Raw genomic sequence first — 288,358 nt, 5'->3', positions numbered from 1 at the left:
AACCCCAAAGCTCCTCTGGACACATTGGTAAACAACTTCTTCACTGCCACTGTGAGAGACAAAAATCTCAGCTATATTTTAAAGGGATGGTTCACCCAAAAATGAAAATTCTGTCATTAATTACTCATCCTCATGTTGTTCCAAACCCATAAACCTTTCGTTCATCTTCGAAACACAAATTAAGATTTTTTAATGAAATTTGAGAGATTTCTGTCCCTCCATTGACAGTCCACTCCAATTTAACTACCAATGTAACGCTTCAAAAGGTTAATTCATAAAAAAACTTGAGGGTGAGTAAATTATGAAATTGTTTTCATTTTTGGTTGAACTAACCCTTTAACTGAATTTTTCTAGTAAATTTTCCTTTCCCCAACTCTGTATCCAAAATCAAATACTTCTCTACTATACAGTATTCGAAAAACAGCAAGCCAACATGGTAGTATGTCCGAATTCATAGTATTTGAGGAAAAGAAAGTCTGAATTGATGTATGAATTTAATTCATATAGAACATACTTTTTTAATGGTTGTGAAGTAAATTAAAATACAAATGTAGTACCTACCCAAACAGTATGTGATTTCGGTCGCACAGCAACTCTTGACTTACCATATATTGCTGCCATGGTGTCCTTGTCAAGGGCATTCCTTCTCTCTGCACCACAGTCAGTTTTACTCATTCCTCCTACAAAAGACAATACACGATACATGAACATTTGACTAGGGTACAGAGGGCATGCGCCATTGTCTTCAAACTAGTTTTAAATTTCCAAATATTTTTGTTCACCTTGACAGTGGAACTGAAGAAAAATAACTATAGGTATGCTGGGTTTGAAAGATATTTTTCTGGGTATGTTTTGGACAGTAAAGAAAATAATGAAGGAGAGGTAGAATTAGCCATTTTTAAAGTACTCAGAATCAGAATCACCAGTGGGAAGGAGGCCATTAAAAGAACATGTACCATTGAAGTGGCTGTTTGGGTCTGCAGGGCAGAAGTCCATTGATGCTTTAGAATTGTTATACTGTGCCATGTGCTAACTCAACCTGTGGTTGTGATCACATAAAAAGAGATTTACAATATACATTATTTTCAAATACATTATTTAAAACTCATTTAATTTTTATTCAGGCATTTCACCCATCACAGAAATGCATAACAAATCTGTATGTACAGACCTAAATCCTCAGCAAAAAGTACTTACATAATTAGCATCACTGGAACACTAATAAAAGTAAAACAAATAAATAAAAAATCAACAATGTTATTACAGACAGACAGTTGCTGGTAAATTATAATGGAAAGGAAGAGCTTACCTACAAACATTTCACACTTTATTAAGAATTAACAAAGCAATGACACTAATGTAACTGCACCATGTATTTTTGCAAGGTGAAAACAAAATACTTTGGCAGAACCAGATAGAGAACCCTTTGATGGAGCCTTTGGCACATGTGAAGCAGAATATTGATAGATTAAAAACAATACACATAACACTGAGCATCATAAAATCTTTGTAGAAGTATCAGAATATTACAACTTTGAACAACTATCTAAACATTACTGCTTGTAAATCATGTGACTTATATTTTGATGGAGGTATGACGTGAATACACCCATAAAATGCAATTAAATAGGAGTTTCGTGTTCTGAAAAAGACAGAAAAAGCTTAATTGTAAGCCATAACGACTCCAGTATTTTAATAAATGTGTTCTGAAGTAAATGTCTTCTTGATTTTGGGTGAGAACAGACCAAAACATTCCTCCAAAATATACCTCTACTATAAATCTTGACATCAGCAATCAACTTCATGATCATGATTAATTAAATAACTTCCTGGTTCTACCTAGTGCTCTGTGCGTGTGTTAAGCACTAGGACTGTATGTCTACAGTGCATCCGGAAAGTATTCACAGCGCTTCACTTTTCCACATTTTGTTATGTTACAGCCTTATTACAAAATGGATTAAATTCATTATTTTCCTCAAAATTCTATAAACAATACCCCATAATAACAACATGAAAGAAGGTTGTTTGAAATATTTGCAAATTTACTAAAAATAAAATACGAACAAATCACATGTACATAAGTATTCACAGCCTTTGCCATGATACTCAAAATTGAACTCAGGTGCATCCTGTTTCCACTGATCATCCTTGAGGTGTTTCTACAACTTGACTGGTGTCCACCTGTGGTAAATTCAGTTGAACACCATACTAATACTGTGTTTGACCCCCTTTCGCCTTCAGAACTGCCTTAATTCTACGTGGCATTGATTCAACAAGGTGCTGAAAGCATTCTTTAGAAATGTTGGCCCATATTGATAGGATAGCATCTTGCAGTTGATGGAGATTTGTTGGATGCACATCCAGGGCACGAAGCTCCCGTTCCACCACATCCCAAAGATGCTCTATTGGGTTGAGATCTGGTGACTGTGGGGGCCATTTTAGTACAGTGAACTCATTGTCATGTTCAAGAAACCAATTTGAAATGATTCGAGCTTTGTGACATGGTGCATTATCCTGCTGGAAGTAGCCATCAGAGGATGGGTACATGGTGGCCATAAAGGGATGGACATGGTCAGAAACAATGCTCAGGTAGGCCGTGGCATTTAAACGATGCCCAATTGGCACTAAGGGGCCTAAAGTGTGCCAAGAAAACATCCCCCACACCATTACACCACCACCACCAGCCTGCACAGTGGTAACAAGGCATGATGGATCCATGTTCTCATTCTGTTTACGCCAAATTCTGACTCTACCATCTGAATGTCTCAACAGAAATCGAGACTCATCAGACCAGGCAACATTTTTCCAGTCTTCAACTGTCCAATTTTGGTGAGCTCTTGCAAATTGTAGCCTCTTTTTCCTATTTGTAGTGGAGATGAGTGGTACCCGGTGGGGTCTTCTGCTGTTGTAGCCCATCCGCCTCAAGTTTGTGCATGTTGTGGCTTCACAAATGCTTTGCTGCATACCTCGGTTGTAACAAGTGGTTATTTCAGGCAAAGTTGCTCTTCTATCAGCTTGAATCAGTCGGCCCATTCTCCTCTGACCTCTAGCATCAACAAGGCATTTTCTCCCACAGGACTGCCGCATACTGGATGTTTTTCCCTTTTCACACCATTCTTTGTAAACCCTAGAAATGGTTGTGCATGAAAATCCTAGTAACTGAGCAGATTGTGAAATACTCAGACCGGCCCGTCTGGCACCAACAACCATGCCACGCTCAAAATTGCTTAAATCACCTTTCTTTCCCATTCTGACATTCAGTTTGGAGTTCAAGAGATTGTCTTGACCAGGACCACACCCCTAAATGCATTGAAGCAACTGCCATGTGTTTTGTTGATTAGATAATTTAATTAATGAGAAATTGAACAGGTGTTCCTAATAATCCTTTAGGTGAGTGTATTATTTCATATGACCCCTTTTTGTAAAATGTAACTGTCTTCTAGATGTACAACACTTGGTGTTATGCAACTGCTACAGCTACAAAAACAAACAAATGCAGTTTGTCTTGAGTTATTACTTGAAAGGTGGTAAAATTACGGGCCTGGGACATTGCGGTCTCATTGCCAGTAAGTCATACAATTGCACACAAAATTATGAATATATTACGTAACTGGAACGTTCTTGATTATCTTGCAACATTAAGAGCACGTAATTGCAACGTTGTGAATTGGTCATTTAATGGTCATGAAATTAAGGGCCTGCGACGTTGTAGTTACGTTACCAGTTAGTAAATCATGAAATTACCAAAAAGTACGGACAAATTACGTGTGTTAGCTGGGTCCATATGTCTTCACTTTAAAAATGCAGAATTCCCATCACTTATTGTCTAAAAATGTATTAATAACGCTTCTGTAAAATATAAAATACAAATATGCAATCACATTTCCGTGTCCAACTGAGAGTTTGAGTCAGAGAGGGGTGGAGCAGAATGATGATTAACCCTGAGTATCCCGATCCACAAGCTTCACCATACACAGTGTCAAAACATGCATGTCATTAGTACTACGAAAGAATGTGATGATGACGAAAGAAATTTAGGACTACATCAGTCAGTGTAACTGGAAATGTGACAATTATTATTAATAATTGCCTCGTAGGTGTTGCGTTGAATACAAACTCTTAGTGATTGCACATCTCAAGAGATATTGTAACAATATTTTTAATTATTTTTTTTAAGTTGTAGACTGGGTAGTGTTGTAACATTTGGTTTCAACACCTGTAACTTGGTGTGTCTCACAAATGTATCCAAAAACATGCATAAAGAGGTCCAAAGACAGGGAGGGTTGCTAATACACACAACAGATAGTCCCAATCCTCGAATTTGATTGGCCAAGTTGCGTTCAAACAGTGCAGAAAGTTTAGAGATTCTTTGTTGTTTGTATCACTATCTGATTTCGTGTCTTCTCAAAGAGTGGCGGGAATTTTTTTGTTTCATTGTTGTTATTTATTTGTATTTTTTTTCCTTTTACCAATTTTATAAGCAGATTGCATATTTACAGTGCTGGGTAGTAATGGATTACATGTAATTAGGTTTGCATGATCAGATTACAAAAATTAAGTACTTGTATTTAGATTAAATAACAGTTTAAAATAAATGGAATCAGATTACACTTACTTTATGGACTACATTATTACTTATTAATCAGTCAACAGCAGTAAATTGTTTGTAATTGATTTTTTTTTATCTATTGCATAATTTTACATTAGATCATGCCTTCTCATTATGAATAATTATGCAAGTTATTAAGCATGCATAGCTGTAAAATACTGTAAATACATAATTTCCAATGACCTTCACTTATTATTGATTCTGGAAGTCTGGAGAAAAAAAAAACAAAAAAACATGGAAGACCAAATTTTGCCAAAATAATAAGTAAAATACACAATATATATATATATATATATATATATATATATATATATATATATATATATATATATATATATATATATATTAATATAATTGTCAAAATAGTATAGATAATCCTACTCAAATGCAAATAAATTAGTTCAAAGGTAATCCTAAACTAATCCAGAAATAATCAGATTAGACAACCTAAAAATAAAAATCAAGAGACTTAATCAGTACCAGGATCATTACTGCAATTCTGAAGTAATCTTCTCACTGCATGCGCCAGTCGGTGGCAACAAATGACTGCCGTTTATGTTATGAGTGAGTCATTGAATCATTGACTCAACTGATATTTTATTTAAAGGATTCATTTAAAACACAAATCCACTCACTAAAGAAACACCACTAGATTAAGCCCAGAGTATAAGAGAGCAGTGAAGAGAGCTGAGTTGTGCTATGCTTTGGCTTGTTTTGGAACTATTTAAGCTGGCGGAGGAAATCTATTAACTAACTGGTCAGTTTTTGTCTTAGCTTTAAGTTATTCAGCATCAATATTTAATTGTTTGCTGAAGCAAAACTGATGCCTTTAGCTGAATATGCTGACATTCACAACATCTGAAAGCCTGCTTGCGTTATATGGCTTTCTGAAAATTGTAATGGGTAAAAAATAAAAAAATAAATATGTATAACCTACAATTACACCAGATGGTCAGATAAGCACTTTCAATATAATGCAATTAAATAATTTAGATGATTGCAACTCATGTATAAAGACTCTCAAAAAATGAGTATTTTCCTGTCTCTTTACACTTCAAGTATTAAGTGAAATCTAAGAAAAAAATCACTGTTCAGACATGTGCACACAAAAAAAAACACTTCCTCAAAGAGTCAAAGCTTAGCATTTGGAGCCTCAATAGCATGCTCTTACATTTGAAAAGCACTAGGTTGCTGAGGTCTTTATTTGGTGACACACAATTCTGCTGACTAGGACTAGTGGATCCCCAATTTGGTACCAGAATACAAAATTTAAACACATGACAGGTCTAAACAATGTGGGCTGATTGCTAAGTGAAAGCTGGCTGTGGACTCTCCTTCTCTGTTGAGCTGATGCCATTTTTTATCTGTGTGATTCATGCACACACATTGCATATTTAACGTGTCTGCAAATGTTCAATAGTATCCCTTAGGATAGTTTATGGGTTGCCATACAGAAACCTGTATGGATCTCAGGCTGGAGGCCCCAAGCTTGGTATCACTGGAGTGGGATTTACCCTTTTCCACTTAAGGAGCCTCTCGCAGCGCTGTCTCTCAGTTTCTGTCACTCCTCAAGTGATTGCTGGATGAGGGTTTTGAGCACAGGCAGTCCAAGGCCAGCAGTGGCTGGGATGATGTTCGTGAAATGCATTTGGTCGCTTGGAGTCATGTCTTCAGGAAGGCAGTGGCTTGATTCTTTTAAATTGAAGGATGATTCAAATGGTCTATAAATCAAGGAAAACTGCATGCATACAATCATCAAAAACTCTTCAAAGGTCAATGTAATTCGACAAACATTAAATTTTAGCAAGATTTGCTTGTGGCAAATACATGAGACCACCAAAATAGTTGCAGCATATACAAATCACTGTTCGTGTACTGCATGATCCATAGTAATCAGAATTAGACTGCTTTTCATACACAATTGTATCAAACAATAATGCAACCGCTACATCAATACATTTCTCAAATGCACCTGCTATACCCAAAATATCACTAAACAAAGGCTAAACCTCAAAGAAATGCATGACTAATACCCTTGACTTAACCCATATCGTAGTCTTAATGGCTACGTCCTATAATATATACCTTTGTTCTCCAGCTGTGTTTCTAGATCTCTGAGCTTGCCTTGATTCTCAGGGAGGTCCATCTTATATTTGACCAGGATGGCTGGCTTGGCTAACAGGTCCTCCTTATACAACTCCAGCTCCTGATTAATATAGAAAATCAAAAGCACTTTATGCGGCACAATCAAATATGTAGGAGCATTTTTTTCAGAAGTGCAGCAGTGTTTTTATTGTAAAGAGTCCACCATGTTGTAAATAGTGTTCTGATGGATACAGCCCCTTAGAACTGAATGTGACAATTTACCAAAGAATGTACAGTATAAGCCCCAATGTAATACAATGGGACCACTACTGCTTAATATTCAGAATGATTCACATTTGTCACGATTCCCTTGTTGTCTGCCCTGGGTTTCACTTGTCATTGTTAAATGTACTACACTTCCCAGAATCCACCTGCCATCACCACTGCCATTTTGTTCATTGTTCTCACCTGTGTCTAATTCAGTCATCACTCCTTGGTTATTTAAGCCCTGCTTTTTGTTCACTCTTTGTCGTTCGTTGAATGTTGTCAAGCCTGATCTGTGTTTCCCAGCCTGAGTTCTTAGTTTATGTTTGTTTCCCCATCGAGGGTTTTTTCTTTGTGTTTGTTTTGTATTTTGTTAATAATAAAGAAACTTGCATTTAGATCCTCTCTCCTCGCTGCCTCATTCGGAACAACATTACAGAATGAACACAGTCATACCACAAACAAGAGCTGCTTGGTTCTCTCCATATGTTTGAGAAACTTGTGTCCATGTCCCATGGGGCCCCCATGGGGAGGGGTACATAGTCTCAGTTAATAGTTCATCCAAAAATTAAACTTCTGTCTGGTGGTGGTGTAGTGGCTAAAGCACAGGGCTGTTAATCAGAAGGTCACAGGTTCTAACCCCACGGCCACCACCATTGTGTCCTTGAGCAAGGCACTTAACTCCAGGTTGTTCTGGGGGGATTGTCCCTGTAATAATTGCACTGTAAGTCGCTTTGGATTAAAGCGTCTGCCAAATGCATAAATGTAAATTTACTCACCCTCATGCCATCCCAGATGTGTATGAATTTCATTCTTAAGCTGAACACAAACAAAGACTTTTATTAGAATATTTCAGCTCTATAAGTCCTCACAATGCAAGTGAATGATGACCAGAATTCCAAAATATTACATAAAGGAGGCATAAATGTAATCCATAAGACTCCACTGGTCTAATCCATTTGTGATATGACAGCCGTGGGTGAGAAACAGATAAATATTTAAGTCCTTTTTTAGTATCAATCCCCACCTTTGACCAGCCCCAACCTGTAGGTTGCTGAATGCGAAAGTCACTTCTACACCAGAATGTTGAAGTGAAAGTGTAGATTTACAGTTAAAAAAAAAATGTCTCACTCTCACATATCAAATAACTTTAGAAGATATGCATTTAAACACTGGAGCCATATGGATTTCAGCAGAAGAAAGTCATACACATCTGGGATGGCACGAGTTGAGTAAATGATGAGAGAATTTTCATTTTTGGGCAAACTATCCCTTTAACATAACTTACTTGACACCGTATAAAACTAATTTCATCAACCCAGGACAACATCCATCCATCCATCCATCCATCGTCAACCGCTTATCCTGTGTACAGGGTCGCGGGGCCAGGACAATATATCCAATTAAATTAGACATTAAGACTAAAATGTACTCTATGTTGTCTTCTGAACAGGGATAAAAATGAGTAAACCTCACTGCCATTGTCATGATGTGAGGACATTCTTCTGAGCTGACCGCATGCTACTAGTTCTTTACGCACACAGAAAACACATTCTGAGGCTGTCATCCTGCTTGTGATCATCATACATGATCTTTCCAATCTCAGGTCTTAAAGTTTTAACTACAGGCAGAAAATAAATAAAAATAGTAACTTTAAGTGCAGCTCAAGCTTACAATACAGCAAATGGAGAATAACATTTGAAAGCTGCACTGGAAAAGAAGATTTTCTGCAGCAATTACTTATATTTTGGTCAGTTCCTTATACCAAGCTATCACTTAAAATATTGTGCACAAGTCATATGGGTTACTTTTATGGTGTTTGTCGTTTTTTGAAACTTGAAAGCAACAATTATGACTAACACATATTATCGAGTTTTGGATCAGTCACATCTGATCGATACCCATTCAATTTAAAAAGGTCCGTATTGGTGCCAAAACCGATCAAGGAATGGAATCAGTGCAAATCTAGTCTCTCTCGCCCTACAAGTCCAAGATCTGCAATAAGTTTAAGGTCTAGCTGAATCTGCCTGGTTTGACCTTTTGTCACGATTCCCTTGTTGTCTGCCCTGGGTTTCACTTGTCATTGTTAAATGTACTACATGTTAGGGGTGTGACGGTTATTATATAACCGTGAGACCGACGGTTATAGTTGAAAACCGTCATTAGAACTCCATAACCGCCAAAACCGTTTAATTAAAATATTTTTTTACAAAAAAAAAAATAATCATAGAGAATGTTTAAATACTAATTAAAAACAACAGTTTAACTTTAACTTTTAAACGCGCAATCCAACGGACCACTGAGGCGGCGCGGCACATTACTTTCTAGAGCAATTAAATAGGCCTACACTGTCCGCCTGTTTTGTTATATACATCCCTAATAAAGTGCCTATAATATTTCTATTCTGAAATAATATCGGCATTATAATTATTATGACTATGATATGATGAATGATTTTTCATTAGGCTATTTTTGGTGCGCATACGCATAGCAGCGTGATCGCGTGGTGTATGGGAGCGGACGCGCTGCCTGCTGCAGTAGCCGTCACTTTACATGTGAGAACTTCGTGAAGAAAGGTAAAACAGATGGATCTCGTTGCGAAAAATAATGTTACATCGCCTATATGGGCACATTTCGGGTTTAAACCAGATGGCAACGGAAAACCAGAAAATCTTGATGAGCCTGTGTGCAGAATATGCGGAAAGACGGTATTTGTTACAAATGCCAACACCACCAATCTCCGTAACCATCTGAAGATTAACCACCCAGCGGCTTACGCGGCCCTTGGATTAACCACTGCTTCTGCTGCCGCTCAACCATCCACATCTGGTCAGAGGCAGTTGAATATGGCCGAGGCATTTTCCAAGGCGACGAAATATAAAAAAGACTGCGACAAATGGAGAGTACTAACAGATAGTGTGACTCGATATTTGGTATTAGGAATGGTACCCTTCCGGACAGTGGAAAAAAGTTCATTTAAAGAAATGTTGCATACTTTCGACAAACAGTACGAGTTGCCTGGGAGAAAGTACTTCTCTCAAACAGCTGTTCCGGCCTTGTATAGTAAGGTAAATGATGAGGTGCAAAGAGAACTCCAGGAAATCAGTAATTTTGCACTGACAACAGATATGTGGTCAAGCGTGAATATGACCCCATATATGAGCCTGACCGTTCACTACCTCGCAGAAGACCCCCCCCCGACGGTTATGTTATGAACCGTCACATTTGACTCAAGTCATAACCGTCATCACCAATTCTGAAACCGGCACACCCCTACTACATGTAGCGTCTGGAGGAATCAATGAAGGATAATCATTAACTCAGCAGGTCCATGAAAACAAGAACTTACTGTTCCAACTCTCCTAATTACTGCAATAGCGCCGACTAGTCTCCACGAGCACAATAAATGTATTGACAAAGAGACAAGGAGCTATTGACAGGAAATCCTTGTGACTGCTAAACCCCCCCTTTCCCATATGACTCGCCTCACACCGCGTGCTTTACCATGTGAGATCTTGAACGTAAAAATGTGGGTGTGTGTGTTTTTCAGTTTAAACTTAGAAATGTATGTCTAATGAAATATGTTTTAATCCCTGTGTGTTTATTTGTCTGATGATAGATCAAAACTAGTTGAAAGTAGTTCATTTGTGTAGTAAAACCTGTTATAGTTAATAAGAGGCCTTATATTTAATAGCCTAACAGTGTATATCCACGTCTAAGTGTACCAAATATACTTTTCTTGGTATGCTCAGACAGAGCTGATTCTCACCAAATTCATACTGAGAAGGAGAAATGACCCCTTTTAATCCATATATATATATATATATATATATATATATATATATATATATATATATATATATAATCCATGTGATAAAAATATTGACATGTATCTTATGTTCCATCTCATAATTTTCCTAAATGTTGTTTGGTCTATGTTTCTTGCAAACTCTCATGGGTTAATGTTTCAGACTTTGCATACCATGGTTACCCGAAATCATATGTGTGGCATATTTGGTCTCTATAACTTGGTATTTTGAAGATTGAAATGACTGTGTATATGATATGTCGATAACAACAACATAGTATTACAAGAATATTTTCTAGTTTCTTCATCGGCTACCACCCCTCGCAGAACAAAGGGCAATAAACCAAATTCCCGCCTGAAACTTCCACTCTTCTTATTGGTCGAGCCAATGAGAGGTGGGACACGTTTTCTAAGGGCATAAATTGCACCAACAACGGACCTTCTCTTATCTTCCTTTTCAACTCCTCTTCTCTTACTTCAACCCTCTTCTGCTGAACACTTCAACTCTCTTCTTCTCGTCTTCTTGGCTGCTCCCAACTTCCCCACTTCACTTCTGGACCTCCCTTGGTCTTCTCCCGGACCTCTTCAAGCCATCTTACATCTCTCTCTTCTCTTCTGCTGAACATTGCAACTTCTCGGAACAACCCTTCAACTCTCTCTCTTCAAGTGAGTTTCAACTCCACGCTCTGGAAACACCGAACCGAAATCCTCCGTCTCAAGAACGCCACGAGGACACGACATACACGCAGTCTTGCTCAGCCACACTAAGGTCCATTTTGCAAGTATTATTTCATCTGAAATCCAAAAGCGTTAAAGTGTGTAATTCCATTTGCTGGCTCTTAAGGGTTATCTGTTGTAATAAGTTGCTATCCTTAATAATCTCTTTATTTTCCTTATTGCTTCTACTCTGTTTATTTTATGTTTATTTTATGTTACATGTTAAGTGTCTGTTTGTCAAGTGTAGTGATATACCCTAGTTCCTTGTATTAAACCCAATTATATGCTTGATTGTCTGTGTTTGTTGATCATAAAACAAAGCCTCTTTAATGTGCGATTTTAAGCTACGAGCTGATATTATCAAAGTAAGTTAACGTGCTTTGATGAGTAAGCTTATAACTAAGAATAAACCTTCAAGAGAATTGATCAGAAATATTTAGCAAAGCTGTTCGCTGGACAAACTGACTGGTTGCGGTAGCCTACGGGTCAATTCCATTGAGGGTTTAATTAAATTAATATAGCCTGTCTGCATATAATGTATATTCCTAACTAATTATAATTCATTGTGTTTAATTATCTATATATATTTGAAGCAGACTCCTGGACTATATAAGCCCTTGAATGGCGTTTTTACATGTATTGGTATCCGGGTCAAATTGTATGATTAATCATTGATTACGATCATTGAAATTAATTATACATTTCCCCAAACCTGATCTGCATACCCTACATACACTTCCCAGAATCCACCTGCCATCCAGTGGCAGCTGCTGGTCTTTCAAAGAGGGGAAGCTCATTTTCGGCCTACATTATAAACTTATTTACCCTATTTTTTTGCACTAAATCAATCTTAGGTGTTGATCTGCCCTGCTGTTTAATTCTAATTTTTTCCTCGTAAGGAAGACTTTCAAATGGCTTCGCCAAAATCAGGTCGACAATATTAGCACCGTCTGCCATCGTGTGCAGTTTCACCCGTACTGACGCTAGCCTAGCCTACTGTATGAATGAATGAATGAACGAACGAACGAACGGCTCTAAAACAAAAATATATTAAACTTGGTAAAACTGAAACAAGGAATGTGGTGTAAAATTGTGTGAAATGTATTATGCAAATTGACTAGCAATTTCAGCCAAACAAATATAAAGAAATAGGTTGCAGCAGTTTGTCTTTTGACTACACTTGAGAAATCCATGATGGGACTGAGGGCGAAATAGCTTCAGTGACTTCTTATAGTACAGATTCAGCTGTCAATCAAAAGGAGATGCAGTCTTTCGACAGATCCTCCAATCATCACGCGGCAGCCCAGAGTCCGGGCCAGCCCACTCCTCATTCACCCCCAGAGGCGCTGTGCGTCCGTGGGCGAGACATAATCGCAGCATTTATCCAATGACCGTCTATTTTCGAGCACTGAAAAAACTGTTCAAAGCAGCCCCATTGAAGTCAATGGACGCTCGGCTTCAACAGGGAAATGCACTGACGCTACGGGAATGTATGAGAAGTAAATCGAGTCAGCCGACCTGCTATATGTAATGTAGCTGATTCTGAACGAACTCATCTGCGAGATGAACGTGTTCTAACGCATTTTTAGTCAATAAATTGTTTACACAATAGTACATATTTGACCATTATTTTTTTGACATTATAGGGGAAGCTGAGCTTCCCTTGCAGTCTTAAAGAAATCCCCACTGCTGCCATCACCACTGCCATTTTGTTCATTGTTCTCACCTGTGTCTAATTCAGTCATCACTCCCTGGTTATTTAAGCCCTGCTTTTTGTTCACTCCTTGTCGTTCGTTGAATGTTGTCAAGCCTGATCTGTGTTTCCCTGCCTGAGTTCTTAGTTTATGTTTGTTTCCCCATCGAGGGTTTTTTCCTTTGTGTTTGTTTTGTATTTTGTTAATAATAAAGAAGCCTGCATTTAGATCCTCTCTTCTCGCTGTCTCATTCCTAACAGAACGAACGACCAACCATGGATCTAGCGGTTTCACAAGCCAACTGCAGTCTGCTCAGCTTGATGCAAGGAAGCCGTCCGGTGGAGCACCACATCCGTGATTTCCTCAAGCTGGCGAGGGTCACGGACTTCCCAGACTCCCTCCTGGTGGGTTTTTTCCGGGCCAACCTGAACGGTGCACTCAAGGAGCAGTTGCCACCGGCGACGCACGGCTGGACGCTCTGCGAATTCGTGGAGGAGACCCTGTTAGCCTGCGGTTCGTCGTTCACTGTGGACGTCGTCGAGGAGGACCCTGTAGCTCCCCCCACAGTGGTAAATCTCCATTCGCCCGTGGTTCGTCCCTTCATGCCTGCCTTAGTCAACGAACCAACGCTGCTAACTTCATCCGCCCGGAGGAGGAGGAGAAGAAAGGCCTCTGCTCTCCAGCCTCCGCCAACCAGCCAATGCCTGTAGCCTCCGATGTCAGTGAGCCAGCGCCTGTAGCCTCCGATGTCAGTGAGCCAGCGCCTGTAGCCTCGACCGTCCAAGAGCCAGTACCCCCCGAGCTTTCCAGAGCTCCGCCTCCCGAGCTTTCCAGAGCTCCGCCTCCGGAGCTTTCCAGACCAAGCCTCTTCAAGCCTCTCGAGCCTCCCAGGGCTTCGCTTCTGGAGCGTCCTACGGCGCCACCTCCCTCGGCTCCACCTCCAGAACCTTCCAGACCTCCGCCTCTAGAGCCTCCTACGGTGCCACCTCCATCGGCTCCGCCTCCAGAGCCTTCCAGACCTCCGCCTCTAGAGCCTCCTACGGTGCCACCTCCATCGGCTCCGCTTCCAGAGCCTTCCAGGTCTCTGCCTCTAGAGCCTCCTACGGTGCCTACTTCCACGCCTCCGCCTGCAACGGCTCCACCTCCAGGCCTCCTGACCCCGTTCCCGTCCTGTGGCCTCCTCCCAGGCCTCCTGACCCGGTCCCTGTCCTGTGGCCTCTTCCCAGGCCCCCTGACCTAGTCCCTGTCCAGTGCAAATTTCGCCAAGACAGTAAGGCAACATGCACTCCTGCCAACCGACAGATAGAACAAATAATGCATGGCAACACCAACAAAGCAATGCCATGCACTCTCACACTAGACAAAGCCTGAGCATACACTGCAAGGCAAACACAACACGATGCACGTAACAGGTGACAGAACGAGACAAGACACCTGTGTGAGAGTTCGACATCTAAGATATCTAAGACAGAAGTGACTGAACCTTAGCACAATGTGAATATGGCTCGCGACCCGGACGTGCAGCACAAAGCGAGCACAAGTGGTGTGAGTGCATGCCGCCAAGATAAGCAATGCACTCACACCAATAAAAGACAATTCATGGAGCATGAGTGTCCTGATCCTGACACCAGAACCGAAACCGAACTAGACATGAGAGTCAGAAGCCAGACATCATGCTCTGAACATATGAAACACAAGACCAACCGAAGCGTGCATGGCAGGGAAACTACAACCCGAAGCCATGCTCTCAAACAGAGACCAAAACTAAACAACACAGACACAGAACAAGAGTGTCAGGATTCTGTCACCACAAAAACCCAGACTGACAAAGTGACAACATCCTGACACTACCTCCTCTCTAAGAAATGCCTCCTGGCAGGAGGATTTAGGTAGGGAACGAGGGAGGAAAGGAGGGTGGGAAGGACAGAATGGGCAGCAGGCTGCATGTCCAGTCCCTAGTGGCTGCTGCTCCACCTGTCCAGTCCCAAGTGGCCACCGCACAGTCTGCTGCCCTTCCTGTCCTTGTCACCCTCCTCTCCTCAGCAAATCGATCACATCAACGATCCAGTGGGAAAGTCTTTGCTTGGAGAGGGACATTCCTTTTTTGTGTCCTCCATAGCACACAAGAGCTGGTCTGAACTGGCAGGTGCACTCAACGTATGTGTGTAGCACTCACACAGGTCATAACAAATGCAAAGACTGTTCCTCAGCCAAATAAAATGGAGGAGGGAAAAATGCTTGAAAGTGAACCACCTGCGCTCTGAAGGGCGTGGTTAGAACCTTAGGCACATGGTCTTATATGGGTTTGACAATGCCTTTTGAAAGACCCAGACCAAACTCCAAACATGAATTGTCAACTGGCAGTGCTTGCAAATTACCGACCCATTTTACTGAGGCCAGAGCCAGCAGTAATGCAGTCTTAAGAGAAAGCACACACAATTCAACAGAGTCCAGAGGCTCGAAGGGGGCCCCGCAAGAGCTTATAGGACCAAAGTTAGTCGGAACTATATCTGGGTGAGGGGGGTTCAGCCGCCATGCTCCCCTAAGGAACTTTATGATTAAATCCTGTTTGCCTATAGAGGCACGCTTTGGGTGCGTGATATGCAGCTATAGTCAGCACATAAACTTTGAGCCCTGCGTCCTCTTGAATCGCTCTTGAAGAAATGTGAGAATTTCAGATATTCTCTGGGTCATGTGAAAAGCACCAATTAGTGAACACTTTCCATTTCAGTGCATAAAGGCATCTCGTAAAAGGAGCTCTAGCCTGTAAAATGGTGTTCATAACAGACCACGTCAGTTCTGGCACGTTCAACATGCTCCGTTCAGGGGCCACACATGCAGGTTCTACAGCTTGGGCTGGAGATCCCTCCTTAGTGGTGTTTTCCATGGAGGGCCATCCAGAATCTCTATCTTTTCTGGAAACAAGTACTGACTGGGCCACTTCGGCACAACCAATAGAATCGTTTCTTTGTCCTCTCTGGAAATGAGGAAACATTCATCAAGGTGAGATTTTTCAGGTTCTTTTTGACCACCCTAGAAAGGACGCAAAGCATCTGTTTGTCAGTGTCACATGCACGCTCCTCATCCTCGCTGGGGGAAGGAGCGGTGTCAGACTCCATTGACATACGTCAGATGTGGCAAGATAACATCATCCCCAGCATCAGATACGGCGAACGCAATGAGGCCGTGTGCTCCTGCAGAGGGCCCACGCTCGTCAAACACATACTATATTGGCATAGAGATTGGCGCATGGAGATTTAGTGGCTTGCAGAGCATGAGGTGCACGAGGTCCACCTCAAATTCATCCTGCTTGACCTTGCAGCCCCTCCGTGCCTCCTGTGATCTATCAGGTGTCAAAGAAGTGTCAGGATATTAGTAACATGGAGAAGTAACTTATCTTCCCATAAGGCCTGCACCCCTGAGTCTTCTCTTTACTATTGTACATGAAACTGGTGTTGAGCGGGTAGAATTCAATGAAGCTGTCAGCTGAGGACATGTGAGACATCTTTTCTCAAACTAGAGACTCTGATGTATTAATTCTCTTGTTTAGTTGTACATCTGACCTTCCATCTCTTTCTGCCCTTGTTAGAGCCAGTTGTCCTTTGTCTTTGAAGATTGGAATGTACACCATTGTATGAAATGATTGACTGACAGGTTCCTAGAGATAGCTGTTTTTTTTGTTTTTTTTTGCCATTTTTTACTTCATTTTGACCTTAAGACATGTCAGTCTATTGCATACTGTGGCATCTAAAAAACAAACACAAAGACAATGTTAAGCTTCGTTTAACGAACCAAATAGCTTTCAACTGTGTTTGATATAATGGCAAGTGATGTTCTAGAACCAAATTAGCAATTTAGCATGATTACTCAAGGATAAGGTGTTGGAGTGATGGCTGCTGGAAATGGGGCTTGTCTAGATTTGATCAAAAATAACTTTTTCAAATAGTGATGGTGCTGTTTTTTACATCAGTAATGTCCTGACTATACTTTGTAATAAATTGAATCCACTTTGGTGAAATAAAGTACCAATTTCCTTCTGAAAAAGCAAACTCTGTACATTATTACAAACTTTTGGCAGCCAGTGTATATAATATAATACAATATAGCAACAGCAATAAAGGATACTCAGGCCGAAGTGCTGCATGGAGCAAGTGTGTCGCTGAAGTGAAGATCTGTTAACCAACGAAGCGTTAGTTGGTGAGGTGTAGAATGTCCGACAGAACACTGCAGGGGAGTGGAGATTCTTCTAAGCTTGCAAAGATTCCGTCCGCTAGCGCGTGTATTTCGATGGTGAAAAATGCAGAGGGCTTCTAAAACGAGAGATGAGTCACTATCTTGAATGGAGAAAATTCTGAGGAAGGGTGTTTGCGTGCCCGCTTTTGTACCAGACAGCTTTGCACCTAAAAGGGTAGGGCTTAAACACCATAGACAATTTTATAATTGCATTGTGCCGTTATTGCAGAAGGGGTTCAACTAGGTCATGTAGAAGGACACTCCCAAAGCGTCAGCTTAGTGACACAATGTCAAGTGAACTGAATCCTAAGGGAACAAGAAACATATGTATGTGGCATAACAACCAAAATGTTTTTTGTTTTGTTTTTTTAATTGCCAACGTTACTAACCTTCTGGAAACAAACCATACTTGTTCAGGTCATGCTGAAATAACTCCCCAAATCAGAAATTGCTCTAAAGTGACACGAAACCTGTTTATTCCTTAGTTAAAGTGCAAATGATTCTGCAACGCTAAAGTAAAGAACTAACTACATGTGTTCTTCCGGAAACATGGCAGTGGGTTTGGCTACAACAGTTGTCCATTACACTTGTCTCCATCTCACCCAAGATGCAACGTATCACAATCATAATCTTCATCATCTTACTGTTATAAAGTCTTTACAGTGACTCTGGTCACAGCTCTTTTGTCTGTAGCAGTGGGCATGATTCGTCTGCCAGCTTTTAGATACGACTCTCCACGTGACACACAATAAAATGTCAACTTTTACATATAGACCTATTGTAAATATTTTTGGGTTCTCAAATAATTTTGATAGTTTTTTGAACAATATGATCCTTTAGACCAGACTAAATGTTCTTATTTTCATCTATCGTTCAACAAATATATGAGGAGACTTTGTTATAATAAACATCTAACAAAATAATTTAATTCTTTGATTTTAAAACAACAGTTCACCCAAAAATATTTATTCTCTCATCATTTACTCACCTTCATGTCATCACAGAGGTGTATGACTTTCTTTCTTCTGCAGAACACAAACAAAGATTTTTAGAAGGATATTTCAGCTCTGTAGGTCCATTCAATGCAAGTGAAAGGTGACCAGAACTTTGAAGCTCTATAAAGCACAGAGGCAGCATAAAAGTAATCCCAAAATACAAGAAGAATTTGAAAGTGGAGATTTACAGTAAAAAAGGACTTAAATATTGATTTGTTTCTCAGCCACACCTAGTAGGCTATATCGCTTCTGAATACATCAATCTAACCACTAGAGACTTATGGATTACTTTTATGCTGCCTCCATGTGCTTTTTTTGAGCTTCAAAGTTTTGGCAACCAACAGTCACTTGTATTGATTTTTTTCTTTCCAGCAAAAGAAAGTCATACACATCTGGGATGGCATGAGGGAGAGGAAATGATCATGATCATTTTTATTTTGGGGTGAACTATTCCTTAATTGTAAACAGTACAAAATAAGTTTATCATGTAACTCACTTCTTTATGCTCTACCCAGCGTGGGGAAAACGTGAACAATAGTAGGCGAAACATGAGCTATGAGTACTTCTGTTCAACAAATTGTAATTTAATTATGTTCTTAATCTCAGCTGGTTTAGTGTGAGTGGAATGAGCAACAATACCATGACGCTTGAACCGTGGGCGCGCAACGCTTTAAAGGTCCTCATAAGTCGTAAAAGACTGCTTGAAGCCAATTATTCGCCTCAGCGGTATGAAAGGAAACAGAGGTCTTCAGGTCAGTCACTGGACAGAAAAAAGCATCTGTAACCACTTTGTAAGTCAATGTTTTTTAGTCATGTTTTTGCTTTTCTTGGTTAATTATCAACTTATAAACTTAAACGTTAAAGATTAGTAGGGTGTTGAATTAATTTATGTTTTAAAGATATACAACAGTTGTCAACTAATAACAGTTTTGACTACTGATTCCAAGGTTTCCAATGGAACGAATAATGGGATTCCTGTACGGCCATTGGAGGCATTTTCTGTCACTGTGTCTGCTGATGCTTGCCGCCGCATCACCATCCTCTCTACCCAATCTCGAAATGTTGAATTCCGAGGTAGTGGCCGGGGGCAGGGATCCAGGTAGATTGGGCGAGATAAACCGTGAATGCTGGGATGCGTCGTCACTGGCGGTAATACAAGCGCGTAAGTTGCGCGTTGCGGATACCGTTGGTGGGCTCTGGGACTTCATGACGTACTTGCGCGAGTCTCATCAACCCAAACATCAAGACATGTTCATGCAGCTGGCACAGGTCTTTTGGGAGCGGTATGTGGACTGTGTTCTCTCCCGCGCGCATGGACTGGGCAGAAGGGCGCCAAGGCAAGAGTTCATCAGCATGTTAACTTATCAGTCAAAAGGGGTAATGATCTAGTTAGTTTGAGGTGTGTAACTTTTCAAGTCTGTCAAAATGTAAAAAGAGAATGTAAGAATTGTATTTATGTATGTATTTACTTATTTATTTTTGTGACTCTCGTCTTTTAAGCTGCATCTATCCAAAGTAAATTTGCTATATAAATAAATGTCCTTTAATCTGTTACAACGGTACATTTGTCAGACATAGCACATGTGAACAAAATAACTGTAGGCTGTTAAATTGCTTATTATTTAAAAAGAATATGTATATACAAATACATTACAAATGTCTACCACTATAATATGATTTATTTTAAATTCACAGATGAGAATATTTAAATAATCAACGCACACATGCCATCACCAAAGAAAATGTGCAATCTAGTGGCATCTTTGAATAGGCTTCACTTTATAGATTTTATTTATTATGTCAAATGGGAGCTGTGATAAAAACAAATGTAGTCTATTCGTTTAAACCGTAATAGTTTGGATGGCCAGGATAAATTGACATACTACACCTGGGGCAACAGCACTGATGAGGAAAATTGCCCATACTCAAAATGACCCTTGAGTTCAGTGAGTCATCTGTATAAAACCACTACTCTGGCGGGTACCTGCGGTGCCAAAACAGTCCCAGACAATAAACACAATCAATCGCAGTTCTGCAAATCAACATCAAATTAACGTACGTGCTACCCAATTAAAGTCAAATACCTCAACCTCTAGCTTGTCCACACTCCACAGTGTTACAAAGTACACGGCGTGTTTACTAGCACTTTCTTTTACTTAATATAGTCTATGATTTTAGAGTATTTCTGGGCCATTATTTTCTCTTTTTTTCAACTAATAAATACGTGAGTAGTTAACGTTCAATTTGTATGTTCTATTTTTAAATGTGATTGAAAATGGTAGCCAAAGAAACGGTGACCAGTCACGGCACCTCAAGATATAGGCCTACATTTTTCCTCTCGTCAACGCATGTCCAATGTGGTAAAACGATTCCTTACTTTTCTCTAAAAGAAAATAAAAGTCGATCGAAGCGTGAGAAGGCTGTGTTGTACTTTAAAATTGTGCTTATCAAACTTCATCAGTTTATTACAACTGCCTTCCTGATATTCTATATCCTGCATTGCCGAAGTAATGGTAAAGCAATTCCTAGGTGACCTGAAATCAAGAGCACCCAATGACCCAGTCTAGCAAACTCAAACTATAGGGCAATGACTATGGAGTTATAATTGTGCCACAATTCTGCATGCACAAAGTTATATTTTGAGCACGCAAGATGATATTATGAGTGCACAAAAAGGTATTTTGCACGCACGTGAACTCAAATTTGTAAAGCGGTTTATCTTATTGCAAAGATGGATTCACTTTGAGGAAACAAAATTAAATGTTGCACTTGAATAAAGTTTATTTGAATGTGAATTTGCACAAAATTCTGAAATGTACGTAGGCTAACTCCACCGTTTTTGCGTGTGCAAGATCTCATTCGCTCATGTGCTCATAGCTTTGACTGCTTGTTTTCACAACAGGATCACAGCATTATAATGTGCCAGAATATGTGCCAGTTCTTTAATAAACATGTTATTTTGTCCACCTTTGCTGTGTCCTCTCAAATGTTTTCGACAGCCATGTATATTATAAATATTATGAATATTGTAAATATTGCCTAAATTAATATTCTGTTCTTGATAATAAATAATAATGATAATTGATGTTTGCATTTCAAAGCTGCGAGGAATCTTGAAATGTTCAGTATGCTGTTTTTATGAAGTTTATGCATTCTATCACAACCCTTCTGGTAAAATTGATTAATGAGAAAAATGGAAGAAAATAAATTACTAATTATGTCTCATGTCATAGTTTGGGGTAAATTAAATGTACAGTACATTGAACATCTTTTTTTTTCTTCTTTTTTTTTGAGACTCCAATAAGAGTACATAACTCCATACATAACCACCCAAGAGAGGGCGCTGTTACCCCAGCAAATTGATCAGTTCTCAACTTTTTTGACTCCATCACAATGGAGGTAAATGTGGCATATTTTTGGAGGGTTTAAATGCAGGAATGTGTAGCTTATCATTTTTAAAAAAAGCACTTACATTAATTCTTCTAGTAAAACTTATGCATTATTTTAGAAGAAAAGTTGTTTAAATCGTAATTTTGAGGCCATTTGGGGTTTATATGTGATACATCATCATGGCAACAAAGTTGTAAAAGTGGATATAACTTTACACAGAAAAGGTTAGTACCTTTTCTACCTTTAGTTGCACTAAAATCATGTTAACAAGCATACTGTTTATGTCTTTTATACTTTTGCAACAGTGGGTATTTTAACGTTTATGAATTGGCCTCCTTCACTTCCATTGTAATTGCCTCACTTATATACATATATATATTTTTTTTTTTTAAGGTTCAGTTCACCCAAAAAGGACAATTTCTCATCATTTGCTCACCCTCATGTCCTCCCGGATGCCGGATGTGTAGGACTTTCTTTTTCTGAACAAAAACTACGATGTTTAGAAGAATATCTCAGCTCTGTAGGTCCATTCAATGCAACTGAATGGTGGCCAGAACTTTGAAGGTCAAAAAAGCACATAAAAGGCAGCATAAAAGTAATCCAGTGGATAAATCCATACCTTCTGAAGAAATATGATAGGCGTGGGTGAGAAACAGATCTATATTTAAATCCTTTTGTTTTGCTATAAATTTCCACCTTTGACCAGCCCCAGCCAGTAGGTGGTGATATGCACAAAGAATGTACAACACAAAAAAAGAAAGAGGAAGAAGAATGTGGAAGTGCAAGTGGCAATTTATTGTACAAAAATGACTTAAATACTGATCTGAATCACACCTATCATATTGCTTCTGAAAACATGTATTTAACCTTTGGAGTCTTAAAGATGACTTTTATGCTGCCTTTATGTTCTTTTGGACTTTCAAAGATCTGGCCACAGAGCTGAGTTATTCCTCTAAAAATCTTCGTTTGTGTTCTGCAGAAGAAACAAAGTCATACTCATCCATTTTTAACATAAATGTTATTGTTGTTTAACAAACCAAGTCACTCAAATCTCATGCGAGTATAAGAAAAACAATAAAGATATTGAATAAAAGTCTTAAGGCGTTATATAGCTATGCTTTTTGGACATTGTTATTGCAATTATTAGCAGAAGGCGACAGCGAGGATTTATCTCTACATGCTTGAATCGAGTAAATTAATGATCGACTGAGTTTCCTCCCGTTTAATGGAAAAAGCGGACGGTGCTGAATCTGACTGATGCAATGTGTGCACAGCAGACTCCGCGAATCTGGGCTCGCTCTACATGCCTGCCGGTGCGGCACGAGGCGCAAATGATGCTGGATGCAGACTGACGCTTCGCAGCTTCTCCCACTTCTCAGAGGCTGCTGGAGCTGCTGGCTGAGTGTCACGTCGGTTTAATATTTTTCAGGTATCACTCATCATGACGTTATTCGGCGGTTACCCAGAAATCAGCTCTTAAAGACAGGATTTTTAAAGATAACTTGTCCATGTCATCCTGTGACTCGGCTTGGATCCTCCCACTAGGGATAGCCTACGGACTATTTATACAGCTCACAGCATCCTGAGCCTTCTAGAGACACGCTGATCTGAAAAGCAGAGAATCTGAAGATTTTGCACTTGGAGGTAAGAACATCTAGTGTCACTATAGAAATATGTTTATTACCATTCACAACACAATTTAGATCTAAAATGACCTAAATTATGCAAGAGTCATTACGCGCATCATTTTCTGTTTTCCTACCCGAGCTGTGCTGTCGGCTGAGATTCCACTTCGAAGGTTCTCATTTTAACACGTGTCTTGGTTCTACATTGTATTGTAAATATTCCCTTCTATGTGTAATGAAGTTGGACAGTTTATTGGTGGTGGACTGAAAGAGTTAAGAGGCAATAAAGACAAAAAATTAAGAAAGAATAATGAACAGACACGTTATAAAATTATGGTTTTATATTGGGAAATCGCAGCATTTTACATTTTAAAACATTCAGAGCAAATAATAACATTAATAATAATAATAAAATATATATCTTATATATGTATGTATGTATATATTTCTACAAGGGGGTGTATACCTTATGCACAACAATCAAACACACATGCTCAAACACACTTGCTCTAACAGAAACGTGTATGACACATAGACCTACCATCTAATTTTAGCTTAAATTTGTGAGGATTAAACAAAAACAAATGCACAACACACACATTCAACAACACTACTACCAAAGTAGCTATGACGGACCCATATCTGAGAAACATTGGAGAGCTCTTCTCATTTTAATGTATATTTCATGGCTTCATTGATCACACATGCTTACATTATGGCCTGACATGCACAGTATATTTGTGTGTAATGGTTTCTACTCTCACATAATGCAAGATTTTTTAAGTGTCAAGATTTTTAAATAACTTTGGTGCGATAAAAAGTGTAACCATTTGAACGTTTTGTTTCAGTGATGGAGGGGAAAAACTGTTGATTAAATTATGGTGAAATGTATTGATTTGTGGATGACAGAAATAATGTCTATCTATCATGCAAATCATTTATATATAAAAAAAAAAGTTTTATTGATTAATACTACCATTTAAATTTCACATTTATCGGCACTGTTTCTGTTAAATGCAAAATTTATAAACACAGTAAGGAACCATCCGTTGTGATGTGGTAGCCTCTTTTAACCATTCTTTTTGATAACAGGACACACTCATGAGTCTGAAAAACATTGGCCTTGTCTGTTCATGTGAGTACCCCTTGTGAATGTGGTTAAGAGACTGTTAAATGGGGCAGTGAAGTGGAAATGCCAGCTCCAAACCATGCAAACTCACCCTTCCACCCCATACACACCCCTGTCCCGCCATCCTCACCCCCAATTATGCCTGGAATCCTGTGCACTCTCTCTGAAAAGAGTAAACAACCAGGGTCAAAGAAAAACAGGTTGTGATGGGTGGCTGCAATGTGCAGACTGTCAGCATGCCAAGCCCTCTTTTTTTTTCTTTTTCTTTTTTTGAGGAAAAACATAAACACGGGCAGTGCGGATTACAGGCCAAACTGTGGTGTAATCAGGGGGGATTTACACTGTCAGGCTGAGACAATGAGTGTGGTCAGATAACAGTGCCTCACTTAATAAAACGGATTATAAATTACTTTTGTCAGGAAGCAGTGACTGTGCTAATACTAGCATTAGCGCAGCGGGAGGAGGGGGTGAGGGACAGTAGTGTCCAAGCAAGGCCATTTTGTTTATTTTTTGTGTACACAAAAGAAATTTTGCACATGAGATATGACAACCGGATAAGAGAAATTACATGGGTTGTTTCACTTTTAAAAAACATTTTAGTCATGTTAGAAAATGAATGGGCTTGTTTTTGTTTTAAATGTCAGTGACCTAAGCAACATAGCTAAGTTTACGTAAAATTTAAAAAAGAAACCAACACATTGTGAAATTGCCATTACCCTACCTAAAGCAGAAGTAACGTATATCTGCTATTTTTATATATTTTCATATTTTATTGTTAAATTAAAGAGATCCTGTAAGATTTGGCAGGATATCACAACTTACCATATGTTAACATATATTATCACATGGCTCTCTGAAATCTGGAATACTTGATTCTGACTGGTCAATGGCACCATCCGGCAGTCAGATATCGTTCTGTAACAACCACGCATTCGGGATTAAGACATATCAGAGCACACATCCGGGTTCTTTGAGGTGTCTTTCCTGCTTCTCAGATCACTGTGCGATTTCTACAAGTAAGATAATAAAATAATTTCAACTCAAATCAATTTTTCATGTGCATTTATTTATTTGGCAAGTTGTCTTGTAATAGGCTGAATAATGAGTCAGACTGCCATTTTAACAAACTAAATACCAACTGAACTCTTTCTTCTTTCTTTTCAATTTCCATGCAAATCAGTATTATATTTCCATGTATTTATTTATTTGTTAGCAGCCATGTAATAAGTTGGTTAATGTACAGTCAGCCTGTTGTTATATCAAAATAAAACCCTTCAGGGTGATACAAGACCCGATCACCTTAACTTTGTTTATTGTGCAATAACAACCGGCTGACCTTACAGTATCCCTTACTTAGCTGTGCATTATACAATTTACAGTATTATAACACGTTAAATGTTACCACACTCAAAGGTGACATTCTAAATTGGAAGAATTTTTAAACAAAAAGAGCTTCAGCTAACATCTGCATATGTAGCATTAATGTATTGTGCAAAGCTTGTACAGCCAACACTAATTTTGTGTCGATTGCCTTTTGTGTTTAATAGTGCCAGCTCTGATTCTGGCTGCCGCTATGCCCCTGCTGGAAGAAAGTTCCCTCCCGAGGGACTGTACTCGGACTGTGCCAGTCGTCATCATTGGTGAGTCATCAATGACAAAACATGTTATCAGATTCACCATAGCTGCAAAACAGGTGTTCATATAATCTATGCCCATGCTGATGACTCTTAGTACATATATATATATATATATATATATATATATATATATATATATATATATATATATATATATACACTGTAAAGCAGGGTTTCTCAATTTTTTAACCAAGGACCCCTTTCATAACCCCAAATTCTTCACGGACCCCGCCCCACCACCAAAACAAATATGATATTATTTACTAGAAGAATAAAAATGATCTCAGTGAGTTCCAATAAGGAACAGGAAGGAAGGCCAGGCATTGCTGTCCTTTTGTGTTCAGCTTCTCTGTGTTAAGTGTTTCACTTACATTTATGTCCATAGATTGTACAGCAATTTACTAGTGAGAAATACAACAATACAAACGATTCATATCAAAGACAGCACAAACAAACACCATAAAGTGGAAAGACAGTCTGTTGCTCAGTTGAGATTTTAGCGTTATCCACAGGATTAATCATCATGGAGAACACCGCAAAGCTCAAATTTTTTGTGAGAATAAAACATTTTCATAAGTAGACGTATTCCTACAACTCTCTACCATTCAGCAGCAGACGGGATGCAATTTATATTCACATAAATGAGAGAAAAAAAATAAAATAAAAAAAAAATAATATATATATATATATATATACACACACCGCATAAATACAATGAAATTACCTAATATTTACCACTATTAGACAGATGGTATGGTTAAAATAAGGGACACTGTGTGAGGAAATATGATTGTGTTTGTTGTGAAGCTGGATCATCAATTGTTATATTATACTAACTTATAATATGACAGTTGCATATTTTATCTAGCAAGATTAACCAAAATACTAATAATTATTTTTGGTTAAACTTGCTAGATAAAAAAATGGGGGCCTTGCTAAGCCAGTGCTTGTCAGCTGTGGATTGGGGGCCTTGCTAAGCCAGTGCTGATCAGCTGTGGCTTGTTAAGATTCACACTCACTGTGGTCGCTAACTTAAAATAAATGTTGTTTAACCCCTTCTTCTTTTTACTGGATGGAGCAACAGCTATATGTCTCAATGTCATCCGCAAATGTTTTTTAAATAATGTGTGTAAAGCTATATTCATTCACAAAAGGAGAAGTTGCTATCACCATGGAAATAGGCAGATTTCCCCACACTTAAATTTGTGGGCCAGAATCTACAACTTATAGCATATAAGGCTGTTTGATTATATTGTTCAAAACTTCTGTTGTTATGATGTATTTTTATAGTAGTTAATAGCTTTAAATGGAGTAGTTTTTTTTATTGTTTTTTATTACCTACTTGTTTACAAAATTGCTACACAATGTTCACAATTCAGGGATTTCTGGCTATTTGAAAAGGACCCCTGGGGGTCCAAGGAACCCAGTTTGAGAAAAGCTGCCGTAAAGGACATAAAATAATCATCATTACATTAAAAAAAAATGCAACCCATTTACCAATAGTTTTCAATACCAAAGTTATTGTTTCTGCCCTCACCCCTTTGCAGGTAATGGTCCTTCTGGTATATGCTTGTCATACCTTCTGAGTGGGTATACTCCTTATTTGGATGCAATGGCTGTGCACCCAAACCCCATCCTCTTTCATAAACTACAGGAAGCCAAGCAGCTTCCCATTACTGAACAGGTAATAAGGGAGAGGTGGTGCCTTATAAAGCAGACAAAAAGGTTGTAAAGTTTAATTTACAAAGAGTGAAATGAGCAATAAACCACATGTCTGTCATGTCCACATGTAGGATTTGGAATATCTCTCTGAGGGTTTAGAGGGGCGTTCAGGGAACCCTGTGGCAGTGCTTTTTGACACACTCCTACATCCAAATGCAGATTTGGGCTTTGAGTACCCCTCAGTACTGCAGTGGAGGCTGGAAAAGAAACACCACATTCCTCATCTGGTTTTGGGCAAAGCCACACCTGGTGGTGCCTGGCACGTGAGTGACTTTTTTTTTTTTCAGGAATGGTAGGGCCTATGATAATTCCTGAACTTGTAACTCTCAGCTTTCAGAGCTGAAAAGACAGTTTCATTATCAAGAATTAAAAAAAAAAGAATCTTTTCTAACAGCAAAGTAGTTTCTGAGGTATTGGAAGTTGGCATACCGTCTCAGGTTAAGGGAGTGGTTTTGATTTTGTTACATTGTGAACACTAGTTAGCAGAGACAAATACCATTCATGTTTGTTGAAATGTCCCTCATTAACAATGTCATCTCTCTCTTGTCTCTTAAGGCAATGGAGGGTTCAATGCTGACAATAAGTCTTGGGTTATGGATGGAGTTACCAGGAGTCAACTACAGAGATTTGTCCCCAGGGAAGAGAAGGTATGTACTAAGGATGACAACAGCAAATATGATGAAGATAGCTTCCATTAGCATGTTTCAAATGTCTTTACACAAAGGATATCCAGAAGATTTATGGGTTTTTCTCAAACACAAAAGAATATCGTCCAATTTTTACAAGCATGTCAGAAGTTCTCAGATTGATTGTGTGTGGGATTTTTACAGGGGGGTGTCCAATGATCGAGCCACTCCAGAGGAGATATCTTCCTACTACAAAAACTATGTCAAGCTCATGGGCCTGCAGAAGAACTTTGTGGACAATACCTACGTAACCTCTGTACACAAACTCCACCGCAGTCATGAAAATAGTCTTGGGAATGAAAAAGGCACTGTAAATGGTCAGATGAATGGTGTCAAAAATGGGTTTGATTACTGCAATATGAACGGGACTGAGAACGGTCAGAATGGAGTGCTGAATGGGTTTAGTAATGAGTCCCAAAATGTAATGGAGAATAACAGTAGAAGGGGTGAGATTGGGGAAGATGAGGATGAAGATAAAAGAGGTAAAGGAGGAGTGAGAGAGAGTATTTGGGTTTCCCAAGAACTTTCACAGGGACTCTGGGAGGTCAGGGGCTACCAACAGCTCCATGGTGACACTCACATCCCATTTAGCCTATTTGCAGAGAATGTTGTCTTAGCAACAGGGGCATCTGACTCACCAGTTCGATTGGGAGTAGAAGGGGAAGATCTCCCCTATGTGTTTCACAATGTTCATGACCTTGGTGTTGCTGTTAGCTGCCACGGCAACCTGGGCCCTACTTCTGACCCCGTGCTGATAGTGGGGGCAGGGCTTAGCGCAGCCGATGCAGTGCTGTGCGCTCTGAACCAAAGGGTTTCTGTGTTGCATGCATTCCGTAAGCGTGTCGATGACCCAGATCTCATCTTCAAACAGTTGCCAAAGACACTTTACCCAGAATATCACAGGGTCTATCACATGATGTGCTCCCATGCTTACCCAGCTTCACCTGTTGCTAATCCTACAGCCTCTAGTCCATCTCTGTTTGCAGACTACACCAGCTTCCCTGAGCACTGTGTGCTCTCTTTCCAGCCTGACATGCACTGTATGATAAGGGGATTCAACGGTGTTCTAAGGGCCTTAAAAGTCTCTATGGTGCTTGTTCTGATCGGGACCTATCCCAACCTATTTTTCGTGAAGGAACAAGGGCAGTACCTCGGCTTGGATCCCAGTAGGCCAATCTCCTGCAGACAAAATCCCATCGACATAAATCCTTACACCTTTGAGTGCAATGCTGAGCCTGGGCTCTTCGCCATGGGTCCCCTTGTTGGTGATAATTTTGTACGTTTCTTGAAAGGTGGTGCTCTTGGTATTGCTAGCTGTCTGCTCAGGAGACTGAAACAGAGGATGAAGAAGAACAGGAAATTGATTGCCGAGGATGGAGGGTGTGGAGGACGAGGAAGAGTAGGCAGTGGGGGAGGAGGATTTGTCTAAGGGCACTAGAGGTTTTTCATGACTGGAGGAGCCTTGGGAATTTTTTTTTTTTTGTCTGTATGAATACATTTATTCAACTGTGAATACAATGTTCAACTTTCATACCACATTCAAATACAAAAATGAACAGATGCTAGAAGACAGAATTTCTTCCCAACGGTGTCTTAGGCTGTCTTACAAAAAAGGCATTCACAGGTCAGGAACAATGTGCCAATATTTAAGTCTTAATTTTTGGTGTAAATGGAGTATTCTATACCTCTTATTGTTGCATATATTGTCAGTTGCCTTGGTGTAACTTAGTTATCCGTTCTTGCAGAAATTACATAACAGACAGCGAATATCACATTCTTGATTACAGTGCCTAAGTCTAGGAGGCTCAAGGCTTAGCTTTTTTCGCTTGCCATTACGTCTTGTTCATGTTCGGGTGTTCTAGCTCTTCAAACTCTATGTGTTTCACCACAAGCCCTGATGGAGCCGTCTGACGTATGGGCAGTACGACTGCTTTATGATACTTTTTAGTACAGCCAACTCCAGGCACATGTGCAGATGATGTGCACAGACGTGTACAAGGAAACAGAAACTGGGCTGTGCGGACTGTACTGATTTTGTACGAAATTTATGTAATGCGCATTATGTGCGAGACGCAGTGGCACGCAAAAATCTTAAGTGTATACTTACATAGCCTTCACAATGAGCTATAAGAGAAAGCAATATCTAAACGAGCAGATACATTTCAAAGTACCAGTTCTTGCAAATTAAGACTGCACAGAAGTTTTAATGTGAAATGCTGATGAACGCACAATTAATACGCACAAAGGTAATCATTATTGCAAATGGTCTTAACCCAAATCTCTTAATTGTCCTCATTAAATTATGTCCAATTGGATTTGTATTGTAATTTAGAATAACACTAAATACAAGAAACAACCCTTTACACAGAGCTTCACAAGCAACCAAGTATGCCAAGCGGGCTCCTAAGACAACTCTAAACTGTAGACTATGTGTGATAATGTAGAAGGGCTGATGCCATGAGATACTACAGCAATAGAGCCATGATCTGGACTTGACAAGGCATGTCTTTAGAGGGATTACTGCAAAAGATGAGAAGGGACAAAAGGGGAGGTCACATTTTAAGAGCTGGACTATGGATCTTAGTATAATATTCCATCAAACAAGATTCAAACCTACCTTGTTCTTTCAGTAACCCAAGACAAATGTGCAAAAGTGCCAAACCACAGAAAGAATTCAGTCCTTCTTAGTGACTGTGTTGTTTTTACGTTTAGGCAATTTCTAAACTAGATCATGCAGAAATCTGAATGTGTTCAGTTGAATTTATAACCTTGTTCTGGAGCACAGAATTCTGTATAATCTAGCAGGCTTTGGAGATATCACTCTCCAAGATAAGACGTTCTTGCAAAGAGTCCTACTAACAGCATCAAACAGTGACTCTCATTATTTGAAACAACTCTGTTGTGCCAAACAAATGTAAGGAACATTTACATTTTTTACATCAGTCATTCATCTTGTCAATTTAGACAGCTGCTTAAGTTGTAATTCTTTTTTGGTGTAGTGTCACTTGAGAAGACTAAACCTGATTGATTGAGTAGTAACTTTTAAGACATCAACTGGGCTGTAATAAATGAAGTCAGCAGTCCTTTAACTCAAAGAATGGTTGATAGTAAGAACATGAAGCAAGCAGCTTCATACAAGGGGGGAAATTTTGGAGTTAAGGTAAAAATTGTGACTGCTCAACTTTGTAAAACTCAAACTTTTAATTTATACATGCATGTTTTGTACACTGCATTTTTATTCCAGACAAATAAACCTCTTAAAAAATGGAAACATGTTTTTGCTTTGCAAGCTATTAACAAACCCCATCATGCTGAGTGCAGGACATTAAGAGGTGTTAGCATTCTTTATTTGAGGGATTTCCAGAAAATAGGAGCTCCATGACAATAGAGGGCTTGTCTTCTCAGCCATCAAACAGAGAGATTGGCAGCATTATGAACCATTATTTATAATTTCCTGGCAGGTCTAGGGTTGTACCTGAGAGGAAAAAAGAAGAAACAAAAAATAAAAAAATCCCCACAGTACCACTTTTGTAACATTCTTTTTATAATGTTACCTCTTTTAACATTCCTTCTTTATGATGACAATAAATAACCAATGTGAAAATAATTGAATAACTGAGCAAACTGATACAAACTGTAAAAATCAGACATTGTTTAAAAGTCATCAATCCAGCCATCATCTTCCATAAAACATGTCTGGAAAACTTAATTAGCCTGGGAGAGGAAGCTAGAGATGATGTTGGAAAAATAGGTGCCCTGTTTTCTTTTCACTCTTTTTATTTTCTGTGTTTTGTTCTCTCTCCATGCAAGGCTGGCTGAGCATCATGATCCAGAGATAAAAAAGTTGTGTTGGACAAACCACATGGCTGTGAGTGTATGTTTTTCTGCAAAGGAAGGAGAAATGGCACCACTCAAAAGTCCTCCGTCAGCCAGGGTTAGTCTCCAGGCAAAAATGATGTGCCTCTGTTGAGGCCACAACCATTCCTTCTCTCAGGAGAGGTGAACAACTGAGACTAAGGAGCTCTGCAAGGGTTTGATTGTACAAAGATAAATATCGCTTGTGCCAAAATTCACAAAGCAAACCTCCCGTGTACTGTCATTGAAAGAGGAGACAATTATTTGCAAAACTACCATTCAAAGAAACAGCTTGATATGAGTGAAGCTATTCATTTTATGAAAAGTGATATCAGGACATTGTCCTGACCACAAACTTAAAGCATCACTGTATTTTCTGTCTAAATCACTCTGTTTAAACAGCAGGAGCTTGTTAGAAATATCAATAGGTCTTCGCAGCCCATCGTGACTTCAACTGTGAACAATGATTTAAAAGCAGCTGAGAAATCATTGGCGTCATACTTTCCACGCATGCTATGGAAAAATGAAAGAACTGCTAAAAGCAGGAAAAAATCCTTCAACACCTCATGCGTGATGCAATGACACTGCTGATAGGACACAGTGGCTCATCAGCAAACTAACCATATATACTGTATTTAGAACCATAAAAAGTGTTAGTGTTTAAGAAAAAGAAGCAACATACGGTAAAACTTGTTGTAGATGAGTGAAGCTTTTCAAACGTTATGAAAAATCTCTGCAGGTCTCCCGCCAAATGTCTTAATGCATGTCTAATGGCAAAACTGACTCAAAACAAGCAACACAGGGAACCAGAAGACCCTCAGCCTTGCGCTGCCCCGCCATCAGTTTCCTGGGAAGGGTTGCACCAGCTGTGCTAAGTTCTCACATAAGTTGGGACGTAAAGTTCACACTAATGGCTTTCTAATTTGTACACAGAAGTGTTAAAAAGCTGTGCATTTCAGATTTATCTCATTATGGTTGATGTTCAAACTTTGTTTTCTCACGTAACTTTCAGTTGTAATAAATTATATCCCCATTAATATACGATATGTAATAAAAGTTGATCTGATAAATATTATATTTGCCCTGTGTAAATAACAATAAATAGGAACTGTACCTTAAATAAATAAGGGGTGATAAATACTAATACAACAGGCTGGAAAAATAGACATTTATTCATTTATATATTTTGTATATGTTGGAAATTGACACCGGGCGACGCACCCTGAAAACTGCACCGTTAGATCAGTTTCATGCTGAAGAGCCTCTTAAAAGTAGTCTTTCTATTGTCTCTCGTAAATGTAAACAAGTGTAAATATCAGCATCATCATATATGTCAAAATTATTGATGTCTGTCACGCAAAACATGAGCTTGCTGATGTCATAATATAGCAGTCTGCTTTATTATTCTATCCGTTATTCCTGGTCAGGGCTTCAGGAATTATTTAGTTTATAAGTAGGGTTACGTTCTACCTAATTGTAATGGTGCAACGCTCACATATTTAGTAGTGCATAAATTGTGACTTAATGCCCATTTACGACACAACTAGGCTAAGTTGTAACGTACATATAGGTGGTGCAACCGGCCCCTGGTGTTTAAACCAGTCTCAGCCAGTCCATTGCGGACTAAGCCCTTAGTGTGTCGTGGCGGAGCTCATCACTGAGGTTATTGTCTTTTTGTGAGCCTTGATTCTCTGGTGTCAGGGGTCAGTGTCTAGTTGAATGTGGTGTTTGTTTAGGCAGGTGGCGAGTGTCTGTCTGGATGAGGGTGAGGATCATACAGAGACCAGACAGGGTTCAAATGAGACGGAGACTGAGAAAGTGCTAACGTCACTGGACATCACGTCGGTCCATGCTGGCCATTCCATCTCTTTATGCTCTATTGCTCACACAAATACAAAGATGGCATACCTGAACAAATCATCACCCAGTGTCTCATCCCGCTCATTCTGTTTTTCCTCCTAAAAAAGACAGAATACCATAAATTAGAATACAACTCTCTCTTAAATTATCCTGCTTCATGTCCCTCGATCATCTCTATATCCTTCCATATTTTCTCTCTACACACTGCATTTCTCATGGATTGCTACCACTCTCTTCCCCTTGTCCTCCTCTTTCTTACCTCTGCTGCCTGTTTGAGCCACTCCTCCAGTTCTGAGTTCTTGCTGCGATTGTGAGCCACCAGATCAGTGCCTCCAATAATGTTAGGCAGCCCCTTAAATCCAGGGACAGATGTCTAGATATGCATGTACACACATAGATACAGATATACACACAAACACATCCAACAGCCATTCAAACACACACATAGACAAATGTCACATTTTAACAGACACCAAGATACTCAGCCATAATATGAATGAAACACTAAGGAAACTCCTCTGACCTTGCAGAACCTTTTGACATTCTTGCCATTGGGATCATGGGTCTGTAGAGGGGTGGGTCTTGATCTGGAGGAGGTGCTCACGGTCAGGGACTTAAACCGAATCTGTAGGAGCCTCCTGGGCAGCTCAGGGTGATTCTCAGTTGAGGCCTTCAGATCAACAGGAGTGTTATTATAGGAGTAAAATAACATATTAAAGACACTCTGGGGGGAAAAGACACCATAAACATAGCGATCATGACCTTTCTAAAACCCTGAAAATATATTTTTAACCAGTGTAGGTCACACTGGCTCATAATGAAGTTCTATCTTAAAACCTCTCACCTGCATTTCCTGTTTGGCTACAGCCTCACAGTGCTGGGAAAGGCTATTTTGGGGCCCTGAAGCCTGAAAGAAAAAAAAAAAGATAAGAGAAGCAGAAACAGAGAAGCTGTTCCGCTGATGCAAAAAAATTGTGAAGGTCCAAGCAATGAGTTCATACAGACATAGATAGAAATATAAATAAGATATAAATTAAAGTGATGAGTCTCTTCTTACCACAACAAAGGATACTTCCTCCTCTTTGCCCTCTTCAAGTTCCAGTCTTTTCGAAGTATGTGCGTCGCTCTCTAAATCTGATGCTTGATTGGATGATCGCTCTGACCGCTTCTCAGAGGCCTGATTTCTTGTAGCTGTACCAGTCTTGTCCATCTGCAAGTGCTGAATGAATTCTGCACTGCTTTTCTGATTCCTGGTGCTTTGTATGCTGTTACCCTCTTGCTGATTTAGTAATTGATGGTTATTAACTGTGCTGCTCGGTCGCGTCTCAAGACACTGTTTCTTACTAGCTGCTGCCTGCAGGGGCTCATCCATCTCGTCGGACATGATGGACTCAAGCTCTTCAAGTGACATGTCGAAATCAGCAGCTGCAGCAGGTTCGCCTGGGTCTTGCTCAAGTTCCTTCCTTTTCTTACTGCTAGAGATTTGACTGGAGCCACCAGACTGAGCCTGTTGGGCCACACTGTGATCGGAGCTCAAACCCAGACAAGAGCCCAAACCTAGACTGGCACTGATTTCAGATCGTAGCACTGAGCTGCGCAGGTTTTGGGCTGTATGTGAGGTTCTGTGAGATCTGTTGGTGGAGGAGGTTTGCTGGTAATTAGAAGGACCAAAATCCTTCATCAGTTCATCTTCTTTCTTTTCACTGTCTTTTCTGGAGTGTTTGGCCTCTAACTGGACAGAGCTGGTAGTTTCTTCGCGTGGTCTGCAGCAATATGTAAAAAAAAAAATAGGTGATAATTTTCCTAAAAATCACATCTAAAATTGGTTTATTCTCACCTCTTTAAACATGCTTTGGCTGAGAATACTTTCATACTAAGAGGTATAAAAGGTACACTACAGGGCCAAAAGAATGTTGTCACCACACCCATATGCTATATGTTGGAACATGGCTATGGGTATTTTCTCCAATTTATACACAAGAACATCAGTATGGTCTCATTTTACCACATGACTGTGCTTGAAAGTCACTGAGCTCTGTGATATGATCCATTCTACTTAAAATGTTTGCCTAAAGGAGCTTCAAACCAGATACATCTGGAAGATGAAATGCGCATTCACAAATTCAAAACAATTGTTTTCTATGAATGTACGCATACTACCACCATCGTTTGGCATCTTGGGAGATTGCTCTAAATTCTGCAACACCACTAACATCTTTTCTCATTAATTCGACCCAAATCATTATCAAAGGACATTGATTATTTACTTAAGCTATGACTGGATGATACATTGTGCACATGTATCTTTCATATAGCCTACACAATCCATTTTCAGTTACAAGTATGTTTTTTGTGGTTTGATAGCTTGAATGAAAGATCAATTCAATGCTACTTACAGAAAAACTGCATACAAAAATCCAAAAACCTTAGTAACGTTGCTGTGTATTTGGACTAGATTCTCAACTTTGGACTGCCACCTGAACCGCATCGACAAGTCCTATGTGCAATACCTGTGCCTTGTTCTACCTGTGCGGTGAGGCAGTTCTCGTCTGGTATGCGACCGGCTTAAGGAGACTGTATGGCTATATGCTTGATTTTATGCACCTGTTACTAGCAACAAATCCATAGGTTAAATTGAAGTAGCTGAAACTGCCAAGGCTTTGAATTACAAGGAGATGCCCACAAACATAAGGGCTTGTTGTGTATGTAATATGGTGTGCAATCAGACTTGCCTTTTCTTGGTGACAGGCTGGAAGTAGTTTGTTAGAGCTGCTTGTTTCTGGGGGGACTGTTTTGGCATGGAGTTTCCACTGGAAGGAGCTGTCAATCTCTGAGAACCATCTGGTACCACTGACTCCTTGCTCAAGGGAGCAGAACTGGTTTTCTTCTTCTCAGGATCATTCTTGTTGGAGCTCTCTGAAGGCATCTCTGTCTCAGTGATTATGCAGGCAGCTGGAGGTTCTGGGCCACGGGAATTTTTACTGGATACTGTGGGGCCCTGTAAAGCCCTTTGTGTGGTGTGTCTCTTCTCTGGAGTCTCACCAACTGCACGGATCCCACTAATATCCATCCTGAAAAATGTTGACTTACTACACAGAAAACTATCTATTGACTAGCACTGAAATTATTATTATATATATATTTTTTTTTTTTTACACACTATTTAAGCAGAACCCAGAACACAATTATCTCAAAATAAAAACAGATTTTTAATACAAGCATATCTGTAGCCTAAAATGCATTTCATAAGATTTGGTTAGTCCCTCGCTGTCTGTACTTAAAACACTTTATATTAATAAACCAATATCCATGAAGGCTACCAGATGGAATTTTAACCACAATCTGCTTCAATAGTCTTTAGTAAGATAATTGTGCAGTTGCGCACATGGTCCGTCTACTTTCGCTGCATGCTTCTCATAATACGGAGCAGGTATGCTTAATTTATTAACTGTAAATGTGAGCTCTCTTTTCACAAAATATCATCATCAGTCGGTGTTTACATTAAATAAGTTGAAGTCAGAAGTTCACATACACTTAGGTTGAAGTCATTAAAACTTATTTTTTAACCACTCCACAGATTTATTATTAGCAAACTATAGTTGCTAAGTTGTTTAGGACATCTACTTTGTGCATGACACAAGTAATTTTTTCTAAAAATTGTTTACAGACAGATTGTTTCACTTTTTATTCACTATATCACGATTCTAGTTCTTCAGAAGTTAACTGTGCCTTTAAGCAGATTGGAAAATTCCAGAAAATTATGTCAAGGCTTTAGACAATTAGCCAATAACCTTGCAATAGGAGGTGTACTGAATTGGAGGTGTACCTGTGGATGTATTTTAAGGCCTACCTTCAAGCTTATTGCCTCTTTACTTGACATCATGGGAAAATCAAAAGAAATCAGCAAAGACCTCAGAAAAAAGAAATTGTGGACCCCCACAAGTCTGGTTCATCCTTGGAGGCAATTTCCAAATGCCTGAAGGTACCATGTTCATCTATACCAGCGTTTCTCAACGGGGGCAGTACCGCCCCCTAGGGGGCGTTTGGACAGTGTTGGGGGGCGGTGTGAACGAGGCAGCAGAGAGGGGGGCGCTCAGGCACAAATGCTTCCTAAGTTACACATGCTTTTAATAGGCGGAGAATTTTCAGCGCAAAATAGAGGCGCGCTTTCACCGGCTTTTTCTGTACATAACGCGGAATACATAATTAGGCGCAGTTTACGCTTCCCCTCCCATCTATTTCTGTGACACTCCCACTTTCCCCTTGTCCATCCCATGAATGCATATGCATGACACGAAAAGCGCATTTTGCCATTTTCAATTGCGACAGGCAATCTGCGCTTTCATCTCGGTGCGTCCCGTTCGTACATACCTCGCCATGGTTTTATGCGCACTTTGCGAAACAAATACGCCTGAAGTGGGCGCAAAAGCGTTAGTACATCTGGCCCTGAGAATTTTAATTGTAATGTGATGATCGGGTGCGGATATCTAATCGGAGAAAATCATTGGTGATGGTGAGTTTGTTTTTAACAGCTGATTCGGGTGACGTTAGAGCTGATCCGCGCATCTCTACTCTGCAATGTGTAATTGGCCGATGGGAATAATAAAGTCATAATAATATAAATATTGATTTTATATTATTTGTCTTTTGCAGTTATTCACCTAGTATATTAATATTAACTTAAGTTCTCTCCCTCGTGTCCCGCAAAATCAGGTCTGCTGACCTGCAACAGAGCAATAGCCAGGTGGTCACCCTACGTTACTCACTGTTATTCATCACAACGTTTAAGCCTCTGACAACTCATACAATGTTCATTTGAATGTAAAATAAAATTATGTCTGTGCAAATTAATGAATTCATATTTAAATGTTGCTAATAACCCACTCGGCTAGTTACCGGCAAATGATCTCCATAGCAACACCTAAAAACAAATGCCGCATCTGTCAGAGTGGTAGAAATGACCGTTTGTAGGCTATTCAAATTTGAAGCCTAGTATATATTGCCTAATTGAGTGCGCGAACGACCGCTGCTTTTTCATTGGCCATGTAGGTTAGTTACGTTATTGTTCACGTGATTGGTTCATCTTAAAAAAAATTTTGTGTGAGCCTGAATTTGTTTGAATTTCTAAATACATTTGAAATACCTTTCAAACAATCCATGTGTTTTTGCATTTTTTTTCCAAACACAATATTACTCAACTTGAGGCTTTTACATGTAGTTTATGGGGGCGGGGCGTTAAGAGGATCATGAAGAGGTCAGGGGGGCGTTTGTTCAAAAAAGGCTGAGAACCACTGATCTATACAAACAATGGCACGCATAAACACCATGAGACCACGCATCAATCATACCCCTCAGGAAGAGACACGTTCTGTCTCCTAGAGAGTAACATAGTTTGGTGAAAAAAGTGCAAATCAATACCAGAACAACAGCAAAGGACCTTGTGAAGATGCTGGAGGAAACAAGTAGACAAGTGTCTATATCCACAGTAAAAGAAGTCCTATATTGACATAAACTGAAAGGCTGCTAAGCAAGGAATTAGCCACTGCTCCAAAATTGCCATAAAAATGCCAGACTGCATTTTGCAAGTGTACATGGTGACAAAGATCTTACTTTCTGGAGAAATGTCCTCTGGTTTAATGAAACAAAAATGTAACTGTTTGGCCATAATGACCATAATTATGTTTGGAGGAAAAAGGGTGAGGCTTGCAAGCTGAAGAACACCATCCCAACCATGAAGCATGGGAGTGGCAGCATTATGTTGTGGGGGTGTTTTGCTGCAGGAGGGACTGGTGCAAAAATAGGAAAATAATGTCTTCCAAATGGACAAAGACCCCAAGCATACCTCCAAAGTTGTGGCAAAATGGCTTAAGGACAACCAAGGCAAGGTATTGGAGTGGCCATCACAAAACCCTGACCTCTATCCGAACTGAAAAAGTATGTGCGAGCAAGGTGGCCTATATACCTGACTCAGTTACACAAGTTCTGTCTGGAGAAATGGGCCAAAATTCCAGCAACTTATTGTGAGAAGCTTGTGGAAGGCAACCCAAAATGTTTGAAACAAGTTAAACAATTTAAAAGGCAGTGCTACCAAATAGGGATGCACCGATTCCACTTTTTCTCTTCCAATCCGATTCCGATATCGGAAATCTCAGTATCAGCCAATATCAATCCCGATCCGATACCAGTGCTGTTTTTTTTTTTTTTTGCATAATCAGTTTAGAATATCTTTACATTATTGTGTGGAACTAATTGGGTGTACTCTTTAATATGTAAAGAAACACAAACCTCTAACTACACATTATTTAAATATAAACGTATAGCTTTTTAAGAAAAAAAAAAACTTTATTTTTAACTAGTATACTGGATAATGTAGCAGCAAAATGAACAGTAATTCCAGTTTAAGAAATCAGTAGAAAAGAAGCCTTTTTATTTAATTTTTTTGCTAAATGTTTTCAACTGGACTTAACAGATATCAGCTCTCTTTTCATTCACACCCATTCAAATTACATATTATTTTAATACAATCACAATCATGCACATTTAACTTTTAAACCCCTCACGCTTTTATTTTGACTTTCTCAACACTCAAGGAATTCCTGTAAGAGTGTCTGTTTGTAGGGAAGTTCACATAGGATTAATTTGCTTATTCAAATTCTTGTAAAAAAAAACAAAAACAAAAGTATTCTAAATGCATATTATAAGTGAACCGAAATTTTGAACATCTACATCTGAGATGTTGTTCATGAGTAGTGCTCAAATATGCACCACGTGAAGGCTAAAAATAGCCACGATGTGTGTGTGTGTGTGTAAACAGAGCAGCGCCATTCACTGACGTGCTGGAGCTGCACGTCCATTTGATACATTTACTAATTAAACACAGCCTTTTGTGATTCACAGAGCTATCGCACATCTGCAAGTGGCTTTAAATAATATGCACGAGTCATATGAACTACTTTATTGGGGTTTTAATGGTTCTTTATGCCATTGTTTGAGCTTGACAGTAACGAACAAGACTAACTCACAGTATCGGATTTGGATCGGGCTCATCTGACCGATAACCAATCATTCTAAAAGCTTCAGTATTGGAGGCGATACCAATCCAGGTATCGGATTGGTGCATCCCTAACTACTAAATACTAACAAAGTGTATGCAAACTTCTGACCCACTGGGAGTGTGATGAAATAAATAAAAGCTGAAATCATTCTCTCTACTATTATTTTGACATGTCACATTCTTAAAATAGTAATCCTAACTGGACAGGGAATGTTTTCCAAGATTAAATGTCAGGAATTGTGTTTAAATGTATTTGGCTAATGTGTATTTAGACTTCTGACTTCAACTGTATATGATTCAAAGTGGATCAATTCACATGCACAGGTTTTACACAATGTCTGTTATCGGATCTGTTAGTAGCAATTCCCAGTCATAATTGCAGTTAGGATTTTTGTCCTATTTTCTCTTTCAGCCAAAAAAACAATACATTTCAGTGAAGAATCACGTTATTTGCTAGGCCTATGTAAACGACGGAGTTCATTGGTGTTCTTTCTACCTGCTCAGGTTCTGGGAAGGAACGGTGTTGACCACATAGGCTGTGATATTCTGGGAAGGTGCTGCCAGTGCAGTCTCATCCACGGCAGTGTTCTGAGAAAGTGTTGCGGCAGCAATGTCTGGCTTTGCTTTCACAGATTCTGTGGCAAATGTTGGAAATTGTTACTGATGTGTTGAGTTTGGGTGTAAACACTGATAGCATGTCTATTTCTCAGAATCACTCTGAGATTTTAGCTACAGAAATGCACATTAATGTTGTCGTCATTTAACACACAAGAAAAAAATACATTCATTCTGTAAGTCATTATTCAATCACTGATATCACAGTGGGAAAATAAATATTATGAGTAATGTTCTACGGCAGACTGTGTGCACTGGATGTGTTGTTATGCATGCCTACCAGAATTTATAGATGAGCAGGGATTGCAGTATGTTTGATTATTGACATGAATGGCAGCTAACCCAATCTCAGATTCTGTGATGAAGCGCAAGCCATTTCTGTTTGAAAAAGAGCAAACTTGTGAGAAAGCTAAATCAATCAAAAGTCTCTTGCAGTATTACTCACAAGGCTCCCAACTGTAGTACTAAAGTATGCCTTATTTCAATGTTAATATAATTTATCCTATCCCAGCTTTATATTCAGTGACACCTAAAAGTAAGCCATTTGTATATGTAGTTCATGAAAAAAAATAGAAATTCTGGCTCTGACTATGACACTTTTAAAACACTGCTTTGTTTTTATGAGCATCCCAACCAGCCCATCACAGCAGCATTGACGTGTGTTTGGGCCGAGACTACTGTCCCGCTAATGCAAGTGTCACACTATGATGACTCCAAGACATTACAGCTTCATTTTCTGTTATAGAATAATTTTCTATAAAGCTGCTTTGAAACAATGTGTATTGGAAAAAAAGAGCTATACAAATAAAATAATTGAGAAACCATTGTGAAATCTTGTTTGATAGCAAGCATTATTTACGTAACTCAGTTTCTTAGCAGCACAGAAACTACACACTTTAGCTTCATCTTTATCTTAGCACAGACTACAGGGAGTCTGACCCAAATACACACACCTGTGCAGAATCTGAGCCACGGACTCCACCCATTTCTTGGAAGCGGGAAGGATCACAGCCTGGGAGTTCCCAGATATCATGTCAACTACACAAGTACTTTTTGCCTCAAGAAGTGAAAGGGGCAGAGACCCCTCCTCCAAAAGCTGGCTTACCCCACCTCCACAACTCACTGCTTGACTCAGACGTTTCATCTGAAAAGAATACAAGATTCAGACACATGAAACTTTAATGAGAACAAAACAATGACTACACAGAAACTTTTTTTGTAGCAAGGATTTGATAAAGCTTAATTTAATTAAGAGTAATATTCTGTATGATAAAGGATAAAACCTTAAGCTTGCATGTACAGTATTAAAGGTGCACTCGGTATTTTAGTGATATAGTTTGCTGATTGATATTCTTTTAAACAGAAAGAAATTAGCATTTTTAAAATTATGTTTTCTAACTTGAGATAAAAACTTGTCAATCTTAGAGAAAAAGCTGCTTCATTCTACATATTGTGCAACAATAAAAGCACAAAGAACACAAAGTACATTCATAAAAAGTTGCCTGAAGCAATTTTGAAAATGTGAAAAGTAAAAAAAGTAAAGCGCTTCAAAAGTAAAGCTGACATTATTAGCCCTTTAATTGTTACTTCAACTTCAAATGTGCTAATAAGCCTAAATATATCCTTATTCCAGGTAACACAGAAAAAATTGGCCATGTAACCACATTGCACTGCTGTAGTTTCCATCAGTAGGTCTCCACTCCTCTCTGTTATCACACTAATGAACATGCTGGTTACAGAGAATCTTCACATGGCCTTCTCCTCTTCCTCTGAGCTAATCAGACTCATTCTTCAAACTCCTGATTAATAGAAACGATAGGGAAGAACCCCCAACTGACAAATTAAAACATCACTCACTGGGCAAATGTAAATGCAGATATGGTTGCATACTAGCCTTTGGACTATATACATATAGGAGCCTGAGAAATTAAGGCCTGAGAAATTTTTACTTCTGCCAACATGGCAAGAAAATATAAGAGGTAAGAGAGGTTATAATTATGTAACTAGTTTTTATGTAAAGTTTTCTTAATAGTGCACTCAGTAATATTCTTGTTTATGTTGCGGTGACACCTAGCGGTGTAGATGCAGCATCACGCAAAAACAGAAGGTCTCAGTTCCCCCTGTCATTCTACAAATTGCAGTCAGCCATTATTAAATAATTTTGAAGGTGATAGGAATAATTGAGATAAAATAAGTCAAATTTGGCTGGTCATATGATCTCAACATGGTAGCCCTCATGAATGTGCTCCCAACACCACGTGCAGAATAATCTTGCCTTTTCACAACGACTTCCCTGTTTAAAAGTTTAGCAATTAGCGAATAAATAAAAAAAAGTGAAGAATTAAATTTTATGTCAACAAAATACATTTCAAATTGGTCTGGTAGTGGAGACATTTAATGATGTACAGCTGTTTGTCTTTTCCATTTACAATAAAACTTGTGTAGCAACCATAAACACAGGGTTCCCACACTTTTTTGCCAATGAGTTTGACAAACTTTGAATCTCCAAAAAGCATAAAGGCATCATTAAAGTACTCCATAAGACTGCAGTAGATAAATCCATATCTTCAGAAGTGATTTGATAGGTGTGGGTGAGAAACAGATCAATATTTAAGTACTTTTTTACTGTAAATCTCCACCTTTATAGCAAATCTCAAGATTTATAATAAAAAAAAAATAATAAAAAAAAAAATTCTTCTAAAAATATGTATTTGTGTTCAGCAGAAGAAATAAAGTCATTGATATCTGGGCTGGCATGAGGTGAGGAAAATTAGAGAATTTTCATTTTAGGGTGAACTATTAATTTAAGATTTCTATGACTTTTCCACTTATGTCCATGCAACTCACAATTATTAAATTCACAGATATTTCCAGGCTATTCATGACCATGTGAAAATAACAGCATATGAGTATAGAACATCATGAGGCTGAGCAAATAATATCAGAATCATTTGGGTGAACTATTCTTTTAATGGTATATGTAGTAGTAAAAAAATCCTTGCCTGTTTACAGTTTAAAAACAGAAATGTTTTCCCCTTGAAGAGACTCTTTCTCTCTGGTCGAGCGCTCAGGTCCACGTCATCTTTAGCCAGGGTGGGCTCATCAACCGGAGGCCTAAATCTGATCAAGACAAAACACAGGCATCCCACTGGCATCTCCTCTTACACGTGTACTGTTTATGTGCTGTGTTGCAGCATGTGTTCAAAATACTCCCATTGCCTTAAAAATAGACGGTTGAAAGTTCTTCCGTTGAACAAAAAAGGAGAAATTTACAAGAATGTACTGGTCACTCTTTTCCAAGCAGTTAAAACGAACAGGGACTGGAGCTTTCAAGCTTCAAAAACAGCACAGAAGCACCATAGAAGTAAAATAAACGATGCGACTTTTGGATAAGAGTACCCAGTACATTCTTCAAAATTTGTCCTGTGTTTTACAGAATAAGTCATGTGGTTTTGAAACAACAGTTTCAAAGTAAATAATGACAGCATTATAATTTTTGGGAAAACAATTTCTTTAAGTCTAACAACAAGCTGACTGTGTGTGAGAGAGAGAGAGAGAGAGAGAGAGAGAGAGGGAGAAGAACATTTCTTTACCCCTCAGCTTTAGGCAGAGGTTGTTTCTGCTGCACAGCTTTGCTAAACACACTGAAGAATTCAGGCTTTACTATGTGCCGACAGCACAGCAATGCACAGATCATCTGCAAAGGAGAGAGATAGATTCAGGTGAATTCAACTGTATTCTAAAGGTTTCATCAGTAACTCATCAGTGAATCATAGAAGCCTTCAATTTGATCCTTGAGGGGGATCCTTAAGGGTCAAATGACATTGTGGCAGCGGGGGCGTGGTCAAGCCCCGTCCGGGAGAGGAAAGCGGTAAGGGCGCTTTACACCTGAGCTAAATTATGCCTACACCTGTCTCTAATTCCAGTGAGCACGAGGAGAGCAGCATAAAAGCAGACACAGAGCCTCCAGTCGAGGGAACCCGACAAGCCAACCCAGTGTGCTTGTGTTGCATTATATTGTATTGTGCTATATTGTATTGTATCGTTGTAAAGTATTGGGAGAAAGACAGCAATTAAAGCCTTACCTTTTAGTTGGAGCCTCGTTTCCTACCATCCTTCTCATGAGGGTTGTTACACTGGTGCCGAAACCCGGGAATTAAAAAAAAATACAAATAAAAAAATAAAATTCCAAGCATGGAGAAAGGTCTCCACATAGAGTCCTCCCAGCTGGCGGAGGTCCTCCAGTCCCTCGCGACGTTACACCAAAGCCACCAGCAATCCCTGCTTGAGCTCCAGCAGGACCAAGATCGCCGGTTTTTTTAAATTATGTGGGCTCAGGCAGAGGACCAGCACGCCATCCGTTGCCTCCTCAGCCAGGAGACCGCATCAGCCACAACCGCGACCCCGAACACCAGCTACGCTGCCCCCGCCCACGTTACAGAAGATGGGGGCAGCAGATGATCCTGAGGCCTTCCTCGATTTGTTTGAGCGCACGGCAGAAATCTGGGGCTGGCCGCTTGAACAGTGGGCAGCCCGCCTAATTCCTCTCCTGTCCGGGGAAGCTCAACTTGCGGCACCAGTGTAACAACCCTCACGAGAAGGACGACAGGAAACGAGGCTCCTACTAAAAGGTAAGGCTTTAATTGCCGTCTTTCTCCCAATACTTTACAACGATACAATACAATATAACACAATACAATATAATGCAACACAAGCACACTGGGTTGGCTTGTCGGGTTCCCTCGACTGGAGGCTCTGTGTCTGCTTTTATGCCGCTCTCCTCGTGCTCACTGGAATTAGAGACAGGTGTTAGGCATAATTTAGCTCAGGTGTAAGCGCCCTTACCGCTTTCCTCTCCCGAACGGGCGCTTCACCACGCCCCCGCTGCCACAGACATGCATAAGAGGCTGTTTTTAATGGGTCAATATCCTCCTGACCTTTATGGTGACCTTTACAGTGGGCATAACGAGATGTGTGCAGTCAGGTGTCCAGGAGTTGATGAGTCGTCCCCCAATTGAGCGCACATCATGGGAGAGGGAGACCTTGCCTTCATTATTAACACAAGAGGAACACACCACAACACACTCTTTCTCCAACCTGATTGAATAAAAGGGTGGTTAGCAACCCCAACATCAAATAACACTTAATATTGTCAAAACACCATAAAGATTAATCCTTAAATAAATAAAAACAACTTCATGGCAAACAAAGTGTTAACCGTATCAGCCCCTTATCATGTGTCCTCATAGACAAACAAACAAATGAAAGCAAACAAACCTGAACTTGCTTTGGAAGACACCGAATGTGAGTCGGTCTCCTGGCTGCAAGGTCCGGGTGGAGCCGGTCTCAAGCTTCTCACCATTGATGAAAGTGCCGTATTTAGAGCTATCCTTCAGTGTTATTGTCTGCCAACAGCATAAAAGCAAAAATCACACCCGGTCAACACCAAACATTTGTCAGGCTGAAACACCACAGTGAAGGAAATGGTGCCATCTAGAGTATGAAACTTGTAAGTACCAATGTTCAGAATGTCTGATATTTCCAAATAGCATCCCATTAGAAATACAAACATGACACATATTTCTATGTTTATTTCACATTTATAACAGATAGAAGCTAACAGTTTTACATAATGGCTTTGTATGTATAGCACATGACCTCTCAAATTTGCAGAAGATGACAAGTGATCTATTAAAGCACTTGATAATGCAGCATGGCCACATGGACATTTTTTATTTATGGCTCTTTTTCAGGTAATTTTTAAAGAACTATTTATAAGCATACAGGTTCCAACTCACTGTGTGTTGCAGAAATGTTCCAAGTCAACCTAATTAATATACTAAAAAATACTCCAATTCACACTATGTGGTCAGCCTATGCATTATTATAAGAAGTTTAAAAATGACTTTCTAACAAGCTACTAGTAATACAGAAATAATGCACTGCATCCTGAACGTCTAAGAACAGTCAGTTAAGCGAAACAATGACACATATCATTGCTGTTCTGCAAACAATCAAAAAACAATAATTACAATTTAGAGAAGCCAATAAGTACATTGAAGGCAGACGCCAGGTGGTTAGAATGGGCAGCAACACCTCCTCAACACTGACCCTCAACACTGGAGCCCCACAGGGCTGTGTTCTTAGCCCTCTCCTGTATTCCCTGTACACACATGACTGTGTGGCAACACATAGCTCCAATGTCATCATTAAGTTTGCTGATGATACGACGGTGGTAGGTCTGATCACTGACAATGATGAAAGAGCCTACAGAGAGGAGGTGCACACTCTGACACGCTGGTGTCAGGAGCACAACCTCTCCCTCAATGTCAGTAAAACCAAGGAGCTTGTAGTGGACTTCAGGAGGAAAGACAGAGAACACAGCCCCATCACCATTAATGGAGCACCGGTGGAGAGAGTCAGCAGTTTCAAGTTCCTCGGTGTCCACATTACTGAAGAACTCACATGGTCCGTCCACAATGAGGCCATTGTGAAGAAGGCTCACCAGCGCCTCTTCTTCCTGAGACGGCTGAGGAAGTTTGGAATGAACCACCACATCCTCACACGGTTCTACACTAGTACTGTAGAGAGCATACTGACTGGCTGCATCACCGCCTGGTACGGCAATAGCACCGCCCACAACTGCAAAGCCCTGCAAAGGGTGGTGCGAACTGCCAGAAACATCATCGGAGGTGAGCTTCCCTCCCTCCAGGACATATACACCAGGCGGTGTGTGAAAAAAGCTGGGAGGATCATCAGAGACTCCAGCCACCCGAGTCATGGGCTGTTCTCACTGCTACCATCAGGCAGGCGGTATCGCAGCATCAGGTCCCGCACCAGCCGACTGCATGACAGCTTCTTTCCCCAAGCAGTCAGACTGTTGAACACTTGATCTATCAGGATCAATAATTAGCACTGCACTTTATTAATCTATAATCTCACACTGGACTGTCAAATATATTCTCCCCAATTCAACTACTTATATATATTTCATATACTCCCACTTATTGTATATTGTGTATTCTATATTGTGTGTATTGTTTACTGTACATTGTATATAATTATTGTGTTGTGTAAGTATGTGTACATTTGATATGTAAATTGTGTTGTGTATGTTGTTTATTGTAATTGGTACATGTCTCGTCACTGTCATGACTGCTATGTTGCTCGGAACTGCACACAAGAATTTCACCTACTGTTGCACTTGTGTACATGGTAGTGTGACAATAAAGTGATTTGATTTGATTTTGATTTGAAATTGTATTACTTTCATGAAATTATTTTTTTCACAGCACTGCCTATGACCTAATCTTATTATGTTACACCATATGATATTAACAGACAAGTTTTAAGAAGGTCAGAGTAAAACATATTGTCAAAATGACATTTCACCAATGTAAAAGATTAAGGCATATTTACAAAGATAATTAAATGATTCTTATACATTAATCTGGACAGCTCCACAACCACCTCTCATTGTTGATGCATAACCATGGACTTAATTTTCAACATAATCAAGATTTTAGGTAAAAACTTTTATGAATGCATAAGAGAAAGTGTATATCTTACTTTTTTTCTCTCTGCTCTAGCTTCTGTTTTACTCTAGCTACTATTGAAACTTTGCAGTGCGATACAGATATGAATAATTTTTGTGTGGAAAAATTGTTTGCTCTCTTCCTCATTTTATTAGCCGCTTCTGATAAAAGCATCTGCTAAATAACTAAAGGTAATGTAAATCTTTGGTCCTGTAACTGGTCACAATGTCTTTCTCACTGTTTGTAAACACCTTTTTGCCCCTGCTGTGTGACAGATGAATATTTAGAAGTACAATTGGGGGGGGGCTGGGTGGCTCAGCGTGTAAAGACGCTGACTACCACACCTGGAGTCACGAGTTCGAATCCAGGGCATACTGAGTAACTCCAGCCAGGTCTCCTTAGCAACCAAATTGGCCCAGTTGCTAGGGAGGGTAAAGTCACATGGAGTAATCTCCTCGTGGTTGCTATAATGTGGTTCGTTCTCGGTGGGGCATGTGGTGAGTTGTGCATGGATGCCACGGAGAATAGCATGAAGCCTCCACAAGCTCTGTGTCTCCGTGGTAACACGCTCAACAAGCCATGTGATAAGATGGGTGGATTGACGGTCTCAGACATGGAGGCAACTGAGATTTGTCCTCCGCCACCTGGATTGAGGAGAATCACTATGCCACCATGAGTACTTAAAAGCACATTTGGAATTGGGCATTCCAAATTGGGGAGAAAATGTGGAGAGGGAAAAAAAAAAGTATGTTTTTTCTATATGGTCTCTAGATTAATATAAGGTCACAGGAGTCACAGCAACAATAATGCTAAAAGAATCAACAAAATTTTGTTTAAAATAGTTTTAGTTTTGCATTTTACAACACAAGACATTTTTCCAAAAGTGTTTCATTGTCATCTTTCCCACCACTAAAATGACTCATAGAGTGACAAGCGAGGTATAGAACCATACATTCTGGGCTATGAACCATCTTGTCATAGAAGATGTCCTTTGTTTCTCAATCAGGACAATAGAGCACAGAAATTGTTAGTTTAAGACATGCTCAGGAAAGGGAGTAACTTGTCTGAACACTCACCTGCTCAGTGACAGTGAGGTGGGCGTGCACACGGCTGATGGACTGGTCACTGGGCAGCAGGATCTCACAGTTTTTGCGACCGACCACATACACTTGACCAGGGAGAAGAAGCAAGCTTTCCTGTGTAGTGACTGAATAATTTCAGTTGAAAGAAACAAAGTAAAATTAAAGCATCCCATCTGTCCTGAGCATTATTGCTGGAAAAAGTACAATTGTTTAGCAGACAAGAGCGTTTCCTATAAATCTAAAATAATAAATACAAATTCACTAATGACTTTTACATATGTTTACATCGTGTAAGTATCTGTCTGTGACACTGTGACCCAATACTTGGATGGTTGCGAAATTACATTTCCATGATTTTGAAAATAATAACAGTATAATTAAGTTAATAATAGTAGGCCTATACTTTAAGATATAGAAACATTTACGTTTTTACCATTTTAGGCACCTTCCTGCTTTGTGCATTAATCTTAAATTGTCCTGCGGTGTGACAAACTAAATATTTTATTTGTAGTCTCTCTATTCTGAGGTCACAAAAATTGCATATTATACTTAAACAGTTATATAAAAAAAAGTTTATATGTTTCAAATCGTTTCTGATTAAACATATTACTACAGGACATGGCCTGACATGTCATGTCGACAACCCTATAACTGATAGAATGATATTAAATAATACATTTCATGGCAAACAATCTGCATGTGAGTTGGGATATATTTATATGAGGCAAAGTTGATCTCCTTTCAAGTCAGCTCATAAACAGCACGACATATCATAAAAAGATAACACATTTCATGACCATTTTTATTGCCTCTATGGTTAATAGTTGGCCTGTATTTGACTTCAAGTACTGCATACAAATCCTAAAGTACCGACTGAATGTGTACACAAAACTTTACCTCCAGATTCTGTTGGTTGCAGTTTCCACATTACGTCGTATTCAAGCAATTCAACTCGCCTTCAGTCTTTTGTTTCAAATACTGTCATGTATTTGAAATACAGTAAATCTCAGACAACCGTGTATTGCAATCTGAAAGGGAATAACTGGCGCGCTACATTTACATCTTCTGGTGCGACGTGATCAACCTACATTTCAAAATAAAAGTCCTCCCCGGACACATCTTTCAACAGTGACGTTTACTTTAGATTTAAATCTAAACGAGTTTTAATAATTGTCGCACTCTTCAAATAAATTTGATGTGTATATATTTATTAACGTGTTCTTTTTCTATTTTACATAAATGTATGCATAAGAGCTATTTTTAATGTTTTTTAGGCATCATATTCCCAGAATAACAGTGTTTTCATCAGTCAGTGTAGAAGTTGTTCATAAATAGTCAATAAAATCCTTAAATTACATAAAATATTTCCAAAGGGCCATAACATGTCAGTGTGCAACAAAGAGGTAGAATTTCAAGAATTTCAAGCTCATTTTCTGACTTGGTTTCAGTGCTTCAAAGAGTTACTGAATGTGGATATGAGCATTAGGGTCAGTGCACCAAAGTTATTTACATATACATTATATGTCAATCCAATCAATGCCAAATTTAGCAACGTTCCTTCCAGTTCAAAGCCTTAAGCATTCCAGAGCACTTCTAGACCATTTCAAAGCCAATTATTTCTTCAGATGTAGATCCATTTCAGAACAGAACAAAGTATTGACAACACATACATCCTACCCTCAGAGAGAAGTCCATGGCTGTCTTTCCAATGTTTTATGCCTAAAGTTTAATCAAACTGTCCAGGTAAATTAGGAAATCCTTTTTCATATCAGTCTGCGAGAGTCCATTTTCATTGAAATCTTTCACCATGTGTTCACAACTCCTGCATATAGTTACTGTCCAAGAATGTTAATTGCTAGAGAATTCTCTGTATGTAGACTCATAAATTCCCTCTGGTGTATACCAGTACAATTCACTACCATGTGTAAGTATTAGTTTGTGTGGGTGCATTAGGTGTGCATTAGGTGTGCATTAGGTTTCTTTAGAAAGAAAAAACAAAACTTCTCAATACATGCAGAGGCATTCTGTAAGAAAGTATTACACAGACTGAGAACCTCCAAAATATGGAGACAGACAGATGCAAAATATAGACGCACCAATTGAATTCGCTTAATAAAAAATAAAATAACATGCATTTCTACAAATAAAGTAAATTAAAATGCTCTTGCTGTGTCATTCTCAGCTATTATGTGAGGTTTAACACAGCCATAATAGAAATGACAGATGATGTTTAGATTATTTTGCTGCTACGATATAAGAAAGATTAAGATCGTGAGGGATATAGTGAAAAGCATTCAGTGGTCAGATACACCAAAATCAGATTGTTAGTTCCATAATCTGAGAGTGTGTGTGTGGGGCCGTGCATATTTCCAAGTTTAATTTGCATTAGTGCATTTTAATGAGCTGTAAAAATATTAAGCAGTGTCATAGGTGCTGCATTCTTTCCCAATCCACATAAACACAGTGAGTTAGAAAAAGAAAAAGCATTAGATGAATAAGCATGAACGTGCAAATGAGCACATGATAATTTTCTTAGCCAGTGATTTTGTCTTGTTTACTGGTAAAAATATCTAAACATCCTTAAAACAAGATTAATTTACTTGGGAAACTAAATTGTTTAAGTTAGAGAATACATCTTACTTTACTTACCCCACTGGCAAATAATAAAAAATCTTCTTGTTTTAAGTGTAAATCTCAAATTTGGTTTTTGCTTTATACAACAAGAAACAATGGGGTGAGAAAAATATAATTAATTAAACTTATATTCTCTAAAAACACATCTTCATATCTTACACAATTTTGCTCAGGTAAATTTATATTGTTTTAATGATGTTCAGAATTTTTTACTGGAAAACAAAAACACCAATTCATTATTTTTGTTAATTACTATTATTATTTTGTATTTTATTATTTTTTGTATTTTTTGCAGTGAAGACGAAAGGAAGCAGAAAAGGGTAAGAATCAGCACCAGTGTGTTTGTCAAGCACAGAGAGCAGAGGGTCTAAGGGTTAAATTCAAAACAGGTGTGTCTTTCTGTTAGAGTTTTTATGATAAGAACAGCTGAAACTTTATCTAGTGTACTCAGACTGTTATTTAAACAGCATATCCATCTGCTACCCAAATCTGCAGTTATCAATTCCAGAATCCCTCATCTCAAATCAGAGGGCCGATTCTGAATAAAGGGCCCCTGATGATCCGTGCGGTGGTGGGTGGAGCCTGCGCAGTGATACGACAGATGTGGAACTGAGGTCTCCACAGCTGCGCAAGTGGATACCCCCGGTCCTTACAGGGTCATCATCATGGTGGCGGGCGTTATGGTGACTGTCACTATGGGAGTGGTGGTGTCCACGGCAGTGGTGGTGGGCATGCTGCTGCTGCCTCCTGGTGGCTCCCCAAGAGTTACGAAGCACCTCCACAAAAAAACAAGCATGTACTGTATACATGTTGTTTTGTCAAAAATGTAAGGATAGCATTATAAAAAAAAAAAAACATTTATTACCTGCTCTAAAGGCAGATTTCCATCGCCTCCTGTCCTCCTTTTAGGCCCCTGAGTGCAGTTTCCAGCATGATCAGTTGCAAGGACTAAGTTCCGTTTTGATCTCTGCAGAAAACGTTGCACTAACACTCTGGTGACCTGAGAGAAAAAGTAGGAAAATTTCACATAATTTTGGCAACCTGGTCTCATAGTGAAAACGTGACTATATACATTTTTGCAAAATATATTATAAACGTCTCAGGTGCAATTCACAATTCTTTAATGGCTGATTATAAATACTTATTTTTCTCTCTATTACTCAGACCCTGCTCTTTTATGATATTGACACATTTTTACTCTAATGCATCTTTTGCAAAACGATACATTTTAATGCTTGTATTACAGACCCACCTACATATATACACTTATTCCAACACAATTAGCTTGTGCTCATCTGATAGATCATTGGACTTAGAGACGGAGAACTGTGGTTCAAGAGCAGCCATGAAATCAAGTTGACACGTAACATAACAAAGTCATAAATAAAGTGGCATGAAATGATGTGATTGGTTAAGAAAATGTGATTTTTCATATTGCTTCTGCATTGTAAAACACTAATGGATAGGTTTAGGCATTGATTTGGTAAGGATGTCTTTTTTAACACCTCATATATATTTTTAAACACTAATGGTTAGGATTAGGCATTGATTTGGTAAGGATGTCTTTTTTAACACCTCATATATATTTTTAAACACTAATGGTTAGGATTAGGCATTGATTTGGTAAGGATGTCTTTTTTAAATGTCTCATTTATACTATTGGTTAGGTTCAGACAAAGGTTTTACATTAAGGAGGTATGTTTTAAAAACATCCATTTAAAATTCACCTTAAAACCTTGTCTGAATACAACAACATATTACCATTATTTTGGTGCCCCCGGCTAGACATTTCACTGGAAAAATGCAGCCAAATGTGTTATACAGCACGTACATTTTGAATTGCAAAACTTTTGTCATGTTCACATAAATTTTATGAGATCAGGCTAAGTTTTGTCTAGGTTATACTTTAGGACAGAGGTTTTCAGAATTTTTCAGTGCAAGGACCCCTTGGTGGATAAAGAGACACAGAACAGACCCCATTTTACATATTGTATTGAGTGTTGTATTTTAAGCTTGACCATAAATAAGATGCATATAGAAACATATTAACCCTAGAACACATATATAACTTCAACCCCATTAAATGCATATGTGGGTCAAAATGACCCAAGTGAAATCTAGATGCTTCTTCTTTATAAAACGACTTATTTTGTCAAGGAAAATGAACTCTTGTGATAATTGTATTTGTAAATTAAATTCATTAATAGTGTATGTAAAAATACATAGTATAGTACTGTATCTTTTATTCAATTTTGAAGAGTTTCAGACACATAAATAAAGAAGGAACAGAGTAGGAGTTTTGAGTGAGAGTAAAAAAGCCTATATCCTCCTGAGACCTGAGCATGACTGCTGTGTGCATTTTTCATTTCCTTTTTTGATTTGTAAATATTAGCCCCTAATACATATGCAAAAAAACCTTAAAATGTATTTTCATTTTTCTAAAAATGTATGTCTAGTTGCGAAACTTTAAATGATACCAAGGTATAGAAAGTCAGATTTTTTTTTATCAAATTGTTTATTATGTTTCCAGAAGTGTTGGTTATTCATGTTTTTAAGATGTTACAGACATTACAGCTGATTTTCTGTAAAGCTGCTTTGGAACAATGTGTAGGGAAAAGCACAAATAAAAAACTACACAAATAAAAATTTCGCTTGATTTAACTTTTATGTTACAATTTTTTTCTACTTTGGCAAAAAAACCCTCAATGTTCTCTCTTTGCACTGTAAAACAAACAAGTGATAAACAGTGCTGAATCATTTTACCAATAATATATTTGCATTGTTAATTCTGACCCATGTAATGGCCAGCATCATCCAATCACTACCAACCATGTTAAATACAATTATATATTTAAAATTCTGAATCTATGAAATGATTATCATTGTCCCATGTCTGCCAACCATGTTGAGTGGTCCAAACATCATCTGCAGCCTGAAATTGAACTTTAGGTCAGATGCTAAGAGTGAATGCACTTGGCTGCATAGAAAAGCTATACATAGAAGGATGCTCCCTTGCTCCCTATTTAGTGAATGACTTAACTTCCAGTGTGAAGTCTGTCTGCACTGGTGTCAGAACAGTTCGAAATGCGCCTTATTTTCATCCTCCATGTAAAGCCTCTAAAACATTTTTCTCACAATGTGAAAATGCACACTAAATATAGGATTTGTAAGGGGGAAAAAAGGCCTATAGTCCACTATAGTGGTCACTGTGTTTAACAGTGTGCCGTTTCGGGATACATCACATGATAGAAGACACTTTCATTTAGGAATACCTAGAGCGGCAGATGAAAAGACCCTTTCATGTAAAAATGATGTCCTAAAAACTAGACGCAAGGTCATTTTTGGCCCTCATTCTGTATGCAGTTTAGCTTTAATGTATTGACATACCTTGTACTGGTGCTTACATTGGAAAGCCATTAAAATAATCTTTATTGATATACAGTCACATAAAATCTGCTTACATATGCTTGTATTACATAATTACATATACCTGTAAATTATATTTGATTTTGACATAATACATTTTAATGTTGGAGGCACTATGATACACACAGCTGAACTTTAGCTTTTTAGCATTAGTTGGCAGACCCCATACAGTACCACTGCAAACCCCCTGTTAAAGACTCTTGCTTTGGCCAATGAGTTGTTATTTTTCCTTTCATAAGACTAACCTTGAGGTCTCCAAGTGAGCGTGCACAGTCTTTGGGTAAACGCAGTGAGGTGGCTGGGGCCTGTTTTGAGGGTAACCAGCTACTCACAGCCTTAATGCTTCCCTTCCTGGGCAGGGATGCAGGAAGTGCCAAAGAGGAGCGAGGCAGCAAACTAGCTCCAGATAATGGTCCTAGGCCACACAGGTGACACAAACACAGGTAGGAAGACAAAAAAAAGATAATGCATTTGAATTTGAAAGCAATTTCAATAATTCAATAAAGGCAGTAACATGTTAACAGTACACATTCAATAAGTGATACTCTATTGATTTTAATTTAGAGGTGTCTTAAGTGGGACGCACACTGTGCAATTGTTTTGTCCAGCACAGATTTTGTCAATGTTTTGACTGGAAAAGTTAAATAAGTCTTTCTCTTTCTCTCTCACACATGTATTAAATTACTGTTCTTCCACTGGTTCTTCATTAGAGATAGACACAGATGTCATAGAAGCAGTCACACAGCAGGACTGCAACCAAAAGTTCTGCTTACACAAGGAATCGATGAGCTTGTCACTATAAGCTATTAAAGACTGCAGATTTTGCCCTATGACAAAAAATAAATAAAAAAAGTCCTGAAATTTGTCTCAGCAAAAATCATCAGTAGCTTTAATAAACTTGCCTGTGACTTGAGAATGTTAGAAACTGACCTGTCTCTGATGAAGTCTGAGTCCCCCCCACACTGACTCCTTTACTGCCTCCTGTGAGACTGAAATCACCTGAGGACAGAAGAGCACACAAAAACACCCCCAAACTGTGACATTGTCTTTGTTTTAAAGAGTTCTTCAAGAAATACACTTTGACTTACACTATTTCACAATATCCCAGACAATGCATGCGTTAATTCTTTGTTTTACATACCTGTGTCAGCTGAAGAGCTAAGCCCTGGTTCACTGTGCGACTTCACAAGGGGTAAGAAGCCATCACTGTCTTTTCGATCCCGTCCAGTTTGCTCACGGATGCAAGGCCGTGGAAGGAGCTCTGGTGCTGTATGGACTGGTTGTTCTTGAGCACCACCTGATGGGGTTGTGGTAGGTGGGTTGGTTACAGAGGAGGAGGAGCCCTGTCTGGATGGCGTGCAGTGCCGAACTCGGATTTCTGGGATAGAGCAACGCTGAGAGCCCGCTAACAACTCCAACTGAGAGCAACTACTTGCCAACAGAGCTTGACGCCTCAGCACTGGTGACCTATGGAGGAAATATTAAAGTTATATTGTGCCCAAAAATGAACAGTCTGTCATAATTTACTCACCCTCATGTTGTTCCAAACATTTATGACCTTGTCTCCTCCGGTGAACATAAAAGAAGAACTCTTGAAGAATGTAAGAACATTCTTGATTTCCATGCAAAAGCACCATAAAGGTAGTCCATAAAACTTGTGTGTTATATACAGTAGATAAGTCTTCTAAAGTCATACAATAACTTTGTTTGAGAAACATATTGAAATGTAAGAAGTGTAATTCACAGAAAATCTTGACATTTGCTCAAGCACTCCTTTGGCATGTTGAAGTGAAAGTAACAATGTTAGATACATGAACAAATCATTCTTTTGAGTCAGATCTTTCGATGAATCCACTGATTCGGTTCACAAAACCAGTCTGAATGATATGTTCATGAATCAGACTGATACAGTTCTTGAGTTAAGCTAACTCTAAAATGATCACAACAGTTAACAGCTCTTTGGAGGGGAAGATCTAGGTTAAAAATGACTTAAATTTCGGTCCGTTCCACAAGCTTTTGTATGGCTTTAAAAGACATACCCTATGGACAGAGTTGTACGGACAACTTTTTTAAAGACCCCCTCCAATGAAAAACAAGTTTTTAACCTTGTTTACATGTCTATATGGTGTTTTTTATATGCTAGAAGATATAGAAAGGACAAATGGTGAGCCTTCATGTATTACCAAAGGATCTGAAAATCAGAGATAAATTGGTGCAGTTTATTTGGGCTGAGATGGAGGCGGGGGAACTAATTTGCATATTCATAGATCCACGCATACTAAACATGGCAAATTAGTAGAATCATATCTAAGCTATTTTAAGGCAAAAAATATTTTAAATATGTAATTTTGATTAACAAATATGAGTTTTTAGGGGTTAAACCAGTGACTGGAGAGGGACTTTAATACTTTTTTGAAAGCCTCAGTCCCCATGCTTAGCAAATAAAATGACCAGTACATTCTTCAAAATGTCCTTTTGCCCTCCACTGAAGAGAAAAACATAAATTTTGGGTGAACTATTCCTTTAAAGTAAGTGATTTTATTTAGTTATTTCACAATTATTTGCTAACTCCTCCTTACCTATATGTGGAAGTGTTGTGTGTGCTCGGAGAGGAGCAGGAGTTCGATCTCTCCCCTCTGAAACCACGTATGCCTGGAGGAGCTGCTACCGTTCCTTCAGTATGTTGTGCGGAACATCGACAGCTGATGTACTCTCCCCTCTCCGCTCCCTCACTGCCTCCCCTGGGCCGAGCCCGCATCCCCAACTCCATGAGACAGGAGTCCTCGGACGGGGAGCTGTCATCTGGAATATCCACAATCTCAGACATCAACAGAGAGCCACTGTCCATAGACACTGAGAGAGAAATACACAAATAGCACATTTAAAGAGATAGTGCTGTTTGCATAAGGAGGAACAGATGAGAGGAAAGACTCACCTTCACCACTGAAAGCTGTGGATGTTCCTCTCTCTCCAGACAGCTCACCAGCTTGTGTGTCAAAGACTGTGGCCTACAGACAGAGAGAGTGGCATGACCACAGCATTAGTCATAAAACATGCACACATTTTCTGGATTGTTGATAAAGAATAGCCATAAAGCATGCAAAAAAGGACTACTCATTTAATTGGTTTATGAGGAGGCTTGTGTGACCCATCTACATTTCCCATCATTCTCTGTTGTAGCAAGAGAATTAAAAAAATAGACATCAACCACACACTTAAAGGTGCACTAAGACATTTTTCGTCATTACAGTTTTTTTACTCCGAAATAAATTATTTGCAATTTTTTTAAATATATGTATAAAATCATGATCACTCACATGAGATGAAGACTCCAGACATATCAGTAACCTTATGTAAGTTGTTTTATTTTACATTGAAACTGGGGGTCCCCTCATGGGGGCTGCCATGTTAGAATCTCATGAATACTACTCGGTTAATCTCAGATACCACTCTGTTACTAGATACTTTTGCTTTATGGATTAAAACAATCAAGGCTGGCTGTGAATAGTACTGTAATGGTTGAAGGATGGGCAAGGAGGAGGCGGGAATCGGCTGAACAGTAAACATAAAGTTTTGTTTCAAAGTGTATTTATTGATTTTTACAACTTAAATCACACTTAACAATCCCCCAACCCTCACCGTCAAATCACCAGAGTAGCATCCATTCTGTCCATTAATTCAGATAAGTAAACATAAAGCTTTAATGTCAAATGCAACTTAAAACAAACATAAACAAACACAGACACATATGCAACGTGAGACGTAAGTCTCTCTCTCTCAAACTGGCACATCCCCTTTATCTCGCTCTCCTGCTGATCAGCTGATTAAGCACCGGCCGTGCATCATCAAGGCCCGGCCATGCTCTCCTCCTTGTCACACTCCTCCCCTACCCGATTCAGGCCAGGGTGCCACCGATCTGACTAACTCCCCCCATCTGTGGAGGGGAGACACTGCTCTTCCGTCCGTTCTGTCAGCCGGTGGTCCACCCCGCCTCCTGGGAACCTGGGGGAGAGACGAGGGGAGGTGTGGGGAGAGGGAAAGGGTGAGCGGAGACACACAGATAGAGAGAGGGAGAGAGAGAGAGAGAGAGAGAGAGAGAGAGAGAGAGAGAGAGAGAAGAACTTGCTCGCCAGCTCCAAGACACGCTGTCGCCCAGTCCTCAAATGCTCCTCCGCCCACTGGCAGACACCAGCTCGCTCCTCCCCTGGCAGGCTGTAGCGAGTCCTCTGGGCCCTGGCAGACGGAACCAATCCTCCCCTTTTTCGGCAGACGGCAGCGGTTTCTCTGGCTCTAGGTGGCTGGCAGTGACCCCTCCGTCCCCAGGCAGTCGGCCAGGGCTGCTTCCCTGGTGGATGGCAGCGGTGAGGACTCCGCAACAGCACATCCCTCCTCCCTCTGAAGGGAAGGCTGAAGCATTATTTTCATATTAATATTGTGGTAGTCCGTGAACGTCATCTGGACCAACAATGTACTCAGAGAACAACAAACTTCTTCTGCGTTGTTGTTTAGTCATTGTACAAGTAGGATGTGATGGTTGGTCGGTGTGGTATTTGTCCCACCACTCCTACAATGTGATTGTATGCTGGGTAAAACGTGACAGTAATGAGCACTATGTTTTACCCAAAGTTAAAACATTTTCAACTCCCGGTGTCTCTCACTCTCACTTGAACTGGCACCTCCGGCTCCACTTTATCTCGCTCTCCCGCTGATCAGTTGATGCGGCCATGCCCTCCTCCTCATCACAAGTAAATTTTTTCAATGGCATCTGAAACTGAAAACTATTGAAAACTAAACAAAGAATCTTTGTTGTTTAATTAAAAAAGAGATAAAGAAATAAGAAATTGCCTAGCGGGTCCATTTTACAATCACTTGATCACACATCACATTGTAATTACGATGACCAACTTTTAGGCAGGAACTTCTCAGCAGGACTTGAATTCAGCAATAACGATGAACTATTCAATAATGTTTTTTTTCTACTAAATGATGCAGTGCATTATGAAATCTGAAATGTGGTCACTGTTTGGTTCAATTCGATGTGATTATTTCTGTAAGAGACATAAAACTTTTACTGAAATGTATTAAAAAATATATTTATAAATTGAAGTGTATAATTGCTGTGCCACTACACCACCAAAAGGAAACTGCGTAAATAAAGATTGTTTTTCAAACACTCCTTCTGCAGGATTTTTTCTGCACAGAGAATTATGAGGCGGCTGCCTCCATCAAATTTCGTGCCGCCTCCAACTGTCGACAAAACTCAGGCAGGCAGTCACGTGCACAGATAGACCCCAAGTGGTGCACAAGCACCCGACCTCTTTCACTAGATACGTTTGGCCCTTGGCATCAATTCTCAATTAAACGTGTGCCCGGCTTCTGCATTTTAGTTGTAGTTCTGTGAGACCACACAAGCACCTCCCCCTCTTTGACATACTTTGTCACATCCTTCACACGGTTAATGCATCCAGAATGAGCACCCTGAGGAGCAACATCAAAGTTTACCTGACCAGCCTTAATTTGTGACAGGGATAATGTTTGCCCTAAACTTTGACATTGTTTGCCACTGCTGTGACATTAAACCACAATAAAAAAATCTCCATAGAGCCTGCAGAATTAGGCAGTAGCCCTCCATTAAGCTTAACAACAAGCAAGCTAAGCAGGCATTGGCTCAAAATAGTGTTGTCCTGGGTCAAAAATACCCCCAAAATGTTACATTTGAATTGCTCCTGTTTGAGTTGTTTTTTTATATTGATAACATAACATAGCCAATCCTCCATGGTCACCAGAGGTCACCTGACTTTTTCCCTGATAACAGCAGAATGAAATACTCCATTTTTGGTCATACAGAAAAGAGTAAGACATCCTTCAAAACTATAAAGGGTTTACTTTTATTTTTTGTATGCTCACAATAACAGCAAAACGTTGTGGTTTTGTAAAATAAAGAAATCATACAGGATGCGCTTTCTACCGTCTCAGTCTCCATGAACTTCTGCCTGGAGCATGTCACGAAAATGAACTGAAACTCAGCATATATTTGCCTCGCAGACATGAGAAATATGTCTATGGAAAGCTTGAATTGTCTACTTTTAAAATAACATTTAAATCGAAAACAAATATTCTCTGATTGTGTAATCCATATGAAACCAACAAGAGGTACAGTCTTTTCCGTTTGAGCTCATTATTGTTTTTGGAAGAAGACACACTGTGAATTTACCTCAGAAGAAGTGCGTGATCCGATACGGCCTTTCTAAAACAAAAAGTGTCTCAAAAAATGTATTTTGTGAGCGAAAATTGGAGTCTACAAAATATATTATGTGTCTCATGGCCTTATTTCAATGACTTTGACAGTGACTTACCACACATAATCTTGATTTTCTCAAAAATGCAAACATGTACAACACATGTTTGAAAGCTCTTATGTTACAAAACTGCTGAGAAAGTGATGCAATTTATTTATTAATTTTGTTAATTATTCATGCTTGACATGATGACTACAATCATGTCAACTGTATCTGGGCAAAATTTTGTATTGTTATCTCAAAGCAAGTTATGGCATTTGGAACCAAGGTAGTCTTTTTTATCAAAAGTCCATAAAACTCTCCAAACAAGTGATCTAAGGGTTTTACTGAGAACTACTTACATTTGTAAATGCCACAGTAAATCAGAAACATAAATACATAGAATAAGTAACAAGTAATAAGATCCAGCACTGTTTAAGTTGTGCGCATGGTAAATCAAGACCTCTCAATCTAAGTGATCAGTCCAATCCAAGCTGTAAAACAGTGGCTGATTGGTCTCTACACATCATCCCTTCCCACCATACCTGAGATAAGAGATGATCTTATTATCAGTTTAAGAGGTTAATCAAGTTTGCTGTTTGTTAACTATAAATGAACACATTAGCTCCTATATTGTATTTTATGAATTTCATGTTGAACAGGTTAGCTTTTTTAATTAAATAAGCTATAAGTTGATAACTGTCATTTTCTTTAATCATCTAATTATTAGAACACCTAAAATATGTTGCTTCAGCCAGTGGAAGGCGTGGTACAAGTGTACTGTATGTGTGCACATTATCAGGATGGTACCACCTCTGCCTCATTTTGAGCCAGGAAAAACCCTGTCCTGTCTGCAGATATTCGCAAAAACAGATAGTCCTGCCCCAAACTCATTACATTGGTTGATTCAATATTGTTGTATTGGGCTGGATGGGTTCTTCAAACAAACACAGCAATATTTATAGGGCTACAGAGACAGAGTTTACATATTTTGAGGAAATCGACATATGAATGGCTAACTTATAGTTATCTCATCATATTAAGCTGGAATGGGAGAAAGTATTTTAACACAAAAAAGTTACACACTTCAGATTTAACTGAGATTAACAAGTCTAGAATTTGTTTTTGGAAAATAAATGAATGCATAACATTGGTATTATTCTAGTTTTTGATTATTAACAAATACAAACATTTACCTCACTAGGAGCCCTTTGACCCATCACTGCCTCATAAGGAGGAGGGCAGTCAGTTGGGTAGAGAGGTACAGGACTCTCCATTGATCCATTATATGTGACACTGTAGGCACACACACAAAAAATGAAGCATGAGAAAAGGAAATTAAATGAACTAAACAAATGGTGTGACAGAAGAGCTGTGTTTTGACAGGACATGTGCCTATAGGGATTAAAAAATACAGAATATGAGTTAAATAGACAGAAAAAAATTTAAAGACCAGGTAAATGGCATTAATGCATTTGGCTATGTGTCTGTGGATCCGGTTTTGCCAACATTGTGGGGAGCAGACAAGTTTCGGTGGTAGGGTTAAGAGATAGTAAATATATTTTATTCACTATAAAAACAACAGAAGTCAATGAAAATTCCCCACTGTTCTAGAAAAACAAACACGTGTATATGTCTTTTCACCTCTGTGCATCAGTCTCTGAGCTGCAGGTGTATTCAGGAGGGTAGTATGGGGGTGGGGGAATGGGCGGAACAAACTCCTCAAAGTCCATCATGTTACTGAGAAATGCATCCTGAGGAGTGGTGCATTCTGGGTTAACAGAGCGAGAGCGATGGGGAGCCAGCTACAACAAATGGGAGAAAGAGGAGGGAAAAGTTAGATGCATTTCTGTGACATTTGAGAGAACATTTAAGCTATTAGTAGTTTTACACTCACCAACTGCAGCAGGTCCAGAGAGAAGATATGGATGCTACAGGTGACAGTTGACAGAGTGCAGATAATGGTGGAGAGAATACTGAGACCACAGGCACTAAACAGCAGATCCTACACACACACACAAACATACACTAGTGTGATTAAACTCATCCTTTAAAGAACAGCACCAGAGAAGCATATCTGGGTAAAACTTGAAAAGACATAATGATAATAAGACTGATAATAATGGAATGGGGTGTCCACATACTTTTGGCAATTTAGTAGTGTATATGTATAATAGTGCATGCCATACTATTACACATATACACTACTACTACATGGCCAAAAGTATGTGGACACTCCATTCTAATCAAGTTTGGTTTGGCCCAGTGAAGACAAATTTTTGTGGTTTGGCATACAGTGGCATTCTAGAGAATTGGATGCTTCCAGCTTTGTGGTAGCAGCTTTTCTGATTTTGGTGTGGAAGAACTTGACTGGCCTGCACAAAGCTCAATCCCTAATTAACTTATTTGGGATGAATTGGAATGCAGACTGTGAGCCAGGCCCCATCTCCTAACCTCAGTGATGCTCTTGTATCTGATTGTGAGCAAAATATCTGCAGTCACGTTTCAATATATAGTGGAAAGCCTTCCCTTAAGAGTGGAAGATGTTAGGTAGTGCCAGCTCCCTATTAAAGGGATAGTTCACCCAAAAAAGAAGATTCTCTCATAATTTACTCAACCTAATGCCATCCCAGATGTGCATGACTTTCTTTCTTCTGCAGAACACATATGAAGATTTTTAAAAGTATATCTCTGCTCTGTTGGTCCTCACAATGCAAGTGAAAGGTGGCCTGAACTTTGAAGTCCCAAAAGGCAATATAAATGTAATCCATAAGACTCCAGTGGTTAAATCCATATCATCTGAAGCAACATGATAGGTGTGAGTTATAAACAGATCAATATTTAGGTCCTTTTTTTACTATCAATCTGCACCTTTGAACAGCCCAAACAGATCAATATTTAAGTCCTGTTTTAACTGTAAATCTACACTTTCACTTCCACCTTCTGGTGTGGAAGGGAATTTCACTTTCATATTCAACCACCTACTGGTTGGGGCTGGTCAAATGTGCAGACTGATAGAAAAAATAATATTAAATATGGATCTCTTTCTCACTACACCAATCATATTGCTTCTGAAGATATGGATTGAACCACTGGAGTCTTATGGATTGATTTCATACTGTCTTCATTTCTGGCCACCTTTCACTTGTGAGGACCAACAGAGCAGAGATATTCTTTTGAAAATCTTAATTTGTGTTCTGTAGATGAAAGAAAGTCATACACATCTGGGATGGCATAAGTAAATGATGAGAGAAATTTTATTCTTTTAATGCCACATACTTTAGGCCATATAGGGTAGATGAATTGCAAACATGTTTAAAGTCTATCAAAATACATACCTTGAGCTGGTGACGCACCGAGTGGCAATCTGCATGTTGGTAGAGCACTAGCGTCTCCTCTTCTGATGGAGAGCATGTCTGCTTGGGGTCACAGCAAAGACACAGGCCATTCTCCATCTACAAAAACACAGTTATTTAGGAGAGAGAGGAGAGGAGAGGAGAGGAGAGGAGAGGAGAGGAGAGTGTACCTGACAGGTAAGATATGATCTGACCATCTGTGCATTCTGACATGAGAGCATGGAACCAGCCAGACTGAGAATCACACAAACTGCAGACAGCAGCATAAACAGCGACACCTGAACAAAAATATTATTATTATAATAATAATAATCAAACAAAAACTGAATCACTGAAATACTATAAACAGCAAACACACACACACAAACACTCTAAAACAATTCAATCAAGATAATAAAGGTACATACTACAAGAGTGAATGGCCTTCTCCATGATATCACACCCACCACTCCTGAGGCCACAACCTTGTTCAACAGACAAAAAAGCATGTTAAACTTTTTTTCTCCAACATCAAGTCTTCATGGGAAATGTTTTATTTTAAGACGCAAACTAGTTTGCTTAAATAACTCTGCAATGAGACAGTAGATTTTTAAAACACCAAATATCCCACGCAGTCTCTCAATTATAATTTTTTTATTATTATTTGAAGTATATCATGTCACACCGCAGGATACTTCTGCAACTACTAAAATATCAAGATATTCAAATAACTATCAAAGGCCTATCATCATCTTAGAGGGTATGTTTGTGCCTGAGAGGGAGAGACTTACGAAAAAGCCAGCCCAGAATGGACAGGACTGTCTGACTCGGGGTGAAGAGGTGAAGGCCAGGCTTGTGAAGCTGAAGGCCAGCACCATAGCCCCTAACGCAAGGTGACACAAGCCCAGGTAAAGCAGAACGCGTGCACTTGTACTCCCAGACATTCCTCTGCGACTCCCAGACAGACCTCGAGACCCTGAAATTGAGGCCATGCTACTGGAGTCCGAAGGTGAGGGCATTGTGGCTTGTTAAACACTTCCTAAATTATCTGAACATGTAACTCAGTTCAAAACATATAGAATGTTACTCTAGGAACATCAGAAAAGTGAATAAATCGTGCGTAAAACTAAATATAGCCTACTTGACTTAAACAAATCACACAACCCAAACCCTGCGCAAAATATCTATCACGAGATTCCACCATTAGGGGTCTACTTAACATTCTAACCACAACTGGACGTCGGTATGGTCACATTTATGTTGTGTCAACATTTATTCCTCGGCGTACTCCTTTATCCCTTGATTTAAATCCGTCCGTCACCCACCAGCCCTCTCTCTCTCCCCCCATCCCCGCGGCATTGCGGTACCCAGGGCCTTTAGCAGGCCGAGCGGCTGCCGCATCCACAGGCCAGGAGAGCAGGTTCGGGCTTCTGGCTACACCGGAGGAAGATGCGCGGAGCGGGACTAAAGAAACAACTCTAGCCCAGCACACACCAAAGTGTTTCTCCCACTAGAGAGCCTCACAGCCCCCACCTGTACGCGAACGAGACGTCTCATGAAGCAAAACGCTAAAGGTATCAGACGAGAAAATAAATAAATAAGCTAGAAAGAAAGCACCCGCGTCGAAACAGCTCGAGAAGAACGGTCAAGCTGTTATCATTTTCAAATGATGCAAGCCTTTAAATGATTGTGAAATGCACACTCCTGGCGTTTCTTTAAGGGAGTTTTATCCTGAATCGAGTCTCCCTCTTTTCCTCCCGCAGTCACGAGGACTACCATCCCGTCCGCATCCCGGACAAGAGCATCACTGCGCCGCGCGCTACGTAATCGCGCTAGACTTCAAGTGTCTCAGGGCGTACACGTATTATTCCCAAACGATATCATTACCTCGTATCTACCCTTCAGGCACAATGTAAATGTTATCCACTATCATTTCAGAGTGCCTCAGTTTTAGAAATATAGAATAGGTCGCACATTCTGATAGCATGTGTCCAGAACATTTGTCCAATGCGGCACCACATTTTACCGCGGTAAAGACTATAAATCCGCTATGCGCAGTCGTAGACGTGTAGGCTAGGCTAACTAAAGTTGCATGTGATTCTTCGTGATCAGCGAATTCGGATGACATCATCCTCCGCTCCGCAATCGGTCAGTTACTTTTTACGACCCAAATAGCTTCAAGAGTTGAAAACCTAGAAGACTGAAACCACTCTCATATTGGCCAGTCTGATTTGTTAATTTTTTTCACAGCAGTTTGTTTTCCTGTCAACTCTTTTTATGTCCGTGAGTCGGCTTGGTAAAATAAGCGCTCTTTACTTATTGTGAAATATGAATAAAATAAGCCAACAAACCAATAAACAAAATGACCATCTAGATGGGTCACATAGGCTTAATTAGACCTTCATGATTTGTGAATTATTTCACAGTACAGTTTTTGTCTCTTAACCCTTGGTTGAGTTCTTGAGTCAACAGTTTACCAGAAAAATCATTGTGATTTTGATGGGAAAACAATATTTTCTCATAAACAGGATTTGTGAAAACTTTCACAGATTGATTTGACTCACTTTGATAATTTCATGCATATTGGCATTGTGAAAAATTAAGGATGTAAGCTATAAAAGTAGTAAAAGGTCTACAACTCTAAAAACTGAGCTCCTAGATGGATCATTATAGGCTCAAATAGAACTTCATGATTTGTGATTTTTTTTTATTTTTTATTTAACTGTTTTTTGAGTTTTGGATTCAACAGTTTTCAAAAATCAGTGTTATAGGATCTGGGGTCACATTCTGGAAACACATGACTATTATAATAGAAAAACACTTCACACAAAACAGGATTTGTGAAAACTTTTCATGGCTTCATGCATATCGGCATTGTAATTAATGATGTAAGGCAAAAAAGTAAAACAAAAATTTAAAAAAGGCCTAAAACTAGCTTTTCAAGCACCAGATGGGTCATAGTAGGCTGATGTTGACCTTCATGATTTGTGATTTCTTTCACAGATCAGTTTTTGTCATTTAACAATTGTTTGAATTCTGTATTCAACAGTTTTCCTGAAAAAACAGTGTTATAATTTGAGAAGTCACATTCTTGAAACACATGATAATTATGATGGATTTTCACAAATCTGGATTTGTGAAAAATTTCAGAGATTGATTTGACTCAGTTTGATGGCTTTGGTTTGTTGTTGACAAATACAATTTTAATATGGATGATATGCCAACTAGCTAGTCATTTTATTTAACCCTTGTGCAGTGTTCGGGTAAGTTTCTTCAATAACAAATGCTTCATTCATCTTAATGGGCCAAGGCTTGGATACTTTTCTGTCATTTGCCATCTGAACTCAGTAAAAACCCCCACTGGACTGGATTTTATGAGTTAAGCCCCCGTGACAAAAATTTAACACTCGTGGCGTTCCTGGTAATTTTTGACCCACCATAGGAAATGAATGGGAAAGACTAAATCACAAAGCAATTATGACACTAAGCATAACACTGATTTCTCAGGTAAAAAATGTACTCAAGAACTCAAAAAAGGTTTAAATGGCAAAAAAGTGATCTGTGAAAAAATGTACAGATCAGGATGGTCAATTTAAGCCTATAGTTTGACATGTCTAGGTGCTCATTTTGTAGAATTACAAGACGTTTATTGGTTTTATGGCTTAAAAAATGTGTATTTCTGCTCTGCTTCTCCCAGATTATGGAATGCTCTCCCTGACCACCTGAGGACACCTCAGACTGTGGATGCTTTTAAATATGGCCTTAAAACCCACCTTTTTAGGAGAGCTTATGATTGAACTTTATCTTCATGCGCTCCATATGTTTATATGTTTAGCACTTACCTGTTTTTATCATGTAGCACTTTGGGATTTGCTTAAATATAAAGTGCATTACAAATTAAATTTATTATTATTATTATTTCACAATGCCAATATGCAAGAGGCCATCAAAATGAATAAAGTCAATCAGTGCGAGTTTTCACAAATACAGTTTTGTGTGTGTGGCAGGGCGGAGGGCGGGGCCGGGTCGTGATCATACACACCCGATCCCTTATCAGGCTAATCAAGCCTCCGAGAGGGATAAAGGCCGACTGCGGAGGATTGTGCGGGAGAGAGAGATAGTTTACGGACATGTCCGTGTGTGTTTGTCTTCCGTTTAAGTTTAATATTAAACCATTATTTATATTGAAAAGTCGGTTCTCGCCTCCTCCGTTCCATTGACTGCTTTACAGTGTGAAACTAGAGTTTTTTATCATAATTATCATGTGTTTGCAAAATGTGCCCTCTCAAAGCCTATTACACTGATGTTTCAGGTAAATAGTTGACTACAGAACTCAAAAAAGGGTTAAGAGACAAAAACTGATCTGTGAAAATTCATAAATCATGAAAGTCTATTTGAGCTTACTTGGACCCATCTAGGTGCTCAGTTTTTAGAATTAAAGCCGATTTCTCTGATGGCTTCATCCATTGACACAGCCTATATTGTTATTATTACACAAGGCAATGGGATAGAGCAGTACGACGCAATCAAACGCATCCAAATGTGATTGTGAAAAGTTTCACAAATCAGGCTCTATTTAATACAAGTGAATTTGCAGGAACCCAGATTGTGTGTTTACTGGAAATGGCTGTTAAAAGTGGAGAGTGCTTATTTTCACCATCCCGACTCATGGACTTAAAGAGTTGGAGGGGAAACAAACTGCTGTGAAAAAAATCACAAATCAGACTAGCCACGATGAGGTTTCAGTCTTCCAGGTGTTCAACTTTTGAAGCTATTTGGATTAGAAAATTAAGAGTTGTAAAATGTAACTGACCGACTGTGGAGCGGAGCATGATGTCATCCAAATTCGCAAATCATGAAGAATCAACATTAATTACGTCATTGAAAGTGCATAGCGGATTTATAGCCAATAAAAATCTGAATTTCAAACCGCAAACTATCTTTACCGAGGTCTGCATTTTCCCCGCAAGAGGTGCTGATGCTGCTCTGGATGGGGGGTTGCTTGGTAACACACTTCGACAGTCACAACTGTTGGCAACCTTCCCGCACATGTGCAGAAGCATTGCATCTCTTTGCACAATATTCATATAAAATGTTCATTTTGAATCCACCTTTTGTGTGTGTGCAAAACTAGGGCACCACAATTAGCAACATTGAATATGGGATAAGCAACTTCCAGCTATTTTAGCTATGCAAAAATATTACATTTTTATTACAGGCTGGCAATAAATGTTGACGTATTATCATTAATTATGATTTTCATAAACGTTTTTCGTTTTGAACGCATATAGTTTTACCATTTATCGCATTTTTCCATCGTTTAATCACACACTGTTGCACTGGCAGAATTAATTAACTCAGGTGCTCCACGCCTCCACAAACTTTACACAACCAGCAGAGAGAAAAAAAGATGGCAGGAAAAAGCTGCTTCAACTTTCTTTGCACTAAAACTCCATCTTGTTTCATCTTGGCAAACTAATAAATGCATTTTACTCTCCAGTGTATAGTAAACAGACAGGCAAATAAATTCAGAATGGCTTATAAAACATCACCTTTGGAAATAAATAAATAAAGGCATCATCGGAGGTTATGCAAGTACATTTGAACGGAGGATTACATGGAGGAAAGAAAGACTGCATCGTCACAATCTCAGAAAAAATGGAGCAGATTTTATTACCATCTCTTCAATAACACAGAGCAACAAGTGAATGATTTACTTTGTTACTATAAATGCTGACGTTTGAAAATTATCTGACACTGGAACATAATTCTGCTGAAGTAGAACTTTCTCACATTCGCCAGAAATGCAGCCGCTGCTTCCTACCGTGTTGTAAATTAAGGTGAATGAGTGAAGTATTCTTTTATAGTATGTGATTACTGGTTGAAAAAGGCAGAAAATGTATGTAACTTAAAGAAGTGCTAAAGACCAAAATAAGCTACACAAAATGTCAAAACATTATACTCTTCTCTATTGTACAATCACAGCTTATATGAAAAAATACAAAAAAAATCCCCAAATACAAAAAATCATAAAAACAAAATCTCTCTCTTACTGTATATACATTATATACACATATTAAAATTCTAATAGATCAAAATAAACTAATAATCAAAATAAACCGCATAAACGTAGAATAAAATCTGACGAAATGTTAAAAAAATTATATAAATCTAATGCAAATTTACTAGAAAAGAATGCAATGTGAAAATTATTTACTTTATTAAAAGGAGTTCAAAATACAAGTTCAGATAAAAAATATTCTGTTGCAAAGCATAAAAAAAGAGGGAATAAAAGGGGGAAAAAAATACAACTTTTATGATGCAAAACCAAAACTCTGTAGATTATATCTGACCATAATATTTCTGTGGAAACACAAAGTGAATATTGCAATCCATAATCAATTAATTATTTTCTCATACCTCCCAATTAACATCCTAAAATTAGAGGTCAAAGTCTTTCGAAAGGTATGTTATGCACCTTTTTTTAGCAGCAAACATTCAAACTACTTGTCAGCCATTTTGAAATAATTCAAAAGTGCTGACTGGACATCAAATTGGCAATATTTTTCCACCTGTAACTATGCATGGAGATACATTGGTACTCTATTCCATTTTGACTACAAGGGCAGATTTTTGTGTATTTCAAGAAGGTCTACACTTGAAATAATGCTGAATTGAGAAAAACACTGAGCAAGAAAACCAACTTTGTCTCTACTGTACCATAGTCAACTGAACTGTTATTGTTTTGTAGTGCAAACTACCAAGAAATAAAAAAAAAGTTATATTTTTGTTTCATACCTTTGTCAAGTATTTTGTTTCACTCTGCAATTTCAATCATTCTTTAAAACCACTTTCTATTAGCATTCCATGTTCACTTTGCAAATTACTCTCTGGCATTAACACCGCAGTGCTACGTGTGTGTGTGTGTGTGTGTGTGTGTGTGTGTGTGTGTGTGTGAGAGAGTGTGTGTGGTGAGTCTGCCCTTTTGATGATGGTGTTTAAAGGAGAAGACATTTGGATGACTTTTTCTCTGTGCTGTTAAGTTTAACTTCTCGACCTGTAGGACCCTGCGAAACAGAAATATACGGTATGAAATCAAATACACTTGTAAGTTTGTGACAGTTTTTGGTGACTTAGGAATCTTTAAAATCATGTCACATTAGACAAAAAATAATCTACAAAAATTAAGCAATGAATATGAATTACTGAATACCTCATAGCAGAATTATTGTTTGTGTATCTGTATGAACATGCACACACAACTACAATTAATTATATATATATAAACATGCAGACTGGAAACTCACCAGTTTCTTATTTGACTTCAGCAAAATGTCACGAGCAAAAGAGGCAAAAGACTAAAAAAAGAGAGAAAGATAGAAGCAAATCATGCCATAAATATAGATAAAATATGTAAAATTGTAAAAGGAACATATTCACTAAAGGTGCTGTGTGTAATTTGTTGATTTAAAAACACCTCCTGGTTAGAGTGCAAAGACTAGAGTTTAAGAAATCTTTAATGATGACGTACGTCTCACTGTTGCCTCCCTTAGTGGAATCTTAAAGCGGGTGATAAACCACAATATGTCTGCCTTAAGCTCAACACTCACATAAGATTACCTACATATTCTATTTTTGTCACCTTGTTTACTCGATGAGAAATTAAAGGGGTCAGGACATGCATGTAATTCTATGTAATAAACGCATTTTGCACAAAAAAAAAAAAAGACAGTAAAGGCCGACAGTTCTGATTGGCTCTCTGCTCTTGACTGACCTGATCTCACTGCTCACCACAACTGGGCGGAGCTACCGAAGTGATAAGGTAAAGTAGGTGTGATGTGTTGTTGTGGAGGTGATCAGATGCAAATGTTTACCACAGTGTGACTTCACAATGTGGAAGAAGTTGATAACGAGACGTTTTGGCTGCTTAGTTTCAACAAATGCTCTTTTTGCAGTGAGGAGGAAGTTTTGAGTTCTGAAACTTACAGTACTGTGTACAGTTCCTCATGTCATGACCTCTTTAACAGGGAACAACAAACCTACAAATTTATAAACAGTGAGCTGAATTAAACTAACTTATTTGGAGTGTGACATTTCTTGGATCTATCAGTCTGTACCTCATCAACGTTGATGCTCGATTTTGCACTAGTCTCAAAGAATCGAATATCATGTTCCTTTGCAAGCTATAAGGAAAGCAAAACAATTTTGTTATAAAAGGATATTTAAAAATGTATTTAAATCTCATTCATTATTAATAAAACCAGTGTCAACATTTTTTTAGGATGTTATTCAAGTAACTAGACAAAAATAAAATCACATTTAATTTGTATTTGTTATGTTAGTATTGACTGAAATTTAAAATATGAATGATCAGATTTAACACTGATTGCACAAATTATTTGCAAATCTAATTTGGTATGTATGATTGTATGATAGAGCTCACCTTCTCACCAACCTCCTTTGACACCTTCCTTTTAGTCTCGATGTCACACTTGTTGCCAAGTAACATTCGACTTACACCAGACGATGCATTCTGGGTAACACAGGACATAGTGATGCTCTCACTTCCTCATTTTCTCCATAACTGAACCTTGTTTTTGTTTTTATAAAAAAGGCCCTGTCTGTATTTACATTGAGTCTCTGTCATGGTAACCTGTGGATGATCGGCTTTCTATAGCATCTTAAGAACAACTGAAACTCCCATTTACAAAAGCTTGTTTCACTTTATGGGTTTTTCATGCAGGTTGCCAGACAGCATTAGATTATATATTATGAATATCTTCTAAACCTTTGAAATCAAAACCTAAGGTGCAGCACCTATGATGACCACATTGTTAGCTTTTATCAAGTCTGTATGCCCTAACAAATAAGTCAAGTTAAAGTGTGGTTCACCCTAAAATTAAAATGTTCTCATCATTTACTCGCACTTAGGCCACCTTTATTGTGTGACTTACTTTCTTCTGCAGAACACAACGTTTTGAGGAAGAATATTTCAGATCTGTAGGTCCATTCAATGCAAGTGAACATAAGTTCCAAAAAGCACATACAGGCAGCATAAAAGAAATCCACAAGACTCTAGTGGTTATATCTATATCTTCAAAAGCGATATAAGTGTGGGTGAGACACAGATCAATATTAAAGTCTTTTCTTGAAGATATTGATTTAACACCTGGAGTCTTTCTGATTACTTTTAAGCTGTCTATATGTGCTTTCTGCATTCACAGAACCTACAGAGATGAAATATTCTTCTAAAAATCTTATTTTGTGTTCAGCAGAAGAAAGAAAGACATACAGTGAGGAAAATAAGTATTTGAACACCCTGCTATTTTGCAAGTTCTCCCACTTAGAAATCATGGAGGGGTCTGAAATTGTCATTGTAGGTGCATGTCCACTGTGAGAGACATAATCTAAAAAAAAAAATCCAGAAATCACAATGTATGATTTTTTAACTATTTATTTGTATGATTCGGCTGCAAATAAGTATTTGAACACCTGAGAAAATCAATGATAATATTTGGTACAGTAGCCTTTGTTTGCAATTACAGAGGTCAAACGTTTCCTGTAGTTTTTCACCAGGTTTGCACACACTGCAGGAGGGATTTTGGCCCACTCCTCCACACAGATCTTCTCTAGATCAGTCAGGTTTCTGGGCTGTCGCTGAGAAACATGGAGTTTGAGCTCCCTCCAAAGATTCTCTATTGGGTTTAGGTCTGGAGACTGGCTAGGCCACGCCAGAACCTTGATATGCTTCTTACAGAGCCACTCCTTGGTCATCCTGGCTGTGTGCTTCGGGTCATTGTCATGTTGGAAGACCCAGCCTCGACCCATCTTCAATGCTCTAACTGAGGGAAGGAGGTTGTTCCCCAAAATCTCGCAATACATGGCCCCGGTCATCCTCTCCTTAATACAGTGCAGTCAGCCCTGTCCCATGTGCAGAAAAACACCCCAAAGCATGATGCTACCACCCCCATGCTTCACAGTAGGGATGGTGTTCTTGGAATGGTACTCATCATTCTTCTTCCTCCAAACACGGTTAGTGGAATTATGACCAAAAAGTTCTATTTTGGTCTCATCTGACCACATGACTTTCTCCCATGACTCCTCTGGATCATCCAAATGGTCATTGGCAAACTTAAGACGGGATCTTGACATGTGCTGGTTTAAGCAGGGGAACCTTCCGTGCCATGCATGATTTCAAACCATGATGTCTTAGTGTATTACCAACAGTAACCTTGGAAACGGTGGTCCCAGCTCTTTTCAGGTCATTGACCAGCTCCTCCCGTGTAGTTCTGGGCTGATTTCTCACCTTTCTTAGGATCATTGAGACCCCACGAGGTGAGATCTTGCATGGAGCCCCAGTCCGAGGGAGACTGACAGTCATGTTTAGCTTCTTCCATTTTCTAATGATTGCTCCAACAGTGGACCTTTTTTCACCAAGCTGCTTGGCAATTTCCCAGTAGCACTTTCCAGCCTTGTGGAGGTGTACAATTTTGTCTCTAGTGTCTTTGGACAGCTCTTTGGTCTTGGCCATGTTAGTAGTTGGATTCTTACTGATTGTATGGGGTGGACAGGTGTCTTTATGCAGCTAACGACCTCAAACAGGTGCATCTAATTTAGGATAATAAATGGAGTGGAGGTGGACATTTTAAAGGCAGACTAACAGGTCTTTGAGGGTCAGAATTCTAGCTGATAGACAGGTGTTCAAATACTTATTTGCAGCTGTATCATACAAATAAATAGTTAAAAAATCATATATTGTGATTTCTGGATTTTTTTTTTTAGATTATGTCTCTCACAGTGGACATGCACCTACGATGACAATTTCAGACTCCTCCATGATTTCCAAGTGGGAGAACTTGCAAAATAGCAGGGTGTTCAAATACTTATTTTCCTCACTGTACATACAGTATCTGGGATGACATGATGGTGAGTAAATGATGAGATTTTTCATTATGAAAAACTATCCCTTTAACTAAGCAGGGATACAATATGTCATACAGAGGCATGCTAAAGGTTCCACCCACTTTTTCTTTTTAAAAAAGTAAACATTGGTTAATTTAAGAACAGCAAAGAAGTTTTTCATTTTGTACCTTAAATTTAGAAAAAAACAGATCCAGGTATAACCTATGATGTCAGATAAATTATTATGAATTCTCTTTCTTGCTTACTTCTTTGATGCTCTTCATCCAGTTCTGAATATTCTCAAATGATTTTTCATCAGTAATGTCATACACAAGGATGATGCCCTGAAAAAGATTGCCAACACAAATCATCTTTAAAGACATATGTAAATTTGCTATTTTTCATTAAATATAAAATTAAACCAAGATTTACAATAAGGACAATTTATGATGTTTAGTGAAGATGTTCATCCTGTTCTCATGGCGCGTTGTAATAATAATACAAAATGTCAAGATCGCAAGAAATCATACGAGTTAGCTTGTAAAAAAATCGACTATCGACGGAGACAAAACCAGGGAAACATATGCCTCATTAAGATGCTCATTAAAGATGATTATTTATAGAAATTTAAAAGTAAATCTGAAAATGACATCGGCAGGAAAGGTCTTTCAATAGCAATGATTTATGGTATAGTGGGAGCTCTGTTTTCATCATAATCTTATTGGATCCCTTCAGGATTGTGGGTAGAGAAGTTCTTTACCTGTTTTTGGAAACTAAATCCATTTAATAAGTTGAGTTGAAATTGCATACACCATCTTTAAATAGCCTAGGGGTGTATGTATTGCTGTTATCTGTGTGTCCATGCATCCTTAAAAGTATGGTGACAGCTTTTTGCAAATATTTTCTATTACCTATATATCTAATATGCTTTTTTGGTAACTGATATGTCAATATGGTATGGTCATGGAAAAATAAGCCATACCTTTTGTTTTTGTGAAATGCCAATACAATACAGAAAAATAAACAAATCAACGAACAATATTATTAAGATTTTCCTAAGTTTGAAGGGCACCTATTATGCTCCTTTTCACAAGATGTAATTGAAATCTTTGGTGTCCCCAGAATGTGTCTAAATTTTCAGCTCAAAATACACTACAGATCATTTATTATACCATGTTTAAAATGCCAATTTTTGGGTGGGAATAAAAATGAGTGTTTTTTGTGTGTGTGTCTTTAAATGCAAATGAGCTGGTGCTCCCCATCCTGTATCCAGAATAGGGTGGAGTTTGTGACTGTGCAGTCGCACCTTGCGAGCTCTCTGCCCCAGCAGATCACCGATCGATGTTGCGCCGCTTAACTGTGAGAGTTGCAATTAGAAGTGGTTTGTTTCATGGCTTCAGCAGGCACCTCTTGTTTGGACATTTTATCTTTCCATTAGCACTCATTGTGTTCGGACAGTCTGGGGATTACATTCGTCTTTATCAATACCATACTATTATTCTGGACTATACTGTTGATTTGGGCTCTGTTGTTGTTTGTAACACATGCATTTTTTTTGCCTTGGCTTAAAGTGCATTATAACGTAAACCTGTTATTATTCTTAGTTTTGGCAGTAACTCAGTCAGCTGCATGACAAAGTTGTCATGCGCTGTCAACATGGCAGCGCCCATGAGGGGGCGACCCGATCCATGTAATTGATGATTCTACAAGATTTTAATAAAGCTAACCTCACCTGCGAACTGCCAAAATACAGACAGTACATCACATGCCCCACCAGAGACAGAAATACATTGGATTATTCCTACACATCAATAAAGGATGCATATCGCTCTGTCCCTACAGCAACTTTGGGAATCTCCAATCACTGTCTGGTTCATCTTCTTTCAACCTACAGGCAGAAACTAACTTCAGCTAAACCTGTAGTAAAGACTGTAAAGATATTGACCAATGAAATAAAGCTGCAACTAAAAGCCTGCTTTGACTGCATAGATTGGAGTGTATTTGAGGCCATCCCAACCATGAAGCATAGGGGTGGCAGCATCATGTTGTTCACAAAATTGATCACTTCACAAAATAGATGGCATCATGAGGAAGGAAAATTATGTGGATAAATTGAAGCAACATCTCAAGACATCAGCCAGGAAGTTAAAGCTTGGTTGCAAATGGACAATGATCCCAAGAATACCTCCAAAATATCAACCAAAAAAAGGACAACAAAGTCAAGGTACTGGAGTGGCCTTCACAAAGCCCTGACCACAATCCGAAAGAAAATGTGTGGGCAGAACTGCAAAAGCGTGTGCGAGCTAGGAGGCCTACAAACCTGACTCAGTTACACCAGTTCTGTCTTGAGGAATGGGCAACAATTCCAGCAACTTGTTATAAGAAGCTTGTGGAAGGCTACCCGAAATGTTTGACCCAAGTTAAACAATTTTAAGGCAATGCTACCAAATACTAACAAAGTTTATGTAAACTTCTGACCCACTGGGAATGTTATGAAAAAAATAATAGCTGAAATAAATAATTCTCTCAGGAATTGTGAAAAACTGAGTTCAAATGTATTTGGCTAAGTTGTATGTAAACTTCTGACTTCAAATGTATGTGTAAGCACACTTTGCATTAAAACTCATTCTGATGTCAAATTAAACTAAAGGTTTCTGATATGACTGGAGTCTTCATCTATTGACAATTTACATAATTTTCAACATATTTCAAAAAATGCTATTTAAGTATTTGTGTGTAAAATATATTTTTTTAATTAGCAAAAACTTACTTAATGCACCTTTAACCAGAGACTATTTAGTAGCGACAGACCACTTTTAAAAACATTAGAGAAATTGGAATGGATGATGGATGTACAAGTCCCGCCTTACAGGTAAATGAGCCAATCAGAGTTAAGATACAGACATTGCCTGTCAATCAACTCAAGAACATGCATAAGCATTAGCGAGAAAAATTAGGAAAATAGAGTTTTTTTTTTAGTGTGATCTGAGCTAAAGAAGCACAATATATGATACCGCTGTTGTCAGATTTTACTGCTGATACAAACTCAGCAAAAAAAAAGAAACATCCCTTTTTCAGGACACTGTATTTTAACATAATTTTGTAGAAGTCCAAATTACTTTACAGATCTTTATTGTAAAGGGTTTAAACAATTTTTTCAATGCTTGTTCAATGAACCATAAACAATTAATGAACATGCACCTGTGGAACGGTCGTTAAGACACAAACAGCTTACAGACGGTAGGCAAATAAGGTGACAGTTATAAAAACTTAGGACACTAAAGAGCCCTTTCTACTGACTCTGAAAAACACCAAAAGAATTATGCCCAGTGTCCCTCCTTACCTGCGTGAACGTGCCTTAGGCATGCTGCATGGAGGCATGAGGACTGCAGATGTGGCCAGGGTAGTAAATTGCAATGTCTGTATTGTGAGACGCCTAAGACAGTGCTACAGGGAGACTGGAAGTACAGCTGATCATTCTTGCAGTGGCAGACCACGTGTAACAACACCTGCACAGGATTGGTACATCCGAATATCACACCTGCGGGACAGGTACAGGATGGCAACAACAACTGCCCGAGTTACACCAGGTATGCACAATCCCTCCATCAGTGCTCAGATTGTCCGCAATAGGCTGAGAGAGGATGGACTGAGAGTTTGTATTCCTGTTGTAAGGCAGGTCCTTAGCAGACATCACTGGCAACAATGTCACCAATGTCACCTGGGCACAGGGCTGGCAAAAAGTGCTCTTCACTGACGAGTCACGGTTTTGTCTCACCAGGGGTGATGGTCGGACTCGTGTTTATCGTCGAAGGAATGAGCGTTACACCGAGGCCTGTACTCTGGAGTGGGATCGATTTGGAGGTGGAGGGTCTGTCATGATCTGGGGCAGTGTCACAGCATCATCGGACTGAGCTTGTTGTAATTGCAGGCAATCTCAATGCTGTGCATTACAGGGAAGACACCCTCCTCCCTCATGTAGTATCCTTCCTGCAGGCTCATCCTGACATGACCCTCCAGCATGACAATGCCACCAACTATACTGCTTGTTCCATGCATAATTTCCTGCAAAACAGGAATGTCAGTGTTCTGCCATGACCAGCAAAGAGCCCGGATCTTAATGCCATTGAGCATGTCTGGGACCTGTTGGATCGGAGGGTGAGGGCTAGGGTCATTCCCCCCAGAAATGTCCAAGAATTTGCAAGTGACTATGTGGAAGATTGGGGTAACATCTCACAGCAAGAACTGGCAAATCTGGTGCAGTCCATGAGGAGGAGATGCACTGAATTACTTAGTGCAGCTGGTGGCCACACCAGATACTGACTGTTACTTTTGATTTTGAGCATTATCTTTTAGAGTAGCCTTATCTTTTTGAGCATAATCTTGACTTGCTGTCTTGGAGATTTCAGTCTTTCCTCATTCAAGTAGACATGAGCTGTACTTGATTGCTGCTTGTTTACATAATGAAAAATAGCTGCCCAGCCTGATCAAGAGCATTCCAAAGATGGCTGCCAAGTGGACCGACTTGCCTCGAATAGGACTTTGGTTTGACCCCAATCCCAAAGTTTAACCCCTTACCCAAACCCTAAACCCAACCATGATTTTAATAGGAAAATAACATGTGTACCATGGAAGAAAGAAAAAATCAGGGTTTGGAACAAGAGGAGGGATGTGTCTTAAAGGTTACTTACATAAATCAGCACTTTGTATTGCACAAACAGAAGGTTTTCTTTATTAAAGTGTTGGATTTGAGGCTGCCTGAATTTTTATTTTGTCTGTTGATTGGATGGCCTCTATGGGAATAAAATTTGTAACAATTTTTATAGACCAATTCTTATGAGAGCTTATGATTTCACCATTTTGTATGAATTATTTTGAGCTGTCATAAAACTATGATATGGATGCAAAGCTATAGCAAGGATAAGAAGATCTTCAAGAATGTAGTGTGTATTAATGTTTGTGTCTCACCATGGCTCCTCTATAATAAGCAGTAGTGATGGTCTTAAACCTCTCCTGTCCTGCTGTGTCCCTAGCAAATAAAAACAGAAATGTAAACCATTTAAAACAATCAGGTGACTTATGGAACAAAAATTGACTTGGCATGTTATATGTATGTCATTTGATATAGCAATTGGACTATGTACTTCCAGCTGCCACTCTCGCTGGACATAAATGAGTCTATTGAGTTTGCAGTAAGCCTTTAAAGCCTGACTGTGTTAAACTCAACTGGACTCCACATTTGGCATATTTGCCCTGAGCTTACAGTTTTGACAGTGCACTGTCAAACCGAAATAGATGCTAAAGACATCATCAGTATCTTGTGTACAGAAAACAGAGAGATTTATTTATACAGACACTCTCTACATCTGTAAAGAATTTCAGTTGAAATTGTTGGGACCATCCAATAACTGCTGCAGAGACGTCTCATTGCTCTGATTAATCAAAAGTAACATTGAACTAATTTGAAAACATTGAACTTAATACAGTTAATATTTTACCAGACTTGCAGTTTGACTTTCTTCCCCTCAACCTCTATGGTCTTTACTTTGAAGTCAATACCTAGTTGGAAAAAGAAAAACAATCAGAGAGAGTGGAGGAAAAAAGATAGACAAAGGAGGAGGAGGGACAGAAAAGATGGATGAACTGTTTAATCCCCAAGAGGCACAAACATTGCAGTTCTGGAAATAAAAATGGAACTTAATATTACAGCTACATTCAAAAATGCAGGAAAGCGGCATAATAAGATACAATGGCCCTTCTATTTGTTCCAGTATTTATTTATCATTATTTCCTGTGGAAGAATAGGAGAAAGCTATAGTGAGGGAGGGAGGTAGGGGGTCTTTTGAAGATTTGGGTGAATGCACTAAATGCCAGGGAGGATGGCCTCCATCTGATGCTGAAATGAATTGTGTAGGAGATTTTAAAAAAATAGATAGAAGAGAGGGGGCAGGCAAAAGAAGAGGGAGAGGGCCGGTGTTGTGTCGAAGTCAGTTTCCTTTTTGTTTCCCCTTTGTCGAAGTCGGTTTCCCCTGTTTCGAAGTCTGTTTCCCCTTTGTCGAAGTCTGTTTCCCCTTTGTCGAAGTCTGTTTCCCTTATGTTTCCCCTTTGTCGAAGTCTGTTCCCCCTATGTTTCCCCTTTGTCGAAGTCGGTTTCCCTTATGTTTCCCCTTTGTCGAAGTCTGTTCCCCCTATGTTTCCCCTTTGTCGAAGTCTGTTCCCCCTATGTTTCCCCTTTGTCGAAGTCTGTGACTTTTCAAACAGACTTTGAAAAAGGTGAAACATAGGGGGAACAGACTTTGACACAACCCCATATGTTTCCCCGGATAGTGCTCCCTGTAAAGCCGTTAAACATTAAACATAGGGGGAACGGACTTCGACAAAGGGGAAACATAGGGGGGTAACAGACTTTGACACTAACCTAAGGGGAAGGGAGAACAGACTTCACCGGAAATGCAATTAGGGCGGATACATAGAAGAGTGCAGGATGATTCACAGGACAGAATGTGTTGTACTGGAGCAGGCTGGATTGAAATTACATTAGGACTAGTACTGACATGAACAAACGTCCCGACAGGAACACTTGTTTTACTAGGAACCTGGCACCAGGGCAAAACATTTTATCATAATCGTTGTGAAGTTAAACCAAATAATATTGGAAATCATATCAAATGTAGATAAGTTTACTTTGCACATTTATTAAACACTTACCAATAGTTGATATGTACGTTGAATTAAAATTATCCTCCGCAAAACGGATGATCAAACATGTCTTGCCAACACCACTATCACCAATAAGCAGTAATTTAAAGAGGAAGTCGTATTTCTTAGCCATTGTAGACATTTCAGCAAGTTTTAAAACACTTCTCGTTAGGTAGCACACCCACAGTTGCGCTTTAAAATCCAGCCGACTGAAAAATGTCCTCGTTCACGCACTTCATTGATTTTCTTTCCCTGGAAAACGGTCACTGGTAAACTCCTTTTCGCTTTCCTGTCTCGCTCTGTCAGTCGGGATAAGAGGCGAAAAAAATTCCATGAAACCAAACGGAAAAAAGTTTGCTCGGTCTCTTTAAAAGCGTCTGCTCCCGGTTTTCAGTGTGGATGCCACGCATTCGCCATTTCGGACTAGACTGCGCTACTTTTCTTATGTACGCGAGCTGTTCAGTATTCATCCATACATAGACAACAGAGACTTTTTTTTTCTTAACTTTCCCTTGCCCGAGTTCCCAAAAGCTGACGTCGAAGGAGGGAGAGGTTTAATAAAGCAGTGCCTAGGACTGGTATGATAATACGTCAACAGGGAGCGCCATTTGCGCACAAGACTAACCTATTCTGCGGTTGCTTTTAATTAAACGTTGTTTAAACGTTCAGGCAATTTCAAGTCCAATGAGTTGGTTTATATTCAAATTTACAGATTCCAATGTAATGCTTTAGCTAAAATACGAGCCATGTTGGAAGAAAACAAAGAAAAATCAATGTTAATAACACTTGTAATAATTTTATTGGGCATAATTTTCAATCAAGCTGAAATTGTGCAAATATATGTAATTGTATTAAGAATAGCCTACAAATAGTTTTTTTATGAAATTAGCCTTAGTTTAGCAATACAGAAGTGACAGGAATTTTATATAGGCCTATAAATAAAAAGTGTAATTTTCATAATCACTTTCAAAACCAAATTCTTGGACACTTTGTTGGGAATTTTCAGTAATTAAAAAAATAAATGTCATAAACAGGGATACAAACTCATTAGAGAAGTCATCCAGGGGTGCATTTTCGATTGATTTGTTGTATTTAAAGCTTTTATTTTAAGTGTTTAAACCACTGGTCATCAATAGTGATGTGTAGGCCTACATACATTGTAGATAAATGTAATTAACTAGTGAGAGTGTGAAAATGTTTAAAGAGATTTTATAGAGATTAATTGTGCTAAAAAAGCCCCAAGTTGAATAAACACCTACACACATATTTTGTAGCCTATACATTTACAACATTGCTTGTGTAGCTTTTACTAAGTATTAATATGCATTGTATGAATGTCTATCAAGCAGCCTCTGAATATTTGTACACAACCCTAGTACAGAAATCTTCTATAAAAGCTTTTATAAAACGATATTAAAGTATTTCCTGCCCCTGCTCATAAGCCCCGTTCATATACGCCATGTATTTCCGCTAGCAACCCCTTTTCGGCTGTCGCTCCACTCGCCACTATGCCTGTAAGTGCGTGCTTTCACAATAAACTCCGTTTAAAACGTAATCACGCCTGGTTTGTAGATGACATCGCATCGATTGAACAGGGGAGGTTTAGTCTATATGATCGCACCGGCCTTGACAGCTTAATTCCTTTTTGAGCTAAACATTTTGTTGAAGGGAACGATGCGCATGATGTGTGTGGTAGCGACAAGATGGCTGCGTGCTTATGCGTAAATCACATGGAGATATACACGCGCCTCGTGAAGCACAATCACGATGTGATGTATAGAACTAGTAATAGTAGTGATTCATGGTGTATTAATAATAATATATATATATATATATATATATATATATATATATATATATATATATATATATATATATATATAATTAATATTCGTCTTATATCCCTTATATGACTGTTTAGATGAAAAGTTTTCCACTCTTTGTAGTGGCACTGTTGTGCATTGATTGACAAGCAGCTGATCAGCTGAAGCATCAGGCCTATGCAACGATCGATCTTGGAAAGCTAATCAGTAAACACACGTCATTACGTTCATACAAGTGTCCGTATTCTATACATTTTTTTTTTTTTACCTGTGCTGAAATTACGTTAAAGGGCTGTGTTCTAGATTTTACTTGGCTGGGACTTGCTGCTCTAGTTAATTGAGGTGACTGACTTTTAATCTATCTAACTTTCAGCTCGCAAAGGACTTGCTGCACCCAACGCCAGAGGAGGAGAAGAGAAGACACAAGAAGAAGCGTCTCGTACAGTGTCCCAACTCCTATTTTATGGACGTCAAATGCCCAGGTAATCATATTTGCAGAGTACATGTTGAGTTTAAACAAACAGTATTGTCAAAAGGCATTATGTCATCCTATGTTGCAAGTGCCACTGAATTAAAGTGGACTATTGAAAATATGTCTAAGATAATACAGTGTTTGATTGTTTGTGTGTGTGTAAGGGAGGCAGGCAGTGTGCAACGCAATTAAAAGAATATTCCAGGTTCAATACAAGTTAAATAGTTAGTTCACCCAAAAATGAAAAATTTCTCATGATTTACTTGCCTTTAAGCCATCCCAGATGTGAATTGACTGTCCATCTTCAGCAGAACCGAATTGAAGATTTTTACAAGCGGATTTCAGGCTGCTGGCTGTTTAACGGTCCAAAATACATTTTTAAGCTGCATAAAAGTAATCCACAAGTCTGCAGTCCATCAGTTAATGTTTTTTGTAGCAAACTGATAGGTTGATAAAAGAAACAAATCAAAATAATTCAAATGCTTTTAACTTGAAATCTTTGCTTCCACTCAGCACTGTATTTCAGTTTGAAGTAAACTAACTCTCGTGATGTGATGTTCGTTCCTTGCTTGTTTACAAAGCGTGCACATCCAACTTCTTGCGTGAACACGCCATAATGCTTATGTCACTGATTGTCGACTGCTAGCAGGAAGCGATTTGCTACAGAAAACATTAAATTATCTACTAGTCATGTGGATTACTTTTATGCTGCCTAAATATCTTTTGGACCAGTAGCCTGATGGCACCCATTTACATGCATGAGCTGAAATCTGCTTGACTTCGGTTTTGCTAATGAAGTCATACACATCTGGAATGGCTTAAAGGTAAATAAATCATGAGACGACTTTAATTTTTGGGTGAACTAACCCTTTAAACTCATTCGACAGGATTTGTGGTAATGTTGATTACCACAAAAATGTATTTGGACTTGTCCCTCCTTTTTTGTTTAAAAAAAAAAAAAAGAGCAAAAATCTGGGTTACAGTGAGACACTTGCAATGGAAGCAGATGGGGACAATTTGTAAACATTAAAATACTTACTGTTTCAACAGTATAGCCACAAGATGTAAACAATATTCATGTTAACATAATTTTAGTGTGATAAAATCACTTACTAATCTTACCTTTTCTGTGTGACTTTATATCCAATATTACAACTTTGTTGCCATGAGGACTTGATGCGTAAATACTAAAACAACTTTTGAACTCATAATATACAAGTTTTAACAGATTAATTAATTTAAAGCTGATGTAATTTTTGCACCACCAAACAGAAGGGAGCACATAGCCTACACACAACTTACACCATTGAGTAACGTTGTTGTGGTAGTGGGTCATTTAAAACAGAGAAATGTTCATAGCGCTTTAGAGACACAGTGCTTACAATTTTCTAGAAAATGAATCTATGAATGGATTACTTCTAGTTGTCTCTGCATATTAAGCTGGGAGAAGAGAAAGTATTTTAACAGAAAAAGTTACATCAGCTTTAATTGCTTTCATAAAATTATAAGCTTCACATTTCTACCTCTAAACCTTCCAAAATCCATTGTAAGTGCCTCAGAGCAACCCCGATTTTTGCTTTTATTTTAAGAAAAGGAGGGATGAGTCAAAATATTTTTTGTGGTAATAAACATTGAGCACATTTCCACCTGGTATTAAGATGTGTCTTGGGTGATCCAATAACCTGGTCAGATGAGATTCTTTTTACACCGGGTCATTTAAATGCAATTACAAAAAACCTAAACTTGCTGCAAATTTGCCACAAGTTTGCTGCTCATTATCTTTACATGTAAATGAGCTAGTGTTTTGCCACAAATGTTTGCCAGAAGTTTGCAGCTCTTCACCTCTAGTGGTGAACCTCTGGCAAACATTTGGCAACAATGGACAACTTGCCGCAAGTTTACCGCAAAGCTCATTTGCATGTGAAAAGTATCGGTGGCAAATTTGCAGCAAATTTTCCATGAACTATCGATTTTTGTACGGGCGTGTCTCCTGTGACCACTTGTGATTGGATTTGGAGGGGAGGGACTAGACACTGTTTCATGACGACATGCATCAATCAGTATGTCAGTGTGTTCCTGCATGATAAAAAACTTCGACAAAGTCAGAAAAGACTGTGTGAGAAAAAGTGTGAAAAAACACGCTGTTTCTCCCTGATGCAACTGAAATTGAATCCAAGCACAAAATCTACATTTTGAGCAGAATTGTCTGTTATTGTTGTGGATTACCTGTAAAGACCCGTGCTGCAGATGTTTGTGCTTCTCATAAATCTCCCAGCATATTTATATCAGAAACACTGAAGAAGAACTGTGAAGTTCTCATGTTTGTGTATATATCCTCCTCCTCTTTTTTTTTTTTTTTTTTTTTTTTCCTCTCGATCGGACTGTTATTTCCTTTTTTAAACCACTCGTAACCGTTAAAGTTTAAACTTTTGTTTTAGCATAGTGGTTGATTGACAGGTGAGGGGTGGTGATTCGCTGCTGCCAGGACACATACAGGACAGATTAGCATTTACACATCAAATGTTATGCGGTCATATGTGTTTTTGATCACATATATATGCTTTTTTTGTGATCCGATCACAAAATGTTTTAGACTCCGTTTTGATCTGTATTCAAGGACGGATTAATAACTGAGAGGCCTATGTGCCGGTGCACCATGGAGGCCCCCATGATGTGTCATGTGACTACATTTACCTTTATACGCTACAGGAGGCTTGCCAGATTTGGTTGGATTTTTCAAATTGAAAGGAAAATTTGGAGCAATGTCTTACACAGCCAGTTATATGTACTTTTTAATTATGAACCAATCCAAAATCATGCGTTATTAATAAGGATGTGCATGTTATTCAAATTCCAAAATCATCATTCAGATATTCTCCACGTTTAGAGGTCTTCAACCCGATCTGATTCCGACATTATCTGACAAACCAACATGCTTTGGGCCAGTTTCGGGTCAGTTTTTCAAGTAGTCGAGTTATGGGCTGCTCACACATGCGTTGAGACCATGTAAACACACAATGGATGAATGTCTTTGATCGTTGTGCCACAACTCACTTTTTTCAACGTACCATGCAGGACAGTTGCATTTCTTTTTTAGAGACTGTGTTAAGTTTAAAAGAACATTAATATTTAAATATCTCAACACACCTGCATTGTTTTACAATTCGTGGTGCTGGACTGTCAATTTTTTTTTTAGACATCATTAACTTAAAAAGATTTTCAATATTTATTAACACATCTCAACACACCTGCATTGTTTCACCATTCGTTGTGCTGCATCAAGCTTTTTCAGTGCTGGTGTCACAAATCGACATTCGGAAATTCAGGTTGGAAAGAGGACTTAATTTGACTTGCACATGATTCCAGATTGTTTTTCCCCTGGTAAAGTTTCAGCGCTTGATAACAGTGAGTGTTTTCCCCATTTTGCTCTGGTGTGCAGACAATAATTACACAAGTTAAATGCTGAATCATTTAAAAAGCCATCTTCAACTCCCTTCAAGAACTGTACATTTCCAGAGTGAGGAAAAGGACCTCACACACCCTGCCCACTACCTTTTTGAACCGTTGCCTTCTGGCCCACGCTACCTAGCTCTGAGCACCAGAAATGTCAGGCACAAGAACAGTTTTTTTTTTTTTCCCCCCTCAGGCTATCCACCTCATGGACAGTTAAAACTGCCCCATTATGCATTAATTATGTTCTATACACAGCTTAGTCAATTATACTTTTTTAACATATCCTACCTCTTTCTTTTTTTTTTTTTTAAAGATGCTGCAAAATTGCATGTTCCATGTACATAACTGAGCAACAGAACAGGCTTTCTTGCCAAACGAAAGCAACTATGGCAAAGCGTCAGGGAGAACAGAAAAGCATAAGTGTTAAAAAGAAAACAAGGATTTATTTGGTTTTATTTATTTTTATTTATTTGGCACAAGGTATTATCAGTGTTTTTCAACATTAACAGATTGGCTGATTACAAAAGATGACACATTTCAGTAAGTTGCACTGTACTCTTTCAATATAACTTATGAAATTAATTCACCTTTTTTTTTATGCTATGTTGGAGAGAGTGTTGTGTCGCTCCGTTTGAATGTGCAGCTGTCACAAAATATTAGAGCATCAAAGCAATATTTATTTTTTGGATTTCATGATTAAATTGAAGGCTAAGTCTAAAGTCGAGTTTCTTAAACACTTAAAATGGAGTGTGTTACATTTGTGGATATGTTGCTAATAGGAAAATCATATATGAAACGCAGTCTATATGCAATTTGGAACAAAGACAACTAAGTTTGTGTTCTCTGGAATAGACAGTCTCTCCCAACAAAATTCAGTATATTTGGTGGTGGGGTTTCGATGTTCCACACATTCTGACATTATTACAGGATTATTGGTTTTACCAAAAATTCCAGAAAGGGGTTCGTTCAGGGTTAAAATAGGGGTTCCCTGGAAAAAAGGTTGGGAACCACTGACTTTATAGTATGCTTGAATATCTTTTCTGACCAGCATATTTTCTCTCTCTCTCTCTTTCTTTCTTTCTTTCTTTCTTTCTTTCTTTGCAGGCTGTTATAAGATCACTACAGTGTTCAGTTATGCACAGACAGTGGTCTTGTGTGTGGGATGCTCAACAGTTCTGTGCCAGCCCACTGGAGGAAAGGCACGCCTCACAGAAGGTATCTTTCATACACATGGACATGCAATGCTTTACAGGGCAGAATCCCACAATGGCATTTTCTTCCCAGATGCAGTCAGAGCAAGTCATGTGGTCACAAACACTCATTAAAATATGGCCTTCAGAAGATGACTAATGGATTAATGTTTTTGTGTAGGAGAAATATGGCTGAAAGATCAAAGATACACATACATGCACTTGTAAATGTACCAGCGCCAGGGCAACCTGCCCATACAGTCCACTCTAGTGTTTCCCACTTGATCGTTCTCATTCTCTTCATGAGCTGAAGCTTGCTGATTGGGAAAGCTCAAAAACTTACTGCCCTGCTGGCACAAAGCTCCAAAGAAAGCAGCAATAATAGTAGTAGCAGATTGTTTTTATTGCATTTAATAGCACCAGCTATTGCAAATATTTATACAAATTTATATTTTCTATTTTTTAAAGAATTGTAGTTTTTGTAGAATTGTAGTAGTCATTTATAAAAATGATTTTAATAAAATGTGTTCAGGTGTGTCATGCACCTACAATCACAACCACTTTATTAGGTGAACCTGTACACTTATTCATGCAATTTATCTAATCAGTCAATTATGTGGCTGTGGTGCATTGCATAAAATCATGCAGGTAATGGGTCAGGAGCTCCAGTTAATATGCACATCAACCTTCAGAATGGGAAAAAATTTGGTGATCATGATTTTCGATTGTGGCATGATTGTTGGTGCCAGACGGGCTGGTTTGAGTATTTCTGTAACTGCTGATCTCCTGGGATTTTCACACACAACAGTCTCTAGAAATTGCTTCGAATGGTGCCAGTGAGTCCATTGAGTGGCAGTTCTGTGGATGGAAATGGCTTGTTGATGAGAGATGTCAACGGAGAATAGCTAGACTGGTTTGAGCTGACAAAGTCTACGGTACTTCTGATAACCCCTCTATACAATTGTAGTGAGCAGAATAGCATCTCAGAATGTCGAACCTTCAGGCATTTACATTTAAATTTATGCATTTGGCAGACGCTTTTATCCAAAGCGACTTACAGTGCACTTATTACAGGGACAATCCCCCCGGAGCAACCTGGAGTTAAGTGCCTTGCTCAAGGGCCCAACAGTGGCATCTTGGTGGTGCTGGGGCTTGAACCCCCAACCTTCTGGTCAGTAACCCTGAGCCTCAACCACTGAGCCACTGATTCAGGTGGATGGGCTACAACAACAGAAGACCATGTCAGGTTCCACTTCTGTCAGCCAATAACAGATATCTGAGGCTGCAGTGGGCCTACCATCCATGTACTAGGGCTGTCTTCAAAAATGTTAGTTGTCAAATAGTTGTTTGATCTTATTTAATGTAACATGAGATCACATTAAACACTAATGATGATGCGCGAGAGCAGCACTGCAGTTCGAATTACACAGCTCACAGACCAGATGCACTCAAAATTTTCCAAACAGCTTCAGGTGATGTAGTATAAGAGCAAAAATAAAAAATAAGTAAATACAGAAGCACTCTAATTTAGAGTAGCCTTATGCCTCCTGCACACTACACGACTTTCAAAGACGTCGGATTGTGGTACCATTCATATTACACATCTGTCTGTTTTGTCATGGAAGTCGTAGCGTTTTCAAATTACACAACGAATAGGCAACGGGTGAACACATTACAAAACATTTCCCTATTGACGAATCCCCGAAGACTCTGCCTGGACTCACGAGAAGTGATACGAGATTCGAAAACAAATGCATGATCGTATGTTATGCATTTCAGAATATGATGTGTATTTTATTGGTTGCAGTATGAAAAAGTACCTCCTACTGAAAAATCGACCTATTTGCTTACCTGACTGTCCAAGAGAATTAGCAATTTCTCTTCAACTCTTCTCTTTCTCCACCCGGTTTTGCTACAGTTCAGAGGAAACCAATTTTCCACAAATTTTTCCTCAATTTCTTCAGCCCAATGAGACTTTCTTGATACCACAGCCATGTTTTGTTGCAGGTACATCAGGACTCCTCCCACTGAAACTTCCCGTGCCCTGTTTCTTTCTCTCTCATTGGCTGTAGGTCAATGCTGCAGTTATATTCAGTCAAAACATATTTCACCTGCGATTCATTTGGAATTGCAGACAGGTCCAGATATTTAACATCCTAGATATCTCACTGATATCGGAGATGCTTTTGTCGACGATCTCCACAAAACTGTCGGCAAGCAAAAATCGTGTAGTGTAAACTCTCCATTAGTGGAGCTGGAGTTGCCTCTCCGCTGAAGCAAAACTTGCATGTCATACGTCTTTTAAAGGAAACACCCCAGCGTTACATCTTAAATGCAGTTATATTTAATGTGTTATAGCTTTATTAAAGTTCAAATAATATGCAAGCAGATCATGTAAATAACTACAAACTCAGAAATTGGCATTTATCTGTGCCTCCAGGGCCTCTTCTATGAGTTGGCGAATGTCTCTAAGGGGGGGAGATGGAAACCCAGCTGATGCACTGTCACAGGTACACTTGTCCATCGAGCACACATGCTGATTATAATGCAGCTAGATTGTAACGTGATGGCTTGCGACTTATTGAAGCATAATATATGTCAGTGTTTTCCAACCTTTTTTCTGCCACGGCACACTTTTTACGACTAAAAAATTGTATGGCACAACACTATCCCACATAGGCTAACCGTCGTCAATATTTTTCCTTTTCAAGAACTTGTCCATGTATTCTGTCCATCTTAGTAATGTGTTTACTTGTAATGTTTGAAATTCGGCTATGAACTTTTAAAAAAAAATACAAATAATTACATACAGTGCTTGCGTTAGACTTTCTCATCTTCCGTCATTTTGACGGACAGGGTCGCAAAAATTCTGTCAATCTATTATTACCCGTCATTTAAATTTTTATATTTTAAAGATAAGACATTTAATAGCTTTTATTTATTTTTTATTTTCAAATGTTTTATCACAAATTTAGTCGGCATTTATTTATTTATGAAGAGAACAGATGAACAACAGAGACACGAAGCAGATGAATGTTTTTTTTTTCCCCGCAGTGACAGCGGAGGCCATTAAAACACGACATATGAACAATGTAACAAAATATAAAAAAAAAACAAGATTAAATATGAACAAAACACGTAAAAAATTAACTGAACAGAACTCAATCAACAATTAAAATCTTCCTTCTGGTCCGCATCGACTTAAACTGGGTGCTCGCCTGTGCGTAGACGCATCAAGGGAGACTGAAATGACAATTGTCATTAGATTTTGCATCTTTGCCTCTGACAGATGACTTCTCGTGGCAGTTTTAATTTGGTTCTGGAGGCTGAACCCAGTGTCAAGCGCCGCATTGCCCTCCATGTGACAAGATTTGCAGAAAGCAAAAAAAGAGGGCCAATTTTACGAGTTTGCCACGTAAAAAAGCGTGCACAATAAACATTGAAAACATGTATTTGGAAGAGAGCGAAAAAAAAGGTTGCAGTTGCTTTGATAGCAGAAAGTAATAAAAGGACTTGTTAAGTTTATGTCTAAGAGTTTTCTTGGTGAATTTTAATTTGTTCTATAACTTCGGTCTCTGTTATTCGTAAACGATAAGGTAATATTTAATTAAAAGAAATTCAGACATTCAATGCCTCTTCACAAATTTGGACCGTTTTTCAATATTTCATGTTGCTTAGTGCTCTTAAGACATTATTGGTGAAGCAAAAACGTGTGTGCAAAAAATACTTTGGTGTAAAGTGACGTCACTTCGTAGAGTTCAATGTATTCTGCAGTGCTGACGCGAGTCACGTGAAAGACTCTTAATGCGTATAAATATCAGTCACTTTTGCACATTAATCATTGCTCTTCACAATCACAAACGTAACCGATTGTGGTTTCGAAACGGCAAATTTCTCTGAAAGGTGACGAGTTTGTATCCCTGAAAAATTATATATATATATATATATATATATATATATATATATATATATATATATATATATATATATATATATATATATATATATATATATATATATATATATATATATTTTTTTTTTTTTTTTTCATGCATTTATTTATTTTGTGGAATTTGATAATTTTCCACAGCACACCTGACAATCTTTGCCGTGGTACAGTGGTTGGGAAACACTGATATATATCACTGTGCATTTCTTTTCGTGAAGAAAATTGGCAATACACAGCTTTATTAATTTTTTTTATAGAAGTGAACAGAAAGGTGAGAGAGGGTAGTCTTCGCCCCATTATACACACATACGTTTTTGATTTAGTTTTGTTTGGCTTGTTTTCCAATATAAATACCTAAAACTCCTAAAAACAATGTACATTTTCTTTAGCAGCTATACTGCAGAAGAAAAAATTGTTATCTGAGAATGTTGAATATATAATATTAAAAATAAAAATTTTTTAATCTAGAAATATCTAGAAAATCATTAAACAACATCACCTTTACAAAATTGTTTCATGATTTTACATGAGTAAAAGTTATATTTTGACAATCTTATAGTTTCACATGAAATAATCTAAAGGTAGAATCTATTAGACCTCATTTTATATCAACAGTGGCAGTTGTAGTTGAAGTCTCAAGATGTTTCAGCTAGTATTTATTTTTCATAAATACATATATTTATTATTATTTAAGACTAGCACACTGACCTAACCATGGTAACGTGGAGCCTTTCCTTCTGTGTAATATGTGTTTTCTGATTGAATTATGTTTGAAATTAGGAAACAAACGGCATAATAATGGGCTCATGTAAGTAAATATGCTCTTCAATTTTTAAAAGGGGGAGAGACAACTTCCTGTAGATTTTGACATCAACAAAAATAATGTCACTTGATGCATGTCCTTGTACTTGAAAACCATGAACAAAACTATGCAACATAAAAGGAAATGCAACCCAGGATACATTAAATACAGCTTATGTTTAATCTATGGCAGGTCGACACTTGATGTCCGATGTAAACTCTATCCTGAAGCAAAACCAGTTGAGGAGCACTGAGTTAAAGTTACTGACAGGAGCAGTCTGGCTGTGCTGTCGCACACCTACAGTATATGTTAACTGTTAATAATCATAGGACATTACTTTAAAAGCTCACACAGCTATGTTATTTTTCATTTAGTAGTTAATATAACATGCTATGCTAACATGTAAACTAACATGCTTTAATTATATAACATGTTATAGTTACATGCTATTTTTTTTATCATGTTTATAATTCAGTTTATTATTATAATTCTGTTAGCTTTCTTATTTTTTCTATTTATTTTATTTTCAAAAGAGAGACTTTTTTTTTTTTTTTACACATGCTTCAACAAAAAAAAAGAACACTTCTGTTTTCTCTGAAAATAGTAATTGTGTAATACCGTATACAGTGAAACTGTTATTTTCTGAGACTGTTATCGTACCGTGAAAATCTCATACTGTTGCAACCCTACTGTCAAGTTTGGGCCTAAAAATCATGAATATTAACAAGCTCCTGACACCTATATGCATGATTTTATGCATTGCTGCCACATGATTTGCTGATTAGATAATCACATGAATTAGTAGGTGTACCTAATAAGGTGTCTCTGGGCATATATTTTTGGAGGGGGCATTAGTGGCAGTTCTGGCTTAACGAAAACAAAATTACTGCTGTAGAAAAGAGATTTTGTAGGTGCATGAAGCGGATCCCAGCTTGCTATCTGCTTTGTGCAATTATGTTACAATTCAAAGAACTCTGCATTTTAAATTCTAAAAGATTTGTTCTTTCTCTCTGTTAATAGGATGCTCTTTCAGGAAAAAGCAGCACTAGTCTTTCATTAACCAATATGCAAGGACAAGGGAGACCACGGGAGGAGAGACAGGATTGGACTCTCCACAGGTTTTCAGTGACTCTGCCCGTAATGAGGCCATGTTTCTGATCTATAATGCAGTGATGGAGATGAAAGCTAAGCCGAGAAGAGTACAAAACTTGAAATTATGACTATGTGCTGTCTGAACACAGAGCGTGCTGGATTGAGGTGTTAAACTACCAAACCTGTCTCTCACGCATTAAATAAAGGTTAATTTTTATTTATGTGCGTGTTGTTGAATATCTCTTGCCAGCCTACTCCTAATGTCACCAACACAAATAATATATTCATGAAATTCTACTGAAGAGCTTTAGTTTAATTTAAGCTTCAGTTTGACTTTTGCATAACTTGATATCAAGATGTGAGAATATTCTTTTAATATTTTTGTTACCTTGGTGATATGATGTTACTTGTTCTGGTGGACAGTGTTAAAGATAAAATGTGTGTCTAGCATAGGTTGGACAAACAGACAGTCCTGCCTCAGATTTGCACCACTGGTTGAGCCAATGTTACTATGGGTCTGGTAGACATACTCAAACAGAGCACTGTTCAGATAATCCAACAGTATTTACACTGGGGGTGTAATTTATTAGTGGTTTACTTGTAGTTGTCTCTGCACATTGACATACTGAGTCATAGGTCATCAAACATACAGTGTTGGACAGTATCATTTACATGTACATTTAGGCATTTGGAAGATGCTTTTATCCCAAGTTACTTTATCCCAAGTTACTGCATTAAAGGTATGCATTTAATTTTCAGCAGTTTACATAATTTGAAATTCGCTTTGGATAAAAGTATCTGCTAAATGAATAAATGTAACTGTAAATGTGTTTCCTGGGAATCAAACCCATATCCCTAGGATTGCTAGTACTGTGCTTTACAGTTGAGCTAAAGAAAGCATGAGAAGTTATAACTCTTGTGTTGGACTCGACCTATGAAAAGTGTGGTCATTGTGGCCAGTACAGCAAACAGAGCAAATGTAAGAAAGAAAAATGACCCAAATTTTAATTAACTCCAAGCTGGTCTGAACACGAGCATTAATGCAGTGGTTATAGAAACAAAATTGAAGGTATAGGTCAGTCTGTGCCACATCTGTTTTTTAAATGTGACTACAATCTATTGTTGTGTAGGCCTATACTGTATGTAGAATGTATTTGCTGTAAGGTGCATCTCTGTCTTGCCCTCTAACCTTATTTTTGGCTGTCCATCAGGCTTGTCACCATCACAATGTGTCTGTGGGAGAGATCTGTTTACAGGATGATATTTGCAGTTGAAGGTGCCTGATCTAGAAAATGTTAGGTTGAATAGTGGGCCTAATTAGGAAGTGTGGAGAAAAGTGGACAAACCAAACAGTTCTACCAGCTACGATAAAAAACTGGTGCTCTGTATGGCAGAGGTGACAACTTCCAATAACATTGTGTTTTTATAGCATATTTAAAACGGGGCTCGTACTGTTTTTTTTCTTTCTCTTTCTGCACGCCTGACATTTACACGTTACACATTTACAATCTCATAGAAGTGTGATGCATTAAACCTAGTCTGCAGTATTTTGAGCTGTTGTTAGGGGGCGCTCAAGTTTAGGGAGCAGTGCAGCTTTATCTTAGGCTGTAGTTTCTTATCTATAGCCTCCCACTGGTCGAAAGTACATTGAGCTAAAATGAAGACAGACTCGGTCACAATCACAAATTTAATCTGATCAATAATCTGATCAAATAAAGTTTCTATCTGTCTCTCTTTCCCCCCATCCTGCAGCTGATGAATAAACAAACCGTGATTAACAGTTGAATTAAAGGGAAATGAAAATTCTCTCATCATTAGCTCACTATCATGCCATCCCAGATGTATATGACTTTCTTTCTTCGCTGAACACAAATGGTAAATGGTCTGCACTTATATAGTGCATTTTTTAACCTTAAAGGTATTCAAAGCGCTTTACACTGTGACTCATTAACACACACATTCATACACCAATGGCGGCAGAGCTGCCATGCTAGTTGCCTCAACTCTATACATCCTCACAATGCAAGTGAATGATGCCCAGAAATTTGAATCTCCAAAAATCATATAAAGCCAGCTTAAAAGTAATCCATACCACTCCAGGGGTTAAAACCATGTCTTTTGAAATATATGATAGGTGAGGGTGAGAAACAGATAAATATATAAGTACTTTTTAATATGAATCTCCATCTTTGACCAGCAGAAGAAAGTGGAAGTGGAGATTTATAGTAAAACAGCACTTAAATATTGCTCAGTTTCTTACCCATACCTATGTCACAGCTGAAAATATGGATTTAACCACTGATAGCTGATAACCATCTATAGAGTTTGCATTCAGCAGAAGAAAGTCATTCACATCTGGAATAGCATGAAGAAGAGTAGCCTAAATTATGAGAGAATTTTCAAAACAGGATTTTGGGTGAACCCTCCCTTTAAAGACTGACTGACCTGTGTTTGCAGCAGAGATGTTAAGATCCACTGTGTATTCCGAAGCTTTAGGACAGTTAGTGAGGAGCATATCACACGGAAAATGACAAAAGGATTGGACGCATGCTCCACTGTTGCCTGGACACCACTTTAGACCTTAAATGAAAAATCTGTAAATATTTCCTCCCCCTTATTATTGGGTGAGCTATTCCTTTAACCCCGCTGCCTCACATGTATGTATGTGGTTCGTGAGGTCCTGCTTGCCATCTGATCCTATAGTAAACCACTACTGTCCCGGAATTCTTTGCAAATGCCACTCCAGTCTTGGAGAATTTAACTGAAGGATCTGACTTTACACATCCCATCTGCCTTACTGAACTAAGAAGGGAAAAACAAAGTACCCTATTACGGTAAAATTAAAGGGGTTTGTTCATGACAACTGTAGACTTACCATGCTGGTCTGTAATGGGAGAGCTGAAGCAGATGACATCTCCAGGCCACAGAGATTCATTGGGTTCTGAGATGGCAGGCAAGGCCAGCAGATGGGTGTAATCGCTCAGAGATGGGATTTATAGGTTTCCCCTGTACCCCCAAAACAGTCAGACCAGGGGACACTTTCTCCACCAGAAACATGTCCTTTTACACTTTTTACACTGGTATTATTAGACTTTGGTGACCCAATCACAGGTAGAAAGTGCTAAATACAGTTGTAAACGGGTCCCAAAATGTGTTATTACTCAACTCACATAGAGAGATAGTTGAAAAAGTATGTGACTACATTTGTAGTGTAAATGCTAATCCACACTGATGCATGGACAGAAGAGAAAGGTACCTACTCACCTGTCAATTGACCAACGCACTTAAACAAGTGTTTTAAACTTTAAGACAGTTACATGCATTTAAAAGAAAATGACCATGAATCTAGTAAAGCACACACATCCGAAGTTCAGGTACTAAACTTAGATGACTGACAATTCTGCATGTAATGTCACATTTGTGCTTAGATTAAAATTCAAGTAAATTTTGTATGCTTTTTACATTTTACCAACAACCAGTAACATACTTAAGCAGTTAGGAATATATATACTAGTTACAAAATCAAAGAACCTCCCCTTGAAATCTGATTCACAAGTTCACTGGTATACAGTGCATCCGGAAAGTATTCACTGCGCTTCACTTTTTCCACATTTTGTTGTTATAGCCTTGTTACAAAATTGATTAAATTCATTATTTTCCTCAAAATTCTACAAACAATACCCCATAATGACAACGTGAAAGAAGTTTGTTTGAAATCTTTGCAAATTTATTAAAAATAAAAATAAAAAAAAAATCACATGTACATAAGTATTCACAGCCTTTGCTCAATACTTTGTTGAAGCACCTTTGGCACAGCCTTAAGTCTTTTTGTGTATGATGCTACAAGCTTGGCATGCCTTTTTTTGGGCAGTTTCTCCCATTCGTCTTTGCAGGACCTCTCAAGCTCCATCAGGTTGGATGGGGAGCGTCGGTGCACAGCCATTTTCAGATCTCTCCATAGATGTTCAATCGGGTTCAAGTCTGGGCTCTGGCTGGGCCACTTATGGACATTCACAGAGTTGTCCCATAGCCACTCCTTTGTTATCTTGGCTGTGTGCTTAGGGTCATTGTCCTGTTGGAAGATGAACCTTCGCCCCAGTCTGAGGTCCAGAGCGCTCTGGAGCAGGTTTTCATCAAGGATGTCTCTGTACACTGCTGCATTCATCTTTCCCTCGATCCTGACTAGTCTCACAGTTCCTGCCACTTAAAAACATCCCCACAGCATGATACTGCAACCACCATGCTTCACTTTTGGGATGGTATTGGCCAGGTGATGAGCGGTTGCTGGTTTCCTCCATACATGACGCTTGCCATTCAGGCCAAAGAGTTCGATCTTTTGTTTCTTATGGCCTGAGAGTCCTTCAGGTGCCTTTTGGCAAACTCCAAGCAGGCTGTCTTGTGCCTTTTACTAAGTAGTGGCTTCCGTCTGGCCGCTCTACCATACGGGCCTGATTGGTGGAGTGCTGCAGTGATGGTTGTTCTTCTGGTAGGTTCTCCTCTCTCCAAAGAGAAATGCTGGAGCTGTGTCAGAGTGACCATCGGGTTCTTGGTCACCTCCCTGACTAAGGCCCTTCATCCCCGATCGCTCAGTTTGGCCAGACGGCCAATTCTAGGAAGAGCCCTGGTGGTTCCAAACTTCTTCCATTTACGAATGATGGAGAACACTGTGCTCATTGGGACCTTCAATGCTGCAGAAATTTTTCAGTGCCCTTCCCCAGATCTGTGCCTCGATACAATCCTGTCTCGGAGATCTAAAGACAATTCCTTGGACTTCATGGCTTGGTTTGTGCTCTGACATGCACTGTTAACTGTGGGACCTTATATAGACAGGTGTGTGCCTTACCAAATCATGTCCAATCAACTGAATTTACCACAGGTGGGCTCCAATCAAGTTTTCGAAACATCTCAAGGATGATCAGTGGAAACAGGATGCACCTGAGCTCAATTTTGAGTGTCATGGCATAGGCTGTGAATACTTATGTACATGTACATTTTTTTATTTTATTTTATTTAGATTTCAAACAAACTTCTTTCACGTTGTCATTATGGGGTATTGTTTGTAGAATTTTGAGGAAAATTATTAATTTAATCCATTTTGGAATAAGGCTGTAACATAACAAAATGTGGAAAAATTGAAGCCCTGTGAATAATTTCTGGATGCACTGTATTTAGTCCAGGAGCATATTAAGTTTAACGGATTTGGCATTCTGTAAATAATCTAGGGGCTTGAGCGTGGGACTGGGCTTGAACTCTGAGATACTCCCTGGACTATCTGAGTCAAGCATGGAATTGAAATACAAAAAGTCATTATAGAATATAAAGGTGGAGATGAGGAGGTGGAGGGATGCCAGAATAATCGTCATCAGTGTAAGGGAAGCAGCTGCTTATATACTTTTGGGATATGATTGGCAGGCCTAGATTAACAATATTCTTCCGATCAAAAATGTACTTTTGGTAATTCATTAAGAAGTGGTCACAGGAGGAACTTTTGAGTTGCATATTACTAACAAGGTTAAATAGCAACACATCTTGTCAGACCACTTATGATAGGATGAATGTAAGAACGTGAAACCAAGAGGGAGGAAAATTCTAACATATTTCTTGGTGTAATTTGCCTATGTATGTGATTATCAGTTAGTGGTTGCCTGAGTTTGTATATTATGAGAGTGAAACTTGTCCAAGGTTGTCGCAGTGTGCCATGATACGAATACTCCAGCCCAGAGAGGGAAGGCAGGCAGTGCTTTCTCACCGCCAAGAAATATCATGCACATGTACAGCTCCAATCTATTTGAATAGGGAAAGACCAAAATCTCCCAAACTTGTTTTATATCATGTTTAAATAACATATTTAAAATCAGTAATAAAATCTGACAACAATGGTGTAACGGATCTCAAGTTCTCTTCTCAAGGAGGAAGCGAGAGCTGGGTAAATGTTCAATGCAAGTCCTTTATTTTACACACTTTTCAGTGTAACACCAAAAGGTTTCCTTTTCAGCACAACACAAAAACACACAGAACAACTCTGCTGCATGTGTCTCTCTCTCCCCTCCGTCAGTTTGGACTGCCCTTTTATCCCTCTCCAGCTCTCACTGCAACGGTCGAATAGTTAGACACAAACTTATGATAATAGCTGCAATAATAACTGCAATCAGTTGTGGTCTTATCAATTTGGGGGTGCACCTGCCAAGATTCTGTACTTCCACCCAGCCAATTGCGCACTGCTTTGTGTTTGCCGTGAGTCCCGCACATCTTAATGACCTCAGAACAGCCCTCAGATGCTGCATGTGCCGCTGCCAATCATTACTGAAAATGATGATGTCATCTGAGGATTCTGTCCAGGAGCTGCTGAAACGTAGCCGGGGCCCCAAACAAACTGGAAACACCATGAATTGGTGTAATCAGAACGGTGTGGTAAATGCTGTCTTTTCATGCTACATGGGAGTTAAGGGGATCTGCCAATATCCCTTCATCAAATCCAGTGTCGAATAAAAGCGAGCCACTCCTAAATGATTGAGCAGTTCATCAATCCAAGGCATAGGGTACATATCAAACTTAGACACCGCATTTACTTTTCTATAATCAGCACAGAACCGGACTGAGCCGTCGCTCTTTGGACCAGAACCACCGGGCTGGCCATATCACTGTGGGACTCTTCTATTACCCCCATATCCAGTATGACCTTAATTCTTCCCAAACAACATCTTTCTTGTGCTTGGGTAATCGGTAGGGACAACTACTACCCCTGGGGTCGTTATCGATATGGTGCTCTAAGAGATTCGTATGACCGGGAAGAGGCAAGAACACGTCAGAGAATTCTCCTTGCAATCTGGCCATAATTTGGGATGGTGAGAGGTGACCAGGGTGACTCGATCGTTGGCTTTTACGTTCACCTCAGACCACATACTTCCTTATCAGACCACAGTCAAATTAAAGTGTTCCTAAAGAAAATTCAACACCATAAAACAGACCCAGCAACCTGTTCAAACTAAACACAACATACAAATGGTCCCCAAAATGTGAGTCTGAATTCCTTGTGTAATTAGCTCCAAATTAATGTCCAACCTAATCAATAAATTTCAAATAACACATTTGTGTTTATGCCACTGTTTATGGCTAACAAGATTGACATCAGTTCTGCAGTACAACAAACAAGAAAACTAAAGTAAAAACTGGAGCTGAAATTTGGTTTGATAAAGAATGTAAAATTAAAAGAATACTACTAAGACAGCTCTCCAACCAAAAACACAGAGAGCCACACAAATCTGAAACCAGACAAAATGATTGTGATGCAAATACAATACGCCACAAAAAGCAACAACATCTAAACCACACTCTTAATGAAATTGAAGATCAATTAATGATAATCAGTTCTGGGGAAAATGGAACACTCTGAATAAACAACACAGCTAGTACATAGCCATAAAAAACTGAGAACTATGGAAAGGTTATTTAAAAAATACATTTCTCCAGAAAATCTTATTCAATTGAGACGTCTGAATCTACAATAAAAAATAACCAAAACCCTTTAGACTATCAGATTAGCAGAGAAGAATTGACAGATGCACTTAAGAAACTATTGCGGAGTGGTGGTGGTGTAGTGGCTAAAGCACAGGGCTGTTAATCAGAAGGATGCTGGTTTGAACCCCACGGCCACCACCATTGTGTCCTTGAGTAAGGCACTTAACTCCAGGTTGCTCTGGGGGGATTGTCCCTGAAATAAGTGCACTGTAAGTCACTTTGGATAAAAGTGTCTGCCAAATGCATAAATGTAAATGTAACTAAAACCCAGAAAGGCATGTGGTTTAGACAACATTAGAAAAGAAATGCTGAAGCGCAGCCTTGCAGTAAGGCAGGCGGCCTTGTTAAAACTGTTCAATCTGGTTCTGCAATAGTCAACCAACATGTTCATTGCAAAGGCAAAATGTATACATGTTTTGTTGTTTTAAAATAAGCATTCGATTCCATTTGGCATGATGGTCTATATTATAAAATTGTACAATCCAGCATTGGGGGTAAAATGTACGACACTATCAAATCTATGTATTCAGACAACAGGTGCAGAGTTAAATTGGCAATAAAAGAACAGAATTCTTCACCCAAGGGTGAGGAGTGAGACAGGGCTGCAGTTTGAGTCCAACTCTGTTCAACTTTTACATTAATTATTTAGCAGTGCTACTGGAACAATCTGCCTGGTCTTACTCTAAATAATTGTGAAGTTAAATTTCTTGTCTATGCAGATGATCTGGTGCTGCTGTCAGCTACTGCACAAGGGCTACAGCAGCACCTGGACCTGATGGAGAACTACGGTCAGAACTGGGCCCTGACAGTCATTCTGGAGGTTTTGGTCTGGCAGTGAATGCACTAAAAGAAAAAACTAGAATAGCATTCTATGCTATTAAGGGCAAATTTACCCAAACAGACATTCCTGTTACAATTTGGTGTAAAATCTTTGATAGTATCATTATGCCTACTGCTCTGTATGGATGTGAGGTTTGGAGTCCACACTTTCTGGCAGATTACTCGAGATAGGACAAACACCCCATAGAATCCCTGCATGCAGAAATCTGTAGAAACATTCTAAGAATTCAGAGAAGAACACCTACTAATGCATGCCGGGCCGAACTAGGCAGATACCCCCTTATAATACATATTGAAAAAGGATCCCTCAAATTTTGGACACACCTAAATTCAAGTTCCCCTAACACACTGCAACAGGAAGCCCTTAAAACCCAAGAGCTGAAGCCTAAAACCAGTCCCCTTTGTCAGCTGGCTCTGAAACTCACAAACCCACTAACAACTAACAAACACCAGTTTCAGACCAGCACTGCTGAACAAAACTAGATCAGAATAAACCAAATCATAAAAGAAAGCAAAAATGTATATTTGGACCATTGAGAAAATGAAAGTAAAAACCAAAGCAAACTGGAATGTTATCGGACCCTAAACAGAACATATAATCTGGCAGAATATCTGCACACTGTAAGAGATCCAAAACAGAGACGGATCCTCACCAAATACAGACTCAGTGATCACAGTCTGGCCATAGAAAAAGGCAGACACAGACAAACATGGCTTCCAAAGGAAGAACGAGTCTGTGCTCACTGTGACACGGGTGAGGTCGAAACAGAGACACACTTTCTCCTTCACTGTGAGAAATTTACAGAGGTGAGAGTGAAATACTTTGACAAACTCTCAAACCTTATGCCACAGTTTTCCAGTTCAGCAGAAAAAGATCAAATCCATGGGGGAGGACCATCATGCATCAGTTACAGCAAAATTCATTTTTGAAGTGCACACGCTCAGAAACCAATTACTGCCTTAACGTACTTCGTTCACAATAATGTCTTATTTTATTTTATATTGTATAGTGTTTATAGTTATTGTAGTTTTTATTTTATTCATTGCCTGGCACCTTATTTTAATTAAATTTTTTATTGTTATTTGTTACTGTTTTACTATTATTTTTTGTCTTGTCATTATCTGTTTTATGTATTAGTGCTTTAGCAATATTATATGTAAACACAATCATGCTAATAAAGTACTTTAAAATTGAAATTGAGAGAGAGAGAGAGAGAGAAAGGGTATGACATGAAAGAATATGGTAATGTCACCTTTAATTATGTCAGAGTAATTCTAGGAAAATAAAAGAAGGCCAAACACCGAGAGAGATAAAGTGTGACTTTGTTAAATAAATAATGATAAAATCACACTTCACCTGCCTTGATGTAGAAGACACACAGACAAACATAATTCAACTATAGCAGAAAAGAAAAATACTATTGATTAAGTGCTCTATAATCATGAAAGTTAAACTGTAAACAGTTAATGCATGAATGAATCTTTGAACAAAAGGAGGCAGAATTATCAGTCATACTTCGATGTAAGGGGGCATGAATGAATGAGCAACTGTGATATTCTTTCTTTGCCATCAGTAAGTTTTAAAGCAGCATTAATACATTTAGTGTTCATGTTATTAAACAGTAATAATAGTGACCTACATTAACTTACTGGGTAATAATTTTGTGTAGCTGCTTGAACTTGAATATTGTTATTATTACTAAAGTAATTAACGAAATAAACAAGTATTATGTGCAGCATGCACACGCACACGCACACACGTGCACACACACACACACATACATGCACATGGAAAGAGTAATTACAAGCAGGCAAAATGCCAGTGATTGCATGCTCAATTATTTACAGACAATTCCACAAACCATGATGAGTGTGTGTGTATGTGTGTTTGCACGCGCGTGTGCACACATGTTCGCTTTGACTAATGATTTGGTTCATTAGAATGAATAATCTAATGCAATTTCTGCCTCACTGATGCGGTTCTGTAAACAAAAAAAGACACATGACTAAAAACTTTCTATCTAAAAACTATAAAACTATAAAACTTAAAAACTAAATGATCAAATAGCTAAGTTTACTAGGTGCACCATGAGGTTTTACTGATGTTTTGACATTGCATACACCAATATAGTTTAGTTCACCCAAAAAGGAATTAAAATGTTGTAATTTACTCGCCCTTGTGTTGGTTCCAAACCCGTATGATTTCTTTTCTTCTGTACAAAAGGAGATGTTAAAAGTGCTGTGAGTGATTTTTTTCATGAAAAGGTATGCAAAAAAAAGTGTTGTAAGACATTTCACCAGTCTCCGTGACAGCACTAGACTGGCAGCGGACAGTGACGCTTTCGTCATTTCACCTTCTCATTGTATTGTTGTTGCATCCAAGGGTGTAGATTTGGCTTGAACACATTGCAGCATGAATCATTTACATGTTTCCATTGATCATGGTATAAATAATGAGGAGGGAGAGGCCTTTAAGCCAAGTTGTTTATAACAGTTGTCTGTTGAGTGCACTATTTTGCTGCTGTTGTTTTAAACAATAATTTCTGCATGATGTCTGTCTTAATAAAGCTCATTTGTTATCTTTGTAGTTCAGGGTTTTTGGATAGAGAGGGCGTGGCTTATTCAATGGCTCAGTCTTGTGGAAGTAGAACGGCTAAAATTGCTTACAGCACCTTTACGCAGAATGTTAGGGACTGACAGCCTCGGTCACCATTCATCTTCTTTTTTGTTTTTTACATAAAATGAAAGTGAATTGTGACTGAGGATGTTATTATCCCAAATATCTCCTTTTGTGTTCCATAAGAAATAAGAAAGTCGTGGGTGAGTAAATGATATCTGAATATTTTTCTTTTTTTTTTTTTTTAAATCTCTTTAAGTATATTAGAGACAATATATTGATTGCTAGTGTTTCAACATTGATCAAAGACTAGGTTTCTAAAGCATCTGTGTCAAAAGTGGAAAAGCCCTTGCACAACCCTATAACACACACACACACACACACACACACACACACACACACACACACACACACACACACACAGTGCTGAGGCCCTACACATGCAGTTACTATGGAAACACTTCACCTTCCATATCACACATAATTGCATGGCAAATAAGAGTGGTGGAAAGAGGGAAGGAGATATGCAGGTTTGCTGTGGGAGTAGGGGTGAAACATAAAGAAAGAGAGACACCTGGAGGGTGAGAAAATGAAAAAAAGAGAAGAAAATTTGTGAATCATAAGAGAGTTTGTGTGAGGATATAAAAGCAATAGGGGACAAAAAGAGAGAGTTTGAGAGAGAGTATGGAGTATTACTCACCGGTCCACAGGGGTACTGAGGCTGGGTGCAGGAGTAGTGGTGGGAGCAAGGGCGGACTGGCCATAGGGAGAACCGGGACTTTTCCCAGTGGACCGGCCATGAAACAGGGCTGAGCGGGCGGCGATATGATCTGCTCTGCTCGATTGCGGGCATCTCTCGTTTAATGGGCCTGGACCCAACCACTAAAAATACATATGGAAAAACATACTTTGTGTTCCAAATGTCAGAGGCCACTAATAAAAATGTATATATATATATATTTTTACTTCTTTTTTAATGCATTTTTTTATTATTGCACATTGTATCATTAGCATAATAATGATTTGAAAATAGAATTTCAGAATTTCTTATTATTTAATATGTACCCTTTTGGCTTTAACAAGAGCATGCAGTTGAGCTGGCATATACTCTACAAGATTACACAAAACCTGATGATCCATGTTATCTCGTTATGATTTGAGAATGTTCCAAAGAGCATAATGTGCTTCAATTCAAGCAACAATTTAGCTAACATGGTCATTGTCACAAATCTGTTTTTTTTATTAGTGACCTTGAAATAGTGCAGAATCTTAAATATTTCAAATTAATTTAACATAACGTTTCTTTGATTTACGTTTATAAGCCCCAAAACTTTGTTACTTTCATTGTTAGATTTTGAATCCCAGATTTTTATGAGGACTCAGATTTTGGATCCCACTGCACATGACAAGAAGGTTTCAACACTCCACCTACATTGAACAAGAAGAGCTTATTCTGAACATATGAGCATGATATTGCAATCTAAGACATTTTCCGACCTGATCTCCCAAAGCGGAGTACATGACCTGATATGCATGTTGAGGTGGCCTTGCTTTGATCGGACTCAGCACCTCAAACACAACTATAGAAACACACACACATATACACTGCCGGCCAAAAGTTTGAAATAATCTAAAAACAATTCTGTTTCGGAAGGAAATTGGTACTTTAAGTGGCATTCAACTGATCACAAAGTATAGTCAGGACATTACTGATGTAAAAAACAGCACCATCACTATTTGAAAAAAGTAATTTTTGATCAAATCTAGACAGGCCCCATTTCCAGCAGCCATCACTCCAACATCTTATCCTTGAGTAATCATGCTAAATTGCTAATTTGATACTAGAAAATCACTTGCTATTATATCAAACACAATTGGAAGCTATTTGGTTCATTAAATGAAGCTTAACATTGTATTTGTGTTTGTTTTTGTGTTGCCACATTTTGCAATAGACTGGCATGTCTTAAGGTCAATATTAGGTCAAAAAGACACCGCCAGTGATGAACATTTATTTTTTTAATGGGTGGTTAAATAATTTTACAATATTTTTATATACCATAATTTGTATGTAAAGTCATCCCCATTGCATAATTATTTTTTTTACTTTATTTCCTTTTTACCTTGCCCTTTCTTTAATTTTCCCTTTCATTTCCTTCTTTCTTCTTTTGTGGGATAGTTCACCCAAAACAGAAAGTCCTGTCATTATTTACACAACACTTATATTGTTACAAACCAATATGACTTTCCTTCATCCGTTGAACATCAAAGGAGGTGTTAGACAGAATGAGCCTCTGAGGCTCTGAGCCTCAGCCTGTCACCATTCATTTTCATTGTTTGTAAAAAAAAAAAGTGTGAATTTGTTCCACAGTAAAAACGTTTTAATCAAAGAAATTAATTGTCACTTGTATAAAATCATAACTACTCACATGAGATGAGGACTTTAGTCATATCAGTAAACCTTAGAAAAGGTGCTTTATTCTACATGGGGCAGGGGAACCCTCATGGGGACTGCTGTTTTAGAATCACATGACCAGCTGAATACTACTCGCTTAATCGCAGTAACCGTCTTGTTATTGGACACTTTCACTCTTGGATTAAATTAATCATGGCTGATTGTGAATATTGAATTTCTACAATGGCATCTGTAACTGAAAACTATTGATTTTTACTGATGCAGCATCCACACCACTAAGTGTCAATGTAAGTCCAAGATGACAGGAGCAAAAAGTTACTGAGTGCACTTTTAACTAAACATTTTTGTAAAGGGATATAAACGGGCAAGGACAAGGCGAGAACCAGCTTGATAATATAAATAATAGTTTAATGATAAACTTAAACAAATGACACCAACACACACGATGGTCAGCTGACCGTAAACGATCTCTCTCTCGACGCACCACCTTCCGTAGTCAGCCTTTATCCCTCTCGGAGGCATAATTAGCCTGATAAAGGACCGGGTGTGTATAATCACGACCCGGCCAAGCCCTCCGCCCTGTCACAATTAGATTTTCTTTATGGTCTATTTCAGTTTTATAAGTATTATACTGTATATGCTTTTGCAATATTGTGAATGTTAACAATCATACTAATAAAGATGTGTTGAATCTCACTCTGAGAGGCAGAAACGTAAAGGGAATATTCATGTTTGATTGTAATGCTGTTGCTGGTTTAAATTAGTTTGGTACAGTTAAAGGAATATTCCAGGTTTATTACATGTTAAGCTCAATCAACAGTATTTGTGGCACAATGTTGATTTCAACAAAAAATGTATTTCGAATCATCCTTTCTATTCTTTAGAAAAAGCAAAATTGGGATAGTCACGTGATGCCATGCGAGGTTCGGACGTGTGAACAGCGAGCTCAGTGCACTTTGATAGTTTTAACAGTATTAATGTCATAAACCAGTGAGATTCGATACACTCTGTTCCATAACTGTTCTAAAAGGGCAATATGTCAAAGAATTCAAAATCCTCTGGAGGCATTATAAGACACTTACGCGTTCAATTTGACGCCCCAAAGCCCAAAGCCATTTTGGTCAGAGAAATGCTGACGAAGGTCGTTGCTGACTTGGAGGATCTTGCTGTAATACATCAATCGATCAATGCCATTGAGACGAAATTCTCTGATGTGGGGGATGTCAAGAAATGGATCGATTATCTGGAGTCATTGGAGAGGGATTTATCTGCTAATCCGCTAGCAACCAAGGTGGATTTGGAGCACGTCTGGGAGAAGTTGGAGGATATGGAGAACCGTAGCTGGAGGAATAACGTCTGAAATGTTGGAATTCCTGAGGCCGAAGAGGGTCAGGATATGGTGAAATTCTGGATGGGCTTTTTCTGAGTCTGCTCGACATAACAGGCCATAAGATGGAAGTCAAATGAGCTCACAGGTTCTGTTGAGGGAGACAGGCCCGATCAATTCTGACCACATTTCTGAGATAAAGAGATCTCATGTTATTCGATGTAAAGTAAAGCTTTCTTGGAAGAACCACAACATTTTCTTGTTCCCATACTTTGCAAATCGACAAGAGAGAAATGTGATCGATTCAAGGAATGCAAGAAACTCTTACATCAACGGAAGGTTACTTTTGCTCTGTGTTCCTGGCCAAATTGAGAATAGATGCTAATGATGGCTGTAAAACATTCACATGTCCCAAGCAAGCAATGTCCTTCATAAAGACAATTAATTTATTTTGTGGTACTAACATTGTAGGCGAATGGACCGATTTACAGAACATTCACTTGACTGTTCGAGGGAACTGAATGTCTTTTTTGTTTCTTTTGTGCTGGTTCCGCCTAGTGGCTGGAGTTTGTTTTGAGGAGTAACACACCTTCAAGACAGTGTTGTGGATGAATCTGCACGTTAGTTTTGCTTATCCCTCCTATTGGCTGGAGTTTGTTTTTTAGATTATCTTTTGTTGTGTAATTCTGTCTCACAAAATTTGTATAGAGACTTAATCAATCTGACGTCTCTATCCACGTGGAATGTGAATGGGTTGGGTCACCCCATAAAAAGAAGAAAGATTATTTCTCTTCTTAAGCGTGAGATATATTATACAGTGTTTCTACAAGAAACGCATATTTCCCCCCAGGAAGCTGAAAAATTCCCTGCAGGAATGAAAGAAATGGGGTGGACATGTTTTCTTTAGTGCTGGCTCAAGTAAGAGCAGGGGAGTCATTACACTGATAAGTAAGCATCTACAATTCAAAGGTCTCAAACAGATTAAAGATAAATTAGGAAGAGTCATTATTGTTTATTGCAGAAATTCAGGAGCAAAGTCTTATTTTGGCTGGTTGATGATCAGGGCTTTTTTATAGCTCTTGAAGGGATGTTGCAAGTCGCTGGCACCCCTCATGATATACTATTGGGAGGAGACTTTAATTTTATGATGGATTCAGTCCTTGATCATAGTGAAGCAAAAGTGTGTAAGCCCTGCAGAGCAACATTGACACTTCACATGATATGTAAAATCTTGGTCTTACAGATATTTGGAGACCTTTGAACCCATCTGGTAGGGACTATACATTTTTTTCATCAGTCCATAAGATTTATTCTAAGTCCCTCATTTAATCTGTTGTTGATTGCTCAATTGGAAACATTTTAATCCCAGATCACACCCTGGTGAGTTTAGAGGTGTTGCCACATATGGAGAAAAGGAAATCATATAGTTGATTTAGCAAAATCCTGAAATCTAACCAATGTTAAAGGCTGAAGTATATATGAAGACCAACTGGTCCTCAGTATCCTCTGTGGGCGTGGCTCGGGAGGCACTTAAGGTGGTTCTTAGGGGCCGGATCATAAACTATGCCTCATTCACCAAAAAATCCAAAGCACGAGAACTCAAGTTGGAAGGGAATATTAAAAGTGCCAAGGCAGAGATGAAGTGGCAAATGTCATCTGATGGCCTCAGAGAATTGACCTGATTGAAATACAGATATAATACTGAGTCTGGGGACAAAGCAGGAAAACTTCTGGCTAGATATTACCTTTCCCTCAGTGAAATCTGCTGGTGGTGAAATATTTACATTTTGTCAAGAAAAGCACACTTTCTCCCAGCCAGCAAATCTCTTTTCTCCTACAGGATATATGCTTTGCAGCAGGATGGTCTTCACAGAACATGTTTGCGACTTTTTATAACCTAGACGTGGCATCCATTGATTTGTGAATCTAGAGAGTTTACTATTCCATCACCCAGCGGGTGAGCCTGAGCTCCTCATTACGGGCGAGCTACTTGTTATAATTGTAATTAAGCCGCCTGTGTAGGCTGCTATCCATTTTAATCCCACTAGAAGTCACAAGCACTTCCAATAGAATTAAACCTCCCTCCCTACTTCTTGTTATTAAGGGGTTAATTATTCTCTGTGTATTATATGACTCATATAGATCCTCAGATTAAGATTAATTTTCGCGCCATAATGATTCTAATTTCTTGGTTTCTTGGAGACGCCAAGTAAAAACTGCCAAAATGATCAATCCAGAGGAGAAAAAAAACATTTCAGTATTGCCTAGTGTAAAAATTAATTTCAGGCTCAACTTGTGAAGTTGAAGTTGTTGGCTGTCATAACAATAGAATAATTAATGATATCAATGTAACTAACCTCAGACCATCTCTTCATGTTATCTACACTCTCTACAGGCACATGTCTATAAAAAATGGTCATCTCGACTCTGTGAATGTTTTTCATGTTTTTTGACTATTTTTACTAGGGCTGCCCCCGAACAAAGATTTTCCTAACACTGTTCTACATTACAGAGAAATACTAAACCGTAATAATGAGCCTTTAAAATATACATTTTACAAGCACACGAACGAAGCGAGCTGCAGCGACACCGGCAAAATTGGTAATGATTCTGAATGTGTTGGAAAAACCAGCAAGGTGACTGTCTGAACATTTTGTTAATTTATTAAGAAATGCACATTCGGGTTGTGCAGACAGACGACGATCTCGGGGATCGATGATGGTCAGAGTGATCGCCAATAGCTGATGCCTTTGACGATGTCAAGACGATATTTGGCTTGTTTTCCCATTAATTTATTCAATTATTATTATTATTAGACTATTATTATTATCAAATTAATATTACAATAATTTGCCTGTAGACTCACGGACACACGCTTGAATTCATTCACAATTATATATACTTTATTATATTAACAGATAAAAGAAAGGAAGGAGGTATTGCCCCAAGTGAAGGAGTTCAAGTACCTCGGGGTCTTGTTCACGAGTGAGGGGACAATGGAGAGGGGACATTTTTTTTTACATGTTTATTCAGTGTTAGCATGTACAATATACAATGTGACTTCCTGAGGAAAATAGAAATACCTTAACAGAAAATCTTCAAAGTATTGTGACACAGGTTTGGTTTCAAATTAAATACACAAACACCTCCAGAGCAAAATAAAAATAGCGCATAAATGATAAGATACATGTATAAACATTCGAAATAATAAATAAATAGATAAAGGGACTACAGTAGCAATAATAGAAATAAAAATAATACCAAATAATAAATAATAGTTCTAAATAATAATGTTGGTGACTAGGTTAGTCACAAAGTTTAACAATCAAAACCTACAGAAAGGCACATTAAAATATTTCCCATACATAATCTATGATCAAAAGATTCCAGCCTAAAGAGGAGACTGATACATGTCAATTGGAACCGAAAAGAACATCAGAACACAAAAGAACCCAGACCATTCTTTGTAAGTTGCAAAGTTGCAATGCCCACCTCCAGAAGGAGGGACGCCACACCCCAGAGAGCCCTAGTTGGCACACATGACTATTTTTCTCACATCCAAAGGCAGGTGATCTATAAATGGAGACCATAGGTTATGAAAGTTCTGTGCATTACCCCTAAGCACCGCAGTCAGTCTCTCATGGGGCAAAACTGCAAAGATCTCTCTATACCTCTGAGTCACAGAGGGGGAGTATCATTGATCCTTCTAATAAGGATGCATTTCCTTGCCACAAGTAGTAGTTTATCTAACAGTTTGTATCCTGTTGCATCCAGTGTGAGTGTCATTGCCTGCCTCTTGGATGGAAGCCCCAGGAGAAAAAGACCAGGATCTTTTTTCAATTTTATCTGAAGAATGGTGTTAATTTCGCAAGCAATGAAGCTCCAAAATCTAGAGATATACTTGCAACTCCAAAAACAGTGAAAGTATGTCCCCAACTCTGTGTGGCACTTAACACACTGGGCAGATATAGTATGATCAATTTTATTCATTATAACTGGCGTTACATGTAATCTATGCAATATCTTATATTGAGTTTCTCTGAGCTGGTTACAAGTAAAAGTGGACCTTACACATTTAATGGCCTCCTGCCAGTCATCATCTATATATTCATTGCATAGGTCTTTCTCCCATTTGTGAGTCCAGAGGCATGAGAGTATATAAAAGAATAAAACCTAGACAAAAAGTGAGCTGCATTAGTTGTGTTGAAGAGGAAACCCTCCAAAAGAGCTGGCGAATCCAGCGCATATCCTTGCTTGGCAAAAACATAATGCCGAATTTGTAAATAACCAAAGTGGTGTTGCTTTGGGAGATCAAACTTCTGTCGCAATTGTTGGAAGGACATTAGGGAGCCATCCTGGAACAAGTCCCCTATTACACGGATTCCCTTTATGTGCCATGCTTTAAAGATAGACAAGCCTAGGCCCGGCACAAAGTCCTGATTCAAATAAATTGGACTCAACATAAACAAAATTTCACCTTTCCCAAAGAACCTTGAGATCTGACGCCAACCTTTAACCGAATTGTAAAGTATCGGACTTTTCCTCACTATATCCACATTCTTGTAAGGGCAAGCAAACAGGCTCCAAATAGAGAATGGGGAACAAGCCCAGGAATCCACACTAGGACACAGATCACAGTAGGACCTATACCACTCCCAAATGAGTCTGGCATGGCAAGCCCAATTATAATATAGAATTTTAGGCATAGCTAAACCACCCATTTCTACTGGCAGCTGTAAAGATTTAATCTTTTGTCTAGGCTTCCTGCCATTCCATGCAAATCTAGAAAATGCACTTTCCAGCTTTGCAGAGACTTTCCTGCTTAACCATAGAGGCAACATCTGAAGAGGGTACAATAATCGAGGAAGAATATTCATTTTGATTAAACTTATCCTACCGAGCAGCGAAAGAGGAAGAGCTTGCCAGCGGTTTAAATCTTTTTTTACAGTATGAATAATCGGGGCACAGTTAAGTTTCCATAATTTATTCAGGTCAGTTGACACATTGATCCCAAGGTAAACAAATCCCAATTTGGGCCATTTAAAGGGGAAGTCAATCAGAGACTCTGTATTAAAATTGCCTAATGGTAAGGCTTCCGATTTACTAAAATTAATTTTGTACCCTGAGATAAAACCAAACTCGTCAAATAAAGATAGCATTGTTGGTATAGATAATTCGGGTGATGATAAATACAACAGAATATCATCTGCATACAGTGCTATTTTGTGCTCTACACCCATCATAGAAATACCCGTTATACCTCTATGCTGTCTGATAGCCTCCGCTAGAGGTTCCAGAGCCAGCGCGAACAAGAGCGGACTCAGCGGGCAACCCTGTCTGGTGCCCCTAGCAAGTGGGAAGGGATCTGACTGTAAACCATTAGTAAGGACACAGGACGTAGGGGAATGGTAGATAGTTTTAATCCACTTCAGAAAGTCACCATCTATACCAAATCTCCGTAAAGCCTCAAACAGATACCCCCACTCCACCCTGTCAAAAGCCTTCTCTGCATCCAGAGATACAGAGATAGCCTCACAATTCTGTTGGTTTGTATATTGTATTACATTCAGGAGCCTTCTTAAATTTGTAATAGAAAAACGCTTCTGAATAAAGCCAGTCTGATCAGGGTTTATAAGGTTGGAGAGAACCGTCTTGAGTCTTCTGGCCAGCAATTTACAGAGTATCTTAGCATCAACTCCAATTAAACTAATAGGTCTATAAGAGCTACATACATCGGGTGGTTTATCCTTTTTAAGAATAAGTGAGATATTTGCTAAATTTAAAGTGGGTGGAAGCTGACCATTTTTCAACGAATCTGTAAACATTTCAGTAAGTGATCCTACTATTTCTTTTCCCATTTGTTTTATAGAATTCTGGGCAAAAGCCATCTGGCCCAGGGGCCTTCCCTCCCCTCAGAGAGTTTATAGTGTTAAGAACTTCCTCTTCTGTAATTTTTCTACATAGGTCCACTTGCTCCTCCAGTGTGAGAGAGGGGAGCTTAATGTTATTAAGAAAATGGCTCATCCTTTGCTCTACGGAATGGCATTCTGATGAATAAAGATTTTGATCAAATTCTTTCATAATTTTATTAATGTATCTGTTTTCAAATCTATTAGCCCCAGAATTATCCTTTAAAGCTGAAATTAGATTGGTCTCTGCCCTCCCCCTTGCCAACCATGCAAGGAGACGGCCTGGTTTATTCCCTGATTCATTAAGTCTTTGTTTGGCAAAAAAAATAGATGATTCTTAGTTAATAACAAATCAGAACGGGCTGCATTAAGCTGCTGGGATATGCCTCTGGAGGATGACCCTTTGAAATCTATCTCCAAAGTCTGAATTTTCTTCTCAAGTTCTATTATATTTTTCATAGCATCTTTCTTTTTAGCTGAGGTATAAGATATAATTGCACCTCTCAGGTAGGCTTTTGCTGACTCCCATAAGATGGATGGACTAATTTCAGGAGATTTATTGATGTCAATAAAGTATTCCCACTGCTGTTTAAGATATTGAATAAATTTAGAACAGCTCAGCAATGAAGGATTCAGTCGCCACTGTCTACTGTACGGATCTCTATACGGTGGATGAACTATTATTGTAACGGGAGAGTGGTCCGATAAAGTCCTAATTCCAATGGTGCAATCCATCGTTCTGTCTAATATCCCTTGTGATGACAAGAATAGATCTATACGTGAAAACGAATGGTGAGGTTGGGAGAAAAAAGTATAATCTTTCCCCCTCGTATGAACAGACCTCCAAACATCAAACAATTCCAGATCCTTGCAAAATTCCAAAAGTCTAAGACTTTTCCTTGGTTTGGTACCTTTTGGAGGAGACTGGTCTAAGGATGGGTCTAGTACGCAGTTAAAATCCCCTCCCAAGAGTATGAAAGAGCATGAGAATGAAGATATTTCAGCAAGTAATTTTGGAAAAAACGTAGGCTCATATGCCGTGGGGGAGTAAATGCAGCCAATCAGCACATGTTCCCCATATAAAAAACCAGAGAGAAGTACGTAGCGACCTTCATTATCGGTAATCGATTTTTCTAATTTAAAGGAAAGATTTTTATGAAGAAGAATTGCAACTCCCCTGCTATTGGACTTATAAGAGGAGAAAAAAAACCTGGCCAACCCAGTTTCTATGCAGCTTCATGTGCTCTATGTCAGAGAGATGGGTTTCTTGAAGCAACGCAATCTGACATTTCTCCTTCTGAAAAAAGAGAGAATTTTTTGCCTTTTGACAACATGGTTAATGCCTTTCACATTGAGGCTAATTAATTTAAGATCACTCATAGACAAATTTTAACATAAGATATAAATAGTCTTAAAACCAAAAAACGGGTATAAAAGAGCTCTGAGGTGTTAAAACAGCACAAAGAATGGTCATAATAATGAACAAAACAACCCACCAAACTAAACCAGAATATACCTGCCCCGTTATCAGAAACAATTACAAACCTTGCATAATAAGCCCACCCCTCCCCCAGCCAAGCTTGAAAACAAAAGTGTGGAGGACGTGAAAAAAAGCAGCCACATTACACCGAAAGACGGAGTTTAACTCTATCTAGCCCCCCCCCACTCCACTCCACTCCACTCCACTCCATCACACATAATATTACGTAACAGCAACCTAGTGGCTATAATTACTGTATGTGCCCTAAACAGAACACCTTTAAAAAAAAAAAAATTAAAAAAAAAATATATATATATATATATATATATATATATATATATATATATATATATATATATATATATATATATATATATACATAACAAAAGAAAAGGATGATAAAAATAATTAAATGATAAAACAATATATATTTTTAGATAAATAAACAATTTACTGGAATAGGAATAAACAGCTGGGTAACAACATCACTCAACACCACACTGCTGCTGAGCAGTAAATGAAAAAGAAGTATTTGCACCGTGAACCTAAACTGGTGCTGAACAGTAGAGAAAAAAAAGAAAAGAAAAAAAAAGTACCGTGAAAACTGTCTGTCCAAGCATTTACCGACTGTGGTAATGTGACGCAGCGCTAATCTCAGCCAAACATGCCAACATAATATTTTAGTCCAATCCGTTCAGGTACGCCTGTGCGTCTTGTGCAGAATGGAAGGAGTGGTCAGACCCATTATGGTTGAAACAGAGGTTAGCAGGGTAGCGCATCACAAAACGGACACCTTTTTGAATAAGCTGACCGCAGACACCATTGTATGCCCGTCTAGCTTCTCTGAATCTAACTGACAGGTCCTGCATGATAAGAATGTCACTTCCCTCATATGCGAGACGCTCCGTCTTCCTTGCAGCAGCCAGGATTTACTCTTGTCCGAGTAGTTGTGAAGCTTAGTCACAGGGCACAGGGCGTGCGCGGTTGGGTTTGAGCGGGCCCAGTGTTCTATGCGCCCGGTCGATTTTAATAGCGCCATGTTTTGTTTCAATCTCCAGCAGCTTGGGCAGCCAGGTTTGAAATAACTTAACAGGTTGGCGACCCTCTGCACCCTCTTTCAGACCAATGATACGAATATTGTCCCGCCGGCTGCGATTTTCGGCGTCTTCTGCTCTCTCCGAAAGGGACTGTACAGTTTTTTCCAACGCCGATATCTTGTTATGAAGTTCCGCCACTTCATCCTCGGTCTGGGAAACACGGCTCTCCGCCTCTGTGATACGCTTCGTGTTATCCTCTAATCGGGTTGTAATTGTGTCCAAAGTCGACTCAAAACGAGCGAATTTCTCATCCAGGAAAGTGCTTAAATTATCAGTTACAGCCTGTACCAGACTGGACTGCTCAGCTGAAGAACCACCATCTTTGTTACCTTGATTAGTAGTAGGCAGTTGGCCTTTTGCTGTCGTGCGGCCTCTTCTAGTTTCTTGTTGAGAAGCCGCGGGACCTGATCCTGACATGTTTACGAGTTGGATGATGAAAATTAAATTAATAAACAGCCACGCAGTTTAGTGTAGAAATGAGAAAATAACGCGATGGTCACAGGAGCTCGGCGAAAACGTGCCACTTAGAACAAGAGCATCACGTGACTCCAAGTTTTTAGTTTTTTAAATAAATTATTTAATTTTCAATGCAAAATCACTAAAGCAAGAATATTCACCGATCCCTAAGTCCTGGGGTTTCCGATGTAATTGGATTATATATATATATATATACAGGGCTGGACTGGTAACCAGCATTTTCCAGGTAGGCCGACAAACTTTGGGGCTGATAAGGGGCAGTCTGGCCATCGGGAGAACTGAGCGGGCTGGTGGGTCGGCCATGAAACGGACGAATGGGCCATGATAAGCCACTGCGTTAAAATGGCCACTGCGTTATGCAGAACAGACCACAAAACGGCGGCACGATATCTTTTCGACCAACAGACCAATCAAGACTTGGGCGAGCAAGACTCTTCTCATCGACTAATGGCTAGTCGACTATCAGGGAGCAGCCCTAATTTTTACAAATGTAATACCTTAAATCATACATTACCGGCGAAGAATATACACCGATGTGAGTGAAAACACTGGAGACTAGAAATTGAAAACACATCACATAAAAAACAATATAACCCTATTATAATCAATAATGCTGTCTACACTGGAAGGGTCCATCGCACCAACAACATACGTGTGTCGTATTCCATTTTACGCTTAATGCGAAGGCGCTACTACACAAATGAAATGGTTTACGAGTTCGTATCAATGCGTCCAGTGTAGATAGCCTCAAGCGTTATGGTGCGTCACATCAATGGACATGCCCAGTGTAGACAGGGTGTTAGGGGCGAAACATCATGACTAATATGGCACATCTATGTTTGTGTTTAGGTTCTACCACTTTACATAAAATTTATATTCTATAAAATAAATATAAATGTATATTTCTAGAAAGCCTACTGTGCATACGGTGGCAACAGTACATAAAATATATATTTTAAAACAAAAGCCTTTTTTATTTATTCATTTATTTTTGCTTTTTGAGATTGCACAAGACAATGTAACATCTCAGGAGGGATTTTTTACATTTGAAATCATTAACCCCGGGTTAATAAATCCTGGACTTTCCTGTTTCATGTTTCAGTGTACATTCCTAAACCCTGCGTTAACATTCATATTTGCATATTTTGTGGTGTCAATGACAATGATTGGACAAATATAACTCGCAACGAACACGCAACCTGTAAATGCTCTTCTGTGGAACTGTCACCAACACATCAGCTGTGTTTCTCTTTCGTCTTCAGAAATATACAATGAAAACATGGAATACTGTCTATTCATCACCCCTGTTATCACGTTTTCAACCACTGTTCGACATATTACCGTTTTTTTTTCTCAGATGGAGAACATAAACAGCAGGGGATTCCCATTACTTCAAGTGCTTGATTCACATGCCAGACAGCTAAGCAAGTTATGGGTACATAACTCCTCTGTCAAACACAAACACATTCCATCAACTTGATGTTTACACACTAATGTACTAAGCAGATTACAAAGAGAGTGAGAGAGCCTATTGATTTTCTCAATGCTTTAAATTAAATCAGGAGAAATGAACTAATTAATCCTCTTTTAATTTGTGCATGCAGTAGAGAGGAAGTCCTAAATAAGAGAGGGGCAGAAAGAGAAAGGGAGAGTAAGAGGGTGTCTGTGTGTGACTGGGAGTAGATCACTTATTCCTCATGTTCAATGTGGCCTAAAGAAAAAAATATTAGTGCAGGCAGATGAATGAATATGGTGCCATCTGATGCCGATCATCAATATTGAAAGAATCAGTAGAGGGTGGATGAACGGACTATGTACAACTGACCCTTAACTAAGCTCCATTATCCTTGTTTACAGTTCCTCGCTCAGACAAGCTTTACTGAAGATGTTATCATTACACGGGCTGTTGTTTTTTTTTTTTTTCATGAAATTGTTCAATTACACAGTAACACAATTGGAAACTATGCAGACTGCAAAAATGAGAATTGAGGCAAATGCTGCCCTGCGGTGGACTGGCGACCTGTCCAGGGTGTCCCCCGCCTTTCGCCCAATGTTAGATGGGATAGGCTCCAGCCCCCCGCGACCCTGTACACAGGATAAGCGGTTGACGATGGATGGATGGAGGCAAATGCTTATCACAGTCAACTGAAAAGATATCATCTGATAGAGTTTAAAATTGATAACAATAGTATAAGTGAACAAAACTGTTCCTATGTTTTTACAACCTACAGTGAAAGTTTGAACTTTTACATTTTTATTATGATCTAACGTTGAGTTATAAACATTAATTTACTTTAAAGCAAAAGTAGGTGTAGGTTGACATGTTAAACATGTGGCTTTATGTCTGCCCTCATTCTGTTGTTCTGGGCTTTGAGTCCAATTCTTATGGGGGAAAAATTGCTCTGGCATGCAGCTAACCTTCCCCGCTTGGAATGTCACTGATGTCCACTAGTTGCTGGACCTTGTAAAGACAGTATAAAGGCTTGATAATGATCAGTGGAGGAGCAAACATAACAGAGACGGCTTGGACCTAATTGGACCTTTGCTTGTTACAGTCTTGAGACATCTGTTGGCTTATTCATTAAATAATGAATAATTGTGTGTCTGATTGGTCCAGATGCTACACATGAGTGAGATTCTGTACTATTGGTAGATCAATTACTAAGCAAATGTGTGACTTTGACCATGTTGGTACAACAGGTCAGATTTCCTTGTATCCATTTAATCACAGAGGCCTGCACAGTGAGGGGACTGAAGATTTCCACTTCCTGTCGCGCTCTGATTGGTGGGATGACCACCAATTTTCACCATCCTATTACATAGCACATGAATTTTGTTGTATGTTATTAAAAAATAAGTCCAATAGTCAGGCAAACCAAAAGGCAACACCATAGCTTTCACTGTGAAAGTCTAACAGAAATATGTATGCATGCTTGAAGGATGATTTCCCTTGGAGGCAGTTTGTAAGGTTTTTCCTCCCCTTTTGTTCCATTAATCTAATGGATGATCCTTATAAGTGTACAGGAATCGACAGGAAGTTGCAGACTGAAACTAATGAGCAACGTTTCCCTTGAGCTCATCTTGCTGAACCATAACGACTGCATGATTATTGAAAAAACTGCCCCCATTATACGTTTCACCTTCTGCCACCATAGTGGCCTCCCACAGATGGAACATGCTGTCTTTTCCTTTATAAACAATAGGCTTCCCAGTACACCCCATGTCTCTCTTGACACTTCACACTGCGTGTGTCCTCATTTCCTGCTCGCTGTCTTATCATAACGCCATAGGCGAGACCCTCCAGCAAAAAATAAAAATAATCTATGCACATTGTACAGTATATTTCACAGCAGGCACATTTACAGGCTTTCATCATTACTGGGGAGTCTGGGGCCCATCAAGTACACAATCTATTGTACTGTGAATGATATAAAAATAAATAACAATTTATTTTTATTTATTCATTTTGCAAAAACAGCACCAAAGCATTAATTTCTGGTGAATTTAGGAGCATCATTAGAAATATTTTTTAGGAGCCAATATATATTGTGTAGCATTAATGAATGGACTAAAAACACCATCAACATCACCTTTTCACATTACACAACACAAGATGAAGTTTATCAATGATAACTTTATCAAAATCCTGCTGTGGCAGTGTCATGGTACAGTGATGATACAATGTGGTAAAACCTTGGTATTTTTATTTTATTATATACCGTAGACCTATATCATGGTATTTACATGGAAGGCTACTCCAAAGAACATGTCCAAAAAACATGGTATTGGTTTGGCTTTGGTACTTTTAATATTTTTTTGTGAAAAGTACATGTTTTGATACACTTTTATTTAGAAAAAATAAATGGTGAATGGTATTTAAATATTTACTTCATTCAACATTGTTTTTGTTCTCTGTCTCCTAAAGCTGTGGTTCCCAAAATGTTTTCCTTGAAATAATATATTACAATTAGCGCTGTCGATTTAATGCTTTAATTCAGTGTGATTCATTTTATAAAAAATAACAAGTTCAAAAATTTACAAAATTCAATGCCCCCGGACTGTAATAAGGAAGATTCCTGAGAAATGCAAACTTGCAGTACCACCTGTTTACTCCAGAGGACAGTAATTAAAATTTCAGCTGTGTGGCAATGCGCAGTTTATACAGTGAAGAAAACACATTATGTTCTTGCGTTCAAAACACTTGATGGAGCGCAAATTCGAACTAAGGGATCTCAAGATGTGTTCTAAGTATTAAACTATATTTAACTTGATAACACAATGACCTAAACATTGTATGTTTATGACGCAACACACCCGAGACGCTACACAAGCATGTCTGACGCAGGTGTGCATTGAGGGGCCTGTGAACTGTATGCCAATGATTGGCTTATGTTACATAATATGGTTGTAAACAATACATTGTATTCTAAAACCGCTTTTTGTATTCTTATCAATGATTAACTCTTCTGCCACAAGAATGCAATGCATTTGGATTACCTGAATATTTATATATATATATATACATATATATATTTAAACTCAAAAGTCTGATTAATTCACACATCGGACATCACTTCATGAGCCCCGCACTATAGTGAGTCTATGGCTGTGTGCACAATGGCATAATGTCTCTGTCTCACAGAAAAAGTAAGACTAGTATGTAAGTAATGCATTTAGAACACAGCCTATTTGTTCCATGGGGGCGCCACAACATGTCTTCAGAACACACTGGGCGCATTTGAACAACTATTTATTGGCCTGGTAGATTGGCACCCCAAAGCGATGCTGCCCTAGGTGCTAGCCTATGTCGCCTAATGGGTTGACCAGCCCTGATGCCCCCACATGTGAGGCTTCTCTCTAGATCTGCAAACAGCTTGTGCCATTTACACCAATAAGACTGAACTGTGCTTTTACGTAATAGCTTGAACTCTGAACCCTTCACACTGAGCAACTGAACACAATAAAATCCCAGAAGTAGGAAATTTTACATTTATGTGCCATCAGTGTGTGTTAAATTACATCATTATTGTGTAATTAAAATTAGGAAACAAACAACTCACTGAAAATGAATGATGTCTGGATGCTTTGTGGCTGCAAATTGTTGTCAATGTGAATGGTGCTTTAGTGTGCCCACTGCCCACTACCTTTTTGAACTGTTGCCTTCTGGCCGGTGCTTCAGAGCTCTGAACACCAGAACCGTCAGACACAGGAACAGTATTTTCCCTCAGGCCATCCATCTAATGAACAATTAAATTGCCCCATTGAGCAATAATTATGTGCAATACACAGTTTAATTTTAATTTAGATTATCCAACATATCCACTTCTGCCATTACTTACATTGCTCTGTACATAATATACTGTTTTTTGTTCTTTATATACAGATTGTATTAGCTTTGCACTACGTGTGTGTATGTGGGTATGTATGAAGGTGAGTGTATGTACGTATATGTATAATTATTTATTTTGTGTTCTTTTTTGTTTTTATGTACCTATGTCTTGCTGCTGTTTTTGGTATTGTTTGTATTGTTGTTGACTGGAAGCTCCTGTCACCTAGACAAATTTCTTGTATGTGTAAGCATACTTGGCAATAAAGCTGATTCTGATTCTTCTGATTCTGATTCTTATATGTAAGCATGTTACCTCTGTATGATGCTCTAAAGTGAGGCCTGTATTAAGGTCTTTGCTGTCTTGGGGGTCTGTAGGCAGTGGCAGAATCCACTGTCATGAACCCATCTGTCTTTTCGACAACAATCACTCCATTCTACACAGTAAGAAGTGGGGTTCAAGTTCAGATGTTATGCTCCTGTCAGGTGAGGAAATGCCGTGGTGCAAACAGAGCATAAACTGATGACTGAGAAGCACAACCTGTGACAAGGTTCACCACATGGCCTTTGATATCATGGATACGGACAAACAAATAATAATGCTGCCCCATCTCCAAGTCCCATCTGTCCTCTTCCCCTTTAATACTCAATGTTGAGATAGACATACAGACAAATGCATATAAACAGACAATTCAAGTACCCTCAAAAAGGTGTAGCATGGTGTGGGTTGTAGATCTTGCATTTGAGTTTATGTATGTACTCACCCATGTAACTGGCCTCCACCACATGTACAGTAGTGTGAGGGAGAGTAGATTATTTCAGATGGGGGGAGATTATTTGGGGCATTTTATATGACTATATATTTATATGACTATAGAGTATTTTAATGACTCTGCCATGGAAGCATCCAAAACAAAGTACATAAATAAATTTAAGTCTTGACAACTCTCTGAAATATTTAACGTTACCTGCTCCAAAGTGGCATGTGGACCTGGTGTATGCTAGCTAGGTGCGCCTTGGCCACTGGCCAAATAGTGTAACGCTAATAGACTTAATTTCTATGTGAGCCTCAGCCTGCTTAGCCGAATAGCTTAAACGTCTAGGTTACGGATGTAACCTCCATTCTCTGATGGAGGAAACGAGACGTCGTGTCGAAGAAGCGACACTAGGGGTCTCTCTTGAGAGCCTTTTGCATCTCTGATCTATGAGAATAGGGAATGAGAAACTGGCAGATAGAATTTGCATGTCCCGCCCCCGGACTTATGGGTATAAAGGGAGGGAAATGCGTCTGTTTCATTCAGGATTTTTCTGAGGAGCCGACAAAGAGATTTGGCTGCAACAGTGGCTCGGTTCAGTGACGTCGACGGGAGGACACAACGTCTCGTTCCCTCCATCAGGGAATGGAGATGTTCCCCATTGTCGCTCACTTCAACATTGTGTCGAAGAAGCGACACTAGGGGTCCAATTTAAATCACGCCATGCGCTGAGCCGTGTACATGTACTGCTGACACAGGAGCGGGCAGGTATTTTACGTGCCAAAGCAACCGGCAACCGTGGCTGTGAGCGGCGCGCAGACCCAAGGAACCAATCATCCAGCAGCGAAGGCTGTGGGGAGGACGGAGGATTCCAGTCCAGCCCCACACTGATGGCAGTTGGGGAAGCATGTCAAACATCTGGGCGTCAGCCTCAGACTGGGCGTGCTGGCCCGAAGGCGGCAGCCCAGTCGAGTCATCCACGTCAGAAGCCGGACCACTCTCTGATGCAGCGGCGAGCTCATCCGGCTCTGGGGGCTCAAGAGGATAGGCAGGCTGGCCGTTAGGCGAGCCACTGTTGCCTCGAACCTGGATGGAAGTCAAAGAGCGTGTCGGGGAGCGTGTGGTTCGTGGGGACGTACCTGGTGAAACCGAGCCCGCTGCCATCCTCAAATTGCATCCATCGCCAGCCGGGGCGTCAATCCCGTGGGAAGAAGGAGCGACGCGGGGGGCGGCTGGAGTGGCGTTCCTTCTTAGGAAGGAAAGCCACGACCGCAACGTTGCCATGGTAAGATTCTCGCAGAGAAGGAGAAAGCCGCTGATATGCACCATAGATTCAACAGCAATCGCTCAGAGATTGGAGGAAACAGACTCTGACTCGCAGCTCGCTGCATACACAACCGATTGGCTCCAAAGAAAATTTCTGAATGAAACAGACGCATTTCCCTCCCTTTATACCCATATGACCGGGGGCGGGAGATACAAATTCTATCTGCCAATATCTCATTGGCCTTTTCTCATAGATCAAAGATGAGAATGGCTCTCAAGAGAGACCCCTAGTGTCGCTTCTTCGACACAACATCGTGACCTAACACCCCGTTTCTACCTGATATTAAGATGCGTTTTTGATGATCAGATCACATGTGGTCAGCACTAAATACAGGTCTAAATGGGGTCTAAAACTTTAGGTGATCGGATCACAAAAAACAGATACGAATGTGGTCAAAAATGCATGTCACCACATCGCATTTGAGGTGTAAACTCTAATCCGTCCTGTATGCATCCTGGGGACAGCATAAGTGCCACCCCTCACCTGTCAATCAACCACGGTGCTAAAACAAGAGTTTAAACTTTGCCGGTTACGAGCATCTTTAACTACTTTTAGGAAATAACCATCCCATTGGAAAAAGCAGATATATACACAAGCACAAGAATTTCACAGATCTTCTTCAGTGTGTCTGATATCAATATGCAGGGACTTATTAGAAGCACAAACATCTGAAGCTCCTTTAATACAGGTAATACACTAAAATAATGGACAACTCTGCTCGAAACGTTGCCTTTATGCATAGATTACATTTTAAATGGTTCTGGGAGAGACATTTCACCATTTGTTTCATGCTTTCTTTGTGTTTTCTGACTTTGTTGTGCTTAAATATCATGCAGTAACACACTGACACAGTGACTGATGTATGTCCTCATGAAATCAGAGACCCTCCCCTCTAAATCTGAACAGAAGTCTTAACAGTTGACGCATTTAAGCAACCAGGCGTAAACAGCGATTTGTCTTACCTGACCAAAAGTGATCGGATCACTTGAGGCACATTTTAATACCAGCTGTAAACAGGATCAGTGTGTGCCAGGCTAAATTTGGCCATGGTTTACCTTATTAAAGAAGCACTTCCATGTGTCATGGCCAAATGCAGACCTTACCATGCAAGCTAATAGAAGAAAAACCTCAGTACCACCTGAGCAAATAGCATTTTCAGTGAAAAAATTATCATAGTGCGCTGCAGTTAAACTGGCTTATCTGCAAAACAGAGTCATATAAATGTGAAACAAAGAGAGAGAGGCAAGTTGATTGGCTACCCCATTAAATGTCAAAGAACCAGTCAGCTTACACCATGCGAGCCAATTGGCTTAACATGTTTAATATGAATGAGCCAATTGGCTGACAGACAACAAGACAACAAAGACCTATCAGCTTGCACCACAAAGAGTTGATGGCTGAACATTGGTCATTTATATGGTACTTTACGCATGTTATTATAGGCCAGGCTTAGAAATTACATAATATGCAACAACACCATGGAGTCCTTAGCTTAAGACCCCTGCCCTACAACATAACTTTTCAATAAAAAGCATAATTGTGTTGGATACTATTGTGCACAAGGAACACAAAACTCCATAAGATGTTGATTAATGGAGAAAAATAACCTTGGGAGAAACCAGACTCACAGTGGGGGCCAGTTCCCCTCTGGCTAACATCATGAATAAATGTAAATATTACTTATGTGTAGTTAAAGTCATGGTTTAAAACTAATTATGTGTTAAGGGTCAGTGTTTAAACGTTGATTTTGTTTGAATTGTAAGATTAATGACCAATGTCTTTGAAGTCCATCCTGGATTAACTGCAGAAGTTCACATAGATGCAATTGTTCTTGTTAATTGGCTGATGAAGGCTTTTGTTGGCAATTGTTAGTCTATGCATTCCATTTCAAGATCGTAGTCAATCAATAGACCGAGGTGATGCAGAGTTGGCATCAGTTCATCCTCTGAAGTCCATCATAATAGACTGAAGTGATGTTTGGCTGGCACCGGCTGAATTGAGTCATCATCATTCAGAGACACATAGCAGTGGAGTCCAACATGAAACAGGAATGGTGCTGATCCATTAGCTGATTGCAGCATACAAGAGACGAGGTAATGATTCAAGATGTCATCGCTCTGCTGCAGAATTTCTATATTATCAACATCAACTCCATATGACACTAAATCTAGCATATGATTATGGCGATGAGTTGGTCCTGTTACTTTTTGTCTGACTCCAAGAGAGTTGAGAATATCGATAAATGCTAGTCCCAATGTATAATTTTCATTATCTATGTGAATGTTGAAGTCACCAACAATTAAAGCTCTATCTACAGTAACTACAAGATCTGATAAAAAATTAGCAAATTCACCAAGGAAATCAGAATAAGGCCCAGGTATTCTATACATTTTAGCAAGGACAAAAGACGACAGAGATTTTTTAATTATATCTGGCGGTGTCACATTAAGCATTATTAGTTCAAAAGACTTACATTTATATCCTGTCCTCTGAGTAACACCACAAACTTCACTGTAAATTGTAGCAACACCTCCTCCTCGAACCTTCAGACGAGGCTCATGTTTATAACAACAACCTGGGGGAGTAGATTCATTTAAACTAATATATTCATCCGGTTTAAGCCAGGTTTCAGTCAAACAGAGCACATCCAATCTATGATCGATTAATCATTTCATTAACAATTAGTGCTTTGGTAGAAAGAGATCTAATGTTTAGTAGCCCTATTTTTATAAGATGTGTATTTTTAATTTGTTTGATTTGTTCAAGTTTGACCTTAATAAAACATTTTAGTTTTTATTCAAATTATTTAGTGAGGGTATTGTGTTTGGTAGTTCGGGGAACAGACACAGTCTCTATGAGATATCTAGGTGATACAGTCTCTATGTGTTGTAGTTTATGTGACATGTGTGATGTCTCAAGGCAGCTAGCAGACGTTCGGATTAACCAGTTTGTCTGCTTCCTTACCTGGGCCCCAGTTAGTCAAATACTATCATTATTAAGACTAATAGCCAAATTACTAGAGAGGAGAGTGGCACCTTCCCTGGAGGGATGGAGTCCGTCTCTTTTTAGCAGGTCAGGTCTACCCCAAAAACTCTTCCAATTGTCTATAAATCCTATTTTATTCTTCAGACACCACTCAGACATCCAACCATTCAGTGAAACTAATCTACTATAAACCTTGTCACCATGACGAGCAGGGAGGGATAATGATGTGTGAATCCACTGGTGGCCAAAAGTTTGGAATAATCTACAGATTTTGCTCTTATGGAAAGAAATTGGTACTTTTATTCACCAAAGTGGCATTCAACTGATCACAAAGTATAGTCAGGTCATTAATAACGTGAAAAATTACAATTACAATTTGGAAGAAAAAAAATGTCAGAACTTGGCTTGGCATTCTAGCGGTCAATTTGTCCAGATACTCAGGTGACATTTCACCCCATACTTCCTGTAGCGCTTGCCATAGATGTGGCTGTCTTGTCAGCCATTTCTCATGCACCTCAAAGTCTAGCTGATCCCACAAAAGCAAAATGGGATTAATTATCTGTTGTCCAATGTCTGTTTCTTTGCCTACTCTAATCTTTTCTTTTTGTTTTTCTGTTTCAAAATGGCTTTTTCTTTGCAATTCTTCCCATAAGACCTGAAACCCCTGAGTCTTCTCTTTACTCTTGTACATGAAACTGGTGTTGAGTGGGTAGAATTCAATGAAGCTGTCAGCTGAGGACATGTGAGGCATCTATTTCTCAAACTAGAGACTCTGATGTACTTATCCTCTTGTTACATCTGGGCCTTCCACATCTCTTTCTATCCTTGTTAGAGTCAGTTGTGAAGACTGTAGAGTACAGCTTTGTATATTTGGACATTTCCAACTTCATTCCTTAAAACATTGATTTACTGATGATTTTCTAAAAAAGCTGTTTCTTTCTTGCCATTTTTTACCTAATATTGACTTTAAGACATGCCAGTCTATTGCATACTGTGGCAACTCAAAAACAAACACAAAGACAATGTTAAGCTTCATTTAACGAACCAAATAGTTTTCAACTGTGTTTGATATAATGGCAAGTGATTTTCTAGTATGAAATTAGCAATTTAGCATGATTACTAGAGATATGGTGTTGGAGTGATGGCTGCTGGAAATGGGTCCAGTCTAGATTTGATAAAACAAATGACTTTTTCAAATAGTGATGGTGCTGTTATTTACATCAGTAATATCCTGAATATACTTTGTGATCAGTTGAATGACACTTTGATGAATTAAAGTACCAACTTCCTTCCAAAACAGCCAAATCTGTAAAGTTTTCAAAACTTTTGTCCACCAGTGAATATGTTATCAACTATTGATGATTTTTTTTTATATCACTGCCAAGTGATATATCAGCTTTCTAATGACACCTAGACTGAGCTTCTAGTCCACTCAGAGGCTGAGATATTTTATGAAACAACGAGGGTGGTGCATGAACTGAAAATTAGACTGAATGTCCATGGATGAGCACATCTGCAAGGGCTAAAATGCGTCATAGCGCCACCTATATTTCAGATCGGCATTTTGTGATGGAAGGTGATAGAGGGAACAAAAAACAGAATTACATGCTTACAACGTCAAAACAACAACAACAACAACAAAATGTATTAATCATAAGATTGTAAACATACAATACTCTACAAAAGGTTTAGACACTTAAGATGTTTCACAAAAACATTTGTCTTAAGATGGTTATTATATCTTCAGCTTTAGTGTGTCAATAGGAAAAATTAATTTTAGACTCACAAAGATTACTTTTGCAAATAGAAAAGATTAGAATAGAAGAACAGGGCACTCTGCAAGAGATGTCATTGCCCCACAGAGCCCCCCACTGAACATTGAGTAAGTCTGGTATTTCATGAAGAGACAGAAGCAATTGAGACCGCCTAAATAGATAGAATAACTGTGGTAAATTCTCCTAGAAGCTTGATACATCCTATTTGCCAACAATCAAGAAAATTGTCCAGGTGTACCTTGGAGAATTGGGGCTGTTTTAAAGGCAAAGGTGGCCACACCACATAGTTATTCATTTTTTATGTTTACTGGACTTACTGTATGATGTTAATTGATAAATGAAAACTATTTATGGCATTATTCCTTAAGATATCCTCATTATGAAATTTTTTTCACAAGTGCCTTAAACTGTTACACAGTACTGTATACAATATTATTTATGAATAATTGGGGTAAAAAAAATGTGACTAATTGCAAATGTCAAAAGAATGTGTGAATGGTGAGATTTTATATAAGAGTCTGGAAAATTGCAGCAGCCCAAAAAAGCCTTTAAGGGGGTAAAAAAAAATCATAAATTCATAAATTTTTAATAAAAGCTAAAGTTTTTGTGACAATTTGCACCAATAGCAGCGCATGTTTATATGTGGTAAGTCAACACATAAACAACCTTTCATAGGTGTCAGGGTTTGTGTAGGGATGAGGCAAGAGAGAGGATCTGAATGCAACCCTTTTAATGATCAACAAACAGAAAAAGGAGGTAACTCAACAAAGAAGGTACACATAAACTAAGCAGCAGTATGCTGGCTTACAACGCTCTATATAAAACAAGAACCAACCAAGGAACAAGAGGGCATATATAGACAGAAGGGCAAACAATACAACGAGAAACACCTGTGATACATTATGGCAATGGACAGGAAGACAGACATAACAGAGGAAAAACTTCAAAATAAGAGACTTTGATGATGAAAATTATACCATCAAGGCCCAACCACGCTTACAGAGAAGTTCTTAGTTCTTTGTTTAGATGTAAAAAGAAGTTTGAAACAGGTGAGCAACAACATATTTGCGAACAGTAAGACACCCAGCACACCGCTGAGGGAGGTCTTTAGATTTAAATATGAGGCCACTTTAGAAAGACTACATGTAAAATGTAAACTAATTTGACATTAAAATGTGTTATCAATGCCTTCATGCCTAATTTTATGAGTAGAATTCACACAAGCTCAGTTAAAGAAGCTGTTTTAACTACTTGAATGAAGATTTAAAGTAACATAGCCTGTTTGCAGTAGAGAATGTTTTATTTGTTTTGGTTACATACATGATGCTAATGCGCTAACACTCTGTATCCTGACATAATATGCACTGCCTACACTATGATGACACTGATACTAATCTTTTATGTGTATAAAAAAGTTTTAATGGGTATAATACAGACAAAAGAATGATGATGAGTATATCTTAATTTGGGCAGATGTGTAAATGGCATTTCTGTGTAAAGATGATGTGACGCATTAAAGCCAGATTAAACCAGGCCTGCTCTGATCCACCTCCGCCCCTAGTATCAATGGCAGTTCTGATGCTGCTTTGGTGTTGTCATGATAAAGCATATATTTAATAATTTGTAGTTTCATATTGAAAAGTATAAATTCACATTTTCATTACATTCATAATTATATATAAAGCATGAATCTCAAAACATTATTTATGTAATTTCTGTATAAATGCATTTATGCCACTTCTGAGCAGCAATTACATGTGTAATACACCTAAATGCCACTTCATGCTTACACATTGTAATATCTTCTCAATGTAATTTGCATACTGAATTATAATTGTCAGGCTTTATTTTTCAATTTATTAATGGGCAGTGAGCCATTATTGGGCACTCTAAATCAATCTCTTTCTTTCCCTTTATATTTTCAAACTCTCATTGTCAAATCACAAATATCTCAACTTTTACCAATGTTATCATTATTATTTTGTTCCTTTGGACTTGTATACAGTAAATCTATTTCAGAAAATGCACATTTTGTTTAATTTGGATAGCATAACTACTGAAGCTATGCAGAATTACTGTATAGATATATGCTAATATAGCCTAATATTAGCATATAGGGCCTCTATAGATACCAGATGGTTTCATCCTGTAATTCTGTAAGCAAAGACAGAGATCAGAGTTATTGAATAATAATAATAATAATAATAATAATAATAATAATAAAAGACTTTCAGGCATGCAGCACGTATTGAGACTGCATGGCTGGGCTGAGCATGCCCCAACTACCGTGGGTCACTCACCATTTGTAGGATCCTCTCTGTGCTGTCAGTGTGATGTTCACAGGCACATGAGTGCTGAGAGGTATCAACAGCTTGGGAACATTCAGTCTAGTCTACTGACTGAGATTAATCAATGAGCTCATTAGCAAAACCCACCAAATTGCTCTTTCTTTCAACGGCATGTCGACATTACAGCTCTCCAATACAATATAATTATTTTGAGAACTTATAACGAAGCACAGAGAAACCAGAGACTCGTTAAGACTCATTTTTAAACCAAAATGTGGGTTTTGCCAGGCGCTGGCAAACAGCACCAGATAGTTATGCGACACCTGCCACTTTTTGAAATAATGTAGCCTTTATGATTAACATCAGCGGAATCGGGTTCTGTTATTACAGAGCATAAGAGTTGGTTACTATGAGGGGCTGTTCACATCATCAACTTGTTTTTGCGTCCGTCCGGCTCCTTTTCTTTTAAACATACGCTATACGTTCGTCTCTGACCGTTGCGCCGCGTATTTTAGACGCCGTGTCAAGATAAAAAGTTAAAAACACGGGACAAGTTCGTTTTATGCACTCGCTTGGTCTTGTCAGTTGCAATAATACTCACACATAGACACAGTCATGTATAGATATATACTTTATTAATTCTCTCTGATAAAATAAAAATAATTACAAAATAATTTAAACCGTAAACAGCTCCTCCCTTATCTATAATTATAATAATAATAATAAAATCGTTATTTATACAGTGATCATAATTTTAATGACGAATGAGAAGAGTGCTATTGTATAATTATATTAAATATGAGCTATAACTGCATTATTAATGGTAAAAAACTGAGCAATACAAAGCTGTAATAACATTCTGTACAATATTCTGAGAGGATGTAATTCAGTATACCGGCCACATGGTCTCAATATTAGTCAGTTATCAAAATGGTCTCCATTGAAATGGGGTCAGAAGTAAAATAGTCTCTTATTCCAACACACCATTGTAATAGAAGCAATTCCACTCAGAAAATGACTATAATCACTCATTCTACAGTTATTTCAGTGTGAGCAGCTGTTCCACCTTGATGGGGTGGTTTTATAATATATCGACTGGCTTCAGCATTGCTCCTTGTAATAATGCTTTGCTCAAATGGCTGTTGGTCTTTTGCAGACTGTAAAAAGTGCTGTCCAGATTTTCCCCATCATAACATTCTTGAGAATCTATTTATATCTGTATAGATAGATACCGCCCACCCCAGTCCCTCGTTTGCAACTTACACCATATAGCCTAGTACATTTCAGTAAACTGTAGACAGAGCACTTTGGTAGCAAAAACAAGATTAGAGAAAGTGTGTGAGTGAGAGTCCATGCATGTTAACATGTATGTGTATGTGTTAGTGTCTTCTGAAATGTATACATTCATGTTAACAGTAAGGTACGTCCTTCTTGTGGACTACATGAAATATGGCAGTTTTGTCATAGGGTTTTTTTTTGTGCAAATGTTAGCCTCTCCTCCACAATTATATATTCTGTGGCGTTAAGCTTTGTAATACTTGTAGATACAGCGCTTTGTATGTGTATGTGTTATTTTGACTATTCGTCCATCTCTCCACCCCAGAGGCCCTGCCCACACCAGTGCTCTCAGCAACTGGCGGTGCTGGTGTTGGGACTCTCCTCGATGGGCTGGCCGGGGGTGGTGATGGAGGGGGGGTTGGCTAGAGGCAGGCTGGCAGCGGTGGGTGAGAGCACAGAGGGCATATTGGGGCTCAGGATCTTGGCATCATGCTCACGCAGCAGCTGAACCAGTGCAGTGTGCTGGGCAGTGAGCGTGGCGGACAGGTGAGCAGGCAGAGTGTTAAACCCGACCGTCAACTGCTCCACCCGCTGCTCCAGACCTAACATCTGCCTCTCCAGATCCTCACTGCGGTCATTCAGCTCTGACATCAGTTCATACATGACACTCTGCATCTGTGTAGAGAGACAGGAGAGTGTGGTTAGAATAAACCACTGTGGTGAAGAGAAAGCAATGGGAGAGATACAGGACAGCCAGAGGAATAGAGTCAGGGACGATAACAAGAATACCGGAGAGAGTACAAATAAGATATAGAATAAAATAAATAAGATATAAAATAAAAGGTAATGAATGGACAAGTTCATACCCATATGAAAGAAATATTTTTAATATCTCAATTTTCTCCTAGACAGCAATGAGATTAAATGAAGATGAAATGGAGACTTAGTCTTCTTAAGTCAGATATTTCTCCTGAGTAAATGTCCCTAAAAATCTCATGTCTCTCCTCTCACTCTAAAATCAAAAAGATCGTCAAGGCACAATTTGGGGTTCCTCAGAACCTTCTGGTGAACCTCTAGAACCTCCTTTTCAGAGTGCCTCAGATATCTTATTGTGTACCCAAGGAACTTCAATATACATTTTAAGTGACTGAAAGCTTTCCTTTAGATTGTGTTTACTGAAGGAACCGCTGACAGTCCTCAGAGATTCCAAAGAGATCTCAACAATGGTACTAACCTTGTTCAGATTTTCAAAGATACCAAAGTCAGATATATCAATATGAAATATTTCTCATCAAATTCTTACAAGACCAAATTATCCAAGCTATTCACATTAATTATATTGCTCTATTCTACACTGTAAAGATGAAATTATGCTCAAGGCACCATTTGGGGTTCATCAAATGCAACACAGGAGGAATCCTCCTTTAAAGAAGTCTCAATCTTATCCTCCTTTGCTTGTCCTCAAGCAACTTCAAGATAAATAAAAAATGCCTCAAAGCTTTTCGCTTATGAAAGGGTTACTGAAGGAACTGCTGACAGTCCTTAGAGTTCTTCAGAGTGCTTGCAGGAACTAAGAGTACGCTTGTCAGAGAATTGAAATGGTGCCTGGAGGATCTCCAGAGAGTTCCGCCGATGTGGCATCTGAGGTACCTCAAAATGTGTCTTGAGAATCTATTCATTTTTACAGTGTACGTCAACAATTGTCTCATTTTATTTCTTCAAATACATTTTAAGAGAAACATCTGAGACCAAGTTGATACTTAAACAACTGATATCTCCAATAAGCCTTGTGAGCTTGGAAAGGGCAGCCTCTGAGAAATACAATTTTCCTCTGAGTAAGAGGACAAGTAAAAGATGTTAGTAGTTCATAGAAACTAGACATGGAATATTAGTGGGAAAAAAAGAGACTTTGAAGTTAAAGGAATATTCCGGGTTCAATAGTTAAGCTCAATCATCAGCATTTGTGGAATAACGTTGATTACTACAAAAAATGTAAAATATAAATGAATAAAAAACCTTGACCTTCCTTTTCATAAAAAAAAGGAAAAATCGATGTAACACTGAGATACTTACAATGTGGCCAATTTTTGGAAGGTTATCATTTTATAAAAGCACTTATATTAATTCTTCTTTTAAAACTTGTGTATTATCTGAGCTGTTAAGTTATTTAAATTGTCATTTTTATAGTTGTTTTAGGGTTTATGCCGTTAGGCAACGAAGTTATAAAATTGGATATAACTTTAAATAATGTTATCATGAATATTGTTTGAGTATTGTGGCTATACTTTTGAAACTTATGCTTATACTGTTGAATATTTTAACACTTATAGATTGGCTCCATTCACTTTCATAGTAAATGCGTCACTGTAACCCACATTGTTTTATTTATTTTTTTAAGAAAAAGGGAGACAAGTCAAACATTTGTGTTAATCAACATTATGCAACAAATGCTGTTGATTAAGCTTAACTTGCATTGAACCTGTAATATTCCTTTAAGGAAATGAATGGATAGAATTTTTACAGTAGAAAAAGAAAAAGCTTAAAATGGACAGAGAGAAAATAAGATTAAATGTTCCTTAATCAATCCAATTGAAATCTAACACTAAGCACATAATAAATCTTACAAAAAAATAACAATGGGCCTGACACATGAAACATACACTGTACTACACTCTCTAAATATCTAAAGAGAAAACGGTTCACATTCCAGGAATACACGACAACTCGTTCTCTTTCCCAAAATCATAGGAGTTCATGAATGCATACATAGAAGAAATAAAGCTACACTCATTTAACAAGACTCAGATTCAAGTAAAAATGCACAAACACACACTCATCACGAAAAATATCTTGAATTGCACACAATTTTCTGTCATTCTTCAGCTTCCTGTCTCTCTCCCCTCCCACCCTCTCCCTGTCTCTTCTCTCCCACTGTCATCCCTGCTTTAACACTTGTTCAGGTTGCTAGGAAACACAAAGCCACAGAAACAAATGGGTCAGCATGGAAACAGTTGAATGCTGAGATATATTTGGGAAAGCAAAAGTATGTGTGTGTCACCAGGTATTATGTGTTGTTGTGTATGCACTTGCAGCCTTGGGCATTATAAAGTGTGCATGTGGGGACGTTAATATTGTAGGAAAGGGAACACAATGCCATTGAAAGTGTGTGTGTGTGTGTGTGTGTGTGTGTGTGTGTGTGTGTGGGTGTCTACTGTTTCCTAACAGATGTAACATGCATATGTGTGGGCTCTGATATGTGACCATGTCTGTGATTTGTGTTTATATGCATGTGAGAGTGTAAGCAAGTCATGTCTGACGTTCAGAGTAGTCTTACCTTTGATAAGTCCACCAAAGTATTGGCTTGATCGCTGAGTTTTCTCTGCTCCATTTTAACACTCCGCAATCTGCAAAAATATGGGCGTGCACGCACACACACACACACACACACACACACACACACACATGTTTGGTTTCTATGTTTTATGGGGACTTTCCATAGACATAATGGTTTTTATACTGTACAAACTTTATATTCTATCCCCTAAACCTAACCCTACCCCTAAACCTAACCCTCACAGAAAACTTTCTGCATTTTTACATTTTCAAAAAACATAATTTAGTATGATTTATAAGCTGTTTTCCTCATGGGGACTGACAAAATGTCCCCACAAGGTCAAAAATTTCGGGTTTTACTATCCTTATGGGGACATTTGGTCCCCACAAAGTGATAAATACACACACACACACACACACACACACACACACACACACACACACACACACACACACACACACACACACACACAAAGCCCATTAGATCTTCTAATCTCACAAGCAACGATGGCCCTCAATTATAAACTCGACAACTGACTAATTAACTTAATCAGCATGTTATCTTAATTTGTTGTTGATACGACTTTCCATTCTCCGAGATGAATACACAATTACGGCATAAATTCTAAAAGCACTGGACTTCTCCTATTTATCCTGCAGTCTTTAAAAGAAAGGCTTCAATATGAAAGGAGCCCTTCAAATTGGTGGTCAATTCCAAAACAAAACAGTGACATGAGGATTAGTGTTTTTAAAATGACAAGTCTGTGTGTGAAAGCTAACCACATAGGGACATAGAATAGCATTAACATCTTGACCCCAGCCAGCTAATAGTCTTTATCTCAGGAAGAAGCTAATACAGCAGCCAGAGCCTGGCCAAGTGAAATATCCCAAGCAGGGAATGAAGATTAACTTGGCCATGGTTGTGCAATGTTGGTAATTTCTGAGGTTGTTGTCAATGGGATCAATTTCTGGTCACCAGCAACAAGCAAGACTTTATTTGTGTACCAGATTCACCAGAAAGATGGTTGATCAGCACTCTTTGCAGATAAAAAGAATGGTTTTGCTGGTCCACAATCTAGACACCCAAACAGTACATAATTTGGATATCACCCTTTTCAAACCCACCTTATTCAACTTATCATTTAATTAGTAGAGACTCTACGGGTGGGTTCCATTATGAATGGCTCATCCTTATGCGCTAATCCCTTCAAAGGCTTTACACTCCACAGTGAGAGCTTCGGAGTGTTGAAGAGTATACAGTTGGACTTAAAAATAACAGTCCTGTGTAACGCACTTCATCATCGTCTTTCCAGGCCAAAGGAGATGCTGTTACTGTTGTAAGATGCTATGAAACATCACTTGCATTGCGCCATCTATGATTTTTAATGGGAATGGCAAAAAGGCTGTGAGGGACAAGACATACCGTCTCTTCAACGGGCTGCTCTGCAGTGTTTTTGGATCGTTCCATGAACAAAACATTGAAAAAATATCTTTCCAAGAACATTCAGTAGACAAACAACTCCAGGCAACGTGAGTTGTGGAAAATCAGATGGGATTTAGGAGCTTTTTATAGCTTTATACCATGTGTGCCATTGAAGAGATGGCAAGCCTATCCTTCACAGACTCATTTTCCTTCACGTTAAGAATCAAAGATGCTGTGAATAAGGTGTATACTGTATATGACTTTGCATCACCACTAACTACATTTAGAATGCAAAACAAAATAAATGCTTTAAAACTGTTATAATTATTTGTATTTTTTAATGAATAGAACATTTGAACCAGTTAACAAATGTAGTGTTCAATTATCAAATAATAACAGATTAAATGAACTAACTATATAATAAATAACTAGTTTCAAACAAAAAATAAAACAAAATACAGTTTTAAAAAGTTCACAATAACAATAATTAAAGGGTTTCAATAAACCACAGACACTAAGGGTTGTAACAGGTTTTAGTTTACAGAACCAGAACATGTTTGAATGCGCAGCTGATTTAATTTAAGATTTACTTGTAAACTTTGAGAAGATTACATTTGGATGGTCCAATTCCAGTCTGCTTGGGAGAAGTTCATTTCGAAGAGCTCTTCAAAGCAGCTATTTTTGAGCACTTTGGTTTGGAATGATCCTACTGAAGTGTCCTTCAGAAGCCAATTTATGCCATTTGGAATGCAGGGCCTGACCTAAATTGGGTGTGTCAGATAAAGGAGACATCCAAAATGTGTACTCTCTGGGGACTACAGGAACAGGGATAGGAACACTGTGTTAGACCAGCACTAAACCAGCGCTAATCTGCATAAACCAGTCTGAACCAATATGGAAATTCATGTGGTTTAAGCTGGTGCTTTCAACAGTGAGGTCTGAAAATACTAAAATGTGAATAAATTAATTAAAAAGGCTTCTGTGTAAAAAGCTTTTTAAAAAAGCTTAACAAGACACTAGATCTACCAAATACAAAGCAAAAAAGGAAAGAGTTAGCAGAGGAAGTTGCCTGTTTATGTATGGAATTCTCATGTTTTTCTCTCAAGAACCATGCCTTTGTGCAGTTAGGTCAGGTGTGGAAACAGTTACAATCACACTCGGCACACAACTGGCCACTCAGCCAAAATGTGAAGCACTTAAAAAAACTTTTGTTCAAAAAGTCAACACTAAAGCTCACTTAGCAGGCCAATGCAAAAATACTTGGAGACATTGTAGAGACCCAACTATAAATCAACACTGGCAAATAAATAGCTTTCGTTGTTCACAAGTATGTGAGTGTAATTCAAAGTGAGAATATAAAGTAGGTTTTGCAAGGGCGTAGAAACTATGTAAAAAGTTGGGAGACACATTATAAAACTTATCAGCTTGGCTCATAATAATACATATGAATTAGATGAACATTCACTCAGTAGTCAAAACCAAATTAGGAGCCATTTTAGGATTAAGTTTGTTTAATCGACTGCTGATTAACTGGTTGGCAGAAGCTTCAGCTTGGATTTAAAGCTGTTTTTACAAAGGCTGCTAAAAAAACGTTTTTTTCACTGTGGCCAAGCAAAACAAAGCTCTAAAATATAATGATCTTTGACCAATAAGTGAGTGGTAGATGTGAACCAAAAGTGGGGTCATGTCCCCTCCAGAGACAATGGCTCTGGTCCACCCCAGTTCTAATGGTTGCTATGTCCCAGGTTTGGGTGAATTTGTTGTGTAAAGCTCTGTGTCTATGTGTGAGGTCATTTTTCTCACTGGTGAATGGCTTGGAGGAACTTCCTCTGATGCTTGCGTACACGGGAGTGGTCAATCTTCTTCATCAGTTTGGTGTGCTTGTATATCAGCCAAGTCTCCCGCAGAACATTCGCAGCTGCATTCTTTATCTGAGGGGACATGTCACCATAAAAACAATTTTTGCAACAGAAAAAAACACCTCAGGAAAGAGCAATCACAGAATAACCTCTACTTTGTAAATATGCACACTCACTTGCAGACACCAATCTCAAACTTTGCCAAATTAATGCTTCCCTTGGGAAATATTCCAGAACGATCTGACAATAGATTTTCTAGCCCATAATTCTGTCATCTGGTCTATTCACAATTCTGGCCCCAGACCAGTGGTGCCAAATAAGAGAGTGTAATGTCTACAGCTACTGTCCTTCAAGTTTTGTGAAGGACTAAAGCAGTAAAGTAATTGGTAAAACTTTACAATAAGGTTTCATTTGTTAACATTAGTTAACAACATTAACTAACAATGATCAATACTTTTACAGCATTTATTAATCTTAGCACAGTCTTTCTAGCAAGTCAGTTCATATAGGCCATATTTGGAATGCCCTCGGGAGGCTATTTCATGACTGTACAGCTCCTACCTACTTCAATGAGGAAAGATCAAAATCTAAAAAATGGTTGGTCAAGATTACGATCAAAGAACAAATTTCCTAAAAAAAATCTGCAATAAAACGTGACAATACTGGAATCATAAATTGTTATTCTTTACCTCACATTACACACAAAAAATATATAGTTTGTATAGCTAAAGCACAAGTGCATTCTCGAGTTGATTGACAGGTGTTATCTGCATCTAAAAGGTGATTGGCTCTTTTAACTGTGTGGCAGAACTTCTTTTCCACATCCGATGACAATTGGACACTTAGAGCTCCCTTGGTTGGGCATTACAATTTTTCCCATTCATTTTAATAAATGGTAAATGGCCTGCACTTATATAACTTTAGAGGTTACCAAAGCGCTTTACACTGTGTCCCAATCACCCATTCACACACACACATTCACACACCAATGGCGGCAGAGCTGTCATGCAATGCGCTAGCCTGCCATTGGGAGCAACTTGGGGTTCAGTGTCTTGCCCAAGGACACTTCGGCATGTGGGCGGGAATCGAACCGCCAACCCTGCGATTAGCAGCCGACCCGCTCTACCACCTGAGCCAGAGTTTTGAACTGTATAAACTGCGCGTTGCTCATACAGCTGAAATTTCACTTACTGCCATCTGGAGTAAACAGGTGGTACTACAAGCTTGCATTTCTCAGGAATCTTCCTTATTATGGTCTGAGGGAAGTGCGATTATTTGCGTAAGTTTTTTTAACCCGTAATTTAAAAAAAAATTAATCGCTACTGAATTAACGTGTTAAATCGACAGCCCTAATGAACATATAATATTTTTTTTATTAACTAACATTAACAAAGATTAATAAATGCTGTAATAAATCCACATGTGCCGGTTAACTGTGGTAACCCCTTGTGATGTATTTTCCACGGTACGGTTTCCCTGTTGGTAAATCTGCATCTCCCTTGGGCGGAGCTCCCTCTGCCTCCGGTCGCCGTGTTTGTAGAGCTCCTCCCCACCGAGTAGGACCTACCGTGGGAATTTTTTCACATGCAATAAGTCCATGTGATATATACTCCCCACATTAGTTCCCCTTGGGGCAGGGTGTGGTCTCTGCAGTGACTTTCCCCTTGGGAAAGGATACCCCCTCTGATATGAAAGCATATGGCCTCAGCTGATTCATTTTCCATTTTTGTGGGAGAAAAAAAGAGCACTGCACTGCCAGTCCATGTAACACAGTTCAACTGGTTGTGGCATTTTGTATAGGGACCTCTATTGTCACTACATCGACAAAACTTAGTGAGTGAGTGACAGATAGGGAATGTTTTGGTTACTTTTGTAACCTTTGTTCCCTGATGGAGGAAATGAGACGTTGTGTCCATCTTGCCACAATGCTGAGTTACCCGCTGAAATGGCTGGAACCCTGTCTCGGCTCCTAAGTGCAAAACCTGAATGAGTGGTTGCGAGCCAGCTCCTATTATACCTGTATGTGTATTGTGTATTGGCACAATTGTATTGCATTGGCATGCAAATTCCACTCGCCAAATTCCAATGGTGACTAAGACTGTAATTCTGGCTAACATCTTTTGTTCTCCAGCCATATACAGTATATGAGTGAGTAAATGGTAACAGAATTTTCATTTTTGGGTGAACTATCCCTTTAACTCCAGACGCTTTCCTTTCTAGACTTCATTATCCATAGAAAGTCCTGTGGTCTTGCAGCCACAAAAGCTCTGCAAATCTCAGATATAGCACCAAAAAGGGAAAAGAGTAAAACATTTAAATGAAAATATGTTTAAGAAAAATGAATGAGGACTTCAAAGGGATGCCGCTTCTTGAGGGAAAGAACATTACATCCTCGGTGGGCAATGGAGGGAAGACAGAGCCTTCCCATTTTTAATAAGTTCTAAAGCAATAGGCTTTTTTTAAACACCATTTCTGGATTTAGCTCTGATTAATTAACAGTGGTCAGTGTATTTAATAATACAATAGTAGGAGCTGTGCCCCAACCTCAATACAGATTTAATTTATTAGAAGAGCCAGAGACCGGGCAAGCTAGAAAATGAGTGATGCAGAAGGATGTCACCAGTTATAATTTATTATTATGATGGTGGGGCGTTCATACCAATCTACACAGCTGTTGTCTAGTGGCGTTGTCTGAATTCTGACACTCCATCTGTCCAACCAGGGGTGGACTGGTCATAAGGAGAACTGGGACATTTCCTGATGGGCCAGCCACGAAACGGGGCCGAACACTGCCCCCTCAACAAGTTTTGAGCAACTAACACCCCCCAGCTCAACAACTTTTAGGCTGGTTTTTATTTCAAATCCAGGGCAGATTTCTCTTCCCAGTCTGCCCCTGTTTCCAACAGACATTAAAGCAGAATTATACATTTGTATAAATCTAATCTAGGTAATTATAAACACTGCTAATGCAATTAAAAATGCAATGCAAACTAGACTATGGCTCCATAAGCACTTATCTGTTTTTGTTTGAAAACTAAAATTTCAGATTATATTTTTACATTTTTGTATCCCCTTTTCCCACAATTTGGAAAGCCCAATTCCCACTACTTAGTAAGTCATCAAGGTGGCATGGTTACTCACCTCAATCTGGGTGGCAGAGGACAAGTCTCAGTTGCCTCCACTTCTAATACAGTCAATCCGTGCATCTTATCATATGGCTCGGTGTGCATGACACCGTGGAGACTCACAGCACGGAAGGCTTATGCTACACTCCACATTCCACGACGCGCCTCAATGAGAGCGAGAAACCCTAATTGTGACCACGAGGAGGTTACCCCATGTGACTCTACCCTCCCTAGTAACTGGACAAATTTGGTTGCTTAGCAGACAAGGCTGGAGTCACTTAGCAGTCAAATTTCCAGCACCCAAAGTATGCGGTAACTGAGAGCATTTTCTAAACGCTCCATTTTCGATCTGTAATGACTTATATTTCACACAGAAATCAAATTCCAACATACTGTATGTTGTATTCAGATCAAGAAAAAATATTGTGCAAAGTGACCTTTCAGATATACCCGCACAGAGTTTATTTGAAGATCTTTCCCTTTACATGAAAAAATTCAAGATAAAATTATTGTGTACAGTGTCTCCATTTATAGTTAATCGGTTTGGTACTCTATTTACATGTAGCTAATTGCTATATTTTCAAGCTTCTTAGTACTTTTCAACAGATTATCACAAATGCTTTTTATCAACACCTAAATGGTTATTTTGGGGGGTATCAGAGATCCAGGGCTGAAAAATTATTTTAGAAGTAACATTGCTAACACTGTTCTACATTACAGAGAAATACTAAACAGTAATAATGAATCGTTAAAATATACGTTTTACAAGCGCACGCATGAAGCAGAATAGCGATATATATAATAGCTGATGCCTTTGACGATGTCAAGATGATATTTGGCTTGTTTTCCCATTAATGTATTAAATTATTACTATTATTTATTAGGCTATTATTATTATAAAATTAATATTACAAATAATTTGCCCGTAGACACACAGACACGTGCTTGAAGAAACACTTTTTTATATTATTAAGAACAGATGACAGAAAATGTGCATGTATGACGCGCTGATACGGAGGCGTGCAGTCTCGTGAAACACGCGCATCTAAAACTCTTTGTTTCAGTCTTCTGATTTTTTGTTTAGTTTTTTTGTTGCAAGAACAGTATCATCTATGAGTGCTGCAAATGACCTCAGAAATCTCAGCTCAGGAGGTGTTTTGAGTTCAGTTCACTTTATTTCCACAGAGCAGTTCATTGACCACAACTTTGCAGCTTATACAACTGTGATTAAATCATAAAATAATACAAAAACACCTCGAACCATGATTTATATTTCAGTGATTATTTTCATCATTATAATAATTTTTTGTATATTTATAATTGTTTATATTTCTTCATTTGTGTAAGTAATTTTCCGCCTGCATGTTTAGACTTATATATATATATTTAGACCTATATATATATATATATATATATATATATATATATATATATATATATATATATATATTTTACCACATTATTCTATTTGCATTTTTGTTTCGTTTGGAATGCAATTTGAATTTAGAAATGTATTTAAATAAAGTTTTAAATAAATTTATAACATTTTCAATGCAAAATCACTTAAGCAAGAATATTCACCCATCTCACAGCCCGGGGCTGCCGATGTAATTGTGTGTATATATATATATATATATATACACACACAATACATATATATATATATATATATATATATATATATATATATATATATATATATATATATATATATATATATATATATATATATATATATACACAATTACAGATATATATATATATATAATTACATCGGCAGCCCCGGGCTGTGAAAGTTTAAAATTATTTATTCAGACACATGATGTATTTTCTTGGATAACATAATACCCAACCGGTAGAGAATGCACAGATGAAGTAGGTTCTTTGCCATATAGATAATTATGTTGTGTTTGAGTGATTAAATCAATAAATAAATTGCACAACAAACACAGAACATGTTTTTCAGCAGTGGTTGTATGAAAGTAAAAATGTACAGCCCTAATAAATACATATTCATTATTGGATGAAAGACTGGCTGTTACAAGTGTGATCAGTTTGGAGTTCACACTCAGTTAGAGTTTTGAAATATATCACTCAAAATACTTGTATAAAATAGTACAAAAGAAAAGCACAGTTTGAAATTTGTATTGTTTCCCCCCACACAAAACCCTCAGTTTTATGCTCTGTGGTTTGTTTGAGCATCCCAACATGCCTAACACAGCAACATCGGCTCAACCAATGGTGTTTGTTTGGGACAGGACTGTTGACAGATGGGGGATTGTTCAGGAACCCTGTTTGAAATCAATAATTATTTTAGCAATTTAGTTTGGTGGCGCTAGAGGTACAGAAAGATACACAAGGATTGTTCATGATTACGAGTTGTACAGGATCCATATTGAGGTACTGATAACCTTTTGCTAACTGGCCTGAGAAGTCTACATCTTAACTGTTTTGTTAGTTAATCATGATGGGAAAAGAAGGTTAAAGTAAACCTTTTGCCACTGTGTCTCCAAGGCAACAGGTTTTGAGGTCAAAGTTGCAAGTTATATTTTTATCTTTTGGAAGAGGTTTGCAAACATAGAAGCGGCAAACTCTATGCATGAAGAGAATAGCACCTAGATGTTACAGCATTTATCAAACTACCTTTCTCTCTTCATCTGACAGCCTGTAAAGCTGAAGCAATTGAGTGAGTGTAAAGTAAGAAACTTTTAAGAAACATTTTCCATCTTCTTTCAAACCATCTCTCTTCCTCTCACTTGAGGAAAGCATTTACAATAAGTGCTCATCTGAAGAAGCACTCCACAGCTACAGTAAAGTGATTTTTTAATCTGTGTTGCAATTATTGATCACCACCCTCCTAGTCAGTGACGTCAGCCATGATGTTGACTACATATTTGATATGGAGAGCTATTTCGGAGTCTTTCAACCACATAAAAAAATTTAAATGGAATGAAAATGTAAGTTCATGCTCTCTGAATATATGGCTGTGCTTATGAATTCATTTAGTGAATGCTATGTCTGTGTGTTTGTGTATTTACCCGTTTGGTGAGCTGTGTGTCCATCATAAAGTTGTGCACATGCTTCTCTGCCTTTGTCAGCTCAAGTTTCCTGGCTACCACGGCAACAACCAATGCAGTGCATCCTGCGCCCTGTGAGAGACAGATGAAGAGCAAAAGAGTGGAGGTCAAGGTGAAAGAACAAACAGAATACACTACAATAACACACTACATATTTGTATCATTAGTAGAGGTCAAATTTAGCAACATGGTGAACAGATTCATAATAAACAAGGGAGATTTACAGATGGGCCAGGCAAATATCAACTGCAGTTCATTTCTAGGTGAGAGAGTGCTCATTAAATAGAATTAAAGAGACAAACAGACGCAGAGAGAGAAAAACAAAGGATGGGTGGGGAGAGTTTTGAAAATTATGGTGCTTTCACACTTGGTTTGACTGCTTGGACCAAACCAGAGTTTGTTTCCTCCCCCCTCCCCCTGCCAACGCTGGTCTCTGTTCACATCATATTTATTGGGTCTAAACCACTAAACCATTTCATCATCAACATGAGTACAAGGCAGCTGTTTACCACTGTAACTAGACAACAACTTAAGAAGACATCATCTTCGCTGTGTTAAAGTATTCATCCCTTTGGATTTACCACCAAAACCTTACATGCACAAAATGACAAATATGTCTGTCTGCCACAGATGCTTTGAATGAGCAATGATGTGAAGAATATTAGCGTTTTCTGCCAAGAGTCTACGGATGCATTGCAAGAGATGTGAAGAATGTGAGCTGTTTTCTGAAGGGGATTTATTTGGACACAAGCAGGTGTGAGAAATTCATTAAACCAAAATAATTGCAATTTGGAGCCTTATTATTATACGTTGATGATTAAACATCATCAATAGCGGTTCACTTTCAAGATTTGGTATGATTGTGTTCATATTAGCAGCGGACTGCAACAAACTGAACCATACCCCAGATCACCTTATCAAGCAGTCTCTGGTGCAGTTCATTGGTGCGTACCTGAGTTCGGAAAACAGCATTCACACCACCCATATCGAAACAAACTTTGACGTCATTCAAACTTGGGTGCACACCAAAAATGCTAGTGTGAACGCCCCCTTAAATGATATTTAAAAACATTGCACACATATTGTGAATCTCAGAAAGACTGTCAAGAATTGGTCACACCAATTCGAAAGAGAGAGAGAGAAAAAGAAACTACATTTGCATTAAAGAAAATGAAGCCTATTTTAAGATTTTTTGCTGTGATATACATGACACTTAAAACACACTCCAATTTCCATTACCATAATGCAAAAAAAAGAAATTGTCATTAACATTATGCTAAATAAATATTCATACTGTATATTATTTAAAGGTGCACACAGTAATATCAACCTGATCTTATATAATAATAATAGTGTGAGATGGTGCAATCCAAAGACAAAACTTTTCTCCCATAGATAAACATACTCACTTCTCACTGGAGCTTATGCTACAGCTACGTCATATACCGGAACTCGACTCTATTGTGAACGCGCGGACGGCCATTACCGGAAGCCAGTGATTATAGTTTATAAAGTTATATATATAAGGATATTTTGTTTTTACAAAAACGCATCGCTTTGCTTCAGAAGGCCTTTATTAACACCCTGGAGCCGTTTGGATTAAATTTTTTGATGGATGGATGTGCTTTTTAGGGATTCACAATCTACACAAAACATTCACTCCCATTATAAAGATTGGAAGAGACAGGATATTTTTTTATATAACTCAGATTGTGCTTGGCTGAAAGAAGAAAGTCATACACACCTAGTATGGCTTGAGGGTGAGTAAATTATGGGATAAATTTCATTTTTGGGTGAACTAACCCAATAACCCCTGACACAAACCTAAACCTACCCATAAAGTCTAACCACTTACCTAAACCTTAAACCTAACCATGATATTAACAAGAAAATCATCTGGTTTTGAACTAGCGCTCTTACAATTTTTCCAAAGATTAACTTCTAAACCAAACCCCAAACATAAACCTAACCATAGCTGTGTTCGAAATCGCCCCTATCCACTATATTGCGCTATTGTCGTTGTATTGTATTGGGTGTTGGCCATTTTATTGTGGTGTCCAAAAATGTATTCCCTACATCTCGTTCCCTAAATTTGTTCTCATTCTTACCACAATGTACTCGAGAGTACAGCCAATGTACACTCGCCGATGCCATCTTGTCCATAATCCAATGTGGGGAGGACTGGCGTGCAGGTAGAGAGAATATGAGATATGCCAGTTTACAGCTTCATTCAGTCCTGCAATGTTTTTATTTCACGCTGGCTGTAATGTTTACATTTTTGGCATATCACAAATTGATTAAAAATAACAAGTTATTTCTTTCTTCACTAATTCACTGAGGTGATATTATTGTTCACTCAGACAACTGATCACAGTTGAATTTATTCAAATATTTGGTTATCAAATGTATGTAATCGCCTAATAATCAACAGATGGCGTTATTCATGTGTCAAAATACATTAAACAAACAAATAAATAAATACAACATTATAAGAATGTTCAAATGTTTTTTGGCAGTTTTTTGCAGTGTCCATCCATCCATCCATCTTCAACCGCTTATCCGAAGTCGGGTCGCGGGGGCAGCTGCTCCAGCATGGGGCCCCAAACTTCCCTATACCGAGCCACAATAACCAGCTCTGACTGGGGCACCCCGAGGCGTTCCCAGGCCAGTGTGGAGATGTAATCTCTTCACCTAATCCTGGGTCTTCCCCGAGGCCTCCTCCCAGCTGAACGTGCCTGAATCACCTCCATAGGGAGGCAGCCAGGGGGCATCCTTACCAGATGCCCAAACCACCTCAACTGACTCCTTTCGACGCAAAGGAGCAGCGGCTCTACTCCGAGCTCCTCATGGATGACTGAGCTCCTCACCCTATCTCTAAGGGAGAAGCCTGCCACCCTTCTGAGGAAGCCCATTTCAGCCGCTTGTACTCGCAACCTAGTTCTTTCGGTCATGACCCAGCCTTCATGACCATAGGTGAGAGTAGGAACAAAAATTTTTTCCAGTGTAATTATTTTAATCATTATGAAAATATAAATTAAACATAAGAAACAGAATGATGATTAATTGTATATATACGTTTTATAAGAATAACAAGTATTATTATTGTTATTACATTATTATTAACCTACATGTAAGATAAAAGTATACAGTATGTGATGAAGTTAGGGTTAGGGTTCTGCATCATCTCCAGTGCACTCTCCCGTTTTCTCTGACGCTCCTTGTATACGTCAGCATCCAAATTCCCTCACTTATTTCGTTCACTCCTTGCCTGATATGATGCACTCACAGACATCCACTATATAGGAAATAGTGAATGAGTGAACAAGTGAGTAATTTCGGACACAGTGCATAACTTAGATAGGAATTTAACTCTTGTGTACCATGGAAGAATGTAAAAAAAGAAAATTGCAGCAGAGACTTCCACTCTCATGTGGGACTGTCTAGCCACACACGGCACTGTCTCAGTGCCAAAATATCCTGAACTCTAGGGTGCACTTTCATGGTCTCACGAGACCAGAGGACGGCAACAAGTCATCCGCATTAAATTAATAAATATGGAATGAGCAACCAAAATTGTTCACAGACGTTTCCGTTCATAAAATAAAATGTTGGACAGGAGGCTAGCTAAAATGTAATGCCTGTATTGAATTGATGTGAAATTCTGTTTGTTGACTGCTTGGTCTCTATGGAAATAAAAGCTGTATCTTTTCGTACGAGACAAGTTGTAAGATATCTTTAACTCAATTATAGTTGTCATGAGACTCATAAAAATATTACAGTGATGAGAATCATCAATGAGAATAATTAAAATTGCATTACAAACAAAACAAACAAATACACAAACAAAAATCTACAGCAAAACATCCAGACACATTCCAACAATTTGTTTTTCTTTTAATATTGGGGTAAAATTTGACCAAGAAATGTTCTTGACAGGCTCTGTGTGATTTGCCAATGAACTGATTTAGACTAGAGAACATGGTGTGAATCAGTGTGGTATCAAAAAACACTATGTAAGATTATATATGCAGAAGAATTCCAGCAACATGATTTGAAACAAGGTAAAACCAAGCCCTTGTACCAAGAGACATGATATGTGAGGTCCAAGGAAACTCGGGACTCGACATCCTAATCATAATTCACTTTTTAAAGCTAATTCCTTAAAATAGAAATTGTGAGCTGATACAACTAGACGTTGTATCACGATTTCAATGGTGGAGAATCTATTAAGACAAATAATCTAGTTATTTGTCATTTATCTAATTTATAATGGTCGTCGAACGCAACTGATTCCGGTATACATTTATTTACCTAATAAGGTACAATAAGGACAGTTTAATTCAGTCCATAGCTCACATATTTCAATTCCCTCCTAAAATGTCGCATTTTCTTTATTCCCTACATATAATGTTGGTAGAATGCGTACAAAACACCTACATATTATGGTGTGAGAATGCGGGCATTTTAACTGATCCCGTCTACATCTTTAAATGATATATGTAATTGTGATGCTGGGTGTAGAAGTAGGACAAGACAGACAGAGGTGCTGATCCAAATGCGGTATTATTATTTAGCACAGAATAAAAAAAGGGTAAACACAAAGAAAAGTCCACGAGGGGAAAACAGGTAACTGAAAACACAATGAAACAGTCCAAACACGAGGGAACAGAAACACGAAACTGTAGACAGCAGGGTAACCTCAGACGGAACAGACAGGGAACAGGGTAACCTCGGATGAACACGAATGACACAGCGTAGCATGGGCACGGACATGAAACGTCAACGATCGACAGTGACTAAACAAAGAAACAGGGTTTAAATGCACGGACAAAGTGGCGACTGAACGAGACACAGGTGGAAACAATGATGAGTGCAGGCGGTGGGGGAGGCTGGGAATTGTGGGAAATATAGTCAAACACACGGACATTGAGACTCAGGGCGGACAACAGGGAAAACGTGACATGGAACGGGATCGGTGACGGGTGAAACGGAAAACACGGAGCGGACAACAAGAAAACGTGAAATAAACGTGATAGTGAAAGACAACACAGGAACGTAACATAACCCCTCCTAAAAGGACCGGATTCCAGACGGTCCTAAAGCCAAAAGAAAACCTACACAGAAGAACAAAAACAAAAGATCCAGGGAGTGAGGGGGTAGACCCGGGGGAACACAGACAGAGAAAAGGGAGCACAAGGGGCACAGAGACAGACCAAGAAGGCACAAGGGACACGGAGACAGACCACGGGGGCACAAGGGGCAATTAGGTAGTCCACGGGGGCACAAAGGGAAATGAGACAGGCCACGGGGGCACAAGGGGCAATTAGGCAGTCCATGGGGGCACAAAGGGACAGGTTTGGGTGGTCTGGGAGGTGGCCATCGGACAGGGACAGGTCCAGGAGGCCTAGGAGACAGCCACAAGACAGGAACAGGTCTGGGGGGCCTGGGAGGTGGCCATCGGACAGGGACAGGTCCAGGAGGCCTGGGAGGCGGCCTCAGGACAGGGGCAGGTCTCGGAGGTCTGGGAGATGGTCGCAGAACAAGGGCCGGCACAGGGGTCCTGGGGAGTGGCTCCGGGACAGGTTTAGGTGACCTAGGGGGTGGCCACAGGGCTAGGGCTGGTTCAGGGGGCCTGGGAGGAAGAGTGGCCCCTAGGGGAGCTGCAAGGAGCTCTGGAGATGAAGCTGAGGGAGGCTCTGGAGGCGGAACCGATGGAGGTGGCGCCGTAGGAGGCTCTGGAGGCGGAGGCCTGGAAGGCTCTGGAGGCAGAACCGATGAAGGTGGCGCCGTAGGAGGCTTTAAAGGCGGAGGCCTGGAAGGCTCGAGTGACCTGAGAGGCGGAGGCCTGGAAGGCTCTGGAGGTGGAGCCGAGGGAGGCTCAGGAGGTGGAGCCGAGAAAGGTGGCGCCATAGGAGGCTTTAGAGGCGGAGGCCTGGAAGACTCTGGAGGTGGAGCCGAGGAAGGCCTAGGAGGCGGAGGCCTGGAAGGCTCTGGAGGTGGAGCCAAGGGAGGTGGTGCCGTAGGAGGTTTCAGAGGCATGGCCCTAGAAGGCTCTGGAGTCTCTGGGAGCAGAGCCATAGGAGGCTCGGGAGGCGGAGCCGTGAAAGGCTCGGGAGACGGAGCCGTAGGAGGCCCGGGAGTTTCTGGGAGAAGAGCCGTAGAAGGCTCGGGGAGAAGAGCCGCAGGACGCTCCGGAGGCGGAGCCCCAGAAGGCTCTGGAGTCTCTGGGAGCAGAGCCGCAGGAGGCTCGGGAGGTGGAGCCGTAGGAGGCTCGGGGAGAAGGGCCGTGGAAGGCTCGAGAGGCTTGAGAGGCGGAGCCCTGGAAGGCCCGAGAGGCTTGAGAGGCGGAGCCTTGGAAGGCTGGAGAGGCTTGTGGGGCGGAGCCCTGGAAGGCTCGAGAGGCTCGAGAGGCGGAGCCCTAGAAGGCTCGAGTGACTTGAGGGGCGGAGCCCTGGGAGGCTCGAGAGGCTCGAGAGGTTTGAGAGGCAGAGCCCTGGGAGGCTCGAGTGGCTCGAGAGGCAGAGCCCTGGAAGGCTCGAGTGACTTGAGGGGCGGAGCCCTGGGTGGCCCGAGAGGCTTGAGAGGAGGAGCTCTGGAAAGCTCGAGAGGAGGAGCTCTGGAAAGCTCGAGAGGCTTGAGAGGCGGAGCCCTAGGAGGCTCGAGAGACTGGAGAGGCGGAGCCCTGGAAGGCTTGGGAGGCGGAGCTCTGGAAAGCTCAGGAAGCTCGGAAGGCGGGGCTCTGGAAAGCCCGGAAGGCGGACCTCTGGAAAGCTCGGAAGGCGGAGCTCTGGAAAGCTCGGGTAACTCGGAAGGTGGAGCTCTGGAAAGCTCGGGTAACTCGGAAGGCGGAGCTCTGGAAAGCTCGGGTAACTCGGAAGTTGGAGCTCTGGAAAGCTCGGAAGGCGGAGCCCTAGAAGACTCGAGAGACTTGAGAGACTTGGGAGGCGGAGCCCTGGAAGGCTCTAGAGGCGCTGGCTCTAGGACGGGCACGACCACTGGCACTGGCTCTTGGACGGTCCTGGCTACTGGCGCTGGCTCTTGGACGGTCACGGCCACTGGCGCTGGCTCTTGGACGGTCACGGCTACTGGCGCTGGCTCTTGGACGGTCCTGGCTACTGGCGCTGGCTCTTGGATGGTCACGGCCACTGGCGCTGGCTCTTGGACGGTCACAGCCACTGGCGCTGGCTCTTGGACGGTCGAGGCTACAGGCGCTGGCTCAGGGATGGTCGAGGCTACAGGCGCTGGCTCAGGGACGGTCGAGGCTACAGGCGCTGGCTCAGGGACGGTCGAGGCTTCAGGCACTGGCTCAGGGACGGTCGAGGCTACAGGCACTGGCTCAGGGACGGTCGAGGCTACAGGCGCTGGCTGGGTGACCGTGGAATGCGCTGGCTTGGGTTCGCTGACCATGGCTGACGAGGACTCAGGCTCGCTCACGGTGATGTGCGAGGACTCAGGCTCGCTCACGGTGATGTGCGTGGGCTCTGGCTCGCTCACCGTGACATGCGTGGACCGGGAGGCAGAAGCCCGTCTTCTCTCCCTCCTCCGGGCAGACGAAGTGGGCCATGCTGGGTCATGAAAGGCGACTGGGGTGAGGGTGACCTCGTTGACAGGCGGGACTGGCGTGACAGGAAGCGCCATGGGTGACTGGAGAGTCACCACCGAGGGAGGCGAGGTAGGATCCTCCTCAGCGACGCCCACGGTTAACGGTGAGCCGCCGATCCGCAACGTTGCCTCCACAAATTCGCAGAGCTTCCACCCGCGCATTGCCGGTGGCAACCGCTCCCTCAGCGAGGCGTTCAGGTTGCCCCTGAAGAAACTCACCAGGATGTGGTCCGGGTAGTCAGCGGCATTCGCCAGCACAAGGAAGTCGCCAATGTGGTCTTCGAGAGGACGGTCCTCTTGTTTGAGGCAGAGCAGGCGATAGTTGGCCAGTTGGACCGCTGGATCCATTGTTGGGTCGATCGTTCTGTGATGCTGGGTGTAGAAGTAGGACAAGACAGACAGAGGTGCGGATCCAAATGCGGTATTATTATTTAGCACAGAATAAAAAAAGGGTAAACACAAAGAAAAGTCCACGAGGGGAAAACAGGTAACTGAAAACACAATGAAACAGTCCAAACACGAGGGAACAGAAACACGAAACTGTAGACAGCAGGGTAACCTCAGACGGAACAGACAGGGAACAGGGTAACCTCGGATGAACACGAATGACACAGCGTAGCATGGGCACGGACATGAAACGTCAACGATCGACAGTGACTAAACAAAGAAACAGGGTTTAAATGCACGGACAAAGTGGCGACTGAACGAGACACAGGTGGAAACAATGATGAGTGCAGGCGGTGGGGGAGGCCGGGAATTGTGGGAAATGTAATCAAACACACGGACAGTGAGACTCAGGGCGGACAACAGGGAAAACGTGACATGGAACAGGATCGGTGACGGGTGAAATGGAAAACACGGAGCGGACAACAAGAAAATGTGAAATAAACGTGATAGTGAAACAAAGAACAGAGGGCAGACAACACAGGAACGTAACAGTAATACCCTACAACTACTTTAACCTTTATTTGTCCCACAGGGGCAATTTGTCCTGCAGCAATGATATACATACATACAGTAACATACAATAGTTACAATAACAATTCAGGATTTAAGAAACATAAAACACATAATAAATATTATAAAACACAGTATATAGAAAAACAGATTGAGAGAGATAGAGAGAGAGAGAGAGAGAGAGAGAGAGAGAGAGAGAGGGAGATGGGTTAAACTCATTTACACATCAAATGTGTCAAGTGAACATGACTGCAGAGGAGTGGAGTTATAGGTGGGCAGAGGACAAGAGATTGAGGCAAGTTTTAGGGAGAATGTGGAAATAAATCCATTACGAGGTGAAGAAGTAGAACGAAGGAAAGAAGAGCTACGAGGGAAGATAAGGGAAGATAAGAGAAACACAACAGAGTTTAACATAGAAAAAGATGAGGGCAGAGGAGAAAAAAATGAGTGAGTAAACTGACAAGAAGAGGAGGGGTGGTGTTAATGAGGTTGCAGAGCTTCTAATAAGAAATTAGTTTGAATTAAAAGGTGACTAATGAAAATGTGTGTGCTTTCCCTTGACCGTGTATGTGGGGGTGTGTGTATAGAGTGTGTCTGTGTTTGTAGCACTAATGGAATTTTTTCAAACACACTTGTAGGACATAGAAGTGCAACAAACTAAAAATACTCTAAAGCCACTTCTCTGACTACATGAAAATAAAACAACAAAAAAAGCCCTTTTTCAAAGAGCTCTTCTGTTGCCCATATTTAACACTTAATAAAACATGATGACCATCCATGGAAAACCCCTCCAGGTCAAAAATGTGTATGTGTGTGTGTGTTTCCATATAGCAAATCATCTAAACGGATTCCCAGATAAAATATAAATCACATAAACATGGAGGCCATTGTTAATCTGTTAAACTGACAGAATGATACATTGATACAAATTTCAGAATGATACATTTATCATCAGAAGTCCTCTATTGAAGTTTACATATTGCTTCTTCCCAGATATGACAGTTATTAATGTCATAAGAAAGAAAAAAATACTTGCCCTCAGACCAAAACATTCAGTATTTTTTTAGAGCTATTGTCAGCTGTCTAACTGTCACAATCCATTTAGTTTGTGTTTGTTTTGTGTATTAGAGCAAGTGAGCTTAGAGTTCAGTAAGAGACCATAACAATATAGTGCAGACCGGGGCTAGTTGTCACAAAAGGAAGTTGTCACAACTTAGTCCAATTACACAAATGTGTGTTTTCTCTGGCAGAAGGTTTCAAGCTAGTTTAAAAGTTACAAATAGGAGTTTAAAAATAGGGCTGTCCATTTAACATATTAATTTAGTGTGATTATATGAAACATAATGTTAAAAATCTAACATAACGTTAAAAATAAAATTAACACAGTTAATCATGTCCCTGATCCATATGAAAATTCTGTAATAAGAAATTTTTCTTCCATTGGAGCAATTTGAGTTTGATGTACCACCTGATGTTTTTGCACATCTGTGGCAGTAGGAGGCAGTCTGTGCAACTCAAGCTGTGCAAGAAACATGCCTCGTCAAACCAACAAGAGCAGATGATTCACTCTTGTGCTCAAAGACATCTAGACCGAGTGCAACAGAACGCAAAGGTCTCGTGGAAAGTTTTTCACACTTTCAAACTACATTTAACTTGACACAGCCTATAAGTGCATTTATGACTATGTTGAAAACTAAAAAAGCTCTAAAAGTGTCTGTCAGATGCATGGGTACACAGACCAAAAATGCAGATTGAAGTAGGCTAATTATAATGTTTATGTTCAAAAATATGGAAATAAAACAAATAATATTTAGACTTAAACAACATATTGTCTTATGCTGCGTTTCATTCAACTCGGATGTGGGATTTTCCTACTCGATATCTCCGATCTCTGACGATAAAGGCATTCCATTGCCAGATGCTCGGAAGATAGCGTATAAGGAAACAAATCTGCAACGCTCCCGTTAGCTTAGCAGGTGTTCGAAAGTCACCTGTGACGTCTCCTAGCAACCCAACTGATAAACAATACTCATGTTTGAGTTTTTAATTCCATATAATGTAGATCGTTTGACTCGTTTATCAATATTATTTCATAAAAGTGAATGTTTATCACTTACTTTGTATATCTCCCGCCACATGTTTGTGTGATGTCACGCACCTGCATCTCAGTGAAATCGGAGTTGAAAATTTCCCCACAAGTTTCCAAGTTGGAATTCCGACTTTAAGTGGTGTTGCATTGCACTTTTCCTAGTAGGAAGTTGGAAAATATAACTTTCCGAGTTAATGAAACGCAGCATAAATACTTTACTTATTTGCTGCCACAACATATGTGAATTATATAATATATTTTAATTATCTGAATTATAATATATTAGTACCTATACATTATTTCAAACAGTTAAGTTATTATCTTTGTCCATTTATTATGCTGCTCCCATGACAAGCAGTAGTCCATCAATATATTTAAATATGCAATCCATGCTGATAAATGATAGTGATAACAGAAAAAAATTATCAATTCAATTGAACAGACAACAATTTCAGGTGAGCAACATCTTACTTGTAGCTCTTCCATACACTACGCATCTCAGCCACAGTGACCACAATTAAAATTCTAAGAATTTCTCTATTATTGAGCATAACATCTTACTCATGTCTTACAACAAATTTTAATCCATTAGAGGATGGCGTCGCTCTTCTCACATAACCTGTATTGAAATCAGTTGCGAGTCAAGTCTCCCACGTGCTTCGCATGAGGAGCACTATTTGAATAATGTGTATGTAGAGTGTTCCAAATCGGTCTCTTATGAGGCATCATTTCAGTTAGGATGCTGCCATATAAGACAGCTGTCTATGTAGGCAGGAGACAGCAAGGCAGCTCACTAAGTTTTGGAACAGACACAAAACATTTATTTGGGGGCCTTTCTCAGTAAATACTGATATATGGGAATATTTATAATAAAATAATTTGATGAACAATTTTAAATCAGTTGACCTATATAAGTAAACTTTTAAAATTTGAATAATCTTCCAAACTAAAATTTCAGTATGATAATAATCTATGTCATCATATGATATAACTGTAAACAAGTGTACACAATAAAACTACACTAGCATACTGTTATGAATACCCTGTCTTGTTTCACTGTTGCCCTTTTGTTTACCATTGTTGTCACTTTTGCATTTCTTAGTTTTCACTTTAGTCCCTTATGTAACTCCATAGTCTCTTTGTTAGCGTTCGTGTTTCCTCTGTTCATTGTTTTCACCTGTCCTCATTAGTTTGCCTTTTACTTCTGTTAATCACCTTGTTATCTTGTTCGAGTTCTGTTTGTTCATTGGTCCCTTTTTCCCTTGTTTATGTATTTATACCCTGTGTCTTTGTTCAGTCTTCGTCTATCGTTGTTTGATGTTAACCCGGTGTATCTTTCCCTCCCGAGTTCCCTGTTCGTGTCTACCTTGGTCAGCTTTCTCAGTTTATGTTTCATTTCCCCATCGTGGGTTGTTCCTTTGTGTTTTTCCTTTGTTATTTATTAAATAAAGTTTAAACTGCGTTTGGATCCGCACCTCCTCGTCTGCCTCGTTGCTCTAGCGTAACAGAACGATAGACCAACTATGGATCCAGCAGTTATACGGGCCAACTGCCGGTTGCTCAACCTCAAACAAGAGGGCCGCCCTGTTGAAGACCACATCAGTGACTTCCTCGCGCTGGCGAAATTCACAGACTTCCCGGACTCAGCCCTGGTGGTCTTCTTCAGGGACACTTTACACGGTTCGCTCAGGGAGCGTTTGCTGCCGGCAACGCTTGGTTGGACTCTCCACGACTTCCTGGAGGCGACCTTACTGGTCTGCGGCTCACCCTACACCGTGGTCTTCGCCGAGGAGGATTCCACCTCTCCTCCCACTGTGGTGACTCCCCAGTCGTCCTTGGCGCTTCCTGTCGCGCCAGCCCCACCTGTCAGCGAGCCCGTCCCCACGCCAGTCGCCTTCCATGAGCCAGCGCGGCCCACTGCGTCTGCCCGGAGGAGGGAGAGAAGACGGGCTTCCGTCCCTGAGCCAGCGCCTGTAGCCTCGACCGTCCCTGAGCCAGCGCCTGTAGCCTCGACCGTCCCTGAGCCAGCGCCTGTAGCCTCGACCGTCCCTGAGCCAGCGCCTGTAGCCTCGACCGTCCCTGAGCCAGCGCCTGTAGCCTCGACCGTCCCTGAGCCAGCGCCTGTAGCCTCGACCGTCCCTGAGCCAGCGCCTGTAGCCTCGACCGTCCCTGAGCCAGCGCCTGTAGCCTCGACCGTCCCTGAGCCAGCGCCTGTAGCCTCGACCGTCCCTGAGCCAGCGCCTGTAGCCTCGACCGTCCCTGAGCCAGCGCCTGAAGCCTCGACCGTCCCTGAGCCAGCGCCTGAAGCCTCGACCGTCCCTGAGCCAGCGCCTGAAGCCTCGACCGTCCCTGAGCCAGCGCCTGAAGCCTCGACCGTCCCTGAGCCAGCGCCTGAAGCCTCGACCGTCCCTGAGCCAGCGCCTGAAGCCTCGACCGTCCCTGAGCCAGTGCCAGTAGCCAGGTCCATCCAAGAGCCAGTGCCAGTAGCCAGGTCCGTCCAAGAGCCAGCGCCAGTGGTCGTGCCCATCCTAGAACCAGCACCTCTCGAGCCTTCCAGGGCTCCTCCTCCCGAGTCTTCCAGGGCTCCGCCTCCCAAGTCTCTCGAGCCTTCTAGGGCTCCTTCTCCCGAGCTTTCCAGAGCTCCGCCTTCCGAGTTTCCCGAGCTTTCCAGAGCTCCGCCTCCCGAGTTTCCCGAGCTTTCCAGAGCTCCGCCTTCCGAGTTTCCCGAGCTTTCCAGAGCTCCGCCTCCCGAGCTTTCCAGAGCTCCGCCCTCCGAGCTTCCCAGAGCTCCACCTCTCAAGCCTCTCAAGCCTCCCAGGGCTCCGCCTCTCAAGCCTCTCGAGCCTCCTAGGGCTCCGCCCCTCAAGCCTCCCAGGGCTCCGCCTCTCAAGCCTCTCGAGCCTCCTAGGGCTCCGCCCCTCAAGCCTCCCAGGGCTCCGCCTCTCAAGTCTCTCGAGTCTTCCAGGGCTCCGTCTCTCAGGCCTCCCGAGCTTTCCAGAGCTCCACCCTCCGAGCTTCCCAGAGCTCCGCCTCTCGAGCCTCCCAGGGCTCTGCCTCTCAAACCTCCCAGAGCTCCACCTCTCAAGCCTCTCGAGCCTTCTAGGGCTCCGCCTCCCAAGACCCTCGAGCCTGCCAGGGCTCCGCCCCTCAAGCCTCTCGAGCCTGCCAGGGCTCCGCCCCTCAAGCCTCTCGAGCCTGCCAGGGCTCCGCCCCTCAAGCCTCTCGAGCCTGCCAGGGCTCCGCCCCTCAAGCCTCTCGAGCCTCCCAGGGCTCCGCCTCTCGAACCTCTCGAGCCTTCCAGGACTCCGCCCCCAGAGCCTCTTGAGCCTCCTACGGCTCCGCCCCCAGAGCCTCTCGAGCCTCCTGCAGCTCCGCCTACAGGGCTTCCTGTGGCTCCGCCTCCAGAGCCTCCTACGGCTCCGCCTCCAGAGCCTCCTACGGCTCCGCCTCCAGAGCCTCCTATTGCTCCGCCTCTCGATCCACTCAAGCCTTTGACGGCTCCGCCCCCAGAGCCTCTTGAGCCTCCTACGGCTCCGCCTCTCGAGCCACTCAAGCCTCCTACGGCTCCGCCCTCAGAGCCTCCCGAGCCTCCTGTGACTCCGCCTCCCGAGCCTCCCACGGCTCCCCCTCTCGAGCCACTCAAGCCTTCGATGGCACCGCCCTCCGAGCCTCCCGAGCCTCCTACGGCTCCGCCGCTCGAGCCACTCAAGCCTTCGACGGCTCCGCCCTCAGAGCCTCCCGAGCCTCCTATGGCTCCGCCTCCCGAGCCTCCTCCGGCACCGCCTCTCGAGCCACTCAAGCCTTCGACGGCTTCACCCTCAGAGCCTCCTACGTCTCTGCCCCCAGAGCCTCCAGAATCTTCCTGGTCTCCGCTCCTAAAGCCTCCCACGGTGCCGCCTACCTCGGCTCCGCCTCCTGAGCCTCTTTCAGCTCCACCTCCTGAACCTCCTTCAATTCCACCGCCGGAGCCCCCCGAGCCTCTCCCGGCTCCGCCTCCGAAGCCTCCATTGGCTCCGTCTTCAGAGCCTTCTTCGCCCTCGCCACCTTCGGCTCCACCTCCAGTGGCTCCGCCTTCTGAGCCTTCTACACCATCGCCTCCCTTGGCTCCGCCCAACACTGTTCCGCCTCATGACCTGCCCAAGGCCTTACCGCCTGAGTCTGCCACGGCCCTGCCTAAGCCTCCTTTGGCACCGCCTCCCAAGTCTTCTACGGCTCCGCCTCCGAAGTCCTCCTTGGCTCCACCTCACACGGCTCTGCCAGCCTCTGTCCTGTGGCCTCTTCCCAGACCTCCTGACCCAGTCCCAGTCCCGTGGCCTCTTCCCAGGCCCCCTGACCCAGTCCCTGTCCAGTGGCCTCCTCCCAGGTCCCCCAAACCTATCCTTGCCCTGTGGCCAGCTCCCAGGCCTCCTGCACCTACCCTTGCCCGGTGGCCAGCTCCCAGACCATCAAAACCTGTCCCTCTGTGCCCCCATGGACTGCCTAATTGTCCCTTGTGCCCCCGTGGACTGTCTCATCTCCCTTTGTGCCCCCCGTGGACTGTCTCATTTCCCCTCATGGCCCCCCCGGACTTCCTGCCTGCCCTCTGTGCCCCTTGGACTGCCTCCTTGTTCTTGTGCCCCCCCCTGGTCTGCCTGTCTGCCCCCGGTGCCATCATTTTGTTCTCTGTGGGTTTTTTGTCTTTGTCTTCTAGGATCGTCTGGAAGCCGATCCTTTGAGGGGGGGGGGGCTCTGTTATGAATACCCTGTCTTGTTTCACTGTTGCCCTTTTGTTTACCATTGTTGTCACTTTTGCATTTCTTAGTTTTCACTTTAGTCCCTTATGTAACTCCATAGTCTCTTTGTTAGCGTTCGTGTTTCCTCTGTTCATTGTTTTCACCTGTCCTCATTAGTTTGCCTTTTACTTCTGTTAATCACCTTGTTATCTTGTTCGAGTTCTGTTTGTTCATTGGTCCCTTTTTCCCTTGTTTATGTATTTATACCCTGTGTCTTTGTTCAGTCTTCGTCTATCGTTGTTTGATGTTAACCCGGTGTATCTTTCCCTCCCGAGTTCCCTGTTCGTGTCTACCTTGGTCAGCTTTCTCAGTTTGTTTCATTTCCCCATCGTGGGTTGTTACTTTGTGTTTTTCCTTTGTTATTTATTAAATAAAGTTTAAACTGCGTTTGGATCCGCACCTCCTCGTCTGCCTCGTTGCTCTAGCGTAACACATACATTCAGGCAAGTCTCAACTATATAATTAGCTGCATTGTCAGGACACAGTGTTCTTTCATAAATATCAGGACACGGGATCACTTTTTTCAAATTTTATAGGGACAATTTATCACTTTTTTTTGTTTGTTGATGTAATACATTTATACTGTTTAAAAACTACATTATTTGTTGGGCAAAACAATTATTTTATATTTCTGTATGTTTTATTGGTTTTCTGAATTTTTCTGTTTCATAATTGTTTTACTGTTACATTTTGATGAAAAGCCTACAATAGACTGTTTAATTACAGGTTCTAGTTTCTTCTGCGACAACTTATACCATATAGTCTGACAATATATTTTTGGGCTATTAGGACATGTAATCACAAAAGGTCAATGTTCAATGTGTTTTCAATGTTTCTTTATTCCTGGGCAATAACAGTGGGAATGTTTCATAGCTTTTTGCTAGGAACACAATTAGCAATCGTATTTGATCAAATTACACAATGATGATTCTAAGACATTATAGATATTAAATTTGTATCTTCTTTTAATGCATGATGTTCTGTAAAGCTGCTTTGAAACAATGCGTGTTGTGAAAGGTGCTATACAAATAACAATACGAAGGAAAAGGCTTTACAGTTTGTGTCTAGAAACCTAGAAATTGACCCTGAGAAATATTCACTGGAGTTAAATGTGTGACAACTAGCCCTGGACTCTCCAATAATATCCTCCATTCCACACCTAGATTTGCAGACATGTGTTCCATAAACCCCCAAATCCTCTAGTAGCACCAAGCGACTATATCAAATTAAAGCCCTGCCCAAACACTCCTGTTCCCTTAGGGCAGGGGTGCATTCTAACAGAGTTGGCCTTCCACGTTGTCATAGCAAGAAGTCACCTAATTCCACCTATAGAAAGTCATTACAATTACTCCCAACAGTAAAAGAAATCACATCCAACACTCAGTCTCTCTCTCTCTCTCTCTCTCTCTCTCTCTCTCTCTCTCTTTTTGCTGTTCACCCTCTCTCATTTTTACTCTGCTTTCATCTCTTAAGTGGCTCACACTCAAAAACAGAGGGAACACAGTCAGTTTGAAAAATTAGCTGCCCTTTTAAACAATTAAGATTGTGAGCATATATCACTGTTACCTGCTGTCTAGTATAATGTTTGCATGTGCATACTTAGCAGTAGTTTGGGGACAAATTTGTCTCTAGAATTTGTCTCCAGAACATTCAGGGACACCCTCATTTTGGGAAATCAATAATCAAATTAATAAATAAGTTAAACAATGTGTTTAATGTAAAATGATAAATAAAACAGTTTTCTTTTAGGGATAGGTTAGAGTTAGTCTGTAATTATTATAATTAGTTTTTTATAAAAAATAATAGACATCTTGGGTATTTTCTCATTTAGAGTAAACATGTAAGTGTACGTATGTGTGTTTGTGTGTGCAAATGAGGGAGAGATGAAGAGAGACAGACCTCAGAAACAAGAAAAAGCAAATTATAACACAAATAAACAGAAAAAGAACAGTCACATTAATTCTCACACCAAGCTTTCCTGTTTGAATATATCTGTGCAATGTATCTACGTGTGGACATTTAGGGGCACAGAAGAGGCACAGAAACTGACAGTATGTGAACAGGCAGAACGAACACTCCAATAAACACAACAACAGAGAGAGGAAAAGAAAAGGGATCTCTCCTAACAGATATTTACCATCTGCAAACTCAATACTAAAATAAACAACACACAATCTAACAATTTGTTTCCACCACCTGTCAAGCTTTCCTCAGGCACAGGGACATAAAGGCTTGCTGAGAGAAATTATGCAAAGAAATACCTGGGGGTTACATAAAGCTAACTCCATCGTCAGGAAATCAGGCAGAACAATGGAAGCCCGAAACAGCTTTAAAGCAGAACAAATGTGCCATCCCAGAATACACATGAGGATTCATCAAAAAACACTGGATGATTGTGTGTTCTAGTGTCATAGGGTATAATAACAGACATGGTTGGTGGAAGTGTGTGTATGTTTTGGTTTCTTGGAATGAGAGAACAATAAAAAAAACATATCTTTAGACTGTTCCTTGCCACCATGGCTTTGAAACTGCTGTGTTATGTGTGTGTGTGTGTGTGTGTGTGTGTGTGTGTGTGTACCATAATCCCTGTGAGCAGACACACTCCCTTGCCACAGTAGGTGTGAGGCACCATGTCTCCATATCCAATAGAGAGGAAGGTGATGGAGATTAACCACATGGCACCCAAAAAATTACTGGTCACATCCTGAGCATCATGGTACCTGAGAGAGAGCAGATAGAAAAACCTATATATTAATATACCTTAAATACATTTACTGAGGGTTTTTGAAGGCAACTTTGGAGATTTGTGTCTCTGCAGAACATAAATGGGTGTTTTCCAATCAGTGGGCATTTTCAAACCAGGATGGGTGTTTTTAGACCATTTTACATTGATTTGCCTACTACATTGATATTCTCTACTTTCATTGGATATTTCAGAAATCCCCATCTTGGTTTGAAAATGGCCACAGATTGGGAAACTCCCATTATTATTCCGCAGAGACCTATACATCCAACTATGAACAGGTGCTGGTTGAAAATCAATAACAGGATGTGAAAGATGCAAGATTATTTATCATATTAAAATTTTCACATCAAGTCGTTTTTTTCCCAAGTTCCTCAAATCCTTAATATTTACCTTCTTTTTTTAAATTCTAGAAAACCATACAACTTGCCATCAAAATCATACCAGGCTTTTCATGCAACTTAAAAATAAAGGTTCTAATTTGGTTTTCATTTATCATTTATAACAGTCTATTCTGTACTGTGCATCTGGAAAGTATTCACAGCTTTTCACTTTTTCCACATTTTGTTATGTTACAGCCTTATTCCAAAATTGATTATATTCATTATTTTCCTAAAAATTCTACAAACAATACCCCATAATGACAACGTGAATGAAGTTTGTTTGAAATCTTTGCAAATTTATTAAAAATAAAAAACAAAAGAAATCACATGTACATAAGTATGGCCAGACGGAAGCCACTCCTCAGTAAAAGGCACATGACAGCCAGCCAAAGTAAAGCCAAACATACAGATAAATAAATAAATTATCTACTGAATCCCATCTGGCTAAGCAGGAAAGTGATCGTAGTCGAGCAAAAACGTCACGGTTACTGTTGCAACCACCGTTCCCTGAGGGAGGGAACGATACATTGTGTCGAATGAAGTGACACAAGGGGTCTTCCTTGGGAGCCTTGCGTACCTCTGAACTTGAGAACAACAGCCTCCCCTCCAGTCTCTCTTGCAGGAATGAGAGCACTGACCGAACTGCTCATCTCTGCGGGTCTCATATGCATCAACTTGTGCGGCGCAACCGTGGCCGAGGATGCTATATGCACCAGAAGCCTCTGGAACTGTTTTAGAGGAACTGCTCTGCCGGGCTCGAAGAGAGCGAGGCACCTGAGCACCAACTGCACGTGCTCGTTTGTGATGCGTGTTGTCATTGAGACTGAGTCTAACTCAATGCCGAGAAAAGAGATGCTCTGAACCGGGGCGAGCTTGCTCTTTTCCCAGTTGACCTGAAGCCCTAAACGGCTGAGGTGCTCAAGCACCTGGTCCCTGTGAGCGCATAGTAACTCTCAAGAGTGAGCCAGAATGAGCCAGTCGTCGAGGTAATTGAGTATGTGGATGCCCACTTCCTGTAGCAGGGCAAGGGCTACTTCTGCGACCTTGGTGAAGATGCGAGGGGACGGGACAGGCCGAAGGGGAGGACCTTGTACTGATACGTCTGGCCGTCGAACGCGAACCTTAGGAAGGGTCGTGTCGAGGCAAGATGGAGACCAATCTGCCGTGAACCAATCTTGCTGCCGAACGCAGGATAGTATCTGTCTCTGCGTGGGCATTTTGAATGGGAGTTTGTGCAAAGCCCTGTTGAGAACTCGCAAGTCCAAGATTGGCCGCAACCCACCGCCTTTTTTGGGTATGATGAAGTAAGGGCTGTAGAAAACTTTCTTCATCTCGGCTGGAGGGATGGGCTCTATCGCCTCCTCGAGTAGCAGAGTTGTGATCTCTACCCATAAAGCGCTGGCTCGCTGTGTATGGAGGTGGATGAAATACCGTTGAAACAAGGTGGGAGCCAGGCAAATTGTATCGCGTAGCCGAGTCGGATGGTCTGGGCCAACCAACGTGATGGGTTGGACAGCAAAAGCCATACAATCATTTTTGACGTACTGGGTGGGGCTTCGTGGCGGGGGGGGGGGGGGCAGGTAATAATGCGTCGGGAGGCAAAGGTGCGTCTCAAGGCTTTGGTGCTGAGAAAAGACTCATAGCACTTACCTTGACTGAGGAAGAGGTCCTGGAATGGCGTCTTCGGAACTCGTCAGCGCCGGCCTGCCGGGGATGGGCAGTCACGGGTCCGGAGGCGAGGTGACTGCGTCCGGGAGCCGGGACTGTAGGATTTGGAGCCGGTGCACCGTGAGAATGGCACGCACCGGCTGGATGACCCAGGGAGTGAGGAAATCGCTCTTTTATTGAGAATGTGGGTACCACAGCCCGAAGGGGGTGCGGCAAAGGAAAATAAGTAAAATAAGGATTTTCCTCCTGACCCTCCACCGGTGGACAGAGTGGTCTTTCTACCAGCTCCGGAGCAAACATCTGACTGCCCGGGTCTTCTGTCTCATGAGCACTTAGGAGCTTCACGGGTCCTAGAGGGGGTCCTGGAGATGGGGGCATATGCTGCCTGCGGGGCGCTTAATGCTGGGGCTGAGAGAAGGGGAATGCTGAAGTGGTGTTCATTTTGAGGAATGAAAGCCGCAACTGCAATGCTGCCATGGTCATGATCTCGCAATGAGTACATGAACCATCCACAAACGCTGCCTCAGTGTGATCGCTGCCCAGGCACACGAGGCAGCGCCTATGACCGTCGGTCTTGGAGAGATATCGACTGCATCCAGGAACTACACAAAGGCGGAAATGTATCTTTATAAAGACGCATCCTGAAAAGGACGTTCATTGCCTGCTTGTGTATTGCTCTTTTATGAGTGAAAATAAACTGTTTTGGAGAATCAAACCCTTTTAGGAGGGGAAAACACTCTTTCAGACAGAAAGCGCTGTCGAAGAGCCCAGGGGCGTGGACTGCACAGCATGCAGAGAGAGAACGCCACTGGAAGCGCACCGTAGGATCCAACAGCAGTGCTTCTTGCCAACAGAGGCCAATTTCTCATTGGCCTTTTCTCAAGTTCAGAGGTATGCGAGGCTCCCAAGGAAGACCCCTTGTGTCACTTCATTCGGCACAACATCGAGTAAGCGACAGAAGGGGAACTAGAGTGAACATCGGCAGGGCATTTGATTCCTGGAGGGTCCCCAATTGGCCTGATGGGGCGCGCAAGGGATAAAGGCGGCCGGTGACGACGGTTCGAGAGAGAGAGAATTACGGGCCTGTCCGTCATGTGTGTGTTTATGTTTGTGCTTTTGGTTTAAGTTTTCATTAAATTACAATTTATATTGACAAGCCGGTTCTCGTCTCCTCCTTGCCCATCTTAACCCCCTTACAGTATTATTTAGCCATGTGTTCATTTACCGAAATCAAGAAACTGCACTGAAAGCTCACAATACAATCCACAAATACAGGGATGTAAGTAAAGGGGTTATAAACCCCATTGTGTATGTGCTGGACTGTGTAAAAACAGCGCACAGCCTGCAGGGAGACCCCTCCTCTGGAAAGGGCCTTTAACATGATGACTTTGAGTGCAGTGCATAAAAATAGAGCAGATCCCTGCAGGCTCATCTCATAAAGGTGCTTCCCTGATCAGATGCAGCACTTGAAATGCACAAACTGTTACTCACGTTGTGTCGCTCAAGCCTGCTTCTATCACTACAATCATCAAAACTCAACTCCCCAATTGGGTGAACCCTCAATATTTTAATATTCTCAAAACTCAAATCCACCCCCCCCCCCCACCAAACACACAAACACCAAAGCACACATTCAGAGTTTGTAACCATGACAACAAGTCTGGTTGAGTCGGAAGAACCCACTCGCTGGCTCGAAGGCCTATTTTATCCTGAGAACCTTTTAAGGTATAACATGGGAAATCTGTTGATACAAGTTGTGATTGCTCCCTGAGATTTTTCTGAAAAGGGAGGAACGGCATTAAGACAGACAGGTCTCCCGGAGACAAGGGTGTGAATGAAAGTGAAGAAAAACAAGCAGTCCATTTCCTTTCTTTCTCTCTTTCTTCCTATTTCTGTTCTAAATCTCCTCTCCTCACCACAGAATAGCAAAGAGAGTGTTTGCACACCTCAACTGGTGTGTTATCATCCAGGCAGTGGCACTTATTTGGGATTCAGCTGAGTCCTCATTAAGCATAAGACACTTGACAGCGTCTAGACAGAATTCCACAATGATTTATTTTCTCTCTCTGTCTCTCTCTCACCTCTCACACACTCTTACGGTCCAGGCAGCGATGATCCACAGGGAGATACTGAAAACCAGCAGCACTGTACCCGGGCAGATGGTCATCAGAGTCTTCATCACAAACCGCGTGTTAAAGTGCACCTGAAGAGATAAAGACAACAGCCAGTCATCTGACACTGTTCCATTATTCCAAGTGGATAGCTTTCCATTTTTACAATACTTTTATTGTCACAGCACTAAAAACAATATTGTTTATCACAGTCATCATTATAATTACTGATTGGTGTTCTTTACTGGAAATCTGCATAAAGACCAGCTCTCAAGGGGGATGTCCAGCCAGGCAAATGACTTGAGAAAATGTACAAGCCATAAATATTCCTTACCAGTCATTAAACTGAATTTTGCATTATTCTTATAAAAATAATATCTATATTCAGTAGTTTAGACTTTGCTCTAAGAACAGATTTGGTTCTTAGATGTTTTAAGCACAATGACTACTTCCCACAAAAATGGCAAATTAGGCTTTGTGCCACTTTATTTATGTCGATCTCCCATATTGTTTTGCGAAAACACCCACAGTGTGCGCACATTTGGCCACAGAGTGTGTGAACACTTCTACTATTGCTAAATAATTTTTTAATAATGTTTCTGTGAAAATCTTGAAGTCTGTTACACATTCATGAGTGCATAAAATAAGCTCATTCACAATGGCACCTTTAAACCATGTACTATGTTGCAGGTCCTTACCAAGTTACCACCAACTAGCGAGTAACTTGCCAAAGCTAATCTATTTACTTGCCAAAGCCAATCGCTTGATGAGTGTTCATTTCAGACACTGGGAGGCAGAGATATCTGAACTAAGACTGACCACATGATCATTAATGGAAAAACAGTACATGAGAGGAAAGACTATTTGCATTTACATCTCTTTGAAACAAGAGCTTCTTTCAAAGGACAAAATGATTACCCTCTCCAATCAGCCATTCAAATTAATGTACATGTGCACTCTTTCTTGTTGTTTCAGGTAATTTCAATGGCATGGAAGGACAAAACTCAAACTTTGAAGTATCAAACACTTGACAGCCATGACAGCCATTCTTCAGCTTTTCTTAAGGACAAAGCTGAAAAGAGATACACAATATTCAGAAACATCAATCACCCATCTAAAGTCGAGCAGAGATAAAACTGCTTAAAAACACACAGTCCTCAATCATAAAAATCCATTACAGCATAAAAATTATCAGTCACGTCAAGTGACACCAGGCTGTGATACTGCATCCTAACAATGCTAAAACAATTAGACTACAGTAAGCTTTTGACCTTGCACTGAAGCTATGTTATGGATTAAACATTTTTAAACCATCAGCAAAGCTGACAGGTTCATCTATCTCAAGAGACTAAAAACAAATTCAAAATACTTCCTTCAGTACAGAAAACCATAGGTCTCAGTTACTCATGATTGTCCTCATAAAACTGAATTTTACTGCCCTCAGCAACACTATATGATGCCTTTCTCAGCTGAACAGATTCAGGTCCTGTCAGTCCAGACATGCAGTCAGAATCGGGAGGAGACAAAAGGGTATTCTCATGAGAGGATGAGCTTATTGAATGTGAGAGCACAAGTGACCACTGAGGCCAGACAGAAAAGGAAAGCTGGCAAGTTGATGAGGTCTGGATGAGAAAGCATTTCTAGAAAAATCAGGTGAAGACAGGAAACAAGAGGGTAAGGAAAAGAACAATCAATGCATTCAATAAAAGAGGTGAAGTTTATAAATGCCCTTCCCAGCAAAAGTCAATCACTCAAATGTCACAAAATAACGTTTACACCGTTTCAGTAGTCAAAATATTGTTTGGCTATAAGGTTAAATAAAAAAATTAAATTCAATGTGCATTTTAGAAAAATTCTTTGCAAATAGTAGGCAGCTATAATACCTTAAAAATTATTGCAATGATTATTTGAACTAGGTGTAAATAGCACCTGCCACACTGCATGGCTATTTGCACTCAAATAGTCTAGTGGAAACACTGAAATTAAAGACAAACTGCACCCCATGTGTCACTTCAATGGTGTGGTGTGTTAAGACACTGTGAATGTGTTTTACTCGTACGGATGACCCGGGTTCGATTTCCCCTTTTCCCCAGTTTTTCCCACTCTGTTTCCTGTCTCCACTCTTAATATTTCCTCCAATACTACTTATAACAATAAATACATATTTATATAAAGGTTGATTTCCTTGCAGTGATTTGGTCAGTGTGAATGTCAGAAAGTTGAGAGAAAGGTTTGATCCAGGTAAATTAACCATGGTTTTACTACAGTGATATTGTAGTAACCATATTTTTTGGTGTAAGCCATAGTTTTAATGCAATTAACCATAATGTTACTACAGTAGTATGGTGTTAATATAGTAACTATGTTTAATTTTGTGGTTACTATGATTTTACTACAAAATATCATGATGAGACTATGGTTACTGTAGCAAAACCATGGTTAATTTTCGTATGGGAAGGTTAAGTTTAGGGGTAGGATTTATTTAGTGTAGTGTGTCTGTGGGATTAAATAAATCATGCACAATAATCATGCAGCAATGATGCCCCTATACTGTATGTTAGAATTTAATTAGGTGTGAAAATAGCATCTAACACAATTTGAACAATGCAAAGAAGATCATTTTAGTTGCTATTTACACTTAGTGTTATCGCTATAGCCGCTGCCTAATATAATTCCATCAAATAAAAAATAATAAATTATATTATTATGTACCTCTAAGACATAGTTATCTCCAATTATTAATTCAATTAAATTCAAAACTATTTGTTGTAATTTATAAAATGAAAATTACACATGCATTATATTACATAACTAGTGTATCCTTTCACGTGAGTGTTAGCAATTGTACAAAGCTAAAACACAATAAGTACATCAACAATCACTCTGTTTTCTCTGAATCTGAGCATTGTTGAGCCAAACCTGCCTGTCAAATGACAGATCAGAGTCTAAGAGATATGAATTTGGTTATTAAAAAACAATAATAAAAAAATGTGCTGTTACTGCATTCTGCCTTTGCATGCATTTCGCTCATTTATTGTTTGCTCCTTTTTTTACAGTACCTACTGTACATTAATGAAGTGTGAAGCACACCTTTTTTATATGCTGCTTTAGTGTTCAGTTTCTTAGTTTGGAAAAATATGCTATATTTTAAAATTTTTCTTATTTATTAATGATAAATGCTTCTAGGTGGAAACAATATTGGATCGCAGTCTGCTAATTAGTAACCTCTGCCCTAAACCCTCAGCTTTGATCCCCTAATTACCCTTGACTTGACCTCTGACCTTGTTGAGTGCCCCTATACTGCGAGAGGAGGCGTCGGTGAAGAGCTTGCTGTGTAGCAGCATGACTCGGGCGATGAGGTAGAGTCTAAGGAACATGGGCACAGACAGCACCATGTCCAGATCTGCCTCCGCCTGCGAGGGAGCATAGGAGAAGGCCAGCCGTGCCCGCCACATGAACTTGAAGTCCCCCGGCACTGGATGAACCGCAGAGACGATCAGCTCCAGAGTGATAAGCAGCACTCGCTCCATGGTCATTGCAATCCTCCAGTCGTCCGCACCATTGTCAATGACGAAGAGCTGAAGGTGACAAATCAGAATGAAAATGTTAAACAATGTAAATTAAATGGATTTCTATGGCAAAGCTTCAATTTAGACCTTTGTAGGACATAACTCGCTAGACTCAACACTTAACATAATGGATAGGAAATTTGCATTCAATCATTAAAAAGAAGTTCTCGAGGGAACACAGCCATCACTCGCTGCAACACTGACATGACACAAAGGAAAAATGGAAACAAATCACAGCCAAGGAAGCTGCTTTATTAACTGGTCTTTAAACCTATCAAAGTTTCCTAACCAGATGCTAACCACGACGGTAAAGCGGCAAGCAATAAAATCTCATCCATATAAATGAAGAGAAAAAAGTTATTGTCACAACCAACCCCCAAACCCCCCACACTCCATTCAAAGTAAAATCTCATTACACCAAAATCACACTCCTAATACTGTAGCTGTATTTCAAAACTCCAGGATATAGCTTGATCAGTGCAATTTTCTGTCCGATGATGACGTATTTCCTGTTAAAAACAAATAGAAAATTTGGGTGGGACATCATCAAGATCTCATCTGTTTTGTTTTAAATAGCCAATAAACATTGGGCATATCACAGCCATGTACAATTATTTGAGACATTCTCATTGTAGAAAGCTTTTGATTGGACAAAAAAAAACTGTAGTGCAAAATAAGTCAATATTTCTGGTCCATTTAATGTTTTGAAATGCACTATATATGCCTCAAAGAAAACCTCAAAACAAAAACACATGGATTAATAGCCTCAAATCTAGAATTATTTTTTTTCCGTTTTAAGTGTGGACAGACAAATTGCTTGTCACTGCAAACACGTCACATGGCGCCAATAATAATTAGGACATTGAAAGATGAAAGATTACAGGTTGCACAAGCACTCCTCAAGACTAAGCATACATCATACATCTAATCAAAGACATCAATTACAAATTAATAATTCAGATTAGCTAATTATAACAACTAAAAAATAGAGCTGCTGTCCTCTTGATGGAATGGGTAAAATGTGTTCTGAGAGGCGGCACTGGACTGGAGGGAAACAGATTGATGAGCACCACAATGAGAACAGACTCATAGTTATTTTATTCTGCCAGGAAAGCCAAACAGATAAAGCAATAAGCAAACAGAATTCCGCTGGCATAATGTGCCGTGACAGTTACGTGACTATCTCTCTCTTTCTCTCTCCCACTGCAACTTCATGTCAGGCAGTATATCAGCAGAGACTAACGATGGAACGGGAAGCTAATTGTGCTGTTGGCGGTGTTAGATGTGTTTAATGTTAATTGTAAGTGTTAGATTGGCAAGGTTTGTTTAATTGATAAGCAGAAGGCAAGCAGGGTTTTCCCCACTGAGACACCCACACACATACCCACAGGAGATCTGGAAATGATTATCCAGGAATCCTGAGGACTCATGAATGAAGCTATATATTTTCTTGAATATACTGTACATAGCAGAGGCTGTGTATGTGCACAGGGCAACAGGTCTTTCTAGTATCTGATGAAATTGCTTGGCTTTTCTAATTGCTACACTTCGGTGAATGCACTGATCATGTAGGCAACATTGTCTTTTAAACTGTTGTTCTATGCATGTATGCATGCGTGTCTGACTCATGTGTGAAGGGCAAGGTGCATGTCATATGGCAGCAAAGTGTGCATGCTTTTTTTATGGAAAAGCAAGCCTCGTCATGGAGACTGTTGCCTAGACGACAACATCAAAGACCAGCTGAGCTTAATTAGGGTCCCCTGGTGAGAGAGGGAGAGAATGACTGTGCGTGTATGTACACAAAAAATAGAGAGCAAGCGAAATCGAGAGGGAAGCAAGATAGAAAGGAGGTGGAAGGGAGAGAAACAGGCTGAAAGAGGGAATGAATGTAACAAATACGTGGGTGTGGATGGAAAAAGAGTGAAAGAGAATGTGTAAGTGTGTGTGAGTGTATGCGCATGCATGTGAATCTGTGAGGGACTTGTATGGATGGGTGGGTGACTTATATGGGTTATGTCAGTAGAGGTCGACTGATTGGGGTTTTAAAATTACCAAAGTGATACCAAGATTAGAGTAAAGGGTACCCGATATAATGTTGATTTATTGTAAATAATCCAATTGAATTTGGGGAAATAAAGCTTGCTGAATATAAATGAACACTTAAGACTTACTCAAAATTAATTTACAAATATTTGAAAACAGAAAATTATTATTATTAAACTGCATTTTAAAAAATGTATCAATATGTTTATTTTGTTGACAAGGCTGTGGTTAGATTTTGGAACTGACACAAGGAGGAACTTATTTCACACAATATTTACTCAACATTCACTTAAAAGTATTTTTAAGTAAAAAATAAAAAGGATCATGAAAGCCCAAAATACATTGAGATGCTAACAATTATGTACACGTGGCACTCATTATGTTTAATACTAAGGGAAACATGGTCATATTATAATTGTTTTCGGTTTAAAATCGAGAGTTGAAGCAACATCACAAAATGTGAGGTATGTGCGTAAAATCTGAGAGATGGGAGAGCATGCTTCTAATTTCTGAGCATTTCTTCATATTATTCATGAAAAGGAAAGATTCTATCCAGTTAGAACACTGCCTTAAGGGTGGTCTCACTACACTTCATGCTCCCTTCAATCTCATTCAAACGCATCTGAATGTGGAAGACTGAAAATGTAACCTTGTTTTGTCCTACCCTGCGTATTGGAAGTTCAGGTTTGGTAAACTCTGATCTGTGAATCAGTATGAGTGACCCATAGAAGATTGAAACGTCATGCTGATATCTTGGCTCAATTCAATGAATAGGCCTAAATATTCTCAAAGCTGCATGTTTTGTAGTTACAGGAAAGTTAGTAGAAAATATATTAAAATATATTTTTAAATATTATTTGTTATTTTTCTCTCCTGCATGACATGAAATCCTTGTCCGTTGCATTGTCTAGAAAAAAATGTGCATGCACAAAGTCTTCTTTATGCATGATAACGCATTACAGCTGAGAATTCAAACCCATTCATGGATGTGACAGAATCTGCAATCGGATAGAATTTATTCAGATTGATGGAAATTAGTGCATCTAAACATGGCTACAGTAACAGCGCACAGATTCCATTGCATATCTGATCATGGACAGGATAACATGATGGCTTGTTCAAAAAATTAAGACAATGAGGAAAATGAAAACTCAAAGTTATGTCAACTGTCTTTTTGGTATCCTTTACACCATGTAAAATTACCAGAATATAGGCCTACATGGTTTACTGATCATCACAACAGAGTCATGTTAATACTAGGGCTGTCAATCGATTAAAATTTGTAATCAGATTAATTACACGGTGTCCCGATTAATTAATCGCATTTAATCACATATACAAATATTTGCTGAGAAAGCCCCTCATATAACAATAATTCAATATATAATTATGAAATAATTATACATAGTTATCTTTAAATATATATATATATATATACACACATATAAAATAAAAAATATTCAGATAATTAGAATGCATTACATTCTTGTGGAAGAAGAGTTAATCATTTATAAGAATACAAAAAGCGGCTTTAGAATACAATGTATTGTTTACTACCATATTATTGATCATAAGTCAATCATTGGCATACAGTTCACAGCAATCCATTTCACAAGTGAATTTGTCAATCAGTTGGAGATTTATTATGAGGGCTTGTTTAAGGACCCATCAATGCACACCTTTGTCAGACATACTTGTGTAGCTTCTCGGGTGCGTTGCGTCATAAACATAAAATGATTAGGTCACTGTGTCAAGTTAAATATAGTTTAATACTTAGAACACATCTTGAGATCTCTTAGTTCGGATTTGCGCTCCATCAAGTGTTTTAAACGCGAGAACGTAACACATCTTTGTCTTGTTGCTGCTGAAGGTTGTTTTCTTCACTGTATAAACTGTGCATTGTCCATACAGCTGAAGTTTAACTTACTGCCCTCTGGAGTAAACAGGTGGTACTACAAGCTTGCATTTCTCAGGAATCTTCCTTATTATGGTCCGGGGGCATTGCGATTCATTGCGTAATTTTTTTTAACAAGTTATTTTTTATTAAATTAATCGTACTGAATTAACGCGTTAAATCGTAACAAAATCATATTATGTTTAACCCTTTCCCCGCCAGCGTTTTTAAAAAAAAGTTGCCAGCCACCGCCAGGGTTTTTGGCGATTTTCGCTAAACTTTAATGGCCCACAGAATATTTTCTTCCATGAATATATGAATATGCTATATATCACAATAAAGATCTGGGCCTCTGCTTTTAGGCAAAAAAACCGATTTTATTTTATCTTTTTATCTTTTATATTTGTTCTTTTTTTATTGCGACTTGAACAGAGGTAACAGAGGTTTTTGTCAAAAAACAACATTTCAGACAAAAAGCTGAGAAAAAGGCATATTTATGTCTGATATTTTGAGCTTCTCAATACTCCACTTCTTCATGTTTGAGACGATCGCAGTCTGTTTCTTTGATCAAAGAGTTGCGCACTCTTTCAAAACATGCGCAGGGGTCTTCCTTACCGTATAACACCTAAAACACGGAAACCCGGAAAATTCCGTGTTTGGCGGGGAAGCGTTTTTTCATAAAACACGGACAATTCCGTGTTTGGCGGGGAAAGATTTAAGTATTGTGGCTATACTTTTGAAAAAGTGTGTATTTAACATTTTATGTATTTCACCCATTTACTTCCATCATATGTGCCTTACTGCATGTGATTTATTTATTTTTTAGAAAAAGAGTGACAAGTCAAAATTATTATCTGTGGTAATCAACATTACGTAATCAATGTGCAGTGATGTGGCCATGGCCGAGTGTCATCTGTGGAGAGCAATACCAGGAGAGAAAGAACGGTAAGGATTGACACCTGTGGGAAATTATCTCTAACAGCTGTTCTGTGTTACAGAGAGAGATGAAGAGGGATAGGAGGAACTCCAGAGTTGGTCCAGTGTCACCACCCGGCATCGCTGGATGAGGAGGTCCATCTGGCTGAGGACATATGGCAGCATATTTGGGGGCCAGTGAGCCCTCATTCCCCTTGTCCTGTTCCTACCCCAAAACCAGTTCAACGGTCCCATGGGCCATTCAACCCGCCGGTTATCCCTAACCCTCTCTGCTCTCCCCCACAGGTTGGTGAAGTCTGGGCATGTCTGTTGGAGCTGCAGGGAACCTGGGCATTTCCAGGACTGATCAATCAAATCAAATCACTTTATTGTCACACTACCATGTACACAAGTGCAACAGTAGGTGAAATTCTTGTGTGCAGTTCCGAGCAACATAGCAGTCATGACAGTGACGAGACATATACCAATTACAATAAACAACATACACAAAACAATTTACAAATCAAATGTACACATACTTACACAACACAATAATTATATACAACGTACAGTAAACAATACACACAATATACAATACACAATACAATAAGTAGGAGTATATGAAACATAATAATATAATATATATATATGAAGTAGTATATTGAGGAGAATATGTTGACAGTCCAGTGTGAAGTTATAGATGAATAAAGTGCAGTGCTAATTATTGATCGTGATAGATCAAGTGTTCAACAGTCTGACTGCTTGGGGAAAGAAGCTGTCATGTAGTCGGCTGGTGCGGGTACTGATGCTGCGATAGCGCCTGCCTGATGGTAGCAGTGAGAACAGCCCATGACTCGGGTGGCTGGAGTCTCTGATGATCCTCCGAGCTTTTTTCACACACCGCCTAGTGTATATGTCCTGGAGGGACGGAAGCTCACCTCCGATGATGTTTCTGGCAGTTCGCACCACCCTTTGCAGGGCTTTGCCGTTGTGGGTGGTGCTATTGCCGTACCAGGCAGTGATGCAGCCAGTCAGGATGCTCTCTACAGTGCTGGTGTAGAACCGTGTGAGGATGTGGTGGTTCATTCCAAACTTCCTCAGCCGTCTCAGGAAGAAGAGGCGCTGGTGAGCCTTCTTCACAATGGCCTCAGTGTGGACGGACCATGTGAGTTCTTCAGTGATGTGGACACCGAGGAACTTGAAACTGCTGACTCTCTCTACCGGTGCTCCATTGATGGTTATGGGGCTGTGTTCTCCGTCTCTCCTCCTGAAATCCACCACAAGCTCCTTGGTTTTACTGACGTTGAGGGAGAGGTTGTGCTCCTGACATCAGCGTGTCAGAGTGTGCACCTCCTCTCTGTAGGCTCTTTCATATGCCTTGCGATAGAGGTGGAGACATTGGTCTGGATCCCTGACGCACTGTCATTATTAAATTTTGGGGACAAAAGCATAGTGTTGAGGCTGAAAGCATAGTGTCGAGGCTGCGATTAGTCCCTCTCCCATCCACTAATCTTGGGTACGAATTGGACGGCATTTACAACGTTATTAAGAGGGATATGTGTGGATGGGTCCTGCAAAAATAAGTATTGGTTGGGGAGGCGGTGCCAGGGCCATCTATTTCAGCTCCATGTCAGGAAGAGGTAAGGGAGGGGGAAGTCGTGTTCATACCTCTTGCAGGCTGTATAAATCTCATCGATCACTGTTTTACGTTATTTTAACACTAGAGCTGCCGGAATTCTATAACTACTAGAATGGCCATGGTGACCTTTTTTGTAATATATAAAAGTGCTGACTATTCAACATATATACACTCACCTAAAGGATTATTAGGAACACCTGTTCAATTTCTCATTAATGCAATTATCTAATCAACCAATCACATGGCAGTTGCTTCAATGCATTTAGGGGTGTGGTCCTGGTCAAGACAATCTCCTGAACTGAATGTCAGAATGGGAAAGAAAGGTGATTTAAGCAATTTTGAGCGTGGCATGGTTGTTGGTGCCAGACGGGCCGGTCTGAGTATTTCACAATCTGCTCAGTTACTGGGATTTTCACGCACAACCATTTCTAGGGTTTACAAAGAATGGTGTGAAAAGGGAAAAACATCCAGTATGCGGCAGTCCTGTGGGCGAAAATGCCTTTTTGATGCTAGAGGTCAGAGCAGAATGGGCCGACTGATTCAAGCTGATAGAAGAGCAACTTTGCCTGAAATAACCACTCGTTACAACCGAGGTATGCAGCAAAGCATTTGTGAAGCCACAACACGCACAACCTTGAGGCGGATGGGCTACAACAGCAGAAGACCCCACCGGGTACCACTCATCTCCACTACAAATAGGAAAAAGAGGCTACAATTTGCAAGAGCTCACCAAAATTGGACAGTTGAAGACTGGAAAAATGTTGCCTGGTCTGATGAGTCTCGATTTCTATTGAGACATTCAGATGTTAGAGTCAGAATTTGGCGTAAACAGAATGAGAACATGGATCCATCATGCCTTGTTACCACTGTGCAGGCTGGTGGTGGTGGTGTAATGGTGTGGGGGATGTTTTCTTGGCACACTTTAGGCCCCTTAGTGCAAATTGGGCATCGTTTAAATGCCACGGCCTACCTGAGCATTGTTTCTGACCATGTCCATCCCTTTATGGCCACCATGTACCCATCCTCTGATGGCTACTTCCAGCAGGATAATGCACCATGTCACAAAGCTCGAATCATTTCAAATTGGTTTCTTGAACATGACAATGAGTTCACTGTACTACAATGGCCCCACAGTCACCAGATCTCAACCCAATAGAGCATCTTTGGTATGTGGTGGAACGGGAGCTTCGTGCCCTGGATGTGCATCCCACAAATCTCCATCAACTGCAAGATGCTATCCTATCAATATGGGCCAACATTTCTAAAGAATGCTTTCAGCACCTTGTTGAATCAATGCCACGTAGAATTAAGGCAGTTCTGAAGGCGAAAGGGGGTCAAACACAGTATTAGTATGGTGTTCCTAATAATCCTTTAGGTGTGTGTATATAATATGTATAATAGCTGCTAGACTGCCCCGGAAGGTGCGTGCCTCGCTTTGTGTCCGGCAAGTTTTTCACCGCCGTGAAAATGTTGTTTCTGAAAGTTTAAATGCCAACAAACATGGATTGAGGGAGAATATTTTGTTAGATAAACACATGTTGTGAATTTTGGAAATGATTACATCTATCATTTTTCAATACATTTTGACGTTTGGACTTTACAATGCTCTGGACTTATTACAAATGTTTGGATCACACGAATTGGAAACAATCCTATGCAGTCATCACTGGAATCATAGTCCACGAATAAATGAATCTGTTATATTAATAATAAACACCAGCACATGAATTTGAAATTCGAATTAATGTGAAAATGTATTAGTTCATCAACAAACACAGAACCTGCTATTGTAGCTGATTATAGATACAAATTCTATTATTTATATTCTATTATTTACTTTGTTAAATAAAACAAATCTTATGATAAAATAACTTGACCAAAAAATATGACCAATATGTATTTCAATGCATTTTAAAAACCTTGGACATGTATGAAACACATAGGCTACTATAGGTCTACTGTCTATATTTTTAATTGATATAGTATTTAGCTATAAGAAAAAAAAATTGTCTATATATGTATTTAGCTATAAGAAAAAATAACGCGTCAACTTCAATATATAATGATGCATCGAAAATTATTTGAGGGCACTTGACAAGTAAGCTGATAAATGGGAGGCGCTATTATGATCATTGTATCGAGAGCTATAAAGTAGCCACAGATTGCCTGGAGCTAATTATGTATTTGGGGCGGCTACACAATGTGGCAAAACATATGAAGGTACACTGATATGGAAGCTGGGCGGAATAATGCTGAAAAGTTCAAACTGACAGACGACGAACTAAAAGCATTTGTTGGTCTCATTTATTTGAGAGGTGTTACGGGAGGCAAAAACATGAGTTCCCCTTCTGTCGCTCTCTCCACGTTGTGTCGGAGAAGCGACACTAGGGGTCTCTCTTGAGCGCCGATATTCACCTCTGATCTATTGAAAAGGGCCAATGGGAGTTGGCAGTCAGTATTTGCATACCCCGCCCCCGGACATACGGGTATTTAAGCGGGGCAAATACGGGAGTTGATTCAGAAAATTTCTTCGGAGCCGATGGTCTGTCTGCAGTTGCTGCGAGTTTACACACCACTATAAAACGTTCCTGTTTCCTCTGACGATCTGCATGCTGTTGGATCTTGACGGCGCACAACAGCGGCTTTCTCCTTCACTTTGCACGGCGTGCATTGTTGCCCCTGAGACAGCACAGACACACATACACACTGTGTATATTAAAAGAGTTATTTTCCTTAAAAGAGTAAATTTCTCTAAAAGAGCAAACACAGCGGCGTAGAACGTCCTTTTCAGGACGCGTCTTTCTGAAGATGCCTTTCCGCCCCTGTGTAGTTTTTGGAGGCGGTGATTTCTCCCCACCTCTGACGGTCATAAAAACTGCCTGGCGTACCTGGGTTGCGAAACACACAGGCAGCGTTTTTTATGAATGGTCTATGTTTTCAGTATGAAAACATAGCCATGACAGCATTGCGGTCGTAGTCTTTCTCTTGTAGTGAGAGAGAGCCGCTTCAGCCGCCCCACCCGCGCCTCGCCTCCTTCCCACGGGATTGAGGCAGGCGCCGTGGCGATGAAAACGATCTGGGGTCAATGACGGGCTGCGTTTCGCCGGGTGAACCCCTTGAAACCCCCGCCTCCCGGCACGCTTGCTGTTTTCCGTCCGGGCTCGGGATGAGCATGCTCTCCAATGGGTTATGTTTTCAGCCTGAGAACATAGCTGCAGCAGCGTTGCGATCTCTGCTTTCTTGTGAGGAAGAAAGCCACTTCAGCCGCTGATCCCGGGATAATGGCGGGCTGCGTTTCGCCGGGTAAAAACCGCTCGAAACCCCCCCCCCCTGCACGCTTGCTTGCTCCCCTCACGTGCTCGGGATAAGCGCGGTCCGCCTAACGGCCGGCCGCCTGGTCCCTGGAGCTCCCGGACATTGGATGACGACATCACCGCTGCATCGGATGCGGATAACTCGCCTGGGCCGCCACCTACGGGTCTGCTTGCCCAGTCTGAGCCTGACGCACGGAGATCCGCTATGCTTCCCCGGGCTTGATGATTCACGGGCTGGTGCGCCGCCCACAGCCGCGCCCCCCCCGTTCCTTCCCGGACGTGCACGACGAGCTGAGCGAGCCAAGCTTCCTCGCTCCTCCGCTCTCACTACCCTCGGCGGTAGAACGGTCCCAGACCGCTCCCCCCCCGCATGCCATGGGCCCTCCCTGCAAGTCCACCGGGCCAAGGCACTTCAAGATTTGCACTTGGGTAGTCCTGTTCTTGACGTGCTGCAGGAACTGCACTCGGACAGGCGATGTCCACCCTCGTGGTCCAGAAACATAACAAATGGACTGGATCTGGTCGTAGTACAGGAGGTAGACAAAGCACGCTTTCTCGTCTTTCCTCGTCTCACGGACACCCTCGAGGACCCGGGAGGCTCCCAGGCACTCCTGAGACGACCGACCCAGAGACCGAGACGTTAGCTCCGGAGGTGGTAAGACCTCTACGTTCCCCGGTGGAGGGCCGGGAGGAGAATCCTTTGTTTTTACATTTTCCACATTCTCAATAATAGAGCTATTTCCTTTGCCTCTGGGTCACCTGGCCCGCAAATGCCGTTCTCACGGCAATCTGCTTTCAGATTACGACAGTCCCGGTACACCGGACGCGGCAATCCCGCCTTCCGCCTGCCCACGACTGTCCCCCGGCCGGCCGGTTCAGACGAGTCCAGAGGACGCCAGCATCAGACCTCCTCCTGAAAAAAAAAAAAGCGTGGCTTTCGCTTCCCAACGCATCACGCTGGCTGCACCGGACCATTCGACTCAGTTACGCAATTCAGTTTGCCCGACTCGTGCCCCCCTTCAGGGGCGTCCACGGAAATCACGACCCTCTTAGCCAAGGGCGCGGTAGAGCCCGTCCCTCCAACCGAAATGAGGAAGGGTTTCTACAGCCCTTACTTCATTGTACCCAAGAAAGGCGGCAGCTTACGACCAATCCTGGACTTGCGAGTTTTCAATCGGGCCTTGTTAAAACTCCCGTTCAAAATGCTCACGCAGAGAAATATTCTGGCTGGCGTTCAGCATCTAGATTGGTTCGCAGTGGTAGACCTGAAGGATGCGTACTTCCACGTCTCAATTCTGCCACGACACCGACCCTTCTTACAGTTCGCGTTCGACGGCCAGGCGTTCCAGTACAAAGTCCTCCCCTTCGGCCTGTCTCTGTCCCCTGGCGTCTTTACGAAAGTCGCAGAGGCGGCCCTTGCCCCGCTACGAGTAGCCGGCATCCGCATTTCTCAACTACCTCGATGACTGGCTCATCCTAGCACACTCTCAAGAGTTACTATGCACACACAGAGACCAGGTGCTCCGGCACCTCAGCCGCTTGGGGCTTCAGGTCAACTGGGAAAAGAGCAAGCTCACTCCGGTTCAGAGCATCTCTTTACTCGGGTTGGAGTTAGACTCAGTCTCAATGACAGCACGTCTCACGAGCGAGTGTGCTCAGTCGGTGCTGGACTGCCTCGCTTTCTTCAAGCCAGGCACAGTGGTCCCTCTAAAACTTTTCCAGAGGCTCCTGGGGCATATGGCGTCCTCCGCGGCGGTCGTGCCGCTGGGGTTGATGCATGTGAGACCACTCCAGCACTGGCTCCAGACTCGAGTCCCGATACAAGCATGGCACCACGGCACGCATCGGGTAAGGATCACCCCCGCCTGCCTCAAAACACTCCGACCCTGGACAGACCTCTGCTTTCTATGGGCAGGAGTGCCCCTGCAGCAGGTGTCCCGACGCGTCCTGGTCACAACCGACGCCTCCCGGTCCGGGTGGGGTGCCGTGTGCAGCGGGCACGCAGCAGCGGGCCGTTGGAAAGGGGCCCCGCTGCGTTGGCACATCAATTGCCTGGAGTTGTTGACCGTCCTTCTTTCTCTCAGGAAGTTCCTCCCGTTAGTTCAGGACAAACATGCCCTTGTGAGATCGGACAGCACACAGTGGGGGTGTACATAAATCGCCAAGGCGGCGTACGCTCCCACCACATGTCACAACTCGCCCGCCGTCTCCTCCTATGGAGCCTCAAGTCGCTGCGTGCCACTCACATCCCCGGCAAGCTCAACGTCGTAGCGGACGCGCTATCACGACAACACCTGCCCGGCGGGGAGTGGAGGCTTCACCCCCAGTCAGTCTAGCTGATTTGGGAATGGTTCGGCAAGGCCCAGGTAGACCTGTTTGCCTCCCAGGAAACCTCCCACTGCCCGCTCTGGTACGCCCTAACAGAGGCTCCCCTCGGGACAGACGCGCTGGCACACAGCTGGCCCTCGGGGCTGCGCAAGTACGCATTTCCCCCAGTGAGCCTTCTTGCACCGGTGCTGTGCAAGGTCAGGGAGGACCAGGAGCAAGTCACGTTAGTGGCCCCCTACTGGCCCACTCGGACTTGGTTCTCGGAACTCAGGCTTCTCGCGACAGCTCCTCCCTGGCGAATTCCCCTGAGAAAGGACCTCCTCTCTCAGGGACGGGGCACGCTCTGGCACCGCGCCCAGATCTCTGGAACCTCCACGTCTGGTCCCTGGACGGGACGCGGAAGAGCTAGCCGGCTTACCGGCGACCGTTGTGAATACAATCAACCAAGCCAGAGCCCCTTCTACCAGGCACCTTCACGCCCTAAAGTGGCGCTTGTTCGCAGATTGGTGTTCTTTCCGAACTGAAGACCCGCAGAGATGCGCTATCAAGTCAGTGCTCCTGTTCCTACAGGAGAGGCTGGACAGGAGGCTGTCCCCGTCCACCCTCAAGGTGTATGTTGCGCCATTGCCGCCCACCACGATCCTGTAGACGGCAAGTCTTTGGGCAAGCACGACCTGATCCTCAGGTTCCTGAGAGGCGCCCGGAGGTTGAATCCCTCCCGGCCAGGCCTAGTTCCCTCCTGGGATCTCTCGGTAGTCTTGGCAGGACTCCAGAGACCTCCCTTCGAGCCGCTTGAATCAATTGGACTCAGGGCCCTCTCTCTTAAGACGGCCCTGCTGATCGCGCTCGCCTCCATCAAGAGGGTCCTGCAAGCGTTCTCTGTCAGTGACACTTGCCTGGAGTTCGGTCCGGCAGATACATCTGTGATCCTAAGACCGCGACCGGGCTATGTGCCCAAGGTTCCTACCACACCATTCCGAGATCAGGTAGTGAACCTGCAAGCACTGCCCCGGGAGGAGGCAGACCCAGCCCTTTCGTTGCTGTGTCCAGTGCGCGCTCTGCGCATTTACCTGGATCGCACACAGAGCACCAGACGCTCTGAGCAGCACTTTGTCTGCTTTGGGGGACGGCAGAAAGGGAATGCCGTCTCCAAACAGAGGCTCGCCCACTGGGTTGTCGACGCCATCACACTGGCTTATCACACCCAGGCCGTGCCCCTACCCTTGCGGGTCCGAGCTCACTCAACAAGGGGTGTTGCGTCCTCGTGGGCACTGGCAAGGGCACCTCCCTAGCAGACATCTGTAAAGCCGCAGGTTGGGCAACACCCAACACCTTCACGAGGTTTTACAACCTCCGCGTTGAGTCGGTTGCGTCTCGTGTTTTCTCAGAAACTCAGAAGATGAAACAAATTCCTTACTTTCCCTCTGTCATCAACTCTCCCTTCCCTCCTCCGTACGTTACCCCTAATTCATATCTCTACTACCTCTCCATCCCAGATTCTGTCATTCTTATTCGGGCCAAATCGCCACCAGGATATGCTGAATAATTAAATTCCATTAGTGAATGTAATCTGTGAACATGAGTGACTGGAGTGAGCTGCCTCCCTCAGCCCATCAGAGACAGAGAGAAAAACCCAGAACCTCCCAACGAATGAGGGCTAGAGCCAATTAGGAAAAATTAGGAAAAAGGAAGTATGGGTAGAAGAATAGACGGTATAATGAAGGGAGAAAAATTCATGGATAGGCGAAAAGGGGGGACAGTTCAGGAGAGAGTGAGTTAGAGGAAACTGTAAAAACAGATTGAGGGTTGAAAAAAAGAGAGAGGTAAAAACAGTGTGATGAAGATAAAGACAGAAAAACAATCCTGCTTTGTTGTTTTGCCCTGTCAGAGATCACCTTTGTTATGATAAATATAAGTAATGGAATTGTAAGTCACACACATACACATAACATGCACAAACAAACGTTTACATACATACTAATTCAGGCTACCACACTTCCCCACAAGGACCAAAGGCAGCCTAGAAAAATCAAGAAAACAGCAAGCAACTCCAATCAACTCAGATTACTCAGAATCAGGATACCATGTGCTCTCTCCAAATTCCGAGATATACACACTGACACTGTTATGATCCCTTGTTGTCTGTCCTGTGTTTTCTGTTTCACCCGTCTCTGTTCACATTCCATGTCACGTTTTCCTTGTTGTCCGCCCCGTGTTTCACTGTCTTCGTGTTAAAACTACATTTCCCATGATCCCCAGCACTCATCACTGCCAGCCTTGTGTCATTGTGCTCACCTGATTGTAGTTTGTCATCATCTTGTATCCAGTGTATATATACCCTGTTTGTTCTCCATTCCCTTGTCTATCGTTGATGTTTATGGATGCTTGCTCGTGAACCCTGTTTATGCCTCTCGTGTTTTGTTCCATTTAATGTCTTCCGTGTTTTGTTTCTATTTTTTCCCATCGTGGATGTTTTGTTTGTTCCTGTTTTGGTTGTCTTATTAATTCAATAAAAACCCTGCGTTTGGATCCTTGCCCCTCATCTGCCTTCCTGCTCATTGTTACAGAACGATAGACCCACCTATGGATCTAGCAGCGGTTTTCCTTGAACTGGCCCAGGCAAATCTTCCCCTCCGCGAGTACTCACGACTCTTCTCCACGGTCGCTATCCACACCGGGTTCAACGACGACGCCCTGAGGACCATCTACTGGGTCGGGTTACCGTCATCCCGGCGGAGAGAGGCGCCGAAACCCGGAGACCACCCGTGGAGGGAGTACGTGAGTCTCGTGCTGAGGAAACTCGCGCCCGAGGAACCACCCCTCATAATTCCGGCCGTCGAACCTGAGCCCCTACCTACCCGGACCATCGTGCCAGCGCTGCCAACTTCGTCCGCCCGAAGGAGGAAGAGAAGGAAGGCTTCCACCTCCCAACCCACGCCTGCCACGGTCAGCGAGCCAGGGCCCACGCCTGCCACGGTCAGCGAGCCAGCGCCTGTAGCCTCTACCGTCCCAGAGCCAGCGCCTGTAGCCTCTACCGTCCCAGAGCCAGCGCCTGTGGCCTCTACCGTCCCAGAGCCAGCGCCTGTGGCCTCTACCGTCCCAGAGCCAGCGCCTGTGGCCTCTACATCCCAGAGCCAGCGCCTGTGGCCTCTACCGTCCAAGACCCAACACTTCCCGAGCTTTCCAGAGCTCCGCCTCCCAAGCTTTCCAGAGCTCCGCCTCCCGAGCTTTCCAGAGCTCCGCCTTCCGAGCCTCCCGAGCTTTCCAGAGCTCCGCCTCCCGAGCTTTCCAGAGCTCCGCCTCCCGAGCTTTCCAGAACTCCTCCTCCCGAGCCTCCCAGGGCTCCGCCCCTCAAGCCTCTCGAGCCTTCCAGGGCTTCCCCCCTCAAGCCTCTCAAGCCCTCAGGGCTCCGCCTCCAGAGCCTCTCGAGCCTTCCAAGGCCCTTCTCCCCAAGCCTCCTACGGCACCGCCTACCTCGGCTCCGCCTCCTGAGCCTCATTCAGCTCCACCTACTGAGCCTCCCTCAGCTCCGCCTTCTGGGCCTTCTAAGCCATCTCCTAGGCCACCTAAACCGGCCTCTGTCCTGTGGCCACCTCCCAGGTCCCCTGAACCGGCCCTTGGCCCACGGCCATCTCCCAGGCCACCAAAGCCGGCCTCTGTCCTGTGGCCTCCTCCCAGGCCTCCTGACCCGGTCCCTGTCCTGTGGCCTCCCCCCAGGCCTTCTGACCCTGTTCCCGTCCTGTGGCCTCTTCCCAGACCTCCTGACCCAGTCCCAGTCCTGTGGCCTCTTCCCAGACCCCCTGACCCAGTCCCAGTCCTGTGGCCTCTTCCCAGACCCCCTGACCCAGTCCCAGTCCTGTGGCCTCTTCCCAGGCCCCCTGACCCAGTCCCTGTCCTGTGGCCTCCTCCCAGGCCTCCTGACCCTGTTCCCGTCCTGTGGCCTCCCCCCAGGCCTCCTGACCCAGTCCCTGTCCTGTGGCCTCTTCCCAGGCCCCCTGACCCAGTCCCTGTCCAGTGGCCTCCTCCCAGGTCCCCCAAACCAGTCCTTGCCCGGTGGCCAGCTCCCAGACCACCTGAACCAGTCCTTGCCCTTTGTGCCCCCTTGGACTTCCTGTCTGCCCCTCGTTGCCCCCTGGACTGTCTATCTGCCCCGCGTTGCCCCCTTGGACTGCCTGTCTGCTCTCTGTGCTCCCTTGGATTGCCTGTCTTGCGTCCCTTTGGTCTGTCTAATTGTCCCTTGTATCTCATTGGTCTGTCTCTGTGTCCCTTGTGCCCCCCTTCATCTGTCTGTTTTCCCCCCGGGTCTACCCCCTCACTCCTTGGTCATTTTTTTCTTGTTGTTGTTTTTGTGGGTCTTTTCCCCTCTAGGACCGTCTGTAATCCGGTCCTTTTGAGGGGGGCCTATGTTATGATCCCTTGTCGTCTGTCCCGTGTTTTCTGTTTCACCCGTCTCTGTTCACATTCCATTTCGCGTTTTCCTTGTCCGCCCCGTGTTTCACTGTCTTCGTGTTAAAACTACATTTCCCATGATCCCCAGCACTCATCACTGCCAGCCTTGTGTCATTGTGCTCACCTGATTGTAGTTTGTCATCATCTTGTATCCAGTGTATATATACCCTGTTTGTTCTCCATTCCCTTGTCTATCGTTGATGTTTATGGATGCTTGCTCGTGAACCCTGTTTATGCCTCTTGTGTTTTGTTCCATTTAATGTCTTCCGTGTTTTGTTTCTATTTTTTCCCATTGTGGATGTTTTGTTTGTTCCTGTTTTGGTTGTCTTATTAATTCAATAAAAACCCTGCGTTTGGATCCTTGCCCCTCGTCTGCCTTCCTGCTCATCCTTACACACTCACACATGCAGGTGTATATATCATATGTATAAGCGTATACTGTATATAAAGCTAAATAGGCAGAGAAATCTGACTGCAGTCTCTATAAAAAAAAACATGAGTGTGAGATCTGTTTGGAATTTCCTCTAATTTATATATATATCTCACATGCACATATACACAAACTCCCATGTGAGTAGCCAGGCAGTAGCTAAAAAATCCCTTTAGTTTTTTAGTTCTAGGCTACAACTCTCACAATGAAACTAATTCCGAGTTTACACTACACGATTTTAAGCCCGACAGTTTTGTGGAGATCGTCGACAAAAGCCCGAAATCATAGGCAAATCGGAGCTCGCACCTGTGAGTGATGATCGCAATGTATGGATTATCAAAGACGCAATCTGAGAGAAGCGCCGACGTGTCGCCGATGTCAGCGAGATATCTAGTTGGAGAGAAATTGCAAATTCTCTTGGACAGTCAGGTAAGAAAATAGGTAGATTTTTCAGTAGAAGGTACTTTTTCATATTGTAACCAATAAAATAGTTGATGTGATTAAAAACATAATATTCTGAAATGCATAACATATGCTCATGCATTTGATTTCATATCTCGTATCACTACTCGCGTGTACTCTGTTGTGAAACGTTGGTTGGAGTCTAGACAGAGTTGTCTGGGATTTGTCAATAGTGATATGTTTTGTAATGTGTTCACCCCTCTCGCCGATTCCTCATGTAATTTGAAAACGCTACGACTTCCATGACAAGACAGACAGTTATGTAATATGAACAGTACCATGATGCGACGTCTTTGTTATATAGTGTGTAGGAAGCATAAGCGACAAGATGTGCTTTGACTGTACTTTTGCAATGTTCCGGAAATGTTTCCCTGACATTCCTTTGTCAGAACCAGCCATACTGGTTTACCACAGTATGGTAAACATACGAGTTTACCACAGTTAAAACCATTACCTGCACAATTCCTTCTCTATGACAGAGCAGGGGAGCTGTTCAGTGTGGTTAGGACTATAGTAGGGTTGGGCGATGTCCCCTAAATTGGCAGTTGACGATGTTGACATTAAAACATCGGGGGTGTTATATAATTTCATATAATTTTCAAAAATGATATGACAAATTATAATTTCGTTACTTTACTAACCCAACTAATGACTCGTCGGCGCTTTATCAGTAGGTTGCACGACACGTGAAGCAATTTTTTTTAGCTTTCACTTAAGAAGAGTTGTGCACTTTTTATTTTAATATATCTCTTTACATAAATACTATTTTCCACTTAAAAACTATAATTTCGTTATTTTACTATCCCAACTGACTCATCCGCGCTTTCCAATAGGTTGCATGTAAGGGGAAAAATATTTCTTCCACTTAAGAAGAGTTGTGCACTTTTAAGCACTTTTTATTTTAATATATCTCTTTACATAGATATTTTTTTCTACTGAAAAACTATAATTTCGTTATTTTACTAGCCCAACTAATTAGTAGCCTACTCATCCGGGCTTTTTAATATATTGCTCTAAGAAAAAAAGTCATCTTTGGGCAGCCTTCTTGCGAAGAGAGCAGCCACAGCCACGCTCACTGATGAGCAAAAGGTCGAGGCAGAAATGACCATGTACCTGCAGGAAATGGCCATTGATGGGAAAGAGGACGACAAAATGTTTCCGTTCATTGCAAGATTAGCATGGAAATATCTGTGCATATGCTACCAGTACTCCATCAGAGCGGGTCTTCAGCACAGCGGGTAGTGTAGTTACTCCAATCCGCAGCTTATTAAAACCAGATAAAGTGAATATGTTGGTATTTCTGGCCAGAAACATCGAAATTTAAACATGGTCTATGGTGAAAGATATTAGACTTCTTTACGCATTTTTCGCCATCCGTTGCGGAGCTATTCGATTTTGCATATTATTTTTTAAACGTTCATTTGTGTAGTTCATATGACCACTTTACAATATTTCAATAACATAATTTATTTTGTAGCCTGTGCTGAAGTTAATTGTGCTGCTAATTATAAGTGAAATGTTAATGCCGAGTTTCGGTCTGTTGTTCCCGTTTTCTTGTTCTTTATTTGTTGTTCTTCTATGTTTTAATAAATGTGTGTTATTCATATTCACCTTGTTTCTTTCATTTGATTTGACATTATGGATTTATGGCCAAGGAAATTTTTCTTTAAAAGTATTAACCAGACAAAAGTTATTTGACGTTCGCTGGTCTGGGTTTATCTTAAACTGCCGCTTCAGTGTATACAAGAGCTATGTGACAATGAGCAAGATTTTCTGACACTTCAACTACTAATAATTAATTAATAAAGGCTAAAAAATAAAATATTTTAATCTAAATGTACAGTGTAAGACATGTAAAAAAAAGACAAGAAGCTAACAATGTCAAGATCAATATTTGTGTAGCCTGCCTGACACGGTATTTTCACAGACTAACGCGTCACGTCTCTGGCATAAACTACAGTATTTAAAATAGCATATATGTATTAGCTATATTCTCAATTTAATTTACAGAGCAATCCCTGCAAAGTTTTTAGGCTAACTATAGAAGAGACTAGGATTAGTGAGTCACACTAGCAAGACTCGCAAAAGGGGGCGTGGCATCACGATGGTGGCTCTACATCGTGATGTTGGTCAGCCATCACGATGGATGATGATATCGTCCATCGGCACAACCCTAGACTATAGTAACCTTTCAACTCTAAGTACAGGACTGCTCCTGACACCCCATTCCTCCTCCAGAACCCAGTGGTGATCTCCTTGACATTAGCATTCTCCATATGTATACAGTTTTTACAAATCAATTATTTTTCTTCAACTCTCAACCCAACTTATTGGTGCTTCCTATAAACAAATGTGTATCATGGATCTGAACTCTTTTTGTTTAGATTGTTTTTTCAGGATTTTACTTTAAAATGTATATATACAGTGGGGTTTAAAAGTCCACATTAAAAATCTGGAATTCAAAATGTAATTTAAACATGGAAATGGAAGCGTATGTGGTAGTTCTGTCAGGGAGACTTGTGTGGTACACATCATCGTTTCATTCATAATTTCCTTTAATCACTGTTCACCTGTCAATTTAAAGGCCTGCCAATATCTCAACACTCTGCTGCCTTCAGGTGTCAATGTGGCAATTTTTTCTACAACTTACTATGTCCGACATCGAGTCAGCCTTCCTCCCCGACAAGCTAAATTGGATGAAGTCACTGCTCCTTACCTTACATCCAGGATCAGCAGCTCATCACAGCAGCGCAAGTCTGCATTTTCCGGAGTCTCAGTGGGATCGCTGCCATTTTGGAATGACAACAAAAATGTGTACCAGGCATCTCTGTCAATCTCAATCTCACCAGGCCACAGGTGAACCAGCTCACATAACATCTTGTGAAGCACGCATTCCCTCCACGATGATGCCGCCACTCCATCTCAACTTTCTTCCCCGCATCACGTAGGAGACCTCTCTCAGTCGAGCCACTGCACCTACCGCAACCGGAATGCACAACCTGGTGCCAGAAGGAGCGCACTCCTCGACAAGTCCAGCAAAAGCATCGCATCAAGGCAGCAGCTGCTCCCCATCAGAAATACGCAAAGTTTTCTATCATATTAATCAATTTGCATTAATAGGATGGTTTAAGGGTCTTTGGCTTTTTGCTGTCAGTCTGTTTATCACAACTCTCATCTGCATCAATATCACATTCAAGCAGTAATATTTCATTCCAATAGAGCATTCGGTACTCATAGTGCATTGTAGGCGATCACGTGTTTCACAGCGTGACGGCTGTGCCATGGTGGGTAACTTCATTTAAGGTTCACAATGCTGATTCATTCACCGTGTTGCATGCCCAGGAGTACCCCTATCAGGGAATTAAGATCTATTATACAGTATATGCATGTCATGATGCACAGTGCTTATCGTAAGGGGTCTTACTCCATTCAGTTAAGATGATGCCATGTTTTGTTGGTCACACCTATCTCCAACACACACACACACACACACACAAACAGAGAAAAGGAACAAATATGCTGCCCTGCGATTTCATGAAGCCAAATAATGAAAATATTTTTGAATTAACATGTCATATAAAGGTTATATATAATCCTATTCATGCTGTTATGGCTCATTCCAAATTCAAGGAAAACGTCACGGTTACTGTTGTAACCTCCGTTCCCTGAGGGAGGGAACGAGACATTGTGTCGAATGAAGTGACACAAGAGGTCTTCCTTGTACCTCTGAACTTGAGAAAAGCCAATGAGTAATTGCAGCGTGCTAGAAGCAACTGCATCAGCAGCATGTAACCCTCCCCAACGCCCCCAGAAAAGGTGTCATATACAGACCTTAGGTTCCCAGCAGCCCTGAGGGGGAACAAGTGTTACATGACTAGCATGGGAGCAAGCCCAGCAGCCGCAGCCTTTTCTCTCTCTATGTCTCTCGCATAGGGTTAAGCTTAATGCTATGAATGCTATGAAATGCATCGGGGAAGGCGGTTTTCCCGATCCTATTCTTTTAGGGGGAAAAGACCCTGCGGAGGCCACATCCTGCCCAGACTAGGGGGAGGTGAAATATGGCACTTGGGAATGGCGCGGTGGTAGGTCATGCCTGATGAAGTACTTGCCCACTTCCCATCGCTGCCTCTGCGACCTTGGTGAAGACGCGAGGGGACAGGGACAGGCCGAAGAGGAGGACCTTGTACTGATACACCTGTAGAAAGTTTGGTGTAGAAAGGGTCGATGTCAAGGCAAGATGGTGACGTGGAAGTACATGTCATTCAGGTCTAATGCCACGAACCAATCTAGCTGCCGAACACAGGTTAGAATCTGTCTCTGCGTGAGCATTTTGAAAGGGAGTTTGTGTAAGGCCCGGTTGAGAACTCTCAAGTCCAAGATTGGTCGCAACCCACTTCCTTTCTTGGGTACAATGAAGTAAGGGCTATAGAAACCCTTCATTATCTCGTGTGGAGGGACGGGCTCTATTGCATCCTTGAAAAGCGATAGATCGTGATCTCTGCCCGTAAAGCACTGGCTTTTTCACCACGTACGGAGGTGGAGCGATTACCGCTGAAACGAGGTGGGAGCTGGGTGAATTGAATCGCGTAGCCGAGTCGGATGGTCCTGGCCAAACAACGCAATGGGTTGGATAGCAAAAGCCATGTGTCCAGACTCCACACGAGGGGCGCTAGAGGGACGATCACTTTTGATGTACCGTGTTGGGCTTCGCGGCAGGGGAGAGCAGGTAATAGCGCGTCGGGAGGCAGAAGAGTGTACCGAGGTTTGGGTGATGAGAAAAGACTCAAAGCACTTACCTTGCTCCGCGCACCCAGCAGGGGGCGGGTTAGAGACTGAGGAAGAGGTCCTGGAACTTTTTCCTTGAGTGCATGAACCATCCACAAAAGCCGCCTCTGTGTGATCGCTGCCCAGGCACACGAGGCAGCATCTGTGGCCATCGGTCTTGCCGAGATACCGACCGAGATACTGGACTCAAGATGGCGCCGAGTATGGCTGCTGCGTTGCGAGCTCCGTTACAACACTGCGGTTTATTGTTTGTTTTGTTTACAGTTCTTTGTTTTTTTGTCTTGGATGTTGTCTGCCTTATTGTTTACGACAGACAAACGCTTTTGGACATTAGTTCTACAATCACACATCGAAAACCGGACTTCAAATTCCTTAATGCCGACCCGCTGTTTACAAACACGCCGGCGGAGCCCTTTGTCTGTGCTGCTCGGCGCTGAAGCGCAGAAGGAAAAGAGGAAAACGAGCTGGCGTTCTCATCAGAGTAAGGCGTCGTGCAAATCGACCCCGCTACCCAGTATACTACTGGCAAATGTTCAGTCTCTGGACAACAAACTCCTGCGAGCTGAGAGCGCGGATCTCTTTCCAACGAGAGCGAGGGACTGCTGCGTTATGTGCCTTACAGAAACCTGGCTGTCTACGGAGATTCCAGACTCGGCCATCGAAATCACGGGCTTTTCCGTGCACCGAGCGGACAGAGCGAAAGACCTCTCTGGTAAAAGCAGAGGTGGTGGTGTATGTTTTATGATCAACAAATCATGGTGTGATTAGAGGAACGTACATTTCATCAAGTCTTTTTGCTCTCCTGATCTGGAATATCTCATGCTTCTGTGTTGACCATTCTGGCTGCCGAGGGAATTCACAGCGGTTATCATCACAGCTGTGTACATCCCCCGCAAGCCGACACAGACCGGGCACTCAGGGAACTGTATGGGTGTATAAGTGAGCAGGAAACCGCAGCACCCTGAGGCTGCGTTCATTGTTGCCGGGGACTTTAACAAAGCCAACTTCAAAGCAATCGCCCCAAAATACCACCAACACATAAAGTTCAACACACGAGGGACCGGGTTTTGGATCATTGTTACTCTCCCTTCCGGAAGGCTACAAATCCCTCCCCGCCCCCATTTGGCAAATCGGACCATTCTTCCGTTCTGCTTCTGCCCGCTTACAGGCAGAAACTGAAACAGGAAGCACCCACCCTCAGAGCGATCCAGTGCTGGTCGGACCAATCAGACTCTGTGCTACAAGACTGTTTTGATCACGCGGACTGGGAGATGTTCGGTCCGCCTCTGATGACGACATCGAGGTTTACGCTGACAGCGTAGCGTGTTTCATCAGGAAGTGCGTAGAGGGCGTTGTTCCGACCAAAACTATACGGATATACCCCAACCAGAAACCATGGGTTAACGGCGATGTTCGGCGGCACTCACTGCGCGGACCTCCGCTTTAATTCTCCTAACACGGAGGAGCGTAAACAAGCCAGTTATGCCCTCCGTAACACTACCAGTGCAGCTAAGCGCCAGTACAGGCACAAACTTGAAAGTCAGTTCAACACCACTGACTCCAGAAGTATGTGGCAGGGAATTAACACAATCACGGACTACAAGCGGAATAAAGTCTCCGCCATGAACACCGCTGCATCTCTCCCGGACCGAACTTAATACATTTTATGCTCGTTTTGAGGACAGTAACACCGCCCTCGCGGAGAGTGCACTCGCGACTGACGCTACAGAGGTTGATTCACTCTCCGTCTCTGTTGTGGATGTAACCCGATCATTCCGACGGGTGAACATCCGTAAAGCCGTGGGTCCAGACGGCATTCGGGCCGCGTCATCAGAGCGTCGCGCGAATCAACTGGCTGGTGTTTTTACGGACATTTTCAATCTGTCCCTCTCCCTGTCTGTAGTCCCCACATGCTTCAAAACATCAACCATTGTGCCTGTACCGAAGCAAGCTATAATCACATGCTTAAATGACTGGCGTCCTGTTGCTCTGACCCCCATCATCAGCAAATGCTTCGAGAGGTTAATCAGAGATCACATCTGCTCTGTTCTGCCCCCTCTTTGGACCCATTGCAGTTTGCCTACCGCAACAACCGCTCCACTGATGATGCCATTGCATCTACAATACACACTGCTCTCTCCCACCTGGAAAAAAGGAACACATATGTGAGAATGCTGTTTGTAGACTACAGCTCAGCATTCAACACCATAGTGCCCTCCAAGCTTGATGAGAAACTCCGGGCTCTGGGCTTAAACAGCTCGCTGTGCAGCTGGATCCTGGATTTCCTGTCAGGCAGACGTCAGGTGGTTAGAATGGGCAGCAACACCTCCTCATCACTGACCCTCAACACTGGAGCCCGCAGGGCTGTGTTCTCAGCCCACTCCTGTATTCCCTGTACACACATGACTGTGTGGCAACACATAGCTCCAATGCCATCATTAAGTTTGCTGACGATACGACGGTGGTAGGTCTGATCACTGACAATGATGAAAGAGCCTACAGAGAGGAGGTGCACACTCTGACACGCTGGTGTCAGGAGCACAACCTCTCCCTCAACGTCAGTAAAACCAAGGAGCTTGTTGTGGACTTCAGGAAGAAAGACGGAGAACACAGCCCCATCACCATCAATGGAGCACCGGTGGAGAGAGTCAGCAGCTTCAAGTTCCTCGGTGTCCACATTACTGAGGAACTCACATGGTCCGTCCACACTGAGGCCATTGTGAAGAAGGCTCACCAGCGCCTCTTCTTCCTGAGGCGGCTGAGGAAGTTTGGAATGAACCACCACATCCTCACACGGTTCTACACCAGCACTGTAGAGAGCATCCTGACTGGCTGCATCACCGCCTGGTATGGCAATAGCACCGCAGCACAACTGCAAAGCCCTGCAAAGGGTGGTGCGAACTGCCAGGAACATCATCGGAGGTGAGCTTCCCTCCCTCCAGGACATATACACCAGGCGGTGTGTGAAAAAAGCTCGGAGGATCATCAGAGACTCCAGTCACCCAAGTCATGGGCTGTTCTCACTGCTACCATCAGGCAGGCGGTATCGCAGCATCAGGACCCGCACCAGCCGACTACATGATAGCTTTTTCCCCAAGCAATCAGACTGTTGAACTCTTGATCTATCAGGATCAATAATTAGCACTGCACTTTATTCAGCTATAATCTCACACTGGACTGTCAACATATTCTCCTCAATACAACTGCTATATATATATATATATACACATATATATTTCATATACTCCCACTTATTGTATTGTATATTCTGTTCTATATTCTGCATTGTATATAATTATTGTGTTGTGTAAGTATGTGTACATCTGATTTGTAAATTGTTTTGTGTAAGTATGTGTACATTTGATATGTAAATTGTTTTGTGTAAGTATGTTGTTTATTGTAATTGGTATATGTCTCGTCACTGTCACGACTGCTATGTTGCTCGGAACTGCACACAAGAATTTCACCTACTGTTGCACTTGTGTACATGGTAGTGTGACAATAAAGTGATTTGATTTGATTTGATTTGATCCAGGAAACTACACAGAGGTGGAAGGGCATCTTTAAAAAGATGCATCCTGAAAAGGACGTTCAACGCCTGTCTGTGTATTGCTCTTTAATGAGTGAAAACTCAAACTCTTTTAGAGAAATTCTAACTCTTTTAAGGAGGGGAAAACACTCTTTCAGGCAGTGAAAGCACTGTCGAAGCGCCCAGGGGCGTGGACTGCACAGCATGTAGAGAGAGAGAATGCTGCTGGAAACATGCCGTAAGATCCAACACCAGTGCTTCTTGCCAACAGAGGTGAGTGGAACAGTGGTGAACTTCAGCTTGCTGTTGCACAACCGCTCGGCTCCGAAGAAAAAATCTGACTGACAGACGCATGCTCGCTTCCCTTTATACACGTATGTCCGGGGCGGGACATTCAAATTCTATCTGTAAATTTCTCATTGGCCTTTTCTCAATTTCTGAGTTATGCGAGGCTCCAAAGGAAGATCCCTTGTGTCACTTCATTCACCACAATGTCGAGTGAGTAACAGAAGGGGTACTGTAAATCTTTGTAGTTCTTTAAGTAAGGTGAATTCACTAATACACAGAACATCCAAAGTTCCTAGGCAGCTGTCATCTTGGATGTAATGAAGCTGATTTTCAATCATTCCGTGTTCCTGTGTGCACATCCATGAGTCAAGGAAGAGCAGCAAATTCAAGAATCACTTTTAAGTCATGTTACTTTATGATACTACTGTCTATGATGAACATGAGTGCTAACTTCACAATATATCTGTATAGGGGTGGGCGATATGGAAAAAATATCATATCACGATTTTTTCAGGAAAAATCACGATTCACGATTTTATCACGATTCTATTTCATGTTGCTTTTTAAGACTATTTTGCAAATTACCGCAACACAGGAAAAATTATATCCCCATTTAAAAAAACATAGCCCTACAAGGTAACAAAACATAAAAGGGAAAAAAAATGACAGACTATGTCAAAGTACGTTTTCGAGCATATTTTAATCAAGTGTATATTTAATGGAAGTGCAATTGTGCAAAGTAAGAACATTCAACAGGACTTGCATTACAATCAAAGACTTCTCATCACAAAATGAACATTGTTTTAAAAACAAATCTAACATTGGCAACAGCTGTAACAGACCCTGAGCAAAACCCATGTCAGCATTTTTTTCTATTTCTATTTTTTTGAGGTAGCATCTAGCATGAAAAATATAGATAAATAAACAGATGCAGCAAAAACAAGTTAAAAAATGTAAGCTTATTTTAAAAAGGTTAAATAAAAATGTTTAAATAAAAAAATATTAACTAATTAAAGGCTCTCACCATGTCATGTTCGCTTTTTTCAGTCCCCAACATTCAAGCACCTCCAAGGCCTTGTCCTATGAGCTCTCCCGTGTGGTCTTGCGGTAAGTATGTTGTTTTTAGACATGCACTGCACAACTTCCAGTCATCAATGAAATGAATTGTCAGACTTAAATAGGGTTCTGAAGTGCAGCTAGACCATAAGTCAGCTGTTGTGGCAAAAAAATTACGTTTTGAACTTTGTGTTCCATCTTGTTGCGGCATTCGTAATACAGCCGTGGAATGGCCGTTGCAGAAAAATATTTGCGGCTGGGAATCTCGTAACGCGGATCAACGACTTTGAGCAGTCTTTTGAAACCCTCGTTTTCCACAGTTTTTATGGGGATCATATCCTTGGCCAGGTAAAATGTCACTGCATCAGTTACATCTTTCCAGCGCTTACTTGTCCTGTCATACGGAGTTCCCTTCTCAAATACCTCCTTCGTTAGAGTTGTTTGTTTAAGCCTTGTAACGTTAGCCTCTGGCTGCTCCGTGGATGTACCTGATGCACTCGCACGAGGTCCCCTCACAATTTGACTATCAGCATATTCTTTAGGGTGTTTTCTTTTGAGGTGGTTAAAAAGATTTGTTGTGTTACCATCCGACGTGCGAATCTTATCATTGCAACATTTGCAAATAACTGTTGTTTGCGCCGTGTCTGTTATGGAAAATCCAAACCATTTCCATATTACCGATGTTGAATTTTTTTTAGGAATCAACTCCTCTGTGTTTTCATCCATCGTCCCTGCGTTGCTAAATCTCACGAGCAAGTTTATGATCCTGTTAACACGCCGACATCTAGCGCGCCTCACATCGCATGTTGTTAAGTAGTTGAAAAGCCATAGAACTGCATCTGATAGAACGTGCACTGTAGCACGATACAACGATATTTCCGAAAAAGTGAATCGTGGAGACATTTTAATCATTCACGATCAAATATCGTCATATCGCACACCCCTATATCTGTATATATAGCAGTTGTCTCAACACCAGTAAACTTCTAGCCAAAAGGAATCAGTGGCCTGGTCATGGGAGAAACTCAAAAGTGCAATTTCTTCAAGAAAAGCTCCCCAGATTCCTGGCATTAACCACCACTTGATATCAGGGTCATTTTCTCTTACAGTTTTACTGCTTTGTCATTGTTAAAATTGCTTTATTTCTTTCATTCTCATTTTCATGCTTTATTGCTTTCATACCTTCAGGACTGGAGCTGCTACAGCAGTTGCTTCACAAGGACTTCCTGAGTCCATTAAGACACTTGGACACTGGTACAAGACATACATGCGTCATCCATGAGTCAAGGAAGAGCAGCAAATTCAAGAATCACTTTTAAGTCATGTACAATTTTCTTACACTTCTTGTGGTGGAAGAATCATAAAATAAAAGCTATGCACTCCCTTCCTCATACTCCTCCAAGCATTGTTATCCTTTTCATGGGTATTGCACAAACATTGCTTCCCTCCCTCATATTTCCCAAAGCATTGTTATTCTTTTCAAGAGTATTGCACAAAAAATGCTCCCCTCCCTCATACTTCCCCAAGCATTGTTATCATTTTCATGAGTACTGTACGACAATGCTCCCTTTCCTCTAAATACGTTACAAGCTTTGGTTATTCTTCTCAATAATATTGCACAACCAAATGCTATTAAGGGCTTAAAAGCATTGCAAGCATTTGTTACTCTTTTCAAGGGTATTGCTGAACCAATGCCCTCCTTCCCTTCAAGTGTCGCAAGCTTTGATTATCCTTTTCAAGGGTATTGCACAACCAATACCCTCATTCCCTTCATGCATCATAAGGTTTGGTTATCCTTTCAAAGACATTACACAATCAAATGCTCGCCCAACTCAGGGCTCAAATACAGCATTGGTTAATCTTTTCAAGGGTATTGCACAACCAATTTCCCCCTCCCTTTCACGTGTCATAAACATTGGTTACTCTTTTCAAGGGTATTGCACAACCAAATGTTTGCCAAATTCAGGGCTCATATATATCATAAGTGTGGTTACTTTTTTCAAGGGTATTGCACAACCAAATGCTCACCCAAGTCAGGGCTTTAATGCATCAAACTTGACAAACAATGCTCCCCTCCCTTTTTCCTCATAGCATTGCTATCTTTTTCAAAGGTATTGCACAAACAATGCTGCCCCAACCCCCATAAAAAACGATGCTCCCATCCCTCTTTTCCTCATAGCATTGTAATCCTTTTATAGGGTACTGGGCAGGATTTCAAAGGCAGGATTTGATGGTTCACTAATCTTTTCACTGGACCATCAGACAGACGATTATGCCAAAATACTTGACTTTATTATTTTATTGTTCATCAATAAATTGTCATTCCCATTATGCTATGCTGTTCCGAGTCTTTCTGATAGAAATAAACAGATTTATTTATTTATTTATTTTTTTAAAACAAAGAAACATTATGACTTAAAATCTAAAAAATTATATTTTCATGGCACTAATCAAATAAGCAAACTTGGAATTTTGAGAGTGTAAACTGTGCAAAAGATCAGATATCCTTGCTTTCATCGAAGCACACAGGATGCTCATTGGAAAATTTTCAAATTATTCAGGTTTTGCACAAATATGTGTTGTTAATGCCAGCTCAAGTGCATGAAAAAAGGTAGGCATACTAAAAAAGTCTGACATTATGATATCCACGTAAAATTGTCTGATTCAACTTTTCACTCAAATAGTTATGCTAATAATACAGATATTAATGAACTTAATGAATTAGGAAAATGCAAAATATGTATTTTTTTTAACCCTACTGTTTGTAAAAGAGAATGTGTATTATTTTTAATCCCCTTTTAGCTTTTTGCAACTCACCTAGATAGTAACAAATAGGGTTGCAATGGTGTGAGATTTTCATGGTATGATAATCGTCTCAGAAAATATCATGGTTTCGCAGTATCATGGTAAACCCGCGGGAAGCGCACGCCCCCTGTCTCACGGACCCCCTCGAGGACCCGGAAGGCTCCCAGGCGCTCCTGAGACAACCCACCCAGAGTCCAAGACGTTAGCTCCGGAGGTGGTAAGACCGATCCGTCCCCCGGTGGAGGGCCGGGAGGAGAATCTTGTGTTTTTTCATTTGCCGCACCCCCTAACAAGGGCTGCGGTACCCAAATTCTCAATAAAAGAGCTATTTCCTTTGTCTCTGGGTCATCTGGCCTGCAAATGCTGTTCTCACTGCACTTTGCTTCCAGATCTCAACAGTCCCGGCTTCCTGAATGCGGTACCCCCTCCCTCAGCCCCACGACTGTTCCCCGGCCGGCCGGTTCAGAGGACGCCAACACCAGACCTCCTCCTCAGTCACGAACCCACCCCCTGCCGGGTGCACGGAGCAAGGTAAGTGCTTTGAGTCTATTCTCAGCACCAGAGCCTCGGGATGATTCACTGCCTCCCGATGCCGTATTACCTGTTCCGCCCCGCTGCGAAGCCCCGCTCTCACTGCCCAACCCGTCACGCTGGCTGCACCGGACCATTCGACTCGGTTACGCAATTCAGTTAGCCAGGCCTCCGCCCCTCTTCGTGGGCGTCCATTTTTCCGCGACAGCCCCTTCCTGGCGAATTCCCCTGAGGAAAGACCTCCTTTCTCAGGGACGGGGCATGCTCTGGCACCCGCACCCAGACCTCTGGAACCTCCACGTCTGGCCCTTGGATGGGATGCAGAAGATCTAGCCGGTCTACCATCAACCGTCATAGATACTATCAACCAAGCCAGAGCCCCATCTACCAGGCATCTTTACGCCCTAAAGTGGCGCTTGTTCGCAAATTGGTGTTCTTCCTGGGCTGAAGACCCACAGAGGTGCGTGGTTAGGTCAGTGCTCGTGTTTCTACAGGAGAGGCTGGAGAGGAGGCTGTCCCCCTCCACCCTCAAAGTGTATGTCGCCGCCATTGCGGCTCACCATGACACGCTAGACGGCAAGTCTCTAGGTAAGCACGACTTAATTATCAGGTTCCTAAAAGGTGCCCGGAGGCTAACTCCCTCCCGGCCAAACCTGTTTCCCTCCTGGGATCTCTCAATCGTCCTCACGGGCCTCCAGAGACCCCCCTTCGAGCTGCTAGATTCAGCTGGACTCAGGGCCCTTTCTCTCAAAACGGCCCTGCTGATCGCGGTCACCTCCATCAAGAGGGTCGGGGACCTGCAAGCATTCTCTGTCAGCGACACTTGCCTGGAGTTCGGTCCGGCAGACACATACGTGATCCTAAGACCACGACCGGGCTACGTGCCAAAGGTTCCTACCACGCCCTTCAAAGACCAGGTAGTGAACCTGCAAGCGCTGCCCCGGGAGGAGGCAGACCCAGCCCTTTCGTTGCTGTGTCCGGTATGTGCTTTGGGTATCTATCTGGACCGCACGCAGCGCTCTAGCTGTTCTGAGCAGCTCTTTGTCTGATTCGGGGGACAGCAAAAAGGGAACGCTGTCTCCAAACAGAGGATCGCCCACTGGGTTGTTGACACCACTTCACTGGCTTATCACACCCAGGCCGTGCCCCCCCTGCGGAGACCACACCTACCCTCCAGTACACCTGCCCTTTCCCTCAGCCGAGGTAAAATAGTGCGCCTTTGTTCCTAGGAGACCCCATCCTCAGGGTCCCTGGTTGATTCCTCCCTAGACCTTGTGGGTCCGCAGTTACATTTATGCATTTGGCAGACGCTTTTATCCAAAGCGACTTACAGTGCACTTATTACAGGGACAATCCCCCCGGAGCAACCTGGAGTTAAGTGCCTTGCTCAAGGGCCCAACAGTTGCATCTTGGTGGTGCTGGGGCTTGAACCCCCGACCTTCTGTTCAGTAACCCTGAGCCTCAACCACTGAGCCACCACTGCCGGAAATGGTCCAGTTCAGTGGAGGAACTCGCCGACCCAAGCCACTACGGGTACTCAATCTACCCTGTACTGGAATAGGTGCTCCACAGGTTAAGGCCTCCTGTTCGGACTGTCCCTGTGTGTAATTTCACGGTACTGTCCCCTCACGAGCGGACTCCCGTGACTCCTTTAGGCAGTCCCAGCTGCCTCGGTCGCCGTGCTGTAAGCTTCCCCCTTCTACCACCGCGCCAACTTTCCCACATAGGTCCTAAGAGGCCATGTGATATATTCGCCACTCTTTGCCTCCCCTGCAGGGTAGGTGTGGTCTCCACAGGGTCTTCTCCCCCTGAAAGAATAGGAAACGGGGTAAGACCCCCTTCCCTTAATGCATGTAAGACGCCCCAACCATAGTCGCTCTATGCGAGAAACATAGAGAGAAAAGAGGCCCAGCCAGGCTTGGCCCGTTCCCAGGTTGGCAAGCATCACCTTATTCCCCTCTCCAGGGTAACCAGAAGGATTCTGATGGCTTTAATGGGGCATTGGGGAAGGGTATGTGCAGCCTGATACAGCTGGTCGCCTTTGCATGTAAGAATAACTGCCCGCTCCTGTATCAGCAGTTCACATACACGGCTCAGCGCATGGCATGTTTAAAAGTGGACCCCTAGTGTCCCTTCTCTGACACTAGGGGTCTCTGACACTAGGGGTCCTTCTGTCGCTCTCTGGAGAGAGCGACAGAAGGGGAACGTCTAGGTTACGTATGTAACCTCCGTTCCCCGATGGAGGGAACGAGACGTTGTGTCTTCCCTGCCACGCCGCTGAGCCGAGCCACTGTTGTGGCCGGACCATTTCCGGCTCCTCAGAAAAATCCTGAATGAACTCCCGTATTCGCCCCGCTTAAATACCCGTATGTCCGGGGGAGGGATATGCAAATACCGTCTGCCAACTTCTTCTTTTTTCATAGAACAGAGGTATATATCGGCGCTCAAGAGAGACCCCTAGTGTCGCTTCTCTGACACAACGTCTCGTTCCCTCCATCGGGGAACAGAGGTTACGTACGTAACCTAGACAATTCTACCTTCCCTACTGTTTGATGGGTTCGACTTGACTTCCTCCGTAACGCTTTAAACTACAAAAGTCTCACTAGAATTGAAATTGTATTGAAATCAGTTTTGAGGTCTGCACTCAGCAATATCGAGGGAAGCCCGGTTGTAGCATGCGTGTGCCAGAGAGCAAAGTACATCATAATTGTGAGCTGGTTCCGTTACACTCGTGCAAAAGTGCAGAAGAGAAGCCTTTAGCTGATTGCGAGATTATCATTAAATCTGACTCGGCATTCCTAAATTGGCTATCAATTGGGTGGCCGCTGAATTATCTTCAATGGGAGAACCATGGCATTGTTCTTTCCCTGCTGTCTGCGATCCTGTCCGAATAGACCTGAGACCCAGCAGTTGAGAAACACTGCTTTAACTCACACACACACACACACACACACACACACACACACACACACACACACACACACACACACACACTTGGGGCAAATTAACGAGTCTGACAGGCAGTCGACGAGGAAAGGAGATGCGTATGCACAGGTGAGATTCTCCGTCCGGTTGCAATTTTTTCTCAGTACCAAATATAAGCAAATGTACATGGTATAACCGTCACTTTTCATACCATGGTATACCGTGAAACTGAAAATTAGTTGAAAACTCAACTACCAAAATTACATATTTGCAAAATTTGGTGGAACCTATGGTAACCACCATGATACATTTTTAAGGTTCACAAATGTCCTATGTTTTATTCTAGTTTTATTTATTAACTACCTGCAAAATTTCTTATGAATACAATCATTTATTATTTTGTTGTGTCAGGAACACAATACATGAACTCAGCTGTACTGTATGTTAAGACTCTAGTGACCAAACAGCTTAAAGCTAATCACAAAAACCACTCAAGCTAAACGTTTCCAGAATCAGTCCAACCTTGAACTAAAGATAATTATTAAATTGGCTTCAAGTAATGTTGGTGATTCACCATATTTTTGAATGGTTCTTAGCAAAAGCAGCACAGCTATGAATAATTTTTAATGTGGCTCTTCAAGGGCCAAGCAGTATGCAAACTTTAGCCAAGGATAAAGGGCCTGTTCACTCTAGGAAATTAATGCACTCTCACATTAACACACACACTGGAGTTCAAACAATATCTTAGAGGGCCTTTCAACCATACTGGCAAACTATTAAAAGCATGGTAATGGTAAATATAAAGAGACTTTTTTGCTGTTCAGTGAAGTTGAATTTTGCTGAATTACAAATACAAAAAAAAAAAAAAAATGATCCATTGAGAGATTCACTCAAGACTGTGTATTTTACAGGAATTAAAGACCCAATGAAATGGCTTGACAAAGACAGTTCTCTGTCCTTTGTTAAAGCATTTCCTCTGGCAACAGGAAGTTTGGGTGGGATATTTCAAAGAGCATTTCCCTTTTTTAAAATAGCCAATAGGCTTTAGTTATATCACAGCCATGAACTATGATTTGTTACTGACATTTTCATCCTAGAGAACATTTGATTGGACAAAATAAATCAGTGAAGTGCAACATGAGTCATCAACATTTTTTGTCTGTTTTCCCAGAATAGAAAGTATATTTAAATGTGTAAATCTGCTGAAAGTTACTTTTTCAGCTTTTAGGAGTTTACCAGCATTTAGATGGCTTTGAAGCTAATAGACATGTATAAAAAGCCACAAAATATAACAAAACAAACAAATTCATGGTGCCTTTAAAGGTGCACTCTCAGTATTATTTTGTATGTTGTTTTGGACTTACACTGACACCTAGGGTCCTGGATGTAGCACCATTCAAAATCATTATTTTTCAGTTTCAGATGCCATTGTTGAAATTCACTATTCACTGTCAGCCATGATACTTTAATCCATGAGTGTAAGCATAAAAACAGGGTGGTTACGCTTAGAAATTAAGCAAGTCGTTTTTGGCTGGTCATATGATCCTAACATGGTAACCCATATGAGCAAACCCTCTCCATGTAGATTAAAACAGCTTTTATAAAGTTACTGATATGAATGTAGACTTCATCTCATGTGAGTGATCATGATTTTATACATATATTTAAAGATCACAATTCATTTTATAGTAGAAAAACCTTTTTAATGAGAAAAAAAGGACCTTTGAAGGTGCCGTATGTAAGATTCAGAGATGTCTAGGTTACTATTGTAACCCCCGTTCCCTGATAGAGGGAACTAATCATTTTGTCGAATGAAGTAACACTAGGGGTCTTTCTTGAAGGCTTCAGTTACCTCTGAATGTGAGAAAAGGCCAATGAGAAATTGGCAGACAGAATTTGCATGTCCCTACCCTGGACATACGGGTGCCAATGTAGGCACGGTCCTGTCAAGGAGGCAGCGGCTGCGTGCCTGTTGCATATGATGCCCCAACCTGGTTTGGAGGCATCTGTGGTGACACGATGCATATGGACACCTGCTGTAGGGGGACTCCTGTCTGCAGAAAACAGAGGTCTGTCTAAGGGTTGAATTTCTGGTGGCAGAAAGAGGTGATGAACACACGGTATGTGCCATGGCGCCATGCCCATCTCGGGACTCGCGTCTGAAGCCAGTGCTGAAGGGGTCTCAAATGCAACAAGCGCACCGGCCCCAATACCGTAAGAAGGAGGCGCGGCGCAGGGGGAAAGTGGCTTTCTCACAGAGGAAAGAAAGCCAATGAGCGCAACGTTACCATGGTTATGTTCTCGCAATGAGAACATGAACCGTTCATAAAATGCTGCCTGCATGTGATCACAGCCCAGACACACGAGGCAGCTCTTATGACCGTCAGAAGTGTAGAGATATCTGCCGTATCCAGGAACTACACAAAGACTGAAAGATATCTTTAAAAAGAAGCATCTTTAAAAAGATGTTCAACGCCAATGTGTATCCTCTTTTAGAGGAAATATACACTTTTACAGGTCTATTTGCTCTTTAAGAAAACGCTGTCGAAGTGCTCAGGGGCGTGGACTGCACTGGCATGCAGAGAAGGGAGAAAGCCGCTGGTAATGCGCCGTAGGATCCTACAGCAATACTCTTAGAGGCGAGTGAAACAGTAGTGGAACACCAGCTTGCTGAGCACACAACCGCTCGGCTCCGAAGAAAAAATCTGAATGGACCGATGCACGATTCCCTACTTTTATACCCGTATGTCTGGGGGAGGGACATGTAAATTCTGTCTGCCAATTTCTCATTGGCCTTTTCTCAAGTTCAGTGGTAACCGAGGCCTTCAAGAAAGAACCCTAGTGTGCTTCACTCGACACAACATCGAGTGAGCGACAGACGGGGAACCCTTGTTATTAATGACACCTGTGGCCATTAAGTGAACTGCAGACAGCTACCTGTTGTTTACGCTCGTGCACACACTCCATAGGGGCACGAACGAGCGAGCATCGATCAAAACAATGATGTAACATACAAAGAGGCTGAACACACACACACACACACACACACACACACACACACACATGGGAAACAAACACACACACACACTGACAGTCTCTGTCTAGGAAAGAGCTGGTGGAGTCTGACACACAGGAAAAGAGTCATAAGAAGTGAAATATGCATACAAGGTAATTATACATAAGAAACTTCTCAATCCAGCTAAATGAATGGAAAACACTCACAACAACACTCCCTTCTAAACACATATTGTCTAAAAAAGTGGGAACAAGGAAGGTTGAATGAAGGTAAAAATATAACATGAGAGAGAAAAAAGAAAGTAAAAGAGAGAGAGGGCAGCAACATAACATCCAAGGGTGAAAAAGAGAAAGACAGATATAAAGAGCAAAAAGCCAGAGGGTGATGCAGGCAGAGCGTAGGGAATGGGTGTAAAAAACAGAGTGGATACAATGAAACCCAGGACAGAGAGGGGTGGTGACCTTGATGTTCGCACATGTTAAGTTTGTACATTTATAGAGATTACTTCACCTCTAAAGAACTAAATTGTGCCATAAAATTACCCCCAAAAAATGACTAAAACAGCAATTGTGAGTGAGTAGGCCTACCCCCTAACTCCGCCACTGGGAGAGAGAGAGGAAGAGGCTAAAAGGTATAGTTCACCCCAAATTGAAACTTCTCTCATCATTTATTAACCCTCATGCCATCCCAAATATGTATGACTGTTTGCATGTGTGAGCTTTTAATACTCTGTAACATAAATGAACTGGTTTCACTGTTAAATGGAACACACACACACAAACCACATGTGCTAGTTCCAGAGTTCATACAAGGGTTAAATTGTAGGCTTAAAGTCAACATGATGAGTCATCATGACCCATTTGACTTCTGTATTATACTTCTAAATGAAACAAAATATTCAATCATTTTTTTTTTAAAACTAAGCAGGTCTTGAGTTTGACCATCAAGAATTGATTGGATCTTGGAAAGTAAGCGCTACATACTAGAATGGAGACATGTGGTTGGAAGGGATGGGTAGAAATAGGTAACGTAGTTGGTAACGTCAGCCGAAAAGTGAAGACGTTTCAAAGATGGTGAAAGCTATTCCAATTTGATGAAGGATTACAAAGACAAAACTGATGAAATGTTCACAATAACATGTGACCAAGAATGTGTATTAAGGAAGTTAACAGGGTAAATTTACAATGAGCGAGTTAACCATCTTTATTACATTATTTAATTTGAGGGGCATTAACCTTCACCATTTAATTTCATATCATTTAATTGCTTTCTCGCATTCTCGCTGCCTCTCTTTAACTTTCTAACTGTGCTTAGAGTGTGTAAGTCAAGTGTTTGTGTGTGTGGGTCCTATTTTACATTTACATTTACATTTACATTTATGCATTTGGCAGACGCTTTTATCCAAAGCGACTTACAGTGCACTTATTACAGGGACAATCCCCCCGGAACAACCTGGAGTTAAGTGCCTTGCTCAAGGACACAATGGTGTTGGCTGTGGGGATCGAACCAGCGACCTTCTGATTACCAGTTACCAGTTATGTGATTTAGACCACTACACCACCACCACTCCATTATGAGTATCAAATGTCACCAGGATAGTAAAACCTGAAATATCCTGCATTGTGGGAACCACATCTTAATAAAGGCTTAATGTACTAAAAATTTAATCTCAAAATGCTAAATGGTTTCAGCGATGAGATGGGGATAAAAAAGTTAGTTATTCAGCTGTAGGGAGTTAATTTCAGGCAATTGTCAATTTCCAGTGTAATCATGTTGAACAGTTATGAGGAGTAATAAAACAAATTCCATATTTAAGATTACATGGAAGTATAGCTTTTATGACTTGTCGCTTTACTGCATCACAGTTAGGACAGACACAAACAGCCCCAAAAATATCTGTTAAATGAATCAAAACAATTTGCATATACAAGAGAGAAAGGAGGGGAGTTTCAAAGAAGTCTGAGGATTGTATGTATAGTCTTATGTGTGTGAGTGTTTAAGAGAGAGTGTGTTTTTGGTTCTCTGACACTAAGCAATACAGAGCAGATGTGAGTGACTTTCCAGTATTAACCCCCTATTAGCATAATGCTAATGAGCACATGCGTTCAGATCCCCTTGCTGAGGGTACGGCCTAAAACAACATTTCTCATCTGTTCATTACGCCACACTTACAGGGAAAGGGTGGTAAACTAAACATCAGGCTAAAAACATCAAAAACAGAGAAATTTTGAAAGCAAGATAGGACAGACAGAGCTGAGATATTATTCTAAAAATCTTTATTTGTGTTCTTCTGAAGAAAGAAAGTCATACACATCTGGGATGGCATGAGGGTGAATAAATGAAAAGAGAATTAAAATTTTTGGCTGAACTATTTAAGTAATATTACACCCTTGAGCTTCGATGTAATTAAATTGGACCACACAAAGGCAAATTTACTTAATTTAAAAAACTTCTATCCTCAAGATGGTCTTTCTCCATCACTTGCTGAAATATTATTAGCTATATAATTAAGTGCCCCGATCTAATTAATTTTAAATGCAATTTAATTAGTTATTCATATTATAATGATAAACATGCCGGAGTTTGTTATACGCATACTTGGAGAGTGCTGTATGCATGTGGGTCAGTTTGCATTAGGTTTGCTCAGTTAAAAATACACAAATATGGTCCGACCCAGTGTTCCCCATTAATTACCTAGATTGTGGTGGCCCATCACAGTCTAATTTGTCCTGCCACAGTTTCATAATGAACTGAAAATATGTGCTGTAGGCGAGCATGCTCACACACACACACACACACTGGAACCAATTATCTAACGTTAACATTATGACCAGCGGCTCTGACAACGTAACTATTTTCAGCATCTGAGGAGCTAGTTCTACACAGGTAACCACTTTTGCTTCATTTCATTGATGGCTCAAAGGGCTCGACATTAACACTTGTTTGCTTGTCCGGGACAAGTGGACTTTTGAAGGGGCAATTGAAAGAGAATTTTACTTGCCTGATGGGACAAGCAGACTGATTAAAATGTCAATAACAAAAAATAACCAGCTATATGTGTGATAGCCTAGGCCTGTCACTTATTAGAAAGTTCATATTCTTCTTCTGCTGTTGAAAGTAATCAAGATCATGTAATAATAATTATTAATAATTATAATTAAATATTATTATTAATAATAATAATTCACTAGTGATCTAGTAACAGCTGTGCCCTGTTTGATTGACAGGCGGGGTATGTGTGTGTGCTGAACATGCGCGTGTGTTCCGAAAATTGTTGTGCTAATGCTCACATGAACAGTCAAATACATTTCAAAATTCTGCCAAAATGCCAGTCTTGGTGAGGTATTCATGTAAACACAGTGAGTGATGTCTAAAGTGAACGTAAACAGTGGATAAAAAAGTGGATTTGTATTAAAATGTCTGACTTGTAAATATAAGCTAATAGATCTGCTGCTGTCTAGAGTGTCATAATAATCAAACAACCATAACAAGATAACACTCACTGCTAGTAGCTTTAAAAAGTAATAATGTATTATAATTAGGGCTGTCGATTTAATGCGTTAATAACGTGCGATTAATTTTACAAAAAATAACGCGTTAAAAAAATTTACGCATTTAATCGCAATGCTTTCCTGAGAAATTCAAGCTTGTAGTACCACCTGTTTACTCCAGAGAGCAGTAAGTGAAATTTCAGCTGTACGAGCAACGGACAGTTTATTACAGTGAACAAAACATTAACAACTCTTCAGCAGACACACAGACACACACACACAAACGTGCAAACCAGGGGATCTCAAGATGTGTTTAAAGATTGAGTATTCAATTATATTTAACTTGACACAGTGACCTAAACATTTTACTATTATTACGTAACACACCCGAGACGCGACACATGTCTGATGCAGGTCGTATGGTCTTTACCTCACAAATATTTAATTACCAACAAGGTTAAGGAGGTGTCCTTTAAACTGTTACACCGTTTTTACCCAGTCAATCTTTATTTATAAAACATGCTCCCTGAAATAGATCCACTTTGCTCCTTCAGTAATGCTGTAGATGAATCTGCCCCTCACCTTTTTTGGGAATGTGTCCACGCAGTAGTATTTTGGAGAAAATTTTGTTTGTTTGTGCGTACCTCTATTTTAACTAGTTTTATATTTGCTTTATAAAGATGTTTTATTTGGTTTTCACAGTTTTGATAACTTAAGTTCATATTTTCTGATTAATCTTTATTTTTCTTGCCAAGTTTTTTTATACATAAGTGTAAATTTATGTCTATAAAGCCCCTATTTGCACTTTTTTGTAAAGACTTAAAATATTATTTAAATACTCTTTGTACCTCCAACAACTCCAAAGCATTGAAAACCATTGCACTATGTGATGAATATAATGTCTTGGCATTATTGTAAAATGTATCTGTAGTATTGTGTACTATGTATACCCCTGGCTTGTTTTAAAAAAAAAATAAAAAATGTCTGACGCAGGTGTACATTAACGGGTCCTTAAACAAGCACTCATAATAAATCTCCAACTGATTAACAAATTCACTTGTGAAATAGATTGATGTGAACTGTATGCCAATGATTGACTTATGATCAATAATATGGTAATTGTAATGAATGGGAGGCTTGGAAGGCAGACGAGGAGAGCGGATCTAAATGCAGCTTTAACTTTTATTAAATAAACAAACAAATAAACACAAAGGAAACAGCCACAATGGGAAAACAATAAACAAAACACGATGAAACATAAACTGAGAACTCGGGCAGGGAACACAGACCAGGCTTGACAACATTCATCAACATTCATCTACACACAACGATTGACCAGGACTGAACCAAAAACCAGGTTATAAATACATGAACATAAGAAAAAGGGGCCAATGAACAAACAGAACTCCAACAAGATAACAAGGGAATAAACAGAGGCAAATGGCAAATTAACGAGGGCAGGTGCAAACAATGAACAGAGAACACGAGGCTAACAAGAAAACTATGGAACTACAAAAGGGACAAAATGAAAACTACAGAACTACGAAAGTGACAAAAATGAAAAACAAAGGGCAAACGTGAGACAAGGCAAGGTATACATAACAGAGCCCCCCCCTTTAAGGAGCGGATTCCAGACGCTCAAAAGTACCATCACATAAAACATATGTCCATTGACTGGGGGGGGAAGCTTGTGGTGGGCAGACAGACCAAGGGGGGCAACGAAGGGCAGGGAGGCAGTCCAGGGGGCAACAAGGGGCAGACAGGCAGTCCAGGGGGCAACGAGGGGCAGACAGGCAGTCCAGGGGGCAACGAGGGGCAGACCGGCAGTCCAAGGGGGGTACAGAGGGGGCTGGGTCAGGGGGCCTGGGAGGTGGCCACAGGACAGGGACCAGTTCAGGGGGCCTGGGAGCTGGCCACAGGGCAAGGATAGGTTCAGCAGGCCTGGGAGCTGGCCACAGGGCAAGGACAGGTTCAGGAGGCCTGGGAGCTGGCCATAGGGCAAGGACAGGCTCAGGCGGCCTAGGAGCTAGCCACAGGGCAAGGACAGGCTCAGGCGGCCTGGGAGCTGGCCACAGGGCAAGGACAGGCTCAGGAGGCCTAACCGTGGGAGGCTCGAGGGGCTTGAGAGGCAGAGCCCTGGAAGGCTCGAGAGGCTTGAGAGGTGGAGTCCTGGAAGGATCGAGGGGCTTGAGAGGAGGGGCCCTGGGAAACTCTGGAAGAGGAGCCCTAGCAGGCTCAGGGGCGTCGAGAGGCTGACGCTGTACGAGGATGATCCGTGGACGGCGGGGCCGCGGCGGAGCCCAAGAAGGCTCTGGAGTCTCTGGGGACAGAGCCGTAGGAGGCTCGGTAGGCTCAAGAGGCGCTGACTCTTGGATGGGCACGACCACTGGCGCTGGCTTTTGGACGGCCATGGCTACTGGCACTGGCTCTTGGACGGTCATGTGGCTCTTGGACGGTCACGGCTGCTGGCGCTGGCTCTTGGATGGTCACGGCTGCTGGCGCTGGCTCTTGGACGGTCATGGCTACTGGCGCTGGCTCAGGGACGGTCACGGCTGCTGGCGCTGGCTCAGGGACGGTCACGGCTGCTGGCGCTGGCTCAGGGACGGTCGAGGCTACAGGCGCTGGCTCAGGGACGGTCGAGGCTACAGGCGCTGGCTCAGGGACGGTCGAGGCTACAGGCGCTGGCTCAGGGACGGTCGAGGCTACAGGCGCTGGCTCAGGGACGGTCGAGGCTACAGGCGCTGGCTCAGGGACGGTCGAGGCTACAGGCACTGGCTCACTGCTGTCGGGGGCTACAGGCGCTGGCTCCCTGACATCGGAGGCTACAGGCGCTGGCTCCCTGACATCGGAGGCGACAGGCGCTGGCTCGCTGACGGCTGAGGCGACAGGTGCTGGCTCGCTGACGGCTGAGGCGACAGGCGCTGGCTCGCTGACGGCTGAGGCGACAGGCGCTGGCTCGCTGACGGCTGAGGCGACAGGCGCTGGCTCACTGACGGCTGAGGCTAATGACTCTGGCTGGTTGACCGGGGCTGACGAGGGCTCAGGCTCGCAGACCGTGGCTGACGTGGGCGCAGGCTCGCTCACCATGGCTGACGTAGGCGCAGGCTCGCTCACCGTGGCTGACGTAGGCGCAGGCTCGCTCACCGTGGCTGACGTAGGCGCAGGCTCGCTCACCGTGGCTGACGTGGGCGCAGGCTCGCTCACCGTGGCTGACGTGGGCGCAGGCTCTGGCTCGCTCACAGTGACAGGCGTGGGCTCTGGCTCGCAGACCGGGGCAGGCGTGGGCCGGGAAGCGGAAGCCCGTCTTCTCTTCCTCCTCCGGGCGGACGAAGTTGAGCGCGCCGGCTCGAGGATCGCGGAAGCGGGGCACACCGGCTCTGAAGAGGACGAGGTTGGCAGCCTGTAAGTCAGGACGGGCGTGGAGAGACGAATCGTGGCAGACAGGGGGAGTACCTTTGTGGGAAGAGCGGTACCGTCATCCTCCAGATCGTCCATAGTGGGCGGCGATCCGCTGACTCGTAAGGTCTCCTCCACATTATTGAGGAGTGTCCAGCAACGATTCGTCGGCGGCAACCGCTCCCTCAGAGACCCGTTCAAGCTACCCCGGAAGAATGCCACCAGGGCATGTTCGGGGAAATCAGAGATTTGTGCCAGCTCCAGAAAATTTTGGACGTGGTCCTCCAAAGGGCGGTCCCCTTGCTTTAGGCAAAGGAGCCGGTAATTCGCCGGATAAGCTGCTAGATCCATTTTGGTCAATCGTTCTGTAACGAATGGGAGGCTTGGAAGGCAGACGAGGAGAGCGGATCTAAACGCAGCTTTAACTTTTATTAAATAAACAAACAAATAAACACAAAGGAAACAGCCACAATGGGAAAACAATAAACAAAACACCATGAAACATAAACTGAGAACTCGGGCAAGGAACACAGACCAGGCTTGACAACATTCATCAACATTCATCTACATACAACAATTGACCAGGACTGAACCAAAAACCAGGGTATAAATACATGAACATAAGAAAAAGGGGCAAATGAACAAACAGAACTCCAACAAGATAACAAGGGAATAAACAGAGGCAAATGGCAAATTAACGAGGGCAGGTGCAAACAATGAACAGAGAACACGAGGTTAACAAGAAAACTATGGAACTACAAAAGGGACAAAATGAAAACTACGGAACTACGAAAGTGACAAAAATGACAAACAAAGGGCAAATGTGAGACAAGGCAAGGTATACATAACAGTAATAAACAATACATTGTATTCTAAAGCCACTTTTTGTATTGTCTTATCAATGATTAAATCTGCTACAGGAATGTAATGCATTTTAATTATCTGAATATTTTTTTATTTTATATATATAATTTTTAAAAATGTATAGATAACTATGTATAGTTATTTCATCATTATATATTGAATTATTGTTATATGAGGGCTTTCTCAGCAAATATTTGTATGTACGATTAATCGCGATTAATTAATCGGGACACCATGTAATTAATTCGTTTAAAAATTGTAATCGATTGACAGCCCTAATTATAATCATACAGTGAAGACCAGTAGTAGTTTTATGTTTCATTTCATTCTGAATGTTTATTTGAATACTTGATAGCCTACTGCTGTTAAAAATGTTTAAAGCTGTTAATATTTTTTTTTAATCCTAATTTGTATTTTTTGTTATATTATTTTTAATTGATTTCTACTCATTGCTGTTTCTATTGTCATTTTATTACTGACTGTTTACTAGTCTTGAATAATTGTGGAACTAATTTTATAGAGGTGTGAGCATCCCTGCTGTTAATGGAGGCAATGGAGGCTTTTCTTTATTTGAAACCATATGAACAAAATAATTATCATATGACAATAGCCTTCTCCCCTACCCAGTGCAGTTTACATTTCTGTCGATTTGATTGTATAGGTGCACTATTAGGTTGGGTATCGGTCATCATTTATAAAAATATAAAACATAAACTTTGACACGTTACTTGACCATGTAACTAAATGTCCTTTTTTCAATCCAGACAAGTAACTTTATTACTCGGAAAGTGAATGACCAATTTACTTGTCCGGAGGACAACCACATGACAATGCTTAATGTCGAGCTCTGGCTTAAAAGTATGCTCTAGTTGATTTAGTGTTTTGACCATTTGTGATCTGCGTTAAACTCCATCTCGTTTATGCTTTGTGGGTGTGACCTTTTTGCTATGCCATCACCATTCATATCTATACAACCAATGTGTTTATGATTAAATTAATACTGGACTACAACATTTTTGCAAGAGCACAACGTTCTTCTCAATTTAGCTCTCAAAGCGCAGCAGATTGATGCATTTAACTTTAAAATGTTCACAATTTCCTTAAGGGGGGAGCATGTCCACCCTCCACAGCCTCAAAAAATCCTGTGGGAAACACTGCAGACCATTTATTTTCTTGTGCGTGTGTGTATGTGTGTGTTTGTTTGTGTGTATGTGTGTTTACCTGCACCTCTCGAGCATGGTAAGCAATAATTAAGCCAAGAAGGATGATGGTGGAAAGGCTGATAAGACACTTCAATGCCAGAGAATACATGGAGCTCTGTAAACACATACAAATTACATTAGTATCACACACATAAAGACACGCACACATAAAGACACACACACACACAAACAAGTCAGCTCAACATCATACATGATTTTGAAACTACATTTTAAATATACATCATTGCTACACATCATAAATTCATACAGATCCCTTTATACCATTACTATTACACACATACAGTGCATCCGGAAAGTATTCACAGCGCTTCACTTTTTCCACATTTTGTTATGTTACAGCCTTATTCCAAAATTTATTAAATTCAAATATTTTCCTCAAAATTCTACAAACAATACCCCATAATGACAATGTGAACAAAGTTTGTTTGAAATCTTTGCAAATTTATTACAAATTAAAAACGAAAAAAATTACCTGTACATATGTATTCACAGTCTTTGCCATGACACTCAAAATTGAGCTCAAGTGCATCCTGCTCCCACTGATCATCCTTGAGATGTTTCTACAACTTGATTGGAGTCCACCTGTGGTAAATTCAGTTGATTGGACATGATTTGGAAAGGCACACACCTGTCTATATAAGGTCCCACAGTTAACAGTGTCAGAGCACAAACCAAGTCCAAGGAATTGTCTGGTGACCTCCGAGACAGGATTGTATCAAGGCACAGATCTGGGGCATTACATTTCTGCAGCACTGAAGGTCCCACAGTGGCCTCCATCATTCGTAAATGGATGAAGTTTGGAACCACCAGGACTCTTCCTAGAGCTGGCCGCCCAGCCAAACTGAGCCAAACTGAGCCATCGGGGGAGAAGGGCCTTAGTAAGGGAGGTGACCAAGAACCCGATGGTCACTCTGACAGAGCTCCAGCGTTTCTCTGTGGTGAGAGGAGAACCTTCCAGAAGAAAAACCATCTCTGCAGCACTCCACCAATCAAGCCTGTATGGTAGAGTGGACAGACAGAAGCCATTCCTCATGTCAGCAATATACAGAGACATCCTTGATGAAAACCTGCTCCAGAGTGCTCTGGACCGCAGACTGGGGCAAAGGTTCATCTTCCAACAGGACAATGACCCTAGGCACACAGCCAAGATAACAAAGGAGTGGCTACGGTACAACACTGTGAATGTCCTTGAGTGGCCCAGCCAGAGCCTAGACTTGAACCCGATTGAACATCTCTGGAGAGATCTGAAAATGGCTGTACATCAATGCTCCCCATCCAACCTGATGGAACTTAAGAGGTCCTGCAAAGAAGAATGGGAGAAACTGTCCAAAAATAGGTGTGCCAAGCTTGTAGCATCATAGTCAAAAAGACTTGAGGCTGTAATTGGTGCCAAAGGTGCTTCAACAAAATATTCAGCAAAGGCTGTGAATACTTATGTACATGTGATTTTTTTAAAAAATAAATTTTTTATTTGTAATACATTTGCAAAGATTTTAAAAAACTTTGTTCACATTGTCATTATGGGGTATTGTTTGTAGAATTTTGAGGAAAATAATGAATTTAATCAATTTTGGAATAAGGCTGTAACATAACAAAATGTGGAAAAAGTGAAGCGCTGTGAATACTTTCCGGATGCACTGTAAATAATTATTCTGGGTGCTCACCCTGTGAAAATAAATCCTAAAGAAAGTTCTTTTAAAAATGAACAGCGCAATCAAAGCAGGTGCGTCTGTACCATATAGTCTGCCAAACATTTTTAGTGCCTTTTATAATCTATGGATGACATGCACTAATGGCTCCATAAATATGTGTGAGTGTGTCACGTCATTTTTATTTGTATAGCGCCTTTCACAACACACATCGTTTCAAAGCAGCTTTACAGAAGATCACGCATTAACAGAAAATGAAACTGTAATATGTATAAAGTCATCATTGTGTAGTTTGATAAAATATGTTTTTGAATTGTGTTTAAAAATAAGTAATTAAATAATAATTTTGTTTATAACCCCAGTGAGCTAGCCGAAGGTGACTGTGGCAAGGAACACAATACTCCATAAGAAGATTTACCTTGGGAGAAACCAGGCTCACTGTGGGGCCAGTTCCCCTCTGGCTAACAGCATGAATATAATGCCAATATTACTTATGTATAGTGCAAGTCATGGTTTAAAATTATTAAACTAAGTAAGTGTTAAGGGTCATTGTTTAAACAAAGATTTTGTATGAACTGTAAGATTAATGACTAATGTCTTTGAAGTCCATCCTGGATTAACTGCAGAAGTTCGCATTGATGCATCCCTTGTTAGTTGGCTGATGAAGGGTTTTGTTGGCAAATAATTGATAGTCTATGTATTCCATTTCAAGAGTGTAGTCCATCATTAGACCGAGGTGATGTAGGCAGAGATCAGTTAGGTGCATTGCAGTTCAACCTGGCCGGTCATTTCGGTGAGGTCTATCCTAAATCCAAGGTTCAGGCAATGGCATATGAGGTATCCCATGTCTTATGGTTGGAGTTGGCATCAGTGCATCCTCTGAAGTCCATCATAATAGACTGAAGTGATGTTTGGCTGGCACCGGCTGCTATTAGTCATCATCACTCAGCGACACGTAGCATTGGAGTCCAACATGAAGCAGGAATGGAGCCGGTTCTGGTGACCTCAGGATAGGAGTCCCGAGGTTGAGACAGGGAAACAAATAGAAAATATTAGCATAGATGCCATTCTATTTATTGCAGAGTTATGGATCATGATCAATGTTTCTGGTTTCTGGTTCCGGCAGACCTAACTAAAGCAGCCTAATTGTGAGCTGAAGGATGAATTAGGTGTATGCCTGGCTAAATAGATGAGTCTTTTGTCTAGAATTAAACTGGTGAGTGTGTCTGCATCTCGAGCAGTGTTAGGGAGATTATTCCATAGTTTAGGAGCCAAATATGAAAAGGATCTACCTCCTTTTGTGGATTTTGTTATTCTAGGAACTATTAACAGGCCAAAATTTTGTGATCATAATAAATATGATGGAATATAGCATGGTAGAAGGTCACTTAAGTACTGTGGAGCTAGACCATCAAAGCTTTGTATGTAGTTAACAGAATCATCTCGGTTACTGTCGTAACCTCCGATCCCTGATGGAGGGAACGAGACATTGTGTCGATGTAGTGACACTAGGGATCTCTCGAGATAGAGAGCCTCGGTTACCTCTATCTTTGAGAAAAGGCCAATGAAAATTGGCAAACAGAATTTGCATGACCCTCCCCCAGACATACGGGTATAAAAGAATGGAAGCGTGAGTCTGTTCAGACAGGTTTTGAGCTGAGGAGCAAAGAGTAAGTTCCATTTTCAGTGGCTTAGTACAGTGTTGTGGCAAGATGGACACAACATCTCATTCCCTCCATCAGGGAACAGATGTTACGACAGTAACCGAGACATTCCCCTTCTTTCACTCACTCAACGTTTTGTCGATGTAGATTCCAATGATGAGATTGTAAAATGAGATTACAATCTCTGGGTTTTCTCAACCCAGAGACTGTAAAATCTCACGAAGGTATTGGGTGTTGCCCAGCCCACCGCTCCGCAGATGTCTGCTAGAGAGGTGCCCTTGTCCAGTGCCCATGAGGATGCCATCAATCCTTGTAGCACTCCTTCCTTAGGGCATAAAACTGCCTGGTAGAGGGAGATCTGGCTTGAGTGATCGTGTGTACGACGGCTGGTGGTAGACCGTTTAGATATTCCGCATCCTGTCCCAGGAACAGACGTGGAGGTTCCAGAGGTCTGGGCACAGATGCCAGTGGGTTCCCCGTCACTGAGAAAGAAGGTCCTTCCTCAGAGGAAATTGCCAGGGAGGTGCTGTCGCAAGGAGTGTGAGATCCGAGAACCAAGTGCGAGTGGGCCAGTAGGGGGCCACGAGAATGACTTGTTCCTCGTCCTCCCTGACCTTGAACAGGACTTGTGCAAGTAGGCTTACTGGGGGAAATGCGTACTTGCGCAGCCCCCAGGGCCAGCTGTGTGCCAGCACGTCTGTGCCGAGGGGGCTTCCGTCAGAGAATACCAGAGCGGGCAGTGGGTGGAATCTCGGGAGGCAAACAGATCTATCTGTGATCTGCCGAACCGAGCCCAAATCAGCTGGACCACCTGAGGGTGGAGTCTCCACTCTCCGCTGAGCGTTACCTGTCATGACAGCGTGTCTGCTGTGGTGTTTAGGTTGCCTGGGATATGAGTGGCATGCAGTGACCTCAGCCACTGCTGATTCCAAAGAGGAGATGGCGGGCGAGATGCAACGTGATGAGAGTGAACGCCGTCCTGGTGATTTATATGCGATACTAGCGCTGTGTTGTCTGAGCAAATCAACACGTGCTTGTCGCGGATCAATGGCAGAAAACTGCACAGGGCAAGAAATACAGCCAGCAACTCTAGGCAGTTTATGTCCCAACCCAGCTGGGGCCCCATTCAGGAGACAGTGGCTGCGTGCCCATAGCACATGGCACCCCAGCCCAACGCGTCTGAACACTTGCTGTATGGGGACTCCGGCCCGTAGAAAACAGAGGTCTATCCAAGGGCTGAATAAGTGATGGCAGGAAGGGGTGAGGGTCAAACAGTATGTGCCGTGGCACCATGCCCATCTCGGGACTCGAGTCTGAAGCCAGTGCTGAAGCGGTCTCTTATGCATCAACCCGAGCAGCGCGACTGTTGCTGCGGATGCCATATGTCCCAGGAGCCTCTGAAATTGTTTCATTGGTACCGCTGTGCCTGGTCTGAACGTACTCAGGCAGTTCAGCATCGACTGCACACGCTCGCTTGTGAGTCTAACTCCATGCCGAGAAAGAGATGCTCTGAACCGGGGAGAGCTCTTTGCTCTTTTCCCAGTTGACCTGAAGCCCTAAACGGCTGAGGTGCACCAGTTCCCTGTGCACACTGAGCAACTGTCAAGAGTGTGCTAAGATTAGCCAGTCATCGAGGTAGTTGAGTATGTGAATGCCCACTTCCCTTAACGGGGCAAGAGCTGCCTCTGCGACTTTCGTGAAGATGCAAGGGGACAGGGACAGACTGAAGGGGAGGCTGTTGAAAGCAAAACATAGAAATGGCCTATGATGGAGTAATATTGAAACATGAAAGTATGCATCCATCAGGTCTACCGTCGCAAACCAATCTTTATGCCGGACACATGTCAGAATATGTTTCTGCGTCAGCATCTTGAATGGGAGTCTGTGTGAGGCACAGTTAAGAACTCGCAGGTCCAAGATTGGCCGCAACCCACTACCTTTCTTGGGTACGATGAATTAAGGGCTGTAGAAACCTTTCTCCATCGCGACTGGAGGGACAGGCTCTATCATGTCCTTGCGCAGAAGGTTTGCGATCTCTGCACGCAGGGTCGAGGTTTTTTCGCCATGCACTGAGGTAAAGCTGACGCTGCTGAAACAGGGCGGGCGCCTGGTGAACTGAATCGCGTAGCCGAATCGGATGGTCCTGGCCAGCCACCCCAATGGGTTTGAAAGCGTAAGCCACGCGTCCAAGCTCCGGGCGAGGGGCACTAAGGGGACGATCACGTGTGACGTACCTGGAGTTGGGGCCATGTGGCGGGGGGGAGCAGGTGACATCACGTCGGGGAGCGTTGCTCCGTCCCGAGGTGATTGTTCTGAAGAGTGGCTCGAAGCATTTACCTTGCTCCGCGTATCCGGCCTTGGGCGGGTAGGCGAATGAGAAGGAGGTTCTGTAGCCACGACCTCTAGACTCGTCACCACCTGCCGGCCTGAGGTGCGAGTGTTGTGCAGTTGGGCACGTGAAGATGGAGTGTCTGCGTTCATGGGGGCCCGACTGCAAGTGCTCGGTAGCTGATCGCCATGAGAACGGCAGTTGTGGGCACCGGCTAAGTGACCCAAGGAGTGAGAAAACTGCTCTTTTGTTGACAATGTGGGTACCGCAGCTCATTGGGCCTGCAGAAAACAAAGAAAAGGAACAAAAGATTCTCCACCCTGCTCTGCACCGGGGGATGGAGTGGTCTGGACACCAGCTCAATGGCAGATGTCTCTCTCCCTGAGTTGCCCATCTCAGGAGCGCTTGGGAGCCTACCGGGTCCGGGAGGAGGTTCTTGAGACGGGGGGCGCCCTCCTGCTGCGGGGAGCTCTACGCTGGGGCGGAGCTGCCTGGGGTTTCACCGCCACGGGGGGAAGCCCTTGGTGAGCAGACGGAGTGCGAGATCTTGAGCCGCAGCAGGGATAGGTCGCCGAGCGCAGTTTCTGCAGCGCATCAGGATCACGACTACCCAAGTGCAGATCTCTTAGCGCCTTGGCCTGTTGGACTTGCAGGAGGGCCAAGGTGTGTAGGGTGGAGGCGGCCTGTCCAGTGGTGCTGTAGGCCTTGGTTGCCAGAGACAATGTCAATCTACAGGCCTTGGAGGGGTGTGACGATCCTGCCAGGTGGCGCCGTTTTGCGGGCATAGGTGCACCGCAACAGCCTTATCCACCTGAGGGAGTTCCATGTACCCGTGGACCATCCCAACATCAAGGGTAGTGAGAGCGGACAAACGAGGAAGTCGGTTTCGGGCAGTAAAAGATGCCCTCCACGACACTGTCAGCTAATTGAGCACCTCCAGGAAGAAGATCTTGCTGGACATCCTCCCAGTAATGCATTACAATAATCTAGTCTTGAGGTCATGAATGCATTAATTTGTTTTTCGGCATCAGCAACAGTGAGCATGTGTCGTAATTTAGCAAAATTTCTTAAGTGGAAGAATGCTGTTCTACAAACATTGGTCATTTGATTTTCAAAGGACAGACTGGTTTAAAATATAATACCTAATATAAGTTCTTCGCTGTTGTCAAGACAATGTATCAGTACATTCATCGAGAGACGATTGATATTTTAGTGAATTGTTTAAGAGGTTTTTGGCCCAATAATTCAGTGTTTCCCAACCTTTTTTCTGCCATTCATACTTTTTATGGCTAAATAATTCTACGGCACACCAGTATCCCATATGGCTAACCATCGTCAATATTTTCCTTTTCAAGAACTTTTCAAGATGTTTTCTGTCTGTCTTAGTAGCATGTTTACGTTGTTTTAAATTCGGCTATGCAAAAAAAAAAAAAGTCACATAGGTGGCAAGAGCTCTAAATGGGTAATGAAAACTAATTTGTAGATTTGTTCTTGCAATGCCACAACAAATTACAGGGATGCAAACTCATAAGGGGCGAAAAAGGTAAGACAATCACTGGTCCACAAACATTTTTTCTGAGGATATTTTTTTTAAAGAATAAGCTAAAAGCACCAATTCAGGTTTATTCAAGTTAGCAATTGTGCAGAATTGGCTGCAAAATAAAGAGTATTTTGGTGAGGCTTGCTTCTGTTTCACAAATTTGTTCAATTTTATTAACTGATTAGTTCAGTGACCCCTTCTGAAAATGTCACTAAGTGGTGACAAATGAGTGTCTTATGTGCTATGAGTGTGTCAGCAAATAATTTTGAGTCATTCATGACCAAAATCTACTAAGAGACTTTATAGTGTTTAAGAATTAAAAGAACAAAGCAGATCTAATGTCTTCCTTCAGTTTGAGCATTATGTTTCATCCAAAAAGACAACAAAAATAGTCTAATAAGTGAATTTCAATAGCATCATTAACTTCTCCTTTATTAAAACTTGCATGCTACAAATCTACTGACTTCAGTATAAGAATTATAAACATAAAGCAGATTTACAGTATCATTTTCCTACAGTAGCCTATTTAAACTGCTGAGCATGGATTTTATCACGAAAGACCACAATAATAGACAAATAATAATAATTTTGAGTTTCAATAATATTCTTTCATCATTGTAAAGCATATTTCACATGAGTTGAGTCAAGGCCTTCGTCAAACGGCGCATTGCCCTCCACATGACAAGAGTTGCAGAAAGCGTCACAGAGGGGCAGTTTTACGAGTTTGCCACGTAAAAAACCTGGCGGTGTGCACAATAAACATTGAAAACATGTATTTGGAAGAGAGAAAAAAGCTTGCAGTTGCTTAGATAGCATATGTGTGAAAAACACTTTGGTGTAATGTGGAGCCATTTCATAGACTTCAATGTATTCTGCAGCACTGGTGCAAGTCATGTGAACGAACTTTACAGTGTATAAATATCAGTCACATTTGCACATTAATCTTTCTCTTCACAATCATAAAAAGTGACCGATTATGGTTTAAAAAGGGCAAATTTCTCGACAATGTCGACAATAAAAAATTGCAGACAAAACTTTCCGTTGTCGAATAGTTTTTTGAATGTAACATGAGATCACATTAAACTCTAATGATGACATGTGAAAGCAGCACTGCAGTTCGCGCCTGACTGAGGAGAGGAAGAAATGTACAACTCACAGTCCAGATGGACTCTAAACTTTCTTAACAGCTTTAGGTGATGTAGATCTCAAAATATGAGGGAATTATAATGCAAAAATGCAAAATAAATAAATACAGAAGCACTCTCGTTGTGGAATAAGTGGAGCCGAAGCTGTTTAAGTCTCCTCACATTCATTCTCTTTCTGTCACATTTCTCATTGATAGGCCCAGGGGAGGAGTATTTGTCTCCTCAGATGTGAATTACAATCAATATTCACGGTAGTTCACGCATCCTCGCATATGACATTTCTAACACTAAAAGTGTCTTACAAAAGTTCTACCCTGTTGTTTTGTTTTGTATGAATGAGTGATCAGGATGGTTTTCACATCATTTTGTATCAAAAACTCTATAAATGTTTAGTATGTGTAATATGGCCTTATTTCAATTACTTAAAAATTTAGTTTTTTCAAAAACCATGCATATACGTTAATTTCTCAAAAATACAAACATGTACACACATGTTGCTCACATATTATTGTAGCCCAGTTTGTGCTGAATACAGTGTTATCAGACTTTAGCTATTAATGTGTTTTTAAGCAACTGAAAAAAGCACAAATGTCAAGGCATGTCAAAACTTCTCCAGGGACCAAAACACCCTCAGACCCTAGAGGGTTAAGGGAAACACCCTGGCATTACATCTTAAATACAGTATATTTAATGAAATTGTTCATATATACTATTTCTGTAGAAATGAACATATTGGGGAGGATACTACCTTTTCTAGTATTTTCGACGATTTGAAATCGGTCTATAATTAGCCAGTTCTCCAGGATCAAGTTGTGGCTTCTTAATAAGCAGTTTGATAACTGCCATTTTAAAGTTTCTTGGGACATGTCTCATGATCCGAGATGTCATCGCTCTGCGGCAGAATTTCTATAGTATCAACATCAACTCCATTTGACAGAATTAAATCTAGTGTATGATTATGGCAATGAGTTGGTCCTGTTACATTTTGTCTGAATCCAAGAGAGTTGAGAATATCGCTAAATGTTATTCCCAATGTGTCATTTTTATCATCTATGTGAATGTTGAAGTCCCCAACAGTTAAAGCTCTATCTACAGTAACTACAAGATCTGATAATACATTTGCCAATTCACCAAGGAAATCAGAATAAGGCCCGGGTGATCTTTATACTGTAGCAAAGGTAAAAGACGAAAGAGTTTTTTTAAATTTATATCTGATGGTGTCACATTAAGCATTATTAGTTCAAAAGACTTACATTTATATCCTGTCCTCTGAGTAACACCAAAAACTTCACTGTAAATTGTAGCAAAACATCCTCGTCTTTTCAGACAAGGCTCATGTTTATAACAATAACCTGGGGGAGCAGATTCATTTAAACTAATATATTCATCTGGTTTAAGCCTGGTTTCAGTCAAACAGAGCACATCCAAACTATGATCTGTAATAATTTCATTTACAATTAGTACTTTGCTAGAAAGAGATCTAATGTTTAGTAGACCTACTTTCATATGATATTTATCTCAACTAGTTTTTAGTTTTTTTCAAGTTTGACCTTAATTTAAATTTTTCTAAACGATTTTGTGAGAGTTTTGTGTTTGGTAGTTCGGGGAACAGACACAGTCTCTATGTGATATCTAAGTGATATGGTCTCTATGTGTTGTAGTTTATGTGACCCTTGTGATGTCTCAAGGCAGCTAGCAGATGTTCGGATTAACCAGTTCCCCTTCTGTCACTCATTCGACATTGTGTCGATTGTAGTAACACAAGGGGCTAGTAGTGAGAGGCTTGTATACCTCTGAATATGAAAAAGGCCAATGCCAAATTAGCGAACAGAATTTGCATGTCCTGCCCCCGGACATACGGGTATAAAAGGTGGGGATTGTGCCTCTGTTCAGTCAGAGTCTTTCTTCGGAGCCGAGCGGTTGTGTGATCAGCAAGCTGAGACACTCACTACTGTTCCACTCACCTCTAAGAGCATTCCTGTTGGATCCTACGGTGCATTACCAGTGGCTTTCTCCCTTCTCTGCATGCCAGTGCAGTCCACGCCCCTGGGCGCTTCAACTGCATTTCCTAAAAGAGTATATTTCCTCTAAAAGTGTTTACACATTGGTGTCGAACATCTTTTTAAAGATGTGTCTTTTTCAAGATGCCTTTCCGCCTTTGTGTAGTTTCTGGATGTGATAGATATCTCTCCGCTTCTGACAGTTATATATGCTGCCTCACGTGTATGGGCTGCGATCACACTGAGGCAGCATTTATGTATGGTTCATGTTCTCATTGTGAGAGCATGACCATGGCAACGTTGTGGTCGCGGCTTTCCTTCCTTAAAGGAAACACCACTCCAGCCACCCCCCGCGTCGCGCCTTCTTCCCACAGGTTTGAGGCCGACTTGGCTGACGATGGAGGCGATTTGGGGAGTTTGGCGGGTGCGGTTTCGCCAGGTAAATCCCAGCGGGCCACCAGCCCTGTTGCACGCTTGTTTGCTTCTGTCAGATTCTACAATCTCCAGGTTGAGTTGGTTTTGTCCCGTGTTTTTGTCAGGTCTGAGCATGAAGAACGGGTAGAACGTCGACTGACCGGGTATACTGCTTGCGCTAGCGCCTTTCCCCTCCACTGAGGCAAACACTTGCGCTTTTACTCCCATGTGAGTCCTCAAACTCGCACTTCCTGGATGTTCTTCCTCCCCAGCCCTCTGGCTCGTGAATTCAGTGGACGAATTCCCAACCAGACCCACTACGGGTACTAGTTACTCTGTACTGAAATAGGCGTTCCATAGGTGCCAGTTATCACAGTAACCCCGTGATGTATATTCCATGGTACGGTCCCCCTGTCAGGCAGAGCAGCATCTCCCTTGGGCAGTTGCCTCTGCCCCGGTCGCCATGTTTGTAGAGCTCCTCCCTCATTAGGCAGGACCTACCACGGCACCACTTCTATGTGAGGCGTAACAGGCCCATGTGACGTATTTACCACATTTTCACGTCGCCCTGAAAGAATGAGACTGGAAAAGAACACCTTCCCCGATGCGTGTTATGGCTAGATGGCCCCAGCGTCATCTAACACTCTATGAAGAGAAACATAGAGAGAGAAAAGGCTGCAGCTGTCGCGGCCTGCTTCTCCATGCTTATCACATATTTAGAAATCCTTGTTCAGATGCTGGGAACCTCATAAAAACAATATCACGTCTTAGTGGGGCGTTGGAGAAGGTTACGTGCAGTCTGATGCCCATGCTCCTTTGGCACCCTACAGCTTGCTGCACCAGCATCAGCATTCCCCCTTGCCACAACACTGTACTAAGCCGCTGTAATGGCCAAACCTTATTCTCTGATCCTCAGTGCAGAACCTGACTGAACAGATGCACAATCCTTTTATTCCCGTATGTCCAGGGGCGGATATGCAAATTGTTTTCGCCAATTTGGCATTGGCCTTTTTCATATTTAGAGGTATCCAAGGCTCTCGAAAGAAGCCCCTTGTATCACTACAATCGCACAACGTCTCGTTCCCTCCATCAGGGAACGGGGGTTACAATAGTAACCTAGACATTTGTCTGTTTCCTGACCTGGGCCCCAGTTAGTCAAATACTATCATTATTAAGACTATGAGCCAAATTACTTGAGAGAAAAGCAGCACCTTCCCTGGAGGGATGGAGTCCGTCTCTCTTTAGCAGGTCAGGTCTACCCAAAAAACTCTTCCAATGGTCTATAAATCCTATTCTATTTTCCAAGCACCACTCAGACATCCAGCCATTCAGTGACACTAATCTACTATAAACCTCATCACCACAAGGAGCAGGGAGGTGGCCCGACCATATTACAGTGTCTGAAATAATTTTTGCAAATGAACACACCTTTTTAACATTATCTCTAGTGATTTCCGACTGGCGAAGCCAGACATCATGAATAACAATTTTAGAAAATCTACATTTAGCATTAGCAAGCACTTATAAATTTGATCTGATGTCAGATGCTCTTTCACCTGAAATGCATTTAACAATAGTGGCTGGAGTCTCTATTTCTGTTACGAATGGAGGCAGCGAAGGCAGACGAGGACAGTGGATCTAAATGCAGCTTACTTTATTAAACAAACAAACAAATAAACACAAAGGAAAAAACCCACAATGGGAAAACAGGAAACTTAAACACGATGAAAATCACACTGAGAACTCGGGCAGGGAACACATACCAGGCCTAACAACATTCACAGATTGACCGCGGGGAGTGATAAACAGAAACCAATGGGAAACTAACGAGGGCAACTACAAAAGTGACAAAAATGACAAACAAAGGGCAACAGTGAGACAAGACAAGGTATACATAACAGAGCCCCCCTCAAAGGATCGGATTCCAGATGATCCTAAATAATAAAAAGAAACAAATAAAAGAAGGCACCAGGAGCAGACGGGCAGACCAGGGGGGGCACGAGAGCAAGAAGGCAGTCCAGGGGGGCACAAAGGGCAGACCGGCAGTCCAAGGGGGGTACAGAGGGGACTGGGTCAGGGGGCCTGTGAGGTGGCCACAGGACAGGGACCGGTTCAGGGGGCCTGGGAGCTGGCCACAGGGCAAGGATAGGTTCAGGAGGCCTGGGAGCTGGCCACAGGGCAAGGACAGGTTCAGGAGGCCTGGGAGCTGGCCACAGGGCAAGGACAGGCTCAGGCGGCCTGGGAGCTGGCCACAGGGCAAGGACAGGATCAGGCGGACTGGGAGCTGGCCACAGGGCAAGGACAGGATCAGGAGGCCTAACCGTGGGAGGCGGAGCCGTGGGAGGAGGCTCTAGAAGCGGAGACCTGGGAGGCTCTGGAGGCGGAGCCAAGGGAGGTGGCGCCGTAGGAGGCTCTAGAGGCAGAGACCTGGAAGGCTCTGGCGGCGGTGCTGAGGGAGGTGGCGCCACAGGAGGCTCTAGAGGTAGAGGCCTGGAAGGCTCAGGAGGTGGAGCCGATGGAGGTGGCGCCATAGGAGGCTCTAGAGGCGGAGGCCTGGAAGGCTCTGGAGGTGGAGCCGAGGGAGGCTCAGGGGACGGAGCTGAGGAAGGCTCAGGAGGGGCAGCCGAGGAAGTCTCAGGAGGCGGAGCCGTGGAAGGGGGCGCCGTAGGAGGCTTTAGGGGCGGAGACCTGGAAGGTTCAAGAGGCTTGAGAGGCGGAGCCCTGGGAGGCTCGAGAGACTCGAGAGGCGGAGGCCTGGAAGGATCGAGAGGCTGGAGGGGCGGAGCCCTGGAAGACTCGAGGGATTTGAGAGGCGGAGCCCTGGGAGGCTCGGGAGGAGGAGCTCTGGAAAGCTCGGGAGGCGGAGCTCTGGAAAGCTCGGGAAGCTCAGAAGGCAGAGTTCTAGGAAGCTCGGAAGGCGGAGCTCTGGAAAGCTCGGAAGGCGGAGCTCTGGGAGGCTCGGAAGGCGGAGCTCTGGGAGGCTCGGAAGGCGGAGCTCTGGGAGGCTTGGAAGGCGGAGCCCAGGAAGGCTCTGGGACGGTAGAGGCTACAGGCGCTGGCTCGCTGACTGTGGAAGGCGTGGGCACAGGCTCGCTGACCGTGGAAGGCGTGGGCACAGGCTCCTTGAAGTAAGCCGCTAGATCCATTTGCGGTCAATCGTTCTGTTACGAATGGAGGCAGCGAAAGCAGACGAGAAGAGTGGATCTAAATGCAGCTTACTTTATTAAACAAACAAACAAATAAACACAAAGGAAAAAACCCACAATGGGAAAACAGGAAACTTAAACACGATGAAAATCACACTGAGAACTCGGGCAGGGAACACATACCAGGCCTAACAACATTCACCGATTGACCGCGGGGAGTGAAAACAACCGGGTTAAAATACATGGACATGGGAAAACGGGAGTAAATGAATAAACAGAACTCAAACAAGATGACAAGGTGATAAACAGAAACCAATGGGAAACTAACGAGGGCTGGTGAAAACAATGAACAGCGAACACGAGGGCTAACAAGAAGACTATGGAGCTACAAGGGTGACAAAAGTGAAAACTAAGGAACTACAAAAGTGACAAAAATGACAAACAAAGGGCAACAGTGAGACAAGACAAGGTATACATAACAATTTCCACGTTCCTTACAATAGTATCACCAATATCAAGGGCTCTTTCAACATGATTCTCAGTGGGTGCATCACTGAGTGGAGAGAATTGAAACCCTAACAGGAACAGCTTAGCGAGTATGCCGCCGAGATGCCACTCAAACACCCTGCTGCGGGGGCTCTACAGCAGGAAACTGTGTGTGTTGCTCTCTATACTACCCACATCCGAAACAGTATCTACCGGCTTCTCTTTCTCACTGACCTCCACTAGCGTTCGGACGTGTGTCTCTAACTCATTAACCTTCTCCATCAGCCTGACTAATTCCTTATATTTATCACATGTGAATCCCTCACTGCTGATGGATGAAGTTATTGTAAATATGTAACATGCAATGCAGGAAGAAATAACATGAGCGGATGACATGACTTACCAAAATTGATTGTTGTTGTTGTTTGTTGTTGCTGAGTGGTGAGGGTTTGAGATCGATGTGAATCCCTCATGCAATTGTTTGTTTTTATGGTTGTTCTTGATAAGCAGTGCTTTGAGATCGATGCAATAATCCATGTAACACAGAGGAGAAAAGCGGATGCACATAAAAAATGCACACAGTTTAATCGCGATAAGAGAATAATGTGGTGGAAAACCTGATGCGGGCTGAAAAATGGCAGATGTTAAGGATTAAAAGCAGAAAACAGATAGATAAGCGATGCTAAAAAAGCTAGCAATCTACAAACACACTCGACCTAGGCACCAGCAGAAATAGATAAAATACACATAGATGAAACAGTAGAAAAGCGGAAAAAACTGAAACACGCGGTACAATGACAAAGGATAAAACGACGAACGTATGAAAATAAGAATAAGTAATGCAGGCTAGCAGACTACAAACACTCGTGCAGCGTGCCGTCAGCAACAGGAACAGGAACAGAAACACTCACTCTGTGTGTGATTGCATTAATTTCACCTTGACACACACTGTACACTACTGTACGCAGCACACATAAGCACAGGTTCAGATCAATTACACATACCTTGCATTATGCATAAACTCTCCCTTGACTAAAAAGCCAAAGATCTCAATTGTTTCCTGCCTGATCCTTACAGGTGTCTGGGGCTCCTCAAGAAGTCACTCAGTCTCACACTGACACCCACGACACATACATAAATAAAAGTGCTCCTAACTGGAGCAGATGTATACCATACCAATGGAGGCTAACAGTTTATACACTCACCTAAAGGATTATTAGGAACACCATACTAATACTGTGTTTGACCCCCTTTTGCCTTCAGAACTGCCTTAATTCTACGTGGCATTGATTCAACAAGGTGCTGAAAGCATTCTTTAGATTGATAGGATAGCATTTTGCAGTTGATGGAGATTTGTGGGATGCACATCCAGGGCCCGAAGCTCCCGTTCCACCACATCCCAAAGATGCTCTATTGGGTTGAGATCTGGTGACTGTGGAGGCCATTTTAGTACAGTGAACTCATTGTCATGTTCAAGAAACCAATTTGAAATGATTCGAGCTTTGTGACATGGTGCATTATCCTGCTGGAAGTAGCCATCAGAGAATGGGTACATGGTGGCCATAAAGGGATGAACATGGTCAGAAACAATGCTCAGTTAGGCCGTGGCATTTAAACAATGCCCAATTGGCACTAAGGGGCCTAAAGTGTGCCAAGAAAACATCCCCCACACCATTACACCACCATCACCAGCCTGCACAGTGGTAACAAGGCATGATGGATCCATGTTCTCATTCTGTTTACACCAAATTCTGACTCTACCATCTGAATGTCTCAACAGAAATGGAGACTCATCAGACCAGGCAACATTTTTCCAGTCTTCAACTGTCCAATTTTGGTGAGCTCTTGCAAATTGTAGCCTCTTTTTCCTATTTGTAGTGGAGATGAGTGGTACCCGGTGGGGTCTTCTGCTGTTGTAGCCCATCCGCCTCAAGGTTGTGCGTGTTGTGGCTTCACAAATGCTTTGCCGCATACCTCGGTTGTAACGAGTGGTTATTTTAGGCAAAGTTGCTCTTCTATCAGCTTGAATCAGTTGGCCCATTCTCCTCTGACCTCTAGCATCAACAAGGCATTTTCGCCCACAGGACTGCCACATACTGGATGTTTTTCCCTTTTCACACCATTCTTTGTAAACCCTAGAAATGGTTGTGCGTGAAAATCCCAGTAACTGAGCAGATTGTGAAATACTCAGACCGGCCCGTCTGGCACCAACAACCATGCCACACTCAAAATTGCTTAAATCACCTTTCTTTCCCATTCTGGCATTCAGTTTGGAGTTCAGGCGATTGTCTTGACCAGGACCACACCCCTAAATGCATTGAAGCAACTGCCATGTGATTGGTTGATTAGATAATTGCATTAATGAGAAATTGAACAGGTGTTCCTAATAATCCTTTCGGTGAGTGTAAATACGACAATATTTCCATTCCTGTCATTCTTTCAAAATAATCTTACAGATTGAAAGATCGATTGGCCCTATTTGCTTAATGTGATTTACCTAATTAGGATGTGTTCTACAATGAACATTGTTGTTGGTCCTGGAACAATATTAATTTCAACCAATCTGATTTTTGAGTTCAATAAGGGTTGGGGTTAGGCTTTGGGCCTGGGTTTTGAGCTGAAAGAATAGTTCATCCAAATAAAGTAAATTCTGTAAATATTTATGCACTCTCATGTCTTTTCAAACCCTTATGACTTTCAAGCTGCTCTTTTCCATTCAACAAAAGTGAGTGGTAACAATGGCAATCAAGATTTTCAGAGAATGCTAGCAACTTAAATTTCAGACTATTCCTCACTAAAAGCACTCATATGGCTTTAGAAGACTTGGAATATAGTGCACAAGATATATAGACTATTTCATGGTGCTTGTATGGTGCTTTGCCTTTTCTGACAGCCTGGTGTCCCCATCAACTTTCATTGTATGGAAGATAACAGCTCAGACATTCTGCTATGATTCTCCTTTAGTGTTCCATGGAAGAAATAATGTCATTCTGGTTTGGAACAACATGAGGGTGAGTAAATCAAAATAGAATTTAAACAACATTCTAATACATGTATCTTTTCAATCTGATTTCAGACACTGGTAATGGTTAGGATAAGATCCACAGAAGGATGATTTGATAAGAATGTTGTTCCAGGACCAAAAACAGATCGAACCAGGAACTTGGCTAAATAACATCATGAAGCTTTGAATCAGCCAATTTATAATTAAAATGTTTGAGCCAAATTTGTCAGTGTGTCTTTGAATGAATACATTCAGTGTCATGTAAGTCATCACACAATGTTTTGAGCTTTTTGTTGGGGATTGCAGCTTCATTGAATTCAATGCACAACACAAAGGTCAGAATTTCAATCCCACTCTTTTCTCACTTCCTCCACCTCTCACCCCACACTTTCTCACTCTTCCTCTCTCTTTGCTTGATTGAGTTTTTTTTCTTGAAGTGTTACTATCTTTCTAAGTGAGTCCTCTGTTACTGAGACGTGATTGTCAGAGCGCACACTATATATGTATGCATGAACAGTGAGTATGACGATCACACTCATGTGTAGATTAGCAGTTATTGATCTTCAAATGATGGACACCATGCAGAACTAATAGGCTTTCAGAGGTCCATTAACTCCATCAGCTTTCTCTCACACTCACACAAAAAACTTCCCCTCCTGACCTAATTCTATTCATTTCTCTTCCATCTATTCATCGTCTTTTCTTTACTTCTCCCTGGTGCTTTCATAAAAACCTAGCGGATCTGCTGTGACATCTGAGTACACAGTCAACTTCGACCCTTCTGTCTGTCACGCAGCAGCACAAAGAAATTCAAATACTTGCACACACACGTTCACGGTTGAATGTACCACCATAAATACACAGTCATCTGTGATTCTAATGAAATTACTTCCTCTTGTTTCAATTTCTTCATTTGCCGCTGATGTTGGGTGCAGTGACTCACATAAAAAAAAAATCTCAATAACAAGCCACATAAAACACATACAAACACACACACATACTGAGTTGAGAGTGCTACTTGTTTCAGATCTTGACACACAAAAGCATTTCAGCTACATTTAAAAGGAATAGTTCACCTAGAAATTTAAAATTCTGTCATCATTTATTCATGTAAAAGCATCATGTTGTTACAAAAAATCTGTATGACTTCCTTTCTTACATGGAACACAAGAGATGTTGGACAGAATGAAATAGTGCCTTCCACACTGTAATGATTGCAGGAGGAGGCAGACAGGGAGTGAGGATTTACGTGCAGGCTTTATTAAACAAGAATGAAAAACATGACAAACAGGAACAAATGAAACATCCATGGTGGGAAAAAAATGAAACTAAAACATGAAAACATCGGGGGGTACACGAACTGTTTAAACACGGCAAGACAGGCAAGGCAGGCAAGACAACAAGATCCAGGCATCTACAAACATTAGCGATCGACAGGGGAATGGAGAAACAGCAGTGTTTAAATACATAGGAGACACGATGATGACAAACGACAATCAGGTGAGCACAATGACACAGGGCTGGCAGTGATGAGGGCCGGGAATCATGGGAAGTGTAGTGCATGACGATTGACAAGTGAGATACGAGGCAGACAACAGGGTATCGTGACATAATCCCCCCGCAAAGGAGCGGCTTCCAGACGCTCCTCAAAAAACATGAAAAGGGAATCGTCCAAGGAGTGAGGGGGGCAGGCAGACCAAAGAGGGCACAAGGGGCAAACAGACAGACCAAGGGAGCACAAGGGGCAAACAGACAGTCCAAAGGGGCACAAGGGGCAGACAGGCAGTCCAAGGGGGCACAAGGGGCAGACAGGCAGTGCAAGGGGGGCACACAGGAAGTCCAAGGGGGCACAGAGGGCAAGAAGGCAGTCCAAGGGGGCACAGGGAGCAGACAGGCAGTCCAAGGAGGCACAGGGGGCAGACAGGCAGTCCAAGGTGACCACAAGACAAGGACTGGGTCAGGTGGCCTGGGAGCTGGTCACAGAGCAAAGACAGGGTCTGGAGGTCTGGGAGTCGGCCTCAGGACCACAGCCATGGGGAACTCCGAGGGCGGAGCTGAGGTAGGCGGAGACGTGGACTGCTCAGGAGGTGACGTCGTAGAAGGCTCAGGAGGCGGAGCCGAGGGAGGTGGCACCGTAGGAGGCTCTAGAGGCTTTAGACCTGGGAGGCTCTGTAGGGAGGAGCCGAGGGAGGTGGCGCCGTAGGAGGCTCTAGAGGCGGAGACCTGGAAGGCTCTGGAGGCGGAGCCGAGGGAGGTGGCGCTGTAGGAGGCTCTAGAGGCGGAGCCCTGGAAGGCTCTGGAGGCGGAGCCGAGGGTGATTCAGGAGACGGAGCCGTGGGAGGCGGAACCATGGAAGGCTCTGGAGGCTCAGGAGGCGGAGCTGAGTGAGGCGGCACCGTAGGAGGCTCTAGAGGAGGAGACCTGGGAGGTTCTGTAGGTGGAGCCGAGGGAGGTGGCGCCGTAGGAGGCTCTAGAGGCGGGGCCCTGGAAGGCCCTGGAAGGCTCTGGAGGCGGAGCCGAGGGTGATTCAGGAGACGGAGCCGTAGGAGGCGGAATCATGGAAGGCTTTGGAGGCTCAGGAGGCGGAGCTGAGTGAGGCAGCGCCATAGGAGGCTCTAGAGGTGGAGACCTGGAAGGCTCTGGAGGCAGAGCCGAGGGTGATTCAGGAGACAGAGCCGTGGGAGGCGGAACCATGGAAGGCTCTGGAGGCTTAGGAGGCCTGGGAGGCTCGAGAGGCGAAGCCCTGGGAGGCAGAGCCATAGAAGGCTCAGGAATTGAGAATGAAATTAAACAGCAGGTTTTAAATACACAGGAGACATGATGATGACAAACGACAATCAGGTGAGCACAATGACACAGGGCTGGCAGTGATGAGGGCCGGGAATCATGGGAAGTGTAGTGCATGACAATTGACAAGTGAGATACGGGGAAGACAACAGGGGATCGTGAAACAGACAACTCGGAATTCTGAATTTTCCCACCTCCTACTTGGAAATAATGACAATTGAAGTTGGGGTTAATCGTTCTACCCTGTCTTCACCTGTCAAATCTCCTACTTTAGCGAGTAGCGTCATTTGAAATAATTTCCAAGATGGCGGCGACCACCAAGCAGTAACTAGAGCTCTGTTTTGTGAAACATATAAACAAACAAAAGTATTTTCCCTGCGAGGAATGTACAAACATGCAATATACAAAAAATATAAAAGAGGATGTTAATAAGAATTGTTTGTGTATCAATCAATGCTTCTGTTTTCACCTATTTTGCTCGTGAATTACCTACTAGAGAGCCAACTAGCTAACATCTGGAAGGCTTTGCATTTGGCTTGTGTTCATGTGGTCATGACGTCTGATTGACTGGAACGCACTGAGGTTGCAAGTGGGAAATTTCAGCTTGGATATTCTTCTACTTCATCTGGAAAGCAGAATAAGTCTCAGTCACCATTTATTCAACCAAACATCTCCTTTTGTGTTCCATGGAAGAATCAAAGCCATACGGGTTTGAACAACATGGGTTAACTATGACAGAATTTTCAGTTTTGGGTAAACGATCCCTTTAACTACCAGGTGGAGTTAAAGCTAAAAGAAAACATGCATAAAACAACACACACAAAAATCCTTCAGGAGCACTTTGACATCCAGGACAAAGACAGATCTGTAGATGATGAATGTCGCTGTATGTGCAGTGCAGAGTGTGCAGTGTGTGAGTGACTCTTCTTTCAGAGTGCTTTATTTGTGTCAAGCAGTCTAATGATCTGAACCTTCTGGCCAAACCAATCATACACACACAACACTTTATCATTAGAGACCTGCACTCACTCCATAAAGAACATAAACACAAATACCGCAGTCGCTCCTATATAATATGTACACAGTACAACAAATACATCAACATCATCCCTAGAGACATAAACACACTTAAGTACAGGTGGTAATAGTGTATAGTGTATATATAATAGTGTAACATCGCCTTTTCCGGAGGAAAATGTAATTGCTCGTTGGTTGCACTCTCACAGCATAGAACACTTAATAGTGTTCTCAGTTTTGTTTCTTTTTAAACATCAGTATGTCTCTGATGTTTCTCCTTAATCTCTTGACCATCGGGACTCCCTGTTGAGTTAATCCAGCAAGAGAGAAAAAATCGTCCTGTCGCCGGGGCAGGCTCTTGTGTTCTAAGAGTTCTATACTTAGTGAAAAATGAGTTGCTCTTGCTGACAAGACCATATTTTCTTTGCTTTTCTCCTACACTAAAATGATTCATGAAATAAAAAAAGGGATCCACAACAATCAGATTTATTTGAGCGTTATGTCTTTACTCACTGAAAGCTGCATATGGACATAAGCGTTGTACAGCAAGCCTCAAGAGGATAAATACACAATCACACACATTCACACGGTAAAGTTACTCCATGAATCACATCCTAAATCACTCTTCTACAATTGTATATGCTCACGCTATAATCCTGTTGTTATTTTGATGAGCTTCACGTGATGGAATCAGCGATAGAGAGTTGGGGCGAGTCTGTATGTTTGTCACCCCTCTTCTTAACCGGCAAGTGTGTCATACTCCGACTGATGAGAGTGAGATCTCTGCAGCAAATAAATCTTGACACCCTCGGCAAAAATCGAGTTGGTTTCTTCAGAAAAATCTATAACTTTTAGAATTCAATTTCAATTAATTAAAAATTATTTTATTACAGTTTCAGTTCTTCTTTTTTTTATATGTGAAAATGTTCAGCGTAGACCACATTTTCATCAAGGGAGAATTGTTATCTCTATTTATTTTGACATAAATGAAAAAACAAAAGATGTCAAATAAGCTGTAGTAACTTTATGATTTGAAAAACGTCAAATAATACAGGAAGATTAATACAGGAATATTAATTGGCTCCGAAGGAAAAATATGTTAGAATTTAAAGTAACACCACAGACAACTAACATTATGCCGAGATTTCTGTCAGTTCATTGCCTGTGGATATACTATAGAGTTTGTGGTATTTGCACATATCTGGACTTTTCTAAAATGGAGGCTGCCATCATGCTAATTTCAAGGTCAGGGGACATTTTGGATATATTCATGAGATTATATTTACCAAAATCTAGATTTAAATCCATTAAATCTGCAAGTTATGATTATATCACAACAGACTCCGATATATTGCGGTACATGACAATTTAGTAAAATATATGAAATTGAATAAGAAACAATGAACTCACCATGCAAGCCTCAGATCAACCATCACGTACAATGACATTTACACAAAGGAAGTAGTCCAAATAGAATTCCCTCTTTTCTTAAAGGGCCCATTTCCCGGGAGGGTCACGTGATGCCATGCAGGGGGTCGGACGTGTGAATGGTTCGATAGACCCTGCTACATAACTGTTCTATGAAGTCAACATGTCAAAGAATTCAAAATCCTTGGGCTCTGGAGACATTAAGAAATTCAACGTCAACTGTCGAGCATGTCTGTAACGCTGGAAAAGGTCGTGGCAGACTTGGAGGATCTTGCTGTAATACGTCAATCAATCACTGCAATGGAGACGAAATTCTCTGAGTTGGTTACAAGAATCAGGGATGTCGAGAAACAGATCAAGAGTCATTGGAGATGGCATTAGCTGCTAATCCGTTAGTGACCAAAGTAGATTTGGAACATACTTGGGAAAATTGGAAGAACTTGAGAATCGTAATCGCCGAAGCAATGTCTGAATTGTTGGAATTCCTGAGCATGAGGATGGCCGAGATATGGCGAAATGAGTTTGCTTGAAATAACAGGACATAAGCTGGAAATCGAGCGAGCTCACAGAGTACCGGCTTGGTGATCCGCTGAGGGAGACAGGCCCTGATCAATTCTGGCCACATTTCTGAGATCATCTGATAAAGATTTTGTGTTACACAAGGCAAGGAGTAAAGGAAAGCTTTCTTGGAAGAACCACAATATTTTCTTGTTCCCAGACTTTGCGAATTCAACAAGAAACATGATAAATTCAAGGAATGCAAGAATCTCTTACATCAACAGAAGGATGCTTTGCACTAATGTTTCCAGACAAATTGAGAATAGATAAGGATGGCCACAAAATATTTACATGCCCACAGTAAGAATTGTCCTTCATAGATACAATGGGGTGAGTAAGCCATTTGGTGATTTTCTTGTTGCTGCCTAGTGGACCTGACTCACTGAACATACACTTGACTGTCTGAGGAAACTGGGCGGCTTTTTGTTTCTTTTTGTGCTGGTTCCGCCTAGCGGCTAGAGTTTGTTTTGTGGGGTCGAACGCCTTCAGGACAGTGTATGGGTGAATCTGCACATTCTTTGTTTTTATGCCTCCTATTGGCTGGAGTTTGTTTTGTGGAGTATTCTTTGCAGGACATTGGAAGGATTAGGTCATCTACTGCACTCATGAACAGCTGGCTCACTGAACATTCGTTTGACTGTCCAAGGAAACTGAAAAGCTTTTTCCCCATTATTGTTCTGTCTTGCCCTGGAACCATTAGCAGCCACGATAAGAAATGAGGATGATTTTCCAGGGGTGATCGTGGGAGGTTTGGCACATAAGCTTCTGCTTTACGCAGATTATATTTTATTATTCATCTCTGACCCTTCTAGATCTATGCCTTGCCTACACAGAATTATTAATTCCTTTTATAAGTTCTCAGTATGCAGAGTTAATTGGTCTAAATCAGAAGCTTTAGCTTTGACAGCGTACTGCCTGATAACAGCTTTTCTGCCAGGGACCTTCTAGTGGCCCAAACAGGGCATTACGTATTTGGAAATTTAATTCCCAGCAAATTTGCGTGATTTTGATAGTTAATTTTGGCCTTTTAATAAAAAAGTTTTCGAGCAATGTAGGCAGGTGGACTTCATTACAGTTATCGATGATTGGGAAGTTTAGTGTTATTAAAATAAATTGTTTTCAACAATTCAACTACCTGCTACAGTCACTCCCTATAGATGTCTCCCTCTCTTATTTCAAGCAATGTGATAGCACAACGAATTCCTTCATTTGGAATGGGAAGTGTCCCAGATTACATTTCAGTAAGCTACATAGGGCGATCGATAATGGTGGGCTAGGCCTACCCAAGAATTTGTTTAATTATTATGCATTTGGTCTCAGACCGAGTATTGAGATCCTTTGAAAATCTGGTTCAACATTTTGGGATTCCCAGATCTCAGTTCTTTAGATATTTATGGCTGCGCCACCTGCTCTGTACTATTTTACACCCACCTGAAGCATCAGATACTCTGGGAGTGGTGATTACTGCTTTTGGAAAAGGTCATCAGGCATCACTAGATTACTCCCTGATAATTCAGATTCTGGGGGACGGAGCTTCAACTTCTCTCAAGAGATTATGGGAGAAAGTCACGAACCCGCCCCCTATGGGTGCGCGGAACAAGGTAAGTGCTTTGAGTCTATTCTCAGCACCCCAGCCTCAGGCCGCAACGAAGCCGCCCGACGCTGCATTACCTGTTCCGCCCCGCTGCGAGGCCCCGCCGGGTACGTCCAAAATACTCGTCCCTTTGGTGCCCATAGCGCAGAGCTGGGAAGCGTGGTTTTCGCTTCCCAACGCATCATGCTGGCTGCACCGGACCATTCGACTCGGTTACGCAATTCAGTTTGCCCGGCTCCTGCCCCCCTTCAGGGGCGTCCGCTTTTCCACAGTACACGGCAAGCATGCCAGTTCCCTGCGCACGGAAATCGCGACCCTCTTAGCCAAGGGCGCGGTAGAGCCCGTCCCTCCAACCGAAATGAGGAAGGGTTTCTACAGCCCTTACTTCATTGTACCCAAGAAAGGCGGCGGCTTACGACCAATCCTGGACCTGCGAGTTTTCAATCGGGCCTTGTTAAAACTCCCGTTCAAAATGCTCACGCAGAGAAATATTCTGGCTGGCATTCAGCATCTAGATTGGTTCGCAGCGGTAGACCTGAAGGACGCGTACTTCCACGTCTCAATTCTGCCACGACATCGACCCTTCTTACGGTTCGCGTTCGATGGCCAGGCGTTTCAGTACAAAGTCCTCCCCTTCGGCCTGTCTCTGTCCCCTCGCGTCTTCACGAAGGTCGCAGAGGCGGCTCTTGCCCCGCTATGAGTAGCCGGCATCCGCATTCTCAACTACCTCGATGACTGGCTTATCCTAGCACACTCTCGAGAGTTACTATGCACACACAGAGACCAGGTGCTCCGGCACCTCAGCCGCTTGGGGCTTCAGGTCAACTGGGAAAAGAGCAAGCTCACTCCGGTTCAGAGCATCTCTTTTCTCGGGTTGGAGTTAGACTCAGTCTCTATGACAGCAGGTCTCACGAGCGAGCGTGCTCAGTCGGTGCTGGATTGCCTCGCTTCCTTCAAGCCAGGCACAGTGGTCCCTCTAAAACTTTTCCAGAGGCTCCTGGGGCATATGGTGTCCTCCGCGGCGGTCGCGCCGCTGGGGTTGATGCATATGAGACCACTCCAGCACTGGCTCCAGACTCGAGTCCCGAGACAAGCATGGCACCACGGCACGCATCGGGTAAGGATCACCCCCGCCTGCCTCAAAACACTCCGACCCTGGACAGACCTCTGCTTTTTATGGGCAGGAGTGCGCCTGCAGCAGGTGTCCCGACGCGTTTTGGTCACAACCGACGCCTCCCGGTCCAGGTGGGGTGCCGTGTGCAGCGGGCACGCAGCAGCGGGCCGTTGGAAAGGGGCCCCGCTGCGTTGGCACATCAACTGCCTGGAGTTGCTGATCGTCCTTCTTGCTCTCAGGAAGTTCCTCCCGTTAGTTTGGGACAAACACGTCCTCGTGAGATCGGACAGCACCACGGTGGTGGCGTACATAAATCGCCAAGGCGGCGTACGCTCCCGCCACATGTCACAACTCGCCCGCCGTCTCCTCCTATGGAGCCAGCAGTGACTCAAGTCGCTGCGTGCCACTCACATCCCCGGCAAGCTCAACGTCGTAGCGGATGCGCTATCACGACAACGCCTGCCCGGCGGGGAGTGGAGGCGTCACCCCCAGTCAGTCCAGCTGATTTGGGAACAGTTTGGCAAGGCCCAGGTAGACCTGTTTGCCTCCCAGGAAACCTCCCACTGCCCGCTCTAGTATGCCCTAACAGAGGCTCCCCTCGGGACAGACGCGCTGGCACACAGCTGGCCCTCGAGGCTGCGCAAGTACGCATTTCCCCCAGTGAGCCTTCTTGCACCGGTGCTGTGCAAGGTCAGGGAGGACGAGGAGCAAGTCATGTTAGTGGCCCCCTACTGGCCCACTCGGACTTGGTTCTCGGAACTCAGACTTCTCGCGACAGCTCCTCCCTGGCAAATTCCTCCTGAGGCAGGACCTCCTCTCTCAGGGATGGGGCACGCTCTGGCACCCGCGCCAAGACCTCTGGAACCTCCACGTCTAGTCCCTGGACAGGATGCAGAAGAGCTAGCCGGCTTACCGGCGACCGTTGTGAATACAATCAACCAAACCAGAGCCCCCTCTACCAGGCACCTTTACGCCCTAAAGTGGCGCTCGTTCGCAGATTGGTGTTCTTCCCAAACCGAAGACCCGCAGAGATGCGCGATCAAGTCAGTGCTCCTGTTCCTACAGGAGAGGCTGGACAGGAGGCTGTCCCGTCCACCCTCAAGGTGTATGTTGCCGCCATTGCCGCCCACCACGATACTGTAGACGGCAAGTCTTTGGGTAAGCACGACCTGATCCTCAGGTTTCTGAGAGGCGCCCGGAGGTTGAATCCCTCCCGGCCAGGCCTAGTTCCCTCCTGGGATCTCTCGGTAGTCTTGGCAGGACTCCAGAGACCTCCCTTCGAGCCGCTTGAATCAATTGGACTCAGGGCCCTCTCTCTTAAGATGGCCCTGCTGATCGCGCTCGCCTCTATCAAGAGGGTCGGGGACCTGCAAGCGTTCTCTGTCAGTGACACTTGCCTGGAGTTCGGTCCGGCGGATACGTCTGTGATCCTAAGGCCGCAACCGGGCTATGTGCCCAAGGTTCCTACCACACCATTCCGAGATCAGGTAGTGAACCTGCAAGCGCTGCCCCAGGAGGAGGCAGACCCAGCCCTTTCGTTGCTATGTCCAGTGCGCGCCCTGCGCATTTACCTGGACCGCACACAGAGCACCAGCTGCTCAGAGCATCTTTTTAAATGTATTCCACTTTTTAAATGTATTCCACTACAGATTACAGAATACAAACTATAAAATGTAATTAGTCACATATTCCATTAGATTACTCAAGGTCAGAAATGTATTCTAAATACTTTGGATTGCTTAAGCACTGGTAGATTTTTTCACTTGTTTTGACTAAAATAAAAAAATTGTTAAAAATACATTCTCTGAAAAACCTAAATATATTATGCAGTGTTATTTCTAAAAATGATAAATCAAAGTGATCTTGTTTTATGGCCTTTTAAATATTTTTACAGGAAAACAATACAAAAATGTATATCAAGAATACGCTTCTTGTCCTAATATCAAAGGTCTTAATAGAAAAAAAGAAATTAAGATCCAATGTGAATTTTCTTGATAAAATTTCAAGTGATTGTGTTCAGTGAGCTGAATTCCTCCACCGATCCATTCACCTTTTCTACAAGCTGTTGGATTTATGGAGCATTACAGCGGTTTCTCCCCCTTGTGCACCGGTGGAGTGCAGAGAATGCCCCTGGGTGCTTTATCAGCTAAAAGAGTCTATTCTTCCTAATAAAAGAGTATATTTCCTACTAAAAGTGTGGCACTGACCGGGTGTCTTTTTAAATATGCCTTTACATTTATGTGCATTTCCTGGTTGCAGTCGTTACCTCTCCACTTAGCGAAGGTCCCTCCATGGGCGCCGCCCATGCGGAGACAGAGTTCATGGATGGGTCATGTCCTCACTGCGAGAACATGACCATGGCAACGTTGCGGTAGCAGCTTTCCTTCCTCAGAGGGAAAGCCAGCCCAGTGGCTCCCCGCGCTGGTCCTTTTACCTATGGGTATTAGGCCGCATCGGTTAGCACTTGGGGCGATTTGGGGACTCCAATGGAAGCCACTCTGCTGGGCATCCCTCCACAGACCTCCCATTCCACAACACGCTCGTTTGCCCCCGTCGAGTTCTGGGATGAGACCGCCGGCTCATCTCAGTGCGAGTTTGCATTCTCTTTCGGGGCTCGCGAAGTGGATGAGCTCTCGTTAGCAGCATCAGAGATTGGGCTGGTTCAGTCTGACGAGAAGAACACAACTGGGATCCCACCTTCGGGTGTGGTCCCCCAGTCGGAGGCCGATGTGGAAATGATAGCCATGCTTGCCTGGGCAGCTGTGAGCGTCAGGCTGGAGTGGAACCCTCTACCCCACCCTCAACCCTCACGGCTTGATGATTGGTTCCTGGGCCCTGAACACCACTCACGGCCGCTACCCGTCCTGGTCCCTTTCTTCCCGGAGGTACATGAAGAAATCACAAAGTCGTGGCAGGCACCTTTTACTGCCCGGACCCAGTCTCTAAGGTCCTCTGCTCTCACTACCCTCGATGGCGGGGCTGCCCGGGGGTACTCTGTGATTCCCCAGTTGGATAAGGCGGTTGCGGTGCACTTGTGGCGGAACCGACCTAGATGCCCGTCCAGGGCCTTTAGGCTCATGTTGTCACTTGCGACCAAGGCCAATGGTGCCGGTGGACAGGCCGCCTCCACCCTGCACGCCATGGCTCTCCTGCAGGTGTAACAAGCCAAGGTGCTGAGTGAACAGCACAAGGGTAGTTCTGACCCAGGATTGATGCAGGAGCTGAGCTCGAAGACCAATCTCGCCCTCCGGCGACGAAGGTCATGGCATGGACTCTCGGGCAGGCGATGTCCACCTTGGTGGTCCAGGAACGGCACCTTTGGCTCAACCTGGTCGTGGACATGGAGACCAGCTGCATTACAGGTGGTAAGCAGACCACTCCATCCTCCGGTGGAGGGACGGGAGGAGAATATTTTTCCTCATTCCCTTGGTTGCACACCCGGTGCTCACAGCCATCGTTATCACAACCGCCGGACACCGCACTTTTATGGTAGGCACCGTGCTTCAGAGGTGGCCCCCCGCCCCTGCGCACCAAGCTGTGGCACAAACACACCCATGCCAGGGCAGTTGTGATGGACTACGAGGAGAATTTTGCTCCTCCCCCATCCCTGACCGGTCCGATGGTGGGTATCCGGAGGGAGGTAAGTGGTTTGATGTCCCTAGACTCAGCATGGCCGTGAGTTCAGGGTTTGAGCCCCCTCAACGTGGCACCTCAGGCTCCACCCCGCAGCAAGGCCCCACCCGCCGGTACATCCGACACAATTGTCCCTTTTGTCCCCCCCGCCTGGAGCTTGGAAGAATGGCTTGTGATCTCCAACTGGGTCAAGGTTACTGACCAGGACTGTCCGTCTCGTCTATGCGATTCAATTTGCCAGGCGTCCATTTCACCTCAGTGATGGGAGAGAATGCTGCTACCCTGTGTACGGAGATCGTGGTCCTTCTCCGGAAGGGCACGAAAGAGCCTGTCCCTCCAGCCGAAATGAAGACTGGGTTTTACACACCCTACTTCATCATACCCAAGAAAGGCGGTGGGTTGCGGCCAATCTTGATACTGCGAGTACTGAACCGTGTCTTGCAAAGAATCCCATTCTAGATGCTGATACAGAAATGCATCTTAGCGAGTATCCGGCATCAAGATCGGTTCACGGTGGTAGACCTGAAGGACACGTACTTCTTTGCTTGTTTGCTTTTGAGGGGCAGGTGTACCAGTACAAAGTCCTCCCCTTTGGTCTGTCCCTGTCCCCCCGCTTAGGGAAGTGGGCATCCACATCCTCAACTATCTTGATGACTGGTTGATTCTAGCTCACTCTCGAGACTTGTTGTGTGCACACAGGTACCTGGTGATAAGGCACCTTAGCCGGTTTGGCCTTCGGGTCAACTGGGAAAAGAGAAAGCTCTCCCAGGTTCAGAGCATCTCTTTTCATGGGATGGAGTTAGTCTCAGTCTCTACGATGCCGCGCCTCACAAGCGAGCGCGCGCAGTCGATGCTGAACAGCAGAAGTTGTTCAGGCGCAGAACGACGGTTCCACTGAAGTAATTTCAGAGGCTCTTGGGGCATATGGTATCCTCGACGGCAGTCACGCTGCTCAAGTTGATACACATGAGACCGCTTCAGCACTGGATTCAGACTCAATTCCCGAGATGGGCATGGCGCTGTGGGGCACATCGAGTGGCCATCACGCCAATCTGCTGCCGCTTGTTCAGCCCTTGGACAGACCTTGCATTTCTGCGGGCAGGGGTCCCCTTAGTGTAGGTGTCCAGGTGCATCATGGTTAGGACAGATGCATCCGAGCGTGGCTGGGGTGCCGTGTGCAATGGGCACGCAGCCGCCGTCTCCTGGATGGGGCCACGACTGCATCGGCATCAACTGCCTCGTGTTGCTGGCAGTGTTGCTCGCCCTGCGCTCACTTTGCATGTCGCAACTCGCCTGTCATCTCCTCCTATGGAGTCAGCAGCAACTCAAGTCGTTTCAAGCCACTCATTTCCCGGGCAACCTCAACAGCATGGCGGAAGTGCTGTCGCAGCAGGTCATGCTAAAGGGAGAGTGGAGACTCCACCCCCACATGGTCCAGCTGATTTGGAGTCAATTAGGTCACGTGCAGGTAGACCTGTTCGCTTCCCGGGAATCCTCCCACTGTCCGCTCTGGTACGACATGAGCAACACTTTGCCTGCTTTGGAGGGCAGCAGAAATGGAGCACTGTCTCCAAACAGAGGATCCCGCACTGGGTCATTGATGCCATCGCTTTGGCATATCACGCCCAGGATGTGCCACCCCCCTTGGGGCTACGAGCACACTCTACTAGGATTGTTGCGGCCTCCTGGGCTCTGGCCAATGGCACGTCTTTAGCAGACATCTGAAGAGCAGTGGGCTGAGCAACACCCAACACCATTGCTAGGTTCATGTAACGTATTTCCACACAATTACCTCCCCTTTGGGTAGGGTGTGGTCTCCACGGTGTCTTCCCCTTGGGAAGGGAAAACTCCCCAATGCGGACATTTATTGATCACCAGCTGAGCGATTTCCATAAATATTTGGGGGAGAAAAAAGAGAACAGACCACGGCTGGGCCAGCCTGTCCCCATTTTTTGGGTAGTGGACTTGTCCCCAATGTACAGGGGACAGTACGACACTCGTAGGTGCATTGGGGGAGGTAATGGCCGGGTGCGCAGGCTACGAGGCACGCAACAGCATGCCTGTCTCACACCACCAGTTCACATAACAAAGTTCAGCTAGTTGTGGCATTTCATAGAGGGACCCCTAATGTCACTACATTGATACAACGTCCAGTGAGTGACAGATTGGGAACGTCCTTGTTACTTTCGTAACCTCCGTTCCCTGATAGAGGGAATGAGACGTTGTGTCCCTTCTGCCACAACACTGAACTACCCGCTGAAATGTCTGGGACCTTGTCTCGGCTCCTAAGCACAAAACCTGAATGAGTGGTTGTGAGCCAGCTCCTTTTATGCCCACATGTCCAGGGGAGTGGCATGTAAATTCCACTCGCCAATTCCCATTGGCCTTTTCTCAAAGATCAGAGGTGTATGGAGCTCCCAAGCATGACCCCTAGTGCCACTGCATCGACACAATGTCTCATTCCCTCCATCACGGAACGGAGGTTACGAAAGTAGAAGCAAGATTACTAGGAACTTTTTCTCAGGACAAATATTTTAAAAGCAGAATTCCACTTGCTTTGTGTTTAATCTCATTGTTGTCTAGGAGAAACATTTGAGATATTAAAGAGATCCCATATGTGATTGTGACAGGGCGGAGGGCGGGGCCGGGTCGTGATTATACACATCTGGTCCCTTATCAGGCTAATTAAGCCTCCGAGAGGGATAAAGGTCGATTGCGGACGGTGTGTGTGTTTGTCTTTTGTTTAAGTTATTTATTAAAATATTGTTTATATTGCCAGGCTGGTTCTCGCCTCCTCCTTCCCAGGTTTCGGCACCATTGTAAAGCAGTTCAAAGGAAAGGAGTGTCTTGTCACAGTGATGTTTCTTTCCTATGTAATCTATTAAATATATTTAATCAAACCACAAAACAAAAATGCAGCAAAACACACACCTCCAAAAGCAATGGTTACAAAAACACTAATATATCACACTTTATGAAAAACAAGCACACACACACACACACACACACACACACACACAAACAGAAACAAGCCCAATTCAACACCGACTGGCACACAGACACACAGACTTGATTACACACTGACATACACCATTACACCCCCGAAAACCCATTTAAACACTCTGAGGCTGAGGAGAAAAAATCGGAAATGCACACAGCCGTTCTTGTACGCAGAAACACACACACAAGCAGCACCAGCACATACATTAAGCTTAGCACTAATGGTCATTTGAGGGTCCTTTTAATTCAGTGCACTATTGCCCTGGTGCTTTCCCCCTCTCTCCTTCACTGACCCTCCATCAGGCTGTCCATCTCCTTCTCCTCCGCTCTCTTTCTTTCTGTATGTACTGATGATTATTACTCTTGTGGGAATGCTGAAAAGAGCATTAGTGTGGCAGAAGTGGGATTAGGATTTCACAGTCCTCTGGATTACCCATCATAATTTTTGTGTGACTTAAAAAATACTCAGCAGTTTTCACACAAACATGCACATATGATCATTAGTAAATTATCATCCCCTCACCCTACACCAACCCCTAAACCTAACCCTCACAGAAATTATTTTGCAATTTTAGATTTTAATCAAGACTTTATTTAGTATGTTTATTAATGACTCCATGAAATCAAAATGTATGTTTTGAGCTTTAAGCCACTGTGTTAGCTTTGAGGTCAAGGATATGCACATGCACTCCTAAAAGTTGACAAAATTCACTCTCTGCTTATATACATATTTGAAATTTGATCTTTCTGTTCCATGAAACCAGACCAAAGAATATTAAAGGAATAGTTCACACAACTCCAGTCAACAAATAAATTTCTTCTGAGCCCAAATGATTGATAATTTTTTTTATATACTTATATACTTATATACTTTTTAACTACAAATGTTTGCTTCCATACATCTCAAGAGATTTTTACAAGAGAAACTTGCACAGACCAAGCGCCGTTCACAAACCAAAACAGTCCAAAACAATTTCAAAAACTATGTCGGAGGATTTCGATTTTAGTAGAGAAGAGGAGATGGAGTTTTTCGCCCAACCATATCGCTAATTGTGAATCTTTCGCCTCCCAGATGTCTCTAATTTTCTCCCTCTGAAGTTTTGGTAAAATGGGGAGGGTATTGAGACAATTCATTGAAATTAGCCAGCTTACTGTCATTTTAATTTCACAAATAAATGCAATCAGACGAGGAGGAATTGGAGCAGTTGCCCTTCTGATAGGACTGTAATATTGGTCCTGATGTTGCGCCTATCGCAGGTTCGTCATGCGAATCTATAACATAAGCGAATCGTCATGGCCCTGTTCAAGCTGGCAACCTGCACCAAGTAGTGGGGAAACTTTCGGTCTTAGTATAAGGATCATCTATTGATGTGTATATGCTGTGTGCAAACAATTAAAGAAAAATTGATGCAGTGTAATATCAGGGTTTACATAAGATACTTTCCTGTTATTCAATAGGCTATTTTGAACAATCATCTAATCTAAAGCATCACCATCACAACTGCATTATGTCCCACATATTTGTCCAGCAACTTTTAATGACCAACTTAATGTGATTATCAAACTGGTGTTAAATGGGTAGAATGTAATGAAGCTGTCGGCTGAGGACTTGAGAGGCATCTATTTCTCAAACTAAAGACTCTGAAGTACTTATTCACTTGTTGAGTTGTACATATATTACATATGTTCTACATCCGCACTGCTGTCATTCAGCCGCAGGCACGAGGCCGCAGTGCTGCTGTAGGGCCATATAGCACGATTGTGAGTGTGATACTGCTTATATACAACAGTTCAATGAGCAAGTACATTTAAAAAAACGGTCATAAAAAACACATTTGTACATGGAACTACTTTCTTACGTGACGAATCAGAATCTACTGTTGCTGGTTAAAAACAAACAATGTATCCAAGCCCCCATTAGCAATTCAAACATTTCACTCCAGAAATAGTATCACGGCTTGTGCAGTTTCTAACAAGTTATTGAAGTTACTGAAGTTCTCCATTCAAAGCTATTTCCTAGCTTTGGTAACGTATTAGTAATACAGCAATCATGGAGCGCAGTTCTATGTAAACAATGACTAACGTATTCACTTTACGTCACCAACTGGCTCATATTACACACAAAAATTATCTCTTGCCACCACCTGCTGGCTAACATATGTAATTTAAAAAATAACGCCAGTAACTCCTAACAGATACACTTTAGTTTAGAACAGCATGAACGCGGAGTGATACACACACAGTGAAGTGTCCGAGTGCTGATGCTGTCACACCATCAGTGCTCATGGAACATCTCTCATCCAATCAGATTCGATGTCCTGAACTAACTGTGGTTTATATATATATATATATATATATATATATATATATATATATATATATATATATATATTATCAGCCACAACATGCAATTCTTATCACCACAATTGTACAGAGCAGTTATTTGAGTTTCTGTAGACTTTGTCAATTTGAACCAGTTTGGCCATTCTCTGTTGACCTCTCTCATCAACAAGGCATTTTCATCCGCTGAACTGACGCTCACTGGTTGTTTTTTTTTTGTTTCTGGCACCATTCGGAGTAAATGCTAGAGACTGTTGTGTGTGAAAATCCCAGGAGATCAGCAGTTACAGAAATACTCAAACCAACCAGTCTGGCACCAACAATCATCTGTGCAATTATCTAATTAGCAAATCCTGTGGCAGCAGTGCAGTGCATAAAATCATGCAGATATGGGTCAGTAGCTTCAGTTAATGTTCACATCAACCATCAGAATGGGGAAAACGTTATCTCAGTGATTTGGACCGTCGCATGATTGTTGGTACCAGATGGGCTGGTTTGAGTATTTCTGTAACTGCTGATCTCTTGAGATTTTCACAACAACAGTCTCTAGAGTGTATATAGAATTGTACGAAAACAAAAAACTTCCTGTGAGTGGCAGTTCTGCGAATCGAAATGCCTTGTTGATGAGAGAGGTCAATGAAAAATGGCCAGACTGGTTCGAGCTGAGAAAAAGACTGGGTAACTCTCTGTATAATTGTAGTGAGCAGAACAGCATCTCAGAATGCACAACACATCCAACCTTGAAGCGGATGGGCTAAAGCAGAAGACCACGTTGGGTTTCCAGTTCTGTCAGCCAAGAACAGAAATCTGAGACTGAAGTAGGGTTGCAGCAGTATACCGGTTTCACGGTATACCACGGTTTGAAAATTGACGGTTATCATACCATGTACATTTGCTTATCTACGGTATTGAGAAAAAAATGCAACCGGACGGAGATTCTCACATGCTAGTGCGCATCTCCTTTCCTTCTCAACTGTCTGTCAGACTCGTCAAATTGTGCCACACACACATGCAGCAGATGTCAGAGAGAAGTGCGGCGAGGGGGTCTGACATGAGTGTGTGTGAGTTAAAGCAGTGTTTCTCAACTGGTCTATTCGGACTGCGTCGCGGACAGCAGGGAAATAACAATGCCTTGGTAACTTCTCCCATTGAAGATATTTCGGCGGCCACCCAAGTGATCTAGTATTTACCTGCCGAGGCAGATTTAATGATAATCTCGCAAACAGCTAAAGACTTCTCATCTGCACTTTCGCGAGTGTAACGAGCTTGCGCTATTGATCTGCTCTTCTCTCTGGCGCTCGTTCAACAATTGGGCTTCCCTCGATATTGCGGAGCGCAGACATCAAAACTGTGACTAATTTAAATTCTAGCGAGACTTTTCTAGTTTAAAGTGTTACGGAGATCGTCAATTCGAACCTCTCAAACAGTAGCAGCCCTGACATGCCAAACAGCACTGAGAAGGAAAAGAGCAACACTGTGCTATGCGCCAAAAAAATTAATAAATAAAAAATTACACACCATTACCTTTACAAATTTGTTTCAGGATTTTACATGAGTAAAAGTAACTGTTATATTTTGACAAAATGTTATAGTTTCATATGAAATAATCTAAAGGTAGAATCCATTAGACCTCATTTTATATCAACAGTGGCAGTTGTGGTTAAAGTTTCAAGATGTGTTTCAGCTAGTATTTATTTTTCATAAATACATACATTTATTATTATTATTATTATTATTATTATTACTATTATTTAAGACTAGCACACTGACCTAACCATGGTAATGGCTTTCCTTCTGTGTAATATGTGTATAAATATTTAATATTAGGTAACAAACGGGATAATAATGTGCCCATATAAGTAAATATGCTCTTAAATCTTTTAAGGGGGGGGGGGCTTCCTGTAGATTTTGACATCAACAAAAATAATGTCACTTGATGCATGTCCTTGTACTGGAAAACCATGAACAAAACTATGCAACATAAAAGGAAATGCAACCCAGGATACATTAAATACAGGTTATGTTTAATCTATGGCAGGTCGACACTTGATGTCCAATGTAAAATCTGTCCTGGAGCAAAACCAGTTGAGAAGCACTGAGATAAAGGTACAGACAGGAGTCGTCTACAGTATATGTTAACTGTTAATAATCATAGGACATTACTTCAAAAGCTCACACAGCTATGTTATTTTTCATTTAGTAGTTAATTTAACATGTAAACTAACATGCTTTAGTTATATAACATGTTATAGTTACATTATATCTTTTTTTATCATCTTTATAATTCTGTTTATTATAATTCTGTTAGCTTATTATTTTTTATATTTATTTTATTTTCAAAAGGGAGACTTTTTTTACACATACTTCAATAAAACAAATGGTTTCAAGTTTCAATTAGAATAAAGTGTTTGCTCAAAAATAAATAGATAAATAAAATAACCCTTCTGTCACTGTCACGCGTTAATTCAGTGCGATTAATTTTACAAAAATAACGTGTTAACATTTTGTAACGCATTTAATATAATATATATATATATATATATATATATATATATATATATACATATACACACACAACAGTTAGTTCTGGTCCTTGAATCTGATTGGACGAGAGACGTTCCATGAGCACTGATGGCACGAAATACTCCGCTAGTGTTCGTGCCGTTCTAAACTAAAGTGTAAGAGCAGAGCAGATCTGTTAAGAGCTATGGTTTGTCTTCTTTTTTTACATTACTTATGTTAGCCAGCATGTGGTGGCAAAAGATATTTTTTGTGTGTAATATGAGCCAGTTAGGTGATGTGAAGTGAATTCGTGTCAACCGTTTACATACAACAGCTCTTCGTGATCTTACTACACTACACTACTAAAGCTAGGAAATAGCTTTAAACAGCTTTAAATGAACAACTTCAGCATTACGGCTCATCACAGCTGAGAGACACAATAGACTGATTAATTATACAATGGGTGCTGTTTAAAATGGCAGAAGACATTGCGGTTTCTATCGTGATCGACTCATGTGCACCGGATTCTGCAAAATAGGTAGAAATTTTCATTGAACTGTTGTATATAAGCAATATCACACTTGCAATCATGCTATACTGCCCTAAATCAGCACTGCTGTGATGTGCTGAACTGCTGATGTAGGGAAAAATTGCACTTTTGCTCGTGTGATATTGCTTAAATATAACATATTTCAATAAATACATATTCTGGGTTTGGATTCAATTTAAGTTTTTTGAGATTCAATATGCAATGATATATATAACAGCATTACTCCGCTTCTCTGTGTTTGCAGCATTCCAGACAGACTGTCAGTTTGTTTGCTGCTCTACGACACGCAATGTTTGATCCAGCTTTCAATTTCTTTGGAATTATTTTCATTAGGGGAGAAAAAATAGACAAAAAAACACTGGCTATATTGTGTTGTAAGTCACTCGATATTATCTTCTTGTTTATAGACCTGTTATGTAAAAGCAATTTCACACTCACAATCTTGCTGTTGTACTAAATATCAGTACGTGCAACAGAACATATTCATGACATTCAGTTCAACAGCACACTTGCCTATGTGATATTTTTTAAATATCTTATAATTAAAACAATCAGACAGCATGAGAGAGCAAATAAACACAAAAACAAATTAACGCAAATGCTAGTAACACACAATGGCTTCTATTTCACCCAGTAACCTGTCTTATCTCTCTCTCTCGTTTCTTTTATCTCTCTATTTTAAGAAGGATGTGTACTGAGTGTGAATGAACCAGAGATCTCCTGAAAAACAGCAGCTGAGCCTGTAAGGCACACACAAATACACACATTCACTCACAAACACCTACACGCATCCACATAATTTAACACGAATGCAAAAGTCATGCACAAAATGTATATGTATACATATTCAATACAGCACACCCTGCTGAGAAAATCAACTTAAACCAGTCTAAGTTAAGCTGGTCTTCCAGTCTGGTCAAGCTTGGTAGGCTGGTCTGTTTTGATGGTTTAAGAGGGATTTTTCAAGATCTACTGGGTGACTGGATAAACACCAGCTTATATCCTAGGAAAACAGCTGGACCATCTTAACACAGTTTAGCCAGGCTGGGAGACCAGCTAGACTGGCTTAAGTCAGTTAATACCAGCACACCAGCATTTTAGGCTGGTTTAAGGAGTTAGTTTTTCTGCTGGACAGTACACTTACATCTTTGTACATCTACACATAGATAGAACTCTTCAGCTTGTTTACTTGAAGAACACACACACACACACACACACACACACACGGATGCCATTTCCAAAGAAAAGAGGGGTTAGGAAAATGTTTTTAACATAAAGAAGCCTCGTTGAGAGTTTCCTGCTGGTTTCATCCTTTCAAAAGCAGCTGTTAGGCACACAGCTGAAGCAGTGCAGCGAAGCCATCAGTAGCAGCTTGATGATGATGTGCAAAATAGGGCTGTACCTAACATTTATTTTGATGATCGATTAATCTTTCGATATGTTTTTCAATTAATTGAGTAATCGGATGAATAATAACATTTCCTGTATTTAATTAAAATGTTATTTTTTTAAGAAACAGAAATGATAAAGGGTGTAAGGAATTGGTTTGCTTTACTGTACTGAATGATTATATTCTCTCACAAAACTTTGAACAAAGCCTGAATAGTTTTTTCTTTTACTTGTAAAACTTAAAAAGCATTGTTTGTTAAAGTGTAAACTTATCCATCAGGGATGGAGTGGGACAAACAATCAGCCTAGCAGAGGGCAATGGTGACACCAGAATAGAAATATATATATATACATATATATACTGTATATATATATATATATATATATCGCAATATCCAACCTGGAAAACCCCTGGGCTGAGGGACCGGTGAATATTCTTGCTTTAGTGATTTTGAATAGAAAATGTAATTAATTTATTTAAAAAAAAAAAAAACTTAAATCAAATACATTTCTAAATTCAAACTGCAAACCAAACAAAATGAAAAAGAAAAGAAAATAATTAAGTGATAAAGAAATAATGTATAGGCTAAATAAGTATCCACGTTTCCATTTAACGTTAATGGTAAGTATCCGTCTAAAAATACAGGTAAAATGTGCTTTATATTATTTTATGTTTTAATCACATATGTATAGGCTGCAGTGTTGCGTTCACAATGAACTGATCTGTTGAAATAAAGTGAACTGAACGCAAAGCACCTCCTGAGCTGAGATGTCTGAGGTAATTTGCAGCACTTTTAGATGATACTGTTCTTGCAAAACAAAAACAAAAAATTCAGAAGACAGAAACAAAGAAAGAGTGAGAACTTTTTACATGCGCGTGTTCCACGAGAGTGCTCGCCTCAAACAGCGTGTCATACATGCACATAGACGGCTGTCATCTGTTCTTAATAAAATAATAAAGTGTGTTTCTTCAAGCGTGTGTCCGTGTGTCTACGGGCAAATTATTTGTAATATTAATTTGATAATAATAATAGCCTAATAATAAAAATAATAATTTAATAAATTAATGGGAAAACAAGCCAAATATCGTCTAGACATCTTCAAAGGCATCAGCTATTGGCGATTACTCTGATCATCGTCGATCCCCGAGTCTGTCTGCACAACCCTAATGTGCATCTCTCTGTAAAAATTAACAAAATGTTCAGACAGTCACCATGTTGGTTTTTCCGACACATTCAGAATCATTACCGCTTTTGCCGGTTTCACTGTGGCTCGCTTCGTGCATGCGCTTGTAAAATTTGTATTTTAAAGGCTCATTATTTTGGTTTAGTTTTTCTCTGTAATGTGGAACAGTGTTAGCAATGTTACTTTCTCAGCCCTGGAACTCAAACCATTTTCTGATGCCCTCCAAAAGAAGCAGTGGCTTCTTCCTTGCTGAGCAGCCTTCCAGATTAAGTTGATATAGGACTTGTTTTACTGTTGATATAGATACTTGTCTAACTGTTTCCTCCAGCATCTTTGCAAGGTCCTTTGCTGTTGTTCAGGGATTGATTTGCACGTTTCGTGCCAATCTATGTTCATTTAAAGGAGACAGAATGTGTCTTCTTCCTGAGCAGTATGGTGGCTGCGTGGTCCCATGGTGTTTATACTTGCATACTATTGTTTGTACAGAGGAACGTGGTACTTTCAGGCATTTGGAAATTGCTCCCAAGGATGAACCAGACATGTGGAGGCCCACAATTTTTTTCTGAAGTCTTGGCTGATTTCTATTGATTTTCCCATGATGTCAAACAAAGAGACACTGAGTTTGAAGGTAAGCCTTAAAATACATCCACAGGTACACCTCCAATTCAGTAAACCACCTATCAGAAGTTAATGGACTAATTGCCTAAAGGCTTGACATCATTTCTGGAATTTTCCAAGCTGCTTAATGGCACATTTAACTTACTGTATGTAAACTTCTGACCCACTGGAATTGCAATATAGTCAATTAAATGTGAAACAATCTGTCTATAAACAATTTTTGGAAAAATGACTTGTGTTATGCACAAAGTAGATGTCCTAAATTACTTGCCAAAACTATAGTTTGCTAATATTGAATCTGTGGAGTGTTTAAAAAAAATAATTTTAATGACTTCAACTAAAGTGTATGTAAACTTCTGACTTCAACTGTATGAACAGAGGTTTACATGGAGACAAGAATGACTGCATCGTCACATCTCAGTAAAGAAAGGAGATTTTATTACCGTCTCTTCAATACAACAACACACAGCAACAAGTGAATGATTTACTTACACTTTTACTATAAATGCTGACTTAAGAAAATTATCAGACATTGGCATATAATTCTGCTGTACATCATGTTGTTGTGTGATAGTTTATAAGCTCATATCACTAACTCTGGTATTATAAACTTCTAGTTATTTACACTACAGTAAATGCCAGTGGAACTTTCTCACATTCACCAGAAATGCAGCCGCTGCTTACTTCCACGTTGCAAAATAAGGTGGATAGATAAACTTATCAAAGTCTGCATGCATGATTAGTGAATGCATTTGTCCTGAAATCAATGAAATTATTAACAATGATTAATCGATTATCGATTAATCATTAACTGGGTCCTGAAGCTAAATCAAGAAAACAACTGAACAAGTTAAGAGAAAAAATTTGATTTTAATGGATTGAAACAATTGAAAACAATTGTATTACATAGAGGGGGATCGAAGAGTAGAAATTCCTCATATGATCAGTCAAGTCAAATCGAAGCAAATTTGATTAAGTGGAGAATCCAGAAGAGAATCGGTATCTCCCATATCTCTGGACCCTGAGCAGTAATGCACCAAGAGAAAAGCCCTTTAATTGCTCTTAGGGGCGATCCTACACTAACAGGCTTCTATTGTGCTGTTTTATAATGGCCATAATGGTATACAATCAGCATTATTCATGTACAAACTTGACTCACTCATCCATTTTCCATCTCAAATAAAGAGATTTTATTTCAGCCTTTGATTTCATCTCTACTAACACTCCCCCCATTCACCGCCCACTACAATAACAGAGAGAGAGAGAGAGTTACATTGGCAACTGGCAGCAACAGAGATGAGCTCCTGATTTAACATAAATTTTTGCCAGACATTACATGTTTTTACAATTCAAACATTGTTTAAATAATTTGATACTACAATGAGAATACTAGAGACATAAGATAATTAAGGTAAGACCTCTAAAAAGACTAAGACCTTCCTAAAAATATCAACACATCAAGCTAACTGGTAGCTAAGCTAAGATTCAATGGCAGTTAAAACTTGTGTTGACATCATGGGCCAACCTAACCCTGAGGCATTTTTCAAAAATGTTATCTAGCAGAAGTTAAAACTAGTAAAGAAAAGAAGACAAAAGAGATGGTCTTAAGAGAGAACCCAGAGGTGCTTCTATCTGACTACAGTAGAGCAGAAGACAATAGAGTCTGCTGTAACCTGCTCTTCTTTCCTGAAAATCCATCATCAGCCTGGCACACCACTCTCTACTCTGCCATGACCTGTAGCAGAAAAGCGGACATCGGCAAAGGCAGACAACTCAATATGGAAGGCGAAAAAGAGATAAAGCTGACTGTGACCCTTTATCACAATGGTACAGTCATGGTTGAGTCCAGCCTTAATAGATTTCAGAAGCATTTCAGACACTCTTAAGATGGAGGTTCAGAAACTAAAGTCATTTCCTCAGGTGAAGAGTAGTGCACAATGTGTGCCCAGTGCTACATCATCCACCAGTACCGGCCCCTGCTCAAGCACGCCTCTAACACGAAACACACTGACACTCCTGTCTCTCCCAAGATTAAGACCCTGAGAGACAAAATCGCTGAACAGGAGCAGGATTACTTCCTTTTTAGAGCGGAAACTACCAGCAGCCTCTGCAGCAGGAGTTGAGGAGTGTGGAAGAGGAGGTGTTAAGAAGAGACCAGCACAGACAGGAGCTAAAGAGACAGCTGGAGGACATGAGAAACCAGCTACACAAGAATACTGCAAACTTCACAAACACAGCACAACATTAGCAGTTGCCAGCACACAAACTCACAGCATCTCCACCCCTACAACCCCTCAGGCTTCACTGAACCCCAAGAGGAAAGACAGCAGCAGCAGGCAGAGCCATCCACCTACCACAAAACCACCCAATAGTGAACAGAGGAGAAAGGACAACAATGTCACAACCACCTCGACCAGAGATGGCTGTTCCCAGGGAGGACTGTGAGGAAATTCTGGTGTTCCACCACCGGGTCCGCTCTGAAGCTGCTGAGAGAGGATGTATTAGGCGTGCCCTCTCACATCATACTGCACTCCTGGACAAACAACCTCAACCCCAGAATGGTGGATGTCGCTAAAGCTCTGACCGAAGTGGTGAAATCAACTTCCAGGATCTACCCCAGTGCTAAGGTCTTCATCTCTACTCTTCTCCCTCACAGACACATTCCACAAAATATAATTAATGCAATTAATACAGAGATAGCTAGTGTTTTTGCGGCAATGTAAAATGTGCACATTGCACACCATCAGCACATTACCATGAACATCTATATGACTGCCTGCACATTCATCGAGAAGGCATGAGACTATTTGCAAAATCCATCAAGGACGTGGCTCTGAGGAGCTCCCAGAGAACACGTCATGTCAGCAAGGAGAGGGTCACACAGCATCCCAGTCAGACAGTCAGACAGCTAAGCCGCTGTTGTGGCAAGTAGAAGTAGTTCAGACAACAGTGACCTCAGCCAGATAAAAAATCATCAAACCCTTAAAATGTACAAGTCACTACTAAGAAGGAAAAGAGCTGAGCAAAGCTCAACAAGATGAGGAGGCTGTCAATAAAAATTCCTTATGAGATTTTTTGAACAATTTATATAAACCAGAACAAGTCAAATTAATTCCCATCAGTAACCCAAAACTCTGGACAGAACATTTCGGAAACCTCTATTCACAAAATGAACCAAACCTTAGACAAAAGCATTTGACCTCCCAACTAAATAAACAGGAACACACAATAAAAGACCAATCAAACCATAAGGACACAGCTGGACTGATGTATGCCCATATCATTAAACTAACTGACTGAAAAGATGAAATCCCTCAAAAATAAAAGTCTTGTGGCTTGGATGGAATATATAATGAGATGATGAAACACAGAAGCCCAAAACTGAGAGATGATATTCTTAAATTATTTAATCTCTTATTAAAATCAGGACACTTTCCTGAGAATTGGAAGGAAAATCATATCACCCCAAGGGGACAAGTACAACCCAAATAACTACAGGGGCATTACAGTAAGCAGCAACCTCTGGAAACTATACTGTTGCATTAATAATAACATACAGTATTAGTGAATTTCATTCAAGAACACAATACACTAAATAAATGTCAAATTTGATTCATGCCCAAACAGAAAACAACTTATCATATATACTAAGGGCGCTCCGATCAATCGACCGCCGATCGTTATCGGCCGATAATCGCTTTAAATAGTTTGATCGGTGGTCTCTAAAAAGGCAGATCAGAAGAGCCGATCAGATCATTTTTCTACGCGCAGCTAAAATGGCTTCACTACATTCAGTGTTCTGGAAGTTCTACAAGGTATTGCCAAATCCCACGAGGCAGAAAGCAACAAAAACATTTCAACACCACCAACCTCATCAGACATATGAAGGTTAGTCACGTAAAGGAATATGAGCAGTTTTCAAAGCTAGCTAGCACTAAGGCAGAGAGAGAGCAGAACCGTTTAGCAGCTCAGGCGCCACTCACTCAGATGTCGGTAACAGAGAAATTGCAACAACATCAACCCTACAGCAATGACAGCAAGAAACAAAAAGAAATTTCAGCCAAAGTAATGTCCTATTTGGATTCATGCTACACTCTACCAGGGCGTAAATATTTAACTGATGTATGCCTGCTGCAGTTATACCAAACACTGTTTACACATGTCATCAGCCTTATGAAGGACAACATCACATCAATCAGTTTCACCAGTGACATTTGGAGTTCGAGTGTATGTCCCATGTCCATGGTGAGCCTAACTGGGCAGATTATTAATCAAAACTTCAAACTACAAAAAGTTGTTCTTCATTCTCAAGAGTTTTCCAGGTCATACATACACTGCGGAGTCTCTTGCTGCTGCATTCAGCAACATGTTGGGGCATGGGGAATCCAGAAGGAATAAGTGCACATTATTCTATGGGAAAATGCCAAGAACATGGTAAAGGCCATGAGGGATGCGGACCTACCCAGCCTGCCGTGCATGGCTCATACACTCCAGGTCATCGTTGCCAAGGAATTTTGTCACAACACAGCATCACTGATATAATAGCCTCTGGAAGACGCATCGTCTGTCATTTCAAAAACTCTCAGCTGGCCTACTCTCGACTTTAAAGTATTCAGAAACAACTTGGCCAGCCTATCAAGAGGCTACAGCAAGATGTACCTACCAGGTGGAACAGTACTGCATATATGCTACAGAGTCTGCTGGAACAGAAATGTGCCCTGTGTGCTTATGGAGCTGACTATGACTTGCCTTCCATGTTCCCCAGCAGCCAGTGGAAATTGGTGGAAAATATGATTTCTCTACTCGCCCCATTTGAAGAGCTCACAAAACAGATCAGCTCATCAACCGCATCGGCTGCAGATGTTATACAATCCATCAGAGCTTTCACTCATCTTCTTGAGAAAACATCAGAGACTGACCATGGTGTAAAAACTTTGAAAGCCACTTTCTGGAAGTGGTCCAGAACAGATTCGGTGACATTGAATCTGAGCGCCTGTATACTATCGCTACAGTGCTCGATCCGAGGTGAGAACATTTCATTCACACATTCTTCACATTCCTGTGTGTGTTTGTGTTTGTGTCCTGCTGTGTCGCTGTTGGAGCGAATTAAAGAGCAGGCGAGAAAGAAGGCAAATGTGTATTGAAAACATTTAAATTCAAAATCGATATTAATTGAAAAATCTATATTTTTTAAAACTCTAGTATGGCTCCCCAATTCATATTGCAAGAATATCTAGCTTGGCCTAAATTATTGATAAAAGGAGCAACTGCTGAAATGAATACAGTGTTGTTGGACTATTCTTTTGTGTAGGCAGTAGGCTGGCTGGCATTTCCTTCAAATTGCTAAATGTACTGTAAAAATAAGCATTTGAAAGAGTTAATACTAAGACTGCAGCATAAAAAAGCAAATATGGAGTATGCTATGAGGCCAAGACTATGACTAATCAAAACAAACTACGAAATGCAATAAATAATAAACAATTTCTTATTCTCTATTTTATTTTTTCTTATAATTTCTCTATGCTGTTACATATTTCTTTTCTACAATGGAGCAACTGTAACTTAACAATATTTCCCCTCAGGGATCAATAACGTATTTCTGATTCAGATTTTTTTTTTATAAATTCATAAATGTTTTGTTTTTCTTATGAATTAAAAGGTATAAAGACAGATATTTCCCCGACACACTCAAGCCCCAGATACGTGGGCTGCTTTCTGATGTCCTGGCCATTGGACTGGAGCAGCAGAATGGTGAGGCGAATTTGGCAACGAGCGGCTACGAGCCCCCAGAGAAAATACCACGAGCTGGCTCCTTGCATGCTATGTATGCTGAGTTGTTGGATGAAGATGGGGAACATGGTGGCGGTGACATCAGCAGCTCAACAACATCACAGATGAACCTCTACCTATTGGAGCCAGTTATCCCACGGAGCAGACAGCCGTTTGTTTTTTGGCAGGATAATAAAAACCGTTTTCCCGCTCTCGCACAAGCTGCACGAGGCTTCTTCTGTGCACCATGCACAAGTGTAGATAGCGAGCGACTTTTTAGCACAGCAGGGAATATTGTAGATGAGACGAGGAACAAGCTGTCTGCCAAAAATGCAGAAATGCTTATATTTATAAAGATAAACATTGATGCTTAAGAAGTAAGGATTGGGAGATATGAATCTACTAATCTCTATCCCCCACAATTCTCTACCCCACTCTCCCTCTCTCTACTCCTCTCTAAAAGCCCACAAAAACTGCCTAAGCATTCCAGAACAAAAAGCGTCTACTCCAGAGTTTATCATCGACTCATGATGCAAAAGCCTTCATGATAGTGCAGCTGTGGTTCTGTTAGTGTCAGCTGCGTTTCTTGACATCCCAAGAGATGTGAACTTACAATGGGCCTGGCTTGTTAGGCCTGCCCTGAGAAGTGAGATAAAGTGTCATATAGATAGATACAGATATGGAGGTACAACTTTATTGCCTGTGATCCTTTATCTCCTAAATGCAGAGAAAAACTGACTTGAAACAATATTTTGGCTATAGCCTTTTTTGTTGCAGTTTTTATAGTCTAAAGTTGAAGTAAATTTTCTGTGTAATTTATTCCACAGGAAAGCTATATTATTTAAGCTCTAAGCTGTTCCCAATAACCAAGCATAGGCTGCTATGGTTTAAGTTGTGTCTCTAAGAGAATATCTCTAAGAGAGGAATAGTTTCTCCTGCCAAGAAGTTGGCAAGAAGTTGTCAGTGCATGATACTCTATCATCTCTTATTTTTAATACTTAACATACATTGTTGTTAAGAATAGTTAAATAAATAAATAATGCTACATGATAAATAGAAGCATTATAGAAATAGATAAATAGGCTTCAAATAGACCCCGTGAACGTTATCGGCCGATACTGCTTTCAGCAATCGGCCCCAAAAATCCTAATCGGAGCACCCTTAATATATACACACTCTAGGGTTGTGCTGATGGACGATATCATCGTCCATCGTGATGGCTGACCAACATCACGATGTAGAGCCACCATCGTGATGCCACGCCCCCTTTTGCGAGTCTTGCTAGTGTGACTCACTAATCCTAGTCTCTTCTATAGTTAACCTAAAAACTTTGCAGGGATTGCTCTGTAAATTAAATTGAGAATATAACTAATGCATATATGCTATTTTAAATACTGTAGTATATGCCAGAGACGTGACGTGTTAGTCTGTGAAAATACCGTGTCAGGCAGGCTACACAAACATTGATCTTGACATTGTTAGCTTCTTGTCTTTTTTTTACATGTCTTACACTGTACATTTAGACTAAAATATTTTATGTTGTAGGCTACAAGAAAATAGCCTTTATTAATTAATTATTAGTAGTTGTAGTGTCTCAGAAAATCTTGCTCATTGTCACTTTGTATATACACTGAAGCGGCAGTTTAAGATAAACCCAGACCAGCGAACGTCAAATAACTTTTGTCTGGTTAATACTTTTAAAGAAAAATTTCCTTGGCCATAAATCCATAATGTCAAATCAAATGAAAGAAACAAGGTGAATATGAATAACACACATTTATTAAAACATAGAAGAACAACAAATAAAGAACAAGAAAACGGGAACGACAGACCGAAACTCGGCATTAACATTTCACTTATAATTAGCAGCACAATTAACTTCAGCACAGGCTACAAAATAAATTATGTTATTGAAATAATGTAAAGTGGTCATATGAACTACACAAATGAACGTTTAAAAAATAATATGCAAAATCGAATAGCTCCGCAACGGATGGCGAAAAATGCGTATAGAAGTCTTTCACCATAGACCATGTTTAAATTTCGATGTTTCTGGCCAGAAATACCAACATATTCAATTTATCTGGTTTTAATAAGCTGCGGATTGGAGTAACTACACTACCCGCTGTGCTGAAGACCCGCTCTGATGGAGTACTGGTAGCACATATGCACAGATATTTCCGTGCTAATCTTGCCATGAACGGAAACCTTTTGTCGTTCGTTTTCCACCAAGTCAGCGGGTCCTCTTCCCCATCAATGGCCATTTCCTGCAGGTACATGGTCATTTCTGCCTCGACCTTTTGCTCATCAGTGAGTAAAATAACGAAATTATAGTTTTTAAGTGGAAAATAGTATTTATATAAAGAGATATGTTAAAATAAAAAGTGCACAACTCTTCTTAAGTGAAAGCTAAAAAAAAAAATGCTTCACGTGTCGTGCAACCTACTGATAAAGCGCCGACTAGTCATTAGTTGGGTTAGTAAAATAACGAAATTATAATTTTTCATATAATTTTTGAAAATTATATGAAATTATATAATCCCCCACCCCACCCCACCGACGATATCATCGTCCATCGTGATGTTTTACTGTCAACATCGTCAACTGCCAATTTAGGGGACATCGCCCAACCCTAACACACTCCCCTCGCTTATACAGAAATATATTCAGCAAACAAAACAAGGCAAAATATTTGGCTGCTTAATTGACTTTAAAAAGACCTGATTCTGATTGGCATAACAGACTCTTCCATATACTCATCTTGAGTAGAATAGGAGGAAACACATATGATATCATAAAAAGACATGTACAAAGACAATAAATGCTGTGTTATGATTAATGTCAAAAGAAACAATTATCTCAATCAGACCAAGGGAGTTCGTCAAGGCTGCAGCCTTAGCCCAACTCTATTTAATATTTCTATAAATTAATTTTCCACAACCCTTCAAAAGTCACCTTGCCCTGGACAGATCTTCTTTTTTCTCCACAATTTGGCATGCCCAATTCCCAGGTCCTCGTGGTGGTCTAGTGATTTGTGAGTGGCAGAGGACAAATCTCAGTTGCCTCCGCATCTGAGACCATCAATTTGCGCATCATATCACGTGGCTTGTTGAGCGCGTTACTGCGGAGACCTAGCATGTGTGGAGGTTTCACGGTATTCTCCGTGGCATCCATGCACAACACACCACGTGCCCCACCAAAAATAAATTAAGCTACTTCCACAGAATCAAGACTGATTATATATTGGCACCATATTTGCTTAATATTAAAGACTATTAACAAAGAAAGATACTGTCAAAGAACCACATTATAGTGACAACAAGGAGGTTAACCCAATGTGACTCTACCCACCCTAGCAACTGGGCCAACTGGAGTCACTCAGCACGACCTGGATTTGAACTTGCGACTCCAGGTGTGGTAGTCAGTGTCTTTGCTTGCTGAGCAACCCAGGCCCCTACCCTGGACTGATCTTAGATGGCAGAGAAATCAAATGCCTCCTTTATGCTGACGACCTCCTGCTGCTGTCACCTAATGAAGAGGGACTACACGAAAGCCTCTCGGTTTTAGAAAAATATAGCAGTGATTGGGCCCTACCAATAGACATGGAGATAAATAAAAAAATAAAAAATCCAAAGTCAAGATTTTTCTAAAGAAAAAAAAAATGCATTATGAACAATAAATATATTTGTACAAACGGTGAAACAATCCTTCATCATGCCGACTGCTTTAATTTTTGGGTCTTACAATCTCTGCTTCAGGACAATTTGATTTGTCAATAAAAGATCTGACTGACAAAGCCTGTAGAACTTATTATAGTATAAGAAAATAATTATTTAAATTCATGGCTGTGAAATCTGGGGCCCCAAATATAAATAAAATTATAAATCCTGGGATAAAAGCCCTGTTGGAATTTTCCACCTCGAATTCTGCAAAAACATCCTGGGAATTCACAGAAATGCTCAAAATCTGGGTTGTAATGCAGAACTGGGCCGGTTTCATTTGTCAGACACACCTCCAGATAACTACAAACACTGTGCCTTTAGGCACACAGAGCAGGACACTCAGAGGGTGACCCTCTGCACTATTTAGTGGAAAAATATAAACTAAATTCATCCATCCAGTTCAGACTGGCAAAACTGAAACAGACAGAACGAATCACCCAGGATACATTCATGATTGGATGCAAAAAGTCACAAAAGTACATAAATTAAGCTACTTCCACAGAATCAAGACTGATTATATATTAGCACCATATTTGCTCAATATTAAAGACTATTAACAAAGAAAGATACTGTCAAAGTATCGTGAGCACAGTCTGTCTGTAGAGATGGGCCGACACAGGCAGAGCTGGAGGCAGAGAGAGGACAGACTGTGTTCACACTGCACTGAAGCAGCCGTGGAGAACAAGCTGCACTTCCTCACTCACTGCAGTAAATATGAGACAATTAGAAACACTTACTTTACACAAATAGCTCATATTCTACCTGAATTCCGGGACATAATTATTGATTTAGACAAACTCTCGTGGGAGAGAAAGTAGAATGTATTCAGCTAGCAGCACAGTATGTGTTCACCTGTCATCATATGAGGGAGAGAGGCTGACCCCTCATCATATTAGAGCTCCATTAAACTATTTTAATTTCCTCTTTTCTTCCCTTTCTCATTGCTCTGTATTATACTTTGTCTTTATACTTTATACTTAATGTTTTTATTGTATATAAAAAAACTTGTAAAAAATGTTTATAATATGTTTATTACTCAATGTTTTGGCAAATTGTACATTGTATACGGTCATACCAATAAAGCTAAATTGAACTGAGAGAGAGAGAGAGAGAGAGCGAGAGAGAGATAGAGAGAGAGAGAGAGAGTTAAGGATAGAGTATGAGAAAGAAAGAGATCCAGACCAAGAATAATTATCAGGAGAGAAGAGGAAAGGAATCATCAGAGAAGATTCAGAGAGAGAGAGATGAAGAGAAAGAAGAGGGAAAAAAGTATGAGAGTGTGAAAAAGAGAAAGAAAGATACAAATTTGAAGGGTGAGACAGAGAGAAAAGAGATATAAAGCATAAGCAGAAAAGAAGGAGAGACAGAAAGAGAAAGCCATAGGGAAGAAAGACAGCTAAGAGATAGTAAAGTAGCGAATAAGAGACACTGAACAAGATTTCTATATATATATATATATATGCTATATCATAATCACCTGTAGAACAAGGACAACAAGCATATGCACAAAGTGCTTTCCAGAATGCATGCTGAGACAGATCTATTCAGAACTGTGCTAGATATAAGAAAACATCTCATAACACAAACATTGCTAACACAAACCCATTTGTGCACAAAGACACACACACACACACACACACACACACACACACACACACACACACACACACACACACACACACACACACACGACACCAAAGCAAAATTTCTTGATAATGAGCTCAACTCTGTTGCTTTATTACTCACACACACACACACATACACACATTCTGAGCATCTTCAATCTGTGGCTGCAGCTATTAGGCTGGAAAATATTTCGCCTTGACATGCTGTGCCAGTTAGCCTACATTCAATCCTCCAGCTCTTTTAAAGTAATAGCACAGGAATCAGTCATTTAGCAAATTTCTACACACGCTGATTTTGGCATTATAAAAAATTTTCAAGTTCAGTATGTAGGCTGGAGTGCAAGATACATCTGCTTTGATCATCAATCAAGCAACACTTGATTTTTGGCTCAAGAGCATGCTGTGTGGTTGTGTGTTCTCGCCTTCCCTTCTGAAGATCATGAGTTTGAACCTCACGCAGAGAAAAACTCAAGTTAATTATAAATATATAATTTTAGATAAACCCAACATGTATAAATCAATGCTTTTAGGAAAATTTTAAAACACTCACGTGACGCTATTTAAACTACACAACTTTTCAAAATTAATTCAATGTTACAGATTGAAGGGGCCTGGGAAGCTCAGCAAGCAAAGACACTGACTACCACACCTGGAGTCGCAAGTTCAAATCCAGGGCGTGCTGAGTGACTCCAGTCAGGCTTCCTAAGCAACCAATTGGCCCGGTTGCTATTGAGGGTAGAGTCACATTCAGTTAACCTCCTCGTGGTCACTATAATGTGGTTATAGCTCTCAGTGGGGCACTTGGTGAGTTGTGCATAGATGCCACAGGGAATAGAGTGAAGCCTCCACATGCGCTAGGTCTCTTTTCCAGGACTGATTTTTAGTCCCTGTCCAGCCCTGACTTACTCTCATGTTGTTCCAATCAAAACCCTTTTTTTTGTGAAACACTATAGCGAATGTTAGGTAAATAAGGCCAGGGAATACTTAGTTCCCCGTCTGTCGCTCACTTCGACGTTGTGTCAAAGAAGCGACACTAGGGGTCTCTCTTGAGAGCCTTTCGCATCTCTGATCTATGAGAAAAGGCTAATGAGAAATTGGCAGACAGAATTTGCATGTCCCGCCCCCGGACATACGGATATAAAGGGAGGGAAATGCGTCTGTTTCATTCAGAAATTTTCTTAGGAGCCGACTGGTTGTGTATGCCGTGAGCTGCGAGTCACACACTGTTCCTCCCATCTCTGAGCGATTGCTGTTGGATCTACGGCGCATATCAGCGGCTTTCTCCTTCTCTGCACGGCAGTGCAGCTTGCCCTAGACGCCGACAGCGCAGTTAAAAGAGTTATTTCTCTAAAAGAGTTATTTTCTCTAAAAGAGCATATACACAGCTGGCGTTGAACATCCTTTTCAGGACGCCTTTTTATAAAGATGCCCTTCCGCCCCTGTGTAGTTCCTAGATGCGGTAGAGTGCTCTCCACTCCTGACGGCCACAGGCGCTGTCTCGTGTGTCTGGGCAGCGATCACACTCAGGCAGCGTTTGTGGATTGCTCATGTTCCCATTGCGAGAACATGACCATGGCAAAGTTGCGGTCGCGGCTTTCCTTCCTCAGAAGGAACGCCACTTCAGCCGCCCCCTGCGTCGCTCCTTCTTCCCCCTCACGGCCAGCCGGCCTATCCTCTTGAGCCCCCTGAGCCGGATGAGCTCGCGGCTGCATTGGAGAGTGGTCCGGCGTCTGACGCGGATGATTCGACTGGGCTGCTGCTTTTGGGCCAGCACGGCCAGTCTGAGGCTGACGTGCAGATGTCCAACATGCTTGCCTGGGCCACCGTTAGGGTGGGGCTGGACTGGAACCCTCCGTCCTCCCCACAGCCTTCATGACTGTATGATTGGTTCCTCGGGTCTGCGCGCCACTCACAGCCACGCCCACACCCACATGCCATGCCCTGCATGCCATGGCCCTCCTGCAAGTCCACCAGGCCAAGGCTCTTAAAGATCTGCACTTGGGTAGTCCTGATCCCGACATGCTGCAGGAACTGCGCTCAGCGACCGGCCTTGCCCTGAGGGCCACGAAGGTCACAGCGCAGTCACTCGGGCAGGCGATGGCCACTCTTGTGGTTCAGGAACGACATCTGTGGCTGAACATGGTCGAGATGAGTGAAGTGGACAAAACAAGCCCTGCGGCACCTAAGAAACACACAGCTCTGCCTCAACCCGGGCCCAGCTCTCAGCACCAGCGACGAGCACCTCTCAGGAGGCGCACGCCCCCGTCTCACGAACCCCTTTGAGGACCCGGAAGGCTCCCAAGTGTTCCTAAGATGGATGACCCAGGTACCAAGATGTTTGATCCGGAGCTGGTAAGCAGACAAATCCATCCCCCGGTGCAGGAGGAGAATTTTCAGTTAAATTTACTTACTTTGCCGCACCCCCTTCGGGCTGCGGTACAAACATTCTCAATAAAAGAGCAATTCCCTTTGTCTCTGGATCACCTGGCCCGCAAATGCCGTTCTCACAGCACTCTGCCACCACACCTCAACAGTCTAGCACATGTCCCCCGGCTGGCCGGTTCTGACGAGTCTAGAGGACGCCTCCGTAGGACCTCCTCCTCAGTCACTAACCCGCCCCCCACCGGGTGTGCGGAGGGAGGTAAGTGCTTGGAGTCCTCTCTCAGCAACAGAGCCTGGGGACGCGTATTTGCCTCCCGACGCCGCATTACCTAGTCCGCCCCGCTGCGAAGCCCCGTCGGGTATGTCAAAAATAATTGTCCCCTTAGTACCCCTATGCAATTCAGTTTGCCAGCCCCGAGGCGTCCGCTTTACCACAGTACACGGCAAAGATGCCAAATCCCTACGCGTGGAAATCGCGACTCTCTTACTCAAGAACGCGATAGAGCCTGTCCCTCCAACCGAGATGAAGAAGGGTTTCTACAGCCCTTACTTCATCGTACCCAAGAAAGGCGGCGGCTTACGATCGATCTTGGACTTGCGAGTTTTCAACCGGGCTTTGCACAAACTCCCATTCAAAATGCTCATGTTAAGACACATTTTAACTTGCGTTCGGCATCTAGATTGGTTCGCAGCGGTAGACCTGAAAGACGCGTATTTCCACGTCTCAATATTGTCTCGATATCAGTACAAGGTCCTCCCCTTCGGCATGTCCCTGTCCCCTCGCGTCTTCACAAAGGTCACAGAGGCAGCCCTTACCCCACTTCATGAAGCAGGCATCCGCATTCTCAACTACCTCGACGACTGGCTCATTCTGGCCCACTACTGAGAGTTACTATGCGCCCACAGGGACCAGGTGCTCAGGCACCTCAGCCGTTTAGGGCTTCAGGTCAACTGGGATAAGAGCAAGCTCACCCTGGTTCAGAGCATCTCTTTTCTCGGCATGGAGTTGAACTCAGTCTCAATGTTAGCGCGCCTCACCAACGAGCATGCGCAGTCAGTGCTGAAATGCCTCACCGCGTTCAGGCCGGGCACGGCGGTCACCTTAAAACATTTCTAGAGGCTCCTGGGGCATATGGCATCCTCCGCGGCCTTTGTGCCGCTGGGGTTGATGCATATGAGACCGATTCAGCACTGGCTCCAGACTCGAGTCCGAGACCAGCATGGCGCCGCGGCACGCACCGTGTGTTCATCACCCCCGCCTGCCGCCAAACTTTCAAACCCTGGACCTCTACTTTCTATGGACAGGAGTCCCCTTGCAGCAGGTGTCCCGACACGTCCTGGTCACCACAGATGCCTCCAAATTGGGTTGGGGCACCGTGCGCAACGGGCACGCAGCCGCGGGCCGTTGGAAAGGGGCCCCGCTGCGCTGGCACATCAACTGCCTAGAGTTGTTGGCTGTACTTTTTGCCCTGCGGAGGTTTCTCCAGCTAATTCAGTGCAAACACATCTTGATCCGAACAGACAGCACCACCACGGTAGCTTACATAAATCGCCAAGGTGGCGTACGCTCCCTTCATATGTCACAATTGGTACCATGCTGTCAATTACAACAAATAATTTTGGAGTGTTCACCACACTTATTGTAAAGAACAAACAATGGAAATCTATGGGGCAATTCTGGAGGTTTTAAAAACAAATATGTGAGCTCATATTTTTGATAAAGCACTTGCATTTATTCTTCTTCACAAAAAGTTTTAAGTCCTTTAGTTGTGGGACTACTGTTCCAGGTGAGGGAACTTCTGTTTATGTATTACCATAGAACATTCATTAAATATAGGTTTCCAGAGATGGCATATTCACACAACAATGATCTCTAGCCACATCTAACAAACTCTTCCTTTGTTTCTCTTTTATGCATGAATTTATGTATTAAGATCTCCTGGTCAGCTGTCCTACAGACACCTGTTATGTCCTGTCAGTACATCTCTCTTCACAAGCTGTAGTGCTATTGACAGTAGCAGAATACTAACCTAGAATGCCTACTGCACATGTGTATGTCTACTAAGATAGACACAAACTATTTAAAACATGCATGATCACACACAGACACACATTCATCTTTACTGTCTTCTGATGCAAATAAAGGTAAAAAAATGCCATGGCACTTATCCATGGACTTTGTTTGTTTTGAGAGTTGATTTTCAAAGCACTTTTACTGGCTTTGCTTATGTAACACAATATTGTCTGGCATTATTTGTGTACCCAAATAACACAATGTCCTGAGATGGGTTCCTGCGATGCCAATTACAAGATCTTTAGATGCTCAGAGAAGGTACGTCTGAAATAGATTTTTTAAAAAGGTATAAACTTCTTTAAAATGACCACAAATGTTCTAGTTTAAAGGGCCTCTGTTTTCAGTCATATGACTTTCCTTCTTCTGTGAAACACAAAAGAAGTCAGAATGACAACCTCAGTCATCATTCACTTTCAATGTATGGAAAAATATGCAATGAAAGTAAATAGTGACAGAGGCTTACATTCAGTCTAACATCTCAATGAAAATCAAATTACTTTGGAATGGCATGAAGATGAGTAACGGATGACAGAATTGTAATTTTTGAGTAAACCAAGACCTTTAAGTGTCCAAGATTTATTTTTTCATTCACTTATGGTTTATAAACATCTTCACTGCATCTGTTTTTTAATGTCATAATGACTGATCGAAAATCTAACTTGCTTACTGTTTGTTTCTTTATATTACAGACTGCCATACATTGTGTATAGTATACAAGTGTAAATGTTGTTATTATAGGAACAATGTTGGAAGCACAAACAATATATTTCTCACTCAAACACACAGTAGGACCAGGAGGATGCTTGACCAGTGAAACAGTGGTTTCCAAAGTAAAAATATTTCTTCATATGTGAATATATTTTTAATTATAACTAAAGAGTTAAAGACACACCTATTGTGAGCACTGAGGCTGTTAATCAATTGCATATGCTTCTCCTGAAGCTATCAGTCTGCTTTATTTTAACACGTCCAACAAAGTGCACAAAAACAGCTCAGCAGCGACCGCCCACTCCAATGACACACTGTAAATGATGTAATCGAGTCAATCTTACTACGCTCTCAAACTATACATATATATATATATATTGGCATTTGTCTGAATATTTTGCAATAGAATTTAAATATTTTGATTCTACACTTTTACAAAACTACTTTAAATAAATTGTTTTATATGTTGCCATATTTTTAATTTTTTTTTATTATGTAATTCACAGTGCTTCGTGGTATTATGGTTGATAGATGTTAAATATACAGTCTTGCACCTTTGTCTTTTTTCTTCTGATTTTCAAATTTTAAAATGTAAATAAAATTATTATTTTTTTGTTTAGAATCAAAGTTTGTAATGTTCTGATTCATTTCTGAGCTAACTGCTGTCCTAGAACTCTTTTATGAACATTTTTCTGAAAACCCTATGGAAAAAATGAATGTGAAAAATATTTCCGAAAACCAAGACAGCTGAAAAAGTGGGCGACACTGTTGAGCTCTATTGATCTAATAAAGACATTCAAGTCCCTAGAACACAAAGTCCAGTAAACGTCTCACCTTATTGTAGACACCCCAGGACAGCTCGGTCTCAATCACCATGACAACAATGCCAAACATGCCGAATATGAGAGCATAATCACTAAGTCTCTTCCTCTTTTCAAACAACGCCCTCCTGTGGCCTAGTTTGTAGCCGATGTTCTGATTCTTCCGTTTAGCAGCTTTGGAAGCAGTCCTCCCCACCCCTCCCACAGCACCACCCCTCCTTCCATTAGTCCCACCCCCTGTGATGCCACCTATCCCCAACATGCCCCTACTTTCAGAAAGGGCGTGGTTCTGGTGGTAGATGGACATTTGATTGGCAGATGCATCAAGTTCATAAGCATGTACGTAAGGCGGATCCTCTTTAGAGGATATAATGATCTCTGGCGGGTTCTGGGATTGTGATTGGCTATGTTGAGAGGAGGGTGCGGCACTCTGGCCTGCACTCTGCCCACCCTCTTTGGTGTCGCTGCTGCTGTCAGACTCAATGAGGTTCCTGCGGGAGGCGCTGAGGCGGCTGAGTGGCTTCATCACTCCACCACTGTATTTGCACGAGCTCATGGCGATCTCTGTAAAGGGGTTACTGTCCCTCCTGTGTACCAGGGGACTGGCCTGCCTGTGCTTACATCCTCTCTCCCGTTCTCGTTCTCTCTCTGTAGAAGGTGAATGAGAGGAGTAGAACAGTGCGTTGTATACAGGCGAGGCCTCTCCGCTCAGGCTGTGTTGGCTACCGAGGCAGGAGGACAGTGGCGTGCTGGTGGGGTGGAGCGCATTGGGGATTGGCGTGGACAGCTGGGGAGTTGTGGACAAGGGTAACTTGGGCAGAGATGCTGGGGGAAGGTTGGGCGTAGTGGGTGAAGGAGTGCCATTGAGACGCTCCAGGCTGCTGTTGCCTCCTGTGTGATTAGAGTGGTTGGTTCCAGGGTAGTTGCCAGCATGGGAGGCATGTGAGATACCACTAAGAGGGAGGGGCGGACACTGCTCTTCATCTTCGCTCCCACTGAGAAGGGCCAGACTAAGAGAGGGACGGGGATCCATGGCAACCAGGCTCCAGCAGGTTTGTTTGTGCTCTGCTCCTCAACTCTGGAGTTAAGTTAGAGGGAGAGACGGACACAGAGAGAAGCAAATGAGAAATGAACAGAGAGAGACAGAAGGATGGTTTTATTTATAACTGATTACATTTTGCAGATGCTAGAGGAGACTGGATGAAGGATGGGGACTTCCCTTTTAATAATTGGGGAATAAAATGAAAGTGCTAGGTGACACATATTCATGCTTGAGAGTTAAAGTTTACAGGAAAGGTCATTTTAAGTGAAAAGGAGGAAAACTGATGAACCTCTGAACCATCCACAATCAATTTTTTCTCTAAACACACACACACACACACACACACACACTCTCTCTCTCTCTCTCTCTCTCTCTCTCTAGCTCAATCGCCTTGTTTCTTCCACCTTTCCTATCTGACTCCCCTTCTCTCATCTCTCTCTCCTTCCAGCAATATCTGTCACACAAATGCAACCAGGACCCTCTTTATTATTAAAAAACTTCTGCAATGGTCAAATCATTGTTGACCTGTGACAAATGCAAGTCTCAACATATTACCATCATTGCACTGTACTGTTGTAGGCATTTTATTGATTCAAATATGTCAAATGTCTATTTTATTCAAATGTGCATGAAAGGAACTGAGGGCATCCATTTTATAATAGCGCATTCAGAATAATTGAATAGCCACTCAATTATATTTTATTTCTTTCCCTACAACCTCTTATCTTTCCAGACTCCTCTTTCTCTCTGTCACTTACCTCACTTCTGTCAGTCCTTCTCCACGTTCATATGGTGATTTCAAAAGCGGTGGAAAAATATTCCTCCACACTTTTTCTTTTTCATGTTGTCACAATCATGCCATCATTTCTTATTCGCTTCGTTGCCGACAGCCTGTGACTCCAGATTGAAGGTTAACAGAAGTCAACGGATCCCTCTTTCTGTCAGCAACGCGTTTTTTACTAAATAAATATAAGACCCCAAAGTACGAAAACGACTGCTGCGTTTAACGAGTGAACAGTAGTCGAGAAAAAAAAGCGGGAATAAATTTCAGAAAGAAATTCAGATTTTCTCCGCTGTTTAATATTTTAGGGAATAAATCCACTCGTTGCGTTTATAACTTCGATAGACATTATTGGCCGAATTGAAACGAAAATTAGGCACCTGGATATGAGTACAGGTGAAAATTAACAGTGGCTAGATATTATGACTAGAGGTTGATGCATATCCTCCAGATCTTACTCTGACAGCACGTCTCTCATTCTCTCTCTTTCTCTCCCTCTCAACTTCTCATTTTGCTCCATCTCTCCGCCCCGGTCCCTCCTCTATGCTCCTCTCATTGGACACACATCACAAAACCAAGAAATAGGCTATGAGAAAATGTAATTAGTAAAACTCCTCTTCCTTCTTCCCTACACTGTTAACCCTTACTGTAGTTTATAGTGTAAATATCTGTAAAATGACCAGTAAATTATTATAATATAATAATACAGTATTTAACTGTAATATGCACTGCATCATGGGTTATTTTGGTGACTTCAATCATTAATAGCAGTAAATTACTTTTTATTAATAGAGAAACAAACTGTAACTAAATACAGCAAATTACTGTATATGTACTGTATATGATTGCAAAACCCACAACGTCTTTACCTGAGGGGTGTATGTCTATTTGTGTTCATACTTTTTTATTTTCTTTTTTTTTTTTTTATTTATATATCCCGGTAATTATTTGCATAGGCAGACTCCGTTTGATCTCGGACCATTTTTAGAGGAAAAATGTGTCATCAGTGTCTGGTTTCAGCTCAGTTTATAATGGATGACACACAGAGACAACTGCAGGTAAGTTAAACGATGAAACTTGCCTCAATGATATTCAAAATTCTAACATTTGGTATTGGTAATAAGATAAAACTGTATATTTGTAACGATAATTGTAATCTTCTTGGCTTTGCCTCTCTCTCTCTCTAGGCCTCCCTCCACTGCCAACGGTGGGAAACAAACTTTAACTCAGGTACAAACAGTGGCGTTGCGAGGGGGTCTTCGGGGGCTTAAGCCCCTGATGTACTTTCAATGGCCCATGATCTTTTTGGGGAAAGAAGAAGCGATTTGCCAAAAAGTATGGAAAAATCTGAGAGACAAGTTTGTCAAAACCAAGACAAAAGTCCATGGAAGAAGCGGTGACCCTGGCTGATGCAAGAACATTTCACCAATTTTAAAAGAACTTGGATGGCTGTGCTAGTTTGTAAAGCACCAGGAAACAGAATCGAGTATGGAAGTTGAAAAACATTTTGGTTTAATAACATTTCAGTTAGCCAGAATATAGTCTGACCTTCCTGGTGGGTCTTGGAACATAGAATAGATATATAGTATATATATAGCGAACTATCCCTTTCATGTTTTACTATATAGAATTACTGTATGTCATGCTGCAATAATACAAAATAATAATAAAACAAACTAGTGTTTTCTTTACTATTAATAATAAATTGTATATAATAATAAAATATAAAGAAATAATAAGTATGGCATTTTTACAGTTATTTACTGTACAATTTATATTTTACAGTAATATACCTCAGCTACCAATTACAGTAGTCAGAAAATTACATTACACAACAATTGCAGTAGCTTACTGTTACAAGCTTTTTAGAGTAACAAGCTGGCAACAGTGTTGCCAGTATGTTACTATTGAAAAAACACTGTACGGTCTAACAGTGTAGAATAAAGAATTTTCAATAAAACTTAACAGCAACTATTATAAAATATTAAACAATTTGAACATAACTTGTGATATAACAATTCTGATTCTAAAAATCATATATGCCTAATACAATTAAATGATATTAATAACAGTTACTTTATAAGTTTACCATTATAACCGAAAGACTTAGCTACACCAAGTCATACACTGTCACTGCTGTAAAATCAAAATAAATGAATATGGGATCTAATTCAAACTGGGATTTATTTATTGACATAGCAGTTGGGGCGAATACCAAGTTACCAGCAACTACAGCAGACCTAACTGTAGTTACTAAGGCATGGTGAATTTTAATATAAAAATGAACTATGGTGAATTCTAGCGCACCCTCACATGAACACTTGATTTTAAGTGCTTCATTCAGACCAAACACATTCTTGCACTAAAATTGTTTTACTAGACGCAGCGAAAGTAACGGCATGCTGGTGTCTCAGGTTGACTTTTCCGTGCTTACTAAAATGCCAAACACTGCCTCCAGTAACCTAAGCAGTGTTGCTGGCCATATACACATGTGAGCTCCATATCCCAGCTGTTATTTGCTGTACAGGTTGTAATATAGTTCAGAGGAATGCATATTTTGTAAATTGTATCCCCCATACCAAACCTAAACCTATCCATCAGTGGAGTAACTATGTAATTTTAGAGGAAAAATTGCAACATCCAAATTGCGCTTTTCACTGATTACGTACGATAACTTCCTATTCTCAATGCAGCAACATAAACCATGTCTATCACGCTGCTGGAGCCAAAGCAAAAATGTCTGAAAGGAGATGTAATTTGTTGCTGAGTCAGCAAAAGAGATGCATAAACATGCATCAGCCAGAACAAGTCAAAGGCCCAGCAACAGGTGGCAAAAGGCACAGCTGCTTATTCCCTCAAAAGTTAACCTAACTACCCCTTTGTTTCCAGAATCAACACCTGTTACCAGAACCCACACAGCTGGCCATAACAGTCTAAAAGGCAATCCTAAACCTGACAAGTTTGTTCTGCTTCAGAATCTTAAAGTGAGCACTTCACGAATGTTGACATCCGCTTTTTATGATGAGCGCAGAAGAAAAGTGAGCTACAAATGCCTATCCAGCAGAAGAAGAATGCACATGATGCTGACCCTTTCTAATTCACTGCATTGAGTAGGCTAGATTTAAAAAAAAAACTAAAAACATAGGAATAAAGGGAAATGAGATGGCTTAAAATGGTTTCCAGGTGACAGTAGCTCATCTCTTGCTATCTCATAGCAACAGTGTGCTCTCCATCATGTCATTAAGTTCTGGCTCTGGTAATTACCACGTTAAACCCAACATTTCACACTTGAGAACCGGCTGTAGCAGGATGACGCTCCATCAGTGTGGACAAAGATTATTTAATTTGACAGGTATGAAAAAATTTAATATTTATGTCACCTGGAGATGATTTCCCCGGATTTAGGGAATATTGCACAAGCCATATGTTACCCTGGTGACATCACCGGCATCAAGCACAGTCATCATCCAGCATGGTAGTCATAGTGATGATGAGGGGTCGCACTTCAAGTGTATGTGTCCAGGCATATTTGCAGTCTCAGTATCTAGGGATCCGCAGTATTTGGATTAGTATTTGCAGTATCAGAATCCATTGCACAAGCTTATCCAAATGATATTAAACAATGGCACTGAATGAAAGTGGGAAGATCAAAGACGTTTTAAGGGGGAACAATGGATTAAAAAAAAAATAACACAAAAAGACATAATTTGAAAGGGAAAGAGTGATTAAGGAGAGTTAAAGCTCAGAGCAACAGAAAGCCAAAAGCCTCCCCACTCACCCCACTGGAAAGGGCAGAGGTGACTGAGCGAGGACAGTGGCACAACGAGTCACAGCTGTTCTGTTATGACTGGAGAACCAAGGAGTGTGCATGGGAAGACAACAAGTGAAAACAAGAGAGAGAGACAGACAGGACTGTTCAGAGGACATGCAATGTTACAAATATAAACATATTGAATCACAGAAAATCTCTAGAGAGGAGAATTGTGTTATGCCGCATTCACTCTTTCTGGCAGTGAAGGTTTGGATACTGGGAACAGAGATGGGAAGATAGTAACACCAAACTAAGCCTTTTGCTCCTTTTGTGAAGATAAAAGGTCAGCATCATTCCTAAAGGACACCTCCTAAGCTGTGTACTACATAAGGAGAGAGTGAGAAAGTCAGCAAGAGAATGATAAATGCTGAAAAACACTTTGCCTGATAAATATGTACAATATGACCAAACAACAGAACGAACACAGGCAGAGGTGTTACCATGCCAACACCAGAGTATACAGTCTTCTCTTTTTTCCCCGTTGGATGAAACCATTTTCTCTACGTGCCATACAGTCCACATCAACATGGGAGGAGCAGTCGTCCACCTAGCCTTGATCTCATTATTTTTTCAATAGCACTTCTCTTTAATAGATGTGTAGGCCCAGCACATTTGATTCATGAGTGTGCGGAGGGGATGCCACGTCCACGCATCCAACAGCCCGTAAAATTACGGCACACATCAATGATAATCAATAGCCATCCAGCATCACTCAGTGGGCAGCAATGAGAAAACAAACCCACCTTATTTACTGCAAATGTAAACTCAGCAAAATACTACACTTCAGCCATGCATCACCTGTCCATCCATTTAAACGCACTCTTCTCGAAGTCAGTGGGAGGTGTTGGTAAAACTTGCTGACCCTTATGACTCACTAGTCATGCAAACACATGCAGTGTTTTAAAATCATCTTCTCTTCTCTACAGTCACTCCATCAAATCGAGACCCATGTCAGGTTGCTGATTGAGTCATTGCCCAAAATCTTTTCCTCCCTTAGCCATTCACTCAATCTTTCCTCTCACGCTCACAGTTGTGCACATGCTTCCACATACACTTGCGCCCTCTTGTTTGATGGTAATGAACAAAAGGGTTTGCAGGATTGACAGAGGCAGAGAAATTTGAGAGCACAATGAGAGGCAGATAAAAGGGGTGAGAGTGGGAGCAAAAAGAAGCAAGAAAAGAAATGCAGAATTATGAGATAATGGAGGACGATGAGGAAAATAAATGACAGAAAGTTGAGAGTGTGAGTGATGGGGGGCACTTTTCCAAGCTAAACCCATACAGAGTCAAATGGTGGATTTGTATACAGTATTCTTTGCATTTTATTACTTAAGGCTGATTGTGCGACCATCCAGCCAATCAAAGGTTTCAATACTTAATGCCCTGTTTGGGTCACTGATGGTTCCAGGCCACCAGGTTCCCTGCTGGGTCCCTAATCCAGAGTAAAATAATCTGAAATTTGTTTGTACTGCCACTACAGGGTGTCTATAAAGTAACTTAATCCATCCAATAAAAGTATTCCCGAACCTGTATTTTTCAAAAATCTTAAAAAGTGAATCCCATTTTACCATGTCAAACGCCTTTTCTGCGTCAAGTTAGATGGCAGCAACCGGCGTCTGATCATTCACCACTGACCACATGATATTGATGAAATGCCTAATCTTATCAGAAGCGCTTCGGCCCCAAATAAACCCCACCTGATCTATATGTATAAGAGATGTCATATCTTTACTTAATCAGTAAGCCAGAATTTTTTAAAAAATTTAACATCTAGCTGGATCAGGGAAATTGGACGGTAACTCTTACACTCACTTGGATTTTTGTCCTTTTTAAGAATCAGACTGATCAGGGCTTGTTTCATGGCTGGCAGAAGCTTTCCATCATTTAATGATTCTGTATAAACTTCTAGCACAAGTGGAGCCAGGAATGTTCTAATGGTTCCACAAAGTTTATAATATCCTCATCAGAAGATGAAGACGTGGAACTATAGAGATCAAGATAGAATTTTTTAAATGCATTATTAATATAAATTTAACAGAGGGAATGGTAGAAAAAGACGCTCTCCGTTTTATATATCTAGCCAGACGTTTTCCTGCCTTGTCCTCTGATTCAAAGTATGACTGTCTTGCCCTGAATAGCCAAAATTCCACCTTCTGCAAAAAAATTATATTATATCTGTATTTCAATCGGGTCAATTCTCTGAGGTCATCTGGTGACATTCAGCGCTTCAGCTCTGCCTTAGCATTTTAATATTCCCTTCCAACTCTACGAGTTCTCGTGCTTTGGATTTTTTAGTGAATGAGGCATACTGTATGATCCTGCCCCTAAGAAACACCTTAAGTGCCTCCCAAGCCATACCCACAGAGGATACAGAGGACCAGTTGGTCTCCATATAAACATTGATTTCAGCCTTTGACATTTGTTGGAATTCAGGATTTCAGGATCCATATATATATATATATATATATATATATATATATATATATATATATATATATATATATATATATATTAGGGCTGTCAATCAATTAAAAGTTTTTATCAAATTAATTATATGGTGTCCCGATTAATTAATCCCTATTAATCGCATATAAAAATATTTGCTGAGAAAGCCCCTCATATAACAATAATTCAATATATATATATATATATATATATATATATATATATATATATATATATATATATATATATATATATATATGAAATTATTATACATAGTTATCTTTAAATATATATATATATATATATATATATATATATATATATATATATATATATATATATATTAGTCACGTTCCTGTCTTGTCTGCCCTATGTTCTCTGTTTCACCCATCACGTTTATGTCATGTTTCCGTGTTGTCTGGTCCGTGTTTTCCGGTTCACCCGTCACCGATCCCGTTCCATGTCACGTTTTCCCTGTTGTCCGCCCTGAGTCTCACTGTCTGTGTGATAAACTACAATTCCCACAATTCCTGGCCTCTCTCACTGCCTGCACTCTTCATTGTTCTCACCTGTGTCTCGTTTAGTCTTCATTGTGTTTGTGTATATAACCCTGTTTATTTCTCCATTCCCCTGTCGGTCTTAAGATGTTGTATGTAGATGCTTGATGCCCATGTTTCCATCATTGTTCCATGTTCCTGTTAACTCCTTGTGTGCCTTCCGTGTTTTTGTTTACCTTTTTCCCATCGTGGATGTTTTCCTTTGTTCATGTTTTTGTATTACCCCTTTGTGTATAATAAACCGCCACTGCAGATAGATCCTCGTCCTGTGTCTGCCTTCATCCATAATCGTGACATATACAGTATATATATATATATATATATATATATAAAATACAAAAATATTCAGATAATTAAAATTTATTATTCTTGTGGCAGAAGAGTTAATCATTGATAAGACCATTCAAAAAGCATCTTTAGAATACAATGTATTGTTTACTATCATATTATTGATCATAAGTCAGTCATTGGCACACAGTTCACAGCAATCCATTACACAAGTGAATTTGTCAATCAGTTGGAGATTTATTATGAGGGCTTGTTTAAGGACCCATCAATGTACACCTAAGGACCCATCAATGTCAGACATTTTTTATTTTTTTTAAAACAAGCCTATTATGTTCTTTGGTGTCTTTTGTTGCTGTGCTCTTATGTTGAAGTTCAGTTTAGCCCCTGTTTCCTGGTTCCTGTTTCCTGTTTGGTTTCTGTCATGTTCATTGGTGTCTTTTGTCTTTGTGCTTTTATGTTGAAGTGCAGTTTAGCCCCTGTTTCCTGGTTCCTGTTCCCTGTTTGGTTTCTGTCACATTCATTGGTGTCTTTTGTCTTTGTGCTTTTATGTTGAAGTTTAGTTTAGCCCCTGTTTCCTGTTTGGTTTTTGTAGTCCTTTGTAGTTTGTTATTATGATTGGTGTTCCCTTGATTATTTCTCCTTCCATGATTATTTCTTCCAGGTGTCCCTCATTCTCTTGTTTGTTCCTTGATGTATTTAAACCCTGGTTCTTTGTTCAGTCTTTGTTGATCGTTGTTGATGTTTCTTGTCGTGCTCAAGGTTACCGTTTATGTTTCTACCCTGCCCTTCGTGGATGCCTTCCCCAACCTGTGTAACCCCTGTATGTTCTTCCGAGTTTTAGTTTCGTTTTCCCATTGTGGACCTTTTATTTTGTTCCAGTGTTTGTGTTCCCTCTACTTTCTTCAATAAATCACATTTGGATTCAAACCCCCACGTCTGCCTTCTCCTGAGTCATTACAGGATGATCAACCACTATGGATCCAGCGGTTATTCGGGCAAGCTGTCGTTTGCTGGACCTGAGGCAGGAGGGCCGGCCGGTGGAGGACCATGTCCATGATTTTCTGGACCTAGCGAGTGCCACCGAC

The 288,358-nt window shown here is 41.4% G+C and overlaps 6 protein-coding genes across 12 annotated transcripts; 2 read left to right on the top strand and 4 right to left on the bottom strand.

Annotated features, from left to right (window-relative positions):
* The first annotated feature begins 23,178 nt into the window (after positions 1–23,178).
* Positions 23,179–31,619, top strand: LOC127657812 (oxidative stress-induced growth inhibitor 2-like). Of its 2 annotated transcripts, none has more exons than XM_052146729.1 (5): positions 23,179–23,439; positions 26,097–26,189; positions 27,734–27,870; positions 27,980–28,171; positions 28,464–31,619. In XM_052146729.1, exons 2-5 carry the CDS (start codon positions 26,123–26,125, stop codon positions 30,021–30,023), a joined length of 1,956 nt encoding a protein of 651 aa, XP_052002689.1. In that variant the 5' UTR covers positions 23,179–23,439; positions 26,097–26,122; the 3' UTR covers positions 30,024–31,619. The 2 variants fall into 2 exon arrangements, with proteins under 2 accessions (XP_052002689.1, XP_052002690.1); XM_052146730.1 differs by lacking the exon at positions 23,179–23,439 and having other exon boundaries at positions 28,464–28,555; positions 28,739–31,619.
* A 170-nt stretch (positions 31,620–31,789) lies between these two features.
* nbn (nibrin) lies at positions 31,790–51,675 on the bottom strand. 2 transcript variants are annotated; one of them, XM_052146724.1, is made up of 16 exons: positions 51,493–51,675; positions 50,590–50,720; positions 47,256–47,383; positions 46,916–47,075; positions 45,572–45,675; positions 44,981–45,098; positions 42,932–43,122; positions 42,259–42,356; positions 41,860–41,998; positions 37,042–37,398; positions 35,367–36,072; positions 35,154–35,216; positions 34,833–34,979; positions 34,569–34,682; positions 34,358–34,407; positions 31,790–32,069 (listed from the first exon to the last, which is right to left on the bottom strand). In XM_052146724.1, the coding sequence occupies exons 1-16, from the start codon at positions 51,521–51,523 to the stop codon at positions 32,039–32,041; spliced, it is 2,568 nt and encodes an 855-aa protein (XP_052002684.1). In that variant the 5' UTR covers positions 51,524–51,675; the 3' UTR covers positions 31,790–32,038. The 2 variants fall into 2 exon arrangements, with proteins under 2 accessions (XP_052002684.1, XP_052002686.1); XM_052146726.1 differs by having other exon boundaries at positions 31,792–32,069; positions 37,042–37,380.
* A 112-nt stretch (positions 51,676–51,787) lies between these two features.
* On the bottom strand, positions 51,788–68,298 carry LOC127657811 (protein ENTREP3-like). 2 transcript variants are annotated; one of them, XM_052146728.1, is made up of 14 exons: positions 67,060–68,298; positions 66,697–66,753; positions 66,460–66,567; positions 66,272–66,388; positions 64,831–64,938; positions 64,578–64,738; positions 64,130–64,229; positions 59,591–59,663; positions 59,235–59,457; positions 57,797–58,122; positions 57,586–57,654; positions 56,901–57,070; positions 54,095–54,229; positions 51,788–54,005 (listed from the first exon to the last, which is right to left on the bottom strand). In XM_052146728.1, exons 1-14 carry the CDS (start codon positions 67,285–67,287, stop codon positions 53,754–53,756), a joined length of 2,127 nt encoding a protein of 708 aa, XP_052002688.1. In that variant the 5' UTR covers positions 67,288–68,298; the 3' UTR covers positions 51,788–53,753. The 2 variants fall into 2 exon arrangements, with proteins under 2 accessions (XP_052002688.1, XP_052002687.1); XM_052146727.1 differs by having other exon boundaries at positions 51,790–54,005; positions 59,235–59,508.
* Positions 68,299–71,917: 3,619 nt separating this feature from the next.
* LOC127658323 (ras-related protein Rab-13-like) lies at positions 71,918–84,432 on the bottom strand. The gene is made up of 8 exons (XM_052147555.1): positions 83,879–84,432; positions 82,669–82,729; positions 82,139–82,199; positions 77,437–77,514; positions 74,712–74,801; positions 74,386–74,451; positions 73,576–73,626; positions 71,918–73,335 (listed from the first exon to the last, which is right to left on the bottom strand). Exons 1-8 carry the CDS (start codon positions 84,009–84,011, stop codon positions 73,267–73,269), a joined length of 609 nt encoding a protein of 202 aa, XP_052003515.1. The 5' UTR covers positions 84,012–84,432; the 3' UTR covers positions 71,918–73,266.
* Positions 84,433–85,333: 901 nt separating this feature from the next.
* On the top strand, positions 85,334–96,871 carry LOC127657463 (40S ribosomal protein S27-like). Of its 2 annotated transcripts, XR_007972291.1 has the most exons (5): positions 85,334–85,383; positions 86,066–86,174; positions 90,722–90,832; positions 93,248–93,317; positions 96,579–96,871. XR_007972291.1 is itself a non-coding variant. In XM_052146224.1 (4 exons), the coding sequence occupies exons 1-4, from the start codon at positions 85,378–85,380 to the stop codon at positions 96,605–96,607; spliced, it is 255 nt and encodes an 84-aa protein (XP_052002184.1). In that variant the 5' UTR covers positions 85,334–85,377; the 3' UTR covers positions 96,608–96,871. The 2 variants fall into 2 exon arrangements, 1 of the variants encoding a protein (XP_052002184.1); XM_052146224.1 differs by lacking the exon at positions 93,248–93,317.
* Positions 96,872–135,482: 38,611 nt separating this feature from the next.
* Positions 135,483–280,622, bottom strand: LOC127658317 (small conductance calcium-activated potassium channel protein 3-like). 3 transcript variants are annotated; one of them, XM_052147543.1, is made up of 10 exons: positions 280,150–280,622; positions 278,363–279,427; positions 220,155–220,250; positions 174,486–174,782; positions 171,175–171,296; positions 166,878–167,019; positions 148,841–148,951; positions 142,622–142,749; positions 139,397–139,466; positions 135,483–136,737 (listed from the first exon to the last, which is right to left on the bottom strand). In XM_052147543.1, exons 2-10 carry the CDS (start codon positions 279,380–279,382, stop codon positions 136,411–136,413), a joined length of 2,313 nt encoding a protein of 770 aa, XP_052003503.1. In that variant the 5' UTR covers positions 279,383–279,427; positions 280,150–280,622; the 3' UTR covers positions 135,483–136,410. The 3 variants fall into 3 exon arrangements, with proteins under 3 accessions (XP_052003503.1, XP_052003504.1, XP_052003505.1); XM_052147545.1 differs by lacking the exon at positions 280,150–280,622 and adding an exon at positions 234,933–235,041 and having other exon boundaries at positions 135,484–136,737; positions 278,363–278,385; XM_052147544.1 differs by lacking the exon at positions 220,155–220,250.
* Between the last annotated feature and the right edge of the window lie 7,736 nt (positions 280,623–288,358).

The sequence above is a fragment of the Xyrauchen texanus genome, chromosome 17 (genome assembly GCF_025860055.1).
Source record: "Xyrauchen texanus isolate HMW12.3.18 chromosome 17, RBS_HiC_50CHRs, whole genome shotgun sequence".
NCBI lineage: Eukaryota > Metazoa > Chordata > Actinopteri > Cypriniformes > Catostomidae > Xyrauchen > Xyrauchen texanus.
Note: the sequence above shows the minus strand (reverse complement) of the source record. Positions and strands in the feature narration are given on the sequence as shown.

Excerpts from the sequence above, each read along its gene's own strand:
- LOC127657812 (XM_052146729.1), top strand. The coding sequence starts at position 26,123 with ATGCCCCTGCTGGAAGAAAGTTCCCTCCCGAGGGACTGTACTCGGACT. Across the intron at positions 27,871-27,979 it reads AGCTTCCCATTACTGAACAG|GATTTGGAATATCTCTCTGA; the intron begins GTAATAAGGGAG and ends GTCCACATGTAG. Across the intron at positions 28,172-28,463 it reads CACCTGGTGGTGCCTGGCAC|GCAATGGAGGGTTCAATGCT; the intron begins GTGAGTGACTTT and ends TTGTCTCTTAAG.
- nbn (XM_052146724.1), bottom strand. The coding sequence starts at position 51,523 with ATGTGGAAACTGCAACCAACAGAATCTGGAG. Across the intron at positions 47,076-47,255 it reads GTCTTCCAAAGCAAGTTCAG|GTTGGAGAAAGAGTGTGTTG; the intron begins GTTTGTTTGCTT and ends TTATTCAATCAG. Across the intron at positions 34,980-35,153 it reads TAGCCAAACAGGAAATGCAG|GCCTCAACTGAGAATCACCC; the intron begins GTGAGAGGTTTT and ends GTTGATCTGAAG.
- LOC127657811 (XM_052146727.1), bottom strand. The coding sequence starts at position 67,287 with ATGCCCTCACCTTCGGACTCCAGTAGCATGGCCTCAATTTCAGGGTCT. Across the intron at positions 66,389-66,459 it reads GATCATATCTTACCTGTCAG|ATGGAGAATGGCCTGTGTCT; the intron begins GTACACTCTCCT and ends GTGTTTTTGTAG. Across the intron at positions 54,230-56,900 it reads GCTCACTTGGAGACCTCAAG|GTCACCAGAGTGTTAGTGCA; the intron begins GTTAGTCTTATG and ends TTTTTCTCTCAG.
- LOC127658323 (XM_052147555.1), bottom strand. The coding sequence starts at position 84,011 with ATGTCTACAATGGCTAAGAAATACGACTTCCTCTTTAAATTACTGCTT. Across the intron at positions 73,627-74,385 it reads CGAGCATCAACGTTGATGAG|TCTTTTGCCTCTTTTGCTCG; the intron begins GTACAGACTGAT and ends CTCTTTTTTTAG. Across the intron at positions 73,336-73,575 it reads TGAAGTCAAATAAGAAACTG|GGTCCTACAGGTCGAGAAGT; the intron begins GTGAGTTTCCAG and ends TCTGTTTCGCAG.
- LOC127657463 (XM_052146224.1), top strand. Across the intron at positions 86,175-90,721 it reads TATGGACGTCAAATGCCCAG|GCTGTTATAAGATCACTACA; the intron begins GTAATCATATTT and ends CTTTCTTTGCAG. Across the intron at positions 90,833-96,578 it reads AAAGGCACGCCTCACAGAAG|GATGCTCTTTCAGGAAAAAG; the intron begins GTATCTTTCATA and ends CTCTGTTAATAG.
- LOC127658317 (XM_052147543.1), bottom strand. The coding sequence starts at position 279,382 with ATGGATCCCCGTCCCTCTCTTAGTCTGGCCCTTCTCAGTGGGAGCGAA. Across the intron at positions 171,297-174,485 it reads GTATAGGGGCACTCAACAAG|GTGCACTTTAACACGCGGTT; the intron begins GTCAGAGGTCAA and ends TTATCTCTTCAG. Across the intron at positions 148,952-166,877 it reads GTCTGCTCACAGGGATTATG|GGCGCAGGATGCACTGCATT; the intron begins GTACACACACAC and ends TGTCTCTCACAG.